The following is a 221,184-nucleotide window of genomic DNA, read 5'->3' as shown; positions in this document are numbered from 1 at the left end:
TTAGAGGAATACCTTTTAAAAAAACACACCAATAACTTATATTTTTAACTCTTACGGACTAAATGGAAGGCAATAATGTTAAAGTGTAAACAGACTAAATATCTAGCCCTACCCCGAAGCACACACACCCATCCAACATAATTGAGACACGTGGAGAGGCTGGAGAATCAAATTTGCTTTTCAAATTGTTACTCAGATGGTTCCAGAATTGCTCGCCTCTCTATTTCAAAGGACCAAATGCTGAGTCCAGATAGCTGCTCCTTCTCCATGAAGGATCCCAGGATCTGCTGCAACTTTCAAAGGCACATGGAGGGCATAAGAAGTGCCTGGTGGATCAGGCCAATGGTCCACCTGGTTTAGCATCTTGCTCTCCCAGGGGACAGCCAGATGTCCCAGTGGGAAACCCAGGATTCGAACCCAAGAGCCCTTTCTGGCTTTCCCCTCCCGTGGCTTCTGGCAACTGCCATTGCTGCCTCCGTTGCTGTGTGTGGGAACGTTCAGGGTGTTAGGAGAGGGTATATTGTTTATTAATATCCTTTCTAACTTGTGCTAGCATGTTCCTTTATGTAGCAGAGTTACATTCCCCTTTTTATATGCACAGCAGATAGCTGGTTGCGATCAAAAGTTAATATCAATTAATATTAATATCAATAACAGCAAAAACTCCCAACAAAATCCCCCCCCCCAAAAAATTCCGGATGCAACCCCTAGACGGCATGACCTCAGCTTATTTATTTATTCAATAAATAAAATAAACCTAGGCTCGGATCGAGTCCATGCAGGGATGGACCAGGAACGTGCGGGATCACATTGCCTTACACACGACAGAAACTTGAATCTAACCCAGGGCTCCCCAGACTGAGTACACAAGAAAAGCCTCTTCTCTCTATCCTACTCTTCCGTAGACAACTCTGTACATTCCTTGGTGCGCAGTTGTGACCTTCACTCTTCCTTTCTACACACCGCCATCCCAGCTGGAGTCGCAAAAGGGGTTCGCCTCCTTCTTCCCGAGAGTTGACCTCTCCTTCATGCAGCAAAGGAGAAAGTGCAGATCTTTCCCCCAGTTAGGAATCAGGACAGAGTCAAATGGGATGTGGGTGGCGCTGTGGTCTAAACCACTGAACCTCTTGGGCTTGCTGATCAGAAGGTCGGCAGTTCGAATCCCCGTGACGGGGTGAGCTCCCATTGCTCTGTCCCAGCTCCTGCCAACCTAGCACATAGGTAGGCAAACTAAGGCCTGGGGGCCGGATCCAGCCCAATCGCCTTCTAAATCCAGCCCGCGGACGGTTTGGGAATCAGCGTGTTTTTACATGAGTCAAATGTGTCCTTTTTAAAAAAATGCATCTCTGGGTTATTTGTGGGGCCTGCCTGGTGTTTTTACATGAGTCGAATATGTGCTTTTATTTAAAATGCATCTCTGGGTTATTTGTGGGGCATAGGAATTCGTTCATTTCCCCCCCCCCAAAAAAAAATAGTCCGGCCCCCCACAAGGTCTGAGGGACAGTGGACCGGCCCCCTGCTGAAAAAGTTTGCTGACCCCTGACCTAGCAGTTCGAAAGCATGCCAAAAAGTGCAAGTAGATAAATAGGTACCGCTCCAGTGGGAAGGTAAACGGCATTTCTGTGCGCTGCTCTGGTTCGCCAGAAGCGGCTTAGTCATGCTGGCCACATGACCCGGAAGCTGTACGCCGGCTCCCTTGGCCAGTAAAGCGAGATGAGCGCCGCAACCCCAGAGTCGGCCACGACTGGACCTAATGGTCAGGGGTCCCTTTAACTTTACCAAGGCTTTGGACCACCCAAGGCAGCTGCATGGCAGGGCCAGCCCACCTATGAGGCGAGGTTGCGGCAGAAAGCTGGGAGATCCAGCCTCCGTGGTAAGGGGTATCATCCAACTCTGAATTGTAGCACGCTACAGCTGATTTATACTGCGGCAATCAATGGACTCAGAAAATAAGGGTGTTGGATTGGGGCCATTTTGATCCATTCCTAGAAAAAGAAAAACTCCATTTGCTCAAAAGCAAATCCTGTTGAGCTTACTTCTTGACCAACCTATCTTCCCACTCGTGATGATAATTGAAAACTTTGGGACAGGGCTATAGCTTAAACAGGACTTCTTCAGCCACCCCCAATTTCAAAGGTCTGGGAGAATGGGAGTTGTAGTCCAAAATTATCGGGAGGGCGCCAGGTTGGGACAGGCACCTGATCTATGGTTCCCCCACTTCTACAAATCTTCTCCTTACGCAAATCCAGACAGCCTTGGATTTCCCAAGTCTCCGATTTTTCTGGTTATTTTTATGCTTTGTAAGATCTTCCTGTTGTATAGCCAGCGGTGGGGCAGCTGTTACAATCGTCCTAAATGTTTTCTACTAATTTTTCATACAAATTTGTAGATTCAGAGAAGAACGTCTGCGAACGAAACTGCGGATGAGATACAGCCCCGCAGGAAAACAGGAGGGAAGGAAACCCAACTGTTTTAAAACCACTTGTCTCTTGTTAAAATCAGTATTTTGTATTTAACACAGTGTTATTTAATATGGATTGTACTAAAGATCATGTTAGGGCAGACCGTTTCTCGTGGAATAAGATTTGGAAATAATAATAATAAAAGTTGCCTTGTTTGCAGTTGTCTCTCCGTCCTTCCATTTTGGGAAAGGGGTTTGGGCTTCCTTGGGCCATTTTAGGGATGGGAAGGGCAAGTCACTGGAACAAAACCTGTGATTAAAATTCTGGCAGCAACTGTAGCATACATAAAGACTCTCCTGGACTTTTTTTGAATTTTAATCGCAAAAAGTTGGGAGGGAGAGGCTATCATCATCACTTTTAATTTGTATACAGCGTTTCTATCTTATAATATTCAAGGCGGTTTGCAAGCTGAAGAAACAAAGAATGTACACCTTATAACAATCTAATGCAATACAAAAATAAAACAGCTTTAAAAGAAGCAATCTACATCAAATAAAGTAACATTCAACAATCATCAGAATAGTATAGAATAATATCAGCATATAAAAATTAAACAGAAACCCACTCTTAACAATTACAATAAATAATTTCGAAACTACAATCAATAAAGCAATGGCAAGCCACAGTGCATAAAATAATACAATGCAAACTGGGAAGCAGAGACCGGAGGGTGGGGCAAGGCAGGCGGAAGGAGGCCTTGCCTGGTGCTAAATCAGACTGGCAAAATAAATTAAGAGAGTATGCAGAATTGGCGAGAATATCAGCAAGGTTACGTGACGTTACAGACGAAAAATTTATCAGAGAGTGGGATATATACAGAGTCTATGTAAAAGAACATTGTCAAAATATCAATCCTTTGGCAGGTTTTGATTGAGTTTCTGCGTGTGAATTGGATAATCTTATAAAATTTAAAGTAAGTTGAACAACATGGAGAAAATAAAGTTAGGTGCGTATTCAAGGAATCCATCACAGGAACATAATGGGAAGACTAGAGGTCACGTTAAATTCAGCTATAAAACAGTGTACAAAACAAGTATCAGTTAAGGAAAGAATGATGGTTTACTTTTACTTTGTCTTTAACATCTTTTGATTATTTATGTTATACATTTTCAAAACTAATAAAGCATTTAAAAAAAAGCAACAAAGTTTGTGACCAGTGAAAGCCACTTTCCCCAACCTTCCAGATGTTTGGAACTCCAGCTTCCATCAACCACAGCGACCACCACAGCTGGACTGAAGAAATCCCCATTTTAGGGAAGGGGGTTTGGCTAGATGACCCCCCTTGGGGTCCCTTCAAACTCTGCAATTCTGTGATTCTAGAGAGGGTGAAATCCTGGAGGCGGCAAAACTGGGTGAAGCCTCTGAGTTCAGTCCAGCAAGGCAGAGGGAGGCAGAAGCCTCAGGCAGCTGGTTTTGGGAGCCAAGAAAGAGAAGCAATTGCTTTTTTTTAAAGGTTTTTTATTTGCCTCAGGTATCCAAATTCGGCTGGCCTCAGGGACTGCAAACCCTGTTGTTTGCTTCTCTGCCTCAGGCAGCAAAACACCCTGGAATGGCTCTTTGGGGGTGGGCGGTGTTGGGATACTGCCAGGGAGATAAAGCCCATCATGGCCCCACGTCGTCTCCGGACGTCCATCGATCTCCCGTAGACACGCAGTATCAGCAATTAGCGACATGAGCTCCAGAAAATAGCTTCCCACATTCCTGGGCTGATGCACGCTCTATCAGCAGAATTCACACAGCGAAAGATGCACAGCAGGAGAGCATTTTTCCAAGTTTATTCAGCGTTGATCAGAACAAAGAAAAACATGACTGCCTGCTTCGGTATGCTCAGGCACAGAGAGAGAAACGAAAGCAATAGAAAACATAAACATCCTGTGAACAGGAAATACGCAGACTCTGTGACTCACAAAGCCTGCTCCCTTTTAAGGTGGAACGGAAATATCCTAACAGGGGGTTTGTGTGTCATGTTTTAAAACAATTCACCCATGTAAAAATAAAATAAAAAATCTGCATCCTCTCATCCAATTGAAATAAAAAAATTAAGGTCTTCTATATATAATAAATGTTCATGGATTTGCCAGGCAAACACGTACATAAAGGTATGGGCCACATGTCTGAGGCAGCACAGGAGGGCAGCCCTGGAGCCGTTTTGGCTCCCAAACTGATCAAATGTTTTCTCTGCTAGGTCAAAGGGAAATGGAAACGCCTCCCCATTGTCTTTTCATTCACAAAACCTGTCTTAAGGGTATGTCTGTGTATGAATAGGGTGAGCCTGTGACCTGGCTCAGGAACTAAGTATTTGTCACTACAAAAGACTGGCCAGGCTCCCCAGGGTATCCAATCAAGTGAGCATTTGGAGGTAACCTGCCAGACAGGAGATAAACAACGACAGGAAATAAACAAGACACTCAGATTTCTGCTGTAGACGGCCCTTTCTGTGATGATGTGTCTGGGGGGTGGTCTTGAGCTACACCCCTTCTGTGATGTATGTATGATGTTTCTGGGGGTGGTCTTGGACTCCAGGGCGGGCAATTTAAAATGTCTATATAAGGGCGGGCACACCTTTGTTCGGGGTCCTCCTCCTTTCCTGCGTGTGAGGGGAGCACCCTGTTGCAACAGATCAATAAAGATTAGGCTTACAAGCTGCTTTGCTTCTCAATATTCTCTGGTTGGCCTCTGTTATTTTCTCTGACCAATGGAGAACCTACAAAGGACTCAATAAGGGCTCTTGTGTCCCCCATAATGGCAGATTTTTGTTTATTACACAATCCTGCTGCCATAAAAGATCAGGCCAGTGGTAGGGTGCTGCTTCTGCATTGCCACAAAGGAAAGCAGATTTGCATCACATTTGCATATGCTAATTTGCATCTCTAGATGCACCAATCTAAGACTTGAATTCTGCACCCCATGACGGGGTCCCGGGAGACTGATCAAGCGATGGCAAAGTAAGAACCTAAGAAGAGTCTGCCGGATCAGGTCCATGGCCCATCGAGTCCAGCATCCTGTTCTCACAGTGGCCAACCAGGTGCCCCAATGGGAAACCAGCAAGCAAGACCCGAGTGCAAGATCCCTCTCTCCTCCTGTGGTTTCCAGTGACTGGTGCTCGGAAGTGTTGTCGCCTCTGGCTGTGGGGGCAGAGCACAGCTATTGTGACTAGTAGCCATGAATTGCCTCAGGTCCTCCATGAATCTGTTTAATCTTCTTTTAAAGCAATCTGTGGGAAAGTTCAGGGAGGCAGGAGAGGATATATTGTTTATTAATATCCTTCCTAACTTGCGCTAGCAAGTTCCTTTACTTAGCAGAGTTTCACATTCCCCTTTTAAATGCACAGCAGATAGCTGGTTGCAGGCTTGTGTAAGCCTCTCACTATTAGGTTCCTGGTAAGTTCCCTTATATCCCTCTTAAAAGAATAAACACACCACAATCTTGTGTAAAGTACAGTCATACCTCGGGATAAATATGCTTCAGGATAAGTATTTTCAGGTTGTGCTCCGCAGCGGCCCGGAAGTAACGGAGCGTGTTACTTCTGGGTTTTGCTGCTCGCACATGTGCAGACAGTCAAAATGACATCACACGCATGCACGGAAGCAGCAAAATGCGACCCGCGCATGCGCAGACATGCAGTCACATCTTACGTTCTGTTCAGGATGCGAACGGGGCTCCGGAACGGATCCCGTTTGCATCCTGAGGTACCACTGTATATAAAAGTAGTTTACTCACATCATCAGTTCACAGTTGGATCCCTGAAGGCAGACTTAGTTACAAAGTATGTATATACATGTGGATCTATCCCATCTCAGTGTCCTCTCTTGGCTGGAAGCCAAGAGAGCAATTCTAGCTAAAAGCTGCTCCAACGACGGAGAACTGAAAGAGAGAGAGTGTGCAGCGTGCCTTGTCCTTTTGTTACCTGGACAGGTAAGGTCACGCCCACCTCTGGTCACATGCAAAGGAAGGATGCTCCAGCCCAGGAGGAAACAGGAAATTTCGACTGGCTGGACTAAACATCCCCTTGCATGTCCACTCTAGGAAAACAAGGAATGTTGTACTTGACTGCTCCCAGTGGATTACATCCCACACCATCCAAGTTGGCGACTATCCCTGCCTCCTGTGGAAGGGAGTTCCACAGTTTATCTGTGCACTGCATGAAGAAGGGCTGTCTCTTATCCGCCCTGAATCTTCCAGTGCTGAGCTTCATTGGATGCCTGCAAAATGAGCACTTGGGCCTAGGCACCATTTACATTTTATCAAAGTAATTGTTGAATTGAAATACAATTAAGAAGAAGTATATTAATATTGAAATAGAAATGAGCAAACCAGTGATATTTTAGGGAGCAGGCTAGCAGGCAGAGCCATGACTTACATCATAGGAGCCGACACAACACAAAACACTGTTGCTGTGTGTAGGTTTTATTTTATTTGTTTTTTATCTTATATTTTGGAAATGAACATCCAGTTTTTTGTTCCTTTAATTTGGGGGGGGGCAAGAGAATGAGGCCCTAAGTTATAGCTTGTTTAGCTTATACGCAAATCCGGCACTGGGTTGGATAGTTACAATGGAATGGTCTCAGTGGTGGGGTACACATTTTTATTCTTAACAAAATAAAAAAAAATCCTTCCAGCAGCACCTTAGAGACCAACTAAGTTTGTTATTGGTATGAGCTTTTGTGTGCATGCATGAAGTCTGAAGAAGTGTGCATGCACATGAAAGCTCATACCAATAACAAACTTAGTTCTCTAAGGTGCTATTGGAAGGATATTTTTTTTATTTTGTTTCGGCTACGGCAGACCAACACGGCCACCTACCTGTAACTAGAATTATTTTTATTCTTGTTTTTATATGATTATTTAAAAAAGGTAAAGGGACCCCTGAGCATTAGGCCCAGTCGTGGCCGACTCTGGGGTTGTGGCGCTCATCTCACTTTACTGGCCGAGGGAGCCGGCGTACAGCTTCCGGGTCATGTGGCCAGCATGACTAAGCCGCTTCTGGCGAAACTTTGACATGCTTTCGAACTGCTAGGTTGGCAGGAGTGTGTGATTATTACATTGCCAAAATAAAATTAAAGAAAAGAAAAAGAAAAGTGCCGGTACTCACTATGAAGTTGTTTCAGTGAATGAATGAATTTTATTATTTCCATCACAGACCAGTTCCAGCCCACATACAATATCAAGGAAGTCATAAAACACGATAGAGATACATTTGAATTTGCAATTAGGTATAACAGGGACAATACAGATACAGCAACAGTTAAAAATATATATAAATTAAAACTTAGAGGCCTTTCTCCTGGGCATAGTCGGCCAATTGGTGCCAAAGAAGGATAGAACCTTTTTTATGTATGCAACAACAGCAGCAAGAATACTTATTGCAAAGTATTGGAAGACACAAGAGCTACCCACCCCGGAAGAGTGGCAGATGAAGGTGATGGACTATATGGAATTGGCGGAAATGACTGGCAGAATCTGAGACCAGGGAGAAGAGTCGGTGGAAGAAGACTGGAAGAAATTTAAAGACTATCTTCAGAAACACTGTAAAATTAATGAATGTTAAAATGATGTTGGACTGAAAATAAGTGGCATTAGCAACAAAGTTAATAAGAATATGCAAAAATGAATTGATAAATGGATGAAAATATAGAGTTATAATATGTTAAGATATAGAGTTAAGATAAACGAAAGAAGGTAAGGATTTGCTGATTTGATTATCTAAATGGGAATACAAAAAGGGGAGGTGTGAGGAGGTCAAGGAAACAAGCTAATGAGTTTAAAGTTACTAAAAACGGATTTGTTTTTTAATTCTCTTTTATATATTTGTTTTTTGCATTTTGTATTTTTATTCCTCTTTTTTTTCTTTTATGTATTTTTCTCTGTTTTCTTTATTGCATCTTTTTCTTTCTATGTGACTTTTTTCTATTTTGTAAACTTATGTTTTTGTAAAATCTCAATAAATATCTTTTTTAAAAAAAATAAAACTTAGAGATGTTTCAGTAAGTCCCATATTTCAAACACGGGGCGGTACTGCGTACCTGGGAGTACCTCCAGAAAAACATCCCATCTGTTCCTAATCCTGGCTGCTCCGCCCGGCTCTTCCGCCCATCCGCCACGTGGCGGCGCCGCGACCCGCTCGGCTGCCGCCTCCGCTCCGGGCTCATCTCCGCCCCGGCGGCCGGGACGTGCGCTCGGAGCGGGAGGGCGAAGGAGCCTCGGCCGGAGACTTCCAGCAGCCGGCTGCCAGGGCGCCCGACGCCCACGATGCCCCGGGCGCCGCACGGAGGAGGACGCCGCGGGAGGTGAGTGGCAGGATCGGGGCACTTCGGGATGCGCCCTAGAAGGTGGCACCGGAGTGGCACCGGAGTGGCGCCGGGAAGCGCAAGGGCGAAGCGGGGGATGGAGGTGGCTGTTGCTGCCTGAGCGCAATTTGGGGAGGAAAGGGAGAGGGGCGGGGTGGGGATTCCAAGGAGGGGTTCCCCTCCTCGCCCCCCCCCCAAAGAGAGAAAAACTGTTCCGAGCAGTGGGTGCAAAGGAATTTGGGCTCCGCGGACGTGCCAAGCGGCGGAGCCAGAAAGTGGGACAGGTTGACATAGAGACGGAGTTCGCGGCGCCCGCAAACACACCAGCGCGCCGCGCGCACGGTCGGGTTGCAGTGCAAGCGCGGAACCCGAGATCCCAGCCAGGGACTGGGAAGGGAAGGGGTCAGGATCAGTGCCGGATTTAGAATAAGCTAAACAAGCTATAACTTAGGGCCCCACTCTCTTGCCCCCCCCCAAAAAAATAAAAATTAAAGGGGGAAAAACGATGTAGATTTCCAAAATATAAGATAAAAAACAAATAAAATAAAACCTACCTACAGCAAAAGTGTTTTGTGTTGCGTAGGCTCCTGTGATCTAAGTAAGGAGCCCCGCCTGCTAGCCTGCTCCCTAAAAGATCACTGCTTTGCTCATTTCTATATATAGGGTACCTACAAAAAATATCAGGGGTCCCTTTACCTTTACCTTCACATAAAATATGTATTTTATGATAAAATAGATGTTTTGTTATGTGCATGAGATACCTATTAGGTCCATAAATTGCCATATAGCATATAGTCAACACAAAAAACAGCGGCAATTTGTTGTTGACAAAGGACAGCTGGACATCTAAAGGGCCCCATTACCTTCAGTAGCTTAGAGCCTCATCAAAATCAAACCTAAATCCGGCCCTGGTCAGGATCCGTGCGCTTGAGATCGCTGAACACAGGTTTTTTAAAAAATATAAGTGCACTTTCATGGCCCTGATGTGGCCAGGAAGGAACAATAATATTAATAGTAATACTACTACTACTAATAATAATATTTATACACCCCGCCCATCTGGCTGGGCTTCCCCAGCCACTCTGGGCGGCTTCCAACAAAATATTAAAATACAGTAATGCACCAAACATTAAAAGCTTCCCTAAGCAGGGCTGCCTTCAGAGGCTGGTTGCAAAAGGCTGGCTGCAGGATCAGGCCAGTGGCCAAATACTCCCAATGATGCAGGAATGTGGATAGACTGCCTCTGGAGCTGGAGGCTCTGTAAAAAGATCAGGTCAGTGGCCCAAGTAGTCCAGCATCCTGTCCTCTCAGTGGCCAACCAGGTGCCTCTTCAGGGAAACCTGCTGCAAGTAGGATCCGGGCACATGTGATCTCTTCTCCCAACCTGCAGCTTCCAGGAACTGGGGTTCAGGAGCATTTCTGCCTCTGACTGTGGAGGCGGAGGAGATCTGTTCTGACTATGTGGCCATCGAGAGCCCTCTCTTCCTCCTCTTCCTCCATGGCAAGTGGTGCAAAGAGAGATGTTTCCTCCACCCAAGAAAAGCAGCAGGTTTGTGAGGCTGGGACCCAAAGTCGGCCATTACCCCGGATTAATTAAGCGGCTAATAGAAGCACTTCGGACGGAGCGGCTCCAAAGGGGAGCTTGCAAGCGCAGCTGACTTGCGAAAGGTCTGGACTCCGCAACAGATGCATAGCTGAGAGCTGAGTTTGGCCCATGGCTTTGGACACTCAAAGTGCATGTCTTTAGGACCCACCTTATTTTTACAGTAGGAAGTTTGTGTGTGCTGGGCCCGGGGGTAACCTGAATAACGCAGTCCAGGTCTGGTCCTGAATCCAAGGGTTCCGCAAAGAGTCAGTCTGGCAGGGCCAAGGCAGGACACGAGGCAGGAAACCAGGCAAGGTCAGGCACAGGATCTCAGGCAGGATCTAGCAAACAGCAAGGTTGCTCTCACAACCTGGGGCAGGGTCCGGCAGCCTTTTATCTGTGACGGGGTAACGGCTGGTCCTGATCCCCCGGCGACTCACCTCCCTGTTTTGCCCGAAGGCAAGCACTCCTCCTGCGAGTACTCAGGTCTTTACTTCTCTCAGACCTCAGTCTCTGCAGCTCAGGAGACGTCGATGGGTGACTTAGACCCAGAGGCCGCCTCAGCCTCCCCTGACCCAACCGGTAGCGGAGCTGCTGTAAGTGATGGCCCAGCTGGAGGCAACGAGGTCATCCCCGCATCTGGAGCCAGGGCAGGCTCAGGCCCCTGACTCAGCCCAGCTGGTGCTTGTTGCAGGGGAACCTGTGCAGACTGGGACTCTTCAGGATCAGGCCCCAGACTAGGTTCAGATGCCGCCTGAGGCAAAGGATCTGGTGCGGTCCCAGGCCATTACATTGTGGAATCATGTAATCGTCAAGTTGGAAGGGACCCTGGAGGTCCTCCATTCCAACCCCCTGCAGTGCCCGGGACCACAGCTGACAGGTGTCCATCTAACCTCTGCTTGAAAACCTCTGGCAAAGGAGAAGAGGCTTAGAGTCCACCGCTGAGTTGTTCTAAGGTGTTTTAATGCTGCAACCTGCCATGGACCTTTAGGGTGAAGGCTGGGGGGTCGGTAATAATAATACGGTACTAATAGCAACATGGGTGCCCGGGATGGGAACACAGGTCCCAGGGGACAGGGCGGACTTTGGTAATATGGCGCCCTGAGCGAGGACAAAATTTGACACCCTAAAAAATTATTGGGGGCCCTCTCAGTTTCTGTTCTGCGCTGGCTCTCAAGTGCTCTATGTTCTAGCTGCAGTAACTCAATCGCCCGTCTGACCGGGGCCTAACTCTGATTAGGAACCCATATAAATATAGGTGGTGGTGTTGTTACAGTCATACCTTGGGTTACAGATGCTTCAGGTTGCGTTTTTTCAGGTTATGGACGCGCCAAAACCCAGAAGTACCGGAACGGGTTACTTCCAGGTTTCGGCAGTCGCGCATGCGCAGAAGTGCTAAATTGCGCTTTGCACATGCGCAGAAGTGCAAAATCGCAACCCGAGCGTGCGCAGAGGTGGCAATGTGGGTTGCGAATGCTGCGGGTTGCGAACGTGCCTCCCGCATAGATCGTGTTCGCAATCCAAGCGTCCACTGTATTATTATTATTATTATTATTATTATTATTATTATTATTATTATTATTTGTGCTCCCTTGGCTCGGCACCTTGTGCGGAGGAGGAAACGATTCTTAAACCGCACTGGGAACTGTAGCACTGGGAGGGGATGGTGCTGTCCCAGCTACAATCCTCAATAGACATCCCAGGACTCTTGGGGACTGTTTAAAGCGGGGCTGTTTTGGCTCTAATGCATCGTGCCAATATGGCCACAGATACCTACCTAAAAGCCATGCTAATAGAGCAGGCGCACACAGGCAGAACCGGCTGTTGTGTGGGGCATCAGAAGTGGGGCCTGCAAGTCCAGGAGTGATGTTTGCAGCTAGATTAGTGGGGGGTTAGTGGGAGATATTTGGGGAAAGGCCTATGCAGAATATTCCTGGTCCAGTCCCTGCTGACATCTCTGGGAGAGGATTCTCTCTCAAACTCTAGAGAGCTGCTGCCAGCCTGTGTGGACAGCACTGAGCCCGATGGAGCAATGTTCTGACTCTGCAGAAAGCAGCCTCTCCGATGGCTGCGCAAGACCTGCAGCACAGGCTGACCTTGAGACGTCCGTCGAGGCAGACGGACCGGAAAGGTGAGCTGGCGACCTGGACGCAGAGACGCTGAAATGGAGACGGGCAGAGAGGTGTGGGAATCAGGGGACGCGCAAGTGCGCAAAAGGAGCTCCTTGGCAGTGGAGCAGAAATGGACACGCAGGGGAGGGGAAGCGAGAGAGCCCAGGGAGGAAGCATCCTTGCGAGGCGCAAGAGGGAGGAAAACCACACACAAAGCGGTGTGCGGTTTCGCAAACGCCTTTTCTCTCCTAGAGAATCCTGGGAACTGGAGTTTCTTAATGGATGCCTGCCATGGATGCTTCTGCCGAGATTCCTGCATTGCAGGGGGATGGACTGGATGCCCCGGGGTCTCCTCCAGGTCTATGATTATTCTATGGTTTTATAAGGGTTGTGAGGAATGGTAGCTCTGCGAGGTGTGAACTGTTAGAATTCCTACTCCGTGATTGCAGTCACGGGATTGTTGTCTATCACATGACGGTGTATGTTTTGACTCCACAGAGTGGGAAGTGACAGAGACAGGATGTTTGTGTTCCTGTGTTCCGTGAAGTGGGACTATTGTCCTTTGTTCTTTTTCTCTTTGCTGTCTGATGCTGGAGAGAGAGGGAGCCGTGTTGCAGTGCTCCGTGTATGTTTATGTGTAAATAAAGTAGATTAGCCAAAATGCTGAGTTGCTGAGGTCTGTTACGCAACTGCGCAAACTCTGCGGATCTCTAAGTGTGCCGATGTCTATTGGCATCGGTCGCTGTGATGTTTGGGCAGAAGAAAGCTTTTGAAGCTCCCAAACGATCGGCCAGGAGGGAGAGAACATGCCAGTCGGGCATGTGTCTCTGCCAGAGTCCTACTCAAGTGTAGACTGGGGAATGGTAGCTCTGCGAGGTGTGAACTACAGCCCCCAGAATTCTTTGAGGGAAAGGATGTGCTTTGATTGGGCATCCAATGAGGCTGAGAACTGGAAGATTCGGGACGGATACGAGAAATAGAATAGAATTAGAATAGAATTTATAATTTATACCCCACCCATCTGGCTGGGTTTCCCCAACCACTCTGGGCGGCTTCCAACAAAGTATTAAAATACAGTACTCTGTTAAACATTAAAAGCTTCCCTAAACAGGGCTGCCTTCAGATGTCTTCTAAAAGTCTGGTAGTTGTTCTTCTCTTTGACATCTGGTGGACATCTGGTGGGAGGGCGTTCCACAGGGCGGGTGCCACTACCGAGAAGGCCCTCTGCCTGGTTCCCTGTAACTTGGCTTCTCGCAGGGAGGGAACTGCCAGAAGGCCCTTGGAGCTGGACCTCAGTGTCCGGGCTGAACGATGGGGATGGAGAGGCTCCTTCAGGTATACTGGACCGAGGCCGTTTAGGGCTTTAAAGGTCAACACCAACACTTTGAATTGTGCTCGAAAACGTACTGGGAGCCCATGTAGGTCTTTCAAGACCGGTGTTATGTGGTGTCGGTGGCCACTCCCAGTCACCAGTCTAGCTGCCACATTCTGGATTAGTTGCAGTTTCCGAGTCACCTTCAAAGGTAGCCTCATGTAGAGTGCATTGCAGTAGTCTAAGCGGGAGATAACCAGAGCATGCGCTGCGGACAGGGAGGGTCTGCGCCGCGGACAGTCCACAGACAGGGAGGGTCTCATCCTGTGTACCAGGTGGAGCTGGTAGACAGCTGCCCTGGACACAGAATTGACCTGCTCCTCCATGGACAGCTGTGAGTCCAAAATGACTCCCAGGCTGCGCACCTGGTTCTTCAGGGGCACAGTTGCCCCATTCAGGACCAGGGAGTCCCCCACACCTGCCCGCCCCCGCCCCCAAAAATAGTACTTCTGTCTTGTCAGGATTCAACCTCAATCTGTTAGCCGCCATCCATCCTCCAACCGCCTCCAGACACTCACACAGGACCTTCACTAGTTCTGATTTAAGAGAGAGATAAAGCTGGGTATCATCCGCATACTGATGAACACCCAGCCCAAACTCCTGATGATCTCTCCCAGTGGCTGCATGTAGAGGAAGTATAAACTGTGGAACCCCCTGCTGCAGGAGGCAGGGACGGCCACCGCCTCGGGTGGCTTTAAAAGAGGACAAATTCATCAAGGAGAGGGCTCTGCTCTGTCTCCACCGTCCTTCACACAATCCTGCTTCCAGGCATCCGGTTGCCCCCCGTGAGAACGGGATGCTGGCCCAGATGGGCCACTGGCCTGATCCTGCCGGCTCTCCTTAGGTTCTTCTGTTTAAAGGGTTGCTGTGTACAGAGGCGACCAGCTCAGCAGCTGACAGGAAGAGCCTGCCTCGTGTTTTCCATTCCCTCAGAAAGTGCAGCCAGGAAAAAAATAGCTGGACGGCGAGTCGAGGCCCATCTGGTTGCTGTTGGTGACCAAGCCGGGCCTGGTGGCAGAAGCCAGGCCAGCTCCCAAGTGGACGGGGCTACAAACGAGGCTCTTTTGCCGTTTGCAGGATCTAAAACCATGCAGCAGTGGTCAACTGGACTCATGTGGGCTAGATTCCCACCTACCCTCCCATATATTTCTATTTACAGCCCCCAAAGGGTCTTATATCAAAATGGTAAGGAAGGATTGTGTGTGAGAATTAAGGTCCATGCAGGTCCCGCTGTACGCAAAAGGAAGGCTTTTTTAAAAAGTTTGGTGTTACGACAAGGCAGATATTCAATAGGTGAAGCTTCTTCACCTGCTGAATTTCTGCCCAACTCAGGCAGCAACCTCAGTGGTTTCCCCCCAATTTCTTTGTCTTTCTGTTTTCGAAGGCTTCCAGAAGACTGAGGGAGGCAAGGATGGGGGGGGATATGGGACCCTCCCAATATGTTGGGACCTGCTCCCAATATGTTGTTTCATCCCCTTTAGCATTCTCGCCCTGCTGAGGCTGCCTGGGTTTCCCTGGGAAATGTTTGCAATACGTTCTGCGGCCATAGGGAGAAAACCCGGAGAAGCGTCAGGTAACTGAGCTGCTTGGGGAGTTTCTCTTTCCAGAGCTCTGTGTGATCAGCTAATTACGACAAAGTCATTATTGCTGTAATAAAACCATCATTAGGCATCCCATTGAGACCTCTGCGTTAGCGCCAGGAACACTAGCAAATGCCACAGAGTCTTATTTTCTTTTTCCGTTGGATTAAGAGCAAAAACCTGCATCGCTGCTTCTGTCCCCCCAACCCCCTTCCTGGGCTGGGGAAGCAGTTGCAATTCCTATGCACTGCGTGATTTTTGAAGGAGGTCATTATTACATTTCAGGCATCAGCCCTGAGTTGAGCAGAAAAGGAGGGAAAATATTTTCAGGTTGCTATGTGCCCATATCAGGATTGAAGGCTTGCAGGCGACTGGAAATTTATTTATTTATTGCATGAGGTTTAGATGCCACTGGACTGCGTAAGAAAAAACATCGCGGCGGTTTACAGTAAGAAAAAAGCAAGTGCCATTGTTGTTGTTGGCATCTGTCTGACAATGGAGTGTGCTTCCGGGGGTGAAGTCAAACAGCTGCATTATAAACTGACCTCCCCGGGGTGCAGAACTGGGCAGTGTGCATGGAAGTCCTGGGATGCCCAGCTGACGAGACACACACACCCCCGGCCTTGCCAATGTGCTCCAAAAGAAAGCGGTGCAAGACATTTGGCACCAGCCTGGTTGCAGCCATTGCTGGAAGGAGGCGTACAAGGCACCATCCAACTGTCTTAGGGACTCCACTCTCGATTTATGAGGGATGCAGGTGGTGCTGTGGTCTAAACCACAGAGTCTAGGGCTTGCCGATCAGAAGGTCGGAGGTTCGAATCCCCGCAACGGGGTGAGCTCCTGCTCCTGCCAACCTAGCAGTTTGAAAGCACATCAAAGTGAAAGGAGATAAATAGGTACCGCTCTGGCGAGAAGGTAAACGGCATTTCCATGCGCTGCTGTGGTTCGCCAGAAGCAGCTTAGTCATGCTGGCCACATGACCCGGAAGCTGTACGCCGGCTCCCTTGGCCAGTAAAGTGAGATGAGCGCCGCAACCCCAGAGTCGGCCACGACTGGACCTAATGGTCAGGGGTCCCTTTACCTTTCCTCCTGAGCCTTTTCTTCTCCTGATGGTATCCCACAAGGTAGCGGAGGTTTAGGGTCAGAGTTTTCCTTCTCCCAGGCAGTGGCGTAGCGTGGGTTGTCAGCACCCGGGGCAAGGCAAGTAATTTGCACCCCCTAACCCGTGGATTTGCGCCCCCTAACCCGTGGATTTGCGCCCCCTAACCCGTGGATTTGCCCTAACCCCAGATGTTGTGCCCGGTGCGGCCGGCCCCCCCTGCACCCCCCACGCTACGCCACTGCTCCCAGGTCAGCTCTCTTCCCAGGTGGATGAGCCCATCTGCCCCTCACTTCCTTCCACAGCAGGGGCAGAAACTGCTTTCTTGACAGTTGGACCCAGGGCCGGATTTAGGTTGGATGAGGCCCTAAGCTACTGAAGGTAACGGGGCCCTTGATATGTCCAGCTGTCCTTTGCCAACAACAAATTGTCGCTGTTTTTTGCGTTGAATATATGCTATATGGTAATATATGGACCTCATAGGTATCTCAAGCCATTTGCGCATGTTGCCATGCAACCAGTCCATGCAGAATGTAGGCACCCTATATATAGAAAGGAGCAAACCAGTAATATTTGAGGGAGCAGGCTAGCAGGCGGGGCCCATAACTTACATTATAGGAGCCTACACAACACAGGACACACTTGCTGTATGTAGGTTTTATTTTGTTTGTTTTTTATCTTATATTTTGGAAATGTACATCCAGTTCTTATTCCTTTAATTTGGGGGGGCCCTCAAGAGAGTGGGGCCCTAAGCTCTGGCTTGTTTAGCTTATACGTGAATCCGTCAGTGGTTGGACCTGCCATTGCTCGTGTCCGCTCAGTCTGCTGGAGCCTGTCTTTAATTGATCAGGCTGCAAATTAAACTGGGAAACCTGCCCCTAGCTGGAATTTCCTGGGCCTCTCGGAGGCTATCCGCAACCGGCTCTCTTGATGTTTTTGCATCACCAAACCAACTGCTCTCTTGAGGCCTTCGTCGCCTAGCGCTCAGCTGGCCGTTTAAGGGGAGCCGTTTGCCGAAAGAGGCCCGAGAAATTTCTGCTACCGAGACCTCATTGCAAAACCAGCCGGGGAACAAACGCTCCCTGGCGCCTCGCTCCACTTTCCATGTGTACCACCCTTGGCTCGGAATCGCACCAGCCTGCAGGAAGCTAACCGTGTCGCTTGCTTGCAGCTGAGATGTTTTCGGTTCTGCAGTTTGCCACGTGTCCCCCGAGCTTCGCTGCCAGGGAGGCGATGCGCTGAAGGAGATCCCGAGAAGCAGGCAGTGCGGAGAGCCTGGCGCTAAGTGCTTTTGCTGGGTGCTGCAGTGCAATGCCCACCATGGGGAGGGAGAAAAGCTGGGCACCTAAACTTAGCTGCTCAAAGGGAAGCTTTGCTTTGCACCCTCTCTCTGCCGCACCTCCCTGCACATTTTCTTTGCAGTTTTGGCACCCTCCTCTCTCCCACATTTCGGGTGCTGGAAGGCTCTTCTCCTCCCCTCTCTGAGCTCTCCGCTGAAGGCCTCTGAGGGGACCAAAGTTGTCCCAATCAATCCCTATCCTCTTGCCCCCAGCGCCCAGGGCTGGCAATATGCAAAGGAGAAAGGGAAGATCTGGAGGGGCAAAGAGGAAAGACCCAACATACTCCAAATGCAAAAATTTAAGAAAATTAAAATCCACCCCATTCGTTCGTTTGCATGGCTCACACCATCATTGCAGGTTTTGCTCAGGGTTGGGCGGTGGAACAGACTACAAACCCTCCAGTGTTTCTCCGCTGAAAATAGGGAAGTCCTATTCCATAATAATAACAGCAATAATTTTATTATTTATACCCTGCCCATCTGGGCGACTTCCAACATACAATAAAACATTGAGGATTAAAAATCTTGCCTATATAGGCCTGCCTTCAGATGTCTTCTAAAGGTTGTATAGTTATGTACAGTCATACCTTGGATTGAAGTAGCTTCGGGTTGAGCACTTTCGGATTGCGCTTCGCGGCGACCCGGAAGTAACGGAATGCTCGCGCATGCGCAGACGGTCGAAATGATGTCACACGCATACGCAGAATCAGCAAATCGCTACCCACACGCATGCAGACGCGCAGTCGTGGGTTGCGTTCGCTTCAGGATGCGAACAGGGCTCCAGAACGGATCCCGTTTGCATCCTGAGGTACCACTGTATTTTGGAAAGAAAAAAATAATGAATGAATTCCTATTCCCCACAAATAACCCAGAGATGCATTTTAAATAAAAGGACACATTCTACTCATATAAAAACACACTGATTCCCGGACCGTCCACAGGCCAGATTTAGAAGGCGATTGGGCCGGATCCAGAACACGTTACTTCTGGGTTTCACCGCTCGCGCATGCGCAGACGGTCAAAATGACGTCATTCGCATGCGCGGTAGTGGCGAATTGCGACCCGCAGACGCAGGTTGCATTTACTTCAGGATGCGAATGGGGCTCCGGAACGGACCCCGTTCGTATCCAGAGGTACCACTGTATCTCCTTGGCTCGGGGGTTGCATATCTCCATCAGGCATAGGCAAACTCGGCCCTCCAGATGTTTTGGGACTACAATTCCCATCATCCCTGACCACTGGTCCTGTTAGCTAGGGATGATGGGAGTTGTAGTCCCCAAACATCTGAAGGGCCGAGTTTGCCTATGCCTGCTCCATACCCTCCAACGTTTCTCCGATGAAAATAGGGATGTCGTAAGGAAAAGCGGGACATTCCGGGTTTCTGTAAATCCGGGGCTGTCCCAGGAAAATAGGGAAGCTTGGAGGGTCTGGGACTAGCAATCGGAGCAGGATCATAGCTTAGAGGCAGGCTGGGCAAGCGATGGTATCTCCTGGTAGAATCGGGAGAGACTCCCTTGTCCGAAATCCTGGAGAACTGCTGTCTGCCAGTGTGGACAGTATGGAGCAGTGGCCTGACTTGATAAGAGACGACAGCTCCCTGTATTTGCAGGCATGTCAGAAGAACAAGGGGACTTTGAATCCTGCTGGTTGAAGGACGGATGGATTTCCAGCGCTGCTTGCAGGTCTGCCCAGACAGCCCCTCTGCTGAGTAAAAAGCAAAACGGATACAGCTGCTCTTCTTAAAAGAGAGCCAGACCATTGGCTCCACCTAGCTCATATCGCCTGCACTGACTGCCAGCAGTTCTCTTGGGTTTCACACAGGGAGCCCTACCTGGAGATGCCTGTGTGGTTGAACCTTGGTCCTTCCACATATAGCTCTGCCGTTGAGCTACAGCCCTTCTGCACTGGGCTAGCACCCTGTGCTACAACTCCCGGGATGGCAAGGCACGCTGGCTGGGGGCTGAAATCCGGCAGCATCCGGGCGGCGGCTGCCCTTTGAAGATTTCTTGGGGTGACAAGGGACGGAGGGAAAGAGGTCGCTGCTGGGCTGAGGGCCCCGGAGAGACTGGTGTACGCAAAGTGGGACGGGAGCCAGCGAAGCCATGGCGGATGACGTCCCATCGCAGCGCTTAGAATAGAAAGCATTACTGGGTTAGAAGGTGACCTTGCCTCTTAGTCGCGCAGGGAAGGCTGCTTCTGGAGCTTTTCCAGGGCTAAAGTAGTAAAGCTGTTTCTGATAGCATGAAAGGAGGAGGAGGGGGTCCCTGGCTCAGGTGACGGAGGAGGCAAGGAGCCTTTTAAGCCACAGGAGGGAGAGGGACCCGGTAGATTCCCGCCAGGCATCTGGGCTGACCCAGCCGCTAAAGTCAGGTTACCAGACATCCCTGTTTCCCGGGGACAGTCCCCAGATTTACAAATCAGTCCCCTGACAAGATCCATCCATTCTGACTTCCCTGGATTCCTTGAAAAAAATCTGGTAACCTTACGCTAAAGGCGTTTCCTTGAATGGGGTTGTTCTGGGTTCTTACCCAGCCAAGCTGCCTGCAGTGCCAATTCATTTGCACTGAATTGGCCCATGATGCTCTAAATCAGCCTTTCTCAACCTGTGGGTCCCCAGATGTTGTTGAACTACAACTCCCATCACCTCTAGCTAGCAAGGCCAGAGCTCAGGGATGATGGGAGTTGTAGTCCAACAACATCTGGGGACCCACAGGTTGAGAACCGCTGCTCTAGAGATATATATATATCAAGGCATGACGAAAGCTTCTTCAGCTTGAGGGCCTCATTTCTTTCTGTGTAAGCTTCTGGGGGCCAGTGGGTGGGCACGGTCCCCGCCTGAACAAGCCGCCCTGCTGGCAAGTCATCTCCTCTCAGTCTCCTCTTTCCCTGGCTAAACGTACCCAATTCCCTCGACCATTCCTCATCAGGCTTGGTTTCCCGACCCTTGATCATCTTGGTTTCCCCTCCTCCGAACACCTTCCGGTTTGTCGAAATCCATCTAAAATTGTGGCGCCCAGAACAAGACACAGGACTCCAGGTGTGGTCTGACTGAGGTAGAACAGAGCAGATGATGGACTACGCCGAAATGGCAAAACTAACTGGGAAGCTCAGGAATCGAGAAGAAGAGGGACTTCCGGGTTGGCGCCATCGCCGAATGGCGGACTCCCTCCGAGCTCCGGAGGGAGTCTGCTCGGCAGGGGCTGGGTTCTACCGCACCGGCGATGCGGGGACCCTTAGAAACCACGGCCACGGAGGCCGTGGACATGGAGACTCGGCTTGCACCGTTAGCGCCCTCCCGACTCGTGAAGGAGCCTTTTTAAAGGCTACGGATCGGGTGCCGGGGAGAAGCGTGGTGCCTTGAGTTTTCTGCTTCCCCTGCTGAGCGAAGCCGCATGCCATCCGGCGGAGAGCGCTGACTTCTTCCATTGAAAATTCGGACTTTTCAACAACAACCCGTGAGTAAATTTGGAAATCGGGTTCAAAAGGAGGAAAAAAAAATTTTTTTTTTTTTTTTCGAATTGGATACGAGCGGGGGGGATCCAAAAAGGAAGTCAGTCCCCTCCCTATTGTAAACTTTCCAAAACAAGGACGGGGAAACCAAGACCCAAAAAGGCTTGCATTGCTGATAAAAATCCAAAATTTCACGATGGGGAACTACAAGAACTGTGCTGGAGGAGGAACTGGAGAAGGGAAACGCAACCCCCCCCCCTGGGAACCGGGGCGACTGAAGAGAGAGCCTGGTGAAAGGAGTCGGAGATTTTGACAGCTGTCAAAATAGCTGTCAAAGTCGAAAAGCGGAGTGGATTTTATTATGAGAACTTGGCTGGTTAAATTTGATACAATTTGCTACAACTTGTTAAAATTTGGATACAAAATGGCGAATATGGATAACAAATTGACTTTTGGATTAGAGGAAACAAAGTTACAACAATCCCCCTTGAGGAGCTTCGGGACATTACAAGGACCGGGAAAGTGGAAAAACACCAATGGAACTTTACAGGACTGGTTATCTTCTGGGAAAGCTGCAAAACGGAAATAACATCTCGTCTTCAGGGTGTTTTCTTTTTTGTTTTTTTTAAAGGAGACAATAGATTTTTCTATTGAAGAAAGGAAGGGACTGAACGTAAGGTTTTGCCCCTGAATAACAACCATCCCTGCAGACTTACCAAACTTTCGAACTACAACGTTTTAGCAGCGGAACAAAGGGAAATCAGACTACAACCTGGAAAGAACAATGGAGGGAGTTCTATTACAGTTTTATTAAAGACTGAAGTTAAAGTTTTGAAAAATAATGATAATAATAATAATTTTGATTTTCAAAAAAATTTATTTTTAATTTTAAAAAGAAAAAGCCAGCAAGGAGTTGGGGAAAAGTTGTGATTTATGGCCTTAAGAATTCCAGGCAGACACCAGGGGTTGATGGTCAGGGGGAAATTAAACCGGGGACAGGGGGGGGAGAACTAAAACTCCAAAGGCTTGCCAACTTGGTTATTTTTTGTTGAATTGGTCTATTATTCATTATATTTTTTTTTTCTATTTTCTACTTTTTCTGTTTCTATTATCTGGGGTGCTTCTTTTATTAAAAAATGGAAATTGTGGAATGACATGGGGTGGGTCCTGGGGAAAGAACACTGGGTTTTTTTTTCTTTTTTTTTTTATTGTAAAACAAATTAAGTTTCAATTTGGATGGGGAACTTGTTTGACCAACAATATGAAAGGGGAATATGGTAGGGGTGGGGGAAGGGGGGAGTCCCGTAAAGTGATATTTTTTGTATTTTTGAAAAATTTTAATAAATATTATTTAAAAAAAAAAAAAAAAAAGGAATCGAGAAGAAGAGATCTGGGGGGGGGAAAGAATGGGAAAAGTTTATAATGTATATACAAGATTATTGTAAGCAGGTTAAAACACTGACAGGATTTTAAACACACTTGTAATGTGACAGTGTGTATGGATAATTCAGAAAGAGGAAAATTGTAGTGATATGCCAGGCATGTCCAAAGTCCGTTTTGGGGGCCTAATCCGGCCCCCTGGCTGGTTTAATCTGGCCCCTGTGGCAGTTTATTTCTTGGGGTCAAATCCTAAAAAAAGCTCAACAGCAACTTCAATCCTAAAAAAAGCTCAGCAACTTTGGTCGGCCCTCACGCATGTTCACTTCATCAAATCTGGGCACCCCTGTGATATGCAGTTGAAAACAGGATTAATAGGGCCCATGGAAGGGATGGTTCAGAGTATTCTTGACATTTGGACTCAGAATGGTTTTTGTGGTATGTTTATATTTTTGAAAATTAAAAAAAAACTTCAAAAAAAAGTCAGAAGAGAGCAGAACTATATACCACTGAGCCATACGTTGATTGGATTTAAGTTCAAACCTTTTTGTGCAAACAGCCTTAAGCAAGCCACACACCTCCATTCACAGCTCCTAGCTTCTGCAATGGGCCGATAACGGGGCTGGCCTGCTTTACAGGATTGCTGTAAGGGTTGGTGAGGTGTTGTGAAGCGATCCTTCCCCTTACTCCCCAGCATGCCTTGTCTTTAGTTGTAGGGCTGCCCCAGGGATAAGGAGGGGTTCAAATATCCCTTCATCCCTGACCGTTGGCCGAGCTAGCCAGAGCTAGACTCCAACAGCATCTGAAGGGCTGCATGTTCCCCTGGACAGCGTAAATTGGTTCCCCCGTCCCCGTGCCAGATTTACATATAAGCTAAACAAGCTCTAGCTTAGGGCCCCACTCTCTTGAGGCCCCCAAAGAATTTAAAGGAAAAAAACCTGGATGTACATTTCCAAAATATAAGATAAAAATACAAATAAAATGAAACCTACATCCAGAAACAGTGTTTTGTGTTGTGTCAGCTCCTAGTAATGGGCCCCGCCTACTAGCCTGCTCCCTCAAATATTACTGGTTTGCTCCTTTCTATATATAGGGTGCCTACATTCTGCATGGACTGGTTGCAGGGCAACATGCGCAAATGACTTGAGATACCTATTAGGTCCATAAATTACCATATAGCATATACAGTGGACCTTCCAGATACAAACTTAATTCATCCTGGGGGTCCGTACTTACCTGAAAAGTCCGTATCCAGAGGCGCCGCTTCTGTGCACGCTTGCGGTGTGATAGAGTGCTTCTGCGCATGCGCAAAGCGTGCGGAGTGCTTTTGTGCATGCGTGCGGCAAAACCCAGGAGTATGCACTTCCGGGTTTGCTGCGTTCGTAACCTGAAATTACGTTACCCGAAGGTAACATAACCCGAGGTACCAATGTATTCAACAAAAAAACAGCAACAATTTGTTGTTGACAAAGGACAGCTGGACATATCAAGGGCCCCATTACCTTCAGGAGCTTAGGGCCTCATCAAACCGAAATCTGGCCCTGCCCCTACCTCCTAATTTCTGTGATGCACCTAGCATGTTGCTAGATCTCATGAAAGCAGCTTGCTTCTCTCTGCCCTATCCTGAAAACCGGCTTTGCGCTCATCATAAAATGTCACACCGATCCTTCTTTGTTAGATATTGTTAGATACGCCACAGAGTGTGTATCCAGCGTTAATATGTGAAGGAGTGAAAGGAAGAGCCTCTAAGATGGGATGCTCAAAAAATGTCTCTTTCTTTCCCAGCCACCCAGCTAGAGATATTCTGCTCGGCTGGGCCAGGCATTCCTGACAGGAGGAAATAATTTCATAGGAGTCCCAGATGGGTTGTATACTGTACACTGATTCATCGACGCGTCCAGAAATGCAGACTCCACCCCTCTGCTCTTGGCTCCCAAAGAGTTGCAGGAGATGCTGCTCACTCGCTTGAACGGATGCCGAGTCCATCTGGCACGCAGGAGTGGCTCTTCTGAGGTTACATTGAGAATATGAGTTTCAAGGCTGGCTTAAGAAAGTCGCAACCCCTCCCAAAACAGGAAGACAACTTCCAAAACCAACGGGGCAGTGTGATAGCTCTGCTGCAGACGGAGGAATCAGAATGGAGCTTGGTTTGCATGATCAAGATAATAATAATAATAATAATAATAATAATAATAATAATAATATACCCCACCCATCTGGCTAGGTTTCCCCAGCCACTTTGGGTGGCTTCCAGCAAAATATTAAAATACAATAATTCACCAAATATTAAAGGCTTCCCTAAACAGGGCTGCCTTCAGATGTCTTCAGAAAGTCAGATAGTTTTTTCTTTCCTTGACATCTGATGGGATGGTGTTCCACAGGGCGGGCGCCACCACCGAGAAGGCCCTCTGCCTGGTTCCCTGTAACCTCACTTCTCACAGGGAGGGAACCGCCAGAAGGCCCTCAGTGCTGGACCTCAGTGTCCGGGCTGAATGATGGGGATGGAGACGCTCCTTCAGGTCTACTGGGCCGAGGCCGTTTAGGGCTTTCAAGGTCAACACCAACACTTTGAATTGTGCCTGGAAACGTACTGAGATTAGTACCAGACTGGTAGGGTTATCTGAAGACTCGTAATGAGAATTTTTTTACCTTTCTATATTTATTTAAATTTTGAGGTATTTTGTGATGAGTTTAATTAGAACTGGACAATATATAAAATGCTGTGATATAAAGGTTACGGTAATTTTGAAGGCCAAGAGGTGGGAGGGAAGGAAGTCAATAGGCTCTGAATAGCCAAAGTGGTGAAGTGGATAATAACGATGTGATTAAAGGTAAAGGTAAAGGGACCCCTGACCATTAGGTCCAGTCGCGGATGACTCTGGGGTTGCAGCGCTCATATTGCTTTACTGGCCGAGGGAGCCAGCGTTTGTCCGCAGACAGTTTTTCCGGGTCATGTGGCCAGCATGACTAAGCCGCTTCTGGCGAACCAGAGCAGTGCACGGAAATGCCGTTTACCTTCCCGCTAGAGCGGTACCTATTTATCTACTTGCACTTTGACGTGCTTTTGAACTGCTAGGTTGGCAGGAGCAGGGACGGAGCAACGGGAGCTGAACCGCCGACCTTCTAATCAGCAAGTCGTAGTCTCTGTGGTTTAACCCACAGCGCCACCCGCGTCCCAATGATGTGATTATATATGCTTAAATGGAAAATGAATAAAAATTATTTAAAAGGGGGGGATAATTTTCTCTTTGGGGGTTTCTGCCTTTCTTCCAAGCCTGCTGACCCTCTCTTTCTCCTGCCTCCGCAGTCTTGACCCATGACCGCCTCCGCCGCGATGTTCTACCGCTCTCCCTCGGCCATGTCGCCGCCATCCAAAGGCAAGTTCAAGCGGCAGAGCCGGATCTTCTCCCAGGTCTTGCACCGGACTCTAAGCTACAAGGACCGCCTCTCTGTGGCCGCTGGCCCGGCGGAGGGCAGCGAGGACCCCTCCGAGCTCTCCACCCAGGCCTCGGCCCCCGGGGTGCTCAAGATCTTCGGGGGCGCCGTCTGCACGGGGGCCCACTACAAGAGCGTCCTGGCCACGGCCAGCTCCAGCGCCCGGGAGCTGGCCAAGGAGGCCCTTGAGCGCTACGGGCTGAGCCAGGTCAGCGCGGGGCGCTACGTCCTCTGCGACGTCATCGGGCGGTTCGGGGGCCCCGAGAGGCAGTGGCAGATGGAGGGGCTGAGGGTCCTGCAGGACCACGAGAAGCCGCTGCTGATCCAGGAGCTATGGAAGCCGCGCGAAGGGTGCTCCCGGAGGCTGGAGCTCCGTAAGCGGGCGGAGGTGGAAGAGCTGGCCTCCAGGGACAAAGACACCGTCACGGCAGGTGAGAAAGAAGACCCTGGGTCATTGGGGTTATTAGTAGTAGTAGTATTAGTGGTAGGCTTCTGGGGGTCCAGGATGGAAGAAGAGAAGAAGAGGAGTTTGGATTTGATATCCTGCCTTTCACTCCCTTTAAGGAGTCTCAAAGCGGCTCACATTCTCCTTTCCCTTCCTCCCCCACAAGAAACACTCTGTGAGGTGAGTGGGGCTGAGAGACTTCAGAGAAGTGTGACTGGCCCAAAGTTACCCAGCAGCTGCATGTGGGGGAGCAGAGACACCAGATTACGAGTTCACTGCTCTTAACCACTACACCACACTGGAAAATACACCCAGGAAGGCCACCACCTTCCCAAGACACCAGGGCGTCTCTCTGGTGCTCACCCTTTGGCTGTAAATCTTCCTCAGTCCAGAGAGACCGGTGATAAGCGACCCCTCTCTCCTGAGAGGAGCACGGTCATCTTCTGGCATCTCATTGCAGAAGAAAGAGTCAATCAGTAGCTCTAAAACTACTTTATTAACAGTCTATATACAAAGAATCCATCAGCATGTCTGTGCTCTCTCAGCACCAGTACAGAACAGCATCACATACAGAAGTGAAACTAAACTCTTCAGCAATATTCCAACAGTCCTGAGACTTCCTGTCTCATGCTCTCAGACACTCACATGATATAAACAACATAGTGCTACTTGCTGAGGTAGATAAAAATCCTAACAGGAGGTAGGTCAATTCTGTTTCCAGGGCGGCTGCCCTACCAAGCTCCATCTGGTACACCGGCTGAGACCATACCCTCCAATATTTCTCTGATGAAAATAGGGACATCCTATCCAATAATAATAATAATAATAATAATAATAATAATAATAATAATAATAATACAGTGGTACCTCTGGTTGCAAACGGGATCCATTCTGGAGCCCCGTTCGCAACATGAGCAGAATGCAACGTGCGTGGGTCGCGATTCACTGCTTCTGTGCATGTGTGTGACGTCATTTTGAGCGCCTGCACATGCGCGAGCGGCAAAACCTGGAAGTAACCCTTTCTGGTACTTCCGGGTCGCCGCAGGATGCAACCTGAAAAGACGTAACCTGAACCGAATGTAAGAAGAGGTATGACTGTAATAATAGTTGTTGTTGTTGTTTTATTACAGTGGTACCTTGGTTCTCAAACACCTTGGTACTCAAACAACTTGGAAGCTGTTTGTGAACTTACTTTGGAAGCCGAACGTGCTCCGTTTTGAGTGCCATGCTTCCATTTTGAGTGTTACTCTGAGGTCTGTCTGTTTCTGCTATTTATTTTGCATTTTTGTTTTTGCGGCTCTTTTTGTTTTTGTGACTGTGTGGAACCCAGTCCAGATACTGATTGATTGATTGATTGTGTGACTGCAATACATTGATTGTTGTTTTTGTTTTATGGATCAATGGTCTTGTTAGGTAAAATTCATGTTAAATTGCTGTTTTAGGGGTTGCTTTTAAAAGTCTGGAACACAACATTTCCAGGGAAGCCACAAGTCATATATTTGGGTGCAGCACAGAGCAGACATTGTACTGTGTCTCCAGCTCCCAGCATCAGCCAGAAACCCACATAGTCCACTCTCTTATACACAACCCACCTTGGTCTACTCTTCTCCATCTATGCAGTGACATTTCTATGGGAAAAAACCCACATACATGGGAAGATGGGCTGGGGAATCGGTTTGGGTCGCAAACACCAGGGAGAACCACCGCTGGTCTCTCGCCTGCTTCACATGCATTCTGTCTGCTTTGTTTTCAGATTAATCTGCAATTATTTCTGTCTGTCTGTCCAGAAATGCAAACTTTGGAAGAAAATGCATTGTGCAATATGTGTTTAAATATGTATTACTAAACCTGTTTTCGCACAAAGATGTGTTTTCCAAATGCACTTTGAGGCCTGATTTGAGCAGAGGAGTATCCAAAGCATAATATTTGGCTGGTGGTTGCAATGTTTTCCGATCTGTGAATTAACCCCGGTTTATGCGAATCAGGCCAATTCACAAATCTAATCCCTTCACCCCTGGACTGGGCTCTCCTCCTTTGCACATTCCACTTTCCGAGGCATTTCCCTCCCACAACCAGCGATGGCAAAGAGACCCCGGCCGCTTTCTGTACCTGCAGCGAAAAGGCCACCTGTTTCTTTCCCCCCGCTAAGATAATGAGTTTTCCTGTGGCCTGCTTGGCCCTTTTAGGTCATGAAGACCATCAACATATTTTCAGGAAACGAATCTGAGCAAACTCCCCGCCTGTTTTTATTGCTTTAGCAGGCAAGTGTAGCTCTGCGGCCAAGTTCTCTGTTGGCAACCGGAGTTACGTTTCTGCGGCAGCAGTGGGAACGTGGCCTCTGATGGATCTGGCTTCAGAATCGAATGTACGCTGCACAAAAATAAGTGCATTTGCTTTACCTTACACGAACAAGGCCGTTAGACGTCACCCCTCAAAGAGAATCAATCTATGGAACCTGAGCTTCTCCAAGGAGTTGGGGGGCAGCCTCTGTGCGTGTGCAGAATGCAGACATTTGTAATGCCAATGAGTATTTGGGAAACCTGATTGGAGCAAAAACGAGCCAGTGCTTCTGGCTTGCACTCTTTTTTAAAGATTTGAGAAGTGGGGTTCTTTTGTTGTTGTTTAGTCGTTTCCAACTCTTCGTGACCCCCTGGACCAGAGCACGCCAGGCACTCCTGTCCTCCACTGCCTCCCGCAGTTTGGTCAAACTCATGTTTGTAGCTTCGAGAACACTGTCCCACCATCTCGTCCTCTGTTGTCCCCTTCTCCTTGTGCCCTCAATCTTTCCCAACATCAGGATCTTTTCCAGGGAGTCTTCTCTTCTCATGAGGTGGCCAAAGTATTGGAGCCTCAGCTTCAGGATCTGTCCTTCCAGTGAGCACTCAGGGCTGATTTCCTTCAGAATGGAGAGGTTTGATCTTCTTGCAGTCCATGGGACTCTCAAGAGTCTCCTCCAGCACCACAATTCAAAAGCATCCATTCTTCTTGATGGTCCAGCTCTCACTTCCATACATCACGACTGGGAAAACCAGAGCTTTAACTATACGGACCTCCATGGACAAAGACAACAGGCATATAAAAGTGGGGTTATTACCCCTCTATTATTGTCCATGCTGGGTCGTTCAACCATTGCTACCGTGTCCTTTCTTTTAGCAGATCAAGATGACCAGGTGACAGCAAAAACTGCAAGGTTTTTAGCGAGGGAAATTAGAATAACATCTGTTACTTGGTAATTGATGTAAACCCCCAAAATGTTTTTTTTTCTATAGTTAAGTTTCCCCCTCTATCTTCAGTACATTTTTATTTTATTTTATTGCTATGGCTAGTGGCTGATGCAAATGAAGATTCATATTCTGTTCAGTTCTAAGTAGCAGCATACAAAATTGTTCTGTGCATAGTTCAGCTGTGGAACTCCCTGTTGCAGGAGACCAGGGATGGCCACCAACTTGTAGGGCTTTAAAAGAGGATTGGACAGGTTCATGGAGAAGGGAGAACTATCGATGGCTCCTAGCAAGGATGATCAGTGCCTCCGAATATCAGTTGCTGGAAACCACAAGAGGAGAGAGGGTTCTCGCACTCGGACCCCGCTTGCTGGTTTCCCGCTGGGGCATTTGGTCGGCCGCAGTGAGAACAGGATGCTGATGGGCCGGTGGCCTGATCCAGTAGGCTTTTCTTATATTCTTACAACTAGCAGCAGCTTTTGAGGCCTAAAGACAGGGGACCCACCCAGTCCTACCTGGTGGCGATTGTACATTTCCGAGCACAATTCAAAGTGTTGGTGCTGACCTTCAAAGTCCCTAAACAGCCTCAGTCCAGTATCCCTGAAGGAGCGTCTCCACCCCATCACCCAGCCCGGACCCTGAGATCCAGCGCCGAGGGCCTTCTGGCGGTTCCCTCACTGCAAGATGTGAGATTACTAAGGGCCTTCTTGGTAGTGGCACCCACCCTGTGGAATGCCCTCCCATCAGATGTCAAGGAAATAAACAACTATCTGACTTTTAGAAGACATCTGAAGGCAGTTCAGGGAAGTTTTTAATGACTGGTGTTTAAATGTATTTTTAATCTTTTTCAGAAGCCGTCCAGAGTGGCTGGGGAAACCCATGCAGGTGGGCAGGGTATAAATAATAATAATAATAATAATAATAATAATAATAATAATAATAATAAATGACAAATTACAGTGGACGCTTGGGTTGCAAACAGAATCTGTGCTGGAAGCACGATCGCAACCCGCAGCGCCCGCAACCCGCAGCGCCGCATCCGTGCAGGTCACAATTCGGCGCTTCCCCGCATGCACAAAGCATGATTTAGCACTTCTGCACATGCGCAAGCGCCAAAACCCAGAAGTAACCCGTTCCGGTACTTCTGGGTTCAGCGCGGTGCACAACCTGAAATCGCGCAACCTGAAGCATCTGTAACCCGAGGTATGACTGTACAGTGGTACCTCGGGTAAAGTACTTAATTCGTTCCAGAGGTCCATACTTAACCTGAAACTGTTCTTAACCTGAAGCACCACTTTAGCTAATGGGGCCTCCTGCTGCCACTGCGCCGCAGTTCTTAACCTGAAGCACTATTTCTGGCCTAGCGGAGTCTGTAACCTGAAGTGTATGTAACCTGAAGCGTATGTAACCCGAGGTACCACTGTATTATTATTAAACCTGGGACCTCTCCCCCTTCTTCCATGCTGTACCTCTGAGCTATGGCACGGTGGTGGAGGCAGAAGAGCCGTTTTTGCTTGGGCAACTCCTCTGCTCTTCCTATCACCCTCTGGGATCAACGTTGCAGCTGCTGGATATAAGGAGCAGTTTTGTCAACTGGGCTTCAGTGGGGAGGGAGGATAAGACCTTCTTGCGCACGCGAAGGGGATTCCACTCTGGGAAGCTGATCCGTCAACTGAAGGGTGAGAGACTTAAGCTCATCTTTTCTCCTGGCTGTGGCAGCAGGTGGGTGGAGGACGGCAGAAACGGGCTGGGGGGAGAGCTGATCAGCCGATTAGGATCACGGGTGACTTAGCAGGCAGAACTCCGAAGGCGTTTTGCTGGAAGGTTGCAGATAGGGAGCGAGCCCTGATGGGGTGGACCTGGAAGGTGGACCTTCGCCTTCCAGAGACAGCCTAGGAATCATTAGGGAGGTGACAGATAACCCAAAGATTGCAACTTGCTGGAAGCAAATCCCATCTCCAGAATTCTTTGTTTATTTATTTCTAATTTAATGTGTTTATAGCCCACCTTTCTCTCCCAGGCAGCTCGCAACACTTAAAAACAGCATTACGGAATACAGAGCAACAAAACAAGCTAGTTCAAAACAATACAGTGGTACCTTGGTTCCCGAACGGCTTGGCTCTCCCGAACAAGTCAGCTCCCGAACGCCGCACACCCGGAAGGAAATGTTCTGGTTTGCGAGCGTTTTTTTGGAAGCCGAACATCCGTTTCGGCTGTTGGCATTGTTTCCAAGGCCAGTCAGCCCATCAGAAGCCGTTCCTTGGTTTGCAAACGTTTTGGGGGGCAAACGGACTTCTGGAATGGATTGGGTTCAGGAAGCAAAGTACCACTGTAATTAAAACACATCTGAAGACATTTAGAGCCAGCCATTAAAACACAGTTTCCTCTGAGAAGCAGCCCGGTAGGTCAGCCTCATTTGCACCTTGCTTTCCAGAGGAAGGTCTTGGCCTGCTTGTGGAAGGATGACAAAGAGGGAGCCGGCCTGACCTCACTTGGAGGAAATCCCACAATATGGGGGCAGCCACAGAAAAGGCCCTGTCTCATTTCACTCCCGACCATGTCTCTGATGATGGTGGGACCAAGGGAAGGTGTCCAGCAGATGATCTTAGCAGTCTGGAAGGTGCAATCCTGCAACATCTGAAGGTCCACAGCCCCCTCATCCCTCTCCCACAGACTCCATGCTCTGGTTATCTCTTGCTTGGAGATGTGAGGTTACAGGGAACCAGGCAGAGGGCCTTCTCGGTGGTGGCGCCCGCCCTATGGAACGCCCTCCCACCAGATGTCAAAGAGAGCAACAGCTACCAGACTTTTAGAAGACACCTGAAGGCAGCCCTCTTTAGGGAAGCTTTTAATGTTTAATAGGTTATTGTATTTTAATATTCTGTTGGAAACCCAGCCAGATGGGTGGGGTATAAATAAATTATTATTATTATTATTATTATTATTATTATTATTATTATTATTATTAATTTCTTCACTTTGGCAGCCCAATTTAGGACGGGGCAGGGAGTGGAGGCCTGGGGGTTGCTCCTATGTTGTAGAACACTTTGAGAATCAGGACCCTTTCCAAATCAGCCAGAGATTTCCCGGTCTCCATCGCTGACTCCGAACGCTGGGTGCATGTGTGTTTCGGGATTCAAGGACGTCTGTTTTCCGAGAGCCCTTTGCTGGTCTCTTTCCTTTCTGCCCCGGAGGGAGAAGCGTCCAGCAGATGTTCCCCGTCTCCTATCGTTGACGCATCGCACAAGCTGATAACCGGGGGCAGGACAGTTATCCAAGCAAGAAGCAGATGTCAGGCAGGCGGGCAGGACTGCACCGCTTTTGTGACAAGCGCACAAAGGCAGCCACCGGCTCAGAAGGACATCCTGGCTGAAATCGGTTCAGCTGCAGTCCTTGCATTTGTGCTGCCACCATCATCCTTGCTTGTTAACCCCCCCCCCCCCCGTTTTTTAAAAATAATTTTTATTAAGTCCTCCATTTTTACAATATTACATCATAACAAATAACATAATTCACAATTCCAAAATCCCCCCCCCCCGACTTCCCTCAACCTCCTTCTCTGGTTTATTTCAAAATAATATCATTTCCTGCATATTTCCTTTTTTTATATTTTAATTTATAAATTATATAATTTTTGCTAATTTTCCCCAGTTTGGACTGGCGTCATGGAATGTTTTATCACCTTTGAGACAAAGAAAATTCCGCACAGATGTAACCCCGATCTGCAGTCAGAATGGCAGAATCTCAGAACAGAAAGCCAGCAAACGTAGCAAAACTCTCTCTCCCCTTTGCCTGATGCTTGCAACGTTTTTATATGTTTTCAGAATGATCTGCACCAAGGGATTTTGCTGAGTTTTGTGTGGAGTATTATAGTTAACTATACGGACCTTTGCCAACAAAGGTCCGTATAGATAAAGCTATGGTTTTCCCAGTAGTGATGTATGGAAGTGAGAGCTGGACCATAAAAAAGGCTGATTGCCGAAGAATTGATGCTTTTGAATTATGGTGCTGGAGGAGACTCTTGAGAGTCCCAGGGACTGCAAGAAGATCAAACCTCTCCATTCTGAAGGAAATCAGCCCTGAGTGCTCACTGGAAGGACAGATCATGAAGCTGAGGCTCCAAGACTTTGGCCATGAGAAGAGAAGACTCCCTGGAAAAGACCCTGATGTTGGGAAAGATGGAGGGCACAAGGAGAAGGGGACGACAGAGGACGAGATGGTTGGACAGTGTTCTCGAAGCTACCAACATGAGTTTGACTAAACTGCGGGAGGCAGTGGAAGACAGGAGGGCCTGGCGTGCTCTGGTCCAGGGGGTCATGAAGAGTCGGACAGGACTAACCGACTAAACAACAACAACATTATAGTTAGGGTTGCCATACGTCCTGATTTTCCTGGGCATATGCCGAATACAGCAGTCGGCAGCAGTGTCTGGACGGAAATCAGGAAAATGTTTGGATTTTCACTCTTTAAAATATGGCAACCCTATCTTGCTATGAAATTAGGCACACCTTGTTTCTTGCATGAAAACGGTCTCCAGGGAGGCTCAACAGTTTAAAATCCCAAAAGTGTGACTGCTTCTGCCACTGCTTTCATTATAATTCTTAGGAATACACAAAGCTGCCCAGAACTGGGTGAGACCATTGGCCTGTTTAGTTCAATATTGTCTGCGCTGACTGGTAGCATGTCTCCAGGATTTTAGTCTGGGATCTCTCCCAAACTTACCATCAGAGATGGAAACTGGGGCCTTCTGCTTGCAAAGCAGCTATTCTACCGCTAACCTATGGCCCTTTCCCCATTCCAAATTCCTGCAAGGAAATTCAGATCAGGAGAATTTCCCCCCGCTGCACATTTGCGAGTCCTGGAATAGAGCAAAGTTCTCAGCCTGGTTCAGATGAGAAGGAGGTGGTTTCTGAAGAAGGGACAAGGAGCAAAATGGCAAAGTGAGCATAAACTAATATTGTTAAGTTGTGGGTGAACATACCAGACGACACAGCGATTCTTCAAACAGTTCTTGTTTATTCACAGGCCCAGAACAGAACTGGGCTGAAGGGTTCAGCCAACCTGCTTATATAGAGCTCAACTACAAAGCAACAGTAACAGCTTTCTGTAACTATCCAATCACTGAACGTCACTTTCAATTCCTTATTTGCATATGTGGACCTGAGTGAAAACTATCTACAGTATCCCCCTGCTGGCCCAGGGTGAGAACTTCAGTACATAACAAATATCTCATTTGGAAGGTTTGGAGAAGACATCCCGGCCTACCACAGTCTTTGTTTGCTGCTTAAGGGTGGCGGTGGAGCAATGACTGGAGGGCACCAGGTTGGGGAAGCTGGCTGCAGGGACAGCAGCAAACTGAACATCCCTCCGATGACCAGGCAAGTGTCATCTCTCCAGGATCTCAGAAAGAGGCTTTCTCAGATAGAGAAGGAGATTGACAAGCTGGAAAGTGTGCAGAGGAATTTACTATGAAATGAATGAAGCTTAAGCTTCAGGGACCCAATCCCAGAGGGAATTTAGTCCACATTACTTAAATTTTGGGGGTCTAGTAAACCCAATTTGAGTCTTGGGTGCATCAACAGAAGCATAGCGTTCAGGTCAAGGGAAGGAATAGTCCCACCCTGTTCTGCCCTGGTCAGACCACACCTGGAATACTGTGTCCAACTTTGGGCACCACAATTTAAGAAGGATGTTGACAAGCTGGAAGGTGTGCAGAGGAGGGTGACCAAGATGATCAAGGGTCTGGAAACCAAACCGTATGAGGAGCGGTTGAAGGAGCTGGGGAAGTTTAGCCTGGAGAAGAGGAGACTGAGAGGAGATGTGATAGCCATCTTCAAATATCTCAAGGGCTTCTGCATAGAAGATGGAGCCAGCTTGTTTTCTCCTGCTCTGGAGGGTAGGACCCGAACCCATGGCTTCAAGTTACGAGAAAAGAGATTCTGACTCAACATCAGAAAGAGCTTTCCGACAATAAGCCATTGACCAGTGAAACGGACTCCCGCGGGAGGTACACTCTCTCCTTCCTTGGAGGTTTTTAAGCAGAGCTTGGATGGCCATCTGTCAAGGATGATCTAGTTGAGATTCCTGCGTTGCAAGGGGTTGGACTACATGATCCTTGGGGTCCATTCCAACACTACAATTCTATATCCTATGGGCACCAGCGACCTAAAGGTAAAGGTAAAGCTACCCCTGACCATTAGGTCCAGTCGTGGACGACTCTGGGGTTGCACGCTCATCTCGCTTTACAAGCTGAGGGAGCCGACGTTTGCCCGCAGACAGCTTCCGGGTCGTGTGGCCAGCATGACTAAGCCGCTTCTGGCGAACCAGAGCAGCACACGGAAACACTGTTTACCTTCCCGCCAGAGTGGTACCTATTTATCTACTTGGACTTTGAGGTGCTTTTGAACTGCTAGGTTGGCATTAGCTGGGACCGAGCGACGGGAGCTCACCCCGTCACAGGGATTCGAACCGCCGACCTTCTGATCAGCAAGCCCTAGACTCAGTGGTTTAGCCCATAGCACCACTCATGTCCCAACCAGTGACCTACATGCCCTGAAATACGAACCCGGGGATTCAGCCTTCTGTCTCGACTAAAGTGGTTTTCTTGCCTTGGGAAGAAAGACTGAAAGAGGATTGCAGCCGGCGAGTTATTTTTATCCCATTCTGGTTATTTTGTAAGGCCCCCCCTTGCCCCCTGCCCCCATTCCAATTGCCTGTTTTTTCAGGCAAGGAACGTGAAATGTCAAGCACTCTGCTGAAATGTGTGAATGGCGCTTGTGGGCGGGAACAGTGTGCCTGTGGCGCTTGTTCTGTTCTGACACAGAGCCCTGCAGGAAGTAGGAGAGCTTTTGCCAGGCCTGGTGAATTGGCAGCGTGGCATCGCTTGGGGGAGGGCGGGACCTTGTGACCGAGACAAAAAGCTGTGCAGCTGGCCTTTGCCAGGAGAAGACCGGAGCCCAAAGGGCCTCTCGTCCCCTGCAGGAGATTCTGCGCTGGGAACAAAAAGCACCCGGGAAGGCTGCAGCAGCAGCATGCCGGCACCAGCAGGATTTGTGGAATGAAAGAAAGGGCACTCACAAAGAACAACACCCCCAGGCACATTGAGAAATAATTTTTTTATTTTTTGAAATAATTTTTACTTGATTTTACAAGTCTTGAATTGTAACAACATCAAATATAGTCATACCTCATGTTACGTCCGCTTCATGTTACATTCTTTCAGGTTATGTTCCGCGGCAACTCGGAAGTACCAGAAAGGGTTACTTCCGGGTTTCACCACTTGCGCATGCGCAGATGTGCAAAACGGCGTCACATGCATGCACAGAAGCAGCGAATTGTGACCTGCGCATGTGCAGAAGCGCCGCTGCGGGTTGCGCTCTTTTCATGTTGTGAACGGGCCTCCGGAATGGATCCTGTTCGCAACCAGAGGTACCACTGTACACACCCATATTTAGAGATATCTCTGAATCTCCAGACTTCCCATCCTCCCCTCCATGGGTCCTGTTATCAACCTTTTCAACTGCAATTTCATAATCCATTTTTTTTACATCTCTCCATATTGTCCATGATATTTGCCATGTTACAAGTGTTATTAAAATCCTGATCATGTTTTCATCTGCTTACAGTGGTCTCCTAGTTGAATTATAAATTTCCCCCATTCTTTCTTGAAGTTTTGGTCTTCTCGGTTCCTGAGCTTTCCGGTCAGTTTTGCCATTTCATCTAGTGGCATCCGTGTGGCTGTTGTCACATACATAAAAAGTCTTTTCAGCTACATTGAAAAGGAGCACAGCAAAAACCCTGCACCTCGCCTGTGAGAATTTTCCCCAAATTTGTCTTTCTCCATTTTCGAGCACAGTTTCTCTTCTGATTAATTGATGGAGAGAGGGAGAAAGAAGTGTCCGAAAAAAGTTTGGCAAACAGCCACCTCATTCAGCCACTAAGATCAAGCCTTGGGAAGGAGGAGTTTGTCTCGTTTGGTCCCTCTCAGTTTCTCATTTTTCCAACTTTAATTTCAGTTTGTGACCCCACCACCCCAACATCCTCACCACCACCCAAAAACTCACAAAAATCCATCAGCATTTTTGTGCAAATTTATCCCGATAGACACCTTTTTTGTGTTTTTTCCAAGTAGTCACATTTTCTGCAAGCAATTTCCTCCAATGCAATGCATTTCTGCATATTATTTCCACTAACATTTATATGCATGCTTTATCCAAGAATATGCGTTTTTGTACACACTGCCTGTCAGAATTGCAAAATTCAGAGAAGTGTGAATTTTGTAGGATGGCTGCATTTCGGTTACTGTATTCATTCATTCATTTATTGCATTTATACCCCACCATTTTCTCCAAGGAGCTCCAGGGGGGCATGATTCAGGATTCTCCTTATATCATTCCCCACAACAACCCTGTGAGGTAGACCAGGCTGAGAGAGACACTAGCTAGCCCACAAATTCATCCAGTGAGCTTCATGGCCGAGTGGGGGATTTGAACCCAAGTCTCTCCCAGGTCCTCGTTCGACACTCTAACCACGACACCAGTGCTGGCTCGATTGTTTCAGAAAGTGCAGATTCAGTAACGTCACCTTTAAATGCAAACTATCTAACACCAGGTCCCTGGGTCTGGCTTCAAATCCTGCCCCATTCCGAGTTACAAGCATAAATATCCTCTGCATCACAGGCAGGGCCGTCTTAAGCAAAGATCCCTCCGGCGCCCCCCACCCCATTTCCCAGAGTTGTCAACCTTTTCCCAAGCCTCTGCGGGGATCCCTCTCCTGCGGAGACTTGGGAAGGAAGCTGCCCGCCCGCCCGCCATGTCCTGGGCCCAGGGTTAACCCGAGCAACGCGGTCCAGGTCCGGTCCCAAATCCAAGGGTTCCGCAAGGAGTCAGTCCGACAGGGCCAAGGCAGGACGCCAGGACAGGTACAGGATCTCAGGCAGGTTCTAGCAAACAGCAATGTTGCTCCCGCAACCTGGGGCAGGGCTGACGGCCTTTTATCTTTGTGGGGGTAGCGGCTGGTCCTGATCCCCTGGCGACTCACCTCCCTGTCTCGCCCGAAGGCGAGCACTCCTCCTGCGAGTACTCAAGTCTCTCCTTCTCTCAGACCTCAGTCTCTGCAGCTCAGGAGATGTCAGTGGGTTACTAGACCCAGAGGCCGCCTCCGTCTCTCCTGACCCAGCTGGTAGTGGAGCAGCTGTAAGTGATGGCCCAGCTGGAGGCAAGGAGGTCATCCCTGCATCTGGAGCCAGGGCAGGCTCAGGCCCCGGACTTGGCCCAGCTGGTGTTTGTTGCAGGGGAACCTGTGCAGACTGGCACTCTTCAGGATCAGGCCCCAGACCTGGTTCAGGTGATGCCTGAGGCAAAGGATCTGGTGCGGACTGAGACTCCTCTGGTTCCGAGTCCCAGGCCATCACAAGCCAAATAGTTGGCGGGGTGTAGCTTCCATCCTAAGCCTCTGCAGGGACCGCTCTCCTCCCGAGGAGACTTGGGAGGCAAGCTGCACACCCGCCAGCCATATGGTTGACAGGGCGCAGCTGGTGGGCATGCAGGGAAAGGGGAAGCCACGCAGCTCCCCCACTCGCTGGGGCGTCCCTGAGAGGCTGGTGCCCTGGAGCAACGCGCCACTAAGCTCTATGGAAAAGACGGCTCTGATCACAGAGGGTTGGACTAGGTTCCCTTGGGGGTCCCTTTCAACTTTACAGTTCTATGATTCTATGATATCCCTGTTTGCAAAATGCGGGCAACTATACCACACCGGAGATCGACAGGAGGGTGGAAGGGGAGCTGCTAGCGAGGGACTTTGACCCAAAAAAAAAGAGGTATAGAGGGACTTTGTTATGCTCAGGAAAAGCCCCGTGTTTATCTTTCCAGTGTGGCATGGAGAGTTTGAACGGTGTTTGAAACTGGAGCTCTCTCCAACGTCAGAAAACGCCGCGATTTCCCACCCCACCGAAGCAAAACACACACAAAAAGCCCTGGTTTTTGCTATGCAAAGTAAATACAGAAGCTTCCTTTCCTACAGATAAGGAAGCTGAAGGCTGCTTTCTCTAGCGAGAGAGCGTGAGAATGAACTCCGAAACAAGCGTGTAGTTCCAGCAGAGCATTTCCCTTTCAGCCGCCTGTCATTGCGTCTGATGTCACTGGAGAGGCAGGGCCGGCTTTCAAGGTTTGGGAGGGAGGGGGCCACAAGATCGGCTGCAGATCATTGCCAGGCCCTTTCGCCACAAAGAGGCAGTGAGTGCACAAGTTTAGGGTCCTCAGATTGTCTGATCCATTCATTTATTCAATTGATATACAGTGGTACCTCGGGTTACATACACTTCAGGTTACAGACTCTGCTAACCCAGAAATAGTACCTCAAGTTAAGAACTTTGCTTCAGGATGAGAACAGAAATTGTGCTCTGGTGGTGCGGCAGCAGCAGGAGGCCCCATTAGCTAAAGTGGTGCTTCAGGTTAAGAACAGTTTCAGGTTAAGTACGGACCTCCAGAACGAATGAAGTTGACCCGAGGTACCACTGTATAGTGGTACCTTGGTTCTCACAAACTGTTCCGGAAGTCCGTTCCAAAACCAAAGCATTCCAAAAGCAAGGCGCACTTTCCCATAGAATGTAATGCAAAATGGATTACAGTGGTACCTCAGGTTACAGACGCTTCAGGTTACAGACCCCGCTAACCCAGAAATAGTACCTCGGGTTAAGAACTTTGCTTCAGGATGAGAACAGAAATCGTGCTCTGGCGGCACAATGGCAGGCCCCATTAGCTAAAGTAGTACCTCAGGTTAAGAACAGTTTCAGGTTAAGAACGGACCTCCGGAACGAATTAAGTTCTTAACCCGAGGTACCACTGTAATCTGTTCCAGGCTTTTTAAAACAACCCCTAAAACAGCAATTGAACATAAATTTTACTATCTAACGAGACCGTTGATCCATAAAATGAAAGCAACAATCAATGTACTGTACTATAAAATAAATAAGACATTATTGTAGATGATGAAAATTAAAATTATTATTACAGTGGTGCCTTGCAAGATGAAATTAATTCGTTCTGCGAGTTTTTTCGTCTAGCGAATTTTTCGTCTTGCGAAGCACGAAATCCCATAGGAATGCATTGAAATTCAATTAATGCGTTCCTATGGTCAAAAAAAGTCCAAACAAAGCCAAATTTGGTACAACAAGAGTTTATTAACTGCTCTTTAAAGTCACACATACTGTAAAGAGCAGTTCAAAAATTGAAGGAAAAATAAATTAAGTTTCTAAACATGACAGAAAAACATTTAAAAATCAACAAAGTGTACCGTACATTTTCTAAGACTCTGGGGGACCACTCGAAGAAGGTTCCTCTTCCACTCTTTGCTTCTTGCTGAAGAACCTGTCCATGGTCTGCTGCTTCATCCGCCTTTTCAGCACCTCCCTGAAAGGTGACATGACCCACATATCATAAGTGTTCCCAAGGTCATGTGCCAGGTCCTTGTCAGGGTGGTGCCGCTGTGCAAAAGCCTGCACATCCTTCCACTTCTGGCAAATGTCCCTCAGTTCTTTGGAGGACAGCCGTTCCTCAGTTGCTTCCTCCTCTTCCAGCGAGGCCTGTTCCTGCGCAGCCTCTGCCTGCAGTTCGACCAGCTCCTGGGTGGTCAGCTCGTGGTCGTGCTCCTCCACCAGCTCGCTGATGTCCTCCTCTGTGACCTCCAGGCCCATGGTCCTCCCCAAGGCAACAATGTCCTGCACCACTGTTGACTCTGGTGCATCAGAGTCACTTGGTGCCACACAGTCCGGCCACAGGATGCACCAAGCGCAATTCAAATTTCTCTGGCTGATCCCGTTCCAGGCCGTGGTGATCATCTTCAAGCAGGTGACGATGTCGAAGTGGTCCTTCCAGAATTCCCGCAGGGTGATGGTGGTGCAGTCAGTCACCTCGAAGCATCGCCTGAAAAGCTCCTTGGTGTAGAGTTTTTTGAAATTGGCGATGACCTGCTGATCCATCGGCTGGAGCAGTGGCGTGGTGTTAGGCGGCAGGAACATGATGCTGATGAAGCTGAACTCCTCCAACAAGTCCTCCTCAAGGCCTTTAGGATGAGCAGGAGCATTGTCCATCAGAAGCAAAGCCTTCAGCGGCAGGTCGTTGTCCAGCAGGTACTGTTTGACAGCAGGGCCCAAAGCAAGATTGACCCACTCCACAAACAGCATACGTGTGACCCAAGCCTTGCTGTTGGATCGCCACATGACACTCAGCTGCTCCTTGTCGACCTTGTGTTTCTTGAAGGCCCGTGGGTTCTCCGAGTGGTACACCAGCAGGGGCTTGATCTTCAGGTCACCGCTTGCGTTGGCACAGAAGAGCAGGGTCAGACGGTCCTTCATGGGCTTGTGGCCAGGCAACTTGGCCTCCTCCTGTGTGATGAAAGTCCTTTTGGGCATCCTCTTCCAAAACAGCCCGGTCTCGTCGCAGTTGAAGACCTGCTGTGGAACGTAGCCCTCCGTCTTCACAACCTCCAGGAACTCCGCTGCAAAGTCTTCAGCCGCAGGAACATCAGAACTGGCAGTCTCTCCATGCCTGACCACGCTGTGGATTCCAGATCTTGTCTTGAACCGGTCAAACCAACCTCTGCTTGCCTTGAAGACTTCTGGCTCGCCTGAGGTTCCTGGCTGTTCCCGGACGAGGTCTGCGTGCAAGGCCTTGGCCTTCTCACAAATGACGGCCTCAGTCACTGTGTCCCCTGCACGCTGCTTCTCTTCTAACCAGATGAGCAGCAACTTCTCAACCTCCTCCAGAACAGCTGGGTGGTTCTTCATGATCCTGGTGACTCCCTCATCTTCAGGATGGTCCCGATGGTCGATGGATTCCTGCCGTACTCCCTGGCGAGGTCTGTCACACGCATTCCACCGTTGTGCTTCCGGATGATCTCCTTCTACATTTCCAGCGTCACCTTCTCCTTCTTCCTCTCGCCGGCCTCTGCAGCAGCAGTCTTCTTGGGTCCCATGGCAGCACAGCTCCTTCGTAAACTCAGAAAAAGAAAAAAAAATCAGTGCTTCACTTCCAAAAAATTCAAAAGCACCCAGCCACCCACCACACAGAAAATCAAACACAGAACCAAGTCCTAGAATTCCAAACACCCCAACCCAAAATCCAAAAACCCCCCAAAAAGTTTTAAAAGTCTAACTTACGAAATGGCTGCAAATCACCAAAGTCTTCAAAATCCTCAAATGGCTGCAAAAGACGTTTCGGAAAAGACGTTTTCGTCTTGCGAAGCAAGGCCATAGGGAAATTCGTCTAGTGAAGCACATCGAAAAACGAAAACCTCTTTCGTCTAGCGAGTTTTTCGTCTTACAAGGCATTCGTCTTGCGGGGCACCACTGTATTGTTTTACTTCCTCTGATGATAGTCATTGTTTGGAGGGGGGGCTTTTATCAATTTCCGCAGTCACACAATCCATCAATCACCTGAACTGGGTTCCACACAGTCACGAAAACAAATTAACCGAAAAAGCCTCAAAAACAAAACCCCAAAGTAAATAGCAAAACCAAAAGCGCCAAAGACAGTGGTACCTTTGTCCTCAAACTTGATCTGTTCCGGAAGTCTGTTTGACTTCCAAAATGTTCGAAAGCCGAGGCGTGGCTTCTGATTGGTGCAGCCGCCCCGGAAACAATAGCCGACAGCCGCATTGGATGTCCGGCTTCTGAAAAAAATTGAAAACCAGATCACTTACTGGTACTTCGTTTTCGGGTTTGGGAACCAAGGTACCACTGTCCCTCCCTTAGTCAAAAGACCACAGGGCTGTTTGCAACACAGAACACAAATACCAATACTGATGTGTAATATCAACACACAAATGTCAATACATAGATAGCTGTGCAGGATAAAAACCAAAACAGTTGTACGGATACAATTACTATAAGGAAAAAATACAGATTCTTACAACCACAGAGAAAATCGGAAACGGGAAAAATGCGGAAAACAGTGCACGGGTACAGAATCTTCCTTCTGCCCAAAGGTAGCTTTTATTTATGTCTTTATTTCAAAACATTTGTACACTGATTGATTGTCAAAAGAGAAACCTAAGAGTGGTTTACAAAAGGATAAAACCATTAAAAAAAATTGGGGGGGGGGGTGGAATCAGTGCATTAAAACATGCAATAAGTTAAAATAATAGAACAGGTAAAAATCCACATCAGCTTTCTAAGCTTTCTGGGGTAGCCTTGTCTAAACCAGAATTGTCTTTAGCAGTTTTTATATTGACCTGTGCAGAAGGGTTTATATCTGTGTAATAAATGAATAAAAATAATGTAATAATAAATGAATAATATATCATGACCTGTATGTCACTCATAATGGGGTCGCCTTTTTCGTTTTATGGTGTTTCCTTTGCAATCTGCCTGTGCAATGGCTCTGGTGAAAACCGGGAAGAGAGCTGGATTTGTAGAGGGAGGGAGGGAGGGGTACAAAAAGCAAAGCCAGGGCTCTCTGCTGCGTCTGATTCCTGCACCGTCGCCCCCAAAGCCTGCAATTTTGTGGCACATTCCTCCTCCTCCTCTGAGGCCTCATTCCTGCCGCTTGCCAGGAATATTTTGGCACCAGGGCTTCCCATTCATGGAGGAGCTGACTGCCGCCCTTGCTCTGCTCAGCACTTTCTTCTGCAACAGCCGTTCCGCATTGGTAGGAAAAAAACAAACTTTCAGCACCTGCACTTTGGAACTCCCTGCTGATGGACACCAGGCAGGCAACTTCGCTGCACTGTTTGCGGCGCCTGCTAAAAACATCTCTGTCTGGCCATGCCTGCTGAGATGCGCAGAATGCTGGTGTGTGTTTTCACCTGCTTCTTAGCCTATCGCTCCTTTTAATTACAGTGGTCCCTTGGTTCGCAAACGCCTTGGTACTCAAACAACTTGGAACCTGAACACTGCAAACCTGGAAGTAAGTGTTCCGGTTTGCGAACTTTTTCCGGGAGCCGAATGTGCTCCGTTTTGAGTGCCACACTTCCGTTTGGAGTTTTACGCTGAGGTCTGTCTGTTTTTGCTATTTGTTTTGCATTCTTGTGGCTTTTTTGTTTTGTTTTTGTGATTGTGTGCAGTGTCGTACGAAGGGGGGCGGGGGCGGTCTGCCCCGGGTACCACCCGGGGGGAGTGTGACAAGATGGTCCGCTGCCTCCCTCCAGCTGTAGAGCGGCCGAGGGCGCGTGTGCGGTCCTTACGGGCTGCCGCGCATGCGCAGTCCATATGGACGTCACGCATGCACCGCCGGGCGATTCGCTCCGCCCCTTGGCTTCCTGCCCTGGGTGCTGGAGAGGGTTCCTCCACCACTGATTGTGTGGAACCCAGTTCAGCTACTGATTGATTGATTGTGTGACTGCAGTACATTGTTTATTGTTTTCATTTTATGGGTCAATGGTCTCGTAAGATAGTAAAATTCATCTTCAATAGCTGTTTCATGGGTTGTTTTTAAAGGTCTGGAATGGATTAATCCATTTTGAATTACTTTCTATGGGAAAGCACGCCTTGGTTTTCGAACGCTTTGGTTTTGGAACGGACCTCCAGAACGGATTAAGTTTGAGAACCAAGGTACCATTGTATTTAATTTTTTCTTGGCTCCGCACGTACATGTGGTCACTTGTGGCTAGAATGCACGCAAGTCGGGGGAACGCCTGTATTTAGTTTGCTTTTATTTCACAAATTTGTACACAGCTTGGCTGTAGAAAGACCACACAAGACGGGCCAAAAGATAAAACAAGGAAATCCAGAAAGAAAACCACAGCCATGCGGTCAAAGCATACAAAAAGTTCAAATACCCAAAGAGATTGAAACTCACACCAGCTTTCTAAACTTGCCTAAGCAAGAATGCTTTTAGAAGGAACGTGTCCAGAGGAGGGCAACCAAAATGGTCAAAGGCCTGGAAACGATGCCTTATGAGGAACGGCTAAGGGAGCTGGCCATGTTTAGCCTGGAGAAGAGGAGGTTAAGGGGTGATATGATAGCCATGTTCAAATATATAAAAGGATGTCACATAGAGGAGGGAGAAAGGTTGTTTTCTGCTGCTCCAGAGAAGCGGACACGGAGCAATGGATCCAAACTACAAGAAAGAAGATTCCACCTAAACATTAGGAAGAACTTCCTGACAGTAAGAGCTGTTTGCCAGTGGAATTTGCTGCCAAGGAGTGTGGTGGAGTCTCCTTCTTTGGAGGTCTTTAAGCAGAGGCTTGACAACCATATGTCAGGAGTGCTCTGATGGTGTTTCCTGCTTGGCAGGGGGTTGGACTCGATGGCCCTTGTGGTCTCTTCCAACTCTGTGATTCTATGATTCTAAGGCAACAAAAAGAGAACAGCATAAGAGCCTGCTGGGTATATCAAGAGGCAGGGAGTTCCAAGGTGCCACACTGAATGACGTGAGTTCTTACAAATGCAGAACGGGGATCTGGTGGCACCTGTAGCAATGCCAGTTTGGCTGATTGAAGCGGCAAAGTGGGCACCTGTAGGATAAGTGCTCCTGTTGCGACCCACCAATTGAAGACCAGCAGATGAAGGACTGCCCCGCCCTGTCTGACATTTGAGAGACGAAGCTGTGGTCCTCCAGAGGTTCTTGGGCACCTTCAATCCCAGCCCCCTTGGCCATTGGCAATGCAGTCGTGGGGGGGTGGTGAGTCAGAGCCCCTTTAAATATAAATTTAATAAATAATAATAATAATGCCGCAAGGGCTCAGGTTCCTCCTCTTTCTTGAAAAGAGCCTGGCTTTGGCCCATTCATCTTATCTCTCTCTCTCTTTTTGCACGGAAACCTGGCAGAGCCCTGCAGTTGGCATCACTCAGGTGCCATCGCAGGACTCTGAAACTAGCCTTTGTTGCGAGTTCATGCGCGTGCAATTCCTTGGCAAAGGGGCGTCCAAATTTCGCCTTGTCTTCTGGCCGCGTGCCACAAACACAACTCCTGCGTGTCATGTGTGGACTCGCGACTGCCTTCCTTTGGCCAAGCGGCTGGCGTCGTGTGGCCACGCAGGGCTCCGGTTTTGCCTAAAACGGCTGCAGGCCGCAGCGCCGGAACACTGTGCTCTCTCTGTCCACCTCTTCTAATCCCCAAGGAATGTAAACAGCATGGGCAGTCCTCCCCTCTCTCTCCCTTTCCCTGGTCACCTCTTTAATTTTCCCAGCAAAGGAAGGATGGATTTTAAAACAACAACAACAACAAAAATGAATTTTGGAACCCAGGGAGAGTTCCTCACCAAATAAGGCACTAGCTTGGATGTTGGGATCAACATGGGACACACAGCTGGCTGGCTTAGACTTAGAGGGTTTCGCCTGCTCTGTAAAAGAGTCTTGCTCTCTCGTGAACAAGATGGGGGTGCCTTTCCCGGCCCCCTCCCCAACTTCTGCAGGGTTCTTCTCTGTTTCCAGAAGAGTCTGTCTTCCGCATGTGTCCAGGCGGTCATTTTTAGCAGAGAAGAACCCAAAGAAAATGCTTCGGGGGCTTTTTGCTTTCGGAATATGTATATTTTTTTAAAGCTCAGGAATGGGAAAAGGTGGCATTCACCAAGTAGAGGCTCCCGCTGGATTTACATCATAGACAAGATAGCAGCGGATGCAAGGTATGAAAGTCGCCCGGCTCTGCCATTGGGCAGGGGGGGCAAGCAGATTTGTGTGCACCATGCTCATCATTTCGCCGCTCATTACATTGCTGCGTTTGGGGTTTGCGGCCTCCGGCACACAACTGCCTCGGGTCCTCTTTCTCTGCCTGCTGAGAAGCTCCCTAACTTTGCTCCAACTTTACACCCTGCAGCACAGAAGAGTGAGGATGGATTGCAGAGGACCGTTCCACTTTGGGGAGGGGGAGGAGACTCTACCACTTGGGTCCGGAGCAGGGATGCTGTTTGGGCTTTTGCATTTGGGTGCTCGCAAACCGCCCAGAGTCCCACATTTGTCTTCCTGGCAGCCTTCCTCTTCTTTTTTTTCCTGAAGAGACGGTGTAGAGAAGTTAATTATTTCTTGCCGCTGCAGCAAAGCGAGCAGGAGCCTCACTGCAGTCTGCAGCTCTTGCCAGCCTAGACTGCAGGAGGCAGGTGCCCATAGCCTATGCCAGAGAGGGTCTGGGACACCGCACACCCCCTGCTCCATGGTAAGCCATTGACCCCCCCCCTTAATCCATCCCTCTTGGCTGGCGGGGGCAGGGGGTGTATTGCCTTCTGCGTTCCAGCTTTTGTTTTTAAATTTCTTGTTTGGTTTTTTGGGAAAATGCCCTCTCTGCTCACTACAACGCCAGCCAGCTGTGGAGGGATGCTGTCAAGCCCCCAGATGGGTTTCTTTGATGGGGTTGTGGGGGGAGGTTGGGTTTCTAAGAAAAAGGAGAGTGAGAGAATTTGGGAGGGGGAAAGGGAAGCTGGAGAGAAAGCTGTCAGGGAAAGATCGGACTAATGTCGTTGTTTTTACAGCTGAGCCAAGCAGACAGTTAGAAATGGTTTTCTCTCTCTCTTTCCTCCCCTTTTCGCATCCTCAGTGTGTTGTCTTGGAATGAATTTTGCAATCTGGATTATATCGCTGCATGTTTCAGAGACGAGAGCCAAATGGGGGCCAGGAGGGTGGGGCATGATGGCTTTTTTTAATGCATTTTGATGGAAATCTGTTATGCTTCCTGCCCTCCCCCGGTCCATTGCTGAACTTTTCTTGTTAGTTTAAAAGCAGTCATACCTTGAGACCCTGCACACGTATGGTGGGGATTTCCATCAGTGACTTTGGTATTGGATACACAAGCCCTGTGCTCAAATCCTGCGACTGCCCCGATAGAAACCAGCGTGGCTTTGCTCCCCGGTAAATGTGCTTTGGGAGGGCAGCCTAAAAACTGCGGGGGACATAGCTGGAGAGCTGGGTGCAGGAGCTGTGAGCCAAGAAGTCCCTGGCCAAAGTCTCCTTCCAGTGAGACGTCCGCCAAATAGCATTTGCCCATCCGCAAGCATTAAGTAATAACCCCATATATCCAGGAGACGTCTGCAACTGAAGACGGTACGTTCAAACAACTCTCTGACTTTTAGAAGACATCTGAAGGCAGCCCTGTTTAGGGAAGTTTTAATGTCTGATGTTTTATTGCGTTTTTTTATATTTTGTTGGCAGCCGCCCAGAGTGGCTGGGGAAACCCAGCCAGATGGGTGGGGTATAAATAAATTGTTATTATTATTAGTAGTAGTAGTAGTATTCAGATCTATATCAATCTCACATGCATTGTCTCAGTGCAGGCCTGAAGTGGCAGAGAGAGAAGGAGGGGCGGATATTGGCCATCAGAAGAGCTGGTTGTGTCGACCTTGTAAAGAAGCCCATAGAAATTACTAGCCTGCAGATTTTTTTACTACCCAGCTGGCAGAGGAGCGACAGAGAGTGCCCTTCCCCCTACAGCATCTGCCCTGCATTTCTTGGTTGGTTGCAGAAGAGCTGGGCGTGGGCTTTCTTCCCCTGGCATCTGCTTGCTTCCTATGACTGCCAGTGATGTGCAGTCCGTGGACTAAGGGGACTAGGCTAGTTCCCTAAATGTTCCTGGTAAATTAGAGTACAGTCACACCTCGGGTTGAAGTAGCTTCGGGTTGAGCATTTTTGGGTTGCGCTCCGCGGCGACCCGGAAGTAACAGAACATGTTACTTCCGGGTTTCGCCACTCGCGCATGCACAGACGCTCAAAATGATGTCACACGCATGCGCGGAAGCGGCAAATCACGACCCGCACAGGCACACAGATGCGGGTTGTGTTTGCTTCAGAATGCGAACGGGGCTCCGGAACGGTACCACTGTATTAAAGTGTTGTAAGCAAAATCTGCCCTTTCCCCCTTATGGCGTACCCAGAAGCCCATATAGAGTCCTTAAGTGGGTTCCCTATCGGTAGGAGAAAATAACAGAGGCCAACCAGAGAATATTGAGAAGCAAAGCCTGATCTTTATTGAACTTCTGCAACAGGGTCCTCACTCACCCCATGCAGGAGGCAGGAGGGACCCCGAACAATGGTGCGCACAGCCTTTTTAAATTGCCCACCCTGCAGCCCAAGACCCCCCCCCCCCATACATCACACATACATCACAGAAGAGGCATCTACAACAGAATCCTGTCTGGCAAGAAACCTGTTGATGGGTTTACCTGGCTGTTAATGGGTTTACCTGGAGAGCCGGGGCATCCTTTTGTGATGATAAATACTTAATTCCTGAGTCCAGGTCACAGGCTCCACCATATTCATGTGCCCTTAAGGCAGAATTTGTGAGCAAAGAGACAATGGGGAGGTTTTTTCCATTTCCTCTCTCCTTGCAGAGAAAAAAATTGAGGTCAATTTGGGAGAGTTAAAATGGTTCCAGGAGTATTTTCCTGTACTGCTTCAGTGGTTTATATATTTATGTATGTGTTTGCCTTGTAAATTTATGAACATTTAATTTATATATTTGAGACCTTAAATTCTTATAACAAAAGTACAGTGGTACCTCGGGTTACAGATGCTTCAGGTTACAGACTCCGCTGACCCAGAAATAGTACCTCAGGTTAAGAACTTTGCTGCAGGATGAGAACAGAAATCGTGCTCCAGCGTCACGGCGGCAGCGGGAGGCCCCATTAGCTAAAGTGGTACCTCAGGTTAAGAACAGTTTCAGGTTAGGAACGGACCTCCGGAACGAATTAAGTTCTTAACCCAAGGTAAAGGTAGAGGACAAGAAGTGAGCAAGCTGGCTGAGGGTGGATGGGTGTTTTCCTCCTCCCCAGCCTCTGCTTTGACATCTTCCCCTGGCTTTTAACTGGAGTACAGTGGTACCTCGGTTCTCAAATGCCTTGGTACTCAAACAACTTGGAACCCAAACACTGCAAACCCAGAAATAAGTGTTCCGGTTTGCAAACCTTTTTCGGAAGCCGAAAGTGCTCCATTTTGAGTGTTAAGCTTCCGTATTGAGTGCCACATTTCCATTTTGAGTGTTACGCTGAGGTCTGTCAGTTTTTGCTATTCATTTTGCATTTTTGTTTTTGCGGCTCTTTTCGTCTTGTTTCTGTGACTGTGTGGAACTCAGTTCAGCTACTGATTGATTGATTGATTGATTGATTGTGTAACTGCAGTACATTGTTTATTGCTTTCATTTTATGGATCAATGGTCCCGTTAGATAGTAAAATTCATGTTAAACTGCTGTTTTAGGGGTTGTTTTTAAAAGTCTGGAATGCATTAATCTATTTTGAATTACTTTCCGTGGGAAAGCATGCCTTGGTTTTGGAACGCTTTGGTTTTGGAACGGACTTCTGGAGTTTGAGAACCAAGATACCACTGTATGAGAAACCTGGGAGGCAAACTACTAATCCCCTGAGATGGAGGCCAGGCCGGTCTTTTTTCAATGGCATGTCCTTCCTTTTTCCTTCTATATATATATATATATATCTCCACTGATTTCTTTGTAAGTAAAAAGGCACATTATAAAACCACACAGTAGTCCAGGGTTCCCCAAACTTGAGTCTACAATTCCCATCATTCCTAGCTAGCAGTGGCCAGAGATTATAGAGCTGTGGTCCAAAACCAGCTGAAGACTCAAGTTTGGAAACCCTGCTGTAGGCAGTGAGTTTTTAACCATGAGTAGAGCCTCCAGTAGGGATCACTCCCAGTAGTGATGTATGGAAGTGAGAGCTGGACCATAAAGAAGGCTGATCGCCGAAGAATTGATGCTTTTGAATTATGGTGCTGGAGGAGACTCTTGAGAGTCCCATGGACTGCAAGAAGATCAAACCTCTCCATTCTGAAGGAAATCAGCCCTGAGTGCTCACTGGAAGGACAGATCCTGAAGCTGAGGCTCCAAGACTTTGGCCACCTCATGAGAAGAGAAGACTCCTTGGAAAAGCCCCTGATGTTGGGAAAGATGGAGGGCGCAAGGAGAAGGGGAAGACAGGAGGGCGCAAGGAGAAGGGGACGACAGAGGACGAGATGGTGGAACAGTGTTCTCAAAGCTACCAGCATGAGTTTGACCAAACTGCGGGAGGCAGTGGAAGACAGGAGTGCCTGGCGTGCTCTGGTCCAGGGGGTCACGAAGAGTCCAGGGGGTCACGAAGAGTCGGACACGACTAAACGACTAAACAACAAAGAGCCTCCTGAGTTTCTGAGGCAGTCTCCCTTACCAACTTTTGAGGAGCAATAGTGGAGAAAAGCATCACCCCCTGCCCTTGTGGGATTCCTGGCCGCCCAAGGAAACAAGGATCTCGGGCTGGCTGGAATCCCTTTGGCCTGATCCAGTGAGGCATCCTCATGTTCCTCATTAAAGGCTTCGTTCACAGGCACACTTGGTGGGGTGGCAGGAGAGGGCCTCCTTGGTGGTGGCTCCTCCCAGGCAACTTTGGAACTCCCTGCCTAGGAAAGCCAGATTGGCTCCCTCCCTGCTGTTGTCTCACCAAGTGAAGACCTTCCTGTTCTAACAGGCTTTGGGGAACTGACTGCTTTTAAGGAAAGAGCTGGTCCTGTTTTTTATTTTAATTATTGGTCGTTTCCCCCATGTCATTATTATTATCTTCATTGCAAAACACAGACAAAAACAATACCACAATGACAACTAAACATTAATTGGCTATACATCATCTAACATCACACATACTTTTGACTTCCAAAACACCTCATTGCGCTTCTAAATATTCTTATTTACACACTTCTTATTACATCTGTTACATATCAGGAACAATTTTCACATTTATAATTTTCTTTGATATTCAACATACAATCTACACCTGTCAGGAGATTTGCTTTCTCACAGTATTGTTTTAAATATTCTTTAAATATTGTCCATTCTTTGCTCACTTTCTGATTTGAGTTTTCTCTTATTCTCCCAGTCATTTTTGCAAGTTCCAGGTATTCTATCATCTTCACTTGCCAGTCGAGCTTTGTAGGAATTAAGTCACCTTTCTCATTTTTTGCTACCAGAATTCTGGCTGCCGTGGTTGCACACATAAAGATGCTTCTAACTTTTTTTGGATTTCTGTGGACATAATGCCTAACAGAAAGGCTTCTGTTTGTTTGTTACTTTGTTTTTTGAAAGGGTTTTTTGAAAGGTTTGTTACTTTGTTTTTTGAAAGGGTATTGTAATTATTGGCACTATTTAGTGGGAAGAAACTCCCATAAAAATCCTCATTGTTGCACCTTTCACATGGCTGTTTATTTGTATATATTTTAAAATTTTATATATGGATGTTTTATGATGTCCTATACTTTTAATGCTTAATAGAGGTTTGGCAAAGTAAGTATCGTTTTAATAGATTTTCCTTTTTTTTCTTTTTTATACATTTTTATTAGTTTTTTAACATATCATTTCCAACATTCATTTAACATAACTTCTTATCTTATACAATATTTTAGACTTCCGTCAACAACCTCTGAAGATTTTTCGTTCTTTATCACTTGTTCTGCATTTCTTAATTTCTCTATGACTTTTAATTGTCATTAACTAATAATTCTCTTCATGGTTTTAATAGATTTTTCAGATATGTATGCTTAATTTTTTTAAACGATTCCCCACCTGTAAGCCGCCTTAAATCTCTGCCAGGCAACAAGGTGGGGCAATTAATAATAATAATAATAATGTGTGTTGTTTTGATGCTTGGCATAAAATCCCCTCTTGTTCCCCCTCCCAGGGATCAATGCTCAGGCCCGGAAGCTCCAGCGCAACCGCACCAAGGGCGCCATGACACTTTTGACGGGGTGCAAGAGCCACGCCACGCAGACCTCCCTCCGCCGCACCGTCAGCGAGACCAGCCTCAGCCAGGCGGGCAGTGCCAGTGCCGAAGGGGGGCAGCAGGAGGAGCAGCTGAGGAGGCACTACTCCACGCTGCCCGAGACCCTCCAGTGCCTGGAGAGCGGCAGGGATGCGCAGCCGGCGCCTGCCGGGGACCAAAGTGGCAACAGCCTGCGCTACTCGCTGTACCAGTCTCCGCACCTGCTTCTCCTGCAGGGCTACAGCCAGCAACACGTAAGCAGGCGAGACGCGCCTTTGCTAGGCTCTGCGGCATTTAGGTCTACCACTTTATGTACAGTGGACCCTCTGGGTACAAATTTAATTTGTTCCAGGGGTTCGTGCGCACACTGAAAAATCCGTATCCAGATGCGCTGTTTCTGCGCATGCGCGCGGCATGATAGAGTGCTTCTGCGCATGCGCGAGCGCAAAACCCGGAAAAATACTTCCAGGTTTGCCACTTTTGCAACCCGAAGTTTACGTTACTCAAGAGTAATGTAACCCGAGGGTCTACTGTATGTCTGTGTGTGTGTGTGTGTGTATAGATATAGATATATATTTATCTCCGCCAAGCTAAGCAGTTGGCTCCTTACCTCTCTCGCCCTGACTTAGTCACTGTGATCCACGCGACGGTCACTTCCAGACTTGATTGTAACTCGCTCTACATGGGGCTGCCCTTGAAGCTGACCCAGAAACTCCAGTGGGTGCAGAATGCCGTGGCGAGACTCCTTAAAGGCTCCTCGCCGTAGGATCACATTCACCCGGTGTTATACCAGCTGCACTGGCTCCCGGTGGGGTACAGGATCAGGTTTAAGGTGCTGGTTTTAACCTTTAAAACCCTATGTGGCCTAGGACCCTCGTACCTACCGGACCGCCTCTCCTGGTATGTCCCACGGAGAACCTTACGGTCTTCAAACAAAAACATCTTGGAGGTCCCGGGCCACAGGGAGGTTAGGCTGGCCTCGACCAGAGCCAGGGCTTTTTCGGCTGTGGCTCCGACCTGGTGGAAAGGTCCACAAATGACAACACTTTGGAGGTCCCAAGTTGCAAGGTGGTTAGATTGGTCTCAACTAGAGCCAGGGCCTTTTCAGTACTGGCCCCGACTTGGTGGAACGCTCTATCACAAGAGACTAGGGCCCTGCGGGACTTGACATCTTTCTGCAGGGCCTGCAAGACAGAGCTGTTCCGCCAGGCCTTTGGCCAAGGCACAGTCTGACCCCCTCTTTTGGTAATCCGCACAGAACTCTAGGCCAATGGTTGCCATTAATTTGATTCTGAATTGATTTTAGAATGAATTGATTTTAGAAGGCTGTGTTACTTTGTTAGCCGCTCTGAGCCCGGCTTCAGCTGGGGTGGGCAGGATATAAATAAATTATTATTATTATATATATTTGTAAGTGGTGCACAGAAAAAACTGAAGCAACAGCAGGCAACTTAATCCGTGTCAATTTTTGCAAAATCAAAGTTGCTGTCATTACTACTACAGTGGAACCTCAGGTTACGGCGGGGATCCGTTCCGGAGGCCCCGCCGCAACCCGAAAACAATGCAATGCAAAGTGTTGCGTCTGCGCATGTGCACGATTTAGTGCTTCTGCGCGTGCGTGAACGGCGCGAACCCGGACGTAACTCATTCTGGTACTTCCAGGTTTGCGTCGGTCTCAATCCGAGGGTGACATAAGCCGGAGGCAACGTAACCCAAGGCTCCACTGTATTTGTCCAATTTTGTACAACCGTCCTTCATTCAAAGATCTCAGGGCCGTTCACAACGTAAAAATACAGAACGAGAACTCAAAATGCACAATAAGAACAAGGCAAAACCAATAACCCACAAACACGTGTAAGAGGAACCATGTGTTAGCAACGAGTAAGGCAGATTTCCGTCTTACATGACAGCACCCTTGAATTTGGGAGGGCGGGGGCCATGGGATCGGCTACTTGCCAGGCCTTTTCACCACAAAGAGGCAGGGGGTGCACAAGTTTAGGGTCCTCAGATTTTTCAATTCATTCATTTATTCAGTTGATATCCTCACTGCCTCGGGGGGGGGGGCGTTCCACAGTTTAACTCTGCACTGCATGAAGCAGGATTTCTTTTTATCCATCCCAAATCTTCCAATTCCCAGTGTCATTGGATGCCCATTCAAAGCACATCCTTTACCTCCAACAATTCTGGGGTCCATAGGTCACCCCTGAAAACAAAACGGTCAATATCCTAATGGCATTATATAAATCTCTGGTGCATGCTGTGTACGGTTCCGGTCACCACGCGTCAAAAATATTTTGCAGAGCTGGAAAAGGCTCAGAAAAGGAGTATTGGAAGGAGGAATTCCCTTTCGAAGAAAGCTTGCAACGTTTGGGGCTTTCTAGTTCAGAGGAAAGGTGAGCGAGAGGAAACACGAAAGGAGATGTATAAAATTATGCAAAGCGTACAAAAAGTGGAGAGGGAGTTTTTCCTCCTTCTCTCGTTACACTAGAATTCAAGGACATCTGATGAAGCCAAATGCTGGGTGATTCTGGACAGGCAAAAGGAAGCCCTTCTTCGTGTAACACAGAGTTAGACTGTGGAACTCCCTCCCACTTGAAGCAGGGATGGCCATCAACTTGGATGGCTTTAAAAGAGGACAAATTCACAGAGTGACAGATCAAGCTGATGGATTATGCTGAAATGGCTAAAATGACCAGAAGAATCGGAAATCAGGAAGACCAAAAGTTTAATAAGGAATGGGGGAAATTTATAACTTATCTTAAAGACCATTGTAAGCAGTTAGAATCGTTAGTAGGATTGGAATAAACCTTGTAGTTTGATCGTGAATTTTGGATACAATGGAGAGATAAAAGATTTGGAATTATATTATAAAAGATGCAGGAGGAAATGATTTACAAACAGGACCCACAAAGGGAAGGACGGAAGCCCAGGAGATTTTTGGAATCTTGTGTTTATGTTGTATGTTGAATATGTGACTGTCAAATATATACACACACAAAGAGAACAGAAAGCAGCCAGGTCAGCATGGAAGCTGCTCCCCGGTCTCCAGTGACTCTGTAGTGAACGGAAGGCTCTCTGCACATCCTCAGAGGCACCCTCTCCTTGCTAGCCACGCCGACCACAGGTTGCAGTAGGGTTGAGCCTTGTCATTTGGAAGGAGAAGAAGAAGAGTTTGTATTTGATATCCCGCTTTATCACTACCCGAAGGAGTCTTAACGCGGCTAACATTCTCCTTTCCCTTCCTGCCCCACAACAAACACTCTGTGAGGTGAGTGGGGCTGAGAGACTTCAGAGAAGTGTGACTGGCCCAAGGTCACCCAGCAGCTGCATGTGGAGGAGCGGAGACGCGAACCCGGTTCCCCAGATTACGAGTCCACCGCTCTTAACCCCTACACCACACTGGCTCTCAGGGAACAGATTGATACTGAGTCCATGAAGGTGGGCCTGATCCAGCAGGCTCTTCTGACATTCTTAGGTTCAATCCTTAGCATCTCAGCAATATGACAATATGGAGACAGATGCTCCTTCGTGGACTCAGCATCAAACTATTTCTTGGTGCTTGTTCTCCTGCAAAAAATGGGAACAGGTGAATATTATTAGGAAAAGGGAAACCTCAAAATGATATATAATGAGGACCCACAAAGGGGAGGAGAGAAGTCCAGGAGATTTTTGGAACCTTGGTGTTTATGTTGTATGTTGAATATGTGACTGTCAAATCTTAATCTGAAAAACCGAATAAATAAATTAAAAAGAAAACAGGGTGCTGGCCCAGATGGGTCATTGAGATGGACCATTGACAGTGGGATATAAATGGAATAGAATCATAGAATTTTAGAGTTGGACCTCAAGAGCCATCTAGTCCAACCCCACTCAGTGCAGGAAGGAAGGAAAATATTGAATAAACGTCTTTCTCTGTGTATGTTTGTGGTTTTCTCTGTGCAGGACAGCTTGGTCTATTTGCTGAATCGCGACCAGCACACCGTTGGCCAGAGGACTCAAGCCAGCAAGCCCAGTATCAGCCTCTCGGCTCCGGACATCCTCCCCCTCCATTGCACCATCCGGAAGATCAAGGCGTCCGGCCGCTCGAGCCACCGCCCCGAGGAGAAGCTGGTCCTGGAGCCCATCGCGGGGGCGGCCATCTCCATCAACTTCTCCGAGGTGGGCAGGACAGCGGCTCTCCACCACGGCGACCTCATCTCCCTGGGCCTCTACTACTTGCTTCTCTACAAGGACCCCGTGAAGACACAGCCACTGCCCGCCCAGACACTCATGAGGCTGAAGGCCGCGCGCCGAGCCTCCGAGCCCGAGCTGCCGTCCACCTGCAAGGTCTGCGGCAACCAGGCGAGGGACAAGGGCTCGTCAGCCAAGAAGGCGCCCGCGCCGCAGGGAGCCTCTGGGCGGAGGGGAGGCCGCCGGAAGCTGCAGCTGGAGTTTGACAAGGCCAGCGAGGACCTGCTGTTGCGGAGGATCGTCACGCTCATCGAGCCCACCAGCGACGACCACAAGCTGGCACCTGCCTTCCTCCTCTGCCTCTGCGTCCAGCACTCGGCCGGCCACTTCAGGCCCGGGGAGTTTGGCCATCTCCTCCTCAAGTTGGCCAAGATGATACAGAGGACCGTGTGGGTTAGTATATATTGGATATACAGTCATACATCGGGATAAATATGCTTCAGGATAAGTATTTTCGGGTTGCGCTCCGCGGTGACCCAGAAGCAATGGAGTGCGTTACTTCTGGGTTTCGCCGCTCGCGCATGCGCAGACGGTCAAAATGATGTCACGCGCATGCGCGGAAGCGGCGAAATGCGACCTGCGCAGACGCAGTCTTGCGTTCTATTCAGGGTGCGAACGGGGCTCTGGAACGGATCCCATTCACATCCCGAGGTACCACTGTATTGTGGGATGTGATACATAAGTAGCAGTCAAGTACAACATTCCTCATTTTCCTAGAGTGGACACGCAAGGGGATGTTTGGTCCAGGCAGTCGGAACTTCCTGTTTCCTCCTGGACTGGAGCATCCTTCCTCTGGCATGTGACTAGAGGTGGGTGTGACCTTACCTGTCCAGGTAACAAAAGCACAAGGCACACAGCCCTCCTCCCTCCTTCTCCATCTTCCTTTCGTCATGTGAACTGCAGTGACTGCCAATCTGCAGTCACTGAGATTAACCCCCCATATGGGGTAGACCCACATGTATATATCTTTGTAACTAAGTCTGCCTTCAGGGATCCAACTGTGAACTGATGATGTGTGCAAACTACTTTTATATACTTTACACAAGATTGTGTAAGAAAGGATCTTACCAGGAATCTATACTGAGAAGCTTAAACAAGCCTGCAACCAGCTACCCACTGTGCGTTCAAAGGGGGATGTTAAAACTCTGCTCAGTTATAGAACTTGCTAGCGCAAGTTAGGAAGGATATTAATAAACAGTATCTCCTCTCCTGCCTCCCTGAACATTCCCACATATATAATTGAATCTCTCTCCTTTCGGTCAAAGAGAACAGGGCCTTTTTAGTGGTGGCTCCCTGTTTGTGGAATGCTCTCCTCGGAGAGGCTCACCTGGCACCATCATAGCATGTCCTCTTTAACCTGGCCTGAAGATTGGTTGTCCTTCTGCAAATCTCTGGGTTTCCCTGCTGTGAATGAACACTCACTACTGGGGAGGGGGGGCGGGGAAGGAGGGGGAAATTATTGTGAGAAAACGTGGCTAGCAAGCAACATTGGGACTGGCTGTGCAGATTTGGGTACTTTCTCATCTTCACAGTGTCAGTGATATTTCATTCCCTTTCCCTTTCCCTTTCCCTTTCCCTTTCCCTTTCTTTCTTTCTTTCTTTCCTTCCTCGATTCCAGGAGAAAACAAACGAACTAGCCGAGAAACAGTCGCAACAGTAAGTCTTCTGCATCCAGGATTTCCGCTTCTTTCTGTGAAATGTTGCTTCCAAATAAATGTGCATGTAGGTTTTGGTTTGCATGCCACCCAAACCAAGCTCTGTGTCATCCTGGGGGTGAGGAGGAGGATGCCTCCAAAATACAGCATGCAAATGCATCATATAACAAGCAGTTTTTATCTTAAAGGCAGTCTTCTAACAAATGCAAAGCCTATTCAATTGAAAAGCAAATGATAAAAGGACCTGGTTCTCACAGTACAGCAAGCCATGGTTTATTCGTGCTTTGTGTGAATGCCTGAACCTAGCCAGCAGACTAGCCTTGTTTTGTTTTCTGGCAAGAAATTTCAGCACAATGTCATCGTTCGTTGCTGTTCTTGCTGCTTTTGCTAATTATGCACAGCCTGGAGAAAATGGAGAGAGATTTTTTCGTTTTCCTACCGCTAGAACTATTGGACATGTAGTGAAGCTAGATTGGAAGATTCTGGGTGGATAAAATAAAGTTTCCTTTTATCTATCCCGAATCTTCTGACATTCAGCTCCAGCTCCCAAGAGACAGCCTTTAATAGGAACATTTCTTAATTAAATTTGCTTCTGTAGTTGCATAACCATTCTGGACAGAAATACAGCCTTGGTTTTCGAGCGTCTCGGAAGCAGAATGATTCGGAAGCCAAAAACCGGGAAGTAATTGCTTCCGTTTTCGAATGTGCCTCAGAAATCGAACGGCTTCTGCTGCATGTTTTTCCATTTTTTCAATGGATTTTGCCAACTGCCCATTGATCCTTGGTTTTCGAATGTTTTGGAAGTCAAAGGGTCTTCCGGAATGGATTACGTTAAAAAACCGAGGTTCCACTGTACTTCCTCCAAGAGAGGGAATAAAAAAGGGTCGAAGTGGAGTAAACTGGCTTGTGTCCAGATCTGCTTCCTGACATGTGTATTCTGCAATTCTGCTCAAGTGCAGAAAGGCCTCGGAGACCCCAGAGGGATTTGGGATTTAGCATCCACTTAAACCCCTAGGAGAACCTTCAAACGTCACCCAAAGGCATCATTCTGCCTGCTGGTTGCAGGAACCAATATCACAAACCTGTGTCCCCTTCCCTCCAATGCCTGGCCACACACAACATGCAAGGCCACCACCTGTGATTCCTAATTCAAACCCTGGAGTCCCTGATTCTTGTCTATCTGTTTGTTTATTATTGGAAGTGGGGTCTATTTAGTCCAGGGGTCCGGCACACTTCCTCCGCGCAGCTCTGCTCTTCCCCCCTGGAACCTTTGACTCCAGCAGAGTAAACACAGCGGATGTTGAAGCTTGAACGTTCTGTCGTGTGGTAGCAATAACTCAGGCTGACACGCAGCTCTCCTTATCTTAAAGTCTTTATTGCTGTACAGATCAACACATCGTAAATCTTCCCGGTGAGAGTTCGCCCATGTTGCTCCTTCTCTCCTTAGAGCAAACACGCAGACTGAAAGCACACACAGAAACCACTCCCTTTCCGTGTTCTGTGCCCGCCCTCAGAATGTGAGGCGTCATCACTCAGAACTCTTAACCCTGTAAGTTCTGAGCCCCCTCAACACCCCCTCTCGAATCACATTCTGAGAGGACTTCTGAGTGTTCAACACCTTCCCCATTGCCTTCCGCCCCTTCCTGGCATCGTTGTTAGGCACCTGTTGAACCTCACAAACCTCAGGTTCGCACTGTGCGAAACCAACCCACGCATTTGTGACCTGAAACCTCTCAGGTGGAATTCCCTTTGTTGCCCTTGAAGACCGCCTGGGCACAAACTGGGATTCTTCTCCTGACCCACTGGGGCCAGCTTGTGTGTCTTCCTCATCAGACTCCCCCTCTGACTTGACACGTCTGTGAGCTTTCTCCATTATGCGCACAGGAGATGAGGGCTCACTCTTGGACACTCCCTTAACAACCTGTGGAGACGCCCTACTCTGTTCAGGGACCAGGTCTCCACCAGCAGGTTCGGGCTCTAGCTCTCTTTCCTCCTCAGCGTCAGACAGACAATCTGAGTGAACATCAGAGCGCGCTTTGCGTCTTGCCCAACCATCCTGCTCAAAGAACTCAGCCTGTTTACTGACCAGAAGCTTGGTCTGATCACCTTCTGGGTATGCGAACCTCCACCCCTTTGTCGCGGGTTCATACCCACAGAAGATCATTTCCTGGTACCTTGGACCACCTTCTTGCTGCAACCACTTTGGTACAGGCACCATGGCTCTGCAACCAAACGAACGGAAGAAATGCACCTGTGGCTTCTGTCCGTTGAGCAAGAAATATGGGGTGTCACCTACCACTGCATTGTAGCACCTGTTCATCGAGAAATTGGCCGTTTTTACCGCCTCCCCCCAAAAACTGTGAGGCAAACTAGAGTCATCCAGTAAAATCTCGGATGCTCGGACCAGAGCCTTACTCCTCAGCTCTGCCACGCCACTCTTCTGAGGCGAAGTCACCTTGTGACGTATCCCCCTCTGGCGAAAGAAACCCTTTAGAGCAGACCCAGTGACCTCTGAACCACGGTCAAACTGGAAACCTTGCACCTCGGTGGAGAACCTCTGTTCCACCTCCGCAACCCAATCTTTGATCAGTTGCGTTGCCTCCTCCTTAGCTTTCAGCGTGAAAGCCCATGCGTTCTGCGTATAATCATCTGTCAGCACCATCAGCCACTTGGCCTTGCCCAGACTTGGCTGTGGCATACCTTTAAGGTCTGCATGCACAAGCTCAAAAGGCCTTGTGGTCACTCTCTCTACCCTGGGATGGCTAAATCCCTTGTTTCTGGCTTTCCTGCAAGCCTTGCAATTCAAAGGTTTACCACACTCTTTTACCTTGCAACCTTTGGTGCACTCTGATAACATCTGGACGTCCTCACAGGACCCATGTGACATCCTCTTGTGCCACACGCAAGCACACAACACATGAGTGTGCCCCCCTCCCTCTAGAGGTGATTCCAAAACAAAGAGGTTGTTCTGATTTTTCTCAACACGTGCCAGTTCCTTCCCATCTCTGGAAATTGTACAAACATCTTTTTCAAAACTCACAGAATATCCCTCCTGTAAAAGAGAAGATACAGACAGTAGGCTATGTTTTAACTCAGGGAGAACATAAACCTTCAATTCAGCCTGTAAAAAAGAGACAAACACATTAGTAATATGGGTTACACGGCCCTGTGAACCTGTAGCAAATCTAACTTTTTTCTCAGTGGAAACAGCCTTGCAGTTCCACATTTGTCCATCAGGTGGCGCTGTGACCAGATGGGCATTCGCAGCTGAGTCAACAACCCAACGTAGGACTCTCCCCGCTCTGGAGTTGTCCTTCTTTGTTGCCTTAGCAACTGACTTCCTGCTGCCCCCGACCTTGGAGCTCTCGTTGCAGGTGGTGTTTTCCACAATAGCCATCGAAGCAGTCAACGTCTCTTGTTTCTCACGCCTGCTCCCTCTGCAGGCCCAGTTGCCATGGAAACCCGCCTGGTTCCCATGGGAAATGTCCTTGGGACCTTCCTGCCCTTTGTCTCGCTGTGGACAGCTTCTGCGCAGGTGCTCCGGAGAACCGCAAGCAAAACATCTCCGAGTGGAAAACTTTGCAGCTTTGCCTTTGGTCTTTTCTGCCCCCCCAACCTTTCCAGCAGCCCTCCTCCTTGAGGCTTTTCTGCCGTTGGGAAAATGGCTTTTGGCTTCTGCTGTGGTTTCTCTGCAAACCCCCTCCAGCTCCTGCCAAACAGCCTGGGCACTCTCAAGACCCTTGGAATGGCCTTTCTGGCCTGCACCCCCAAACTCTGGTGCAAAGCCTGCAGAGGAACAGCCTGCCACTGCTTTCCTCTTTCCAGCTTTCAGCAGCTTCCCAGCACACGGCTGCTCATCTCTCTGGCGTGTCAAAGCATCGCAGCAGCTTTCAGACACGGCTTCAGCCCACTTTGGGCTTCCAGGGCGTCCCACAGCCCCTCCTGGACGTCCCTCAGGCTGGCGTCTGGCCCCCTCTGATGTGGCTCCCACTCTTCTCAGTGCCTGCCACTCTCCCCAGGGCTCCTTCCCGTCTGCCTCTTCAAAAGGGATTAACGACTCCTGGCTGTCTGCCATCTCTCCCCGGGGGCCCAGCTTACTTACAGGTACCTCCCGGTCCGGTAGATCTCAGCTCCTCCCAGCACACTCCTGGCTGGCTTTTGGCTGCAGTTTTCACTTCCCAGCGAGCTCCCTTCGCTTCTGCTGGCACCAGCTTCTCCTTGCTGGCCTTTGGCTGCAGCCCTCTCACACGCACGAACGTTGCTTATCTTTATTGCTGACACCCATAACCTATTGGAAGTGGGGTCTATTTAGTCCAGGGGTCCGGCACACTTCCTCCGCGCAGCTCTGCTCTTCCCCCCTGGAACCTTTGACTCCAGCAGAGTAAACACAGCGGATGTTGAAGCTTGAACGTTCTGTCGTGTGGTAGCAATAACTCAGGCTGACACGCAGCTCTCCTTATCTTAAAGTCTTTATTGCTGTACAGATCAACACATCGTAAATCTTCCCGGTGAGAGTTCGCCCATGTTGCTCCTTCTCTCCTTAGAGCAAACACGCAGACTGAAAGCACACACAGAAACCACTCCCTTTCCGTGTTCTGTGCCCGCCCTCAGAATGTGAGGCGTCATCACTCAGAACTCTTAACCCTGTAAGTTCTGAGCCCCCTCAACATTTATTGCATTTATTTATTGCATTTATAAGAGACAGGGGTGGCACTGTGGGTTAAACCACAGAGCCTAGGACTTGCCGATCAGAAGGTCGGCGGTTCGAATCCCCACAACAGGGTGAGCTCCCGTTGCTCGGTCCCTGCTCCTGCCAACCTAGCAGTTCGAAAGCACCTCAAAGTGCAAGTAGATAAATAGTCGTCCACGACTGGACCTAATGGTCAGGGGACCCTTTACCCCTTTACCTTTATTGCATTTATATCCCACCCTTTTCTCCAGGGAGCTCAAGGTGACATGCATGTTGCCCGCCCCCCGACCTCATTTAATCCCCACAACAGCCCTGTGAGGTGGGATAGACTGAGAGGCAGGTAACCAGCAAGCAAGCTTCACGGCTGAGCATGGATTTGAACCCTGGCCTCTCCCAGATCCTAGTCTGATGCTCTAACTGCTACACCACGCTGCCTCTCACACTGCAGATTTTGCTTCAGTTGCATAATCCACATGGGTTGAGGAATGCTGCTTGCCTTGGCACAGAATTAGGGTTGACCACCTTACAGAAGCCTGATCACTTCTTGCGGTTGTTGTTTAGCTCGATGGTGACAAACGGAGTGTGGAAAGGACAAATGTCTCTGCGCGCCAAGTCCGGCCTTTTTCGGTCTCCTTTCTTTGTGTTTATTGTTGCCTTATCTTGTTTGCACAGCAACTCAGCCAGGCTCTCCTAGTGTCCTTTATTTGCTAGGTTGCATTCCTCCTCCGATTCCTTAACAACTCAGGAAGGCATCTGATGAGAGAAGGAGGGGACTTGATTAAGACAATCCATTCAGACAGGGTTGAATTATTATTGCGGCAATCTATATATAAAGCAGAAACAAAAAGCAGCGCTTTGGTGCAAGGGGAAGAATGAAAGCAGATCCAGATTTCCTTGTCCTCTTTAGATAATTGGAACAGTCTTAATATAAGGGAGCAGAGCTGGTGTGTGCAGTCGCTCTCTGGAGCCTATCATTTTGGTGAAATGATCCCATATGATTTTATTTATTCTTTTGGAATAAACAACCAATCTTGGCGCCTGGAGACTGGAGAGACTGTAAGGAAATGATGGTGGGAAGAAGAGGGGCATATCCTGAAAAAGAAAGCTGTTTCTCAGGAAGCTGGGGTTAAGCAGAGCCATGTAGTGCAGTGGTTAGTGCAGCCTACGCCAACATCTGGCACTCTCCAGATGTTTTGGACTATAGTTCCCAAGTGCCCCAGATTTTCCACAGGAACCTCAGGCGGAATAGCCATCCCTGCACCGGTCAAAACCCTTCCACGTTGTGCCACATCCAACTTGCGCAATTTCAACTTTGTGCACTTGGCAGCTGGCCGGCTGAACTCGTCCAAATTAAATGCACAGAAAGCGGAGAGCTTAAAAGCTCTTTGGGGGCAGATTTCTCCCTCAGCTCTCCGCCTTGCATTCAGGGCTCTGGGAGGCTCTTGCGGAAACTCAAGGCGGTTGTGTGAGATCTTGCGAGGGTCTCTCAGAGCCTGGTGAGCAAAGCGGAGGTTCGAAGATCCGTTTGGAGAGAGGTGGTGTTGTGTTTGTGCGCGAACTGTGTCCCTGTAGCTCTGCCGGGACGCCTCTCAACTCTGCGCTTGTCTCGTCAGCCAGGATCCTGCGTCTCTCTCCCGCTTCACCATCAAAGACCTGCTGCCCGACTTGCAGCACGTCCTTTTCTGGATGTCGAACTCCATCGAAATCCTCTACTTCGTCCAGCAGAAATCCCCGGTTTACATCCAGAGCATGGAAGAGGAGCTGGACATGAAAGGTGTTTTTATTATGCTTTTAGATTGGTTGGAGTGGGTGGGGTCAGGGCCGGATTTAGGTTTGATGAGACCCTAAGCTACTGAAGGTAATGGGGCCCTTTATATGTCCAGCTGTCCTTTGTCAACAACAAATTGTCTACTGTTTTTTGTGTTGAATATATGCTAGTATATGGTAATTTGTGGACCTCATAGGTATCTCAAGCCATTTGTACATGTTACTCCCCATCTAGTTTTCTGTGGGGTGGTGGGGTTGGTATGGAGGACCTCTAAGCCACCTAAGTCCCAACTGGAAGCCTGATGTGACTCAGCCCTGACATGGGTGGGCAAGAATCAGGCTTCTTGATTCGCTCCCTCTGAAGACGAGCAGGGAGGGCGTCCAATGGCAGCCGAGTCAGATGAGTTTTACAGGTCCAGAGTGACACCCATGGGAGCCTTTTATCAGGGTGGGGGGCAGAAGTTGGACGGGGCTGTTGCCTTCCTGCCTGGTTGGAAAGAAGGGGTGCTTTTGGCTGGCTGGACAGGCTTTCTGTTATGTACTGAGTTGAATAGGATCCAAACTGCAGCAGTCTGACTGGTCCTAGAACAATAGGATTCAGAATGCAGCAGTCTGATTGGTCCTAGAACAATGCAGCAGTATGATTGGTTGGCAGGAACCACCCAATCATGCTCCAGATAGAAGTGAATCCACAACCTGATTGGCTTACACTAGAATTCCGGAATTAGCCAATCATGTGCAGCCCATTGTGTAAATAATGTATATAAAGCAGATACTTTGAGGGGACATTCATTCATTCCTCCTCACCACTATGAGCTGAATAAAGAGCATGAAATCACTTTGCGACTCTGAGTATATTTCACTTTCTCTCCATTTCTGCATCTCTTGTTACCCGAAGGAGACCATAAACCCGGTCGGTTTAAAAGCTTAGCAAACTTCACTGAGTTATTTCACGCACGCAGAGCTGTGGGAGTCTCTCTGTCTTCACATTTGTGGAGTTGGCCGTGTGGCTCTTTCCATGCCGACTTGGAACCCCTTCTCATTCTCTGTCTTTTCCTGGCGCATTATCTTAATGCGATTTTTAAAAACGATGTTTAAATTAATTGCTTTAAGGGATTATTAAGTGTGTTCACCTCTCTGGGTTCCTGCAGCACAAGGGGCGGTTTGCAAACGTTAACAATAAATAAACACATTAAGGTTTTGGCCTCCGAATGCAAGGCTTTTTGGGAAAAGCTGCAGAGGTGCCTTTTCTCGAGAAGCAAACGCTCAGCCCCAAATGTTGGGCTCAGCTCTCCTCATTCTTTCTTTTTCCTGTTTCCCTTTTAGGATCCAAGGAATCTCTCATTTCCCTGACCATCACTGCCAGCGAAGAAGCCATGACAGTCCTTGAGGAAGTCATTATGTATACCTTCCAGCAGTGTGTCTATTACATCTCCAAGGTAATACATGTCCCTGTCACTTCCAGGGAGCTGTGAGGCTGAGGGTTGCTTTTCCTGACCAAGGTCCAAAGACTGGGGGGAAAAAACCGCATATTTATTTTATTTATTTGATGAAATGCGTGTGCCACTCGAGCGTAGAAATCCTCAAGGCAGTCTACAGAAAGAATAAAACAGTGAGGCTATCAGTCAGACCAGTTAAAACATTTGGACTTTAAAAACCAGCAATAAGCTAAAACACACACCAGCATTCTATTCTTCTTCTTCTTGTTATTATTAATTATTATTATTATTATTATTATTAAATTTGTATTCCGTCCTATACCAATAGATCTCAGGGTGTTTCACAACACAAAATTACAATATAAAAAAGACATGACACATTCTAGGTATCTGGGTAAAGGTAAAGGGACCCCTGACCATTAGGTCCAGTCGTGACCGACTCTGGGGTTGGCAGTGCTCATCTCGCTTTCTTGGCCGAGGGAGCCGGCGTACAGCTTCCAGGTCATGTGGACAGCATAACTAAGCCGCTTCTGGCGAACCAGAGCAGCCCACGGAAACACCGTTTACCTTCCCGCCGGAGCGGTACCTATTTATCTACTTGCACTTTGACATGCTTTCAAACTGCTAGGTGGGCAGGAGCAGGGACTGAGCAATGGGAGCTCACCCCATCGCGGGGATTCAAACAGCTGACCTTCTGATCTGCAAGCCCAAGGCTCTGTGAAAAGGTTTCTTTAGCAGGTGGCAGAGAAAAGACAGCGAAGGCTGCCACTGCTTGGTGTCCATCAGCGGGGAGTTCCAAAGTGCGTAGGTGCCCCCAGTCTAAAAGATCAGACTCCTTACGTCTGAGGAAGGGGTATTATGTGGGTCAGTTCCTCAGATCTAAGGGGTCAAGAGGGTATGCATGGGGCAAGGCAATCTTGGAGGGAGACTGGCTTGCGGTAGACGGAAGGGTGGACATTTCTGAATGCAAGGCAAACCCCCCCCCCGCAAGCAGAAATCAAGCCTGTCAGGGAGAAGGTTAATGTTGATCTTTGCCTGTCGTGTGAAAGTGGCCCTTTTAGCTGCCAAACCAACCTTCCTGAGGATGAAGAAAATGAGGTCCATGTATCACGGTCTTTACCCAGTGTTGCAGCGGAGGGGGGGTCCTCGTTCTAGACCTCCCCAGGAGCACCCAAGATTGCTTATTTAGCTCGAATCATTCCCCAGTTGCAGTCAGAGGCACAGACTCTCTCAACCTTTGCAGAGCTCATTCTGTCCCCCCATGCAGAGAAACGGCTGTGTCTCCAGGCCTGACCCTCGGCTGCACACATGGCTGGCATCGCGCAAAGAGAAAGCGTCTCCTTGCAGATACAGCCCTGCGCATCCTGCACTGCACCACAGGCACAGCCAGCCGTGCATGGCAGTGACAACCGTCGCTGGCTGTGGTGATGTCATGGGGAGAAGGGGAAAGGGAGGGAGATCAGATCGGAGGGGGGCAACTTCCAGCAACCTGGAGACATGATACATTACAAATGGTTTTGGGTAGACATCGAGAAGTCAGCAAAACAGAGGGCTTGTCTTTTGAATCTCCTGTTGGCAAACTATAGGGACACGGGTGGCGCTGTGGTCTAAACCACCGAGCCTCTTGGGCTTGCCGATCAGAAGGTTGGTGGTTCGAATCCCCGCGAAAGAGTGAGCTCCCGTTGCTCGGTCCCAGCTCCTGCCAACCTAGCAGTTCAAATGCACACCAAAAGTGCAAGTACAGTGGTACCTCGGGTCAAGTACTTAATTCGTTCCAGAGGTCCGTTCTTAACCTGAAACTGTTCTTAACCTGAAGCACCACTTTAGCTAATGGGACCTCCCGCTGCTGCCGCGCCGCCGAAGCACAATTTCTGTTCTCATCCTGAAGCAAAGTCCTTAACCCGAGGTACTACTTCTGGGTTAGCGGAGTCTGTAACCTGAAGTGTATGTAACCTGAAGCGTATGTAACCTGAGGTACCACTGTAGATTAATAAGGTACCATTCCAGCGGGAAGGTGTGAAATTTGAAGTGTAAGCTCCTCGAAGGCAGGGGGCGCCTTGCTCTCCCCACCTGCCTTCTTGCTCCTTTGCAAAGCCCCAAGTACCCGGGTTGCGACGTTCTCGTCTCGAGCGCCAGGCGTCTGGCCGAGAGGAACCTCTCACGAAATGAGTCAGGTCTCGCAGCCTGGAAGGCCAGAGAAATGAGCACTTTTACCAGAAGGGTGGGGAAACACTTTCCAAGATGCTATATTTGGAGGGGTGACTCTGTCTTTCGCCAGTTCTGGCGCACATTCAGCAAGCCTCCAGGTTGGAAAGCTGCCTCTTCTTTCCTTCCTCAGCTTTTCCCGGTGTCCTTCCCACTCCCATCTTAATTTTTATTATTATTATGATGAATAAAGCAAGAAAAGCGACTCAAGGGGAAAATGCCACGCAGGGTTAACAAAACCCTCAATAGTACACTCCACGCTGGTGCAATAAAAATAGAATGATGTGACTATTGATTTCAAGCCCAGAATAAAATGAAAACCCACGACTGTTGTGGGTTGAGATGAATCTTAAAGAGGAATAATATGCTATTGTATTGAATTAACCAGAATCCATTGATTAGCAGAGGGAGGGGACAAACTGTTTTCCTCTTTATTGACATGTGTTAACACAATCAAGCCAGACAGCTGCAAACTTCGCGTTCTTTCCATCTTGGAGATTGGTCCAATATTCCAACCGTCTCCATATCTGCCTGCCCTGCCCTCTCTCACTGCAGACTTCATTAATGCCAGACCACTGGCACGTATAAAAAAATGCATTTCTGAAAATTAAAAATGTATGAAATATATGGCACAGCAATAAAACTGCTAGCATATTTGCAAAGCTAAGCAGGGTCCAGTATGGATTCGAATTGGAAGGGGATCCATGTTTCGAGATTCCTGTATTGCAGAGTCCCTTCCAGTGCTACAATTATATGATTCCAGTCCTGATTTATTGCCTACCCTACAATACTCTTCTATGTGTGAGGCTTTTCATAGAATCATGGAATTGTCAAGTTGGAAGAGACCTCGAGGGTCATCTAGCCCAACCCCTGGCAACCTGAGCGCATCTTAGTTTAATGTGTGTGCTACCCAATGATTTTTTTTTTTTAATTTTGGAAATGCAACTTTCCCAAAATGCCAGATTTGAACAAAAGAGCTGTCAAAAGCAAAAGTTTGAAAAAGGTGTGTGTTTGTTGGCTCCAAGCCAGGAATCCTGAGGCCTGTTGTGGGTGCAGAAATAAATAATAATAATAATAATAATAATAATAATAATAATAATAATAATAATTTATACCCCGTCCACACTCTGGACGGCTTCCAACAAAATATTAAAATACAGTAATGCATCAAACATTAAAAGCTTCCCTAAACAGGGCTGCCTTCAGATGTCTTCTAAAAGTCTGGTAGTTGTTGTTTTCTTTGACATCTGATGGGAGGGCGTTCCATCTAGATAAATAGATGTTGTTGTTGTTTAGTCGTTTAGTCGTGTCCGACTCTTTGTGACCCCCCTGGACCAGAGCACGCCAGGCACTCCTGTCTTCCACTGCCTCCCACAGTTTGGTCAAACTTGTGTTGGTAGCTTCGAGAACACTGTCCCACCATCTCGTCCTCTGTCGTCCCCTTCTTCTTGTGCCCTCCATCTTTCCCAACATCAAGGTCTTTTCCAGGGAGTCTTCTCTTCTCATGAGGTGGCCAAAGTCTTGGAGCCTCAGCTTCAGGATCTGTCCTTCCAGTGAGCACTCAGGGCTGATTTCCTTCAGAATGGAGAGGTTTGATCTTCTTGCCGTCCATGGGACTCTCAAGAGTCTCCTCCAGCATCATAATTCAAAAAGATAAATAGATACACACAAACATGAATATCCAGATAAATAGACACACACACACACAAGCTGCAACGCTTCCCCAGCGCTACGTGGGACCAAAGTGGGTCGCTCGCCCCTCCTCAGAACATTTGGTATGAGCTGAGCCACCCTTTCTCTCTCCCCATCCCTGTCCAGTCTCTGTACGTGTCTTTGCCGCCCTTGTTGGACTGCAACCCCTTCCAGAGCGAAGGGCGAGAGGGCTGGCTCTCTTCCCCGCCTCTTCCTGAGGAGATACGCAAAGTGGTGTCGACCTACCAGGCCAGCCTGGACCTCCTCCGCCAATATGAGGTGCACCTCGAAATCAGCTCCCAGATGTTTGCCTACCTGTTCTTCTTCTCCAACACCCTCCTCTTCAACCAGCTGATGGAAAAAGGTGAGTGGTGGGAGGAGCTTCCAGGTGGGAGGTGGGGGGTGTGAAACACAGAGGAGTCAGATACTACATTCCTAGAGTGGACATGTTTAGACATGAAGAGGGATGTTTGTCCAGCCAGTAGATAAACTTCCTGTTTCCTCCTGGGCTGGGACAAACTTCCTCTGCAGGTGAGCAGAGGTGGGTGTGACCTTACCTGTGCCGGTAACAAAATAACACAGGGCAGGCAGCCATCTCTCTCTCTCTCTCTGACTCCATTCCTTGAAGAAGCAACATCTCCTTAGCTTGAGATGCTCTCTTGGTTTCCAGCCAAGAGAGGACAAAGGAACTATCTCCTTATGGGATAGATTCCAGGTGTATATACAGCGGACGCTTGGGTCATGAACATGATCCGTGCAGGATGCACGTTCACAACCCACAGCGTTCGCAACCAGCAGCAGCGTGTCTGCACATGCACGGGTTGCTATTTGGCGATTCTGTGCATGCACAAAGCACGATTTAGCGCTTCTGTGCATGCGCAGATGCCAATACCCAGAAGTAACCCGGTACTTCTGGGTTTCGGTGGTCCATAACCCGAAAAAAGCGCAACCTGAAGCATCTGTAACCCGAGGTATCACTGTATTTTGTAACTTAAATGTGCCTTCTGGGATCCATTTGTGAACGGAACGTGTGAGTAAAGTCTTTTATACTTTTGTACAAGACTGTGCTGTGTCTATTCTTTTTAGGAGGGAATAAAAGGGGAATTACCAGGAAACATATTCTAGAGGCTTATGCAAGCCTGGCAAACCTATCTGCTGTGTAAGTTTAAAAGGGGGGTGTTAATCTACTAAATCACAGAACTTGTTAACACAATTTGGGAAGGATAAAATTAAACAATATATCCTTTCCTGCCTCCCTGAACATTCCCACAGGAGGACCAAGGATGCTGGCAAGAGATCATCATCATTGTCATTTTATTTATACGCCGCCTTTCCATAGTTAAAACAGTGCTCAAGGCAGCTTGATCCGGAGATGGGGATCTGGAGAGAGATTTAATTCTATCAAGGTTTAATTGTTTCATAATTATTGTTCCGCACACCCTCTGTTTTTAGCTGTCAGGGGGAAAGGAGGGGTACGAATCAATCAATCAATCAATCAATCAATAATTCAATCAATAATTCAATAAGTAAATGAAATAAAATCTAAGAAGCGCCTGTAAATTATTTGAAATGGAAAAACCTGGCAGAAATGAGGATCTCAGGAGCATCAGGGGGTCAACTGGGCAATCTGACAATGCACATCCGAAGCTGGTGATCCTTCCGTGACCTTCCTCTTCTCCTCCTCCTCTTCCTCCTCCTCCCCAGGCTCCTCCTTGGGCTGCTTCCATTGGTCGAAAGGCGTGAGAGTCCGTGCCACCCTTCGGCTGCTCCTGGAATGGGCACAGCGTGTGGGCTTTGGGCAGCTGGCGGACGAGTTCTTTGGCAAGCTCTCCAGCGTGGCCAGCCTCTTGGCCATGCCAAACTCCCAGCTGGCGCAGGTGAGGAGCCCTTGGCCTCAAAGGGGCACGTCCAGTTGGGCAGTCCAGCAGGGGGGAGTTTTATGTGCCCGCAGCCACTGTCTCGTGAGTAGGGTTGCCAGGTCTCCGGGGACTGACCCAAAGTCTCCAGGCTTGTCTGCTAACCCCTTGCAGGTGGCAGAACGGACGGAGGGGGCTTGACTCTCCAGCTGGGCGAGGGCACCTTTAAAAAAAATAATTTAATTGAGGAGGCTGCCTGCAGCTTGAAAGCTTCAGCCCAGCAGGAGCTGGATGCAGATTATTGCATGGCCTCAAACGGGGCAGGAATGTCCTGCCCTCCTCCCCTCTCCCAATAAACTTCCATCTCTTATTGCATAGTCTTTCTGGGGGTAATGCTCTCCTCCCCTCCCTCTTCCCCTCTCCCAATTAACCTCTATCTCTGGAAATTTTTGCATAACCTTTCGGGGGGGGTTGATGCTCTCCCCCCCCCCAATTAACCTCTATCTCTGCAAATTATTGCATAGTCTTTCTGGGGGGTGATGCTCTCCCCCCCTCTTCCCCCTCCCAATTAACCTCTATCTCTGGAAATTATTGCATATTTCTGGGGGGTGATGCTCTCCTCCCCCCTCTTCCCCCTCCCAATTAACCTCTATCTCTGGAAATTATTGCATAGTCTTTTGGGGTGGTGATGCTCTCCTCCTCCCCTCTCCCCCCCCTCCCAGTTAACCTCTATCGCTGCAAATTATTGCATAACCTTTCTGGGAGGTAATGCTCTCCTCCCCTCCCTCTTCCCTTCTTTCAATTAACCTCTATCTCTGGAAATTTTTGAATAACCTTTCTGGGGGGGGTGATGCTCTCCTCCCCTCCCCCTTCCCCTCAGTGAAGCAGGGGTGGTGGGGCAGGAGGAGGAGGTGTGGAAGGCCTTGACCGGGCATAGGCAAACTCTGCCCTCCAGATGTTTTGAGACTACAATTCCCATCATCCCTGACCACTGGTCCTGTTAGCTAGGGGTGATGGGAGTTGTAGTCCCAAAACATCTGGAGGGCTGAGTTTGCCTATGCCTGGCCTTGACTCTTCACCATCCCAACCCATCTCTCCCTCCTCTGGCACCTGCTTTTTGCTCTCCAATCTTGCAGCTTCTCCTGCCTCTGAGCCTCGTCTTCCAGGCTCTCCCAGATCACTGATCCCTTCCTCCAAGTCAGTCTCCAACCCCCCTTCTCCCAGTGCCCGCTCAGCAGTCTCCGGCCACGACCTCTCAGTGTCCAGCCGGTCCCCTAGGTCTCAGGTTTGGTCTCTGAAATCTCAGCGTCTAAGATCCTCACAATCCCGTGATGTTGGCAGCGCACGTCTGAGGGTGGCGCCAGCTGCCCAGTGATGGCCGTGGAGATCATCCCTTTGCAACACCTCACCCATCCCTCTCTTGCTTTGCTCAGATGACCTGGCCTGTGCTGAGAGCCGAATTCCCTGCCCTCAATCCTGCCCAGCTGCACCACATCCTCACCCAGTACCAGGCCTCGTCCGACATGGGCTGTGTACCAGCCTGGCAGCCCAGCAAGGAAGATAGCCTGGCAGCCTTCAGAACAGGTAAGATCAGCCACGGCCGGGTTGCCCGGCGAGGGATTCTGTCGAGAATCGTGGGGGAATCGTAGAAGGCGAGAGTCAGAAGGGGCAATGGGGGAAATACTTAAAGAAACAATGTGTATGCCATGGGTAGGCAACCTAAGGCCCGGGGGCCGGATGCGGCCCAATCGCCTGCTAAATCCGGCCCACAGATGGTCGGGGAATCAGCATGTTTTTACATGTGTAGAATGCATCCTTTTATTTAAAATGCATCTCTGGGTTATTTGTGGGGCCTGCCTGGTGTTTTTACATGAGTAGAATGTGTGCTTTTATTTAAAATGCATCTCTGGATTATTTGTGGGGCATAGGAATTCGTATATTTCCCCCCCCCCCCCAATATAGTCCAGCCCCCCACAAGGTCTGAGGGACAGTGGACTGGCCCCCTGCTGAAAAAGTTTGCTGACCCCGGTGTATGCAGTTCAAATGTCCCCATTTCTCTGAATGGGTTCGGACTTCAGTGCTGATTGGATGCCCACCCCTCGTCACCAATTACATTCCTGCCTTGATGGGGGTAGGACTAGATGACCCTCTGTGTCCCTACAATTCTACGAATCCCTGACACCCCCAAGCAGGGCTGGGGAAGTCCCCTTTCTGAAACCCTCTGCCAGTCTTTCAAAATACGAAAACACTTCAGAAAAGAAAATCTCAAGTCGAGAGAGGACCCAATGCAGCCCTAACCGTGTTTTGGGGGGGGGCACAGATTACTGGCTGATTCTTGTGGGAACGGGGGACGGAACGAAGCGCTCTGGGAAAGGTCGTTGTAGCCAAGACCTTGAACGGGAGCACTTACTGCAACATTTTGCTGCGGGTCCCAGGCGTAGCTTCATATTTCATAGGTGAAAGTCATTTTGCAGGGCTGACCAATCCGCTTGGCTCGCTCCCCTGCTCCCCCCCCCCCAAGCGCACGTTTTGATTAATGGGAGACATTTGAGGGGCACATTGCTCAGAGAGAGGCGAGTGCCGCATGCGGTCTTCGCACCGTTTGCGCACAAGGGAAACGGCACCAGCCACAGCCTTGCATGCTTTCTTGTCTCGGAGCACGGATGCCAATCGTTCCCCGCAGAGCTTTTAGGGCAAAAACAGGAGGCTGCTGAAATATCACGGTGGAAACAAGCATTCCCCCCCCCCCAGGAAAGGCAACCTTTTAAATCAACATTTGAGGAATGATTTTGTGTCAAGTACCCAAAGCGATCGGCAGAGAAGCCTCATCAGTGCCAAAGCAATTAGACTGAAAGATGGAGACAGGGCGGCCGATTTCTACTTCCTTAGCTGGTTTAGGCAGGGCTGGAAAGTGGTTCTCCCATCCCCTGCCAACGGGGAGTGTGTGGTAGCACCCCTCCAAACGGCACAGAGGATTCTGGGGCACATAATAATAATAATAATAATAATAATAATAATAATAATAATAATATTTTATTTATAGCCCACCCTCCCCAGCCAAAGCCGGGCTCAGAGCGGCTAACAACAATAAAAGTAACACAGCATTCTAAAAATCACTTCATTCTAAAATCAATTCAGAATCAAATTAATGGCAACCATTGGGCTAGAGTTCTATGAGGATTACAGAAAGAGGGGGTCAGACTGTGCCTTGGCCAAAGGCCTGGTGGAACAGCTGTGTCTTGCAGGCCCTGCGGAAAGATGTCAAGTCTCGCAGGGCCCTAGTCTCTTGTGACAGAGCGTTCCACCAAGTCGGGGCCAGTACTGAAAAGGCCCTGGCTCTAGTTGAGACCAATCTAACCAGCTTGTGGCTTGGGACCTCCAAGGTGTTGTCATTTGTGGACCTTAAGGTCCTCCACGGGGCATACCAGGAGAGGCAGTCCCGTAGGTACAAGGGTCCTAGGCCATATAGGGCTTTAAAGGTTAAAGGTAAAGGTAAAGAGACCCCTGACCGTTAGGTCCGGTCGTGGACGACTCTGGGGTTGCGGCGCTCATCTCGCTTTATTGGCCGAGGGAGCCGGCGTACAGCTTCCAGGTCATGTGGCCAGCATGACTAAGCTGCCTCTGGCGAACCAGAGCAGTGCATGGAAACACCGTTTACCTTCCTGCCGGAGCGGTACCTATTTATCTACTTGCACTTTGAGGTGCTTTTGAACTGCTAGGTTGGCAGGAGCTGGGACCGAGCAACGGGAGCTCACCCTGTCGCAGGGATTCGAACAGCGACCTTTGATTGGCAAGCCCTAGGTTCTGTGGTTTAACCCACAGCGCCACCCGCGTCCCTTAAAGGTTAAAACCAGAACCTGAAACCTGACCCTGTACTCCACCGGGAGCCAGTGCAGCTGGTATAGCACCGAGTGAATGTGATCGCACGGTGAGGACCCCATAAGGAGCCTCGCTGCGGCATTCTGCACCCACTGGAGTTTCTGGGTCAGTCTCAAGGGCAGCCCCACGTAGAGTGAGTTACAATAATCAAGTCTGGAGGTGACGGTCGCGTGGATCACAGTGGCTAGGTCAGGGCGAGAGAGGTAAGGAGCCAACTGCTTAGCTTGGCACTGATGAAAAATGCTCAGTTGATGTGCGGTGGGGCAGGGGGCTGTTCTTTCTGGTTGCATGACGAAAACTCAAAACTCACACATTTGCTTCCACCACAACGGGCTTTAGATGACATCCTGGAGTCCTTTGACAGCCACCCGCCAATCATGCTGCCCAGTGGGGGGTTCAAGGTGGACCTGGAGGCTGAACACCTGGACGACAACATTTACCAGCACTTCCTCTACATCCGCCACTTCCTGTGGAGCTTGCGCAGCAAAAGCCCCCACCCCAGCGACTCGCCCGAAGCGGAGACCCCCAAGGTAAAACTCTTTTGCCTTTCCAGAATCTTGAGCATTTGATCTCACATCTTTGAGATATAAGAAGGGCCGTCACACTCAGTTGTCACAAGCTGGGTATGTTTAGCTTGGAGAAGAGACTGAGAGGCGGCCGTGATAGCCACCTAAAATATCTGAAGGGCTGGCAAGTGGAAGATGGAACAAGCTTGTTTTCTGCTGCTCCAGAGAGCAGGACTCGAACCTATGGCTTCAAGTTACAAGGAAGGAGATTCTGACTCAACATCAGGAAGAACTTTTTGACAGTAACAGCTGGTGGCCGCTCCCAGTCACCAGTCTGGCTGCCGCATTCTGGATTAGTTGTAGTTTCCGGGTCACCTTCAAAGGTAGCCCCACGTAGAGCTCGTTGCAGTAGTCCAAGCAGGAGATAACCAGAGCATGCACCACTCTGGCAAGATAGTCTGCGGGCAGGTATTTCATTTTGCGATTTTCATTTTGGAACTGGACTCCCAGGTAATACGCAGTTGCACCATATTTATGTCAAACAAAGCCACTTTAAGTATTGCTTTGACATGTATGGAGCCACTGGCACATGCTAGCTCATCCTGAACTTGGAGAAGAAGCAGGAAGGAAGTAAAGCCCAAAAGGAAGTAGTCTAATTTACCAGCAAAGAGCTTCTAAGAGTTTGAAGAATCAGTGAGGAGAAAGGACAGGTTGCCTTTCTGTCTGTCGCTCCTCTACCTGTTCAGGTAAATCATTTCATGTGGTGTTGCTTAGTCTATACACCCAATCCTTGCTATGCCTGAGGGTTGTCTGGGCAAGATCCAAAACGATCTTCCCACACAGGGCCACCAAGATCTCCCCTCTGCCCCACATTTTGCAGAATATGTTGAGAGCTGTTGAGATGGGGGCGGGAATGCATTGGATTGTTTGCAAACCTGCGGATGTGAGATTGTCACACACACACACACACACACACATACACATTTTTATTGATTTCTTAACATATCGGTTCCAACAGTCATACAACATATCTTCACATCTTATACAATATTTTTGACTTCTGTTAACGCCTCTGATGATTTTCCGTTCTTTATCACTTATTCTGCCTTTTAAAATTTCCTATTACACTTAATTATCCGCAACTAATAATTCTTTTTGTAGTCTTTCTTGCAATATTTCAAATAATCCACCTTACAAAACTTCTTGCACTCCTACTAGCATAATCTGTTCACCACAATTACTTTTCAGATAGTTCATATATTTACTCCAGTCTTCTAAGAATCTCTGGTCCCTCAGCTTTCAAATGCTTCCTGTGAATTTATCTAATTCTGCATAGTCTCGGACGTGAGATTGTCAGTGGGGTTCACCCCGCTGGTAGAGAGTTGAGGAAAAGGGCAAGTCTTTTCTTCTCCCCCCCCCCCATCTGAAATATTGTGGCTCCTTCCGTCGCCCTAGGGCTCACACCTAACAAGCAAAGCAGCTGCTGCTGCAAGCCCAACATGAAATCCAGCAGCGGTTCTGAATAATTGAAAACCAGTTGAGGGCTCAAATTCCAAGGTGTGCGCATGTTAAACCCCCACCAGACGTGCGCCTGCACCTGCTCATCACCTTTCCTTCAACACCACCTGCCTGTTTCCGCTGAGTGTCTGCAAAGAAATCTTCCTATAACCTGAATTGGGAACGATATTGTCCACCTTTTCCCTGGGGTTGCAGGTTCACCTGGTTGTGAAATCAGCACCCACACATTTTCAGGTCAAGGCAACAAATGCAGCTTGCAGTTCTCCAGTTCAGGGTGTCAGCTGGCCGGCCAGCCCCTCTTGCAAGAGAGTCCATTCCACTCTTGATAATACGATAATCTTTATTGTCATTGTCCCATACAGAACAACGAAACTGAAAAAATCTACGTCAGACATTCAAAAACCCACAAGCCTGCTATCCCAGCCTGGTTAGCCCCCTAAAAACTCTGATACCCCATAATTAAATACAACATACTCCCGAAGAGACTACCTTACACTGCATTTAAAACCCAAATCGCATTTGGATAGAAACTGTTTCTCAGGCAGCTAGTCCTAGTCTTTATAGCCCTGTACCTTCTTCCAGAAGGCAGAAGCTGAAAGAGATCATTTCCGGGGTGCGCACTATCCTGCACTATCTCTGCAGCTTTCTTATGGCACCTGGAAGCATAGATTTGATCCAAGGTGGGAAGAGTGCGCCCAATTATTCTCTCTGCAGTCTTTACAACCCTGGACAGCATTGTTTTTCCCCGACCGTGCAGCTCCCAAACCACACACACAGACCATAAGTTAATACACTCTCAACAGTACAGTGGTACCTCAGGCAGCGAGTGGCCCCAAGGCCATGGCTGAGAGGCGATTCAAACCCTGGTTCCCCACAGTTGTAGTCCAATATCCTGTCTGTTAAATCACACTGAGGCCCCGTCCACACTATCCGTCCACACTATACAGTGGTACCTCGGGTTACAGATGCTTCAGGTTACAGACTCCGCTAACCCAGAAATAGTACTGCGGGTTAAGAACTTTGCTTCAGGATGAGAACAGAAATCGTGCTTCGGCGGCGCAGCAGCAGCGGGAGGCCCCATTAGCTAAAGTGGTGCTTCAGGTTAAGAACAGTTTCAGGTTAAGAACGGACCTCCGGAACAAATTAAGTACTTAACCCGAGGTACCACTGTACAATGGTAAAATGCCATCAACAGGTCCTTGGAGAGATTGTTTTTCCGGAGGATTCTCAGAGGATTCTTTGTTGCTGCAACTCGGTTCGGAGTAGCGGAAGCTGCGGGAGTTTTGCAAAGCGAGACAAGGGGGCCCCCGGCGCTCTGTTTATGCAGGTGGTCGAAATTTGCTTTTCTTCCTGCTGGGTTTTAGTTATCTCAGGTGGAATTGTGACTGCTTTTCTGAGCAGCCCTTAAAGGGCTGTGTCTGACAGGCACCAAGGGGAAAGGGGCTCCCTCTGAGTCTGGCAAATCTCTTCCTATCGATGACCCCATGATGGCACCTGCTGGTGCTGGAGACCAACTCCTCCTTGCTTTGCCTGATCTCCAATTGCAGCCCCTCTTGGCCTTTACTGAAAGCCTCCCTGGGCTGATGCTTCAGAGAGACAGAAGCCAATGCGAGGGATTAGTGCTAATTCCCTAACCTGAAAGCGAGGGGATGGAAAGACGGCGGAAAGCTCCTTAGCGGGGCTAAGACGGGGAGAGTTAGCCCTCGAACTTGTGGGCATCCAGTGAAGGAAGCTGAATGCGGGAAGATTCGGGACGGAGGAAAGCAAGTCCTTCTTCACACATCTCAGAGATGAACTGTGGAACTCCCTCCCACCAGAGGTGGATTTCCCTTTCCATGGGTTGTAGAGAGATTAGAACAGGTTAGATGGTGCCTTGCATGTCCTGCATTTTGGGTCCAGACCTTTGCCTCTTCTTCCCATCGAGGAGGATGAGGATGCTTTGAAGGCTCCACTCTTCTGTAGCATCTGGGCTGGCTGTCCCTCTGCTACGGAGCCAGGTTCACGGTCCTTGTATTAATTGACAAAGCCCTGAACAACTTAGGGCCTGGATGCCTCAAAGACTACCTGAATCCTTCTATCCCATCCTGGCAGGTTCGTCCAACTACAACATGAAATGGAGCAATTAGTGTCTCCAGCCCAGTCCTGTGGAACTCTCTGCCACTGGAGATTCAGCAGGCACCTTCTGTTCCAACTTTTCAGTGCCTCCTGAAAACGTTTCTGTTCTGCCAAGTTTACGCGAGCAATTAAGAACAACCAGAATTCAGCGGCCAGGTTGCTCACCAGGGCAAGGCGATTTGAGCGTATTGCTCCGATCCTGGCCCTACTGCACTAACTGCCAGTTTCTGGGCCCAAATCAAAGTGCTGTTTTTGACCTATAAAGCCTTAAATGGCTCAGAACCACAACACCTCACCCCATAGCATCTAACCCAGAACCTGAAACTGTCCTGTGGCCCTTCTTCACAAGAAGTCCAGAGGGTGGCAACACAAGAACGGGGCCTTTTCTGCAGTGGCTCCCCGCTTGTGGAATACTCTCCCCAGGAGGCTCACCTGCAGCCTTCATTATACACCTTTAGGTGTCAGATGAAAATGTTCCTCTTCTCCCAGGTCTTGGGCTAACTATACACCCTACGACCTTTTAAATGTGTTTTCTGGGGGGTTGTATTTTTTTCTTTTCTTTTCCTACTATTATAGCACGTATTTTGTGTTTTATGCCGTTAACCTCCCTGTGGTCTCTTGATGAAGCCTGGTATATACATTTAGTAAACGGCAATAATAACCCCTGCACAATAGTTAGCTGATTTCTGATTTTAATATTCTTTTTTTAATATGATTTTCATGGTTCTCTTTTATGGCTGTAGTAAACTGCTGCAACGCCCCCCCCCCCATGAATTTCAGGATATAGAGGTTTCATATAAGTAAAAGAGAGACTGATGCCTCCTCTTTTCCTGTATCTCTCTGTTAAAAGACAGATGCCATCGGCTGCCAAACCACCCCCCAGGCGGACTCGGAGGCAGAGGCGACGGGGCGCTCCTATGCCCGGGCGAACTGGCAGCGCCGCAGACCCGTGAGCTGCGTGGAGCCCAGGGCAGCCGGGGGTCCCTCTCCTGTCCCGCCAGGCGCCAACTGTTCCGCCGGGGATAACGAGGCTTGTGAGCTCCGGCTCCAGGAGAGTCTCCACCAGCTCCACCTGCAGGCCTCCCAGGGGAAGGGCAGCATCCCATCGGCGCCGGCAGACCCTTCCTGCCTGCTGACCCCGCCCAACACACCTCTGACCTTTGACCCAGCGGGCCTCGAACTCACCCCAGAGGCCACCCCCGGAAAGGCCACGGCGGACCCTCGGAGGAACGGCCTCAGCAGCACCAAAACTACGACCCTTGAAGGTAGGAAACGAAGAGCCGCTTTCTAGGGCAAGCGAGTTGAACCTTTCCAGGAAGGCTGTTATAATAATTGGGAGTGTGTTTCTGCCGAATTATTCTGTTGAGAGTTATTGCAAACTGTTACATCTGAATGGATTATCAAATACAGTGGAACCTCGATTTTTGAACCTAATCTGTTCCGGAAGACCGGCTTCCGAAAAGTTTGAAAACCGAGGAACAATGGGCTGGCTGCAAAGTCAAGGGAGAAAAATGAAAAACGCTGCTCAGAAGCTGTTTTGCTCCGAAAATTGTTCAAAAATAGAAGCATTCACTTCCGGGTTGTCGGCGTTTGGGTTCCAAATTGTTTGGCTTCCGAAGCGTTCAATAACTGAACTTCGTTGTATTTATTAGATCTGTAAATAACAAAATAACGCATCACACTGCAGTAATCTAGTATTGAAGCAGCCAGAACATGAACTGCTTGTGGCCAGGAATGGCCGTAGCTCTCAGACCAGGGACAAAGCTGGATGCAGAAGCAGCCCCCCACCTGCAAACTTGCTCCTTCGGGGGGAGGGCCACCCCACCCAGGGCAGCCGACAGACCACTTTCTTGGGCACAAGAGTGACGCACTGCCTCTGTTTTGCTAGGATTCAAGCTCCGCTTGTTTTTCTTCACCCATTTTGCCCCTGAATCAACACACTGATGCCCCGGCGTCTGTGTGGCCTCGCCTGGTATGGACACTGTGGTGTGCATGGTTTTGGTCTCCCCGCCCCACTGGCATAGCAAGGGATGCTGGTCCCCGTGGCTTAAGCACAAATTCCTCCCCAGAATTCTCCAGCAAGTAAAACAGGAGGGAGGGAGGTTCCAGCATTAGCTTGGGGGTAGTTTTCTACATGTGGGGAGGTTTTTTCTCTCCCCCCAAAATGGGACCTGCCACCCTGCAGGCAGAAGTGATGCCAACCTCTCAGGAGGCGCTGGTGCACTAGGGCAGATGGGGTGCTGCCTCACCAACCTTCCTGCCCTCTTACTTCAGTAATATCCAAAGGCAACACGACGACCAAGTACAACAATGTGATGTCAATATAAACTCCTCCTATAATCTCTACAGAACATTAAACAATATGAAATATGCACTCTCTGCAAAACCAAATAAACAGAAATCTTCTAAATCTCTGAAAGTCACAAATTATGCACTCTTGATGGATTCTCTTGAAAACATAAAACCATAAAAACATAAAACTTTGTGGGCTATGCAAGTCTCTGAAAGAAGCAATGGGTCAGATTCTTATCTGGTGAAAACAAGCTGTAAATATTAATATTACTGTTAATGGAATGTATAGGCCTTCCTTCGCCTGAGGATCCGTCTCGGTGATTCCCTTGTAGAATTCACCAGGGAGGAGGAGGAAGATTTGGGGGCAGAGGGACTAGAATTCGTTGGCTTTGCTTGTCGTTGGCTCTGGCACCCCCTGGTGGTGGGCTCCCTGCCTCCCGCCCTACCAGTTGCCTTCTAGGACTCTTGCCTAGGCTTGCTTTGCAAGAGCTGTGGCTCACGAGGCAAGCCCATTGGTGGGCAGAGCCCGTCCACGTTGGAATTGCAGCTCCTGGGAGGGAACTGGAGGTAGACGGGAGCCCATTTCAGTTGCCAGATCCTCTCCCAGCCTTCAGCAGCAAAATGCAGTGTTAGCAGCTTGTGCTCCCGCCTCTGAGTCACTGGGTGGAAGCAGCTGGGAGCAGCCCTTGTCATTGGCAGCTCCAGCCTTGGGTTGGGCTCAGAGGCTTCTGACGCTTGGCCTCCGAGCTCCCATTTATTTCACAAAAACAGCTGCACTTTGAGGTCTCGCTGCAGCCTGCGCAAGCTCCCAGCGCTGGTTGTGTGCACTTGGTCAGAAGGTCCTTGCAGTTTAAATGTGATTTACAGCCGATTTACCATACTGCTGACAGCAGCGAAAGAGTGTATTGCTCACAGAAATGGGAAAATAAAAACCATTGACCACTGGGTCAGGAAAACCTGGCCAACAATAAAACTTACATATGAGAGAAACGCTTGCCGGTTCCTCACAGGCGTTTGGTTGGCCACTTTGAGAACATGACGCTGGACTAGATGGGCCCTGGGCCTGATCCAGCAGCCTCTCCTTAAGTTCTCATATTTAGAAGGTGTTGCTTGCAAGGGACAAGCTCACAAACCACCTTCCTTCTGACCCCAGGCTCTTCGCCAACGCCCTACGACTTTCCAACACCAGCCTCTTCGAGCCGCAGCTCGGCCGCGGACGATTTTTGCTACGTCTTCGTCGTGGAGCTGGAAAAGGGGCCCATCGGCTTGGGAATGGGGCTGATCGACGGCCTGGTGAGTTTCTCGCTCTCCCAGCTTCAGTCGCTTTCGGTCTGCTGCCAAAGAAGGGCTGGTAGGGAAAGCTGCGCAGATGGAGAGGTACACAGCTCCCGCCATCACCATCCCGCCATTGTCCATGCTGGCTGCTGGGACCAAGGGGAATTTGGAGCCCAACAAAATCTGGAGGGCACCCCCACGTGAGCCAGCCCTGGTCCATGCACAGACAAGTATCAGGTCTCCAGGGTTTCAGCCCTGCTTGGAGACACCAGGGAGACACAGGGGTCAACGGTCTGTTGACCCCTGTGCCACCACTGTGCCCCCGCTGCCACCAACCAGTTACTCTCTGGTAAAACACTGAGTCCAGTCAGTTGTTAAAAGTGAACCAAAAAACAAGTTTATTTTACAGACATTAACAAGTTTATGGTTTCTCAGATAATATTCTTGTCAGTATCTTAATTTTAGTTTCTTTACTGGCCTATACCTTCCTAATACCTTCTGACTGATTATCTCAACTATTTGACTGACTCCTCTTAACAAATTCTCTCACTCTCTCCCACCAGACTAGTCCAGCCCACAGACTTTTCTGTCTCTTCTAACTCCAGACTGTCTTCTCAACAACTCTAACTCTACTCCCCCCAAAAAACCCCTCTGTGCTTAAACCTTATACACAGTTAACTCTGCCCCTTGGGTTCCCATGGGTTAGTCATTTTACAATTAGTTAACCCTTTCCTTATGAACTCAGTATGATGTCACACACCTAGGAGGGCAAATGCCACAGGCGGATCTTTGGGTGGCGTCAAATCCCAGGGCAAAGAGGAAGCTGTGCAGTGAAGGTGCCTGGTGCACCTCTCTAGGGAGGGAGTCCCACAGCTGGGACAGTCCCATAGCGGGGCCACCGCAGAGAAGGCCCTCTCCTAAGTCACCACCCCCTTCTGAGCCTCTGACAGCAGAGGAAGAGCCAGGAGGGGCTCCTACACCGTAGCACCCGAGGGAGTCTGGAGGGGAGAGAGGACCTTTCAGGTCTTTGCATCCCGAGTTGTTCGGGGCTTTAAACACCAACACGAGCCCCTTGAATCGAGCCTGGAAACAAACTGCCAACCAGTTGCAAGAAGAGATGACAAGAAGGCAGCCCAGGAGTTTCCCAGTGAGACCGTCCAACAGTGGGCTCCTGCAAACGCCTCCATCCATTGGCGAGAGAGCTGGCGTTGACCTCTCTGCTGACTCCCGCTTTGCCTTCTCTCCCCCCATCCTCTTCAGCACACGCCCCTGAACTCCCCCGGGATCTACATCCGGACCCTGATCCACGACAGCCCTGCAGCAGCAGATGGCAGGCTCTCCATTGGGGACCGGATCCTGGCTGTCAACGGCACGAGCCTCATTGGCTCTGATTACCAGAGGTAGGGAAAGAGGAGGGAGGCTTGGTGGGGGTGGGGAGGGAAGGAGAGGGGCTGCAAGGTGGACCCCCGATTATGTGGCTCAGCGGAAGGCCGCATCCTGCCTTCTCGCTCTCGCCCACTCCTTCTGATGGGCTTTCCCCTCCCCCTGCTCCCCTTCTTCTTTCAGTGCCGTCGACCTCATCCGATCGGGGGGCAAGAAGCTGCGCTTCCTGGTGGCCAAATCAGACCTTGAGGCTGCCAAGAAAATCAGCTTCAGCTCCTCACCTTCCCCTTGAAATAAAAGAAGAGGTGCCTCCGAAACAGCTCTCCTGGGTTCTCCAACAGTGCAAGCTGCATCAGGCACAAGGGATCGGGGCCATGAGCACAGCCTAGGGAGACTTCTTGCAATGGGGCACCCCGGCTGCAGGCTCCCACCAGCCCCTCGTAAGTGCCTGCAAGCAGCAACACCAGACTACGCCTGGCCTCAAAAGCAAACTCTGCTCTCCCAGCTCTGGAACCGTCAAGATGGTTTGAATTGCTGCGGTCTCAGAGCCAAAGGCTGGGCTTCGCTCTTGCAGACATCAGGTGCCAACAGCTAGCGACTTAAAGAGAGGCTGCGCTGCCCCATTGTGGCCGCCTGCTCTCATTGCAACTGGAGAATTTCGAGACCAGCTGTTTGTACACCCAGCATGGATGGGACCTTAGCCTTGCAGCAACATCCCAAGCCCTCGACCGCTGCCTCCCTGCCTCTGCTGCAAAAACACCTGGGAGAAAATGAGCTTGTTGTCGCTTAATTAACTGCTAATGCACAAGCCCAGGGGGGAGAAGCTGCCGTGGCCAGGGTAAGATGAGGATGCAAAATATGACACAGTGCATGTGCAGGACGAGAGGTGGAAAGCACTGCCCCTGGAGCCTGACACTCGCTCGCTGTTGCTGAACTACAGTTCCCATCATCCTGACAGGGGCTGATGGGAGTCGGAGTCCGCAGGATACCCAAAGCCTGGAGTAAGGGAGAAAAGCTAAACCCACAAAGTCCCAGAGAGGGGAAACAGATGTCAGGCAGCAGAGAGAGATAGGAGGCTGGGAACCTGTTCCAAATGGGCGGGGTATAAATAAAATTATTATTATTATTAAAGGGGACTCACAGCCAGCCCCTTCCCCGCCCCCCCCCCCCGTTTATGGCTATTGGCCACCCCAAATGCACACCTCTATCAAACCTAAGACCCAATGATGGATAGACACGGGGACTTTAGCGGACAGCCCTAAATCTGGCAGGATTCCTCCAAATTCGCTGGGCTGTCTCAACACCTGCTTAAGAAGCGCATGAGAGAGCCATGCCCGGCCGCAACAGACCTAGTCTAAGTCTCCAAGCCCAGGAGCCTCTCTCTGAATTGCGGCTGGGCAAGACGCCTTCTTCAGGGAGCTCACAAAGAAGACCGTGAAGGCAGCCGCTCTCCCTGCAACCGGCATTCAGCAGCTCAACTGCCTCTGAGCAAGGAGGTTCAACAGGGCTGCTGTAGCCAATAGCCAATCCATCTTCCTCGAATGAACCTGGCCCTTTTCAAATGGACTGGCCCTTGCCACGTCACACGGCAGTTCCACTTATTACGGCCACAAGAGCTATGCTGCCCACTGTCCTTTGTGTGCCGGGCGGCCGATCAGGAAAAGAAGCCAAAATACGCCAGTGATTCAAGTGAAGTTTCATCAGTTGTCCCATTCACGCAGGGAGACTTTATCTCATTTACACAGGACCTCCTCCAATACCCCAATGAACAGGAGAAGCTTCCGTTTTCTAGGCGAACAGTATTAAAGCAGCATTTATCTCAAGCCGAAAGACAAACATTTTCAATCCCTTCTGCCGGGATGAACGTCCTCAGTTCACTGGGCTGAAAGACAGCTGTTTTTCACCCTGGATTGAGGAATGGCGACAACCTTTGTTTGTTAATACTGTGCATCTTTTTTAAAAATAATAATAATGTATATATAGTTACAGTATTGCAGTCGATGTGATAAGAGAACAAGGCCAGGGACAAAGGGCCGGTATGTCCAAGCTCCTTTCCTCTGGGTTAAATAACTGGATACAGTAAAACTAGCAACCGTCGTAACAAGGCTTGGCAGCCGTGTCTCATTCTGGGCTCTGTGTTCATTTTTGCAAAAGGGAAGGCAAAGGAGTGCCGGGAAGGGGAACACCATTCACACAGACTCAAGAGGCGCACGGTTGCAGAGCAGGCTGGGGCAACTTACAGGGAGGTTACATTCACAGCGGTTTGTGCACAAAGGCAGAATTGCGCCCCGTCCGGAAAATGCCAGTGCGACTATCCATACCATATAGCGCCCTGGAAATGTCAGCAAGGACTCTGGAAGGCTGTGAGGGGCCTTGCACGCCCTTCCCAGAGCCTGGTGTCAGCAAGGCGGGGGGCCTGAAAATGCCTCGTGCCAGAGGAAAACTCAGTGCGGAAAGAGATGCTGGGCCAGATGGGCCACTGGCCTGATACCGGCAGCTATTATTAGGTTGCACTATATCAGAGGTGGGTGGCGCTGCGGTCTAAACCACAGAGCCTAGGGCTTGCTGATCGGAAGGTCAGCCGTTTGAATCTCCGTGACAGGGTGAGCTCCCGTTGCTCGGTCCCTGCTCCTGCCAACCTAGCAGTTCAAAAGGACATCAAAGTGCAAGTAGATAAATAGGTACCGCTCCGGCGAGAAGGTAAACGGCGTTTCTGTGCGCTCTGGCTGGTTTCTCGTTGCACCAGAAGTGGTTTATTCCTGCTGGCCACATGACCCAGAAAGCTGTATGTGGACAAATGCCGGCTCCCTCGGCCTGAAAGCATGATGAGCGCCACAACCCCCCAGTCGCCTTTGACTAGACTTAACCATCCAGGGGTCCTTTACCTTTTACTATATCAGACCATCTATAGAGCTCTGCATTGCTGAGAATTGCAGCTGGGCAAAGGGGTCTTGGGCGCAGCTCCTGCTTGCGGGCTCCCCATCGGGGCATCTGGTCGGCCATGGTGAGAACAGGATGCTGGACTAGAGGGCCAGCTGGCCTGATCCACCAGACCCTGCTGGTGTTCTGCTGAGGTCAACGCCATTAGCGCTGGTTGGCAATGGCTCTCCTGGGTTTCAGGCTGGGAGTCTGCAGATGCTAAGGACTGCACCTGACACCTTCAGCCGGGCTGAGACCCCTGACTTTTCTGAATTGGCTCAAGCTAAGGAGAGCTGGGGGAAAGGAATGGGGGACCGGCTCAGAGTTGCCTGTGGGGCTAGCTGAGAGTGCAGAAACGCCCCGAACCCTTTGCTGCTCCAAGGGAGTCCAGAGACTCAGACCCCAAAGATGGAGCTGGGAGACTTCTGCCCCTGGAAGTCCGCTTTCTGAGGCAGCAGATCAAGGAGCAAGTCTGCACTGCGCCTGGCTATGCCAAATCAACATTTTATTCATAGGGAAGCCCAGATCCAACAATACTGATTACGGGTTGCGGAAAGAGGTCTGCAAACTGTTTGCCCAGTTACAAGCACAGGACAGGCAAATTGAAGCACCTGAGAAGTCAGAGAAGGGAGGCAGAATCCCCCCAAACAATGGGGAAGGCAAAAATCAAGCCGGTTCTCGAAAAGGAAATTGCTCGACTTGGCCAATTTCATTCCTTCGCCCACAAACCTTCCCTAGAGAGACTCCCTCCACCCTGTTGGGGGGGGGAGGTTCCTGTCCCACACCCTCCCAAACTCTGCCTGCCTGCCTCTGTCAACAGTCCTTGATGATACGTTTCCATCTGAAGGACTCAGCCAGGGACGGAGCTTGCTCCCCTCTCCAGAATCTGGCTGGCCGCCTTCATGGCGAGAGGCAGGGAAACGTTTGTGTCGCGGTGGAACCGGGGGCTCGAGACCTCGGGGGACGGGGTCAGCACGAACTGAGCCACGCTGGGCATCTTCAGCAAGTTCATCAGCTCCGTGGCCCGGGTCAGGATGGCCTCAGCGTCCTCGGGGCTGTAGGTGGAGGAGACAGCCGGGTTCTGGATGAAGGTCCGCATCTTGGACAAGAAGAGGGACACCCTGTGGGGAGACACGGGGAGAAGAGCAGGGCTGAGCCACCTCGCAGGGGAGGGCAGAAAGGAGAGCACCCCTCACTCTCTGAGGTTTTGGGGCAGGGAGAAACAGGCTTCCCACTGGAGTGGTATGGTCACTGGAGCTGTGGGCTCCAAACTTGGTCACCTGCCATCTCCAACATATCCTGCGCACCTCACCCAGGTAAGGGGTTCTGGGGAAGTTAAGCAAAGTGTTTTGGGGGGGAGGCAAAGGAAGTACTTCACACTAGCAAATAGTTGAACAAGAGGCAGTGATGACCATTAATGTGGGATTAGGCAAACTAGGCAAGGCTAATAATGGGTACTAACCATGGTTAAATCACAGAGCCTAGGACTTGCCAATCAGAAGGTCGGCAGTTCGAATCCCCACAACGGGGTGAGCTCCCGTTGCTCGGTCCCTGCTCCTGCCAACTTAGCAGTTCGGAAGCACAAAGTGCAAGTAGATAAATAGGTACCTCCGGTGGGAAGGTAAACGGCGTTTCCGTGCGCTGCTCTGCTTCGCCAGAAGTGGCTTAGTCCTGCTGGCCACATGACCCGGAAGCTGTACGCCGGCTCCCTTGGCCAGTAAAGCGAGATGAGCGCCGCAACCCCAGAGTCGGCCACGACTGGACCTAATGGTGAGGGGTCCCTTTACCTTTACCCATGGTGGCTGTGCTGGTTTGCCCCAGACTACCAGCCACTGGGAAATGTGAGGGGGGAGAGAGCACCTCTGTGTTCATGCAGGTTTCCCATAGGTCTCCACTGTGGAGACTGGCTGCTGGGCGAGATGGGCTTTGGCCAGACTGAGCAGCCAGGCTCCTCTGAGGTTCTAAGGACCAGAACTGAGTTGGGAGGGAGGATTCGGGTCCAAAATCCTACGAAGCAATTCACTGGCCACACCTGTCAGTCCAACAAGTTCTCATTCGGGGTGGCAGGCTCAAGCTTTGCAGGGGGAACTTTGTATTTATCCGTGGAAAATGGCAGCAGCTCAGCCAGGCAAAGGAAAACGCCAAGGAATGGAGGGCCTCTGAGCATATGCTCAGCCCAGGAATTGGTGGAGGCAAGTCATGGAGGCAAGTTTTATCACAGCAAAACCCCACAAGCTTCCGGCAATTTTTTGGGAGGGAATTTGAAGCTGTTGCTATTGCTTTGACAATTGGGAGGCAAAAATCCTTGCAAACCATATGCCACTAAAGCCAGATCTGGTACCGACTGGCCAGTAGGGCTGTGTCACTGACCAGGCTTTGCTGCCAACGACCAAGAGGGGGAGAGGCAAGGCACAGGATAGCACCCATGGGATCTGTCTCCTGATCACCACCCCAAGTCTAGGTGGCTGCCAGTGGATTAGCAAAACAGCAGGTTTTTCTCACTACCTAAGATGCTGGGACTTTTCACATCAGCACTCCCCAACCTGGCTGGGGCTGACGGAAGTGATACTCCAAAACAGGGGTAGGCAAACTAAGGCCCGGGGACCGGATGCGGCCCAATAGCCTTCTCACCAGGGGCCTGCCTGGTGTTTTTACATGAGTGGAATGTGTCCTTTTATTTAAAATGCATCTCTGGGTTATTTGTGGGGCATAGGAATTTGTGTATTTCCCCCCCCCAAAAAAAAAATACAGTCCAGCCCACCACATGGTCTGAGGGATGGTGGACCGGCCCACGGCTGAAAAAGGTTGCTGACCCCTGCTCCAAAACTTCTGGCCCAGGCTGGGGAAAACTGCTCTCCTTTCAAGAGGTGGGTGCTTCCCCACCAAACTGCACCCCAACCATATCAAGCTGGTGTCTAGGGCACAATATATTGCCAGGTCAAACATTATGAAAGCGATATCACAGTATGGACTTCAAACTTGTTTTGGACAATATCATCCAAAACCAGTTTGAAGTCCATACTGTGATATCACTTTCATATTTTTTTACCTGGCAGTATATTGTGAAGAAGAAGAAGAAGAAGAAGAGGAAGAAGAAGAAGAATTTTATTTTCCCCCTGTCCATCTGGCTGGGGGCATAGCTATGCAAAAATCACAATGGGGGGGTGATGTCAGCCAATGCTTCACTCGATTCCTGCAAACTCTGTTGGCTCGGCTGTCCCCTGCCTCAGCGAATCACAAGAGCAGGTTCTGTCTAGGGCACAATATATTTCCAGGTCAAAAATTATGAAATCATTATCACAGTATGGACTTCATACTTGCTTTGGACAATATATCAATATATCGTCCAAAACCAGTCCATATTGTGATACCGCTTTCATAATTTTTGACTTGGCAGTATATTGTGGTGAAGGAGGAGGAGGTGGAGGAGAAGAAGGAGAATTTTATTTTCACCCTGTCCATCTAGCTGGGGGCATGGCTATGCAAAAATCACAATGTGGGGGAAAACGTGAAGTCAGCCAATGCTTCACTTGATTCCTGCAAATTCTGTCAGCTCGGCTCTCCCCCGCCTCCTACAGGGAGCAGTGAATCACAAGAGCAGGCACTGGCAGAAATCACGATGCAGGAAAAACCGTGAAGCCAGCCAACGCCTCTACATAGCTCCATCCTTACATTGTGATATATCAGTATAACTAGACGTTTAGCTGGCGACATATCATAATGCTGAAAACCAGATGTCGCCCAGCCCTAACGGATGTCCTCGTCTGTTCTTACCAGGTTGCGCATACGCAAACCAGAGCGGACGTTCAGTGCTGCTGTCCCCCCCCATCTGCCCCCCCGGGTTCAAACCTTGGGATCAAGTCCTGGCTGCGAGATGCCAGCTTGGTGAGCGCAGTCATGAGGACGGCGATGGCGCGAGGAGAGTATTTGGGGATGCTGGCCAAGGGCCGCAGCTGGGTGATCTCGAAGAGCATGGCCTCAAGGACTTCAAAGAACCTGTTGATCTGCTCCACCGTGCACCGCTTGTCGTGCGATACGGACGCGTACTCGCCAATGGTCCACACCTGTGGGAAGGCACACTCCTTTAGAGGGGGGCATACATACCTCATTACCTCACAGAGGGCTAGAAACGTGAGAGGGAAGCAGCAGAGAAAGCCTGAGGGACCCTAGGGGTGGGCGAACTAACCAGGAATTGATTCGCCTGCACCTGGTGCCTCCTCCTCTGTCCCTGGCCAGGGAGAGGCCAGCAGTTCTCCTTAGGAGAAAAGGAGGAGACACTGGAAACCAGGAGGAGTTTTCGGAGGGTAAGAGCTGTTTTGACAGCAGAACCAACTTCCTAGGAAAGTGGAGCTGCTCTCCTTCCTTGGAGGTTTTTAAACAAAGGTCGGGTGGCCATCTGTCAGGGGTGCTTTCATTGCAATTCCTACACTGTAGGGGCATGGACTAGATGACTCTTGTGGTCCCTTCAAACTCCACAATTCTATGATTCTAACTTTCCTGGGCCTCAGGCATAACTCTGCAGGGCATTCTGCCCGGATATTGAGGTCCAGTGCCGAGGGCCTTCTGGTGGTTCCCTCACTGCGAGAAGCCAAGTTACAGGGAACCAGGCAGAGGGGCTTCTCGGTGGTGGCACCCGCCCTGTGGAACGCCCTCCCACCAGATATCAAAGAGAACAACAACTACCAGACTTTTAGAAGACATCTGAAGGCAGCCCTGTTCAGGGAAGCTTTTAATGTTTAATAGGTTATTGTATTTTAGTGTTCTGTTGGAAGCCGCCCAGAGTGGCTGGGGAAACCCATCGGGGTCGCTGGATTCCCATCAGCCCCAGCCAGCCCTGCTGAGCCCATTAATCAGGGATAATAATAATAATAATAATAATAATAATAATAATAATATTTATACCCCGCCCTCCCCAGGCAAGACCGGGCTCAGGGCAGCTAACACCAGATATAAAGCAATTGATTAAGATACAACTTAGGAACAAGATTGAAATACAACATTAAAATGCAGCCTCATTTCAGTAGAAACTCAAATCAAAAACTTTTTGGGGATGAAAACGTCAAATCTTCACCAAGGCCAACTATCCAGACTGGTCCTACATGGGCCAGAAAAAAAGCCAGGGAAGTCCCCAAATAGGAGTTCCATCAGAGGAGAAAGGATAGAGGGGAAGGGGATCAAGTGGATTCCAAGCCAAAGGCCAGGTGGAACAACTCTGTCTTACAGGCCCTGCGGAAAGAAATCAGATCCTGCAGGGCCCTGGTCTCATGAGACAGAACGTTCCACCAGGCCGGAGCCAGTGTTGAAAAGGCCCTGGCTGTGGTTGAGGCTATTCTGACTTCCTTAGGGATGATGGGAGATGGAATCTAGCAACATGTGGAAGGCCAGCAGGCTCCCCTCTCCCGGCATAAGGGGTATAATCAGTATCCCAGATGGGAATGTAGGGGTGGGTTTCTGCTTACCATGTCAGTGAAGAGGTCCTCTTTGCTCTGAATGTTGGTGACCGTTCCCGAAAACTCCAAAAGCTGTGGGGACAGCTCCACCACCAGCGAAGGGTGCAGCTTGCACAGAACCGACAGCTGGGAGCTCATCACCCTGGCAGGGAAAAGAGGACAGCTGGGGTGACCAGGGTTCTCTGCAACCCAGAGAGCAAGGCTTCCAAAACAGCGTTTGGGTCACTTTCTGCTTCTGAATAGGCTTTCGGTAGGAGGTGTTTGGGGTGGGCTCTGGGAGAGGCTGTTGCGGCAGCCGCAAAAGCTTTGATGACACCAGGGGAGCAGGCATCAGTTAGGGCTGCAACACCAAAGGGATTCATCTGTTGGACTTGCTCCATCAAAACACCCTCAGATCAGCTAAAAACTTGCTCTTGATTTATTTGGCAGGGTAGGTTTTTTTAAATGCTATTTTTTTGTAATACAAATATGTATCATGTAGATGAAATTCTTGGGAACTGTATTTCTGGGGTGGTTTTGTATGCCTGCTTTCTCTTGTTTTTTTTAATGCTTACTTTAAACTGCATTTATATGCTGGGGGGATTGATTTTATTCACTTTTGTACGTGCTACCCTGGAACCTTCGCATAAATGGCAGCTAGGAAAAATTTAAATTAAGAGACCTGAACTTAAAAAAGAGAGACATTCTCTCCTTTTCTCTTGTGTGCATAGGAAAAAAGGCCTCTGAAGATGCACACCACTTTAAAGCAAAGAGAGCTGGTGTCTCGCATCAGAAATGCCTTTCTTTCTTTTTTTACACCAATATGCAAATTTAGATGCCAGACTCAGTCTCGTGTGATTAATCAATTAAAGCTTCTTTAGTCAAGTTGCTGCCCTGGCATTTTCTCAAGGGCCACCTCTTCTTCCAATCAATCATCCCCAGACTTTTCTTATCCAAAGGCATTACTGTCTCCATGTCTCACAATGCATTTTTTAAAAAAGCTGTTTATTGGCTTGTTAATGGCATAAGAACATGAATGGAGCTTGTTTTTTCCTCTCTCCCTCCCATCATTTTTTTCTTTGTGTGTCATGTCTTAAAGAGATTGCAAGCCTGAAAGTAGAGACTGTCTTACTACCAATTTTTGTAAGACACTTGGGGAGCCCTTTCAGCTAAAGAACACTTGGTCAGAACAGTGTCAGTAGTTCAGTTGCAATATAACATACACATCACTTGGAAACCAAGCCTTTAGCATCATCTGCATCCTGTGGAACTCTCTGCCACTAGAGGTTCAGTAGACAACTTCTGTCTCAACTTTTAAATGCTTGCTTAATTTTTTTTCTAGTCCGCCATGCCTAAGCAGGCAATATACCTTTCCACAGTAAGTTAGCTGATTTCTGATTTAAACTTTTTTATATGTTTTTTATCAAATGAGTTTTGTGTGCCATTGCTATAATCTGCTCCAATTTTTTTAAAAAAAGAATTAGCAGTAAATAAATATTTTTATAAATAAACCAAATGAATAAACCAGGCTTAGGATAGAGATGTAAGCAACCAATAGGTCAGGGTGATGAACAATGGTATCTCGGGTTACAGACGCTTCAGGTTACAGACTCTGCTAGTACCTAGAAATAGTACCTCGGGTTAAGAACTTTGCTTCAGGATGAGAACAGAAATTGTGCTCTGGTGGCGCGGCGGCAGCGGGAGGCCCCATTAGCTACAGTGGTACCTCAGATTAAGAACAGTTTCAGGTTAAGAACGGACCTCCAGAACGAATTAAGTACTTAACCCAAGGTACCACTGTATCCCAAGAGGAACCTTGACTGTACGGGACAATGTAGTATCAAATCAGAAAACCGCTCCATTGGAGAGAAAGGCTCAAGGAAAAACATTACAGAACTACTCCATCCAGGAGCTTCATTTGCTATTGGGGCTTAAAACTCCCCAGCCTGGAGATGGTAGATTTTGCCCTTTCCCCACCTGAGATGATGAGTCTGCACTCACCTGTACACCTCTGCCTTGAAAGCTGAGATGCCATAAAGCTGGTCGCTCCTCTCAAGGATTGCCAAGACCAGCTTGTTTGCAAGAGCCCCATCTGCAAACTGGAGAAGAAGGAAGAGCAGGACCGTTCAGTGCCTTAACTCAGCGAAGGAAGATCCGCGAATCCCGGGCCCTTGAACTCATCCCATCGCCCGCTACAACAAAGATCTACTGAGCAGATCTGCCACCCATCTGCATTTTGAAAAACATCAAGCAACACGCAGGCTAATAATATATTGACAATATTTATATCACACTATCAAACTGTTTCAAAATTCATAGACAGAAGACATGTAATATGTGCAGAGAGTCACAAACTAATAAGAGTCAAGTAACTATTCCATAAGCAGAATGATTAGAATGGTATGTCACTATTGTGTCAATGGGCACTTTTACTATGTAAATAACTTTGTCTTTTTATTATTATTTCTTTGTTTCTTATCTTTGTTACTTCTTTATTTTTTTTCCTTTCTTTATAAATTTTCTATTTTATATCATTTTCTATTTTATATCATTTTCTTTTTTCTACCTGTTAAGAGATAGTACATAATGCTTGTATAGACACTCAAATTTTTTAATCAATAAAGAAAGAAAGGTATGTCACTATAAAGAATGACTGAAACTGAGGCTGAACGCCTTTCCACAGTAAATATCAGATCCACACGTATAAGAACAGCAACCCAGAAGTGAGATGGTAGGTGCTCCAAACGTCACAAAAGAGTGCTCTGAGCACAGCAGCAGACAGAACAGTTCTTCCAGGATAATGAACTTTTTCAATAATAATTCTTCATCAGCAGACATTAATATAAAATGAAATCCATTACATTCAAATACAATACAGAGATTGAAATGACAGGCCTGTATTCAATCTGTTCTCATAGCACCACCGTGCTCCAGCTCACTCTCAACAACATTTTGGATCTGTTATTTACTGTGGAAAAGCGTTCAGCCTCAATTTCAGTCATTCTTTATAGTGACATACCATTCTAATATGGACGTGGGTGGTGCTGTGGGTTAAAGCACAGAGCCTAGGACTTGCCGATCAGAAGGTCGGCGGTTTGAATCCCCACGACGGGGTGAGCTCCCATTGCTCGGTCCCAGCTCCTGCCAACCTAGCAGTTTGAAAGCACGTCAAAGTGCAAGTAGATAAATAGGTACCGCTCTGGCGGGAAGGTAAACGGCGTTTCCGTGTGCTGCTCTGGTTCGCCAGAAGCGGCTTAGTCATGCTGGCCACATGAACCGGAAGCTGTACGCCGGCTCCCTCGGCCAATAAAGCAAGATGAGCGCTGCAACCCCAGAGTCGGCCACAACTGGACCTAATGGTCAGGGGTCCCTTTACCTTTACCATTCTAATCATTCTGCTTATGGAATAGTTACTTAACTCTTATTAGTTTGTGACTCCCTGCACATATTACACATCTTCTGTCTATGAATTCTGAAACAGTTTGATAGTGTTATATAAATATTGTCAATATATTATATTAGTCTACATGCTGCTTGATGTCACGCTTGCAATAGACTTGAGGAGTGATGGCATTGAGAGAGATTGTTCTGTTGTGCAACACAGGGGATCTTTTTTGGTTTACCCATCGGCATTCTGGCATGGTGGTGCAGCCAAACCACCAGACCAGGGTTAGCACTGACCCTTGTTAAGGATATAAGCCGAAGCTGCTGAATCAGGCCAAAGGGGGCCCATCTAGTCCAGCATCCTGTTCTCACAGGGGCCAACCAGACGCCTCTTCCGGGAAATAACTGGCTTGTGGACTTGGGTCTGCTTAAGATCCCAAAGGTGCACTGAAGCTGGCTTAGTTTGCTGGCTTCAATCTTGCTGCTGGAGGACTTTGTCCAAGATGGCACCAGGGGCAGCTGCTTGTTATCTTGGATGGGCAGGAAAAGTGCTTTCGACTGGAGCAGATGCAGCACAAACCAGGCCTTGCCGACACACTTCAAACCATGGTTTCACATCCTGCTTAGCGGCAAATCCTTCGCTATACAGAGATGAGCACATCATCAGCCCCCATGGTGCTGCTGCGGCTTCCCAGAATAAAGAAATAAACAACAAATCCACATTTAAGTTGAGGGCTAGCATGTCTAGTGGTTTGAGTGCTGGACTTAGACCTGGGAGACCCAAGTTCAAATCCTGATGCAGCTGCAAAGCACACTGGGTAACAGCAATCTGAGGCAGAGAATCCCACTGTGTTCTCTGCAGCTTACTACCTAGTAAAGGGACGCGGGTAGCGCTGTGGTCTAAACCACTGAGCCTCTTGGGCTTGCAGATCAGAAGGTTGGCGGTTTGAATCCCCACGATGGGGTGAGCTCCCATTGCTCTGTCCCAGCTCCTGCCAACCTAGGAGTTCAAAAGCACACTGGCACAAGTAGATAAATAGGTACCGCTGCAGCGGGAAGGTAAATGGCATTTCTGTGCGCTCTGGTTTCCGTCACGGTGTCCCGTTGCGCCAGAAGCGGTTTAGTCATGCTGGCCACATGACCCGGAAAGCTGTCTGTAGACAAACGCCAGCTCCCTCGGCCTGAAAGCGAGATGAGCGCTGCAACCCCATAGTCGCCTTTGACTGGACTTAACCGTCCAGGGGTCCTTTCCCTTACTACCTAGTAAGTGTGCTGAGGACTGTGGCCTAAAGATGCCATCCTCTGCATGCTTACTTAGAAGCAAGTGCCAGTCTGCATGGTCAGCAGGCAGAAATCAGCAACCTCCCTCTCTCTCTCAACGCCATCACTCCTCAAGGCTGTTGCAAGCGTAACATGGAACAATCCAGCCTTGTAGAAGACTCGGTGCCATGATGCTGGCCACAGTGAATACCCTCCTAGACTACGCTCTGGAATCAAAACAGGAGGTGGATACAGATTTGGGAGGAGGGAAGGAACCCAGATACCTAAGCACTGAATGCACTTTTGACGTTTGAATTTTTAAAGCCCTTGTTTGAAACCTTCACTGAAGCAGGTGTACTGGAGGAAATGAAACTGGAACAGATCCTTGCAGGGGGCAAGCAAACCTTACCTCGGCTACGACTCCAAAGTAGAGCTGCAGTAAGACGGGGACGCTCTCCGCACACTGCACCACGCGAGGGGAACTGGCCATGGATCCCAGGAGCTGGCGGATGGGAGTCAACCTGGGGGACGGGGGAACGGAACCACAATGGAAGAACCCATAAGAGCATCAGAAGAGTCTGGCTACAGCTAGATCAGACTAAAGGGGCAAATATCTTAAGGGCTGTCACATGGAGGAGGGAGCATGCTTGTTTTCTCCTGCTCTGGAGAGTAGGACTCGAACCCATAGCTTCAAGTTGCAAGAAAGGAGATTCCGACTGAACATCAGGAGCAGTAAGAGTTGTTTGACAGTGGAACAGACTCCCTCAGGGGTTGCGGACTCTCCTTCCTTGGAGGTTTTTAAGCAGAGGCTGGATGACCATCTGTCAGGGATGCTTTAGCTGAGATTCCGGCATTGCAGGGGGTTGGACTAGATGACCCCTGGGGTCTTTGATGCAGCACCAAGGAGAACCATCAACACATCCAGGAGGGGGTGCAGGAAGTCAGTTTCGGAAAAATGTTAGATTTGTTCAGATTTGGGAAGATGTCTATTTGTTTCAATTTAATTTGTTTTAATTAGTGACCAATTTGGACAAAAAAAATGAAAATCATTAAGAAAAAAGTTTTGCCAAAAACCCCCACAACCGCAACAGTACTTTGATTATATTGTCAGATGCCTCGGGAACTTCGTTTAGCGGGCAAGGTACGAGTACCCCCAAAATAAAAAGGTAAAGGGACCCCTGACCATTAGGTCCAGTTGTGGCCGACTCTGGGGTTGCGGCGCTCATCTCGCTTTACTGGCCGAGGGAGCCGGCGTACAGCTTCCGGGTCATGTGGCCAGCGTGACTAAGCCGCTTCTGGTGAACCAGAGCAGCGCACGGAAACGCCATTTACCTTCCCGCCGGAGCGGTACCTATTTATCTACTTGCACTTTGATGTGATTTTGAACTGCTAGGTGGGCAGGAGCAGGGACCGAGCAACGGGAGCTCACCCCGTCACGGGGATTCGAACCGCCAACCTTCTGATCAGCAAGTTCTAGGCTCTGTGGTTTAACCCACAGCGCCACCCGCGTCCCACCCCCAAAATAGACAGCATCAAATAAATTAAGAAGAGCAGCTTGTCTCAGGCATGGCCTCTTACCTGCCAGGGTCTCCGGGAGCCGACTCGACCCGAAGGAGATACTGGAAAAGGGCTCTGTAGTCCGGGTGGCGGTAAGCTTCCAGGCAGGTGGCTGGCTTCAGAGCCGGGTCCACAGGAGTCCTCTCAGGCAGGGGAGTCAGGGCAGACCTAGCAACAGACAAAAATCCCACACACACCTTGTTCAAAAGCACCGTCTGTTAAAAATGCAGAGGAATCTGGCCACAAGTAGCCCCCCCACCCCTTCCTACAAGCCTGTAAAGGCATATTAGCTCAGCCTTGCATCTAAGGATGAGCTTTTTCCATTTTAATTGATCAGCCACCTTGATTCCTGGTCTGGGTATAAATAAATATAAAATAGTACGGTGGGTACTTTGGTTCTCAAACGCCGAAAACCCGGAAGCACGTGTTCCGGTTTTCTAACGTTTTTCAGAAGCCGAATGTCTGATGCGGCTGTCAGCTATTGTTTCCAGGGCACCTGCACCAATCAGAAGCTGCGCCTTGGTTTTCGAACATTCTGGAAGTCAAACGGACTTCCAGATTGGATTAAGTCTGGTGCTTTTGTTTTTGCTATTTATTTTGCGTTTTTGTTTTTGAGGCTTTTCGGTTAATTTGTTTTTGTGACTGTGTGGAACCCAGTTCAGCTACTGATTGATTGACTGACTGACTGACTGACTGATTGATTGTCGAAACAAAATAAAAAAAATCCTTCCAGTGGCACCTTAGAGACCAACTAAGTCTGTTATTGGTATGAGCTTTCGTGTGGATGCACACTTCTTCAGATTTATTGTGTGACTGCGGAAATGGATAAAAGCCCCCCATTCAAACAATGACTATTATCAGTGCAGGTAAGAACAAAAATTAATTTTAATTTTTATCATCTACAATACTGTCCTATTTATTTTATAGTACAGAACACTGAACGTTATTGCTTTCATTTTATGGATCAATGGTCTCGTTAGATAGTAAAATTCATGTTAAATTGCTGTTTTAGGGGTTCTTTTTAAAAGTCTAGAACAGATTAATCCGTTTTGCATTACTTTCTATGGAAAAGCGTGCCTTGTTTTTGGAACACTTTGGTTTTGGAGCGGACTGCCGGAACGGACTAAGTTTGAGAACCAAGGTACCACTGTAATACCATTACTCTGCGCTACCTGGCGCTAGGCTGCGGGGAGGAGAGCTATTACCTCAGCTGGACATCCAGCGCCACTGCCACACAAGGCAAGTCGAGCAGCAGGTGGAAGATCTCCAGGGCCGTGTCGGTCCCAAGCAGGGCTGGCAGAAGGTCCATATAATCGGCGACAAGGGCTGGGCTGTTCCATGCCAGGAACTGCAAGGGGGGAGGGGGAATGAGATGAAACTGCAATGAGTGGGCCTGCTCTCCCTCCACACCCCAGGTGGATTCTCCCACTATAGATCCTCTCACTGAGGAAAGACGGCAGAGCCAATGATCCAAGGGGGAAGGAGGAGGGGAAGCCCAGACCCTAAAGCTCCTCCCATACAAAGGAACGGCGGTGCCTGAAGCTTGGGCAGGTCATTGGGCCCATATAGAACAATGATGCCTACTCTGGTTGGCAGCAGTTCTCAAGCGTCCCAAGTCTTCCCTAGCTGGAGATGCTGCAGGCTAAACAAGACAACCTCTGGCTCTTCCTCAATAGTCACAGCTGGCCACACAGGTGGGTCTCCCCCAGGGCTGGATTTAGGTTGGATGAGGCCCTAAGCTACTGAAGGTAATGGGGCCCTTTATATGTCCAGCTGTCCTTTGTCAACAACAAATTGTCACTGTTTTCTTGTGTTGAATATATGCTATACGGTGATTTATGGACCTAATAGGTATCTAAAGCCATTTGCACATGCAGAATGTAGGCGCCCTATATATAGAAAGGAGCAAACCAGGGATATTTGAGGGAGCAGGCTAGCAGGCGGGGCCCAAGACTTACATCATAGGAACCGAAACAACACAAAACACTGTTGCTGTATGTAGGTTTTATTTTATTTGTTTTTTATCTCATATTTTGGAAATGTATATGCAGGGCCTTTTTCCTTTAATTTTTTGGGGGGCCCCCAAGAGAGTGGGGCCCTAAGTTATAGCTTTTTTTAGGTTATACGTAAATCTGGCACAGGTGTCCTCTCTCCCTTGGATCTCCATTGCTCCTAAAGTTGTGGCCAGATTGCTGACCGGGGCTGGTTACAGGGAGCAGGTTAAGCCCTTGTTCAAGGTGCTAATTAAGCCCTGTGTGGCTTTGGGACAGGCTACCAGAAAGATCGTATCTCCCTCTGCAAACCTGCCTGGGGGTGCTAAGGTCCTTGGGTGAGCACCTTCTCTCGGTCCCATCAACATCAGAGGCATGGTTGGGGGGTGACCCAACAAGGACAGGGCCTTTTCTACAGCTGCTCCCATATTGTGGGATTCCTTCCCAAGAGAGGCCAGCCTGGCTCCCTCCCTGTCATCCTTCCACTGGCAGGCTAAGACCTTCCTGTTGAGACAGGCCTTTGGAAACTAACGTGCAGGCAACGCTGACCACCGGGCTGCTGTGAGAGCAAGGTAAAGGTAAAGGTAAAGGTAAAGGTAAAGGACCCCTGACATTAAGTCCAGTTGCAAAAGACTCTGGGGTTGTGGTGCTCATCTTGATTTACTGGCCGAGGGAGCCGGCATTCGTCCGCAGACAGTTTTTCTGGGTCATGTGGCCAGCATGACTAAGCCGCTTCTGGCGAAACCAGAGCAGCGCACGGAAACGCCATTGACCTTCCCGCCGGAGCGGTACCTATTTATCTACTTGCACTTTTTAGGGTGCTTTCGAACTGCTAGGTTGGCAGGAGCTGGGACCGAGCAACGGAAGCTCATCCCGTCACGGGGATTCGAACCGCTGACCTTCCAATCGGCAAGCCCTAGGCTCAGTGGTTTAGACCACAGCGCCACCCGCAAACTGGATTTTAATTTTGCTAATTCTAAATGTTGTTTTGATGTTTTTCAACCAGTTTGTTTTTATTCCTTTGTATTTCGTAATGTCGCTTTTAAATGGTGGAAGCTGCCTTGAATCTCAACTTGGAAGGAAGGCTGCATATAAATACGTTAAATAAAATAATAGTAATAATAGTAATAATAATAATCATGGCCCTGAGAAAGAGCCAACTAAGAGCAGTTGGATGAAAAAGCAGAAGCCACCTGCACATTCTCCAACAGCTTTTAACTTCTGCCAATGTGGCCCCGTGAGAGTCTCGCTACCAAGTACCTTGAATAGGTTTGGGAAGTTCTGTCGGAAGATGCTGAGTTTCTCAGTAAAGAACCGAATGTTGTGCCTGCAGAACTGGATAAACTCAAAGGCCAGCATCGGGCTGTGGAAAAGCTGAGCGGGAACTCTGGTGAACAGGTGCCTGTAAACAGCTTCGGAGTCCACAGCCGCCGTCTCACCTGGGGAGCGAGGATAGAAACACACACGTATGCATGCATAAGTTTAGCATTCTCCATCCTGCTTTAGTCAGCCCTGGGGAGGGGGAAACTGAGGGTGCTTTCGTAATGCGCTTCACGGCCTAGGACCCTCGTACCTACAGGACCGCCTCTCCCGGTCTGCCCCACAGAGGACCTTAAGGTCCATAAATAGCAACACCCTAGAGGTCCCAGACCCTAAGGAAGTCAGATTAGCCTCAACCAGAGCCAGGGCCTTTTCAACACTGGCTCCGGCCTGGTGGAACGCTCTGTCTCATGAGACCAGGGCCCTGCGGGATCTGATTTCTTTCCGCAGGGCCTGCAAGACAGAGTAGTTCCGCCTGGCCTTTGGCTTGGAATCAACTTGATCCCCTTCCCCTCTATCGTTTCTCCTTCTGTGTTGGAACTCCTATTTGGGGACTTCCCTGGCTTTTTTCTGGCCCATGTAGGACCAGTTTGGATAGTTGGCCTTGGGGAAGATTTGAAGTATTCATCCCCAAAAAGTTTTTGATTTGAGTTTCTACTGAAATGAGGCTGCATTTTAATGTTGTATTTTAATCTTGTTTTTAAGTTGTATTTTAATCAATTGTTTTTACCTGGTGTTAGCCGCCCTGAGCCCGGTCTTGGCTGGGGAGGGTGGGGTACAAATAAATTATTATTATTATTATTATTATTATTATTATTATTATTATTATTATTATTCCTCTCTGCTTTCCCCTTTTCCCCTTTTCTAATAAAAAGTCCCTTTCTCAGTGTAGACCTGATGTCTGGGGTGAGTTTGTGACAAACCCAATTTCCTCCTGCCACCCACCATGCATTGCTTGGAGTTCAGCTTCCTGCTTTTGCTGAGAGGGAAACGCAAGGCAAGCAAACTGCCCCTTGCTGCCTGCAAGGACAGGAATCTCCAAGGCAGTTGCTGCCTCTCCCTGGCAGGAATTTGGCTCCCATCTCTGGCCTCCCTCCCCCGGGCAGAGTCAAAAGGAGGCCGTGGAGGAAGCTGTCTGGCATCGCAGCTGCCCTCCCTACCCAGGCAGTTTCGGAGGCAGAGCTTCGCTTCAGCCGGCCAGCCTTACTCACTGTGGTTCAGAAAGAACTGGGCAATGGGCAGCAGCACCCTGGCATAAGACAGGTCCCCGCTGATCCGGCTGTGCACGTTTTTCAGGCAGGAGAGTGAGCGGTAGACGTAGGAAGAGTCCTGTCTGCAAATGATATCCATGATGGTGATGGCTTCAATAAGGCACTGTGCGAGGGAAAGAGGGGGAGAGACGTCACCGTCACGGATTCTGGAATGGCTGCCCAAGATCCCTGCTCAAGCCCCAAGACCTTCCTTCAGGCTACTTACAGCTTTCTGAAGCTCCCCGTCGGCTTTCTTCAGAGTCCCTGGCAGACAAAACAAAATTGATCTCATAGAACCACAGAAACATAGAACTTGGAAAGGGACCCCACAGGTTATCTCCCGCTTGCACTACTGCCATGAGCTGTACGTGGGGCTTCCTTTGAAGGTGACCCAGAAACTGCAACTAATCCAGAATGCAGCAGCTAGACTGGTTACTGGGAGCGGCCACTGAGACCATATAACCTGAAAGAGCTACATTGGCTCCCAGTACATTTCCGAGCACAATTCAAAGTGTTGGTGCTGACCTTCAAAGCCCTAAACGGCCTTGGCCCAGTATCACTGAAGAAGTGTCTCCACCCCCATCATTCTGCCCGGACGCTGAGGTCCAGCTCCGAGGGCCTTCTGGCAGTTCTCTCCCTGTGAGAAGGGAGGTTACAGGGAACCAGGCAGAGGGCCTTCTTGGTGGTGGTGCCCGCCCTGTGGAACGCCCTCCCATCAGATGTCAAGGAAATAAACAACTATCTGACTCTTAGAAGACATCTGAAGGCAGCCCTGTATAGGGAAGTTTTTAATGTTTGATGTTTTATCGTGTTTTTAATATTCTGTTGGGAGCTGCACAGAGTGGCTGGGGGAACCCAGCCAGATGGATGGGGTATAAATAAAAGGATTCTCATAATCATCATCATGATCTCCTTCTACTGGTCAACAATAGAAAGTGCCCTTTCAATACTGCATCACGGTGTGGTATGCTGGTTTGACATCAGCTGATAGGAAGTACCTACAGAGGGTGGTGAATACAGCACAAGATATTATGGGCTGTCCCATGAATCCAGTGCATGACATTGCAGAAGAAGGCTGCCTCAGGAGAGTGAGGAAAATTCTCAGGGATGATTCACACCCTGGCCGGCACTTTCTTGATCTCCTGCCCTCAGGCAGAAGATACAGAAGAATGATTAGTCACACCAACAGGGTAGAGAACAGCTTCTATCCGTAGGCTGAATGAAAAGATAACAACAGGGCAACTGACTTTTGGGTTTGGTGGGTGTGCGTCAGTAAACGAGGGGAATTAAGACTAAGAGAGCTGAGTGGGGGGGGGTGCTCGTGTAATCTCACTGCATACAAGTTGTACAAGTGACAATAAAGTATTTCAATTTCAATTTCAATTTCAATCATCATCATCATCATCTAGTCCAACTCCCTGCGATGCAGGAATGGCAGCTAAAGAATCCCTGACAGGTGGCCATTCAACCTCAGAGGAAGGAGAGGCCACCACCTCCCAAGGGACTCTTTCCATACCCAAATAGCTCTTACCATCAGAAAGCTCTTCCTGATGCTTAGTAAGAATCTCCTTTCTTGCGATTTGAATCCATTAGTTTGGGTCCTGCCCTCTGGAGCAGCAGGAAACAAGTTTGCTCCATCTTCCACGTGCCAGCCCTTCAGATATTTAAGGAGGCTATCATAGCGCCTCTCAGTCTCCTCTTTTCCAAGCTAAACATACCCAGCTTGTGACAATTGTTGGCATGCGAGCCAAAACAGTCACCTCCACCTGATGCTTCTCCAGGAAAAGCTGGACCTTTCCTTCCTCACAGACAACTGGAGGAATAGTTGCAAGGAAAGACTCCAGAAGGGGATTCAGACATATGGGTGCATGAAAAAAATTAATTTCTGTGCAAGTTACAATGCGAAATAGGAGCCAGAAAAGAGAAGAGGTGAAAGAGCAAACAGCATCCCTAAATCTCTGCCACCCTCACCAGCAGGAAACAAGGCAAGCGCAGAAAAGGGGACTCACGGCGGTTGCTTTGCTCTATAAGCCGCTGGCAGTACTCAAAGGCCTTTTCCCGCAAGCGCTCCTTGGGGGGGAGCAGGCGGCTGGAGGTGGAGGTGACGGAGACCATGGACATGACGGAGCCATCCACCTCCGATTTATCATCTGCAAAGAAAGTGGGGACAAGGTGAGCAATTTATCCGTGCAAGCGTGGTGTAGGAACATCGCAGTCTTGAAAAAAGATTTCCCACAACCTACATTTACTGCAGGGTAAAGAACAGCCGCAGTCTTTGAGTGCAATATGGTGGGACTTTGTTTTATATACCTCTGAATCACACAGACAAAAACGTCTGTTGGCAATCACCGAGGCAATGTGGCCTGCATGATCTCCTCCCTTTCTTCTATTAAGATTCAGCTCCTATTCTTGTATTTGTACCTATTTTTGCCTCTCACTGATGTATGGTTTTCTTATTTATGGTCCTAACTCCTGTTTCGTTATGGGGGCAGGTTATATGTCAACTTTATATTTTCTGCTTGTTCTCTATACGATTTAAAATCACACACACAAACAGAAAGATGGGGCAAGGTAAGTCAGTGAAAGGTTTCCTCGGTTTCTTTTTCTAGTAATTTTATTAACTTAAAATCAAAATAGAGCGTACAAAACATTCCAAATCAACAAAACACAATCAATAAATTCGGCCTGATACAGTCTCACATTTTATGCAGCTTGTCTTTTACAAGATAAGAAAAAGAAAATTAAGTAGAAAGAAAATAATTAAAGACAGGAACGAAAGAAACCTAACAAATACAGTTGTACCTTGGAAGTCGAACGGAATCCGTTCCGTTTGACTTCCAAAACCTTCGGAAACCAAAGCGTGGCTTCTGATTGGCTGCAGGAAGCTCCTGCAGGAAGCCGTGGAATCCCCATTGGACGTTTGGCTTCCAAAAATAGTTTGCAAACTAGAACAGTCACTTCTCGGTTTGTGGCGATCGGGAGCCAAAACGTTCAAGAACTAAGCTGTTTGAAAACCAAGATATGACTGTAAGGCAAAGAACCTACCAACATACTAAGCAGGTTCAAGTTCAAATTTCAAATCATTATTAAGTAAATATCTATCTCTGTCAATTTCCTATTTTCCTCAAAGGTCCCCTAAATTTCTAACACACATTCTAACGCAATTAAAACTGAAAGTGCAGCTCATTTTTTTCATACAAGAGTGTTTACTTTTAAGACTGCAAGATGGTAAACACTGCCTAGACTTAGAAGGGCCTAACTTCTTTGCCCACCCCAATGTTTCTGCTTGAGTCCCTGTTCTGGGCACAGCTCCTCTAAGGGCCACTAACTCTACTGCCTCTCTGCATGAGGCGCAATTGAATGGTCTAATCACACTCAATGCAGAGACACAGCACAACTTTGCTGCCCCCATCAGAAGCCCATTGGAATAAGCAGTGGGTTGTGCAGAGTTGCAACAGGAAACCTCTCCTCGTGAGACCTCGTGGTTTAATTCGTGATTGGAAAGTCACACTCTCTTCACTATATATTTATATAGAGAGAGAGGTTTTGTTTTTTTAAGAAATACAAATAACATGTCAAGCCAAAAGATGAGCCCCCCCCCCCCCCAATTCTAACAAACCAATAATATTGTATTTAGTGGGACGCCGGTGGCGCTGTGGGTTAAACCACAGAGCCTAGGACTGGCCAATCAAAAGGTTGGCGGTTCGAATCCCCGCGATGGGGTGAGCTCCCATTGCTCGGTCCCTGCTCCTACCAACCTAGCAGTTTGAAAGCACCTCAAGGTGCAAGTAGATAAATAGCTACTGCTCCAGTGGGAAGGTAAACGGCGTTTCCGTGCGCTGCTCTGCTTCGCCAGAAGCGGCTTAGTCATGCTGGCCACATGAACCGGAAGCTGTATGCTGGCTCCCTCAGCCAGTAAAGCGAGATGAGCGCCGCAACCCCAGAGTCGGTCACGACTGGACCTAATGGTCAGGGGTCCCTTTACCTTTACCTAATATTGTATTTATTATCTATCCGTTATGGAGCGTGCTGCTGTAAAGAATGCTGTTCGCCATCTGATCCCTTGGTGTCTTACCATAACAGCAGATGTGTTGATGGCAGCTGCCAATCATGTTCCTCATTGGCTGTATGCACAGTGCCCTCCCCTCCACCTCTCTAGATCCTTACCTGAATTTGGACTACTAGCTCCGTTGCTCCCGTAGCACAGCAGCCACTTCCGCAGCATGGAGAAGGCCTGCATGTTGAACCACTGGTCCTCTGTGTAATACTGGCCGACTGAGAGCACAGTGAAGAAGTCCGTGGTGGCTGTGCCGTCCACCTCCATGATGGGGCCAGGCTGTGGGGCGGAAGAAAGAGCAGAGTAAACCGCTACTTAGAAAGCAGAGAATCAGGACCAGAGAGCCCAGGTGTTTAAAGGCCAGACATGAGAATCAGACCAGTGGTCCACCTTGTCCAGCGTCCTGCTGTTCTCACAGTGGCCAACTGGATGCCTGGGGGAAACTCCCACTGCTGCAAGGGCAAAGGTGAACTATGCAAGTCACTCCGAGCTCCTTGGAGGAAGGGCGGGATTCAGGGTCACCCCAGTGCAGAATCTGCGTCTGTGCACTTGACTCGCTGGGTGGTTTTTCCATGTGCCTTCTCTTAAAAAGTAAGCCCGGGTTCATGCCCCCTGGAGCTGCAGTTCCGCACCTGTCTTGCTCGAGGGTTGAAGAAGCCTCCTGAAGACTGGGGGACTCCTTGCTGGACGCTGGCATACCTCAGCCAGTCCACCATCCTTTTGCTGAGCAGATTGATCTGATCTATGGATCGAAAGCAACATAGCCCATCAGAAAGACAAAACAGAGGACGACTGTGGGGAGCCTTGGCAATTCCAATGGTTCACCATCAGGCAGCCTCGGGTCCACCTACAGCTTCATCTGTCCCTACACTGTCCAGAGAAGAGCTTAGTGCTTGGGGCCAGAAGCAAGAAAACTCTGCAGATCAACAGAAGAGCTGTTCCTGTGGATTTGCATCTTTAACACCGACAATTTATTCTACCCACGCATCCTCATCTGTGGAGAAAAGAGGCTGGAACTGGGGTTGTTATCAGGAACCAAAAGAGACTACCCTTCTATAAACACCTCCAGCATTTCCTAATTTCATTGGGCTGGATGCAGCCTATGTTTATTGCACTTAATTGCTCCTGTGAAACAGCAAACCCCTTAGCCTCTAAAACCTCATCTCTGTAATATTGGCTGAAAATATATTGGGTGACTGCCTAAGCAGAGCAGAACAGCTACCTGCTTTAGACATTGGCAGTGTCTAGGTTATTATTATTATTAAGTATATTGCCCTTCATCCGCAGACCTCAGCATGGTTCAAAACATTTTAAAAACCTTCTTCAAACTGCTCCCCTCCTGAGGTTCTGGATGACAAAACCCACAATACCAAATTTGGCATGGCCAAAACATACGCCATGCACTACACTGGGGAAGACTAGTCTGAATAATAATAACAATAATAATGATTTTATTATTTATACCCCAGTCATCTGGCTGGGTTTCCCCAGCCACTCTGGGTGGCTCCCAACAGAATATTAAAAACACGATCAAACATAAAAAAACTTCCCTAAACAGGACTTCCTTCAGATGTCTTCTAAAAGTCAGATAGTTGTTTATTTTCTTGACATTTGGTGGGAGGGTGTTCTACAGGGAGGGCGCCACTACTGAGAAGGCTCTTTGCCTGGTTCCTTGTAACCTCACCTCACCTCTCTGAGTGAGGGAACCTCCAGAAGGCCCTTGGAGCTGGACCTCAGTGTCTGGGCTGAACGATATACTGCCTTTCTGCTGAGGCACCCACAGTGGTTTACAGTTTCAAAGGACTAAAACAAATGTTCAAAGTCCCAGCCTCAATCTAACTTGGTTGTTTTCTACAGGAGGGGTGGACGGAAGGCAGATCTGGGTCTACCGGCAGATCTCTAGGAGATGAGCAAGGATTTCAGACTCCCTAGTGTCTCAGAATAGCAGCAACCAGATGACTTTTCTCACCTGAACTAGGCTCTTAAAATGAAGAACGCTAACCAGGATTGAAGTTTTGTGTGAAAGGACTCTCAGCTTAGTTCAGTTCCTCAGCTCAGAGGTTGGGGTTCTAGTAAAAAAAGAAAGTAGATCCACTTCTTGCACTTACCTTCATTAAGGCTCATCGGTAGAAAGCTGATGATTTTTGACAGGAGGGGGAGAAGGTGCCTTGCATTTTGACCTTCAGGAAGCCTGCCTTCCAGGACTTTCACCACACGCTGCCCAAAAGCTTCCACCACTGCCTTTTTACTGCCCTTTGGATAAAAGCAAAGATTTTGAAGGCTCACAAGCCACAGGGGCTGAGCTTACGCAAAAGGCATCTGCCCTCTGGCAATTCATTTAAGATTCTGAGTGAACAACTAAACAAAGTTTAGGATGCCTGGAATTTGGCTTATACCAGATCTCGCCAGATGGGGGAGCATTTTTAAAAAACGACAAGAAAAAACTATACCATGTCCAAAATCTGGGTGTGAAACGGGCCACAGTCACAGGGAAACAAAGCAAAGAACCAAACTGTGGTCTTTCCAAAACCACAGTTCACTTACCTGGGCCAGCACGATGGAGAAGGCAAGACTCAGGAGCTTGGTGTCCTGGATGTTATCCCAAGACACAGATAAATCATTACAAAGCGACGTCTCTCTCAGGATGGCAGCGCAAAGAAACTGGACTTGCTCAGGAGTCTTTGGCAGATGCAACACTGTCTGCAGAAGTTCCAGAAATTTGCCATCTATCCTGCAAAAAGCATCATCAACATAAGCAGCGAACACAAAATGAAGAGAAGCTAAGGGCGCAATTAATGCACACATATCTGGGAGTAAGTCAAACTGGGCAGCCATGTATAGCGTTGCACTGTAAGATGTTTTAATATTTGTTATATTCTACTGACTGAACACCAGTATGAAAGGGAACCAGCCCAAGGTAAGGAAAGCCACTCACATCATAGTTCTACGGAGACACTTGTAGCATTTGATTAACAGAGCTATAAATATGCTACAGATGTTTGCTTGGACTTATTAAAACCAGCATTTGCCTTCACTTACTTCCGTCCATATTTAGTGGCTGAGACGATCAAAAACAGTCTTTGCAAGCTATCGACAGTCTCATTTCCGAAGTCTTGATTTTGGAGAAAGCCTGTGATTCGTGAAATGAATTTTCTCAGTTCTTCATCCTGGATCTCCCTAATAGGAAAGCATATAGAAATTAAGAAATCTCCGTTTTGCAAACTTCCACATCAGGCCTTTGCCAACCACGACAGTAGTTGCTTTGCCATACACTGGGCTGAGAAAGACTCTGCTGGCAACTTCAGTGACAACTGGATGGGCTGGATGGCTCGTGGGCTGGCAAAGCACCAGACAGACCCTTGCATACTCTTATATTTCCATTATGAAAATGGTTTGCAAGGAGCAAACCAGAGCACTGCATGTTTTCCAGAGGCATCTGGTTGGCCACCATGAGAACAGGATAGATGGGCCACTGGCCTGATAAAGCAAGGCTCTTTCTGTGTCCTTATATCTTAACCAAGAGGAAGTCTCCACATTTCACAGAATCCCGTGAAGCTCCCTGGTGTCCTTGGGTCAGTCACTGCCTCTCAACATAACCTCCCCTCACAGGGCTGTTGCAATAAGTTAATATAATAATAATAATAATAATAATAATAATAATAATAATAATAATAATTTATTTATACCCCGCCCATCTGGCTGGGTTTCCCCAGCCACTCTGGGCGGCTTCCAACAAAATATTAAAATACAGTACTTTGGATTAAAGTTTTAAGTGTCTATATGCTTATCGCATTTACAAATTTTAAATTTATTGTTGTACATTGTTTTAAATGTTTGTTTTCCTTCTGGGATTGTACCCCCAAGTGTGTTTTATAAGCTGGTCTACAACAGTAATAAATTATCTATCTATCTATCTATCTAACAGTACTTTGGATGTCCAAAGCATGCATTAGTTGAAGAATGAAGAACCGTTTATTTTGTATTTCTCATTTTGTCTATAATATCTATTGTACAGTTCTGTTATAGTGTTCAACCAATAAAATACTCAAAAAGAAAAAAAGAAAAAAAGAGTATCTGCCAGGGCAAAAGGCGGGGCACAAATAAATAAATACATAATACTAGTAATATTAATAAAGAAGAGGAAGCTGGCAAGCCCCAAGTCAGCCTCCCCCAAAGAAGCAGCTGAAACCCAAAGCCTCTGGAGGGCTTTGGCTCCCCCTTCCCCAGCCCCAGCCCCTATTTTGCCTCCCCCTACCTGGCCTGGCGCAGGAAGCTCTCTGTCCCCGCGGAATACATCCTATTTTTCAAAAAGAAAAAAGGGAAATGGGGGGGAAAGGAGTCCGGACTTATTTTGGGAGAGCACAGCCAGCGCCCCTTTACTTCCGGGTTATTGTCCACCCGAACACTTCTGGGCATGCGCGCGGGTCCCTCTTCAAATCCGTCCGTGTGGAAACCGCCCTCCTCGGCGCCAGAGTTCCGGGAGGGAGGAGGAGGAGGCGCCTCTTCTTCCTATATGGGGTTTGGCTGCCTTCTTTGCAGGCGGGACGTGGGCTGGGCGGGGGGAAGCCCCTATTGTGTTGGGGTGGGAGGGGGTGCAGAGGTTTTTAATTGTCAGGTGCGCCTGAGGGCACAGCTTTAAGGGCTGGCCGGGGGTAGGATCTCATAAGGAGCAGGAAATGATGGGAGAGGACACAGGACTAGCAGCTTGAAAATGCAGTTTGGTTTTTTTAATTTCCTTTTTTTAAAAAAAGTAATCTTTACTAGTGTAAATTACACACATATACACAAAAATTTACAAAGAATTCACACTCTCATGTTGCAGAAAGAAAAAAGAAAGAGAAAGGAAAAAAGAAAAGAAAAGGAAAGGAAGAGAGAGGAAATATTGCAGAAAAGAAGGGGGGAAACAGAAAGGAGCAAAAACAAATTTACATATGTAATCTTCCTATTAACATCTTAATAAACACTTAAATAAAAAGACTTCTGATAAAATGAGTCTTCCAATCGTTCTCATTGCACTGTTTATACTATCTTTCTTTTTGTTGCAGTTTCCTAATCTTTAGTATTGTTCCTATTTACTCCAAAAACGATGTTTGTTATGCATTTTGTTTACAGGTACCACTCGAGTTCTGCTAGTATTGTATCGTTGGTACAATATGATCTTATATAATCCTTAAATATTCTCCATTCTCTAAATATTTTCTGGTTCACTACTCCTCTAACTCTTCCCGTCAATTTTGCTATTGTAGGTATTCTAGCATAAGTATCTGCCAGTCTGTAATTGTCAGCATTTTTTCATCTTTCCAGTTTCTTGCCACAAGGATTCTTGCTGCTGTGGTGGCATACATGAACAGTGGTCTTATGTCTTATTTTATTTTTTAAATTTCCACATTGCCCTTCATCCAAGAATCACAGGGCGGTTACGTTATAAAAACACGGAAAAGGTGTGCCCCTGCTCAGAACCAGGGTGGATTTAATTTAAATCAAATTGATTTAAAGCTACAGCAGGGCTTGCAGGGCAGCAGCTGTAGAAGGAGCAAAAAGGGCTTTCTCGTGTGTGTGTTTCTTGGTGGCTGATTAGCTGCTCTCCCTGTGCAAAGGTCAGAGGGGGCAGGGTTTCTGTTGAGGCCGGTGATTAGCTGTGGGAGGAGCTTATCAGAGCTTGCAGGGCAGCGCCTAGCGGCGTGCGCAGTTTGATCCATCTTTTAGATTTAGGGGAGCTAGTCTCAAACGTTTGTTGGGGGAGACCTAGGTTTTTTGGGGGGGGAGTTATTTGTCCTGTCTTCACGCTTCTTATGATGGAGGACCGCTGTAGCCACCCCCAACGACACGTTCTCAAGATGGAGGGTGAGGGAACAGCTGCAGTCACCTGCGGTTCCTGCGCAATGTTTGCCATCTTGCCAAAGGTTGCAGGCAGCTTTACCTGCAGCAATTGCATGTTGATTGCCCTCTTACAAGACAAAGTCCAGCAACTGGAGGAACGTGTAGCTACGCTCCAAAGAATTAGAGAGCTGGAGCTCTTCTTGGAAGCAACAGAGCACACCGTCTCCACCAAGGAGGAGACAGGGGACTCCCCTGAGAAGGAGGCTAGTTCACCAACACAGGAGCCAGATATATGGAGAAACGTGACTCAAAGAAGTAGGAGGCCCAGGGTTCGCTCTGATTGTTTAGAAATACACAATCGCTTTGAGGTCCTCTCCCCTAGCATGGAAGACGAAGAGCAGACTCCATTTGAGGATCTCTCCCTCATTACAGTTGATCAGGTATATGAAGACGAGCAGCAAAGTCAGTCCTCAGGGAATGTGCAGGCGACCGTGGAACGGACAGCTCACGGAAGAACCCCGACCAAACCTAAGAGGAGGCGTGTAGTGGTGATAGGGGATTCCCTACTGAGGGGAACAGAAGCAGTGATCTGTGGGCCTGACAAGATGTCTCGGGAAGTGTGCTGTCTCCCCGGGGCTAAGATCCAAGATGTAACTGAACGACTGCAAGGAATCATAAAACCCACTGACAAATACCCCTTCCTCTTGGTTCATGTGGGAACCAATGACACTGCAAGCAATAGCCTCCAGAAGATCAAAAGAGACTACGAGGCTCTGGGCAGGAAATTGAAGCAATTAAATGCACAAATTGTCATCTCATCTGTCCTCCCAGTTGAACGACGTGGCCCAGGGAGAGAGGGAAAAATAGTGGAAGTGAACAGCTGGCTTCGCAAATGGTGTAAACAGGAACGGTTTGGATTCTTAGATCACGGACTGCAGTTTCTTGAAGATGGACTTCTGGCAAGCGATGGGCTGCACCTCACAACGGTTGGGAGGAATGTTTTTGCCAAAAATCTCAGAAACCTCATCAGGAGGGCTTTAAACTGACTAATGTGGGGGAGGGAGACAGTGCTCCTGAAGGTAGGAGTCTATCAATTGATGAAGATGATCATCCAAATGTCATAGACCAAATGGAGCAAACAGCATGCAGACCTAGTGGTGGGAGGAAAAAATCCTTAAATAAGAGACACGGGGGAATGATTAATGGACTTCAATGTCTGTACACTAATGCGCAAAGCATGGGAAATAAACAAGATGAGCTTGAGCTCTTGGTACAGCAAACTAAATATGACATAATAGGCATCACTGAAACCTGGTGGGATAAGTCCCATGATTGGAATGTAATAATGGAGGGATACAATCTATTTCAGAGAAACAGACCAGACAAGAAAGGAGGAGGAGTGGTGTTATATGTCAGGGATGTGTATACCTGTGAAGAGATCCAAGATTTAGAACCTCAAAGCCAAAGTGAGAGCATTTGGGTCAAAATTAAGGGAGAGAAGAATAACAGTGACCTCATTGTGGGAGTTTACTATAGATCCCCAAGCCAAACGGAGGACATAGATGATGCCTTCCTGGAACAGATGGCCAAGCATGCAAAAGGAAGGGAGATAGTAGTAATGGGGGACTTCAATTACCCAGATATTTGTTGGATGTCAAACTCAGCCAAGAGCATAAGGTCAAACAGATTCCTCACTGGCCTTGCAGACAACTTCATTGTCCAGAAAGTGGGAGAAGCAACAAGAGGAACAGCCATTTTAGATCTGGTCCTAACCAATGTTGATGACCTGGTTAGTGGGGTAGAAGTGGAAGGATCATTAGGCGCGAGTGATCATGCTCTTCTGAAGTTTACTATACAGCGGAAAGGAGCAGCCAAGCATACTAGGACTCAATTTCTTGACTTTAAGAAAGCCGACTTCATAAAACTTAGGGAAGTGCTGGGTGAGATCCCATGGACAGTAATACTAAAAGGAAAGGGAGTTCATGATGGCTGGGAGTTTGTTAAGAGGGAGATAGTAAAAGCACAACTTCAGGCAATACCAATGAGACGGAAACATGGAAGGTGCCTAAAGAAGCCAGGGTGGCTATCTAAAGAACTTTTAACTGAGTTAAGATTAAAAAAGGATGTGTACAAAAAATGGAAAAGGGGGGAAACCAGCAAAGAGGAATTCAAACAAATAGCCAGCACGTGTAGACACAAAGTCAGAAAAGCTAAAGCACAGAATGAACTCAGGCTTGCTAGAGAGGTTAAAAGCAACAAAAAAGGCTTTTATGGGTATGTTCGTAGCAAAAGGAAGAACAAAGAAACAGTGGGGTCACTCAGAGGAGAAGATGGTGAAATGCAAACAGGGGACACAGAAAGGGCTGAACTCCTCAATGCCTTCTTTGCCTCAGTCTTCTCCGATAAAGAAAACAATGCCCGACCTGAAGAATTTGGAGGAAATGATTCAGCAGAGGAAACACAGCCCAGAATAACTAAGGAGATAGTACAAGAATACTTGGCTAGTTTAGATGTATTCAAGTCTCCAGGGCCAGATGAACAGCATCCAAGAGTATTAAAAGAACTGGCAGGTGTGATCTCAGAACCACTGGCAGTCATCTTTGAGAATTCCTGGAGAACAGGCAAAGTCCCGGCAGACTGGAGGAGGGCAAATGTTGCCCCTATTTTCAAAAAGGGGAAAAGAGAGGACCCAAATAATTACCGCCCAGTCAGTCTGACATCAATACCAGGGAAGATTCTGGAGCAGATCATTAAGCAAACAGTCTGTGAGCACCTAGAAAGGAATGCTGTCATCACCAATAGCCAGCATGGATTTCTGAAAAATAAGTCATGTCAGACTAACCTGATCTCGTTTTTTGACAGAATTACAAGCCTGGTAGATGAAGGGAATGCAGTGGATGTAGCCTACCTTGATTTCAGCAAGGCATTTGACAAGGTGCCCCATGATATTCTTGTAAAGAAGCTGGTAAAATGCGGTCTTGACTATGCTACCACTCAGTGGATTTGTAACTGGCTGACTGACCGAACCCAAAGGGTGCTCATCAATGGTTCCTCTTCATCCTGGAGAAGAGTGACTAGTGGGGTGCCACAGGGTTCTGTCTTGGGCCCGGTCTTATTCAACATCTTTATCAACGACTTGGATGATGGACTCAAGGGCATCCTGATCAAATTTGCAGATGACACCAAACTGGGAGGGGTGGCTAACACCCCAGAGGACAGGATCACACTTCAAAACGACCTTGGCAGATTAAGGAACTGGGCCAAAACAAACAAGATGAATTTTAACAGGGAGAAATGTAAAGTATTGCACTTGGGCAAAAAAAATGAGAGGCACAAATACAAGATGGGTGACACCTGGCTTGAGAGCAGTACATGTGAAAAGGATCTAGGAGTCTTGGTTGACCACAAACTTGACCTGAGCCAACAGTGTGACGCAGCAGCTAAAAAAGCCAATGCAATTCTGGGCTGCATCAATAGGAGTATAGCATCTAGATCAAGGGAAGTAATAGTGCCACTGTATTCTGCTCTGGTCAGACCTCACCTGGAGTACTGTGTCCAGTTCTGGGCACCACAGTTCAAGAAGGACACTGACAAACTGGAACATGTCCAGAGGAGGGCAACCAAAATGAAGAAGAAGAAGAAGAGTTTGGATTTGATATCCCGCCTTTCACTCCCTTTAAGGAGTCTCAAAGCGGCTAACATTCTCCTTTCCCTTCCTCCCCCACAACAAACACTCTGTGAGGTGAGTGGGGCTGAGAGACTTCAAAGAAGTGTGACTGGCCCAAGGTCACCCAGCAGCTGCATGTGGAGGAGCGGAGACGCGAACCCGGTTCCCCAGATTACGAGACTACCGCTCTTAACCACTACACCACACTGGCTCTCAGTGTCAAAGGCCTGGAAACAATGCCTTATGAGGAACGGCTAAGGGAGCTGGGCATGTTTAGCCTGGAGAAGAGGAGGTTAAGGGGTGATATGATAGCCATGTTCAAATATATAAAAGGATGTCACATAGAGGAGGGAGAAAGGTTGTTTTCTGCTGCTCCAGAGAAGCGGACACGGAGCAATGGTTCCAAACTACAAGAAAGAAGATTCCACCTAAACATTAGGAAGAACTTCCTGACAGTAAGAGCTGTTCGACAGTGGAATTTGCTGCCAAGGAGTGTGGTGGAGTCTCCTTCTTTGGAGGTCTTTAAGCAGAGGCTTGACAACCATATGTCAGGAGTGCTCTGCTGGTGTTTCCTGCTTGGCAGGGGGTTGGACTTGATGGCCCTTGTGGTCTCTTCCAACTCTATGATTCTATGATTTAAATCACAATTTAAATCACTAGTCAATAAGACTTGATTTAAATCACTGGTCAGTAAGACTAGCCTAGCATCCCACCTTCATCACCAGTGAAGTGTAGGTGGGTTCCCACGAGGCAAGACACAGCGATAACAGCAAGAACCTTTATTGAGCTACATAGCTGGGTAACAGGGGCAAAGCAACTGCTTATATACATTAGGTATACATACCTATATACATATACATACCTATACCTATATGACAAACCTATACAGCATCTTAAAAAGCAGAGACATTACCTTGCCAACAAAGGTCCATATAGTTAAAGCTATGGTTTTCCCAGTAGTGATGTATGGAAGTGAGAGCTGGACCATCAAGAAGGCTGATCGCCAAAGAATGGATGCTTTTGAATTATGGTGCTGGAGGAGACTCTTGAGAGTCCCATGGACTGCAAGAAGATCAAACCTCTCCATTCTGAAGGAAATCAGCCCTGAGTGCTCACTGGAAGGACAGATCCTGAACTGAGGCTCCAATACTTTGGCCACCTCATGAGAAGAGAAGACTCCCTGGAAAAGACCCTGATGTTGGGAAAGATGTAGGGCACAAGGAGAAGGGGATGACAGAGGACGAGATGGTGGGACAGTGTTCTCGAAGCTACCAGCATGAGTTTGACCAAACTGCGGGAGGCAGTGGAAGACAGGAGTGCCTGGCGTGCTCTGGTCCAGGGGCTCACGAAGAGTTGGACACGACTAAACGACTAAACAACAACAACATATACATACCTGAAAGCCTGGGCCACTCCCACTCCCAACACGATTGGCTGTCTAAACTTCCAAGCTGCAAATCACGACTCAGAGTTCAAGGGCCAATGGCAGAGGCCCAAATCCTAAAATCTGTGATTGGACATCATGTATCGAATCAGAACACATGAGCTCAGAATCCATAGTCCAGACTCAAGCTCAGCCAGACACAGACTTACCTTTGGATTAGTGGTTTTCAACCAGTGTACCATGGCACCCTGGGGTGCCTTGAATGATGGTCGGGGTGCTGCAGATAACAGGGGCCTCTGTCCCTCTTTCCTTCTCTCCCTCCTCTGATGCCCTTTTGCATCTCTGTCTCCCAAAGGTTTGCACAGCTGTTCGTTGCAGCAGCCCTGGCTACAAGCTCCCCAGACGAATGGTGCCTCTGGGGCTGGTCAGGAGGTGCTGGTTGCCAGAAGCTAGCAAGCAAGCCAGCAGGCGAGGGAGCCCAGCCCACCAGCCCTTGCTGTTGGGAATGGACAGGCAAGTCCTAAGTCCCTGTGGGGCAGTGTGAGGAGACATTTCTCCTTGGGGCAGCTCAGAGACCAGGGGCAGCTGCCCAGAGGACTCCCAAGGAGAGGGGAGAGGAGAGGAGGCTCGGGGAACCCTCCACAAGGGAGTGTGTTCGAAAAAGGGTGAGAGGCTGCCTGCTCTGCAAGCAAAGGGTGACATAACTGGGCCCCTGAGCCCCACAGGGGTGCCGAAGAAAGAATGTAGTTGGCCAAGGGAGCCATGGATTCAGAAAGGTTGAAAACCTCTGCACTAAAAGGGTAGTATATTTCTATTCCTCCACCCGTTCCCTTGTGCCTCAGGTGCAGATTGCTGCCATACTTAAAACTCAAACAACCCCTCCAGCTGCAACCTTCACCAACCTGAAGCTAGGCAGATGTTTGGGGTGGGAACCAAAGCTAGGCTGGGCCTGACAGCAGTTGTGCTCCAAAACATCTGGAGAGGCCCCCAGATGCCGGTTATCTTCGCTTGGAATGGAATCCAATGAATTTGCCTGCATCAGCAGGTTTTGGCAATTTGGAAATGTATGGTACTAGGAGCTACAGTGGTACCTCGGATTAAGAACTTAATTCGTTCCGGAGGTCTGTTCTTAACCTGAAACTGTTCTTAACCTGAAGCACCACTTTAGCTAATGGGGCCTGCCACTGTGCCGCCGGAACACGATTTCAGTTCTCATCCTGAAGCAAAGTTCTTAACCCGAGGTACTATTTCTGGGTTAGCGGAGTCTGTAACGTGAAGCGTATGTAACCCGAGGTACCACTGTATTTGGGAGTAAGACAGGGCGGGTGGAAATCAAACAGGTGCACATCTAAATATGTGCTCTTCAAGCAAAGGGTGACATAACTGGCCCCCTGAGCCCCCCAGGGGTGCCGCAGAAAGAATTTAGTTAGCCAAGGGAGCCGTGGACTCAAAAAGTTTGAAAACCTCTGGATTAGACTAAGCTTGGGGATAGCTCAGCTAGTTAGAGAATGGTCTGATAATGCCAGGGTTGCAGGTTCTATCCCTGTATGGGACAGCTGCATATTTCTTTTTTTTATATATATATATAAATTTTTTATTGATTTTCCAACATATATTAAAAAAACAATACAAGACAATACATAAACAAACAAACATATAAACATGTATAATTTCTTAACCTCTTTTTCTTAGACCTTGTTTCAACGACTTCCCCATACCTCCCTTTTCTGCATCCCTGTTTTAAATTTTCCCAGCAACCCCTAATTTGAATACTTATAATACAATTTCTAATCTTTTTCCTCTTATCCAATTACTTATCACTTTACTTACTTATAATTCACTTTCTTTAATCCTTTTTCTCTTACCCAATTATTTAACCCTTTTTCTCTTACCCAATTATTTGTCACTGCAATTCTGTTTTACCTTACCCATGACATTTTAGCACTCATTAATTTTACAACAATTCTTAAGATACACTTTAAATTTCTTCCAATCTTCTTCCACCGTCTCTTTCCCTTGGTCACCGGCTGCATATTTCTGCATTGTCAGGAGTTGGACTAGATGAGCCTCAGGGTCCCTCTACAGTTCTATGAGGCTATGATTTGTATTTCACTCTTGATTTAATTTTAGTTTTTAGCCAGACCCCATGGGAAAACAGATGGTGGGAGTTAATTATTAATCACTGTCCATTAAATATTCTCATTATTAATTATCAATACATTAGAGCACCATTGCACAGTTCCATCACTGTAGTTCATTTATAGGTACAGATGTAATGTTTTTTTGGGGGGGAGAGAGAATTTCACGTTACTTCCGATAACCTCCATGAAAAGTTGCTTTACAAAGCCTAAACAAGGAGATGAAGGGTGGAAAGACTTCCTTGAGAAGAAAAGGTTAAAAGACATTAATGTCTCTGCATCAGAGAAGGATTTTGCTCTGACTGCTAATTAGCCAGAAGCCGCGTCTCGCAATGAGAGGTATCAGAGAGATTTAATCAGGAAGCAGGCGCTCTGTCAAAGGGAGTGTGCTGCTGCCGTTTCCCCAAGGTGTGTATGTGTCTGTCAGGATGGACCAAGTGGGGGGGAAGTCATTACAAGGAAACAGTTATGCACAGTTATCCTGTCGGAAATTCATCCCTGCCTCCCAGGAAGAGAGATAGAGTGTCAGGCATCTGAGCAGGGAGACACTTGTGCGTGGGTTTCAGAAATACATGTGAGTCAAACATTTCTAGAGTGTCTTGTGACCCAGTCTGTATTGTCTCCACCCCTCGCTAATTGATTTCCTGTGTGTGATCTCCTAGTAACATTTATGTTGGTTGGGAAAGCAAGAAGAAGGTATATAAAAAGAAGAATTCCTGGACGTGTAGATTCAGGTTTGGGGCAAGTCCTCTTTAGTGAGAGAACCATAGCAGACGTCAAAAATCACAAAATATGCAGCAAAGCAAAGTGTGGAAATATAGGCAGTTAGATGTTTAAAATATCCTCTTCTAAGTTGCTTCCAAATTTCCCCACTTCCTGTAGCACAGAAAGAAACCACACGTGTGGTAAGTTGAAAATTATTTACAGTACTTACAAAGTCTTCAAAGGTCAGGTTCCTGTGCTTATCCATACAGCAGTTATAAAAACCCAGGCAGTAAAGCTTAAGCTACCAACATGAGTTTGACCAAACTGCGGAGGCAGTGGAAGACAGGAGTGCCTGGCGTGCTCTGGTCCAGGGGGTCACGAAGAGTCGGACACGACTCATTGACTAAACAACAACAAAAAGGGAAGTGAAAGGCGAGAGATCAAGTCCAAACTCCTCCTCCTCCTCCTCCTCCTCCTCCTCCTCCTCCTCCTCTTCTTCCATTTAACTGGGGAAAGTCCCATTGCATTCAGCAGTACCAACTTCCAAGTAAACATCCACAGAACTGGGCCACATCTCTACCTGTTAGCAGGAACTCATTGAATGTCTTTCTGACAATACACGGTATCCCATCCTCAAGCTCTCTTTTCTCACCATGAAATCTGTAGTGTGGCATGAGTATACTGACCTACTCCATAGGGCTGTTGTTAGGATTACTGAGATAATGCATGTGAAGTACTTTGCGAACTTAAAAAGAGTGTGCCATAAAATGCCACCACGATTTAGCTGATGGAAGTTGTCGTTCAAAACATCAGGTTGGTGTAGGCTGGACGAAAGCATTCAGTTGGGGTATTCTAGTTTGGGGGCCTAAACTCTTTGAGTTTTTGCATCTGACTTTCCCCTTGTTGTTGTTGTTGTTTAGTCGTTTAGTCGTGTCCGACTCTTCATGACCCCCTGGACCAGAGCACGCCAGGCACTCCTTTCTTCCACTGCCTCCCGCAGTTTGGCCAAACTCATGTTGGTAGCTTTGAGAACTCTGTCCCACCATCTCATCCTCTGTCGTCCCCTTATCCTTGTGCCCTCCATCTTTCCCAACATCAGGGTCTTTTCCAGGGAGTCTTCTCTTCTCATGAGGTGGCCAAAATACTGGAGCCTCAGCTTCAGGATCTGTCCTTCCAGTGAGCACTCAGGGCTGATTTCCTTCAGAATGGAGAGGTTTGATCTTCTTGCAGTCCATGGGACTCTCAAGAGTCTCCTCCAGCACCATAATTCAAAAGCATCAATTCTTCGGCGATCAGCCTTCTTTATGGTCCAGCTCTCACTTGTATACATCACTACCAGGAAACCCATAGCTTGAACTAGACGGACCTTTGTTGGCAAGGTCCTCCAAAATCAAACAGCATTACCAAGTCTTTTTCATTCCTGAATTTCTGAGGCCAGCAGGACTACAAATAGGGTACACCTCTGCTGATGTTAACACCTGGGATAGTCTGTATGGAGGCAGATGGGTCTTTCGGATAATTGGGGTTTAAGTCATTTAGGGCTTTAAATACTAACTGGGCACAGAAGCAACTTGATTCTGGAGAGTAATACTTAGACCCCACTGATATTATAGTCCTGCAGAAAAATAATTGGTTTGCTAATGAAAAGAACAGTCCTGGACTAGAGGGGAAATGCTTGATATTTTGTTCCAGCTGCTATTCCCTCGCCTCTTGTCAGCAAACTATGGTAATGGGGAAAGAAGCAAATATCCTATAGTCGGCTGCTGGCTGGTTTTGTGGAGTCTGGCTGCATCTTCCACCATCCTCTCCCCCAGGAATTTAAAGATCATATAAATGCAAAGCATGTTTGCTAGAGATGGGTTTTATGTTAGTGCCTTGACACTGTATGAAATTTACAGCTAGATTTCTCTCACAGCCAAGCAGAAAACCTTCACACATTGCCATAGCTCATCAACTAGAGAGACTAGCGGGGGGAAAGATGTCTAAAAACTCCTCAGTCTGTGCAGGATTCTTTTTTGTTTTAAAGAATATTAGAACAAGACTGACAACTTTAAGACCGCTTTGCAATTAATCTCCTTTCAATTGTGAGATAGAATTGCATGAATGTATCTTCATTGCTTCCTTGAGATAGGTAGACATAACACCAAACCTTGGTTTGATGGTAATGGATGGGCAGAAGGCAACTCGATAAACTCATCCCACTCTGCTTCCCTTTGCACAAGGCAACTCTCTTTCTCTGATACTTGTTTGGGGACAGACGATGATCTGCACCTCCCCTGCAAACCGGGATCAAATCTTGCTTGGCATGTTTGCAGGGCAAGCAACGCTATCAAGACTTGCAAGCTTCGTTCTGCTTGTTCCAAAGCTGGGTTCTGGTAGTTGGGAGCCCTGAGGCAGTCCCCAAAATCGGGGTCCCTCTCCCCAGAAAAGGAGTTCATGAAAAATGCTACCTGAAAATGTGTCTGAGGGGAGTTTTAAGTGCAGTAAACAGGGCCAGATTTAGGTTTGATGAGGCCCTAAGCTCCTGAAGGGCCCTTTATATGTCCAGCTGTCCTTTGTCAACAACAAATTGCCACTGTTTTTTGTGTTGAATATATGCTACATGGTAATTTATGGACCTAATAGGTATCTAAAGCCATTTGCACATAACAAAATATGTATTTTATCAAAGTAACTGATATAGAAATGAGCAAACCAGTGATATTTGAGGGAGCAGGCTAGCAGGCGGGGCCCATGACTTACATCAGAGGAGCCCACACAACGCAAAACACTGTTGCTATATGTAGGTTTTTTGTTTTGTTTTATCTTATATTTTGGAAACGTACATCCAGTTTTTTCCCCTTTAATTTTTTTTGGGGGGGCCAAGAGAGTGGGGCTCTGAGATCTATAGCTTGTTTAGCTTATACGTAAATCCGGCACTGGCAGTACAGTGATACCTCAGGTTAAGTATTTAATTGGTTCTGGAGGTCCGTTCTTAACCTGAAACTGTTCTTAACCTGAAGCACCACTTTAGCTAATGGGGCCTCCTGCTGCCGCTGTGCCGCCAGAGAACTATTTCTGTTCTTATCCTTAAGCAAAGTTCTTAACCCGAGGTACGATTTCTGGGTTAGCGGAGTTTGTAACCTGAAGCGTATGTAACCTGAAGCATATGTAACCTGAAGCGTATGTAACCTGAGGTACCACTGTAAATACAGCAGATGTGGATTCAGTTCGTGACAGATTATTATGTCTTTTTCGTTAGGTGAAATGATTCACCTCAACACTGGAACTCAACATTCAAGGAAGCTGAATGTTGGGAGACTCCGGAAGACAAAATAAAACCCTTCTTCGTGCAGCACATGGTCAAAGTTGCTGCCGCAAGAGACAAAACTGGCCACAAACTTGGCTGTAAAAGAAGATGAGGGAAATTCATGGAGCGAGAAAACTGTTGATGGCTACTAGCCTCAGAGGCAGCCATGCTTCTGCATCCCAATTGTGTGGCGAGTCCCCGTCCCCCCCAGTGGAAATAAAGACACATGACGCAGTTATTAAGGTTAATGGGCTAAATAAGGCCACAACATTATTGGTTACAGGTGATGGGCGGTATTGGCTTAGGCATTGGTCCTAACTGACTATATCCGACTTCAGCCCGTCCGCTTGAAGTCTGGAAGGGTTAACCACCAGTAGGGGGAGTCCTGTTGATGCATATCAGCTAGGAACTCCCCCGGGGTCACCGCTCGCCTCCTTAGGCTTCGGACAGGGCCACGCCCCCCAGAATCCTTTATCGGACTCCCCTTCAATATGTGGGGCAGGTGATGGCGCTACCTCCCCTCTTCCATCTACAGAACCATACCAATGCCTAACCACCAATACCAAGAAAGTTGTGACGATTTGCTACGAGGTAGGTGAAAACCAAGTGGCTGGTGCCAATTTGCCAAGTGGAAAAATTCCTACCAGGCCCCTTAACAGCGACCAACCAAGGTCCATAGCAAGGTCAAGGAACGAAAACCTTATAGGGCAGGAGGGTGGGAAACAGGAACAGCTGGTAGGTGGGAAAAGAGGGAGTTTCCCGGCCACGCCTGCCTTAAATAGGGCAGGCCATGCCCCCAGAGCCAGCCGATTGGTTGGCCAGGGGATGACACGGCTGGGGGTTCCCCCAATCGTGCGGGGGCTGCTGCCGCGCACGTGATGGGGCCGTGATACCCGCAACTCCATCTCCTCTGCAGGGCGGAAGTGGCTTTACTGGAAACCACAGGAGGGGAGAGCTGCTCTTATCCTGCTTACTGGTTTCCGCAAGGAAATTCTTCAGTCACTGTGAGAACAGGATGCTGGACTAGATGGGCCATGGGCCTGATCCAGCTGTCTCTTCTTATGTTCTTATGACATTTTTCACCTCAACAGTCTTCCTAGCAAAATGCAGGACTCGCTGCAGCCCACCAAATCTGCTACCAGCATTTGGTCGGCCCTTCTCTAAATTTGCATCCACCAGATTGTAAATTATCCATGCAATTTCTTCTCCGCCCATGCCTACAGAAATCCCTATCATTATTTTTTTAATTTAAAAAACGAGTCGAGGCTTCAGGGACAAGCAAAATCAAACGCGGCTCGGCCCGCTGACCTGTGTTCTACTCCAGAGTTTGTTCCACAAACTTCATGCAAATTGAGGTCGCTGAGTTCCTCTCCTGTTAGATTTGTGTCCTGATGTTATTAAAATGTTATGTTTTTGATATGGAAATTGTGAAGGGAGGAAAACGCTTGTACAAGCAGGTTTTAAAGATAGAGCTGTGCCTCCAGGTCAACCTATTGCTGCACTTAGATGTAGAAATTTAACTGGGGTAAATGTTCCATTATACGGACATGGTGCTTTCTTGAGTGCATCTGTCCATCATAACTTAAGAGCTGCAGCGTTTACATCGCTCTTCAAATCGACTGTGTCGTTAACTCATGAACAATGGCCTCCAGGCATTGTGCAATTAAAAACAGAAGTGGTTTGTAATCTGTGCCACAGGAACCCCTGAACACATTTGGTATTGATCAAGTAACGTATAATTAAATCTAGGGATGGGTGTTAAAAAAAAGTTCCATTCTGCTCTCCATCTTTTTAAAAAATGGTTAATGTGGTGTCAATAAAACTGTCAAATATTATGGAATCACATAATCTTAGAGTTGGAAGGGACCCTGAGGGTCATCTAGTCCAACCCCCTGCAATGTGGGAATCTCAGCTAAAGCATTCCTGACAGGTGGCCATCCAAGCTCTGCTTAAAAACCTCCAACGAAGGAGAGTCCACAACCTCCTGAGGTGGTTTTGACAAATGGCCGCCCAAGTGTGAAAGATGGATTTGATGCAACAAGAATATGAAGGGATACGGAAGAAAGGTGTTTGTGCAGAAATGATCATTTTGGTTTTGGAGCATCTTCTGGGATGCCCAGCCAGGGAAGGTTTTTCTCACCTGCAACCAGGTCAAAGGAAAGACCTTGAGATCCAACAGAGGGAGAGAGAGTAAAGCAATAATCAGCTCAATGATAACTTGCAAATCCAGCATAAAATGAGGACAAATGTTGATTTTTGGCACAGCACTGGCTGATTTATGAGACTGCAGGTAACGGGAAAATTGCAGGCTCTCAGAGAACCTGGTATGCGCCCAACTCCAACCGCTCTGTGTTGCGTCTTCCAGATGTTACGAACTACAACTCCCTTCAGCCCTGAGCCAGGCCAGCCGTGTCTTTTTATTTCTTTTATTTCATAAAATCTATGCACCGCTTGATTGTAAAAAGAAACAACCGCCTCGAAGTGGCTTACAGAATGGCAAAACAATAAAATCGTCAGGAGAAAATTGCAGCAATAGTTTAAAACATACAAAAAGTGAAAATACTAAAACAGGTTACAATTCTCACACCAACTTTCCAAGCGTCTGCAGAGGCAAACCAGAATGTTTGCAGCCAAAATGGATACAGCGAAAGCATCTTGCTTGATATCATGAGGCAGGGAGTTCCAGAGTCTAAGTGCTGCCATGCTAAATGACTGAGTTCCTACAAATGATGTTGCGGCTGATGGGAGTTGCATGGCGAAACCTCAAAGCAGGTTGGGGAAGGGCTTGTGTAGAGATGTGCGATTGTCACAGGCATAGGCAAACTCTGGCCCTCCAGATGTTTGGGACTACAATTCCCATCATCCCTAGCTAACAGGACCAGTCGTCAGGGATGATGGGAATTGTAGTCTTAAAACATCTGGAGGGCCATTGTTTGCAAAAACAATGGAGGGTTTGTGGCACATTAATGGCCAAGATGTTTATTGTGGCATAAGTTTTCATGAACTAGAGACCACCTCCTTTGGGGCTGCTCTGTGGAAGTTGGTGCCAGCCTTTGTCATCCAGGTGTTCTCCAGATGTTTTGGACCACCCCATTCCACCAGTCTCAGCAACTGCAGCCAAGCAGTGCCAAACATCTGAGGGCACCAAGATGGGGATGGCTGGGTCACAAGTCTGCAAGTGTGCAAGGCTCTCTGCTGAGACAGAACGACTCTCTTGAAATACTTAACCCCACAGGGCCCCTTCCACCTTCACGGAGTTTAACACAAATCTATCATTTAGCAAAGCCTGCCTTAGGAGAGAAAACACGCTTTCTTGAACCATCCAAGAACATGGGTTGAAGAGAGCGGCCTGTCCCACTAGATTGTTCCTTTCTCAATAAAAATGTGTATTAGGTTTTATCTAAAGGCGAGAAAGAATTCTGTTGTGCCAAGGGCTTGAGTGGGCGATCTCACCACTAAAACGAAAGGCCCCAACCTGTATCAAAAGCAACCTAAATTCTAATCGTCAGATATCATCACAGCACATGGCCTTTACTGCTGTCCTACGTTTGTCCAAAAACTACCACTAAAACCCACTCCTTTTGTTGATAGTCCCAGGATGGTAAGCCCTGCCTTATGTAATGCTGGGTGGGCAATGAAGTGCCCGCAGAGACACACAAGCACGTCAGCTGCTGCACGGGCCACGTTAGTATGCCAATGTGCCCCCCCCAGCCTTTGCTATCACTCTGCACCCGGTTTTTATTCCTGCATTGCAGAAGGGGGTTGGACTAGATGAGGCGGCCCCTTGCAACTCTACAGTTCTGTGGAATCAGCTGTCTGGCACGTGCAATGCTGCACTAGTTAGGTCCTTCTTGCTCCACCCAGAACCACGTCTCAATCAGTCCGGGATGCCCTGAAATCCATGGAACTTGGCTGCTGAGAAAACTTGCTTGGCACTCGAATGTCAAGAGAGGACTGCTTGCATTGCATTGCTCAAGGTCTCCATTCTTTGCCTCTCCCAATGGGCAGCATGGCTGGAGATTCGGAACCCTAGAAATCTGCTGTGCTTTTGTGTCCTTAACATTCGTCTGAAGACTGCCCAGTCAAGCTACGCTCAAATCAGCAGGGCAGTTAAAACTTGCAAAGCGGGTTTGATTAGATGAGCCTTTGAGGTCCCTTCCAACTCCCAACATTTTAGAATTCTATGAAAGCTGCCGAAAAGCAGTAGGCCACAACCATTTTCATTACCCTTTCTCCATGAATGCCTGGGTGCCAGTCCTAGGTAAAGGTAAAGGGACCCCTGAGGTCCAGTTGTGGCTGACTCTGGGGTTGTGGCGCTCATCTCGCTTTATTGGCCGAGGGAGCCGGCGTACAGCTTCCGGGTCATGTGGCCAGCGTGACTAAGCCGCTTCTGGCGAACCAGAGCAGCGCACGGAAACGCCGTTTACCTTCCCGCCGGAGCGGTACCTATTTATCTCCTTGCACTTTGATGTGATTTCGAATTGCTAGATTGGCAGGAGCAGGGACTGAGCAACGGGAGCTCACCCCATCGTGGGGATTCAAACCACCAACCTTCTGATCAGCAAGTTCTAGGCTCTGTGGTTTAACCCACAGCGCCACCCGCGTCCCTTGTTTATGATCTAAAGGAATATAACCCCCCCCCCCCCCGAGCTCCATAGACATAGAATCATACAGTTGGAAAGGCCCCCAAGAGCCATCTATTTCAAACCCCTGCAATGCAGCTTCCCCTTACGGGAATTGAACCTGCAACCTTGACATTAGCAACACCACACTCTAACCAGCTGAGCTACCCACCAGTTCCTTTGCCTGGTGAGATTGCTACTTGCCACAGGTGAGCAGGTGTATGTTTATCTGCAAGTCCGGGTAACCGAATGCACCTCTGCAAGCTTGATGCGTATGCAAAGGATGCCGGAAATGTCAGCTCGGAGCAGGGCAAACCTGAGCACAAAGAAGGGGCAGGATAGTTCAAATTCCACACGCTTAAGGCTTCGCTGCTTCGTGGATGCACAGCACATACTGTACAACAGGAAAGCATGACTTGAAATTCGAAGGTAGCCCTTTGAGAAGATCGGGAGCTGCAAACAAGCTTCCTTGGACTACAGTTTTATTGTGCATTGTTATGCATCTTCCCCTGCAAACATAAAATTAGCTTTGGTCATCTATTCCCAGTTCCCTGCAATGCAGGAATTGCATGCAGCCACAAGAGTGCCTTGGCATATCCTAAGGCAGACTCCCCCAAAGCGTTGCTCTCTGTATAATCTGGCGATTCCAACCCGCCATGACTCCAGCCAGGTTGGCCAAGGAGTTATGGGAGCTGTGGTCTGACAGCAGGTAAGGGCGGCCAGGTTAGGGGTGGCACTCCCAGTTCCAGGGCTGGACCAAAGACACTTGGGTGTTTGAGGTGAGAAATTCAGGCAGCGGCACTCTGTACCCCCCTCATTTAAAACAGGGTGCAAGTCACCAGGAAGTTTTCAACAGTTGTGCAAGAGCTCTCGACAGGGGGTTGCAATGGAGAATTTACTAGTGGGTCGTGTCCCATGGGGCTGGATTCATCTCCCCTCTCCAACAACCTGAACGTCCACCTTCAAGGCTGATGCCTCTCTCTGTGCCCAGTGGTGAAATCCATCAGGCTTTGGCGAGGGCTGGCGACAATGCATCTTAGAAGAAGCCTCTGCAAAATCAAGCCATCACCACTCGCAAAGCAAGACAGAAAGGATACCTCTGGGAATCTGCAGGAGAACATGGGGATGCCTTGCCCCTGCTGTCTTACAGCAACACTACAATAGGAGACGTCGGGGACATATTTTGCCCTAAGGTAAGTTATCCCTGGATTCAGAAGGCACACAGACCAGAGTCTGAAGTCAGGGCTCCTCCACACTTACTACCTGCCCCACAATTTCTAGACACAGGTCCATGCTTTCCTGGTCTGTGTCTGAGCTTTTTTTAATAATAAAAAAAATCCCGCTGCTTTTTCCAGGAAAAGCTGATCTTTAATGCTGAATCGGAACAAACAGCAATTCGGATTTTCCACTTAATTGTTTTCAGTGGTAAAGAGCGAGTCTTCATGGAGAAAGTGCTGGGGCAATAAAATAAAACTAAAAAGCACTCAGACACAGGACCTGGAAATATGAAGCAAGGTTAAGTGTGGATGAAGGTTAAGTATGGTCCTACAACCATAGCAATGTTTCTGCTTCTGCAGTCTCTTCCTTCAAGGGATCCAAATGAATAGAGCCTCACCTCCATTCAAGGATGCTGAAATGTTGTTTTCCAAACAGAAAAAAGTGACTTTAAAATATCAAATAGGTCAGAAGTACAGAAGTTGGGGAGTTTTTTTGGGGGGGGGATGTTTGCCTGGGCTCTCAAATTCATTACAGTGTGAAGGAAGAAAACAAGAATGCAAACCCAGAAGAGGATGGAGATACGCCCCCCCCCCGCCCAGTTTCTTAGGGGAGTCTCAAGTCCACACTCAACAAGCTGAGCAGTCCCATCCCCTTTGGGCTGCACTGGATCCAAGTGCCTGGGATTTAATCCACTTTAACAGGGCCCTGCAGGATCTGGTTTCTTTCCGCAGGGTCTGTAAGACAGTTGTTCCGCCTGGCCTTTGGCTTGGAATCAACTTGATCCCCTCCTCCTCTTTCCTTTCTCCTTCTGTGATGGAACTCCTATTTGGGGACTTCCCTGGCTTTTTTCTGGCCCATGTAGGACCAGTCTGGATAGCTGGCCTTGGTAAAGACTTGACGTTTTCATCCCCAAAAAGTTTTGATTTGAGTTTCTGCTGAAACGAGGCTGCATTTTAATGTTGTATTTTAATCTTGTTTTTAAGTTGTATCTTAATCAATTGTTTTTATACTGGTGTTACCTGCCCTGAGCCTGGTCTTGGCCGGGGAGGGCAGGGTATAAATAAAATTTAATAATAATAATAATAATAATAATATTTAATAATAATATGATAGCCATGTTCAAATATATAAAAGGATGTCACATAGAGGAGGGAGAAAGGTTGTTTTCTGCTGCTCCAGAGAAGCGGACACGGAGCAATGGATCCAAACTACAAGAAAGAAGATTCCACCTAAACATTAGGAAGAACTTCCTGACAGTAAGAGCTGTTTGACAGTGGAATTTGCTGCCAAGGAGTGTGGTGGAGTCTCCTTCTTTGGAGGTCTTTAAGCAGAGGCTTGACAACCATATGTCAGGAGTGCCCTGATGGTGTTTCCTGCTTGGCAGGGGGTTGGACTCGATGGCCCTTGTGGTCTCTTCCAACTCTATGATTCTATAATAATAATAATAATTTACACTGTGCCACACAGCCCCCTGCCCAAGGAAGCACATGGTGTCCCCCGCAGCCACCTCAGTCCCTTGCAGCCGGCTCTGTTTCGCTGTGATCAAAGTGGGCAGCTGGAGTGGGATTTTTAACAAAATGCCTGTGTCTGCACACAAAGGCAGACAGGCAGGTGTGCAGCTGGTTGGCTCTGGAGAACAGCAAAGGTCTGTCCCTTTCCTTATTCAAGCTGGGCTTTGCTTCCAAACAATGCAAACCCCGCCAGGTGTCTTGTGATCCTCCTCCTCCTTGCATGTTCACAGTTTCCTACAAGTTTGGGTAACTGCATCTGAATGCACGCAGCACAACACTCTCATTCCTTCAGGAACCCACTAAGAGACACTTCCTTCCTTCATTTTAGACAAGGGCAGAATTACTGCTTGCATAGGAGAAGGGACCGGACAAAAGCACCTCCAAAACTAATAGATCATATGGAGCAAGATCTTTTTCTCCCAACTGAATTGATTTCTGGTGGGGGGGGGGGCGCGGATTTTTTGCACCCAGATGCTTAGAACTTCCAGGGGGAAGCAAGTGATCAATTCTTTTTTTCTTAAGCTGGCAAGCAAACTTTTTCACGCAGAGAACAGGTCTTTCTCTGCCTGTCTCGCAACGTTATTTCTGTTCTCTCTCTTGCCTACAAGAGTCAACCCCGGGCTCCTAACTCAATTTCTCCTTCAGAATAAGTTCAAACTATCTGTTGTTGAACAGAGCTAAGAGACTGCCCTTCTCCCACGACAGCGGAGAGATTTACTGGGACCGTTTTCATGGATAAAAATTTATCGGCACCCTTTGCACATCACAGTAAACCACAGGTAAGGAATGTGCCTGATTTGGTTGCTTGTCCCTTTTCGACTAGCATTAGGAGGAAATAAACTGCAGGCCCTGGTTTAGACATTATTATTAGACTTTTACTAGCATGTCCCTGGGCAGATTGCAACAAATACCAATTCTGTATTGGTAATGGGTAAAACAAATTGTGGTCCCAGGAATAGGATGGGTCCTGAAAACACAGACCTCAGGTGTCAAAGTTCAGGAGAAAGAGGTGTGGATTTGTCAGTTGCAAAAAGCTGTGCAGAGGGAGATGCAAAGCTTAGGGGTCGCTAGGGAGAAGGCCCTCTTGTCACTGCTACTCCCAAACTTCTGCGGGGGGCGGCACAACCAAGAGAGTGCCTAGGACCCACATACCTACGGGACCGCCTCTCTTGGTATGCCCCGCGGAGGACCTTAAAGTCCACAAATGACAACATTTTGGAGGTCCCAAGTCGCTTAGATTGGTCTCAACTAGGGCCAGGGCCTTTTCAGTACTGGCCCCGACTTGGTGGAACGCTCTGTCACAAGAGACCAGGGCCCTGCGGGACTTGACATCTTTCCGCAGGGCCTGCAAGACGGAGCTATTCTGCCTGGCCTTTGGTTTGGACTCAGTCTGACCCTTATGTTTTCCTCCCCTTATGGTCTTGATCTATGGGCTACTTTTAAAATGAGGCTGCATTTTAAATTGCATTTTAACCTGTACTGTATTTTAATTTGTCCCCCCCCATTATATTTTTACTGTAATTTTACTGGTGTTAGCCGCCCTGAGCCCGGCTCTGGCCGGGGTATAAATTATTATTATTATTATTATTATTATTATTATTATTATTATTATTATTATCTTCCAATCTGAGAGGGAAGGAGGGGCTCTCTCTCCGATATCCTATGTCTCCCAAGAGATTGCGATTTACTCAGGGCAGCTCCAGGCTAAAAAGGGGAACAGCCGCTCGCCAACAGATTGCTGGGGAAACAAACAACCTCACTGAGTAAACTCTTGCCTTCCTTCCTGCAAATCATGCAACAATGGAGGGCAGGGGCGGGAATCGATTTTAGCAAACCTCCTGGGGATCTACCAGTAGATCGTGATTGACCTGTTGGACGCCCCTATCCCATGTCATGCTAAGACAGGGGTTGTTCTCTCCTGGGGTTAATGCGGACGAGCAAAATGACAAAGATCAGCCCCTGTTCACGGCAAACCATTAACTATGGTTTACCGTGACGTGTGAACAAGCCTTACAAACTGGGGGGGGGGGAATGTGCACACCCCCCCGAACATCAGGTAAATGTTCAAAGAGGTCTTGCAATGCTTAAAAATTCAGAGGAATTTAGAGGCACGGCTGGATTTACAAACACGCTTAAATCTTAGGCCTGCCTTTCTTAATAAGGGCCTGCAAACAGGGAAATAAACGGCTTGGAGGAACGCATGGGGTCATGCACTCCTCCTTACGCCCCCCCTCCCCTCCCTAGCTCAGCACTGAGCAAGATTTGCTTAAATTTGGGCTCTGAAAACCCACTTGAAGTCCCACGGATACGAAGAAAGCCTAACGAGCGCCGAGCGGTCGATGTCTTCACCTTTACCCACGGGGACCAGAATCGTATTTATTCATTTATTTATTGCATTTATAATTTCACCGTTTTCTCCAAGGAGCTCAAAAGTGGCGCACGTGGTTCTCCTCCCCCCTCGTCATTTAATCCCCACAACAACCCTGCGAGGTAGGCGAGGCGGCGAATGGCCCTCAAGGTCACACCCAGCGAGTTTCGCTGTGTGAGGATTTGGACCCTGGTCTCTGCCGGGCACTAGTCCTGACGCTCTAACCACTACACCACCGCTGTCTCTCATGAGATCCAATGACGAGTCATGAACATTTTTATCCTGCCCTTCCTGCTTGAGGATGCGCTCGTAGTTCTCTCCAATCTCCCCCCTTTCCTTGCCACCCAACCTACTTCACAGGGTTGTTAGGCGTGCATGACCTGCCCACGCAGAGAGCAGCATGGCTGAGAAGGAATTTGAACCCAGCTCTCTCCAGGCTAGTCTTCTCCAGCAGACGCTGCCGTCCAAAACCAAAGGCTACCTGAGATGGAGTCCGCTCCTCTTAATGCGTAATCTGGGCTCTCAAGGTGCATAGCTGTCAATGTTTACCTTTTTTAAAAGGGAAATTCCCTTATTCCGAATAGGATTCCTCGCAAGGAAAGGGAAAAGTTGACAGCTATGTCAAGGTGTGGTGAGCAATGGGGCAGCGCCATCTCTAAAGGTTAACGGTTATTCGATTCTGGTCTTTCTCCCTCTCTCAGGCTCGATGGACAGGAACGGCACTAAAAGGTCCCAGCTGGTTGCTCCCTCTTAACAAATCCCGACACAGCAAAGCCCTGCCTAGGTTATTACGTAAGAGGAGGTTGCTGGATCAGGCCCGTGGCCCATCCAGTTCCAGCACTGCCTGTGGGAAAACTGGAAGCAGGATACGAGCGCAAGAGCAACTCTCCCCTGAGGCTGTAGCCACAGACAGCTCTTCTCTTCCCTGAATTTGCACCGTGTTAAATCAAGCCTGGAACTAGACATAGATCAGGCGTAGGCAAACTCCGGCCCTCCAGATGTGTGTGGGATATTGAACCCCAAGAACTAACAGTAGCAGCAGAGAAAACATGTTCCCCTCTTTATTTCCAACTTTATTGGGTACATGAAACTAACCATAATTACCTTGAATTTCTGCTTAACGCTCAAGAAAGAAGGGCATTCTCGCTGGCCAGGTTTAATTTAAATCCATCAAACCTCCTTTGGGGAAGGTTCTCAGGCAGGGTGGAAGGAGAAAGAACTTGCCCATGTGTAGACCACCTGGTGGAAACCCTTAAAGGTAAAGGTAAAGGGACCCCTGACCATTAAGTCCAGTCGTGGCCGACTCTGGGGTTGCGGCGCTCATCTCGCTTTATTGGCCGAGGGAGCTGGCGTACAGCTTCTGGGTCATGTGGCCAGCATGACTAAGCCTCCTCTGGCGAACCAGAGCAGTGCACGGAAATGCTGTTTACCTTCCCGTCGGAGCGGTACCTATGTATCTACTTGCACTTGGACGTGCTTTCTAACTGCTAGGTTGGCAGGAGCAGGGACCAGGCAACGGGAGCTCACCCTGTCACGGGTATTCGAACCGCTGACCACCTGATCGGCAAGTCCTAGGCTCTGTGGTTTAACCCACAGCGCCACCCACGTCCCAATATGGAAACCCTTACAAATATGGTTTTCAATTGTGAACTATATGCTGATCTCTGCCAGCAACTTCTAGATCAACTCTGTATCCCCAAATGGAGGTCATACATTTTCAGAGGTCAGAATCAGAGGTCATACATTTTCTATTACTGGGGAATGATCAGGAGCTCACCAAGTCAGTGGCTAAATATCTCTATTTGGTTTTTTGTCGTCAAAATACACTGCAGACGTCTGATCTCCCTGGAGACCAAGAGATATGACGATAGACTGCTCTGCCTCCTTTCTTTTAGCAAATGTTTTGTGCCACTGGGGAAGTGGCAATTCTGCACTGATTTGTTTTGGATGTTGTATGTGATGCCAATAAAGGTTTTACGATACGATACAATTCCCATCATCCCTAGCTCACAGGACCAGTGGTCAGGGATGATGGGCATTGGTAGTCCCAAACATCTGGAGGGCCGGAGTTTGCCTATGCCCGCTGTAGATGCCAAAAAATGCAGCCCCACTTATCCCAACCCAGCAAATGTTGAGCATAGAATTATAGATTCTGGAGGATCCTCCAGTCCAATGCAGGAAAATGCAGACGTGTCAGGGATCGGACCTGCAATCTTGGCGGTTATCAGCACCATGCTCTAACCCAGGGGTCCCCAAATTAAGGCCTGCGGGCTGGATAAGGCCCGAGGGACTCGTTTATCCGGCCCGCGGTGACCCCCACTGCCCGCTCTTACTGGCGCTGCGTGGCTGGCCACTTCTGGGTCAGTGAAGCACCGGAAATAGCTTGTGCGCATGCGCAAGTGTTATTTCCTGTGCACATCCGGGTCAGAGGAGGCCTGTGCACATGCACACCTATTTCCGGTGCTCCTCCGACCCGGAAATGCGCCGGAAATAGCGCACACGTATGGGCACATGCTCTCCCACCCTCCGCACGATCGGCGCTGGAGACACCGGCCCGAGGCACGGTGAGTTTGCTGACCCCTGCTCTAACCAACTGAACTACCCCCCCAACTTAAACCGGTATCCCGGCATCTCAGTGCTGACAGTTTCTCAGTCCCTTGGCTGGGGGGCACGTTCTTTTTTTTGGGGGGGGGGAAATGGGGAAGAGCACTGTGTGCAGCAATACAATGTTAGAGCATGGGTCAGCTGGTGGGAAGAATGAACAGGCCCACGAGGCTGTTTCTGGGGATACCGGCCGATATAGCCTGCAATGTCTAACTTTTCGCAAAGCCCTTCCCAGCTGGGCTTCCTCCGGATTTCGGGTTTCAAAGCTCGGAGGGCAGGGAGGCACATCCCTATGTGTATGTGTGTGTGTGTGTGCGCATACATATATAAAAAGAGGCAGAGGTAATCTTTGGCGATCACAACCTGCGCCAGCCTCCTCCAAAACCACACATGCCTGTCCTGCGTTTAATATGCTCACATACAAAGCCCAATATTTGAGGGAAAGGGAAGGAAATTAACGTGGGGAGAGGGGGGAAACCCCAGCAGTCGTACAATCAAATTGTCTGTATTTGTTTCTTTAATCTAAAAAGGTCCGGGGGTTTGGGGTGGGGGGAGAGAGAGAAAAGATCTCCAGAGTAAAAGGCAAAGCAGACTTCTGTGTAGCTGGAGGTTTCGGCCGTTCATTTGGCACCTTGAGACTCTTAAGAACCACCTTCCTGTCCTGTTAAAATCTTAGCTTTTGGAAAGGAACTTTAAAAAAACAACAACAACCCAAAAAAGGTGTTACAGATGTAGTTTTTTCTTCTTCTTTCTGCAGAAGAAGAAGAAAGACAATCCCGCAAAGGTCGTGCGCCGCGCCTCTTTCAGAGCATCCCGGTTTCCTTATTCGCTGGCCGCCTGTCCCTGTGGAGCCGTGGAAGTGATGACGCTGCCCGTCTGCAAGGGGGCCGCTGTCGCCCCCCTCAGCTCCTCCACCCGAGGCCTCTTGACGTCCGGCTCGCCAGGAGGGTCCTCTTTCGCCGCGGCCTCCGCCGCCTGGCTGACCACGGCCGGAGTGGAGGAACTGGCCTGGGCAGCCAGCAGCTGCAGTGGATTTGTGAGGGCTGGAGGAGGAAAGAGAGGAATGCATTAGATAAAATGCAAAGAAATAGACAACAATAAGAGCACCGTATTTTTCGCTCCATAAGACGCACCCGGCCATAAGACGCACCCAGTTTTTAGAGGGGGAAAGCAAGAAAAAATATATTCTGCGCAGAGCATGTAAGTGGCTCTCGCTTTTCTTGCTTTAAACCCTTCCGTCCCTCTTCCCGCTTCACTGAGAAGCCAGCAGAGCAAGAGCAATAGCTGCGCAGCGCCTCATGTTCTGCTGGCTTCCCAGCAAAGTGGGATGAGGGACAAAAGGGAGCCCTTACAAGGGAGCGCTGAGCAGAGCCTAGCAGCGGCTCTTGCTGGCTTTTCCGGGAGGTGTGGGAAGGGACAGAGAGCAGCCCGTCAGTCCCTTCTCCCACCTCACGGAAAAGCCCCCAAGAGCCGCACACACGCTCCACACGGCTCTTTAAAGGGAGCGCTGAGCACAGCCTCCCGTCTGCATTCGCTCCATAAGATGCACACACATTTCCCCTTACTTTTTAGGAGGGAAAAAGTGCGTCTTATGGAGCGAAAAATACAGTACATTCATTTGTAAAAAAGGAATATACAACGGGATAGACTGGAAGTCTAGTGTGTTGGTATGCATATGATTTTGGGGGAAATTGTTTTTGTTTTTTCTCTTTGTTCTTTCCTCTTTTTTTGTTTCATTTTCTTTCAAGGTATATAAAATTTGTATATAATATTTGTATACATGTTGGAAATCATATTATAGTAAGTCCTGTAATGTAATATGACAACGTTTACCAATGTAATATAAGAACGTTAACAAATAAATAAATTGCATTTTTTTAAAAAAAAAAAAAAAGGAGGAGGAGGAAAGAGAGCGAGAGAGAGGAAGAAGAGCGTCAGCCTCGCCGATGCCGTTTTGTAAACGCACAAGATGCGTTTAAAACTACCTCTTCGGGGAACTGTAAAATAACTAAAAATTATTGTGAAATGATTTTATAATGAAATGAATGTTTAACAGTGGTGTCCAAACCTTTTTCAAAGAGGGCCAGATTTGATGAAGTGAAGGGCTGTGAGGGCCGACCAAAGTTGTTGACCTTTTTATAGGATGGAAGTTGGTGTGGTTTTTAAGATTTTACCCCAGGAAATAAAACTGCTGCAGGGGCTGGATTAAACCGACCGGCGGGCCGGATTAAGGCCCCGAAACGAACAATGGACATGCCAGGTTTAAGATAACTTTTGTTAAAAGTCCAGAAGCCTTTTTTTTACTAGGCGTTACAGGTCAGAGACTTGCCAAAAGAAGAAACTTTTTATGTAGGCCACAACTGCAGCTAGGATACTGCTAGCCCCAAAATGGAGATGTGACGAGATACCAACTACAGAAGAATGGCAAGAAAAACAGATGGAATATGCTGAAATGGCGAAGCAAACCAGAAGACTCAGAGATAAGGACAATAGAGACTTTAAAAAAGACTGGGAACCATTTATGTTGTATCTGCGGAAATACTGTAAAGAAATGGTCTCACTAGCAGGGCTTGACTAAACTCTTACAATTAACAAAACAAAACAGGGTGTTAGAATGATAAGAACATAATAATATTCAATTTAGAGAATGCAGTATCAAGGTATAAAAAATCAGTTATGATTAAATGGGCACAAGATGTAGGTCACAACATTGTGATTATGGAAAACTGACTTAAAATTTACAGATTGTTCCCTATTGAAGGAGAATTACATGAAGATGATGTACAGATGGTACACAACACCAGTGCAGTTAGGGAAAATGTACAAAACTAGTTCAAATATATGTTGGAAGTGTAAGGAAAAGGAGGGGACATTTTATCATATATGGTGGGATTGTAAGGTAATTAAAAAAATTTGGGAAATGATACACAACGAATTGAAGAAAATGTTCCATTTAACATTTGTTAAAAAACCCGAGGCATTTTTGTTGGGGATTATAGGGAAAGACCTGCCAAAAAAGTTGAAAAACATCTTCATGTATGCGACAACGGCCACGAGAGTTCTGGTAGCACAAGGATGGAAGACTAAAGAAACCCCAACTATAGAATCATGGCAAGAAAAATTGATGGACTATGCAGAACTGGCAAAACTGACATATAAGCTACGGGACAAGGATAACTGTGACTTTAAGGATGAATGGGAACCCTTTGCAAAGTATCTGAAGACGCAACAAAGCGAACTGGACTCCTTGGCAGGTTTTGAATAAACATTACCAAACTTTTTATTGATAATAATCAGCTAAATAGTTTGAGGATCTATACAACTTTGTAACATGCAGAAAACAGCATTCTTAGAGAAACCAAAGACTGGAACTGAGGGAAGTCGGGGGGTGGGGTGGGGGGTGGGTCGGTTTTGTGTGGGAGGGGGGAGGGAGGAAAAATGGGGGGGGACAAGGATGATATGTTTTGGGATAATATGTCTTGTTATAATTTTGAATTAAAAAAAAAAGGTATAATAAAACAAGCAGGAGAAAGCAATATGTTAAAAAACCAGATGCAGTTGAGGGAAGTCGCCAGGGTGGGGAGGGGGATTTTTCTTTGTCTTAGACATATTATTGTGATGAAGATGAAAATGTAAAACTAAATAAAAAATATATATATATTTTAAAAAAGAAATATCTCTACATATTGCAGTTGTTTCTTCTATCGCTTTCTCATCTTGGACGCCGCTTTTCCACAGTGAGCCAGCTGTCCCCCCAAAGGGGCTGGCAACCGATACTTGAACCATCGAAAAACACAGAGCGTTGGAAATACAATTGCAAGCCAAACACACAGAGCGCTCCAGTAAATTCAACAAAAAACCAACAATTTGGCACACGCAGAATTAATTTAGTATTATAAACAAACGAACATGTTCCCCCCCCAAACAATTCAAGCTTAAGTACACAAACACAAAGCAAAAGAAGTGTTAACCCAGGGCTTTTTTTTCCAGCTGGAACTCAGTTCTGGCACCTCTTAAGTGGGCACCATTTCCACTATAAGAGAAAAAGAGAGGCGTTCATGTTGAGTTCCGGCACCTCTTTTTCTAGAAAAACAGCACTGGGTTAACCAACGCTAATCCATAGTTATCCATATGGATCATTCATCCAACCCTTGCATTAAGTCAATAGTTAATTATTTAATAATAATAATAATAATAATAATAATAATAATAATAATAATAATAATTTATTTGTACTCTGCCCATCTGGCTGGGTTTCCCCAGCCACTCTGGGCGTCTTCCAACAAAGATTAAAAATACATTAAAATGTCACAAATTGAAAACTTCCCTGAACAGGACTACCTTCAGGTGTCTTCTAAATGTCAGGTAGTTGTACTCTCTGACATCTGATGGGAGGTTGTTTCACAGGGCGGGCGCCACTACCAAGAAGGCCCTCTGCCTGGTTCTCTGTAGCTTTGCTTCTCGCAGGGAGGGAACTGCCAGAAGGCCCTCGGAGCTGGACCTCAGTGTCCGGGCAGAACGATGGGGGTGGAGACGCTCCTTCAGATATACTGGACCGAGGCCGTTTAGGGCTTTCAAGGTCAGCACCAACACTTTGAATTGTGCTTGGAAACGTACTGGGTGCCAATGTAGGTCTTTCAGGACCGGAGTTATATGGTCTCGGTTCATGATATGTAATTGCTTGTGGTTGGCTTATAAACCTTGGTTCATTTTAACTATGGCCTGATATTACATGCAGATACTGTCGCAGATGCTGTCTCTGATGCTCATCAAGCTACAAAGTCACAAGGCAAGAAGATTTGGGAAACAAATCAAACTTTGGAGAAACAAGCCATTGCTTGTTTGATTGCCTGTCAGACAACTCCTGTTTAACATGTAGTTTATGAAATAAACTATGACTTAAAACAGCTGTGGCTAACCAATGCCCTGGACATTTGATCTGCCCCCTCAAAGACCACACTGATTTTGTAGTTGCAGCAATAAATAAATGAATGTAGACACAGCAGTGGGGTATGGCCCAGCCTAACAGTTTAATGGGGGTACATATTGCCTCCTCCCCAGACACCAGGTCAATCACTTGATGAGTCAGGAAGGGATGATAACCCCCTCCAGCTCAGGGAGGGTCTCATCCTGCGCACCAGATGGAGCTGGTAAACAGCTGCCCTGGACACAGGATTGACCTGCACCTCCATGGACAGCTGTGAATCCAAAATGACTCCCAGGCTTCACACCTGGTCCTTCAGGGACAGAGTTACCCCACTGAGGACCAGAGAGTCCTCCACACCAGCCCACCTCGTCCCCCAAGAACATAATTTATTGTTATTATTAGTATTATTACCCGCTCTTCGCCCTAAGGTTCTTCCCTTGGGCAGCAAAAATGTGGAGCTACCACAAAAAAGGCTCTACCAAACCAATTTCTCGAAAAGAAAGTGCCCTAGGAGAACAGGGCCTTGTCCCGATGAGCAGAATTAAAGCCCTGAGAGAACGCAATCCCACGGCACAGATAAGCGAACATCAATGTAATTAACAATACTTATCTGCCAGCAAGTGCTGTTAAAATCAGCGGGGTCCACTTCTGGGCGAAGGCTGTTAGGATTTCATCGTCAAGAGGGGAATTAAGTTCTCAGTGGTGCAAAAGGGAAGAGAAACAGTCTCTTTAATCTTCACCTTCCCTCTCGCAGTGGAATGGGTGCTTCTCGATGGAGATTTGCTAATCACCACTTTCGGCTCGCTGAAGTAATTCCAGGCAACTCCAGGTGATTGTTCAAGGGCTTCGAGCACAATGAGCAATTACCTGGTGCCCGACGCTTCCATCAGGCCTCGTTGGACAGCAGAGGGGCTGTTGGCAGGTTTTGCTTTTTAAAATCTTGTTACCAACACACGTTGTGCGGCGGAGGTGAAAATATGAATTAACCAGTTTTCCTCTTGCTTGGAAAACAAAGAGGCTGCAGCGTCACAAGGACAGAAACACACGCCGGAACCACGAGCCCACCAGGCTGAGACCCTACCTGCCTGTGGACTGTCTTGCCAGAGTGGTGCATGTTCTGGTTATCTCCTGCTTGGACTATTGCCATGCGCTCTACGTGGAGCTCCCTTTGAAGGGGACCTGGAAACTTCAATTAATCTAGAATGCGGCAGCTAGACTGGTGACTGGGAGTGGCCGCCGAGACCATATAACTCCAGCCCTGAAAGACCTACATTGGCTCCCAGTATGTTTCCGAGCACAATTCAAAGTGTTGGTGCTGACCTTTAAAGCCCTAAACGGCCTCGGCCCAGTAGACCTGAAGGAGCGTCTCCACCCCCATCATCCAGCCCAGACACTGGCAGCCTTCGAGGGCCTTCTGGCGGTTCCCTCCCTGCGAGGAGTGAGGTTACAGGGAACCAGGCAGAGGGCCTTCTCGGTAGTGGCGCCCGCCCTGTGGAACACCCTCCCATCAGATGTCAAGGAAATAAACAACTACAGTGGAACCTCTACTCATGTACAGAATCCGTTCTGGAGGTCCGTTCGTGAGTCGATCCAGGTTGCTGGTAGAAGCGCCGTTCTGCGTGTGCGCATTCAGCGGCAGTGCCATTCTGCGCATGTGCAGACGGCGGCAGCCGCTTCTGTGCATGCACAAATTGCGGCAAACCCGGTATTTACTTCTGGGTTTGCCGCGGTCATGAGTCGAATTGTTCGCAAGTAGGGGTGGTGGTAAGTCATTAGAATACATCTGAAGGCAGCCCTGTTTAGGGGAGCTTTTAACATTTGATGAATTATTGTATTTCAATATTTTGCTGGAAGCTGCCCTGAGTGGCTGGAGAAACCCGGCGAGATGGACGTGGTATAAATAATAGATTATTATTATTATTATTATTATTATTATTATTATTAACCCTTGCACTAAGCCGAAGTGGCACTTGGGGGGGACCCTAAAACCAATCACCGTGACACAAATTGTTAAGGGTCATTACAGAGATCTCCAAAGGGTCCTCTCCAAACTGAGCAAATGGGAGGTAAAATGGGAAATGCAATTCCGTGTAAGTGTGTGCAAATCGATGGGTGCACGTCAAGGAAAAGGACCTTAATGTCGCATATATTCCCGTGGGGTCTGGACTGCAGGTGAGCAACCAGGAATGAGGCCAGGGGGACATAATGGAGAGCTCAAGGATGATGTTGACGCAGTGTTGGTTACTGGAAGAAAACTGCTAGGATCATAATGAGGTTCCAAAAATCTCTGGGTCGACCGCATTTGCAATACTGTGTCCAATTCTGGTTGCCTTGCCTCAAAAAGGAGATTGAAGGGTTGGGAAAGGCTGCGGTTTATTGAAAAAGGCAAGTAAGAGGAGAGACATGATGGAAGTTTGTAAAATTATTCGGGGCGTGCAGAAAGTGGACAGAGAAATGCTTTCCTCCCTCTCTCCTAAAACTAGAACTCATGGAAATTCAATGGAGCTGAATGTTGGGAGATTCAGGGCATAGAAAAGAAAGCGCTTCTTCAGGCAACACATAGTTAAATCTATGGAACTCACTTCCACAGGGACAGCCGCCAACCTGGATGGCATTAAAACAGAACTGGGCAAATTCATGGAAGAGGGGAGGGCTATCGATGACTGCTAGCCACAAAGGCTACTATGCTCTGCCTCAACTGTTGGAGGCGATATGCTGTGGCTTCTCCAGAGCCGGGGTGCCACAGCAGAAAAGGCCTTGTGCCAAGAGGCTCGTGTAGGGCCTCCGGCAGAGCTTCTCCTGCTGATCTCAGGAGCAGGCAGGATGAAACAGGAAGAAGCACTCCTCCCAGTATCGCTTCTGTGGCTGAAGGGTGCAGCCCAGACCTCGGGGCCTGAAGACAGATGCCACGGTTTGTCCCGGGAACCCCAGGGGCACGAGGGCAATGGAGAGAAGAGGGAGGGATGGCCTACCGTAAGCGCTGCCAGACAGGCTGTTGGTGGGCACGGCATGCTTCCCGTTCTGCGTCACTGCCCGGACGGGGAGCTGGTGTTGCCCAATGGTCATGGGCGCTGCTTGCTGGAGGATGGTGACTGTTTGCCCCGGGACCCCCTGGGCCATCTGACTGGCCACGGTTTGAATAACTCGGCTGGCAGTGGGGATTGCAGCAAACGCAATGGTTGGCTTCTCATCCATCCCTGCAAAAGAAAGAAAGAATCAACAGTCGACCTGGCTGTTCATTCTGGGTAGAGTCAGAGAACTGTGCTGAATTGTCCCTGTTATTGCCCATGCAGCCTCGGGGGCCTGTTTCCTCCACCCTGTTTCACTTCTTTCCTCTGGATGAGCGGTACAGAAATATAATTTTCAGTAACCCGTGCAATTTCCACCAGTGCCTCTGCAGGGAACGGAGAGACAGAGGGCAGGCCTCACACCCCCATCTCTCAAAGTGAGCTGCAGTAAAAGTTCTCCTTTCCGAGTTCAAGTGAAATGAACGCTGATTGATTCCAGAGGACATCTTATTTATTTACTTGCTTTCTTAGCCTCCGTGGAGACAGAAAGGCCTGACTTTGGGCTATCTGTCAGAGCAGCAGCAAAATCACATACATGCTCAGGACAACAGAGAGTTATTTGGACAACTAAATTTATGTGATGTAATATTGCTTTGAGAGGACTGGATTTACAGCTCTGCAGTTTTGCCTTTGGTTAATTATTCATCCAATCTATTCTGTATTAAATACCAGGGTCTCCCTGCTGAAATACGAGAGGCAGATGTCAGAGCTGCTTCCTGAAGACACACCAGGCCAGGCCAGTGTTTCCTTGAAATGAACGTCCGATCTGATTGTTTTAACTGTTGCGCTTCTTTCTTTTAATTAAGGAGGTCTCAATGCTATTGTGCATTTTAATAACCGACTGATTTTACAGTTGTAAAAAAAGGTAAAAAGGTAAATGATCCCTGGACGGTTAAGTCCAGTCAAAGGTGACTATGGGGTTGTGGAGCTCATCTCGCTTTCAGGCCGAGGGAGTCAGCGTTTGTCCACAGCTTTCCAGGTCATGTGGCCAGCAGAACCAAGCCGCTTCTGGTGCAACGGGACACCATGACAGAAACCAGTGCGCACGGAAACACCGTTTACTTTCCTGCTGCAGTGGTACCTATTTATCTACTTGCACTGGCATGCTTTCGAACTGCTAGGTTGGCGGGAGCTGGGACAGAGCAATTGGAGCTCACCCTGTCGCGGGGATTCGAACCGCCGACCTTCCGATTGGCAGGCCCAAGAGGCTCAGTGATTTAGACCACAGAGCCACTTGTGTCCTGTTTACAGTGGTAAACCACCTAGAAGCCACTTTGGCATATAAGTGGTAGATGAAATTATTATTATTACCATTATTATTATTATTATTGACATGTAGCGCAAATGTCAAATAGAGCAAAGCCTCTACAGCTCAGTGTCTCCAGTCCATATGCTACAACTGAAGGGCGCTATTGTTAAATCCCTTATGAAGAGAGCTTGCCTACATGCTTGAAAATGTACCCCACCCCTAACTGGTTTGCCTAATCTGCAAGGACTCGAGAGCAGCCTTGTTCCAAGATTTAAATCTCTCAGCTGACAGATGGATTGGGTACTTGATTAATTTTAAAAGGGCACCGTATGCCAACCAGCCAAAGGCCTGGCTAAACAGGAACGTTTTCACCTGGCACCTAAAGGCGTAGAATGAAGGTGCCAGCTGAATCTCCCTGGTTTTTTTGTGTGAGTTTACTAAAGCAGTTTGCAAAAGGATAGGCAAAAGCATTCCCTGTGGGGAACCCACATCCCGTCAGGAGTGCTAGGCTACCTCTGGTCTCACCAGCCAGGTCCAAGACGGCTCCTGCTGCTTCGTGGGCGCCCGCGGCCGGCACCTGGTTGGTCAGTATGTACCCATTGGCCGAGTTGGCCGAGGTGGTCACCACCCTGACCATGGTGACCGTGGGGGCCTGCTGGACGACGTGGATGGCGTGCCCCGAAGGCTGCTGAGAGGTCACGATGGAGGCTGGCATGTAGGCCACCGGCTTGGCCACGAGGGCCGAGGGCCGGGGAGGGAGAGCCATGATCACCGGCTGGGCACTCACGGGCGAGCCTGGAAAGAAAAGGAAAAGGGAAAATGGAATAGGAGGGGGCTTCGACCCCAAGAGCACCAGCGCTCAGGTAAAGCAGGGAGGCTGCTGGGCTCCAACTCCTGTCCGCTGCAGCTCAATGACTCTGAGACAGTGATGGCGAACCTTCATTACAGACCGAGTGTCCAAACTGCAACAAAAAAACCACTTATTTATCGCCAAGTGCCAACATGGCAACTTAACCTGTATATCTCATTTTTCCTGTGTGTTTCACGTTCCTTCTTTATGACTGCTGTTGTAATAAATAATCCTTCATAAAAGTTATTGCATTACATTCTTCATTAAATTATCTTTCCACTGATATATAAGTTTATGGTATATCTCAGTGCTTTTTTTTCCCTTAAAAAAGTGTTTAGGGATACTCTCATTTTGACTCAAGAAAGTCACCACCGGGGAGAAAATAAATACAGTTCAAATCGGGGGAAATAAATACAATGGATTTCTTCTCCTGTTAGATTCACAAAATGTGTAGGGGTATGCGTCCCCTTGTGTCTCCACAGAAAAAAAACCACTCGTGTTACTCCAAAACGAAGTTCTTTTGGCTGCTGTTGGATCGCAGCCTCCACAGAATGAATTTTTCACGGAATCATAGAATCATAGAGTTGGAAGAGACCACAAGGGCCATCGAGTCCAACCCCCTGCCAAGCAGGAAACACCATCAGAGCACTCCTGACATATGGTTGTCAAGCCTCTGCTTAAAGACCTCCAAAGAAGGAGACTCCACCACACTCCTTGGCAGCAAATTCCACTGTCAAACAGCTCTTACTGTCAGGAAGTTCTTCCTAATGTTTAGGTGGAATCTTCTTTCTTGTAGTTTGGATCCATTGCTCCGTGTCCGCTTCTCTGGAGCAGCAGAAAACAACCTTTCTCCCTCCTCTATGTGACATCCTTTTATATATTTGAACATGGCTATCATATCACCCCTTAACCTCCTCTTCTCCAGGCTAAATGAATGAAGTCGTGAGATTCAGAGAATCTCATATATGGATATGGTAAAAGTTTTTCCCCTTTATTATTTTGAATTTGTTCTTATAAAAACCAATAAAAAATATTATAACCCCCCAACCCCAAATATTTAAAACTTAAAAAAAAAATCTGCAGTGGGCTGAAAGCAGATTAAAATACACACCAGCATTCTGTGTCTCTCTGCACCAAAACGATTCTAGCAGGCACCGAAAAGAGTACAAGCTGTGACCATTTTGCGCGCTTTCAATTGACGTGCGGAGCATTTTGGACTCAGAAGAGGGTGGGCTTATGCGCGCAGGGACCAGGAACGCCCCCCCCGGTGCAAATCTTGGGCTGCCTATACAAAGAAGGCACCTGCATGAGGTCAATAGGCAGGGAGTTCCCAAGGGCAGCTGCTGCCACACCAAATAATGTAATTCCTTCTTTCCCACAAAGAAACGCCGCAATTTACTCACCGGGGGCGCTCTGCGAATACCGATACTCTGGGACAGAGGCTAGTTTTGAGCCGAAGTCGTGGTCGTGCGGAATGGGCGATCCCTCCCTGGACAGGCACTCTGGGGTCTGTAGGCCACTGGTGTGGGGCGACAGCAGGCCAGGGTGAGTTGGAGACGCAGGGGCACTCCTGGAAGGCAAGGAGGCAGTGAGCCAAAGGCGAGGGCAGCAGGAAGCTCGGCTAAGGCACCTAGTTGTGTGCTCATTTAGGTATCCTACATGCCGGGAAATGAAATTCCTGCAGATCTGTTGTCTAAGGTTGTTAACAGAGAACAACTTAAGGTTTATGTACAGAGGTTGCAATTGGGTTGAACCACAGTTACTACAGTTTACACGGAAAGGGGGAGGATGTTAGGATATAGTTCCGTTCCACCTTCAAAGGGAATAGGCATGACACTTGTGTGTCACATGCCTGTTTACTTCCAGCGCAGGCTTGCTGGGAACTTCCGTTTGCTTTTGCTTGGACACGAAGGGAAGCAGACATGTTTTTCCCTTTGTTCCTGAACTATGCTGAATAAACGCCTGTAAGTAATGCTTACACATGTCTCTGTCTGCCACTTCCGTTGTGAGAAGTTATTCACTCTGCCGATAAGAGCGTGCCAAGTCTCTAAAGGTCTCTGAGGCTTGTGTTGCTGACTGATGCTGTTCTGAGAACCGGAGTTTGCCTAGCTGCCGGCTGGAGCCAGCTGGGGGCCTGCCAAATGCCCCCATCTCCCCGGACGCATCCCAACAGGCACTAGGAGAGCCGGCCGCTGGACTAGATGGGACTTGCTGGGTTTTCCTTCATTTGTGTGGGTCTGGTGACTGTGTGAATCACACAACCAGAATCACAGCGCAGAGTAGCCGCATCCCCGCAACCCTGGAGAACCTTGCCCATTTACTTCACGAACAGTTGGGCCTTATGAGCATTTACTGTTCCCAACCCTAATCCTGCGGAAAGTCATCTCATAAGATTTTGATTTGATCCTGACTTGTTTTTAGGAGGTAATTTAATTATTGTTAGCCGCCCTGAGCCTGGTTACGGCCGGGGAGGGCAGGATACAAATAAAAGCAAATGAATGAATGAATGAATGAGGAAAGCAAGCCAAGGTTCCAGTCCTCACCGTGACCACAGTTGCTGAGTTTTGTAACTTAATGCCCTCTGTTTCACTTGCTAAGCAGCCTAAAGGAATATTCAAAGCTTAGGCCCAACTCCCTTGGCCTTAAGCACAGTGGCTGGGGGTGATGGGAATTTTAGCGCACTAACAAGTGGCAGGCACCAGTTTGGGGTATGCTGGCCAGACAGCAAAGTTTGAGCTGTTAATGTGTTAAAAACAAACAAACAAACAAGGACATGGGGGCCTTCTTGGTGTTGGCTGCTCCCAGATTCTGGAACTCCCTCCCTGGGGAAGCCAGACCGGCTCCCTCCTTGCTGTCCTTCTGCCAGCAGGTGAATTCTGATTCTAAGAAGCTTTTGGGAACTGAGTGTTTCCTCATAGCTGGCGCTATGATGTTTTTCATCTGTAGGTTTTAACAGATCACACAAGAGCTTTAATTCTATTGATGTTTAATTGCTTTTTATTGACTGCCTCCCCCCACCCCAATGTTTTTTAGCTGTCCCTGTTTTATCTGTAATAAAAAATAATAATACATTTTTATTTATACCCCGCCCTTCCCGGTTCAGAAAACCGGGCTCAGGGTGGCTAACAACAAATTTAAAACACTTAATTGTAGAAGCAGCATAAAATACAGCATAAAAACACGAATAACAATACAATTCAAAGTTCTTGTTTAGCTTATACGTAAATCCGGCACTGATGGGAGGGGGGTGTCTTTTATACACTGGTAGGCAAAGAGGGCCAACCATGCAACGGGGGATTGTGGCCTTTTTTGGGTCTGATTCGAAAAGGGTAAAAGGTAAAGGGACCCCTGACCATTAGGTCCAGTCGTGGCCGACTCTGGGGTTGCGGTGCTCATCTCGCTTTACTGGCCGAGGGAGCCGGTGTACAGCTTCTGGGTCACTGCCGACCTTCTGATCGGCAAGTCCTAGGCTCTGTGGTTTAACCCACAGTGCCACCCACAGCAAAATGGGTTTGACTTGGAAAATCCCCCCCCCCGGTAGTTATTCAGATGGTTAATCCAAAGCTTGATTGAGCGGATAAGATGTATGCTGCCCCTTTCAGCCTTGCCAAATCTGGCATGTTGGCAGGCTGCCAGTGGGAACCGCATGCCAGCAGTTGGTGCCACCTTGAGTTCCCGTGTCAGAGGAAAAGAGGGATATATGGTACATGCCCCCAGTCAAGCTTGCAAAAATTTATCATACGCCCAATAATAAATGCTGGAAATGTAATGAAACTGAAGGTACTTTCTACCACCTTTGGTGGACGTGCCCAAGGATCAAGGTTTTCTGGGAAATGATCTATAATGAAATCAAGAAGGTACTTAAGTGTACCTTTCATAAGAAACCAGAGGCCTTTCTCCTGGGCATGGTGGGCCAATTGGTGGCAAGGAAAGATAGGACGTTCTTTATGTATGCTACAACAGCAGCAAGAGTTCTTTTAGCAAAGTATTGGAAGACACAAGAACTACCCACGCTGGAAGAGTGGCAGACGAAGGTGATAGACTATATGGGACTGGCCGAGATGACTGGCAGAATCCGTGACCAAGGGAAAGAGACGGTGGAAGAAGATTGGAAGAAATTTAAAGTTTAGCTTAAGAACTGTTGTAAAATTAATGAGTGCTAAAATGTCATGGGTAACGTAAAACAGAATTGCAGCGATAAATGATTGGGTAAGAGGAAAAAGATTAAAGAAATTGAATTATAAGTAATTGAAATTAGGGGTTGCTGGAAAAGTTTAAAACAGGGATGCAGAAAAGGGAGGTATGGGGAAGTCGTTGAAATTAGGCTTAAGAAAAAGAGGTTATGAAATTATATGTGTTTATATGTTTGTTTGTCTATGTATTGTTAGTTGTAATGTGTTTTAATTCATGTTGGAAAATCAATAAAAATTTATTAAAAAAAAAGGAAAAGAGGGATATAAACAACAACAACAACAACAACATGAACTTACCGGGATGAGAGAGGCCCGAAGGGGGTTCGGAAGCATGACACCCCCCTCTGCCTCCGTTTCCGGAAGGCCTGCTCCACCAGTTTGCCTTCGGAGGGGGGGTCTATCCTCCAGAACGAGCCCTTCCCAGGCTCCTCCTGGGAACGCGGGACTTTAATAAAATAGCGGTTCAAGGAAAGGTTGTGCCGAATGGAATTCTGCGGGGAGAAAGAGGCAGCAGGATGACGACCCCAAAGCCAAGTGGTGGATTTAATGTTGTTTCGAGCGAGACCGAGAGCTCCACCTCTGCAGACCCCCCCCCTCCAACCACGCGCAAGGCGCTTGCTCACCTGCCAGCCTTTATCCGCCGTCCTGTAATACGGGTAATGCTTGGTGATGTGGGCATAGATGCCACTTAGTGTTAACTGCCGGTCCTGGGCCGACGAGATAGCTTGGACAATCAGCTGGGCGTAGGAGTACGGAGGCTTCGACTCATCCTGCAGGCGGGTGGCACAAAAGACAGGCGTGCAAGGGAGTTTATATATATATATATATATTTACTGTTTTCCTTTAAACAACATTTCCAACATTACAAAAAGAAACACAAAAAAACCCTTTTTGCTCTGCCGAGCTTACGACTTCCTTCCTTCCCTTCAACAGGTATCCCATATCAAATCCAATCGCACAATTTAACTCTTTACTATATATCCTCATTGTAGGATTTATTTCAGTCCTTCTAGTGTCTTCAAATTTTTGCAATGACGCAAGGGAGTTTTTGGCGGCACAGCAGCTCAACTGTTTGGGGGAGATTTTGCTGAGCACAACGGCAGCTGCCAAGGCAGATGCATCCCAAGGCAAGAGCAAACCAACCTTCTGTGTCCCCACCCCAACCAATGAAACAGTTTTGCAGTGGAAAACCCCCCATATCTCTGCTTCTAAGGCCAAACCGTGATTCCTCCACGTGACCCAACAGCCACTGATGGAGAAGCTCTGTTTTGCTTTTTTAATTGCATAAAGTCTTCTCACGATGAAAGCAGCAGGGATTGGCTCTGCCCTGTTTGCAGGCTTCCCAAAGGCATTGATGCTGGACCAGGTGGAGCTTTGATCAGATGCTGGAGAGAAATTCTTGTGCTGCTGCCTCTTATAACGCCTCTTACAGAGGCAACCTCTGATATTTTAACCAGCAGAGATTTGAACCTATTTTGTAAAATCCTTTAAGCAAGCCTTTAAGCAGATGTTGAACGACTGCCTGTCGTGGATGCTTGAGTTGCGATTCCTGCCCCCAGGGGCCCCTTTGAACTCTGCAGTTCTATGACATTGCACTTCTGCTTATAAAAACTGCTTTCTTCTTGTCTTTTCCTGATGCAGTGCGTTCAAGATACAGTGGTACCTTAGTTCTCAAACTTAATCTGTTCCAGGAGTCCGTTTGACTCCCAAAACCGTTCGAAAACCAAGACGTGGCTTCTGATTCGCTGCAGGAGCTTCCTGCACCCAATCGGAAGCTGTGTCGGACGTTCGGCTTCCAAAAAACGCTCGCAAACCGGAACACTTACTTCCAGGTTTGCGGCGTCCGGGAGCTGATTTGTCTGGGAGCCGAGCCGTTCGAGAACCAAGGTACCACTGTATAGTGGTACCTCTGGTTGCGAACGAGATCTGTTCCGGAGGGCCGTTCGCAACGTGAACAGAACGCAACCCGTGTCTGCGCATGTCACGATTCGCCGTTTCTGCACATGATGTCATTTTGCGCATCTGCACATCCATGAGCGGCGAAACCCAGAAGTACCTCTCCGGTACTTCCAGGTTGCCGCGGGACGTAACCTGAAAACGCTCAACCTGAAGCAAACGTAACATGAGGTATGACTGTATTGCAATTCCAACTTTTATCTTATTTAAGAGCGATGGTTTCAACCAGCAAAGGAGAAAAGCTGAGAGTGCCATCGAGTCGAACACCCTTGCAGCTTTTGCAAGACCCCCCCTCGAGAGAGAGAGAGAGAGACCTTGTATGCAACGTTACGCCAACCTCCCTGGCCGGACGGGAAGCAGCAGCTCTCACCAGACCCTCGAGGGGACTCCTTTGGCAGGAATGCATCTACAATTTACTCAACTGTCTGGTACCGGAACCAGGGAGCCCACCCCATCGCGACCCTAGAGGGGAGGAAGTGACAGCTGAGCTGCCGCCGTTAGCAGTGATTAATGGAACGCCAGGCTCCACGGCCTTTGCAAGGATGCAGAAGAAGAGGGGAAGGTTTCGTGGTACCTTTGGGCTGTCTCCGCCAGATGCATCCGCCTGCTGCTCAGACGTTGCCTTGGCTGCATATTCCGCCACCAGCTGCAGGTCCGAGGTAATATTCTGTGCGAAGCGATATCCTGAGGAGCCAGCGCCACGCGGACTGGCCGGGCACGAGTTGGGAACACTGTGGAGAAGAAGCAATAATAGCAATAATTTATTATTGGCAAAATTGACAATGAAACGAAGAGGAAGAGATGATAACGAATTTAAGGAAGATTGGAAAGACTTTACTGCATATATACAGAAGCAATGTACACAGGTTAACACATCAGCGTTCCAAAACCAAGGCATGCTTTCCCATAGAAAGTTATGCAAAGCGGGTTAATCTGTTCCAGACTTTTAAAAAAACACCCTAAAACAACCCCTAAAACAGCAATATAACATGAATTTTACTATCTAACGAGACCACTGATCCATAAAATGAAAGCAATAAACCACGTACTGCAGTCACACAATCAATCAATCAGTAGCTGAACTCGGTTCCACACAGTCACAAAAAACAAAAGAGCTGCAAAAACAAAAACGCAAAATAAATAGCAAAAACAGACATACCACAGTGTAACACTCAAAATGGAATGGTGGCATTCAAACTGGAGTATGTTTGGTTTCTGAAAAAAGTTTGCAAACCAGAACACTTCTGGGTTTGCAGTGTTTGGGTTCCGAGTTGTTTGAGTACCAAGGAACTAAGGTACCACACTGTACAGTGGTACCTCGGGTTACAGACACTTCTGGTTACAGATGCTTCAGGTTACAGACTCCGCTAGCCCAGAAGTAGTACCTCGGGTTAAGAACTTTGCTTCAGGATGAGAACAGAAATTGCGCACCAGCGGCAGTGGGAGGCCCCATTAGCTAAAGTGGTACCTCAGGTTAAGAACAGTTTCAGATCCCCTTCGGAACTTGAAATATGGGTACCCCCAACAAAAATTTAAAATTCGGCTGTATAATTTGGAATTTATGTAATTTGGTTTGATTTGATGTGATTGGTCGGTTAATAAAAAATTATTCTTAAAAAAGAACAGTTTCAGGTTAAGAACGGACCTCCAGAACAAATTAAGTTATTAACCTGAGGTACCACTGTACTGTGATTTATTAAAATTGTATATTGCCCTTCATCTGTATATCGCAGAATAAAAATACAAGATTAAAAAAAACACAAAATCTGTAATAAAAACAAGAACAGAAAAACACCCCCAAACTAATGAACTCCCCCTCCACCATTTAAAAAGGGGTAAAAGATGTCAATCAGTCAAAGGCCTGGTCAAAGACAAACATTTTCTCCTGGTGATATATAATGAAGGCACCAGGCAAAAAAATCCATCCCCACCCAGGGATAGCATCACACGAACAGGGAGCCACTGCAGAAAAGGCCTTGTTCTTGTGCTGCCATCCTTGGGACTTTTAAGCATTTAGGTCCCAAGTAGTTTACGGCTTTATAAAGCATCATAGAAATGGAACAGTGATGTATCCCATGGCTAATCCCTGCAATTTCTCCAGAAAAGCTCAGGAGCAGCATCCACCACAATCTTATTCTCAAGAGAACCCCACCAGGTACGCTGGCTGGGCAAGTCACTGAGCCGAGATCACCCAGGAAATCTTCGAACCCGGGTCCCACTGCTCGGAGACCAACGTTAAAATCAACAGACAAGGAGGCTGGATTTCCCGACCGGCTAAATAATGCAGAAGCACCCTCAAAATGTATCTGTGCAGCCCATGTCCCTTTTAGTGTTTCTCCTGGGAATCCCAGCTCTGCCCTCCCGATTGCAGAAATTAATATATATGAAAAGTGACGGAAATGAACGAAGCCACCACTTGTTCAATATTCATCATTTCTCCAGTCTGTATCTTCAGAGTTTTCTCGGGGGCTTTCAAGAAATGTTTCAATACCTTGCTGCCTTCAAATACTGGAAAAGTAATTACCGCGGGGGTCTGCCAATTACTGCTTGCCTTTTATCCTATTCATGAGGACGACATACAAATCTTGTGCCCTGAAGACTCCCGCTCCACCCTGACCTGCTTTCAATGTGGCCCTCTGAGCTGGACGACCGACCCAGTCCTGGAACGAAGAAATCCTAAAAGTGACCAGGTGAAGATTCAGCGACACGGAGGAAAACCTCGGAAACCCAGACCTCGAGTCTGCCATAATATTCCGTGTTTTTCTACACAGATCACAGCAGATACATCTATGCCTGTAGAGGTGCGATCTCTCCAGGGTTCAGGCGAGGTTCCTGGGTGTATCAGTGCCAGCTTCCATGGCATTAGGTACCACCTACTGGTAAGAATAGGGATGCAGGTGGCGCTGTGGGTTAAACCACAGAGCCCAGGACTTGCCGATCAAAAGGTTGGCGGTTCGAATCCTCGCGACGGGGTGAGCTCCCGTTGCTCAGACCCTGCTCCTACCAATCCAGCAGTTCTAAAGCACGTCAAAGCGCAAGTAGATAAACAGGTACTGCTCCGGCGGGAAGGTAAACGGCATTTCCGTGCGCTGCTCTGGTTCGCCAGAAGCGGCTTAGTCCTGCTGGCCACATGACCCGGAAGCTGTACGCCGGCTCCTTCGGCCAATGAAGCAAGATGAGCGCCGCAACCCCAGAGTCGGCCACGACTGGAGCTAATAGTCAGGGGTCCCTTTACCTTACAGGTAAGAATCAAGGTGAGTCCCCTTCTTTGGGCTGAGATGGATTCGAAGGGAGGCTTAGACTCCACAGTTAATTCACTGGGTAGGGTTTATTTCGTATCCCACGCTGTGGCCCCACTGGCCTTTGATTGCGGTAAGGGGGTCTTGTAGGGTCTTGGGAGTAGCACTGTGTATATTGTGAATCGGTCCAGGGCTTTATTAAGAGAAAGGGGTACACTTACAGCAAACCAGCCCACGAGGTTTCTGAGTGTTTACAGATGGACGCTGCAGCAAGGAGATGGTTTGTCCAAACCCAAGGGAACGTTGATATATTCCTTATAACAGAAAGCAGCATATATCACTTTGGCCGGGTCGTCCCAGGACATCTGACCAGTAGGGCTGGGCGATATATCCATATATCATCCCAAACCAGTTTGAAGCCCATATCGTGATTATCGGTTTTATGGTTTTTGATCTGGTGATATACTGCAAATCAGGGCTGGGCAATATATTGTCAAAAACTGGTTTCAAGTGCATATCATGATATGGTTTCATAATTTTTGATGTGTGTGTGCCACACAAAATGACTATGTGGGAAAAACTGTGAAGCCCGTCAAGGCCCCTATTAAGCTCCATGATATACATTGTGATATATCAGAGTATCACAACGTTTAGCTGGTGATATATCACAAAGTTGAATAACAGCTCCATCCTTATTTCAGACAACGTGACATATCAGTAGGTCACGATGTTTAGCTGGCGATATGCCATGAAGCTGAAAAACCAGATTATCTACTGACCAGATGAGGGCGTAGGTGGCAAATACCCAAACTCCCCTTTCTGGGAGCCCAGCACACCAAACCCCACAGAGATAAGGACAGCATCAAAGCCAGCCAATTAGCTTATATGAAAGCGAGTGACTATAAACCTATATGAGCTCCTTGCTAACAACAGCTACCTATTAATTGTGGAGTTACCTTGACTACCGAGAGGGCGTTTTGCAGAGCTTCCGGAACGGTTCACCTGTGGTTCCAACACAAGCAGGGTAAGATAAAGGTAAAGGACCCCTGGATGGTTAAGCCCAGTCAAAGGTGACTATGGGGTTGCGGCACTCATCTCGCTTTCAGGCCGAGGGAGCCGGCGTTTGTCCACAGCTTTCCGGGTCATGTGGCCAGCAGGACTATACTGCTTCTGGCGCAACGGGACACCATGACGGAAACCAGAGTGCATGGAAACACTGTTTACCTTCCTGCCAGAGCGGTACCTATTTATCTACTTGCACTGGTGTGCTTTCAAACTGCTAGGTTGGCAGGGATTCGAACCGCCGACCTTCCGATCAGCAAGCCCAAGAGGCACAGGGGTTTAGACCACAGCGCCACCCGCGTCCCTGTATTCCAACACAAGCACCTGCACAGGGGACAGGTAGAAAGAATCTGGAAGCTGCTGGCCTTGATACCAGACTCCTTAATCCACATCAGCAGCTACTCCCTTTCACTGCAAGAGATTTCGGCAGCGACATGCAATGAAAGCAGCGGAGAATCACAGTGAGGAGAAGTTCCACAAGATGGCACTCGTGGCACGAGCTATAAATCTGGAGGAGGGGGCTGGGGGGGGGGGCCAGAGAGAGAGAGAGAGAGAGAGAGAGAGAGAGAGAGAGAGAACGTGTGCCAAGCAACAAAGCAGAAAAATAATGACTGCTTGCTGAAACCGCTGCCTCTCCCAGACAAAAGAGGAGCAACTGGGAGGATTCATAAGCAGGTCAAGACAGATGATCAAACAGATTGGACTGGGTGCGGGACGGGGAGAAAAGGAATATTTTTAGGGGGGTGAATTGCAATGGGGCAATTCAGCACCGGGATGGAGGGTGGGGTTTCGGCTAGCCAGTCACCCGCAAGGAGCAAGCCCTCAGCACCCACAGCTGAATGCGGCAGGCTATCTACTCTGAAAATAATAATAATAATAATAATAATAATAATAATAATAATAATAATAAGTTATTTATATCCCGCCTTCCCCAGCTGAAGCCAGGCTCAGAGCACCCTTAACAGTCGTGCACGGCACACGTTCCCTCCATGCCCTCGGCAAAGGATCAGGAAAATCTACAACAGGCAGTATGGTGCAGTGGTTAGAGTGTTGGGCTAGGATCTGGGAGACAAGGGTTCGAATTGCCACTCAGCCATGAAGCTCACTGGGTGGCCTGGGGCCAGTCGCTGCCTCTCGGCCTGGTCTACCTCGCAGGGTTGTTGTGGGGGGGGGGGTAAAAAAAGTAGGACCATGTGAAGCACCTTGAGCTCCTTGCAGGAAAAAAGTGGGGTAGAAATGTAATAGGGAAGTAAATAATACAATCGATGGGCATGGTTTAGCTGGCATCACCAATGTTTATTCTGTGAGATATTTATGCCTGTCTGTCTGTCTTCTCTTCTTCCTCCACAAAGCTCAGCTTTTCAAGACAGACACCGAAAAGCTAAGCAAAATACAAGTTGAGGGTAGAGGCAATTGCTGTCGCAGCTCCTAATTCTACCAAAACAAGACCTGCTAGGGTGCAGTGCAGAGAGGAAGGGAGGTTTCAAGGTCAAGCCTTCTGCATCCGTGTCTGTGTGCCCACGTCTGAATTTGCAGCGCAGCCTGGGCGTTCTTGAAAGACAGCCCTGCAGCCCAGAAATGGAAGCAAGAAGAAATTCTGACGAAAGAAGCATGGCAGACAAAATTAATGGACTACGCAGAATTAGATAAAATGACAGGACCAGAGATTTACAGAAGATTGGAAGAAATATACGAACTATTTGAAGAGAACTTTCTTTGGAAGCCGAACACGCTCCATTTTGAATGTGATGCTTCCGATTTGAGTGCCACACTTCCATTTTGAGTGTTACGCTGAGGTCTGTCTGTTTTTGCAGCTTTTTAATTGTTTTTTTGCGACAGTGTGTAACCCAGTTCAGCGAATGACTGACTGATTGTGTAACTGCAGTACATTGCTTATTGCTTTCATTTTATGGATCAATGGTCTAGTTAAAGAGCAAAATTCATGTTAAATTGCTGTTTTAGGGTTTGTTTTTAAAAGTCTGGAACGGATTAATCCATTTTGAATTACTTTCTACGGGAAAGTGTGCCTCGATTTTGAAACGCTTTGCTTTTGGAACGGACTTCCGGAACGAATTAAGTTTGAGAACCAAGGGACCACTGTACAGTATTAAAATCACTTAAAACAAATTAAGAGTCAAGATGGGTGGGGTATAAATGAATGAATGAAGGGTAGGTCATATGTTGTGTGCATGTCTATCTACCATTATTTATTATCCATCATCAATCTATCATGCTATCAACTGTCTGTCTGTCAGCTGTCAAAGGCTAGGATAAAGTTCTGCATCTTCAGCACATGACTGAAACTCCACAATGTCGGTGCCAGATGCATCTCTGTCGGGAGGAAGGTTGCAAGACATTGGGGGGGGGGGCTGGTCCGACTGCCCAGTCTGAGTGGAAGGCTACTCAGGGGCAAGCTCTATTGCTCACAGTCAAGACTTGTGATTTCTTGGAATCTGTACTGGCAGGAAAAATTATTCCACCCGGAGATGTTGATCACACACTCAGCCAGCTGTGATTCGCTTCTCTCTGTGTGTCAATTTGTCCTACAGACCGAGAATTATTCATGTACATCCGCAACCCTTGGTCTACGAGACACAGACACATGTGCCTCTGCATCTGCTTCGCGGAACAAAAAATGGAACTGCATCCCAAGCCAGCGAAATCAGAGCCCTGTGGTTTAGGATAACGTGGAAATGGGAGCAGATCATCTTAGAAACTTTCCATTATGCACTGAACACAGTCTACAGGTTAACAAGCTTGCCGTGCAAATTAAAAAGACATCAGAGAAAACTGCCAGTGGGGGAGAGAGAGAGAAAGAGGTAGAAAGGTACATCTCTAATAGAAAAATAAGGCGATAGAATAATAAAACCAAAATAGTACCCAAGTACAGTCATACCTCAGGTTGCATTTTTTTGGGTTACGGACCACCGAAACCCGAAAGTACCGGAACGGGTTACTTCCGGGTTTCGGCGCTTGCGTATGTGCAGAAGTGCTAAACCGAGCTTTGCGCATGCGCAGAAGCGCCAATGCGCAGACGCGGGTTGTGAACTCTGCGGGTTGCGAACATGCATCCCGCACGGATCACGTTCGCAACCCAAGTGTCCACTGTACTTATTCTTATGCAGCAAAAAGGGGGGGTCTCACCCACTAACAAGATGAGGAAGATATTGTGGATCTGGAACAGGCTCAGAAAAGGAAAACTCAAATGATGGGAGGGGATTCAGTGACTCCCCAGTGAGGAAAGGTGGCAGCGTTGGGGACATTTTGGCTTAGAGATAAGGCAAATAAGTGGCACCAGAATAGGAGTTTGTGAACATATGTGTGGCATGGAGAAAGTGGAGAGAGGAAAGCGTTCCTCCCTCTCTCATAATACCAGAACTCACAGCCGTCCGATGGAGCCGAATGCTATTTACTTCTGGGTTTGCCGCGGTCACAACTTGGATCGGGCCCAAGTAGAGGCAGTAGTAAGAAGAGGTTCTACTGTAATGATTTTAACCGCTTGCAATGGTCTTTAATATAAGTTATAAATTTCCCCCATTCCTTATTAAAATGTTGGTCTTCCTGATTTCTTACCCTTCCGGTCATTTTAGCCATTTCAGCCAACTTCATCTGCCATTCTTCTCTTATGTTTTCTACCAACGAGCTGCAGCCCTCCTCCAAAAGCTCCCCAAACTCCTTGCTGGATGGGATGCAAATGTAGTGAATGGCTAAATAGAGTGAATTTAAGGAGCCATTCTTTGAGCCTAGTTCTTCTCTGTGTTCTGAACAGCTCCCGGGCGTCTCTCAAGCAGAGGGCTATTCTAGCCTGGCTGCTTGGGATTCGGTGAAACGGCAACGCCGGCAAGGCAACCAGAAGCCTTTGCTATGAAAAGGATGCTCTGTGTGCCCCTGAGATATGCCGGGGTCCTCAACTGCTCTGATCCATATGCGATGCCAAGCCAAACTATTGCTTGGACAGCTACAAAGAAAATACAGCCTGCTTCGTTCAGCCCTTCTGCTGTCATTGCTCCCCAAAAACTAAGCTGTGGTTTTGCTCAGTGCAAAGCTTTGTAGTTGACTTATTCCCAACAAACCATGAGCTGTAACCAAGGTTTGTTCTTGGTTTAGTGCTTGCGGTTTTGCCAGAAGGGGCTGGTGGGATTTGTAGTCTTACAACCTCTGGAAGCCACAGATCTCAACTCAGATATATAAGCTAGGAGTCAAATAGCTCCTGAAACCAAGATTGCTGTTGCCAGAAATGGAATGCCTAGCTGCCATTTTGGGACAAGATGGCTTAAAAGTCTTATTTCTCAAGTGATGGATTCTCGGTTGAATATCTGGCTAGTTCAGATGACAACTTTCAGCTAGGTTAAGAGCTTTGAGTACTTAAAGAAGAAAAGTCGCTTGATCCAGCGACAGTCCACATATATATTGGCCTATTCCGACCTCTTTTTCTTTATGCTGACAGCTGCTGCTCAGGCTGCACAGAAAAAGCAATTTGGTTCCAGAAATTTATTCCGATTGTGCAGATAAAACATAACTGATAGAAATCTACAGGATGGGGTATTAGTGTGTGCCTGGCTAATTTCGAACACAGATCCCAACCCGTCCCGGATTTAGATGACATCTTTTATTTGCACAGCACACACTTGAGATAAATGTTAGAGGGCACATGTGTTCTATCAAGCGCATTATTCATTCTCACAACGAACTCTGGGGAGGCTACCTTTGCTCCCATTTTAGAGGAGCAAAACTAAGGCAGAAAGAAAACATCCACAACCTAGCATAGACTTAAAGCGTGCCTAAGGCAACAGAAAAGGGACGCGGGTGGCGCTGTGGGTAAAACCTCAGTGCCTAGGACTTGCCGATCGTATGGTCGGCGGTTCGAATCCCCGTGGCGGGGTGAGCTCCCGTCTCTCGGTCCCAGCTCCTGCCCACCTAGCAGTTCGAAAGCACCCTTAAGTGAAAGTAGATAAATAGGTACCGCTTTATAGCGGGAAGGTAAATGGCGTTTCCGTGTGCTGCGCTGGTGCTGGTGCCGGTTCGCCAGAGCAGCTTCGTCACGCTGGCCACGTGACCCGGAAGTGTCTCTAGACAGCGCTGGCCCCCGGCCTCTTAAGTAAGATGGGCGCACAACCCTAGAGTCGGACACGACTGGCCCGTACGGGCAGGGGTACCTTTACCTTTCAGGCAACAGAAACCGGCACATGGCTCTTCATCGCGTTGTGGCCACTGGCTAGCCCAAGACAGCCGGCGATCCTGACGAGCATTTTGATACGCGAGATCGAAATGTGACACGCCAGCCACAGAGTCTCCTGGGAGGCATTGCCAACACGACCCAAACGAGAAAGAGCGAGCGAGCGAGCAATGAAGATAATCTGAGCAATTCCAGCCTCATGCTTTCCCCATAAAACCCTGCTGTTTCCAATTAGGGCACAATTCAATTTAGACATGCGTTACGAGAAACAGAATGCACACATCTGAAGACCACGGACATTTGCAAAGGACGCGCATCTCCGGGGAGAAGGCAAGGCAATTATATTGAAAGCATATTTTTTTTGGAATGTAAGCTATCTCGAGAATCAAATCTGCACTGATCTGAGACTCGAAGATGAACACAAATCTAAGCCGGCCTCCCCCTTTCACGCTCTGTGGCTCCGCGTCACTCATGTCCCTTGACAGCGAGCTCCTGCAGTGTTTCGTTTCCCCTTTTTCTCATGGGCCACCAACGCAGCCATCCTCTGTGGTCCACGCAGGGAACGCCAATATGTTCAGGGCAGCTGCTGTTGCGATACTGGCAAAGCAACCTGTGTCGCTTCCGGCCCACGATCGTTGCAGTTACCTGCATTTCACAGAGTTTGCAGGAGAAGTGTTCAAGGTGGCACAGATGTCCCAGGTCCCCACGTGGGGAAAAACAAAACAAAAACACATAGATTCCTTGAACGTAAAACTTAGGTTTAGAGGTTCTGGCTCAATCTGCTCAATCTGGTTGCCGGGTTTCTTTTTTGATGATACACATTTAAAAACGTATTCATCTTTTTTATGGGGAAAAGCAGCTTGCAACATTAAGAACCACTATGAAACAGCCTAAACCTAAAGCAACAAAACCATGGACCAGAAACAATCGAGAACATCTAGCTAAAAGTTGAGCGCTGAAAACGAGCCAAAAATCAAACTGCAAATCAAGATAAAAACAGCTGGGAAGACAGGAATGTCTTTGCCTCGTGCCTAAGAAGCTGGCAAAGCGAATCTGCTAGCCGAGGGGCCACCACCGAAAAGGCCTTTTCTCACAGTGGCGAGGTTATTATTAGCCCAGGTTTGGAAACAACAGCAATTGCCAACAGTAGAAGAATGGCGACAGAAGGTAATGGAATACGCTGAAATAGCTAAATTAACGGGGGAAATTCGAGAACAGGGCGATGAAACATTTCCAAAAGAATGGGAAAAATTAATGTCGTACATAGGAAAGATAAGGTGAAATAGTGAAACCAGTAGAACTGAAACAAACCTCACAATGTAAAATACAAAGAAATTTACTGGATAATAAAAACAATAAGAAGTAAAATGTACAATGTGACTAATGTAACTGACAGTAGCTGTAAATGAATATAGACAGACAACAAGAATTGTATATATAGAAGGATTTGTTTGTTTAGAGATATTCTATGGACAAATATGGAAGAACAACAACAATACAGTAGTACCTCGGGTTACATACGCTTCAGGTTACATACACTTCAGGTTACAGACTCCGCTAACCTAGAAAAAGTGCTTCAGGTTAAGAACTTTGCTTCAGGATGAGAACAGAAATCGTGCTCCGGCAGCGTGGTGGCAGCAGGAGTCCCCATTAGCTAAAGTGGTGCTTCAGGTTAAGAACAGTTTCAGGTTAAGTACGGACCTCTGGAACGAATTAAGTACTTAACCCGAGGTACCACTGTATACAAAATGGATGAAGACAATGCGAAAAATTTAGATGCGATATAAAAAAGCCAGAAGAAGGAAGGAGGGAAGGCAGCTCTTAGGAGCAAGTATAAATGTAAAATGTAATGCAATATGTGTATGTGGAGTATGTAACTGAAAAACCAATAAAGATTATCCTTAAAAAGAAAAGAAAAGGCCTTTTCTCCCTTTTCTGCTCCCTTGGAAGAGGCACACAGAGATAGGGCCCTCCTGAGTTGACTTTTTTTCTGGCAGGGGTCTCTCCACCCCCCCATCTGAAGTGGGACAGGCTGTGCTATCACCTTCATCCCAGTTCTGCCTGCTGCATGTTAAGGCCAGTCCAAAGAGGAAACGAGAGAGGAAGGAGAATCCTAGAATTGCAGAATTGGGAGGGAGCACGAGGGTCATCTAGTCCAACCCCCTAAAACGCAGGAATCTTTTGCCCAATGTGGGGAATCAAACCCATGACTCTGAGATTACAGAGTCTCACACTCTACCAGCTGAGCTGATTCTGGTTTGATATTTGCATCCCGCTTTTCCAGCAACAAATGCTAACGTCAGCGGTCCGACGAAAGAAGAATGGCAGACAAAATTAATGGACTACGCAGAATTAGATAAAATGACAGGAAGGATTCGAAACCTGCGGGACTGGAGATTCACAGAAGATTGGAGGAAATATATGAATTATCTGACAAGCGACTGTAATCAACAAATTATGGAATATATGAAACATTGCAAAGTAGAGAAAGAAGAGAGATATTAGTTATGAGATCTAAATGTAATAGTGAAAGTAAGAAATCTACTTTAACTGAATAGATTGGAAAAATTTCAGATGTGATTGATGGAAGTCAAAAAAACTGTATAAGATATAAAAGTATGTTTAATTATTGTTGAAGATGACATGTTAAAAAACTAATAAAATTTATTTTTTTAAAAATGCTAACATTTGCAGGGACCCAAACGCAAACTACAGAGTCAAACACGGTAACCTATAAACTGAGCAAGCGTCAACAACAAATTTGTCTGAACAATCAATACAATTCAGTGAAGTGCTAATACTTCAAAATATTGCAATGAATTTGCTGAGAACCAGCCCTGTTTCGGATGACACCCTCTCTCTGCAAAGGGGCTTCTTCCTCCCTCTCAGGCAGTAAGAACTTCAACGGGTTTTTTTTTTAAACCGGCTGGCTCAAAAGCTTTGCGTTTGGCAGCCATTGCAGAGTTTTAGCTTGTTTTGACTATTGAGTCCTGAAGCTGATTTGGTTCTGGAACGAGGCAGAATTGTGGAGAGGCCACACCAGAGTCCCCGAAAGGGCCTGATTTGCACTCCCCCCCCCAGCAACCTAAAAAAACCAAAAGTGCCTCCTAATGTCTGCAAAATCTTTGCTTGAAACCGGCTGCTGTTTTGGCCATCCTCAGCGAGCATGATCTCACAGACAGGATGTTTCTATTGGCTTTCTCTTGCAAGGCCGAATTCCACATTTCTCTCAGTTGTGCAACATGGCAATACAAGCTCCCCATCCCCTTTTTAATGCTTTATTTTTTACCACAAAAATGCACGCCCCGTATCTGAAACAAAACACAAAACAAGCGGGGCTCAGTCCAGCAGGCGTGGGTCATTTCCTCCCTCACTGAAGCCCTGAAAAAAGCAGTAAGTTATTTTTTGGGTGGTGGGTTCCCAATGACTGTCAGAGGCAAATAGGTCAGCTGCTGGAAACCCCAGGGGGAGCGTGGGTTTTCCCACAGGGGCATCTGCCGCAAGGGCCACTGACTTCCTATGTTCTCGAACTCTGATCTCCCAGGTCCTGGGAGGATGTCCCTTTTATTTAAAATGCCTCTCTGGGTTATTTGTGGGGCACAGAAATTCGTTCATTATTTTTTCAAAATATAGTCCAGCCCCCCACAAGGTCTGAGGGATGGTGGAGTGGCCCATGGCTGAAAAAGGTTGCTGACCCCTGATCTAGTCCAAACCCCCTGCAATGCAGGAATATTCAGCTGCTGCTGCCCGGGACGGGGATCGAACATGCAACCTTGGCGTTCTCAGAGCCACGCTCTAACCAACCCAGCTGTCGTTTTCCTCTGGGTTTGTTTCATTTGACGTTTTAACGCGCCGCAAACCGCCTCGAGTTATTTTCCTTTAAGGTACAAAGCGGTACAGGAATAAAACGTGGAATAAAAGCAACAGTGTCTGCTAGAGGCAAAGCAATTAATTGCTTCATCGAAAAAAGGAAATTCAGAAGAAGGGGGAAAGGAGGGGAAGCGGAGGAGGAGGAGTCTAATAATAATTCCTCAAAGCAGCAGTTTCCACAGTGGAACGGCTGAAGTGAGCACGCTGGGCTGGGTTTAGTTGACTCAACTTTTCTCCAGGTGCCGGGGAAAAAAATTTGCAAACTTTCAGAAGGGGGAGAGAAAAAAGAAACGGAAGAGGTTCTTTTTGCAAAGAGGAGGGGAGATTTCTGGGAAGTAAACAGAGAGGAGGGCAAGAGGCAGAAGGGGTCAAGGGATCGTTTGCTTGGCGCTGCCAGGCTGCCTCTGGTTTCTGTTCCCTTGCAGTTAGAAAGCCCTGCCCCTTAAGTGTGGGGAGGAATAGGAAGGGGAGAGGCCAGCCAAGGCTCCGGTTTCCAGAAAGGAAAGTAAACTTAGGATCTGCAAAAAGTGCCCCCCTTTCCTTCCCTGCCCCGGATGGCCAATCAGGGCACGGCGAGGCAAAGGCGCACCAAATTAGGCAAGTGAAACAGCTACCAAAGCAAGAAGGGGGGGCGGGGGGAGAGAAAGCTGAGCTGATGAGATCAGACTCCCAAGGGAGGGGTGGGGAGGAAGGGCTAGGAGTCCCCACCCACCTCGCTTTCACAGAAGGATTGCTGACATTCCTAGAAGACGAGGAGGAGGAGAAGTTGCTCCTACAAAAGTAGCCAGCCCCAAAGAACCACATTTCAAAAAAGGCCAATTTTCTTGCAGAGGGTCAATGGGCGAGGGGGGGGGGGAGTGTTGCCACTGGACAGGGGCTGCGATTCCAACAGCCGGCCAGCTGGAAGCAACCTGGAAAAATGCTAAGCAGGCACTGTTCCTGGTTTTGGTTTTTTTAGCTCCAAGTTCCTGCGACACGGGAGGTGCTGTGGGTTAAACCAGAGCCTAGGGCTTGCCGATCAGAAGGTCGGTGGTTCGAATCCCCATGACGGAGTGAGCTCCCGTTGCTCGGTCCCTGTTCCTGCCAACCTAGCAGTTCGAAAGCACATCAAAGTGCAAGTAGATAAATAGGTACCGCTCTGGCGGGAAGGTAAATTGTGTTTCCATGCGCTGCTCTGGTTTGCCAGAAGCGGCTTAGTCATGCTGGCCACATGACCCGGAAAGCTGTCTGTGGACAAACGCCAGCTCCCTCGGCCGGAAAGCGAGATGAGCGCCGCAACGCCATAGTCGCCTTTGAGTGGACATAACCATCCAGGTGTCCTTTACCTTTTTTACCTTCCTTGGAAGGAAGGTCAGGAGACTGTGGTGTCTTTAGGATATATGGTTTATTTACAGATAGATACAATCTGAGCCTAGGGACATGGGTGGTGCTGTGGGTTAAACCACAGAGCCTATGACTTGCCAATCAGAAGGTCGGCGGTTCGAATCCCCGTGACAGGGTGAGCTCCCGTTGCTCGGTCCCTGCTCCTGCCAACCTAGCAGTTCGAAAGCACCTCAAAGTGCAAGTAGATAAATAGGTACCGCTCCGGTGGGAAGGTAAACGGCGTTTCCGTGCGCTGCTCTGGTTCGCCAGAAGCGGCTTAGTCATGCTGGCCACATGACCCGGAAGCTGTACGCCGGCTCCCTCAGCCAATAAAGCGAGATGAGCGCAGCAAACCTCGGAGTCGGCCACGACTGGACCTAATGGTCAGGGGTCCCTTTACCTGCGACACAGGGGTAAGTTGCCTCTGGGCGTGGAGGCTCCACTGAGCTCACGGCAGCTGAATGGTTCTGCTATCGACCGCGCGAATCTGCCTAACCCACAGCCGTCAATCACCGGAGCTCGCGGGAGCAGATCCTGCAAGTTAAAAATTGTGCTATGCGAAGAGACAGAAGCGCCACTTTGGGCCCCCATAGGCAGTGAACTTGTACTGTACTACTTCCAAAGGGCTTCTTCCCCCTTGTTTTGTCCTCTCAAAACAGCCCTGCAAAGTATCTCAGGCCGACCAATAGTTGACTAGGAAGCTGCCTTCCACAGTCAAGACGAGTGACCCAGGCAGCTCAGTGCAGGCTGCACTGGCCGGCAGCACCTCTTGAGCAGTTCCGACGAGGAAGAATGTGTCCCAGCCTTGCACCACCTGCAGGGCCAGAGCCTGGGACATTCTGCATGCAAGACAGCCGCCCGCTTGCCTTTAATGCACGAAAAGCACATTATTATTATTCAAATACAGTGGTACCTCGGGTTAAGAACTTACAGTAATGTGTTCCGGAGGTCCGCACTTAACCTGAAACTGTTCTTAACCTGAAGCACCACTTTAGCTAATGGGGCCTCCTGCTGCTGCCACGCTGCCGGAGCACGATTTCTGTTCTCATCCTGAAGCAAAGTTCTCAACCTGAAGCACTATTTCTGGGTTAGCGGAGTCTGTAACCTGAAGCGTATGTAACCTGAGGCATATGTAACCCGAGGTACCACTGTATACTGAAGGTGGCCGATCTCGTTCATATCCGGAGGAAGAAAAGCAGTTTAGAGGAAACCTCGAGAGGCGTGCACAGAAAGGGGATGTTTGTAAACAAGAACGAAAAGGTTGAGCAAAAGAAGGAAACCTCAAGAAAGGCTTCTGCGGGCTTTTCCCCCAAGAAGCTCAGATAGATTTGCTTTATGCTGAAGCCCCAGCAGATGTTAAAAGCGCTGAGCATCTCGCAGCCCTTTTCTTGCAGGGCTCCCTGGGAGAAGCCAGGGCTATTGACTTCAAAGGGGGGCAGGGAAGAGGAGGAGATATTATGATCTCAGGGTCCCTTTCAATTCTATGAGTGGGGCAGCATTAAAAAATATGCAGGTTATGCGCTGAGTAGCTTTGCCCCCCTCCCTCAAAGCGGCAACCTGGAAACCAATCCCCAAGGTGTGGTTCTTTGTCGGAGAGAGGGAGGGTGTCAGGTGACGAAACCGCAAAGGCTGCTTGTGAAAACAGAACTTGCTGCCCAGCGTTTCTCCTGTTTTCACACATGCAAGCTTTGGAACGGAGCCCTTGTAGAGGACAAGGGTTAAGGGTAGCCAAATTCTGTGCGATTGCCATAAAACTTAGGGAACAAGCTGTGCTATCCTAACGATTAAGGCCTGCTTAAATGATAATTTTAGGTTATATGTTAGTGACTAAGTTTTAATTCACCGTATTTTTCGCTCTATAAGACGCACCAGACCACAAGACGCACCTAGTTTTTGGAGGAGGAAAACAAGAAAAAAAATATTCTGAATCTCAGAAGCCAGAACAGCAAGAGGGATCACTGTACAGCGAAAGCAGCAATCCCTCTTGCTGTTCTGGCTTCTGGGATAGCTGCGCAGCCTGCATTCGCTCCATAAGACGCACACACATTTCCCCTTACTTTTTAGTAGGGAAAAAGTGAGTCTTATAGAGCAAAAAATACGGTATATATATTTTTAACTGTTGCTGTATCTGTATTGTTCCTGTTATACCTAACTGCAAATTCAAATGTATCCCTATCGTGTTTTATGACTTCCTTGATATTGTATGTGGGCTGGAACTGGTCTGTGACCGAAATAAAAATAAAAAATTCACACATGCAAGCTTTGGAACGGAGTGACGGAGGGCACTTTGGGGCTGCTTCTCTTCCAACCACCAAAGGAAGGGGCAGGAAAACACAGGGAGATGTCTCCTGCCAGGGCAAGCAATGAGCCCACCACTGCCTCTCCCAGCCTTTCCCCAGCCTGGTGCCTTCCAGATGCTTTGGACTACAGCAGCCATCAGCTGGAACAGGCCTGCCGCTTGGGGCTGATGGGACTTGTAGTCCAGAACATCTGCAGCAGTGGTTCCCGGGGGGGGGCGATACCGCCCCCCTGGAGAGCAGTGGGGATGCTTAAAGGGGTGCAAAGAGGCAAGGGGGCGGCAGGGGGTGCAAACGACGAACAGAATTTGAAAAGTTGCCGCTGCCGGACCAAGGGGTTGGATTAATTAAAGTGGATAGTTTTAATTGCACTTTGAATAAATGTGCAATTGACTGTTTTGGCCGATCGATGACTTAAGAGCATACTTCTTCAAAGATGTAAATCTCCCAGCTGAGAGATCGATTGGGTATGTGATTAACTTTTTATTAGGAGACAGATTGTTCCCCCATCTCTGAAAAAGTGGGCTGCTTTGCCTATAGAGCGGAGAAAAGTTTTGGGGGATACGTTAGGTTCTTCAGGGGAACAAACTCTTAGCTGGCAGAATTACCTGGTTTTAATAATGTGTTTTATGCATTTGCTCTGTAATGGCTTTGGCTGTGCGGGTAAATAACAATCACCCTATTTGTTACCTCTCCTGAATTTTATTGTGTTGTTATCACCCTTCGAGGGCAGTGCAAACCGCTATTCTGAATAACGCAAAGGGCAGGAGGCAAAGGGGATGAGTTTATGGCAAGAAGAGGGCAGTGGCCCAAACCACTGGTCTAGGGAGCATATTCACCCAGTGCTTTACCAGTTGCACTGGCTCCTGGTGGAGTATCGGGTCAGGTTTAAGGTGCTGGTTTGGACCCTTAAAGCCCTTGGTGGCTTAGGGCCCTCGTACTTACGGGATCGCCTCTCCTGGTCTGCCCCGCGGAGGACCTTAAGGTCCATGAATAACCATAGCTTAGAGGTCCCGGGCCCTAAGGAAGTGAGAGTATCCTCCACCAGGGCCAGGGCCTTCTCAGTGATGGCTCCGACCTGGCGGAATGCTCTGTCCCAGGAGACCAGGGCCCTGCAGGATTTAACTTCCTTCTGCAGGGCCTGTAAGACAGAACTATTCCGCCTGGCTTTCAATTTGAACTTAGCCTGATCTTTTATTCCTCTTCCTTCCCTCCCCCTTCCATTTTATGAAGATTACCCGCTCTGGGATCCCACAGCTGGTTCTCCCCTGGTCTCCTCGCTGGCCCAAATAGGACTAATTCAGCCAGCTAGCCCTGGTGACTACCTAATGTCTATTGGATGGATGTTTATTGGATTTGATTTTTGATTTTATTGTAATTCACGCTTTATACCGTATTTTATGCTGTGGGGTTTTTTTTGTTAAGTGTTTTAAATTTGTTGTTAGCCCCCCTGAGCCCGGTTTCCTGAACCAGGAAGGGTGGGGTATAAATAAAAAATTATTATTATTTATTATTATGGGTCACCAAGTGGGCTAGCAGGCTGTGCATTGCCAGGGAGCTACGGCCGCTCTCTCTTGCAGGAGCCCTGCCCCACGTCGCTCCCTACAGCAGGCATGTCCAAAGTCTGTTTTGGGGGCCTAATCTGGCCCCAGCGGCAGTTTATTTTCTTGGGGTCAAATCCTAGAAAAAAAACCTCAACAACGTCAAGCCTAAAAAAAAGCTCACGCGTGTTCATTTCATCAAATCTGGCCCTCTTTGAAAGAAGTTTGCCCCCCCCCACCTGCACCCACAGCAAGTTCAGGATTGCAGGTGTCAAGAGAGAACCAAGAGCAGGACTACCTTCACGTGCAAACACTGAATGGCAGGAGATAAATCGCAGGAAGAGAAGCAACAGCAGCCTCTCTCCCTTCCAAATCTGGCTGCTCTGGGTCTCCCATTTATTTGGGGGTAGGGGAAAGGCAGGAATGGCTTTTAACCCCACTAGTTTCACACTGCGTGGCTTCTGAGCGACCCACGACAGAAGCCCCCCTGGTATTTCGCCAGCCGATCTGCTCAGGATGGCTCTGTTAACCATCCCTGGCTTTCCGAAGTCTCCCGAGTACAGTGGTACCTCGGGTTAAGAACTTAATTCGTTCCGGAGGTCCGTTCTTAACCTGAAACTTTTCTTAACCTAAAGCGCCACTTTAGCCAATGGGGCCTCCTGCTGCCGCCGGAGCATGATTTCTGTTCTTATCCTGAAGCAGTTCTTAACCTGAAGTACTATTTCTGGGTTAGCGGAGTTTGTAACCTGAAGCGTATGTAACCTGAGGTACCACTGTAGAGGTCTTTCATGGAGACCTTCTCTAGGCTGAGATTCTGCTCTGCTGTGGACAGACAATTATCTCTCAGGCAGTGTGAGAAACTCAGATATATGAGCTGATCGCCAAACAGAACCTTAAACCTGGGTTGCGGTTGCCACAATGGAATGTCCTAGGAGCCTTTTTTAAAAAATTGGGGCTGTTGTTGTTAATTTCATTTCTATACCGCTTTATATTTTAAAGGGGGGAAAAAACTCAAAGCAGTTTACAGCACACTAAAACTTCAAATAAGACAATGCAAAATGAAATAAATTCAGGCTTCAAGGAAAACAGTTCAGGTCCTGCTCTAAGGGACATTTTGCTTTCCCCATATTTATTTACCTACTTAATTTATAAAGCTGCCCCATAGCAGAAGGACTCTAGGAAGCCAGTGGGGTGTGTAGTGGTGAGAGTGTCGGATGGGGACCCGGGAGATCAGGGTTTGAATCCCCACTCAGGCAGGAAGCTCACTGGGTGACCTTGGCGTCAGTCACAGCCCCTTAGCCTACCTCACAGGATTGCTGGAGGGATTAACTGAGGGGGGGGGGGGGTTGAGCCATGTCCTCCTTGGAGAAAAAAGTGGGATAAAAAGGTGAAAAATAAGCTATTCTGCTGACCTGCTTAAGAAACTTGGAGCGGCCAGCCAGATGAAGATGTCAGGTGCCAACCTGGCGTCCAGAAATCTCCAGGTGGTCTGGAGTATACCTTCAGTAGACCTGAAGGAGCGTCTCCTCCCCCATCGTTCAGCCTGGACACTGAGGTCCAGCTCCAAGGGCCTTCTGGCGGTTCCCTCCCTGCGATAAGCCAAGTTACAGGGAACCAGGCAGAGGGCCTTCTCGGTAGTGGCGCCCACCCTGTGGAACATCCTCCCACCAGATGTCAAAGAGAACAACAACTACCAGACTTTTAGAAGACATCTGAGGGCAGCCCTGTTTAGGGAAGTTTTTAATGTGTGACATTTTAGTGTATTTTTGGTCTCTGTGGAAGCCGCCCAGAGTGGCTGGGGAAACCCAGCCAGATGGGCGGGGTACAAATAATAAATTATTATTATTACTATTGTTATTAGGTCGCAATTGGACCCGCGCCACTTGCAAAACGAGCCTGGGGAATTTTTAACACTGCTCCCTGGCAGACTCAAGGGCCCCTGTGACTCCAAGCGTTGCACAGGAGGGAGACAAAGGTGGGTGCCAAGTCTCGCTGCCCCCCTTTATCTCATTTGATGCATTTATATTCTACCGTTCGGCCGAGCTGCTCAAGGCAGGTTACAACTCAAAGTGCAATAAAACAAATAAATGGTTCAAAGTATTAAACATCAAGACTCCGCTCAGGCTGACGGATGGTTCTCTTCACGGGAGCCCATGGCAAGTGCTCCCTGAACAGCGTCATATTAAACCACTGCTTAAAACAAACCACGGTTCAATGTGAACAAGCAAGTCACCTTCTCGACTTTGCAACACACCCCCCTTCAAGGGAGTCGGAGCAGAGCACAAGGAGTCGTTCCAGTTTAGCTTCACAAGAATTCTGCCGGCAATTCAGCAAGAGTCACGGTTCTGCGAGGATTGGAACTCAGGTCCAACAGTATCACTGCATCTTCACAGTACCGCGACACAAAACACAGTGGTACCTTGGTTTAAGAACAGCTTAGTTTACGAACAATTTGGATTAGGAACGCTGCAAACCCAGACGTAGGTGTTTTGGTTTGTGAACTTTGCCTTGGAAGCAGAACATGTTCCGCTTCCTGCTGAGTGTGTTTCATGTGTAAATTGAGTCCCCCGCTGCTGTGGGAATGGTTTCAGAATGCTTTGGTTTAAGAACAGACTTCCGGAACGGATTAAGTTCGTAAACCAATGGACCACTGTACTGCCCGGTCTGAAAATCACCACTGGGCATGGCTACTGGGTAGCAGAGGAGGCCCCGCTTCCTAGCAATCTTGGAAAACCCAGCCCCACACCAGGGCAAATGGCTAGAAAGCAAAGTTTGATAGAAAGCAGAATTTGATGTATAGCCCTCTTCATGGGCGGACTCAGAGCAAAAACACGCTCCTGCGCAAAAGAGCAGCGGTTTAGAAACAAAACATAAAAGTAATCCAGTAACAACTTGGTCCCATCAAGATGCCAGCAAAGCAGACAGGGCAATGTTATGTATACTTTGCTTGCTGCTCAATGGGCACGGAGAGTTTCACAAAATAGGCATCATAACAAATCACTTCTTCCGCCTCCATCAGGTGCCTTGGTTTCCATGCAACCACAGAGTCGTAGTGAGGAAAGTTGGTGTAAATTTTAATTTGTTTCTTATTTTTAATTTTAATCTAATTTTAACTTATATTCTTGCCATTTTTTCTCGATTTCTCTTTTTGCAAACTGCTTTGAGGTTTTTTTGTTAAAACAATCAAGCAGTGCACACGTTTTATGACACAAAGAAACAAACCTAACTTAACTCGGGCATCTTCTATACGAGAGCCAGTCTTGCTCCGAATGTTACACTCCAGCACAGCGGTTCTCAAACTTATTTTTCTCTGGGCCACACTTGCAGAACAAAAATTTGCTCGTGCCACACTGATTTTTTAATAGACAAGCAATCACAAAAAGCAGCAGCTCCTAGCAGTGCTGGGTTTAGAACAGGAAAGACTTTCCAATATGATCATGGGGAATCCAGAAAGTATGAAACAATGCAGCTACATAAGAAAAGGAGCCATTCCCAAAATATAATACTGAATGTTCTCAAATATTCCTGCCACATTTTCCATCCTCTCCTGCCACACCAGGGTAGAGAAGCCCTGCTCTAGCACGAGCCGGGAGAAGCGTAACTTGGCCGTGTTTCGTGATAGAGCCCGTTTAGTTTGGGGTGGCAAAGCCTGCTTCCCCCCATCGCTGGAGTTAGCAGGGGCAATTTTAGCCATCATTGCAATGGTATCCTCATTTGGGTGAAAGGGGGGGGGGGACTTGGGGACAGGAGACCCAGCGTGACGTCGTCTAAAAGGTGTGCCAAGGCAAGTTTTACCGTATTTTTTGCCCTATAGGACGCTCCGTCCCATAGGACGCACCTACTTTTTTTTGGGGGGGGGGGAAATAAAGGAAATTTTTTTCCCTTTATTTCCCCCCCCCCAAACCAGGTCGGGGAACAGTGGGATGGCGGCACTGCGCCTCCCCACTGTCCCCCGAGCTTGTGGGGCTGGCCGATGTCTGCCGGGCGCGAGGAGCGCTCTGCTTCAGGGTGCCCCACGCGCCGGGCGGCAGGCTGCGGACACCTGCGTGAAGCACGGGGCGTCCTCCAAAGGGCGCCCCGTGCTCCGCGCTGCAGGCTGCCGCCCGCAAGCCTTGCGCGCCCAGGGGGATCTCGGGAGTTCCCCCAGGCGCGCAAGGCTTGCGGACACCTGCGTGAAGCATGGGGCGTCCTCCGGAGGGCGCCCCGTGCTCCAGGCTGCCGCCCGCAAGCCGTGCGCGCCCTGGGGGATCTCCCCCCGGGCGCGCAAGGCTTGCGGACACCTGCGCGAAGCAGGCTGCTGCCCGCAAGCCGTGCGCACCCGGGGGAATCTCCCCCGGGTGCGCAAGGCTTGCGGACACCTGCGCGAAGCACGGGGCGTCCTCCGGAGGGCTCCCCGTGCTCCGCGCTGCAGGCTGCCGCCCGCAAGCCTTGCGCGCCTGGGGGAACTCCCCCCGGGCGTGCAAGGCTTGCAAATAGCTTCCTGGAGCCTGGAGAGCGAGAGGTGTCAGTGTGCACCGACGCCTCTCGCTCTCCAGGCTTCAGCGAAAGCCTGCATTCGCCCCATAGGACACACACACATTTCCCCTTCATTTTTGGAGGGGAAAAAGTGCGTCCTATAGGGCGAAAAATACGGTACTTTTGTGTTGTATTCTGTGAACTGCCCCATGATCTTTTGATGAAGGGTGACATGTAGAATTAATAAATACAGAGGTACCCTGGTTCTCAAATGCCTTGGTTCTCAAACGCCGAAAACCTGGAAGTAAGTGATCCGGTTTTCAAATTTTTTTCGGAAGCTGAACGTCTGATGTGGCTGTCGGTTATTGTTTCCGGGGTGCCTGCACCAATCAGAAGCTGCACCTTGGTTTTCGAACATTTCGGTAGTCAAACGGACTTCTGGAACAGATTAAGTTTGATGCTTTTGCTTTTTAATTTGTGTTTTTGTTTTCGAGGCTTTTTCAGTTAATTTGTTTTTGTGACTGTGTGGAAGCCAGTTCAGCTACTGATTGATTGATTGATTGATTGTGTGACTGCGGAAATGGATAAAAGCCCCCCATCCAAACAATGACTATCATCAGTACAGGTAAGAAAAAATAATAAATTTCATTTTTATCATCTGCAATACTGTCTTATTTATTTTGTAATACAGTACATTGAATATTGCTTTCATTTTATGGATCAGTGGTCTCGTTAGGTAGTAAAATTCATGTTAAATTGCTATTTTAGGGGTTGTTTTCTTAAAGTCAGGAATGATTAATTCGTTTTGCATTACCTTCTATGGGAAAGCGCACCTTGGTTTTGGAACGCTTTGGTTTTGGAACCGACTTCCGGAATGGATTAAAGTTTGAGAACCAAGGGACCATTGTAATAATAAAGGAGCCACATTTGCGCTGCTTGCCTAAAGTCTCTGCAGCGCTAGCTGCCTCTTCATTGCCCTGCCCCACCAAAATGACAGGCCTTTCTCTCGCTTTGCGCATCAAACACGTGAGCATAGACTGATGGGCTCCTTTGTGGGGGGGAAGCGCCCTCAAACTGGTCCCGCAATGGCGATTTGGTGCGGAATAGCAAAGCTCCTCCTTACCTGATCGTGCCGGTGGGAGAGGGCAGGGGGCTGACCAGGCTTCGGAGGTCCGGCTCCGGAATGTGGATCTTAAGCGGCGATATCTGGGGGTAGAGCGGCCGAAGTGGCGGCGATGAGGCTGCTTCCTTCGCCTCCTCTCTGTGGTAGAGCGACGTGAACTGGATCTTGATGATTGTGCTGGGGAATCGAATAGTACACCTGGGGAAGAGGAAGGAGAGGGAGAAAAAAGAGTCAAACGGCCTGCAAAACATTAAGGGCCAATGGTTCGAGACACGCAGCGAGGAGAGAGTCAAAACGGCTGGTTTTCTAAGTCCCGCAGAAAAGAAAGTCCTTCTGCACACAACACGTAAACTATGGAACTCCCTATTGCAGGAGGGCTGTCAGAGGCTACAATTCCCATTAGCGCCAACCAGCACAGCTAACTGTCAGGGAATTTGGGAGTTGTAGTTTAGGACCATTTCCAGGGCAGCGTTAGAAACTCAAGATGTATCAGCTGGGCGCCAAATGGCAACTTAAATCAAGGTCGCCACAACAGAATGCCTATTTACCCAGGGGGCGGGTGAGTGGGTATTTATTTTTGTAATTTGTATACCACCCTATACCCGTAGATCTCAGGGTGGTTGGACTAGATGTCCCCCAGGATCCCTTCCAACATTATATTTCTCCGATTTAAACTACATTGCTTGGACATCGCTCGCTCTTGCAACAATTCACTTGTACGGAAGGAGAAACACGCACTGTGGAAAAACGGAAATGTTATTAACTATGGACTAAGTCAGGGGTTTCTAAACGGCGGGCGCAAACCTGCCGCCCAGAAATCTCCACGCAGTTGTAGCTGGACCCGTGCCGGTAGGAAAACGTGCCTGGGAAATTCCAAATACTGGTGCCACCCTATAATCTATAATCACACCAACTAACAGCATCTCTCCAGGGGCTCAAGCGGGGGTCTTTCCCAGCCTGACCTGCAGGTGCTGATGAACAAATTTGGGACCTTCTGTGAGCAAAGCAGAAGGTGGCATTATTATTATATCATCATCATCATCATCATCATTACAGTCATACCTCGGGTTACAGACGTTTCGGGTTGCGCGATTTTGGGTTGTGCACCGCGCCAAACCCGGAAGTACCAGAATGGGTTCTTTCCAGGTTTCAGCGCTTGTGCGTGCACAGAAGCACTAAATTGCGCTTTGCGCATGCACAGAAGCACCGAATCGCAACCCGCACGTGTGCAGACGCAGTGCTGCTGTTCGCAAATGCTGCGGGTTGCAAACGTGCTTCCAGCACGGATCACGTTCGCAACCCAAACGTCCACTGTAATAAATTTATTAAATTTATATACTGCCCTATACCCTGAGGTCTCAGGGCAGTTTGCAGCATAAAATCAAAATATAAAACCACAAAATAGATAGTCAAAATAAAAGCAACGCAATAACCCCACCACCACCACCAAGCCAGGGCCCGTGCCCTAATGAAACACACCAAAACAAAAGGGTTTTCCTCCTCATGCCTTGTGCAGGTTGCTTTGCTCATGTCGACTGCAAGGTCCCAACTGCAAGGAAAGCCTTCTGCATGATCACCTGGGCTGGGCTGAGCAGCCCCCCTGCAGCGATGAGACGTGCTCCATTCGCACATCAGGACCCTGAAACGTGTCTGCAAAGGTGCACCCTTTACAAACTGTTGCCGGAGTGTCACTGGTGCTGAGTTCCCCTGGTGGGTCGGCCAGGCCAAAGCAACCTGTTCTGAAGGCAGCTGCCTTGGCCGCAAGAACTCAGAAGGCACAGATGCATCTTCTCCTCTGTACGGTGGTACCTTGGTTCTCAAATGCCTTGGTACTCAAACATCTTGGAACCCAAACACGGCAAACCCAGAAGTAAGTGTTCCAGTTTGCAAACGTTTTTTGGAAGCCGAATGTGCTCTGTTTTGAGTGCTACACTTCCAATTTGAGTGCCACACTTCTGTTTTGAGTGTTACACTGAGGTCTGTCTGTTTTTGATATTTATTTTGTTTTTATGACTGTGTGGAACCCAGTTCAGCTACTGATATTTTGACTGTGTGACTGCAGTGCATTGTTTATTGCTTTCATTTTATGGATCAATGGTCTCGCTAGATAGTACTATAAAATCCATGTTAAATTGCTGTTTCAGGGGTTGTTGTTTTTAAGTCTGGAACGGATTAATCCGTTTTGCATTACTTTCTCTGGGAAAGCACACCTTGGTTTTGGAACGCTTTGGTTTTGGAACCGACTTCCAGAATAGATTAAGTTTGAGAACCAAGGTACCACTGTTCTCCGTACAGTGGTGGAATAGCCAGAGGAGCTCCACCCGATCTCACAAGCAAGGAATTGCCAGTAGGCACTCACTTCACCCAGTGTGGCACAGCAATTAGCAGAGAGACTATTCTCCTCTGACCCCAGTGCATAACCATCATTCTGCAAAATGAACCCCGGCTCCCCAATTTGTCTCAAAGAAGCTTGCTCAGCAGCTCGGGAGCTGAGCTTGGCAAGAGTTTTATCGTGCCCCGAAATCACGTCGAGGAAAGGGCCCATCAAATGGAAAATAAACTTCCTCAGTCATTGCCTGGCTGCTCTCCATCTATCCTTCTGCGGTGAGCTCCCTTGCCCTCCGCAGAAAATTTGCAAGGGGCTTTCAGACTCACGGTCAGGATGCTGTTAGCGCCACTCATATGGCTGGGGGAATGAGAAGGCCAGGCTCCCGGGGGCAACCCCTGCAAAAATGGGAGCAGGCGGTGGAAAACTCAACACGCCGCAGCCGAGTTTGACCTACAAGCTTTTGCTGAATTGCCGCTCACCATTTCTAAGCTTTTTATTTGCTCCGCAGCCTCCTTCCAAGAACGCGAAAGCTTTATCGTCCGTGCTGAGTGTCGTCGCAGGCTCTGGGTCTGAGCCTGTAAAACTCAGCCATTGCTTTGTGTGATAAAATAAGTCCCCCCCCCCCCACACTTTTGTTGTGCTGGACTGCCTCACAATATGACAAGCGACAATGGAGCTGTTTGTTCCACGCCATCAGCAAGCAGCCCAGGTTTGCCTCTGCAGTTGGGAAGAAGCTAAAGAACCCTGCACTCGCTTGAACCTTTTTCTCGGCTTTTTCCAGCAGCAAAGCAGGAACGAGCTCGGTGAGTTTTCGCAGCCTCCACCAGGCACCTTGGGATCAATACATCACCGCTCTGTGAAATCCCCTCGCATAACCTGCATTCCCCAACAAACCAAAACACTCCACCTGCTTTTTGCTCCAGGCAAGGCTACACCATTTCGGCGGACATTCTCCCAGCCAGCAGTTATGTCCGACACGGACCTCAAACGTGCTATAAGGACGGGCCGTTATGATGGACATTGTAGCATACAAGTCAATTTTCGGCGGGCGCATTTTTCTCGCCGCCAAGACGGCTGGCAGCGCATTGCCAAGGTTACGGCTACCTCTCTATGTCTCTCTTAACAGCAGCCTCTTAAAAGGATGTGAGATCGCAATTCCAGCTCAGAGAGACGCTCCAGGGTGGAAGGAGCAGGAGTCGCCGTCGTGAGTAAAAGCGCCAAGAGCACAACTCCTGTTTCTTGGGCTCACCGTTGTTTTCCGGGAGCACTATCACTCTGGCAGTTAAGAATAATGTTTCCAAATGGGGAAAAACCAAATTAAAACTCTTGAACACGCACGCCCACTCCACTCTGCCACCGTGGGATCCTTCAGGAGGAAGTGCAGGATATAAATTCAAAAAATAAGTTATCGTATTTTTCTGTGCATAAGAAATTTTTTAAAAAAATTTTTAAATAAATTTTTTTAAAAAAATTGGGGGGGGGGGGTCATCTTATACACAGATAGTGCAGAGGGGGGACGGGTAACTGGTGACAGCGGCGAGCAGGAGATTGTCAGCAGTGATGGGGGGGGGAGATTGGTGGCTGCGGCAAGGCCTGCTGGCGATCGGCTGTGGCAATTGGCGGCTGCTGGTGGGCAGACGATTGGTGGGTTCGGGAAGGCGTGCGATTGGCAGTGGCAGACAGGCGAGTCATTGTCAGCAATCCACCCTCCAAAAGCTCAACAACTCTTGAGCAATCTGCCCCATTTCCTTAATGGGGTTGTTCCACAAATGGAGAGCCACTGCAGAAAAGGCCCCGTTCTCATGTTGCCACCCTCCACACCTCTCGTGGGGCAGGCACCCAAAGAAGGCGCTCAGGTGAAGATTGCAGGGTCCGGGCCGATCGAAAATACCACTCTACCCTCAACTTCCAAAATTTAAAAGCTCACAGAAGATTAATACACACCTAAAACTTGAAGAGCATCATAATAAACAGTTGAGGCTAATGGAATTTTTAAAATTATTTTTTAAAAATGCAATTACTTTGCTGTCCTTCCCCCTTAATCTGGGCATGTTCACCCAAAAAACGTCATTCGTTTTCAACTGCTGCACTGGAGGGGGAAAACGAACAAACAGACAAACAAACAAACAAACAAACAAGCAAACCCTGTTCCTAATAACAATAGTAAAGGAGAATAGCAGAAAGAAAGAAAAGGATTCCTTTGTGAATCCCTTCTGTAAAACATCCGAAATTCAACAGCAGCTGCCAAGAATGCATGAATAACACGAGGCTGTAAAGAAAAAGAATAGCAGCGTTTGAAAGCTAGAGATCAGAGAAGACGGGAGAAATACCAGAATTTTTTTTTTAAAAAAATTAAGAGAAGTGTACGGCTGTGGGAAAAGAATAAGCAAACTGCAAACAAATCAACAGAGGGAGAAATAAGACTTGGGGCCTCTCCTCCGCCTCAGGCTTTCTTTTTTAAAAGAACACCTTTTCACAGTTCGCCGGGCGATAGGCGCTGTAAACAAGGCCGTATAAATAGGAAGGCTTCCATAAATCACCGCGGAACTGTAAATTCTGGAGACGTCTTGCATTGCTCAATCCCTGAAAATATTTGCACTATCGGAGCTTGTTTACACGCTCGAAAGATCCAGAGGCCAGTTTGGAAGGTTGTTCTCTTGACACACTAATCCTGGCTGCGCTCACATTGGGTTTTTTTTCTTTCTTTCTACAAATGGCTGTGCCCCTTTGCTAACCGCCGCTGGGCGTTCACGTTGCAGGGCACACACACCCCTCCACTCGGGTTTATCCCACGCAATCTCCTGTGCAAGTTGCTTTACTGAAGTCCAGTGCCGAGAGCCTTCTGGCAGTTCCCTCCCTGCAAGAAGCCAAGTTACAGGGAACCAGGCAGAGGGTCTTCTCGATGGTGGCACCCGCCCTGTGGAACGCCCTCCCACCAGATGTCAAAGAGAACAGCAACTACCAGACTTTTAGAAGACATCTGAAGGCAGCCCTCTTTAGGGAAGCTTTTAATGTTTAATAGACTACAGTGGTACCTCGGGTTACAGATGCTTCAGGTTACATACGCTTCGGTTTACAGACTCCACTAACCCAGAAATAGTACCTCGGGTTAAGAACTTTGCTTCAGGATGAGAACAGAAATCGCGCAGCAGGCCCATTAGCTAAAGTGGTGCTTCAGGTTAAGAACAGTTTCAGGTTAAGAACAGACCTCCGGAACGAATTAAGTACTTAACCCGAGGTACCACTGTATTCTATTTTAATATTCTGTTGGAAGCCGCCCAGAGTAGCTGGGGAAACCCAGACAGATGGGGGGTATAAAAAGCAAATTATTATTATTACAGTGGTACCTCAGGTTAAGTACTTAATTCGTTCCGGAGGTCCGTTCTTAACCTGAAACTGTTCTTAACCTGAAGCACCACTTTAGCTAATGGGGCCTCCTGCTGCTGCCGCGCCGCCGGTGCACAATTTCTGTTCTCATCCTGAAGCAAAGTTCTTAACCCGAGGTAATATTTCTGGGTTAACAGAGTCTGTAACCTGAAGCGTATGTAACCTGAAGCATCTGTAACCCGAGGTACCACTGTATACAGTGTCCCAAAATTCTCTTAATGTTGGAATCTCTTTTCTTGCAACTGAAATCTCTTGGGTTGAGTCCCAGCCTCTGGAGAAGCAACTACCAGCCCCATCTTCCACCCAGCAGCCCTTCAGATATTTGAAGATCACCTCTATCTTCTCTTCTCCAGACTAAACATGCCCAATTCCCTCAACCGTTCCTCGTAAATATTTTTAATATCACTGACGTCTTCCATTGTTGCACCTCGCCCTGGGACCTTGATAAGAATCAGTCTGCTCCTTCACAGCCAAACCATCCATGAAGCTGTTGTTGAAACATTGGCAGGTCCAAGAATGACCCCTGCGGAATCTCTCAGCGGAAAATGCTTCCTGGTTTAGTACGTTGATGACTCCCTATTTTGGCGCAAGGTTGCTGTGAAGCATACAAATCAATATGGCCAACCTGATCCAAAACACCCACCCACCCCACTCACACATGAAAACAAAGACCACCACAGCCAACCACAAATGAACAACCACACCCTAGGCCAACCCCAACCTCTCTCACCACCAAAGGAACACAAGTGAACAGCAAAGAACATGCACAAGTGACACTGACACCAAACCCCACATATATTAAGTAAAATAGAAACATCGCCACCTGACCTCACCCCCACCCATCTTCTCTCCCTCCACCTCTCCCCCCTCTTTTTCTTTCTTCTCCCCCTAATGTCTCAACAAATGAAACGGATTTGTAAAAATGTTACATGGAAAAAATACGAGGCATTACACTTCTGTAAAACAAGAAAATCTATAATTAAAATAAAATGAAATAAAGCGTTTTAAGAGCCGGGGGGGGGGGAAGGTTGCTGTGGGGCAGTTTAATTAAACCCCATGGTGAAATCAGGGAGCAGACTGTAGGAAATGCATCCTTCTCAAGATCCACCTTATTTTGCAGAGCGAAGACCAGGGCAAACCAGGCATCCCAGCCAGATGGGCAAGCGATGGATGAATAAATAAATAAATAAATAAATAATCATCCTGGAAAGGTTGCTTGCATTTTCAATCGCACCCTGAGACAACGCAAACCCACAAATACGTGTGCAAATGCGCCCCATGACTTTTGACAGAGACTCTACTGCTGCCCCCACCATTAAAAACCGTTTTTTTAAACACAGCCGGACAGCAGGTCCACATGGATACAGAACTGATGGATACTGCAACCGACTTAAATCCACCCATTTCCATTAGTCTACTCGTGAGTGGGACTATCATTTTACCTCAACCCCACCCCACCCCCCAAAAAACCAGGTGGAACATTAATCTAAGAAAATAAATATTGGGTTTGGTCCTGCTGAAAGATCCTTGAAATATTAAATGGTATATAAATGCTTTTAAATCAATCAATCAATACACCAAAGAAGCAAAAGGTACAAATTCCTTTTACAGTCATACCTTGGTTCCCAAATGCCTTGGTACTCGTACGTTTTGGCTCCCGAACACTGCAAACCCGGAAGTGAGTTTTCTGGTTTGCGAATGTTTTTCGGAAGCCGAACGTCCGAAGCAGCTTCCAATTGAGAGCAGGAAGCTCCTGCAGCCAATTGGGAGCGATGCCTTGGTTTTCGAACGTTTTCGGAAGTCGGACAAACTTCCGGAATGAATTATGTTCGAGAACCGAGAGGTACGACTGTACTGGCCTATTTGGTGTTAGCAGTTAGGCAACCGCTAGGAGCTTGGTGCTGATTTCAAGGGAGGGAACCTGAAGGCCCCATCATTACCCAGCTTCCAGAAGATTGAGATATGCAGCTGAGTGAGGTCCCCCAAATTCCACAACAGACCACCTCAATGATTTGCTTCTGTCGTTAATCACACTGAGTTTTAATGCTACAGGAAGCGAGCTGTGCATGTTCCATGCCTCCAGCAAACAGATCAGGGCCGGCCTTGTTGTTGTTTAGTCGTGTCTGACTCTTCATGACCCCCTGGACCAGAACACGCTCAGGCACTCCTGTCTTCCACTGCCTCCCGCAGTTTGGTCAAACTCATGTTTGTAGCTTCAAGAACACTGTCCAACCATCTCATCCTCTGTCGTCCCCTTCTCCTTGCACCCTCCATCTTTCCCAGCATCAGAGTCTTTTCCAGGGAGTCTTCTCTTCTCATGAGGTGGCCAAAGTCTTGGAGCCTCAGCTTCACGATCTGTCCTTCCAGTGAGCACTCAGGGCTGATTTCCTTCAGAATGGATCGGTTTGATCTTCTTGCAGTCCATGGGACTCTCCAGAGTCTCCTCCAGCACTAGAATTCAAAAGCATCCATTCTTCGGCGGTCAGCCTTCTTGATGGTCCAGCTCTCACTTCCATGCATCACTACTGGGAAAACCAGAGCTTTAACTGTACGGACCTTTGTCAGCAAGGTGATGTATCTGCTTTTTAAGATGTCTGTGGCCTTGATAACAGCACATGACACCCAAGTCTTGTCTAAGCCTGAAGGGGAAGGAGGGGGACCCCCAAACACCCCTCCCCACAGCAAAGTGCAAAGCCGTTTGCTTGCTCCCCCCTCCCCTCTTTTGCATTCCAGTTACAACATTTTTGCTCCATCTGGCAAAAATACATTTGGGCTCTTGGAGCGATGCTAAGCGTAGAAAGCGCTCAGGGCTGGCAGGATCCTCTCTGCCAGGCCCCCAAAGAACCAAAGATAGCAAAGCTCAAAGGAAGCCCTTGTGGCCAAACACGACAATGGTGCCGGCGGTCAGGCAACACGTGCAAAGGATTCAGCTAAGCAGGACTCTTGCTTGTTAGCTAGGATTTGACGTATTAAAATAGCTCCTTGGCACACTCTCCCTCTGAATCCCTCCTGAATAAATCGGCCTTTTTTGTGTGCGCGCAAAGCCCTGAGGCAACTCCTTCCTCCATCCAAACAAAGCTGGAATATATGCATTTGTTTCTGCTTCATATTTGTCAGATTGCTCCAAATTCAGACTGTAAGAGCTCCAGGGGCAGGGTGCTATCCTGGCGCCGAGGCTGTTCTACGAAGCACCGTGTTGCGCAGTTCTTTGCAGATGAGCAGGTTGCTTTTTCATCCCAAATCTTGTCCGGGACTCAACAGGGAGAAGCCGGATGTTGTCTCCAGATTCACAAAGCTGCGAGCGAATCGCACACTCAGGAATTGCCTGCACCGCACAAAGCTGGGCCTTGAATACTGGGTGCACCCATGAGGGTGTGGCCAATAATAGTAATAGTAATATTAATAAGAAGAATGATGATGTTCCAACAGAACATTAAAAACACAATAAAACATCAAACATTAAAAACTTCCCTAAACAGGGCTGCCTTCAGATGTCTCCTAAATGTCAGATAGTTGTTTATTTCCTTGACATCTGGTGGGAGGGCGTTCCACAGGGCGGGCGCCACCACCGAGAAGGCCCTCTGCCTGGTTCCCTGTAACTTGGCTTCTCACAGGGAGGGAACTGCCAGAAGGCCCTTGGAGCTGGACCTCAGTGTCTGGGCAGAACGATGGGGGTGGAGACGCTCCTTCAGGTCTACTGGGCTGAGGCCATTTAGAGCTTTCAAGGTCCCCACCAACACTTTGAATTGTGCTCGGAAACGTACTGGGAGCCAATGTAGGTCTTTCAGGACCGGAGTTATATGGTCTCGGCGGCCACTCCCAGTCACCAGTCTAGCTGCCGAATTCGGGATTAATTGAAGTTTCCAGGTCCCCTTCAAAGGTAGCCCTACATAGAGCGCATGGCAGTAGTCCAAGCGAGAGATAACTAGAGCATGCACCACTCTGGCGAGACAGTCTGCCCACTCTTATGTGTGGCCAAAAATTGTAAGCACAGGAGAGGAGGAGACACGGCAAGCGTTATGTGCCCTGAACACCACCTCAGACTTGCAAGAGGCCCTGTAGGACCTGGAAGAGACCAGGGTTCAAATTCCAACTTGGCCATGAAGCTCCCTGGGTGATCCTGGGGGCCTGGGGCTGCCTCTCAGCTTAGCAATATCCCTGGCAGGAGGCAGTCAGGGCACATGTGCAATGCCCAGCCCCTGCTAGACTGTCTCCACCCCCATCGTTCGGCCCAGACACTGAGGTCCAGCTCGGAGGGCCTTCTGGCGGTTCCCTCACTGTGAGAAGTGAAGTTACAGGGAACCAGGCAGAGGGCCTTCTTGGTGGTGGCACCTGCCCTGTGGAACACCCTCCCATCAAGGAAATAAACAACTATCTGACGTTTAGAAGACATCTGAAGGCAGTGTTGTTTAGGGAAGTTTCTTAATGACTGATGTTTTAATGTATTTTTAATCTCCTGTTGGAAGCTGCCCAGAGTGGCTGGGGAAACCCAGCCAGATGGGTGGGGTATAATATATCATCATCATTTGGGAGTGGGCATACCTGTTTTTTGCCTGCAAAGGTAGAGAGCACAGTTGATATCTGCATGTGGACACACGGCTTTGCAAACACTGGGTACAATAAACCTTGCCTTCACGTTCTGTTGGTGTCATTGTTGGAAGCTGGAGAAAGTCAACATTTCGCCAGCTGGTTTCAGGCAGCATGGGGAGTCAGGAAACAAACGCGAGAGAATCGTTTCCCGCACCGCAAAAACATACAAAAAGCTGCTCAAAGCATGTCAACATTACGCGTCCAGGGGAATCGGGAGAAAAACAGCCTGGAAAGATCAAAGTCTGCTAGCAGATCATTTAGGCTTAAATGCTTGGCTGCAAATACAGAAAAGCCACTGGGATGCAGAATTCTGCAAAACCATTAATGTGACAATGTACTGTTTCGCTGAGAGGGGCCTTTTTGTGTGACCATGGCCAGAAGACACCCAGGGATCTGGAAGGCGTAGCAGTTAAGCGTGTCAAGACTACGACCTGGGAGACGGGTTTCAATTCCCATACTCAGTCACAAAGCTCACCGGGCAACCTGGGGGGCCAGTTGTCGTCTCTCAGCCTGACCTACCTCACAGGGTTGTTGTAGGATCAAAAGGGGGGGGGGACTACGTACACCACCTTGAGATCCATGGAGGAAAAAGGTGGGATAGCAATCCAACAAACAGATGAAAATAAATAGTCAAGGCTTCCACATTTACAAGCGGCCTTTGCAGAATCAAACCGTGGGGTATTCAGTCCGGACTTCAACAACCTGTTGCGCTGTCAGATGTCTGGGACCACAACTCCCATTGATCCTAGCTTGCGGCGTTGTGCTGGCTGCAGTGTATGGGAGTTGGTGGTCTAATAAATAATAAATTAATAATAATAATAATAATAATGATGATGATGATAATAATAATAATAATAATAATAATAATAATAATAATAATAATTTATTATTGCCTGCTGAGGGCCTGACTGCCTGCTGAGGGCCTGAAGGACCCGGCCCTTGCCTCTTTCCACCTGCCCTGGGACGAGGCCTGACAGGCTGCACAAGGACTGCAGCTGCTTTTAAACTGTTTTTAATTTTTACCTGTGTTGTTTTAAATGAGACCATCTTGGCTGTGAGCCCTGAAAGACCTGCGCCCTGCCTGGCCGGCCCTTTCCCATCTGGCCTGGGAGAGTGGAGTGCGGACTGACTCCAGCTACAAAAGCTGAACCTGTTGAACAGATTCTCAGGCTGGAGTATTGTTTCCGGGGGGTTGAGAGAGCTTGTTGCTGTTATTGATACTATTGTTGTATCCATAGTTTTAGATCTTACAATCGATGTGGAAATTGTTTCCATTTGGTTATGTACTTTTTGATGTGTCTGATCGATTGCTTATGACTTCTGTTACGTTTGTAATTCTGTAAATCTTGTCATGTTATAAGCCGCCTTGTGCACACAGTGGTACCTCGGATTACGTTACCTTCGGGTAACATAATTTCGAGTTACAAACGAGGCAAACCCGGAAGTTTATACTTCCAGGTTTCAACGCACGCAAATGTGCAGAAGTGCTCCATCGCGCCGCGTGTGTGCAGAAGTGGCGACTCCGAATATGGACTTTTCGTGGTAAGTACGGACCCCCTGGGACGAATTAAGTTTGTATCTGGAGGGTCCACTGTAGTTTCAGCTATGGGAAGGCGGCATACAAATCAAATGTTGATTATGATGATGACTTATACCCTGCCCATCTCAAGAGTTTCTCATTAAAATAGGCCAGAAGCTGTTACTGCAGACCCCGATTGCAATCTATGTTCTTGTGCCATTAGAGAGAGAAAAGGAGGAGGACCAGGGGTCAGCAAACTTTTTCAGCAGAGGGCCGGTCCACTGTCCCTCAGACCTTGTGTGGGGGCCGGACTACATTTTGAAAAAAAAATATGAACAAATTCCTATGCCCCACAAATAACCCAGAGATACATTTTAAATAAAAGCACACATTCTACTCATGTAAAATCACCAGGCAGGCCCCACAAATAGCCCAGAGATGCATTTTAAAGAAAAGGACACATTCTACTCATGTAAAAACACGCTGATTCCCAGACCGTCTGCAGGCTGGGTTGAGAAGTTGATTGGGCCAGATCCAGCCCCCGGGCCTTAGTTTGCCTACCCATGGTCTAGACGGGTGGGGATGAGGGGCTGGGAAAGACAAAAGCTGCGATGTTAACATACTGTTGTTAAACTGCACACCCTTCCACCGAGTTATTAGAAAGGTTACAGGTTCTGTGAAGAAAGTCATTTGAGACTATCAACTTCCTGAACTGCGGGCGGCACGCTCTGTTTTTGCTTCCACTCTGCTGTTTAACCAAGCAAGTCATAACCGTGATGTGTGGCCTTTTTCTTCCTCTTCTTCAAATGCCACAAGTTATGTTCGTATTGAAAAAAAGAGAGAGTAAAAGTTACTAGAATAACATTACCAGTGCTTTCCAGAAGGGAAATAAGGTCCCCAAACTGAGGCACGAAGATCATTTGCAGAAAGACTTTGATTTCCACAAACCTTCTCCCCCTGTGTTTTGCTACTGCTGCAAAAACTTAGCAGTCCTGGAAGTAACCTATTTATCTGGGCCACACAAAAGAAAAATTCGGCTTCAAATGATCATCGTTGTTCTGAGCCGTCCAAACAAATATTCTTCCCCCCATTATGTCACCGTATATTGTACAGTAAAGCAAAGCTTTCCATGAGACATTGCGCACACCAAATGCACAAAGGCTGTGAGGCTCAAGAACTCTCTTCTCATCACTCCACAAGATATGGCAGCGGCAAGGTTCACAGTCCTTTAAAAAATATCTTCCCTTTCTTGAGAACAGCAAACATTTACTTGTTGCCGAAGAGAAAAAGCAACAGGCAAATAAAATCCTGGGCTGGAGAAGAGGCCCGACAGCTAGAGGGGCATGACAGCAAGCTAACACAATGCTAGCCTAGTCTGCACTTCACACTAAGACAAACCTTTTATATATATATGTAATTTTTTGCAACATAGCTTTTATTCATTTTCATCTTTAAACTGTTTAACATGGTTGCACTGAGATATGTCTTTGTTTACATCAAAGCATGTGGCATGTAACAACTGCAAAAAATTGAATATAAATGACTCTAAACACTCAAGACAAACGTTTCTGAATATACTAACAAAGTTGTGTCAGAATGTATATACAGTGGTACCTCAGGTTAAGTACTTAATTCGTTCCGGAGGTCCTTTCTTAACCTGAAACTGTTCTTAACCTGAAGCACCACTTTACCTAATGGGGCCTCCTGCTGCTGCCGCGCCGCCGGAGCACGATTTCTGTTCTCATCCTGAAGCAAAGTGCTTAACCTGAAGCACTATTTCTGGGTTAGCGGAGTCTGTTACTTGAAACGTATGTAACCTGAAGCGTATGTAACCTGAGGTACCACTGTACCAAAATTACAGCTATTACAGTGGTACTTCGTGTTACAGACGGGATCCATTCCAGAGGCCCGTCCATAACATGAAATGCCCGCAACTCGAAGCGCTGCGTTTGCGCATGCGCGAGGCGCAAATTGACGCTTCTGCGCATGCACGATTTAACGCTTCTGCGCATGCAGTGAAACCCAGAAGTAACCCGTTACGGTACTTCCGGGTTGCTGCGGGACATAACGCGGAAAGACGCAACATGAAGCGGACGCAGCACGAGGTAGGACTGTACATGTATGCAATTATTTATAGTAACACATAGAAATGGTGCATATAGACCATAAGTTAAATGTATTTTGTATAGGAATTTGCAGGAAGGGGGAGGGGGGCAGGGAAATTGCCACTGGGAGTTGAACCTGGGCCCCCCTGCACGCAAGGCAGCCGGTGTACCTCTGAGCTGCATCCCTGCAAATTTCTGAATTCACTGAACCTTACATCTGTTTTGCATTTTCAGCGGTGCTGCTTTCCGGCTGGGTTTGCAAGCTGCAAAGGTATCTGGCATAGATTCTTCCTGACATGGCTATGCAAAGTGGAATGAAGCCTGGGGCGATGTTTGGGAACCTCTGGCCTCAAAAAACCAAAGGCTTGATGCGCCCAAGGTTATGGATACTCCTCCTACAAATACATAAAGAGATTGCCACAGGCCAATCCAAGATGAATGAGCATCATTCTCAACCTGAACAGGCCTTGTGTTTCATGCAGTGAAACATCGTCTTCCCTCCCCTTATCTCGCTCCACCCCCAACCAGGGTGGATAAAAATCAATGAATTTTTAATTTTTTTAAAAAAATCAGGTTTTTTTTATTTAAATTGGATTTTTAAAATAAAATGCTTTTGGAGGACAAATCTTTCTAAAGATAATTTTCTATTTAGGTTACATTATAGTCCAAATGCTATTCATCAGGAAATAAGGATTTATTTTAAGTTTTCCATGTGTACTAAAACTCAGTCTAAGTCGTTTAAAAACAACAACAGTTTAACCACATCAGTTAACAAACATGGATCCATATGCTATATTTTTTTAGTTAAATGAATTGTTTAAATTGTTATTAAGGAAATGGAACAGGTCACACTGGGATGTGGCAGGTTCTACTTTTTTGGAGGGGTCTCTAACTTGGGGGTGCTGTCACTGCAAGACTCCTGTCATTGCAGATTCTGCACTGATCAAGGGAAGGAAATAGATGGCCATTCAGATTCCTTCCATGGGTCCAGCGCTGAGAGATCTCCCACTCCCGGGTGTCCTTTAGGGTCTCATGAAATGCAGCCAAGGCACGATATCATTTGTGTGCTTGCTTCTGGCAGCAAAAGCAAAGAAGCTTCTCCATTTGACGGTGAGACTACCTGCTACTGCAGACTTTCTTTTCCTTCCAAAAAAGTTTTTATTCATTTTATAACACAAATAAAAAACACAGACAGAAAAGACAAACAATACGAACAAATTCTTGTCATATCCTTATTTTTCTAAACATTGTTAAATTGGCTTCCCCAAGTCCCGCCTATCTGATTTTCATTTTACTTCATCTTTAGCTGTTTACATATATCATAATTTCTAACCATCTTTTTTAAAAATCATACTTAAAATAACTTCACATTTTATCACTTACAAATAATATTTTAAAATACCCTATCTTCTACTTCTAACCCTACAGCCTATATCCACTTCCAAAGCTATTCTGTTTAATTATTAACATATTTTTTCATATATTCTTTAAACTTCTTCCAGTCTTATTCCACCGTCTCTTCTCTCTGGTCTCGGAGTCTCCAGGTCAGTTCGGCAAGTTCCATATAGTCCATCATCTTCATCTGCCATTCTTCGATAGTTGATAAATCTTGTTTCTGCTACTGCGGACTTTCAAGGGCCTTTGAGGCTCAGGGTTAGGCAAGGGAAGAGCAGGAATATTTTGGGGCAATTGGGTTAAGGTGTTTTTGTTTACCTGTAACCCACTGCCTATTATCTACTCAGACGCACGAAGGCATCCTTGCAAAGAGGTGCCCCCAGTTTCACAGTTCCATAGGAGGGAGCTGCAATTTCTTCGGAGGTCGGCTGCGGAAGAAAAGAGCCACTAAAGTAGAACAGGAGGCATGCAGACATCAAAGGAGTTGATCAATAAATGGATTAGAAGCTTTAGTTGATTTAAGGGCAAACTTGCTTCTTGCTTTGCGGCTATTTCTGTTCTGGTGTGTAAATACACAGCAGGTAACAAGAACCACGACAAAAACAAACATTATTTCTACCGGCCAAGTGGCAGGTCTTTATTAAGCCTCGAGTCATCTGAAAAAGGCACCTATATTGAGATTTCGATAACAGGACGTTTATTTGATCAATTGGCCGAGAGGCAGAACAACAAAGCATGGCTTTTAATCAGCTGCCATCCTTGCACAGGCTTTATACCAAGCTGTGCTTTAAGGGAAAGGATGGAGTTCAGCAGTGGAGCATCTCTGTTTTGCATGCAGATGGTTCCAGGTTCACTGTCCAGCAACTCCAGGTAGAACTGGGAATATACTCTGTCTGAAGTCCTGAAAAGCCGACTCCGTGCAGGCAACGCTGGGCCAAGGTCAGGAGCCGGAATCACGAGCAGGTCCGCAACAAACAACACTGGTGTCTGTGAAGTTAGCTATTTTTTCAAGGAAACCAAAGCAGCGCAGACCTAGTGGTCACAGCAACTCTTCCTAGTAGGTCTTGCTCCAATGAGGCAGTGGCAAGGACTGAAGGCCCCTGCCTTCCCACCGCTCCCTGGGTCTCCTCCCCAAGCAGCCCGAGACGCCACCGTCTTGTCTCTCGTTGCTCTTCTCACTTCATCTCTCTCTTCGTGTTCTGGGAGATCAGGGGAGAAGGGAGCTGGTCGCAGCAGCAGGAGGAGACTCCCTGGATTCTTCAGCCTTTCTCCACTCTGGACCTCCTCTGCTTCTGCCTCTGATGCTAGACTGCTCTCTGCCACAGCCTCTTCCTGCTCACTAAACCCTGTTGCCTCTTTTGCACCTCCTCCTACCAGTCTGCTCCCCCTTCTCCCTCGGCGTTGTCCCACCATCACTCCCCAGGCTCTGAGCCTTCTTAATAATAAATAATAATATTTTTTTATTTATACCCCACCCTTCCCAGTTCAGAAAACCAGGCTCAGGGTGGCTAACAACAAATTTAAAACACTTAATTGATGCAATAAAAAATAGCATAAAATACAGTATAAAACGTGAATAACAATAAATTCAGAATTCAAAAATCAATTTAGGGGGAAAATCCATCCAATAAACATTAGATTAACACCAGGGCTAGCTGGCTAAATTAGTCCTATTTGGGCCAGCGAGGAGACCAGGGGAGAATTAGCTGTGGGATCCCAGAGCGGGTAATCTTCATAAAAAGGGAAGGGGAGGGAAGGAAGGGGAATAAAAGATCAGGCTAAGTTCAAATTGAAAGCCAGGCAGAATAGCTCTGTCTTACAGGCCCTGCAGAAGGAGGTTAAATCCTGCAGGGCCCTGCTCTCAAGGGACAGAGCATTCCACCAGGTCGGAGCCATCACTGAAAAGGCCCTGGCCCTGGTGGAGGATAGTCTGACTTCCTTAGGGCCAGGGACCTCTAAACTATGGTTATTCATGAAACTCAAGGTCCTCTGCGGGTCAGACCAGGAGAGGCAGTCCCGTAAATACAAGGGCCCTAAGCCACAAAGGGCTTTAAAGGTCAAGACCAGCACCTTAAACCTGACCCGGTACTCCACCGGGAGCCAGTGCAACTGGTAAAGCACTGGGTGAATATGCTCCCATGGCAGAGACCCCGTGAGGAGCCTCGCTGCGGCATTCTGCACCTGCTGGAGTTTCTGGGACAGCTTCAAGGGCAGCCCTACGTAGAGCGAGTTACAGTAGTCAAGCCTGGAGGTGACTGTCGCATGGATCACTGTGGCCAGGTCGGGGCGGGAAAGGTAAGGGACCAACTGCTTGATGCGGCGAAGGTGGAAAAATGTCGCCTTGGCTGTTGCTGTAACCTGCGCCTCCATGGAAAGGGAGGCGTCAAGGATTACACCCAAACTCTTAATGGAAGGCAGGTATTACCAAAGTAAAGGCAAGCAGATTGGCAGATCTGGGTAACCCTTTAGCTTCCGGGAGCCATGCCAAAGGTCATTGTTATGCTTTTAGTTGGGCCACCCTGAAAGCAGAACTGCCTATTCTCGCAGATCACTGAAATCCTGCACAGGAAAAGTTCAGTTTAATAATAACCCCCTTGCAGGCTGAATTCTTGCATTCCAAATTTTAATTTGCGTACACCACCCCAGGAATACGACTGAAGGGCAGTATGAAAGTATCTACGGCTGCAAGACGGATCCCGCTTCCTCCCCAAAATACAGCCTGGAACCAATTTTTCAAGGGATTCGCCGTTCCCAGAACCAAATCGGAATCCACAAGCTCCCAGCAGTTCTTAATTGGGAACACTTGTGCCGCGACCCGATGACTCACCAAAGGCCGTTACAGGAACCACCCTCTGAAAGACACACATCGTGGTCACTTGGCAGCCCCACGGGGCCTGTCTGCTCAGCGGCAGCAGGAGGAAACAGAAGAGGAAGAGCTGTAATTGCACCGCACGGCCGTGTCCGATTTCAAAATACCAACATCGGTTTCATAACATTTCATTCATTCAGAACTGCGCTTGCTGGAGATGAGAGTCATCGCGGCCAGACAAAAGCCAGGAACTGTGGGATCTCGCAGGAGAAATGCGGAGCTCAGCGAGTGATGGGAGAGGAGGGGAAATAATATGTCGAAACCAATGTGAGCCACACAGGGCAGCTTTCCTTACCTAGCAAACTCCCGGGGCAACTGCGTGGCGGTTTGTGATGCTCTCAGTGTGTACTCAAGGTGTCCCACCTTCCAACCTTTTCAAAATGCTTGACCTTTTTTTATTACGATTATCTCTACGCGTGTGCCGTAGGAAAATGCTGCAAGCCCCGTCCGTCCACAAACAGCTCCGTCCCCTTTCTAGGCATGCACACATGAGTTAATTTATATTCTACGGTCCATGTTTATATTCTACGGTCCTGCCTAGATGTTGAGATCCACCAAGGAGGCTCTTCTCAGCCCCTCCCCCGGCCCAAGGAGTTATGCACAATGCAGGAAACAGGGCGAGGGGCTCCTCTGGGGCAGTGCCACTGAAATCCAGCTCACACTGAATTTGCTGCTGGTGAGACACCAGCTCAGAATGTGGTTATTTAGCCACGCCTTTGCTCAACTGAAATTCTTAATCCAGTTTTCAATGGCTTCTGCTCGTTTCATTTGTTCTTATTTGCAAATAGACTGTTGTGTGTGTGTGTTTATGATATATGTACTCTCTCTCTCTCTCTCTCTCTGTGTGTGTGTGTGTAAAGATACCCCTGGCTGTTAGGTCCAGTCGTGGCCGACTCTGGGGTTGCAGCCCTCATCTTGTTTTATTGGCCAAGGGAGCTGGCGTACAGCTTCTGGGTCATGTGGCCAGCATGACTAAGCCGCTTCTGGCGAACCAGAGCAGCGCACAGAAATGCCGTTTACCTTCCCGCCAGAGCGGTACCTATTTATCTACTTGCACTTGACATGCTTTCAAACTGCTAGGTTGGCAGGAGCAGGGACCAAGCAACAGGAGCTCACCCCGTTGCAGGGATTCAAATCGCCGACCTTCTGATTGGCAAGCCCTAGGCTCTGTGGTTTAGACCACAGCGCTACCCGCGTCCATATAGAGAGAGAGAGAGCGCGCATATATCACACACATATATATGTACTCTCTCTATATATATGATATATATACATAAAACACACACACACACACACACACAGTCTATTATCTCTCTGTGTGTATTATATATGTGAGATATAGATACAGCGGAACCTCAGTTTTCGAACGTAATCCGTTCCAGAAGTCGGTTTGACTTCCGACGTCTGAAAACCGAGCATCAATCGGCTCGCAGCAAAATCAATGGGGGGGAAATGAAAAATGCACCTCGGAACCTGTTCGGCTTCCAAGGCGCGTTCAAAAACAGAAGCATTCACTTCCGGGTTTTCGGCGTTCAGCTTCTGAAACGTTTGGCAGCCAAGACGTCCGAAAACCAAGGATTGAGTGTATAAAGATATATCCCTGCACATGCATTTGTACCATACTCTGTATTTTTTAGGATGCAGAGTTGTTAATAATTATATACCGATCTACACACACACCTATGTATCATAACCTAACAGCGACATAAACGCTAGGTCGCCCTTTGCTAACTTCTGCCCTTCAGGAGTTCTGGACTACAACTCCCAAATGCACTGGCGGAGTCTCATGTGAACTGTAGTTCACAACATCTGGAAGGTGACCAGACTGGTGAAGACTGTACTCCATGTTTTCTGCATTTCCTGCCTAGCTCCTCCCCGTTCCCCAAGGCTACGGACAGAAAAGGAGCTCTGAAGGATATTCTGAAGGATGATAAACTACCCCTGTCCCAGGCCCTTAAAAAAGGAGGGGTTCCTAGACTAAATATATCATCCTGCGCCCAACCCAGCAGCTGCCTCCAATTTTCACTGGCACTTTGGGGTCGCTGCAAGACTGTGCGAGCAACACAATAATGTCAAAACTATAATGGGGGCTGCCTGCCTCAGTTAAATAAATCTCAGGCTGAGCACAGGAGTTTTAGATGATCAATTAAAAGTTGGACAGAAGTAAAACACAATAGTTGCGAAGCGAGAAGCAAACTCGGGTGACGCATCCAGGCTGCAGGCTTTCTTAGGAGAGAATTTGCCTCCTACTCGAGAGGGAAAGGATAATGCCTCTTTTAAGAAAGTGTATAAAAATAAGCCTTTAAAAAAAAATCTGCTGACCTATTTACTGAAACCTCATGTTAGTTATCTTTGAAGAGATGCAAGCGACGGCGTCTGCTGACGTCCGAGAGCCCACAAAGAGCCACACACTGTATCTGTGCTATTGGTTCAACCACCACAGTGGCTCCAAGGAATTTATTGCGGAATTACAGGCCCCAAAACATCCACGGGAAAGAGGTGCTTTACCAGGCCTGCGATCGTTCATAAAATATGGATCAGGCATAGGCAAACTCGGCCCTCCAGATGTTTTGGGACTACAACTCCCATCATCCCTGACCACTGGTCCTGTTAGCTAGGGATGATGGGAGTTGTAGTCCCAACACATCTGGAGGGCCGAGTTTGCCTATGCCTGATGTAGACATTCCCCCAGTAAAACCTTTGACAACCCAGTGCCACCTTCCAGATGTTATGGACTGCAATGTCTGGAGGGCACCCGGTTGGTGAAGATAGAGGAGCCCCCCTTAGCTAAGGAAACAGAAGAGCACCCACTGTCTCCAGGCCCATTACCTTGCAAAGAACCAGGACAGAGAACAAAGGGCAGGAGAACGAAGATGGCAGATGCCCCACTCTTCTCGGGAAACGTAATGAGACTCTGGTCCTTTTTTCCAACTGTGGGATGGAGGCGGGGGAAACTGAGTATAACAGTTCCCCTGGGCATCTAAAGCACACTAAGCATCTCAGAAATGCAACGTTACAAGCGAAATCCCCCCAAACTTGAGCGTACTCTGGATAGAGGGTAGGGCATTTTTTCAATGGCTTTGTGGCCATTCGGAGGTGGTTGGAGAGCATCTCCTGGCCACCAAAGAGTCTTCTGGCCGCCTTCTCAGCTCCAATCACTGTGGTGTAGTTGTTGTTGAGTCGTTTAATCGTGTCCGCCTCTTCGTGACCCCCTGGACCAGAGCACGCCAGGCACTTCTGTCTTCCACTGCCTCCCGCAGTTTGGTTAAACTCATGCTGGTAGCTTTGAGAACACTGTCCAACCATCTCGTCCTCTGTCGTCCCCTTCTCCTTGTGCCCTCCATCTTTCCCAACATCAGGGTCTTTTCCAGGGAGTCTTCTCTTCTCATGAGGTGGCCAAAGTCTTGGAGCCTCAGCTTCAGGATCTGTCCTTCCAGTGAGCACTCAGGGCTGATTTCCTTCAGAATGGATAGGCTTGATCTTCTTGCAGTCCATGGGACTCTCAAGAGTCTCCTTCAGCACCAGAATTCAAAAGCATCAATTCTTTGGCAATGTAGTACTGAGCATCAAAAGCCCCAAAGGAGGTCAAGGTCAAGACTTTGCCTTGGCAAACCTTGGGACCCGGCAACCAGAACTCTCTAGTTGGCCACCACCCAAACGCTGTGGACCTCCAACAACAGCCTGCTCATTTGTTTTCGGAATTAGCACAATCGTCAAAGCTGCTGACGATTTGAGCATCTTCTTTCACTGTTCTGAGTTATGAGGGAAGTGTTGGTGCTGAACTTTAAAGCCGTAAACAGCCTCAGCCCAGTATACCTGAAGGGGCATCTCCACCCCCATCGTTCACTGAGGTCCAGCTCCGAGGGCCTTCTGTCTGTTCCCTCCCTGTGAGAAATGAGGTTACAGGGAACCAGGCAGAGGCCCTTCTCGGTGGTGGCGCCCACCCTGTGGAACGCCCTCCCACCAGATGTCAAGGAGATATGGAAACAGGAAGAATTACCGACGGTTGAAGAATGGAGACTGAAATTGGCGGACTTTGCAGAACTGGATAAACTAACAGGGAAGATTCGGTATTTGCGAGACCAGAAGTTCATTGAGGACTGGGGAAAATTTACAGATTATCTGAAAAGTATATGTGATGAACAGACAACGCTTGTAGGCTTTCAAGATGTTCTGTAAAAATATGAGGAATATTGTAAAAAAGGGAATAAGATTGGGGAGGTTATATTTTAAAGGCAATATTAAAATTAGAAAATGCGTGAATAAATAAACAAAACGGAAGATTGGCAGAGAAACTGGGGGAAGTAAAAAAAGAAGATTATGTGATAAATTCTGATATTGGTTATATAAATTTGTATTTGAAAATGAATAAAAATATTATTAAAAAAAAGATGTCAAGGAGATAAACAACTATCTGACTTTTAGAAGACACCTGAAGTTTTTAATGTTTGATGTTTTATTTTGTTTTCTCTCTGTTAGAAGCTGCCCAGAGTGGCTGTGGCAACCCAGTTAGATGGGCAGGGAGTGATGATGATGATGATGATAATTTGTTGGGAAGAAGTAAAGCAATGGTTCCCAAAGCAGTTGGTACTCCCCCTGGCCATGGTGGGATCTGCTAGACAGGTGCTAAGAGGCAACGGAGTGCCCCAGAGGTGCTGGACTTTGAAAAGCTGCTATCACTGGATCAAGTTCATCCCTGTCGTTGAATTAGTTAACCTAAATAGTTTTCATTGGATTTTGAATAAATGTGCAATGAACTGTGACTGTTTTGAATTTTACTGCGTTATCATCTTCCTTAACGGGGCATGCAAACTGCTGTTCTGAGTGGTGCTTTTTATAGGGTAGGGTAAAATGGAGATGAGTTTATGGAACTATGGTAGTCACTGAACCAAAGCGTTGCAAAGCTATTACAGCGGTACCTTGCTTCTCAAACTTAATCCATTCCGGAAGTCCGTTCCAAAACCAAAGTGTTCCAAAACCAAGGAACGCTTTCCCATAGAAAGTAATGCAAAGTGGATTAATCTGTTCCAGACTTTTAAAAACAACCCCTAAAACAGCAATTTAACATGAATTTTCCTCTCCAACTAACGAGACCATTGACCCATAAAATGAAAGCAATAAACAATGTACTACAGTCACACAATCAGTAGTTGAACTGGGTTCCACAGTTACAAAAACAAGAGCCACAAAAGCAAAAACCCAAAATAAATAGCAAAAACAGACAGACCCCAGTGTAAACTCAAAACAGAAGTGTGGCTCTCAAATTGGAAGCGTAACACTCAAAACGGGAGCACGTTTGGCTTCAGGAAAAAGTTCGCAAACCGGAACACTTACTTCTGGTTTTGCAGTGTTTGAGTTCCAAGTTGTTTGAGTACCAAGATATTTGAGAACCAAGGTACCACTGTATTCTACTGCTCACATAGGTGGATGTCAAGTCCGCAGGCTCTATTCCCCCACCCCGTCCTAGAAAGACCCCAGAGGTCCACCTGCTAGGGCCACCTCTGAGCAGGGGTTTGTTCTCAGAACTGAGCTCACAGTTGCAAAAATCCATTCCTGCAAAAATCCATTCCTGGTTTCCCCCACAAGCTCGCTTCTTTTTATCAACTGAGTTTCCAAGAAAAAATGTTTTTGCTATGGTTAAAACAATGGGGGGAGGGGTCAGAAATCCTTGGAGATCAAATGCAAAACACTAGCAGATTCCTATCTACCTTCTGGACACACACACACACACACACGCCTCCCACCTACGACTTCTGTACCACATTATCTCAGTTACCCTCACAACAAATCTGTCGGTGCAAGAGTGCCTCATTTAGGAGGCAGGGAGACTGAGAAACGAAATCTTGCTTAAGGACATCCATTGGGTTCAAAACAAAAACAAAGGGTCTTTTTAAAAAAAAAAAAAAAAAACATTGCGCAGCACCAGCCGTGAAGGGAGCCAGGAAATAATCTGATCCTCTGTAAGCAAGGAATGGGGTACTGCTTCTGCCTCCCAACCTTCCTGTGTCAATACATCTCAACAGCGGCTGTTTGAACAGTGTTTAATAATAAACAGATTTCAACAAGCCCGAGAATAAGAGCAGAGGCAGGGCTCAAGCGGAAGACGAGTGAAAGAGGCTCAAAATGAGAAGGGTATGTGTGTGTGTCAGTAAAACCCAGCTCTCCAGCGGATAGGGACTTCTCTTTCCCTCTTCTAAGCTGCAAATATTTCATTTTATTACAGTGGAACCTTGGAAGCCGAACGTAATCCGTTCCGGAAGACCGTTCAACTTCCAAAACGTCCGAATTCCGAGGTGCAGCTTCCAAGTGGCTGACAGTTAGGCTTTATGAAGACCGGAAGCCGCGTCGGACGTCCAGGTTCCGAAAAACGTTCGAAAACCGGAACACTTACTTCCGGGTTTTCGATGTTCGGGAACGGAGTGGTTTGAGAACCGAGGTTCCACTGTACATTTACAGTGAGGGGGGGAAAGTATTTGATCCCCTGCTAAATTTGCTCGTTTGCCCTCTGACGAAGAAATGACCAGTCCATAATTTTAATGGTAGGTTTATTGTAGCTGTGAGAGACAGAATAACAACAGGAAAACCCCCGGAAAACCAGAAGACAAAAGTCAGAGATTGATGTGCACTATAATGAGTGAAATAAGTATTTGATCCCTTTGCAAAAGATGACTTAGTACTTGGTGGCAAAACCCTTGTTGGTAATTACAGAGGTCAGATGTTTCTGGTAGGTGGCCACCAAGTTTGCACACATCTCAGGAGGTATTTTTGTCCCACTCCTCTTTGCAAATCCTTTCCAAGTCAGTAAGATTTTGAGGCTGATGTGTAGCTACTTGAACATTCAGCTCCCTCCACAGATTTCCCCCCTCACTGTATCTCCCCTTTCTTCCATCATGGAATCAAGAGTGGGTCTGAAGTCTCTTGTTTTTAGGTAAGTTCATGATACCAACAAAAGGTAAGTTTGGTGTTGTTCACAATACCCAGAGATGCTAGTGAAGTTGTAGATGGATGTTAATGAAGTTGTAGACAGGGTGCCAGCATCCATCTACAACTTCACTAGCATCGCTCAGTATTGCGAACAACACCGAACTTACCTTTTGTTGGTATCTTCATGAACTTACCTAAAAAGATAAAGAAAACAAAAGAGTGAGTTAAGCATTTGAAAAATCCATTGAGACCAGACATTATAAGCTGCATCAATAGGAGTATAGCTGCATCAATAGGAGTATAGCATCTAGATCAAGGGAAGTAATAGTGCCACTGTATTCTGCTCTGGTCAGACCTCACCTGGAGTACTGTGTCCAGTTCTGGGCACCACAGTTCAAGAAGGACACTGACAAACTGGAACGTGTCCAGAGGAGGGCAACCAAAATGGTCAAAGGCCTGGAAACAATGCCTTATGAGGAACGGCTAAGGGAGCTGGGCATGTTTAGCCTGGAGAAGAGGAGGTTAAGGGGTGATATGATAGCCATGTTCAAATATATAAAAGGATGTCACATAGAGGAGGGAGAAAGGTTGTTTTCTGCTGCTCCAGAGAAGTGGACACGGAGCAATGGATCCAAACTACAAGAAAGAAGATTCCACCTAAACATTAGGAAGAACTTCCTGACAGTAAGAGCTGTTTGACAGTGGAATTTGCTGCCGAGGAGTGTGGTGGAGTCTCCTTCTTTGGAGGTCTTTAAGCAGAGGCTTGACAACCATATGTCAGGAGTGCTCTGATGGTGTTTCCTGCTTGGCAGGGGGTTGGACTCGATGGCCCTTGTGGTCTCTTCCAACTCTGTGATTCTATGATTCTAAGTTCATCTGAGGTTGGGTAGTTTGCAAGTCTCTGTGGCTTTGCATAAGGGTTTTCTATTTTTCTCAGAAGATTGATAAAGAATGTATAATTCTTTTGGTAATTATTGTGTGTATATTAGTCGCCAACGTGTTGCATGAGTCGTACTACTTCTATCAGCAGCACAGGATCGATGGGAGAATCAAGGCCCTCTCCGGGTGCTGATGCTGTGAGGCCCTCCATCTTGGGCTCAGGTTGTAGATGCATGTGACTAAACCGCATATCATGAAGACCCCACAATCTCCACTGCCCTTCCTTCCAAGGAAGCCAACACCTGCCTAAATGCTCATGCCACTCAGATATTGGGGTGGATTGCAACAATATTCTTGGATACGGTACTCCTAAGGACTTGTGTGTGCAGCGGGGCACGTTTTTATTACTGTACAGCCCCCCGCCCCCTTAAAGTCCTCAGGCATTTTCAGGAGGAAAACGCAGTCATTTAAAGAGTCCAGTTCATAAAGTAGCTTAATAGCAAAATCTCCAAGGGAGAGGCATTGTGTTAGCATCTTTGCTGGATACACCAGACTGGTTTAATTGTTATGCAAATTACACTTGCTAGGCCATCAACTTTCTCTTAATGGGCCATTCATCACCGCAAAGTTTTCTTTGAAGGAAGCAGCTGCTCTCCCTCAGAGGTCCCCCAAAACATCTTAGGTTTCAAAAAAAGCAGCAATTTTGCCCTGGAGTAAAAAAAAACAACAAGAAATAGGAGAAATCTCAAGCTCACAAACTCATTCCACTCTCCCTAAGCATGGAGGGAAGTTAACTAACCATTAAATAGAGTAAAGGTTGCTGATAGCCTGATTCACAAGTCAGTTAGTCCAAACTACCTTGGCAAAGCTGCCAAAAAGCAAAAGGTAGCCTCGCTGGCCTTTGGGAAATGTTCAGAGACCCATACTGGGGAAATGCATTTATTGAAATTTGAAAAACAGTGTGCGAGTCTTTGAGTTCCCAACACCTCTTCCTCAGGCTAGATCAGGGGTCAGCAAACTTTTTCAGCAGGGGACCGGTCCACTGTCCCTCAGACCTTGTGGGGGGGGGGCGGACTATATATATATATATATTTTTTGGGGGGAGAACAAATTCCTATGCCCCACAAATAACCCAGAGGTGCATTTTAAATAAAAGGACACATTCTACTCATGTAAAAACATGCTGATTGCTGGACCGTCCGTGGGCCGCCCGATTTAGAAGGCGAATGGGCCGCATCCGGCCCCCGGGCCTTAGGTTGCCTACCCCTGGGTTAGATCAACAGTAAGAAAGGCAGAAGAGCTAGAAATTCAGGTACATAAGCGAATCGCCAAATGGCACCTTAAACCCAGATTGCGGTTGCCATAACACGGACCTGTCCAACAGGCCGATCGTAATCTACCGGTTGATCGCGGGATGTCTCTGGTCGATAGTCGATCTTTGGACCCCCTGTCAAATCTTCCGAAAAAAAGTCCAATAACTTTGGCTCCCTAAAAAGGAGATCACTGCCATCTTGGCGCCTAGACATCTTCACTTGGTCGTAAGTGGCTGATAAGGTAAAAGTAAAGGGACCCCTGACCATTAGGTCCAGTCGTGACCGACTCTGGGGTTGCAGCACTCATCTCACTTTACTGGCCGAGGGAGCTGGTGTTTGTCCACAGACAGTTTTTCTGGGTCATGTGGCCAGCATGACTAAGCCGCTTCTGGCGAACCAGAGCAGCACACGGAAACGCTGTTTACCTTCCCGCTGGAGTGGTACCTATTTATCTACTTGCAGTTTGACGTGCTTTCGAACTGCTAGGTTGGCAGGAGCAGGGACCGAGCAACAGGAGCTCACCCCGTCACGGGGATTTGAACCGCCGACCTTCTGATCGGCAAGTCCTAGGCTCTGTGGTTTAACCCACAGTGCCACCCACAGTCCAAGTGGCTGATAGCCAGGTGCAAAATGCGCTTGGCAAATTTCAAATGCTGCCAAGCGAGGATTCGAACCCTGGTCTCCCACTCTAACCACTACACAACTTTGTCGCTTTTTTATCTTGCCCTATACCAAGGATCTGGGGTGAGAGCAAGCGGGGCACAGGAGAGGGGTTCAGCAGGATGATGCAGTTGAAGTAACACTGAAACAATAACTGAGCAACTATCTGAAATATTAATTATCCTGCTAAGATGGGGGGGGGGAGAACCACCCTGCTTTTAATGCCTAATAAAAGTGCATGCCTCATAAGAAATTAACCGCCATAAGGAATGTACAAGCACACTTCGCTGAACCGTTCCAGAGGCGGTCTTTAAACAGGAGATTGATGTGCAGGAGGCTTCGCGGATAATAGAAAAAAGAACCATCATAAAAGCTTAGGCTGTGCCCTAACTCGCTTTCCAAGCCAATACTGCCTTGCAAGCCATCGACACAAATGTACATGCCCAAATCGAATGGGAATTGCTTCTGCCCGCTGTGTAAACTTGCAATGGCTTCTTCAATCCAAGGAGACGGACCTGAAGATATATACCAAAAATTTCCCCCCACCCTGCTAGCTCCAAGTCAGTCTCAAACACTACCGCTTTGCAGAAGTGCAGAAAGTCTGGAATCAAACGAAGGCACAATTTAGTAAGATAAGGCTAAACTCCTAAGCATTACTGCCGTAGAATAAGTCCAAATGAATTCCATGGGACTCACTTCTGGGCAAACAGGCTCAATATTGTGCTGTAGGGGTGTTTTCAAAGACTTAAACCAATTTCGCCTGAAGATCGACATGTACATAATGTCTTACATTAGCAAGAAGTAAAGCTTTGTTGTGCTTCTGCAGACAGTCTCCTGTTGACATGACATGAAACTTTGCTCCATCGAAAATGCAAGCAGAAGAGGAGGATGCAGACAAAATCCTGAGGCTCCCCGTGGCTTGTTTGTGTAACGTTAAACCACGGTTTAGTGTTACAAGCAACACTAAACCATGGTTTAGAATTACAAGCGATCCCGGCTCAAGAATATCCTCCAAGCAACTGGTCAGAACTTTTGACACTCTCTCTTCCCCCCAGGGCCCTTTTAAACAAGTCAGCTAACCTGGCTATATGGGGGACCTCTTTGTCGGTAATTTTAACTCGCTGTTCTTGTGGATTCATCTGCCAGATTAACAATATTCACGCATGACATGAGTGGCTCAAAGAAACTTTTCACTAAGGTATCCTACTTCAACACACTTTTTTAAAAATCAAACAGCCAAATAAAAAAGCTCCATCCCAGATAGAAGACTTGAAAAACCTACCCCCGCCCCACAATCCAGCTGCACCCTCTCCTTTCCAAAACAGACCCAATCCAGAAAACTCATCCTTGCAAAATCTGCCTGTTTAGATATGGTGGTGAAGAAAGCTGTATTGTAACTTCCGAATAAATGTTTTAAAACAATAACAGGAACAATAATAAAGAAATGAAATGAATAATATTGATAATAATAAATTTCACTGCCAAAATAAAGGTGACTAGACAATCCATTGGGGTGACCACAACCTAGGTTTAAGGTGCCATTTGGTAATTAGCATATATATATATATATATATATATATATATATATATATATATATGAATTTCTAACACTGGCATGTACCGTATTTTTCGCTCTATAAGACGCACCAGACCATAAGATGCACCTAGTTTTTGGAGGAGGAAAACAAGAAAAAAAAAATCTGAATCTCAGAAGCCAGAACAGCAAGAGGGATAGCTGCACAGTGATCCCTCTTACTGTTCTGGCTTCTGGGATAGCTGCGCAGCCTGCATTTGCTCCATAAGACGCACACACATTTCCCCTTACTTTTTAGGAGGGGGGGAAAGTGAGTCTTATAGAGCAAAAAATATGGTATATCCCTGAACAGATTGACATGTATTTTAATATTTTGTTGGACGCAGCCCAGAGTGGCTGGGGAAACCCAGCCAGATGGGCGGGGTATAAATAATAAATTACTGCTATTCTTATTATTATTATAATTGCAAAGGAGAAGCTGATTTATTCCAGCCCATTTAAACTGGCAACTTGCAAAAGAAGCAATCTGACCCCCCCCACACACCAAGGTTTCTTAAAAATTGAACATTATCAAAGGGGCTACTTGACTCACATGGCATGAATCTGTTGATTTCAATGGGTCTTCTTCACAAACAGGAGCGGCTCAGAGCCGCGTCCTTTGACATAACAAGGCAATGGGAGCGCAGGGGAAATTCTCCAGCGCCCGCTCAAAAGCACACAAGGCATGTTTCTCGACCGCAGAGTCCACATTTCCACTTGGAACTGGAGACAGGAAACTGGCTCCTCCACATGTGTGCAGCTGTAAGCCAGACAGGGATTGGCTCTGTGAGCGGATTTCGGGATACAGCATCCTTTGGGCTCCACAAACAGAAGAACACACAGACGCTGCTGGCTCGGAGGCCAAGAGACCGAGGCAGCTCCAAAAGAAGATTAACACACACACACACACACACACACACACACACCCCAGGTGGTTTGATGTGGTGATGGGCATTTGGAGAGGTTCGTCCCAGAACAAACAGAGACGGCTAGAAACAGCGGCCCAGTTCCGAAAAATCATTTAACCACTACCGAAAAGCTCTCGCTCTCTCCCTCTAAAGAATATTCCAAGCTTGGCTACCTCCAATTCCCGCAGTTTCCAACAACTGTGTGCAGAAGAACATTACAACAGCTCCACCACTGAATTGAACCAACTTATAATTCCACTTCCAGGCTGACCCTCCCCCCACCCCAGATGATACTGGTGTGCCTCGTACCTGCACTGTCAGCTTCCGTCATATGCTGAAGCCTCTTCACCATTTGACTCCTGATGCATACACACACAGGACCTCCCCTAATCTTCTGTTTGCAAATTGTTCTAATTAACTTTAATGCTTGCACTTTCACATCGCTGCAACCAGTCCCGGGGTGCTATTGTGAAATGCAGGTTAGAAACCCAAGCAGCAGTTAACAATATCATCTACATCTTTTCGAATCCCTGCATAGAAAGCTTCTGCCAACCTACAGCAGTTCGAAAGCACACCAGCGCAAGCAGATAAATAGGTACCTGCTTCCTTACAGCAGCCTTCTGCAACCTGGTTCCCACCACGCTGACTGGGAGCGGTTGGCAGTCCAAATTGCCTGGAGGCCACCAGTTTGGGTCAAGCAAGCGGATAGCCAACCCCCCCCCCATTTTAAAGAAAAAGTCCACACTGCAGCAATCTACGATCCAAGTTCAGAAGCACTGTGTGTGCTCCTTCCACACAAATCTACAAATGATATAGAGTTAAACAACTATAGAATTTTTCATAGACATCTGAAGGCAGCCTCCCATGTCTGGAAGCTTTTGTTCTTGCTTTCCCTCTGTTTTTGGTTCCAGAGCCTTTGACATTATTTTATCCTTGCAGCAAAAGTGGCCAGGATCTTCTCGGTGTGTTTGGTGGGAATGAGGGTTAATGGAAGTTGGGATTCTCAGAAACTCCTTGCTCGCTGCACGCCACAGAAACAGATCTCTTTCGAGAACTGACAGCGTTCTCCTACCAGAAAGTGCATTTCTGGTTAATCATCTGTGTTTTCACTTCACGACCTGCCTCCAAGCTGAGCTTGCTTAGCCCTGATCGCAATGACCCCTGTGAAACGGCCCCCCTATCCGTCACTGTGCGATGGTGCTTTAATTATTTTTCACAGTTGCGCTGTCTCATCTGCGAAGTGGACACAAATCCTGCAAACGACACAGCTGCGAAAGACGAGCCTATTCCTTGCCGGCGACATTCTGTCTGAAGCAGAGCATAAAGCATAAACCCTCGTGAAAGCAACACAGGAGACCCGGCGAAGTTTCCAGCAAGCTATAAAAACTCTCCTCTATCCAGAGGCACAACTCTTTCCAGGAGGGAAGGCCCCAAAATAATGGCATTCTCCTAATGGAGCCAATGTAAACTTTAAACATTAGACGGCAGAGGAGAGGGACACATGAAGCACATTTCCTAAAGCTTTGCCACTTTTTGTGTGTACAAATAATTCAGACTTGTGGAGCAATTCTCAAATACGGCAGTACCTTGGTTTACAAACAGTCTGGTTTGCATACGTTTTGGATTACAAACACGTCAAATCCGGAAGTGCATGTCCTGGTTTGCAAACTTTTTTTTTGATTACAACCCATTTTTTTTTATTAAAACAAATTTTTTTTTTTTTGAGGCCCCATTGGCGAAAGCGCACCTTGGGTAAACAACCTGTTTTGGTTTATGAACGGATTATGGTTGTAAACCAAGGTACCACTGTACTTCTTCAGAATCTGAATCCTATTTGAAACAGAAATGGCAGGCTTGCGACATCTCACAAGTGCGTGTACGATTCAGGACGTATTTCCAGTAGCAATAAAAGCGTAGGGTTTGGGGTTTGGAACATGGGAAGCTGCCATATACTGAAGCAGACTATTGTTCCATGTAGCTCAGTACTGTTTACACTGGCTGGCAGCTGCTCTCCGAGATTTCAGGCCGGAGTCTCCCTCAGCCTTCTGCTTGCAACGGAGAAGCTTTGCCACTGAGCTACAAGCTCTTCCCCTAAACGATATTAAATATTTTCATATTCAATATTTAGCCGGAGGAATTAAGATTGTGCCAGAAGTATGTAACTTGCCAGTTTGCAAACCGGGCCAAATATTCTCAGGGAGACACAGCCAGCGGATGCCAGTACAAAACAAGCATCACCCATGGAGATACAATTGCCCGACTCGGGTTCAAATCCCTCCTTAGTCACGGGGGCATAAAACGGCTTGGGTGACACAGAGCCTGAACGGCAGTCCTTGCAAATGCAAAGATGCCACCGGCCGTTAAGCGACGATGTAGTCTTCACCTACCTCTCTCTCTCAGCTCCGACTTCCAAGCTGTGCAAAAGAAGCAAGCACTTATGTCACAGAGCTGCAGTGAATTGTACATAATGCTCGTATTTTCAGGTGGACTCAGTGGCGCAGAGTGCCTTCCATCACTTTGGCTGGTGGCCGAGCTACACCCCAATCTGGACAGGGATAGCCTAACTTCTCTGCTCTGCTCACCTCGAGGTTAGACTACTGCAACGCATTCTGTCTGGGGCTGCCTCTGGAGTCGGTTCGGGAACTTCAGCCAGTGCAGAATTTGGCAGCCAGGTTGCTCATCAGGACAAGACAGTTTGAACATGTGCCACCTGACTGCACTGGCTGCCAATTCATTTTCGGGCCCAATTCAAAGTGGTGGTTTGGGCTTATAAAGCCCTAAATGGCTCAGGAACGCAGTAACTCTGGGACCATCTCTCTCCATATAAACCAAGCATAGGCAAACTCCGGCCTTCCAGATGTTTGGGACTACAATTCCCATCATCCCTAGCTAATAGGACCTGTGGTCAGGGATGATGGGAACTGTAGTCCCAAACATTTGGAGGGCCGGAGTCTGCCTATGCCTGATATAAACCGTCCCAACTCTGCATTAATCTTCAGAGGCCCTTCCTTGTGTGCCTCTTCCATGAGAGGTCAGGAGGGTGGCAACACAAGAACAGGGCCTTTTCTGCAGTGGCTCCCCACTTGCAGAATGCTCTCTCTAGGGAGGCTTGCCTGGCACCTTCCTTAGACCCCTTTAGGCGCCAGGCAAAAATACTCCTCTTCAACCAAGCCTATGGCCGATTAACATCTTATACCCCTTTTAAATGTGTTTGTGGGAGGGTGAGCTATTGGTTTGTTGTTGTTCTTGCTTTTATCATGTACTTTGTGTTTTCCTATTGCATTTTTATGTTGTGAACCCCCCTGAGATCTGCAGGTGAAGGGTGGCAGACAAATTTAATTAATGCTACTAGTTGTTGTTGTTTAGTCATGTCCGACTCTTTGTGACCCCCTGGACCAGACCACGCCAGGCACTCCTGTCTTCCACTGCCTCCCGCAGTTTGGTCAAACTCATGCTGGTAGCTTTGAGAACAGTGTCCCACCATCTTGTCCTCTGTCGTCCCCTTCTCCTTGTGCCCTCCATCTTTCCCAACATCAGGGTCTTTTCCAGGGAGTCTTCTCTTCTCATGAGGTGGCCAAAGTCTTGGAGCCTCAGCTTCAGGATCTCTCCTTCCAGTGAGCACTCAGGGCTGATTTCCTTCAGAATGGATCGGTTTGATCTTCTTGCAGTCCGTGGGACTCTCAAGAATCTCCTCCAGCACCAGAATTCAAAAGCATCCATTCTTCGGCGATCAGCCTTCTTGATGGTCCAGCTCTCACTTCCATACATCACTACTGGGAAAACCAGAGCTTTAACTATACGGACCTTGGTCTGCAAGGTGACGTCTCTGCTTTTTAAGAGTACAACTACTCATAAAGTTGTACTAGTAGCAGTTGTACTGCTACTAATACAACTACTGATAAAGTGCATTAAGAGTTGGTTCTGCTGCTGCTTGATGAGCGAGCAACGGTGTTCGGGAGCACAGGAAGAGGCTTGCAGGATCAGGTCCCGAACTCACCCAGCAAGGCATCCTGTGTCCCACTGGGACCCACCAGATCCCTCTGGGAAGCGTACGAGAAGGGCGTTGCAGCCAAGAGAGCTCTCCCTCCTCCTCCTCCTGGCAAAAATCCTTGAAAGCGTTGTTTTGAGTGGCATCTGGAAACAAAAGCCACACACACAAAGGCACATGACGAACCTAAAAAGTGATGGAGTTGAATTCCCACGCTGCCTTTTCCTCCCCCCTTCCAGCGTTGGATGCAACAGGTACGTACAAACTTACTCTGCATCAACCGAGCTCCTCGCAAGCAAACTTCATTTCGCAAACCATCTGCAGCTGAGGGAACATAAAGGCTGCAAAGAAACATTTCTGCAGCCGAGGCCTAAATGCTCGCATGCCCTAAAGAACACAGGAAAAACTGGAACTGTTTACTTCGCAGGAACTGGAGGGCAAATTCCATTCAGGAAAAAAGGTGGGGGGGGGGAGAGTTGCATCATCTGTTTTACAACTCAGAAAGGGAGGGGCGTGCCGTTTATTTACTGTGATCATAAACAGTGGCCGAGAAGACATTTTATCGTTCAGGGTTCCCTGCAGCATGCAAGCCAGTGTACATTAAGACCTCCTCTCCTTTAAGCGCTTGGAAGGAGAAAGGATTTCTCTCTTTCCCCCCCAACCCAAAAAAACCACCAACCACGAGTGAGAGGCTGTCTCTTTTCGCCCTCCTTTCATTTGGCAACGACAACTGCAATTCGGTAAACGAAATAACAAGGTATACAAGAGCTTATGGGAAAAGTACAAGAATGCCCCCAGCTCCCCGAGAAAAGGAATCGGAGGGGAAAGGAAAAGAGAAAGCAGCTTGTTTTACAAGCAGAAATTAATTATACTGACATAGTCCAAGGGTATAGCCTTCGAAAAAGGAAAACATTTCAAAGCCCAAATGCCTCAGAGGAAGCAAGCGGCTTGGGATTTATAACGAAATTACTAAACACAAGGAAAACAGCCGGCAGAAAAAGCAACTTATTAAAAAAAAACAAAAACGGATCTGCTAGATACGAGGCTGGTGAGCAAGAGTCGTGCCCTTGGGTCTGCAGGGAGGAAGAAAAATTGCATTATCCTCCACCCCCAGAATGGAGAACGTCAAGTTTTAAGGCACCTTATAATAATGGCACATCAAAGCAATGCTGTGCATGTGGGGAGATGTTAGAAAGTGGCATTTTGACAGATGGACACTTCATGCCACTATGCCAGGGGTTTTCCTAAAAAAATGACAACCCTCTCTGCTGTCAAGGAACCCCTTTCTGCATCAAACAACAGAATCAGCGCTTGTCTTCTGGTCCACAACAGTAGCAAACACAGACAAGAGGAAAGATTCTGGGGCAAGTCCGCGGGCACATGCTGGGCTCAAAGCAAGCACGTGCCAAACGTTTTGGGTCTTGTCACTGCCCTGCATGAACCGGGGTGCACAACTTAGCTGTGATTCCTGCACTGATGTTTCTTGGGGTCTCTTCTAAAAGTCTAAGATTGTACAGTGCCCACACCATGCCGCCTTCCTCCAAACGCAACGCAATATAATTTCCCCATTTAATCCGGATTTTACCATTACTGCAAAAAAAAAAAAAAAAAGCCCAGAAAGTTTTTTAAAGCATGCATGCAAAAATTGTAAATGTAGGTTGAATGGGGCGATAGGAAACGGGGTGGCATTTGGATGAGGAACACATCATGTCAACACTACAGAAAAATGTACAGGGAGGAGCAGCATGAAGGCCACAATCCAGCGCCACGAAGGAGCACGCTGCTTTCAAGGAACTCCAGAGGTTTCCTGACCTACAGTTTGGAAACCACTGCAATGGACCTGCCCCATTGGGGTGGAACGCGACACTGATGCGCAACACAGTCCAAGAGCATATCATGGCTGCGCAGGAAGAAGATGAGAAGGAACTTGCTTGCACCCTGGTCACTAGCAGAGGATTCCCTATCAACAATCGGGTTCCTGGATCATCTTGCGGCAGCGAATGAAGAGACAGCTTCTCTTCTAACCCCCAACCTCCATCAAAAGCCTTTTCCCAGGTCCTGCAGGACCAGGTGGGATTCCTAGGCCATGATTTAGGTACCCTACTGGAAAACCAACCAACCAACAAGGGACTATGATTTTGTACGGATGAAGTCTGCTTTATCTTGGCAGGATCGGAGAAAGAGGAACATGTTCATGCACATAACTCGTCCTTTCTTTGTGGACCAAGGTGCTTCCCATCTCCTTTGGCAAAGTTTGCCCCTGAGGCAGGCCCACAGCTGTCGCTCTGCTTTTTCCATCAGTGGAATCTTATCCTCACCCCCCAGAAAGCCAATATCCCTCAGGAATCTCTCTCTCTCCCCCCCATGGCGCAGGGAAACCCAGCCTGACTCGGGAGTATTGTCATATACAGTTTAAGGAGCTAACCAACTGTGCTCTTCAGTCCGAGAAACAACTGGCTTCTCCATCTTGCCCCGCTGCTCCCCAAGGCGTCCTTTTCCTACTTCAACTTTCCTCCAGGTCCTTCTCGTTTCTTTGCCCCAAATGTCTCAGCTGTGTTTGCAAGCCATGGTTTACAGAACATGGAAATGGTGTGCTGAGTAAACATTGGGCAGCCGCCTTCCCCTCTCCTCCTAAGCACAGAGCCAGGATGGTTTCTGGGGAGATTAGTTTCGCTTTCAAAGAATGCTGGCTGAATCCCATCTTGGATGCTGGTTGGTTAAACAAGCCAAGTTCATAACCCCCTGGTTTGAAGTTGGCACGTTTTAAACTCACCGGAGTTCATTGGCAGCCAGCATTGGTAGGACACCATATTCTCCGCAAATGGCACTAATCTCGGGAAAAGCCCATCATGCCAGCCAATTTGGGAGGATGGAAAATGCACAAGCCCAACATTTTGCTTGTCCTTCCTGTAGCTTGTCCGTGCAATGCTAAACCACGGTTTACCGTTACATGCGAATGCAACCACTGCGTTCACCACAGATTGCGTGGAGCAGGTCTTGGAAAAGAAGTCATCTCCTGCTTCAATGGCAGAATCCTTCCCTTTCTAATGTCCATATGGTCTCTGGGCTTCATTAGATAAGAACCGCCATTTCCATCAGCTAGCTCACAAAGCTCTGGCTTGTCTCACCGTCTCACAGCACAAACAACTCTTTTTGTGGGTTTGTTTGAAATCCTTCTGTTAGTGCTGAAATTTCTCGCAGATTTAAGTTTGGGTCCCTCTAATCAGCGATGGCCAAACTTGGCCCTCCAGCGGTTTGGGGAGTACAACTCCCATCACCCCTAGCTAACAGGACCAGTGGTCAGGGATGATGGGAACTGTAGTCCCAAAACAGCTGGAGGGCCAAGTCTGGCCATCACTGCAACTCATTTCTCAATTGCAGAAATGGTCAGAGATGCAAGGGCGTCACAATTCAAGATGGAGCCCCACAGCCATCATGAGCTGTGTTAGACCTTAAAACCCCGACAAGGAGTTAAGGGCACCAAAATGAACATCTGCGCCAAATTTCAGCTTTAACCGATGCATTTCAAATGAAAATAACTTTCTCTTCGAGGGGAACCCCATTTCCACACATCTGCTTCAGGGCCCACTGTCTTGCTCAGACGGGGAGCTCAACAGACACCTGCCTCCTCAAAATCCCCAATTTGACCCTGGGGCGCCTGCCTGCTCCCCCCCAAGAAGGCAGCTCTGTCTCTATCTCTCTCACACCATCCCAGGAGGAATCACCTTTAAGATGAGGGAGCTGGGCTTTGCAAGTCTGCTGCAGCCCCTGAGCTATTTCAAAAGAAAAGAAATTAATAAGAGAACAAACCAGGCGGATTCAGGGGATCGATAGGGATGATTCCGTCCCCCGGAGCTCCATCTTCAAACGCTTTTCCTGTATTCTGTACTTATCCACTCGTAATCATTTTTCTTTTTACTGCTGACGGACCATCGCCAACCCAGATTATTTCCTATTTGTCTCAACCAACACCCCGTCTCAGAACCTGCTCAAACTCCGTCCCAGAGCATGCAGCAAGACAAGAGGGCTCTGAGGCATGTGCAGAGTCCATTTCCTCCACCACGGAGCAACTGCAGAGAGCCAGGTTTCCATGCGGACAGGCAGGCCTCCATCCCATCGCCAACTTAGTGCCGCTCACAGATCCTACTTGCCCATCTAAGGGCCAGGGGCGCAAGGAAACCCATTTCTCAGTGGGCACAATTCAGCTCCAGGACCTAGTTTATTCTATTAATTATCAGATGACCGCAAGGGGAAATTCGCCTGAGACCAGAACGCTCCGAGTTTTGCTCACCAACTCATTCCTAGGATGAGGGATCCTGCCCGCAACATTCTCCCTGTCCCGCGGCCGTCTTTCCCCCCAACCTGCTCGAAAGGAGACACCCACACCTGGGTTCCCCCTTCTCAGAGAAAGATCCCTTCCCCAAACCCCCAAGTCTTCCCTCCACACCTTAAACCACATATGGGGTTCCCCCTTTCCCAGGCAGAAACCCACACTCAACTCTCTTTTGTCCCCCCAGTTTTCCAAGCCCAACAACTTTCCTTTAGAGTAGGTGTGGGTTTTCCGTGCCAAAATACACACAAACGCAGAAATAGTTCGGGGTTCCCCTTCAGAAGGGGCATCTCAAGAACTGCCACACCCACCCCAGAGGGGGCTCCCCTTGACCACGGCTCGCAAACCCACCCTCCTACGTCGACCCCCTCCAGGGCTTCCCCCTCCCAAGTAGGTTCCCCTTTCCCAAGACCCCCAAACCCCGCTTTTAAAAGTCCGTATATTTTCGGACTTCCTTGATTTGAGATTATTTACATCCTGCCTTTGAGGATACAAATTATTCCAAAGCTGCTTGCCATTAATGAGATTATTTTAGGGGGGGAACCCGCACAGAAGGCCTGTCTGACCACCTACATATACGTAATTCCCCCCCCCCCCAAGTTGGGGGATGCCCTTCTGTTCCCCTGCCCCCATTCCCAAGACCTGTAAAACCCACGTGTGGCTCCACCTGACAAGAGTCATGGGGTTTCACTCCCACAGAGGGGTTCCCCCCCAGACGAACACCCTTTTCTTAACACCCAAACCCACGTGCGAAAGTTTCCTTCCTCCTGTTCCTCGCCCCCTTCACAAGACCGATTCAAACCACATGCAAGCGCTCCTTGTCAAACACACACACAGCAGTTGAATTCTATTTTAATGTAGATTTCTTTTCCTTTTTTAATGCTTCTCCTTCGTTGGCCACCTTGGACAGACTTGGTCCAGCAAGGCAGCCTGTAAATATTTTCAAAAATAAAAATACACCCGCCCGCAGGGTAACTTTCAGGCTGGGGATCCCTTTCTGAAGACCTGTGAGACTGACACATGCAAACTTGCAGTAATAATAATTTTATTATTATGTACTCTCAACGTGGGGCTCGGCTTCCTTCTCTTCCCCACCCCACCCCACCCCCTGGATGAAAGGTAGTCAGGAGTCTTCTCCTACACTGTGATGGGGGCCCCACGCACCCCTGTGGAGGTTACCAGATTTTTTTCAATGAATCCAGGTACACTTTTCAATTTCTGTGGATGGGGATGGATTTTGTCAGGGGTAAATCCTGGGACTGTCCCTGGGAAACTGGGATGTCTGGTAACCTTACTCCAGGTGGGGTGGGCTTTCGAAAAACACATTAACCCCGCTCCCTCAAAATGGGGTCCTCAAATTCTCTTCCCCAAAGCCCATTTATTAATACACAATACACATAAATGCACACACCTAAGCGTCCCATCTCCTTCCCTCAACTCTCTTCCTGAAGACCCATTAGCCCACAAGCGGGTTTCCCCTGCTAATAGACACACGGGACACCTGTGGGTCTCCCCCTCAGGACTGGCACCCCCTTTCCACATAAGCTTTCCCCCCACCCTCAGGGGGGCTCCCCTTTCTTCACTCTCCCACAACCTCTCTTCCCAGGACCTGTCCATGCGCATGCGCGGTTTCCCCTGCCTAGGTGTACACGGTGTTTATGTTGGGGGTGTTAACCCTCGTGGGTTAACATCCCACCACCACAAATTCTCAACACACCTCATCTGTGGGTTGCATTAATGCTCACCCCTACAACGCAGCTTACACATGGATCTCCCACACCCCCATGGCCCAGTCTACATGCAGGTCTTCCATGCCCCCATCCCCACAACCAGCCTATACACGTGTGTGTGCCTGCACACACCCACCCCCACAACCCAGCTTATACACCTCTCCCTAACCCCCTTCCCCACGAACCAGCGTGTGCATGTGCTTCCCTAACCCAGATCCTCACGACCCAGTCTGCACCCGCGTCTCCTTAAGCCCCATCCTCACGACCCAACTTGCCCGCGTGTCTCCCTAACCCCCACCCAGCCCGCAGTTTGCACGCCTGTCCTCCAACCCCAAATCCCCACACGCCAGCCTGCCCATTCCCACGACTCACTGCGGGGGCAGCTGTAGGGCCGGGCCTCCCCTCCTCTGGAAGGCGCCGTCGACGAAGACGCCGTTCTTGCCCAGGCAGCGCAGGTAGAAGTGGGGCGCGCGGAAGGAGAGCTCGAGGTGGCGGCGCGAGATGAAGCTGGAGCGGCCCATGTTCACGTCCACGGCGCCCTGCGAGGAGTTGCGCCCGATGGTCACCGTCGCCTGGCGCATCACAAACTCCACGTCGCGGCCCTGCAGGCGCGCCAGGGCCGACGGCACGGCCAGGGGCAGCGCGGGCGGGATCGGGGCCGGCCCCGGGCCCTGGGGAGGCGAGGCGGCGGGCGCCCCGGGAGGCAGCGGCGGCGAGGGCGCGGCGCGCTGCAGCGCCAGCAAGGCCCTCGCGCCGGGCCCGTCCTCGCCCGCGGCTGCAGCCATCTTCGCGGCGGCCCAGGCAGGCAGGCAGGCAGGGGCGGCCGCCGACTACGCACCGCCGGCCTCCGGGGCGGGGCCGCGGGAGGGGAGGCGGGCGGACGGGCGGGGAGAGAGGCCCGGGCTGCCCAGGCGGCGCGCTCGCAGGCCGCGATCGGGATACGGGGCGCACGGGGTCCGGGGCGCTTCTCTCCTTCGCAATCCCCTCCCTCCCCGACTGCCTCCTCCTCTTCCTCCAAAGACCTGGCAATGGGGTGAAAACACACCCCCACGCAGCGCCCTGGGGTGGGGCAGCTGCAAAAATAAAGGGGGACGCACGGGTTCGGGGGCGTGCGCTCCCCAAAGACAGGGCAGCGCGCGTAAAGGCGCACGCTCCGGTGGCCCGCGGTCGGAACGGGGGCGCAAGGCTTCGGGGAGCAAGGGCCACTTTGTGCTTGGTCTGGCTCTGCCCCACAAGTTGTCTTCCTCTCCCGACCCAAAGGCAACGCTGGGGGGACGGGGGACGCACAGGCGCTCGCTCTGCACCTTTGGGTGGGTACGTGGGGGAGCAGCCGCCGGGCCAAGGGGGCGCGCAAGGGTTGGCGTGGCTGTGTCGTCGATTTCTTCCTCCCAGCGCCCCGGTCCAAAAGCAGGGCGACGCACCCGGAGGCGCTCGCTGTCGTGCCCCTGGGGCGGGTGAAGGGGGTTACAGAGTTTGGGTGAAGGTGCCCTTTTCGCAGGGTGCCTCCCCGCTTTTATTTCTCCCTTTCCCAAAGGCGTGGCGACGCGGGTGAAAACACACCGGGGCGCTCGCTTAATGCCCCCGGTTGTGGGTGCTTTTGCAAGGGGAAAGGGGTGCCACGTTGGGGTGCCAGTGCCCGTTCCGCAGAGCGCCTCCTTCCCCGCGCCACGCTCTCTCTTCCGTTTCCTCCTTCCCCTCTGCAAAGGGACGGCGACATGGGGAGGAAAGGCGCACAAGCGCCCTCGTGCAAAGGGCGGAAACCGGACGGGGCAGCGCCGCCAACCGCGTGGCACGGAAAGCAAACAAAAACAAAAGTGCGCGCGCAAACATGTGCGCGCGCCCTCCCCTTCTCCCTTTGCAGTTCCGTCTCTCGGCCGGGGAGGAGCCGTGCAAAAAA

General features: G+C 48.1%; 4 protein-coding genes across 7 annotated transcripts; 2 read left to right on the top strand and 2 right to left on the bottom strand.

Annotated features, from left to right (window-relative positions):
- The first annotated feature begins 8,561 nt into the window (after positions 1-8,561).
- On the top strand, positions 8,562-88,031 carry RADIL (Rap associating with DIL domain). Of its 3 annotated transcripts, none has more exons than XM_083585584.1 (15): positions 8,562-8,749; positions 25,970-26,528; positions 53,345-53,679; positions 57,368-58,048; positions 59,274-59,311; positions 65,614-65,774; positions 67,094-67,206; positions 71,230-71,467; positions 72,808-72,980; positions 74,393-74,543; positions 77,178-77,368; positions 81,828-82,242; positions 84,423-84,562; positions 85,805-85,944; positions 86,111-88,031. In XM_083585584.1, exons 2-15 carry the CDS (start codon positions 25,979-25,981, stop codon positions 86,217-86,219), a joined length of 3,435 nt encoding a protein of 1,144 aa, XP_083441710.1. In that variant the 5' UTR covers positions 8,562-8,749; positions 25,970-25,978; the 3' UTR covers positions 86,220-88,031. The 3 variants fall into 3 exon arrangements, with proteins under 3 accessions (XP_083441710.1, XP_083441712.1, XP_083441711.1); XM_083585585.1 differs by lacking the exons at positions 8,562-8,749; positions 25,970-26,528 and adding exons at positions 47,004-47,325; positions 47,735-47,852; XM_083585586.1 differs by lacking the exons at positions 8,562-8,749; positions 25,970-26,528 and adding an exon at positions 46,799-47,325.
- Positions 88,032-89,334: 1,303 nt separating this feature from the next.
- AP5Z1 (adaptor related protein complex 5 subunit zeta 1) lies at positions 89,335-113,499 on the bottom strand. The gene is made up of 17 exons (XM_083585649.1): positions 113,350-113,499; positions 112,134-112,271; positions 111,639-111,825; positions 111,203-111,347; positions 109,727-109,836; positions 109,205-109,373; positions 107,047-107,187; positions 105,264-105,301; positions 104,999-105,161; positions 103,728-103,906; positions 101,682-101,824; positions 100,498-100,644; positions 99,329-99,440; positions 96,277-96,374; positions 94,306-94,438; positions 92,696-92,910; positions 89,335-89,967 (listed from the first exon to the last, which is right to left on the bottom strand). Exons 1-17 carry the CDS (start codon positions 113,388-113,390, stop codon positions 89,697-89,699), a joined length of 2,430 nt encoding a protein of 809 aa, XP_083441775.1. The 5' UTR covers positions 113,391-113,499; the 3' UTR covers positions 89,335-89,696.
- A 1,145-nt stretch (positions 113,500-114,644) lies between these two features.
- Positions 114,645-117,205, top strand: LOC310749226 (uncharacterized protein). The gene is made up of 2 exons (XM_083585862.1): positions 114,645-114,691; positions 114,784-117,205. The coding sequence occupies exon 2, from the start codon at positions 114,887-114,889 to the stop codon at positions 115,958-115,960; it is 1,074 nt and encodes a 357-aa protein (XP_083441988.1). The 5' UTR covers positions 114,645-114,691; positions 114,784-114,886; the 3' UTR covers positions 115,961-117,205.
- Positions 117,206-135,818: 18,613 nt separating this feature from the next.
- Positions 135,819-220,087, bottom strand: FOXK1 (forkhead box K1). Of its 2 annotated transcripts, none has more exons than XM_083585706.1 (9): positions 219,660-220,087; positions 178,789-178,986; positions 155,238-155,394; positions 153,331-153,477; positions 153,005-153,198; positions 149,918-150,084; positions 148,190-148,459; positions 146,320-146,544; positions 135,819-139,463 (listed from the first exon to the last, which is right to left on the bottom strand). In XM_083585706.1, exons 1-9 carry the CDS (start codon positions 220,070-220,072, stop codon positions 139,243-139,245), a joined length of 1,992 nt encoding a protein of 663 aa, XP_083441832.1. In that variant the 5' UTR covers positions 220,073-220,087; the 3' UTR covers positions 135,819-139,242. The 2 variants fall into 2 exon arrangements, with proteins under 2 accessions (XP_083441832.1, XP_083441831.1); XM_083585705.1 differs by having other exon boundaries at positions 148,178-148,459; positions 219,660-220,078.
- Positions 220,088-221,184: the final 1,097 nt, after the last annotated feature.

This window comes from Podarcis filfolensis, assembly GCF_964270895.1.
Source record: "Podarcis filfolensis genome assembly, chromosome: 14".
In the NCBI taxonomy this organism is placed as follows: Eukaryota; Metazoa; Chordata; class Lepidosauria; order Squamata; family Lacertidae; genus Podarcis; species Podarcis filfolensis.
Note: the sequence above shows the minus strand (reverse complement) of the source record. Positions and strands in the feature narration are given on the sequence as shown.

What these genes read in the sequence shown, in the direction of transcription:
- RADIL (XM_083585584.1), top strand. Translation starts at nt 25,979, where the DNA reads ATGACCGCCTCCGCCGCGATGTTCTACCGCTCTCCCTCGGCCATGTCG. An exon ending in GTGTCTATTACATCTCCAAG is followed by an intron (nt 67,207 to 71,229) that starts GTAATACATGTC and finishes ATCCCTGTCCAG; the next exon opens with TCTCTGTACGTGTCTTTGCC. An exon ending in TGGGGCTGATCGACGGCCTG is followed by an intron (nt 84,563 to 85,804) that starts GTGAGTTTCTCG and finishes CATCCTCTTCAG; the next exon opens with CACACGCCCCTGAACTCCCC.
- FOXK1 (XM_083585705.1), bottom strand. Translation starts at nt 220,072, where the DNA reads ATGGCTGCAGCCGCGGGCGAGGACGGGCCCGGCGCGAGGGCCTTGCTG. An exon ending in GTATTCGCAGAGCGCCCCCG is followed by an intron (nt 148,460 to 149,917) that starts GTGAGTAAATTG and finishes TTTTCTTTCCAG; the next exon opens with GCTCGCCCGTGAGTGCCCAG. An exon ending in CCTGGCTGGTGAGACCAGAG is followed by an intron (nt 146,545 to 148,177) that starts GTAGCCTAGCAC and finishes TTTCTTTTGCAG; the next exon opens with GGATGGATGAGAAGCCAACC.
- AP5Z1 (XM_083585649.1), bottom strand. Translation starts at nt 113,390, where the DNA reads ATGTATTCCGCGGGGACAGAGAGCTTCCTGCGCCAGGCCAG. An exon ending in CCAGTTCTTTCTGAACCACA is followed by an intron (nt 103,907 to 104,998) that starts GTGAGTAAGGCT and finishes CTCGCTCCCCAG; the next exon opens with GTGAGACGGCGGCTGTGGAC. An exon ending in GCTCCCGGAGACCCTGGCAG is followed by an intron (nt 99,441 to 100,497) that starts GTAAGAGGCCAT and finishes CCCGTCCCCCAG; the next exon opens with GTTGACTCCCATCCGCCAGC.
- LOC310749226 (XM_083585862.1), top strand. Translation starts at nt 114,887, where the DNA reads ATGATGGAGGACCGCTGTAGCCACCCCCAACGACACGTTCTCAAGATG.